General features: G+C 47.8%; 11 protein-coding genes and 1 long non-coding RNA gene across 21 annotated transcripts; 8 read left to right on the top strand and 4 right to left on the bottom strand.

Annotated features, from left to right (window-relative positions):
- The first annotated feature begins 5,644 nt into the window (after positions 1-5,644).
- On the top strand, positions 5,645-13,745 carry LOC148182642 (uncharacterized). The gene is made up of 3 exons (XR_015774463.1): positions 5,645-5,766; positions 13,426-13,522; positions 13,627-13,745. It is a non-coding gene; the product is annotated as an uncharacterized LOC148182642 (long non-coding RNA).
- Positions 13,746-22,676: 8,931 nt separating this feature from the next.
- Positions 22,677-71,459, top strand: ATP2A3 (ATPase sarcoplasmic/endoplasmic reticulum Ca2+ transporting 3). The gene is made up of 21 exons (XM_005525865.3): positions 22,677-22,886; positions 42,052-42,069; positions 42,474-42,556; positions 43,664-43,768; positions 44,469-44,607; positions 47,247-47,327; positions 47,710-47,795; positions 48,329-48,793; positions 53,480-53,568; positions 56,079-56,181; positions 56,392-56,523; positions 57,311-57,436; positions 58,470-58,688; positions 59,149-59,484; positions 59,573-59,793; positions 60,430-60,632; positions 60,738-60,823; positions 61,458-61,591; positions 62,013-62,130; positions 62,745-62,862; positions 66,679-71,459. Exons 1-21 carry the CDS (start codon positions 22,769-22,771, stop codon positions 66,696-66,698), a joined length of 3,000 nt encoding a protein of 999 aa, XP_005525922.1. The 5' UTR covers positions 22,677-22,768; the 3' UTR covers positions 66,699-71,459.
- Positions 71,460-76,663: 5,204 nt separating this feature from the next.
- On the top strand, positions 76,664-88,380 carry P2RX1 (purinergic receptor P2X 1). 3 transcript variants are annotated; one of them, XM_005525974.3, is made up of 13 exons: positions 76,664-76,957; positions 80,232-80,379; positions 80,786-80,857; positions 81,315-81,384; positions 81,901-81,997; positions 82,236-82,316; positions 83,528-83,669; positions 84,782-84,912; positions 85,524-85,614; positions 86,281-86,346; positions 86,947-87,039; positions 87,543-87,590; positions 87,917-88,380. In XM_005525974.3, exons 1-12 carry the CDS (start codon positions 76,821-76,823, stop codon positions 87,585-87,587), a joined length of 1,173 nt encoding a protein of 390 aa, XP_005526031.1. In that variant the 5' UTR covers positions 76,664-76,820; the 3' UTR covers positions 87,588-87,590; positions 87,917-88,380. The 3 variants fall into 3 exon arrangements, with proteins under 3 accessions (XP_005526031.1, XP_014110376.1, XP_087922506.1); XM_014254901.2 differs by having other exon boundaries at positions 87,914-88,380; XM_088066380.1 differs by lacking the exons at positions 87,543-87,590; positions 87,917-88,380 and having other exon boundaries at positions 86,947-87,156.
- A 6,512-nt stretch (positions 88,381-94,892) lies between these two features.
- Positions 94,893-170,050, top strand: CAMKK1 (calcium/calmodulin dependent protein kinase kinase 1). 7 transcript variants are annotated; one of them, XM_088066271.1, is made up of 18 exons: positions 94,931-94,962; positions 117,807-117,920; positions 128,503-129,021; positions 132,878-132,925; positions 134,403-134,456; positions 141,142-141,193; positions 141,734-141,867; positions 142,461-142,497; positions 144,444-144,465; positions 146,344-146,432; positions 153,314-153,513; positions 154,091-154,144; positions 155,007-155,080; positions 159,191-159,278; positions 160,499-160,627; positions 160,939-161,042; positions 164,995-165,042; positions 167,955-170,050. In XM_088066271.1, the coding sequence occupies exons 3-18, from the start codon at positions 128,581-128,583 to the stop codon at positions 168,025-168,027; spliced, it is 1,647 nt and encodes a 548-aa protein (XP_087922397.1). In that variant the 5' UTR covers positions 94,931-94,962; positions 117,807-117,920; positions 128,503-128,580; the 3' UTR covers positions 168,028-170,050. The 7 variants fall into 7 exon arrangements, with proteins under 7 accessions (XP_005525921.1, XP_087922397.1, XP_087922392.1 ...); XM_088066266.1 differs by lacking the exon at positions 164,995-165,042; XM_088066267.1 differs by lacking the exons at positions 94,931-94,962; positions 164,995-165,042 and adding an exon at positions 111,832-111,922.
- Positions 170,051-171,602: 1,552 nt separating this feature from the next.
- On the bottom strand, positions 171,603-173,401 carry LOC102101841 (serine/threonine-protein kinase pim-1-like). Its single transcript, XM_088066189.1, has 5 exons — positions 173,348-173,401; positions 173,205-173,255; positions 172,557-172,917; positions 171,974-172,150; positions 171,603-171,706 (listed from the first exon to the last, which is right to left on the bottom strand). The coding sequence occupies exons 3-5, from the start codon at positions 172,888-172,890 to the stop codon at positions 171,603-171,605; spliced, it is 615 nt and encodes a 204-aa protein (XP_087922315.1). The 5' UTR covers positions 172,891-172,917; positions 173,205-173,255; positions 173,348-173,401.
- Positions 173,402-179,330: 5,929 nt separating this feature from the next.
- Positions 179,331-181,119, bottom strand: MIS12 (MIS12 kinetochore complex component). Its single transcript, XM_014254915.2, has one exon. The coding sequence runs from the start codon at positions 180,924-180,926 to the stop codon at positions 180,294-180,296; it is 633 nt and encodes a 210-aa protein (XP_014110390.1). The 5' UTR covers positions 180,927-181,119; the 3' UTR covers positions 179,331-180,293.
- A 282-nt stretch (positions 181,120-181,401) lies between these two features.
- DERL2 (derlin 2) lies at positions 181,402-185,668 on the top strand. The gene is made up of 7 exons (XM_005525862.3): positions 181,402-181,507; positions 181,864-181,929; positions 182,191-182,264; positions 182,695-182,788; positions 183,237-183,432; positions 183,972-184,062; positions 184,790-185,668. Exons 1-7 carry the CDS (start codon positions 181,415-181,417, stop codon positions 184,893-184,895), a joined length of 720 nt encoding a protein of 239 aa, XP_005525919.1. The 5' UTR covers positions 181,402-181,414; the 3' UTR covers positions 184,896-185,668.
- A 779-nt stretch (positions 185,669-186,447) lies between these two features.
- DHX33 (DEAH-box helicase 33) lies at positions 186,448-195,755 on the top strand. 2 transcript variants are annotated; one of them, XM_014255098.2, is made up of 12 exons: positions 186,448-186,978; positions 187,679-187,839; positions 188,955-189,182; positions 189,848-190,018; positions 190,554-190,739; positions 191,429-191,540; positions 191,923-192,082; positions 192,468-192,556; positions 192,851-192,978; positions 193,522-193,725; positions 194,456-194,542; positions 195,687-195,755. In XM_014255098.2, the coding sequence occupies exons 1-12, from the start codon at positions 186,678-186,680 to the stop codon at positions 195,729-195,731; spliced, it is 1,872 nt and encodes a 623-aa protein (XP_014110573.2). In that variant the 5' UTR covers positions 186,448-186,677; the 3' UTR covers positions 195,732-195,755. The 2 variants fall into 2 exon arrangements, with proteins under 2 accessions (XP_014110573.2, XP_005525918.3); XM_005525861.3 differs by lacking the exon at positions 195,687-195,755 and adding an exon at positions 195,218-195,662.
- A 115-nt stretch (positions 195,756-195,870) lies between these two features.
- C1QBP (complement C1q binding protein) lies at positions 195,871-200,962 on the top strand. The gene is made up of 7 exons (XM_005525973.3): positions 195,871-195,890; positions 196,235-196,803; positions 197,399-197,549; positions 197,932-198,019; positions 198,609-198,704; positions 199,411-199,533; positions 200,544-200,962. Exons 1-7 carry the CDS (start codon positions 195,871-195,873, stop codon positions 200,691-200,693), a joined length of 1,197 nt encoding a protein of 398 aa, XP_005526030.2. The 3' UTR covers positions 200,694-200,962.
- A 283-nt stretch (positions 200,963-201,245) lies between these two features.
- RPAIN (RPA interacting protein) lies at positions 201,246-204,545 on the bottom strand. The gene is made up of 7 exons (XM_005525860.2): positions 204,432-204,545; positions 203,872-204,051; positions 203,292-203,355; positions 202,694-202,808; positions 202,401-202,464; positions 202,170-202,304; positions 201,246-201,458 (listed from the first exon to the last, which is right to left on the bottom strand). The coding sequence occupies exons 1-7, from the start codon at positions 204,507-204,509 to the stop codon at positions 201,429-201,431; spliced, it is 666 nt and encodes a 221-aa protein (XP_005525917.1). The 5' UTR covers positions 204,510-204,545; the 3' UTR covers positions 201,246-201,428.
- A 79-nt stretch (positions 204,546-204,624) lies between these two features.
- NUP88 (nucleoporin 88) lies at positions 204,625-214,298 on the top strand. The gene is made up of 17 exons (XM_014254881.2): positions 204,625-204,858; positions 205,340-205,509; positions 206,116-206,241; positions 206,471-206,557; positions 207,187-207,363; positions 208,271-208,454; positions 208,869-209,019; positions 209,632-209,730; positions 209,837-209,927; positions 210,270-210,371; positions 211,263-211,421; positions 211,790-211,915; positions 212,457-212,522; positions 212,762-212,842; positions 213,164-213,290; positions 213,655-213,773; positions 214,077-214,298. Exons 1-17 carry the CDS (start codon positions 204,625-204,627, stop codon positions 214,138-214,140), a joined length of 2,163 nt encoding a protein of 720 aa, XP_014110356.2. The 3' UTR covers positions 214,141-214,298.
- Positions 214,299-214,484: 186 nt separating this feature from the next.
- RABEP1 (rabaptin, RAB GTPase binding effector protein 1) lies at positions 214,485-260,463 on the bottom strand. The gene is made up of 18 exons (XM_005525858.3): positions 260,317-260,463; positions 242,348-242,476; positions 240,267-240,470; positions 238,899-239,059; positions 233,450-233,563; positions 231,982-232,117; positions 231,029-231,207; positions 229,972-230,097; positions 227,349-227,816; positions 225,631-225,735; positions 224,797-224,913; positions 223,456-223,554; positions 222,890-223,030; positions 222,060-222,249; positions 221,727-221,782; positions 221,227-221,325; positions 220,302-220,418; positions 214,485-218,370 (listed from the first exon to the last, which is right to left on the bottom strand). Exons 1-18 carry the CDS (start codon positions 260,348-260,350, stop codon positions 218,269-218,271), a joined length of 2,577 nt encoding a protein of 858 aa, XP_005525915.2. The 5' UTR covers positions 260,351-260,463; the 3' UTR covers positions 214,485-218,268.
- Positions 260,464-267,969: the final 7,506 nt, after the last annotated feature.

Here is a 267,969-nt window from a genome sequence, read left to right as displayed (position 1 = left end):
CAGGTCTAATGTAATCAGGTCTATTCTGCAGTAAAATCTTTCTTGATTTTTACCTAAGAAAGAACAAATAATAAAAAGCTGGTACCCAGCTCCAGCCCAGACTGCAGTGAGCCTCGTATGTGGGTATGCAGGAATAAACACTTGGGAAAAAAAACAACCCCAAACTCTTTTTTCCTCCAACTGGAAACACCCACAAGCATTCCTGATAGATAGATGGAAACCTTGAGCAGTTTTGTAGTGCTACTTAGGATTTAGAAATTCCCATTCCTTGAATAAAGAAAGAATCAATGTTTGGATTTAGGGAGCATGGGAAGAGGGGGAGAAGCGATAACTGGTCTGTGTCAAGGATGGGGTCTTTCCTCACAAGTGCTGAGCAGTTGGCTGGGGAGCTTTTCCTACTAATCCTTTGTTGACAATGGCAATGAATTTTTCTTCTGCTGGTTTCTTCTTTCCATTCCCCACTTTACTGTCTGATTTTCCATAATCTTACTGCATTTTGGAGTTTTTTCCTTAATATTTGCAGTGCAAATAACAAATATTTAAACTTGCATTGCATGGAAAAAGTCAGTTTTATGAAACCTGAGGAAATGTGAAGTGCCTGCAAATGTTTGTCAGTGATAGCTTCTCTTAGAGGCTTTTTTCCAAAACACTTTGTTGGCATCTCCTCACAGCTGGATCATCACATCCAGTAGGTGTTGGTAAGGCCACACTAAATTCTTTTTAGCTCTCTATAATGATTCATTCCCCTTAGGCTGGCACAGCTGTGGCTGCCCCTGGATCCCTGGAAGTGCCCAGGGCCAGGCTGGGCAGGGCTTGGAGCAACCTGGGGTAGTGGAAGGTGTCCCTGCCATGGCAGGGGTGGAATGGGATGGGCTTTAAGGTCCTTTCCAATTCTATTTCCATGATTTTCTGATTTTCACACACCTTCGTGTTGTGGGCTGGGCCTCCGCTCTCACCTCGCTGCCTTTCAGACACACAAAGGTTTTAACTTCCTCAAGCACATAACGTTTCTAAGAACCAACAAAGCACCTGAGGAATCACAGGAAATGCTTCCCCTTAGGATTTTATACTTTCTAATCAGCAAAAGCATCCTGTGCAGATTTCCCTCTCCAATAAATCATCTGTGATAAGACTTCGATGTGCGTATGTAGGTAGACATTTACTGGGGCTTCAGTTCATCACTGTGCTTATCTTGGATCAAGTTAAATATGGAATTAAGGTGTAATCTTAAGCACATCTAGCTCAGCTTTTAAAGGTAGACTTTAAATTGGGTTTGTTGCCTTGGAGCCTAAACAGACCGTGCTGTTGATGGGAAGTGCGCAAATCGAGTGGCTTTCCCTTGCATCCAGCAGAATCTGCAAAGGCAGAAAACAAAAAGATGAATTCTTGAGTCAGGAGAAGTGTTGAGTCAGGAGACCTTTAGTCTCATCATTTTGCCTGAGAATAAATCATGTCTGCGTTTCTTACTCTTCTCCTTTACATCAACCACCCACAGAAAGCTCATTCATTAAAAATGTCAATGGTTTCCCAAAAACCTCCCCACTCACACTTTGGGGTTTTTATTCCTCTGAGCAGCAATTTGGGCTCTTTTCTCCCCACCAATGTTTTTTTCTTGGAGGGGGAATGAAGCGGGGGTTGTTTGTTTGCTTGTTTTGGTTTTTGGTTTCGTTCCTTCCTGCTGCGACTGTTAATATTTAAAAAGAACATTTCATCCTCTGTGGGGTCAGTATTGGTTACACTACTGGATTTTTAATGACATCATTTTTCCCCCCACTCAGTTACCAGTTTCAAAATCCACCGTGATGTGTTTGATCTTTTGCCACCTTATTTTTCTGCAGGAGATGGCTCAGCCTCCTCAGAGGTGATGGCATCTGGGAGGGCGCTCGGAGCTCCCTGCCCTGGCTCCTGCCTTTTCCTTAGGTCAAGGAAGGCAACCCTGTGGGGGCAGGACCCAGGGAGCTGGAAATAATTGTTTTATTTACCTCTCTGACAGTAAAGCAAGCCTCTCCTCACTTTTGCACCCAGAGCTGCTGCTGGGCAGTAATAGCTTGTCTTTAATTAATCCAGAAGAGAATTGAGGGGGATATCCACAGACGAGGAGCGTGGCCTGATGCCCTGTGCCTGTCCCCTTTGCTTGTGCTTGCACACACTGTAGGGGTTACTCTTCCTCACAGCCAAAACCAGTGTTAGAAGGGCACAAGAAAGATCTCTCCAGATCCTTGGGGCTGGCTCCCCTGCTTTTTTCTCGGTGCCCCTTTGTGGGGTGCTGAAGGCTCAGGGCAGCCGTGCTGCCGGCGCTCTCCGGGCTGAGCGGTCGCTGCTCTTTAGGGGTGTTGCACCCCCAGACACCCTGTGATGGGTGTTGTTGACCTGCTGTTGTTCATGGTTTTGCTTTAGGTGCTGCCTTCGGGGCTCTTGTACAAGCCAGCAGCAGCATTTCACCTCTCCCACTGCGGGTGCCTGGGATGGGAGCAGGGAGGCTGGAGGGTGGTGCCCACCCCAAGCACCGGGCAGGGCACCTGCAGTCCCCAGCCAAAGCTTGGACACCTCTACCAGCCAGAGAGCAGCAGCCCCAGGCAGAGGGTAAGGCAGGAAAAGCAGCATTTGCACAGCAGAGCTGGGGGATGCCCAAAACAAACCATAATAAACCATCCCGTTGGGGTTCCTGCCGCAGAGCCGGGACCCTGCCGGGAGCGATGGAGCACAAGCACAAATCTGAGAAACCTCACCCTGCCTCCTGCCCCGGGGGATGCTGCAGGGGACAGGTTTGTGCTCAGTGCATGTAACCTGTTCTGATTGTTCAAGGATTGCCTTCCACGGCTGAGATCCAGCCCCAGCGCCTTCCCGGGAAACCCTGCCAGCTCATAAACCACTTTTAATCTCTCAAGAAGTTCCTTTGTGCAGCCTTTTGTCAACAGGGCCTGTCCCATTGCTATAGCTACGGCCCCTTTGCTGCCGGACACACCTGTTTGTTTTTCCAGCTCCTTTTTGTTGCGCTCAGATTTCTCTGTCCCCTAAATAAAAATCCCGAGAAAAGCCCTGCCCTGGTCCTGTGCCCTCCTCGCCCTTGCTGATTAAGGAAACACTTTTCTCCCCTGGGATCAGTTTTCTGCAGGCAGTGGGCTCAAAGCAAGCTGCTCAGCCCCTTGGCATGGCTTTGTTTTCTGGTTATTACCCTTAAAATTACAGTGTGGAGCAGGGCTGGGGATGGTGTTGTTTGCAGCCAGGTCCCCAGGTGAAGCAGATTCCTTGGAAAGGGTCAGGAAAGGTGATGTCCCCATGGTCCCACAGCAGAGATTTTGGAGATCATGGGGTTTTCTCATTGCATGCTTCTCTCCTCAGAGCTCTCCCAAATTAGTGCTTTTGGGATATCAACCTCATGTGTCCTCTTGGGCAGCTGGAAGTGCCCCTGGGTTCAGCATGGTGTGCAGGAAGGAGAAAGCCTTTCTGGAGAAAGGTTTTTCCCCTGAAGGACTCTGCTTTCCCTGGCACCAGGAGTCTTCCCAAGGGTTTGCACTGCCTTTACTTGAGAAAGGAAAATATTCCACATTCATGAGTTGTGGTTGTCGTGCTCCCAGAAAAAAAAACCACCCAGAGATGGAAACTATCCAGGGGAAATTTCGTTTGCAAGGTGTTTTTCCTGCACCAGGTTTGGATGGCGATGGGTTTCAAGAGCAATTCCGTGAGCAAAGAGGGTTTATTGTGGGGTGACTTGACCACAGGAATCCTGCTTTTGTCTTCCCACGTTTCACTTCTTCCCCTTCCAGATGTAGCTGAGGTTTGATCCCACCACCAACACCGTAGGATCCACTCTTTCTGCCTCCCTGCTCTGCTCCTCGGCACGGCTGAGTCGCGCTCTCGGCTGCCGCTGACTCAGAGCCTCACCAACATCGGTGGGACACGGGGAAAGCTCTGGAGCCAGGCACAGAAAAGCCACCCCCTGCTCAATCCCCCCTGGCCAGAGCCCCAGAGCTTCCCCTGGCACCCACAGTGATGCTGACAAAGAGCAGAGCAACACCTCGGCATGCACAGCTCCAGCCAGGCACAGACACATGGTGCTGGTGGAAAGGATGGGGCAAGGAGCACTTCCCAGGATTTGGCCCTACTATTGTGCAACAAAATAATTAAATGAGATCTCTTTATTTCATGTTTTTACTCCTTATTGTCCCGCTGCTTTGGTATAGCTTCTAAATATTTAATGCGTTGGAAATTGTATTTCTGATTAATGGGATGTATTTGGTGCGTGGTGCGTGGGTTATAGTTTTAAAAGGAAAAAAAAAAAGGATGACTTAGTGCTCTTTAATGCTTTTAATAAAGCAAGGCTGGGTTTGGCAACACCACTAAGGCCTTGCACCTCACTGGCCCCCGTGCTGGGCAGTCCCCATGCACACTCTGACCCCTGGCACCGGGTTCCAGCTGTCAGGTCTCGCCTGAAATTCAAGATATAACACGAGTCATGTCCCCAGTTCCAGCTCCGTGGACACAGTTTGCAGTGATGCTGCACATCTGGAGCAGAGGCACATCTGCAGGCAGGAAGGGCAGGGGAACAGCTGCAGGATTCCAGAGATGTCCCTGCTCTTCCCCTGCTCATCGTCCCACGGGCGGACAAAACCGAGCTGCTGCTGGGTGGAAAATGAGCTTTTTCAGGAGAAATGGGTCAGGAGCAGCTGGACGTTCCGGGAACCCGGGGGGTGCAGGAGCCGTGTGTGGCGGCAGCTGCCCTGAGCATGGTGCCATTTCTCTTGGAGGAAAACATCCACTTCTGTTATTTAAGATTTCCAGCAGTGGAAAATTCACAGCAGCCACCGGCTGGGGAGCCAGGCGCTAATTGGCGGAACTTGTAGGAAGAGTGTCCCTCCAGCTCTTTTCCATTGGAAAATCCAAAAGCTCTCTCCAACTGTTGATTCCTTGTAAAAACTAAAGCAAAACATGCTGGGTGGGGAAGTAGGGGTTAGGGAAGATCTTGAAAATGTTGGAGCAGCCCTTTTCACTCCGTCAGTACAAATATTTACATTTTTTTATTGTAAAGTTACTCTTGTTTGGAAATAATTTGTTTTATTTTGCACTCTGTTACCAGCTTTGACAAATCACAAAGAAAACAAAGTGACTTTGCAAAAATATGATGTTTTGGCTAAAGAAGAACAACTGGTTTTATTCCCTAATTTTTCCTGGGAACATTGACACTTTGGGGCTTTTCCAGCTTGGAAATCTCAGAGCGAGCTCTCATCCCTGTTTCTCCAGCTATATCATAGAATAATAATTCTTAAAGGGTTAATAAATCTTATAATAATTTTTTAATCCATCCTGTACCGCCTGGTTCTGGGGACTGGAGCCATCTGCAACACTTCCTATTGCCGTGCTCAATCCCACCCGGAGCATCTGCTGGGACTGGGTAAATCAATTAGCAACCATTAACAAACGAGTGCTGCAGGTCACACCTTGAGATCATGCAAATAGCATTTGAAAAGAAAATCTCCTCCTATTGCAAACCCATGCCTGGCTGGCTGAGCACAGGTGTGTTTTCTCCCTGTAACATCTCTCCAGGTGTGTGAATCGCTCCAGGTGTTTTCCCAGCGCTGCAGGGGATGGAGTGGTTCAGGTAATTAATGCTGGGAATACAACCACAGCTAATGAGGCCAGGGGAGAGCTGGGGAATCACATCCCTGCCTATGGTGGGATGTGCAGCGTTTCTTGTGTGAGATCACTCTGTTTCCAGCAGGTCCAGAATCACCTCCCACCCTGCATCTCCTGCTTTCAGCTCTCCAGGTGAGGCAGGCTTGCTGGAGCCCTGGTTCAGGCTTTCTGTTGTGCCCCCTTGACTGCCATGGGACACCCTCTTGTCCTGGTCCCTGGTGTGAGCTGGGTACCAGTGTCTGGACAGAATGGGCACCTCTTCAGCACTGTTTTTTGGGATGCTCCAGGGAAGGGGCTCAGCAAAGCCTGGGGGAGGCTGCTGGGGGTCACTGCTGTGCCTTGGCAGTGCTGGAGGGTCTTGGCTCACACAGGGCTCCATGTGCTGCCTGTTCCCTGTTCTCCTCTGGCACATCCTCTCCCTCAATCACTTCCTTCCTCCCATCCCGTTTTTCCAGCAGCGCTTCTGCTGCTGTCTCCTGTCCCAGCAGCTGTTTCATAGCACCGGCTATTTTGACTACTCAGTTAACTATTTATCCAGATGGAGCAGCTCTGCTGTCATGCTCCTGGCGTGTTTTTTCCATATACAAATCCTGTGTCAGAGCGGAGGCGACAAATCCCAACTATCTCTGTGAGGTGTCAGGGCCGTTTGCTTTGGCCACATTCAGCATCCCCAGCTCCCAGCCCTTCTCCAGCCCCTTTTGGACCAAATCTGGGGGTTTTGTCCTCCCTCTCCCTGCTCTTCCCCTCACACAGGTCCCACTACTGGACCTCACCCCGGCCCAGCTGCAGTCAGAACTGGCTGCCTTTATTTTCCTAACACTTAATTTTAATCAAATGCAAATCCCGAACGCTTTGCAAACCCGGTGAGCTGTGCAGATGTCAATTGCTCTGGCTGGGGATTCTATTTGCTGCCCTGGGAAGGAGTCCCTGACCCTGCTGGGAGCGGTGGGGAGGGCTGGCCCCATGGCCATTCCTGGCTCTGCCCTCCATCGAGGACACACAGGGTCCCCAGCCCCCAGTGAAGGAGCTCAGGGAGGATTTTGGGACCTGTGCATCCCCACCAGGGCCCAAATGCTTCACTGGGGCTTTGAAGCTGGATCTCTGCAGCCCCAGTTAGGGCACAAACCCACTGCAGAGCTCAGCTCCCAAAAATGCTGCTTTTTCTCCCTTTTCTGTTGCTGGATGAGGACTCTTGGCTTTTCCCCAGCAGGGTGGTGTGATCACCTCTGTAGCCCTCACAGCTCCCCATCCCCACTAGGGATGAGAAATAGCTTCATCTGAACAACTCCTTGAGCAAATTCTTCTGAGGATTTTCACCTCCATCCACCCCTCCAGCTGGACTGAGGACTCCCCCAGGTGCCAAACCTGTGGCAGATCCCAGCAGAGCAGAGGGTGGGTGCTCTTACCCCTACAATCCCCTGGAACACACCAGAGGCCCAGTTTGGCTGCTCAGCAGCATTTGCATTGAAAATCCCAACTTTGAAATGCAAAAAGTGATGTAATGGAAGCAATTGCATCAAGGAGTTTACAGAAAAGCCTAAATATTTATTTAGAAACATTGTGTTTTTCCTATGCTCTTGTATTTCCTATTTGTTTCCTTTCCTCCATCCTGGGCTAGGGATGAGCATAGGCTGCCCCAGCTTAGCCACACTGGAAGGGACCTTTTTCACCATCTTACAGCAAAACTAGCTGAAATTCAGCAAAACATTCCAAAACTCTCTCCTCCAACATTTCTTTCTCTTCCAGCTCTTTTCTTTGCAGAGAGCCTGAAGTTTCCAGGCGCTCTTGTCACTCGGTGCGTGAAAGGAAAGTTGGCAGCTCTCCAGCCTATTGTCACAGCCCCCTATGAAACTCAAGGATTCCAGCTACATTTCCTCCCCGCTGACCTTATCGAGGTTCTGCATGTTTTTGGCATTTCTTCATGCACTTGCAGGGTGCAAAACACCAGGCACCTCACCCCGAGGTGCCTCCAGCCCCTTGTCAGGATGCATCGCCTGTGTGAGGGTGTTTTAATGAAGAGAAATTACTCCCAGCGCAATTTATTTAGTAAATTCCCTGTTGTTCTGGTCATGACTTGTCAAAGTTTGCTGAAGGGCTCCAGCTTATTTGTAGCTGATGGGTGGGTTCTGAAGGCTTTGGGGTGCATCACTGAATCCTGGGACTTCAAGTACCCCATCCCATTCACAGGGCTGAGATTTTATGTCCAGAACGTGTCCATGAGTGATGTAAGAGTGCAGTCAGGTGGGAAATGTTTATTTTCAGTCTGTGCTGGTTGCAGGACACGCTGCCACCCTTGGCTGCTGCCAGCCCAGCTCGGTGGGTTGTACCCAGAGCAGGAGGGAGCAGCCCTGCTGTGTTTCTGTGGAACACAAGTGCACCCTTGGCCAGCAGCCACCGAGCAGCAGCACGAGGGTGTTTGGCTTCCTCAAGCTGCCTGGCCATGGAGATAAGCAGTGGAGCAGGAAGTGTCTCGCTCCACGCCAGGATGGAGGAGCTTTGGCTTGGGCTGGGAGCTGAAGGGCAGCCCCTGAGTCCCTCAGCAGTGGTGGGGATATCCCTGGGGTTTGTTTCATGCTTTCCTGAGAGGTGCCCTGCTGGGAACAGTCCCAGTGTGGCTATGGTGGGATTGCAGGAGGTGGGGCAGCACCTGCCAACACCCCCACCCTGCAGCCACGTAACCATCCTGGCCCTGACCCTGCAGGTAACACAAACATTGTGGCACGAGCACCCCAGGGTCAGGTTCACACTCACCCCAGAAAGGCAAGTTGCAGCTGATAAGGGGAAATGAGTTCAAACTGGAAGAGGAGAGATTTAGATTGGGTATTAGGAATAAATTCTTCCCTGTGAGGGTGGTGAGGCACCAGCACAAGCTGCCCAGAGAAGCTGTGGCTGCCCCTGGAAGTGTCCAAGGCCAGGTTGGATGGGACTTGGAGCACCTGGCATGGTGGAAGGCGCCCCTGCACTTGGGAGAGTTGGAATGAGATGATCTTTAAGGTGCATTCCAAGCCAAATCATTCCATGACTGCACAAAGTCTCCCATTTCCCCAGGGAATGCAGCACTGCTCTGACCAGACGCAGAAATGAGGACACCTCCATATGCTCGACATCCACAGCATCACTGTAAGAGCCAATCTGCTGAGGAAAGGCAGATTTTGCACAAGTATTCAGGGATCTGCCAAATGTGGGGCACAGCAAACCTCTCTGCCCCAGTGATTGTGTCAGAGCAGGATGCTGCACCCTCCCCTGAGCCAGTGCTGGGAGCTGCATCCAGCACGGCCACTGAGGTTTGTGGCGGGCTGTGCTTTGCCAACAGCAATTAGCAAACAGCCCTGCCCATGGTGCACAAGAAGGATTCCAATCTGGCTCCAGAAGAGCAAATCGACCCAAAGTTATCTTCACAAACCAAGCCTGGAAATGCAGGAAGAATTCCCGCACCCTCTGCCAACAGCGTCTGCCCTCCTCCATGCCGGGGATAATTGCTCCATCCACCAGCAAGCTGCTCCTGGCAGGGCTTGGTTGGGACACACTGTTCCAGGGACTGCCTGCTTCCCTGGGGCTGGGAGTGCTGGCACAGCCAGCAGGTGTTTGCTGCCTGCTGTCTCCTGGGATTTACCTCTGGAGCAGGGCAGGCAGGGAGTGGGATCAGTCTGGGCTTGCAAAACAACAGCTCTTGCCTAAAGACCCTGATATTTTACAGAATCCTAGAGTCCCAGGCTGGAAGGAACCTTAAGGATCATCTGGTCCAACCTTTCTTGGCAAAAGCACAGTCTAGACGAGATGGCCCAGCATCACATCCAGCCAAATCTTAAGAGTCCAACGTTGGGGAAACCACCACTTCCCTGGGGAAATTATTCCAATGGCTGATTGTTCTCATTGTGAAAAATTTTCCTCTTGTGTCCAACTGGAATCTCCCCAGGAATAACTTGTACCCAGTGCAGGGTGTGATTTTTTCCTAAAGGGTTCTCGCACACAAGCTTTTCCTGGAGGGAGGAAAAAGAAAATAAGCAGAGTAAAAAGAAAATGCTTGGAGTAATAAAATAGGGGTTCACATAGGGTTGAGCATCAGCAAACCAGCATGTCCTCCAACAGCAGATCTTATCCTCTATGTTTTTTTAATGCAGTGAATACAGGAGAGAGCAATGGTTTGGCTCAGCACAGCCAGAATGATTCCAGCTGTGCCTGGGATTGGGTCCGTGGTGAGCTCGAGGAGAGGGACCAGACTCCTCCTAGTCACTAGCAGATCATTCAGGAGTTTTATTTCTTTATTGGTGATTAATGGCAGTGTTTCATTTCTAATGGAAGGAAATAGGGAGGAAATGGTTTCTTGCCTTCATTTGTCAGGGATTTGTTTAAAGGCGCTCGCATTCCCTGGAAATAGGTCAGGGTTGTGTATTTCCAGGGATGAGAAGCTGGTCAGGCTGAGACTGGATCTCAGATGTTTGGATGATGGAGGACTCCAGGCTTTCCTGTGTGAGGCTGTTCCCCTCTCCTTCCCCATCCCTGTCCCCTCGGCCCTGCTCCAGGGACACCCTGTGTCCTGCTGCTGCTGGATGGAATGAGGGGGTTTGAAGTTCCCAGCTGAAGCAGCCTCTGGCTGCACAGAAGATCAGCAGTTAATTGGGTGGAAATGCATTTTCCAGGACTCTGCTGCAGGCACAGTGAGCTGTGTAAGGAGGGTGCATCAGCCCAGGGAGCTGTGTGCCTCCCTGAGGGGTTTTGGAGCAGGCAGTCATGGAATCATTGATTCCTAGATTTATGTAGGTTAGAAAAGCCCTCTGAGATCAGAGTCCAACCATTCCCCCAGCACTGCCAAGGCCACCCATGTCCCCAAGTGCCACATCCACAAGTCTTTTCAAACCCTCCAGGGATGGTGACTCCACCACCTCCCCAGGCAGACCATTCCTGTACTTTATCACCCTTTCTGTAAAAAACTTTTTCCTGATATCCAACCTAAATTTCCCTTGGTGCAGCTTGAGGCTGTGTCCTCTCATTCTGTCAGTTGTTGCCTTTTGAGTGTTTTTTTTTTCCAGTGGAGTAAATGTATTGCCCACAGCTCCCCGAGAAAAGCAGGGCCTAGGAGGCACCACCGGGCCAGCCCCATGGGCAGAAGATGACAAAGCCACTGTCCCAAGTCCTTGCCAGAGCAGAAAAGCTGAGGTGGAGTCGCTGCCACTGGAATGTTTGCCTTGTGCCGTGACTTGTGTGCTGGCCACGTGGTGGGATGCAGTGGGAAGCTGTAGAAGGGTTTAATGGGGCTTCACCCCTCATTGCTGCCCTGGCATTGTGCTCAGTGGTGCACTGGGGAAGAGTTCCAGAGGTAAATAAGAATGTCTGGTGTTTCATAAATGCCAGGTTCTGGTCAGTTTGTGCATTGAGGTTGAGATGTTTCCATGTTTTCCATGAGTTGAGAGCTCAGGGCTGAGCAAACCCAGGGCACTGGCTCACTTGAGGTGACTCTTGCCACCATCCCAAGCCCCTCAGCAGACACACTTTGATGTCCTGGAGACCTACAGGAGCCAAAGGTGTTATTGATAATCTGAGCCATTAAAAAAATTAATTTGTGCGCTGAAAGGACTCAGCCTTTGGCAAAGTTACTCATGTTCCTCTTCAGCTGAAATAACACCATTCCATTCCTGGTGGCCATCCTTCCCCAGCCCTGCTGTGGGCTCTCAGCCTGGCCAGGCAGTCAGAGCCCGAAAATCCTAGCAACAATGACATTGTTTGCTATATTTGCATCACTTCAGCCTGAGCAGAACCGATGACACACCGTGGAGCTGGCAGCGGAGCCGGGATTGATGCCATCTGCAGAGAGCCGCCTCCACACCGGCTTCAAATCAAATTTTCTGAACTGTTTGGTTTGTGCTTCCCTAGGGCCAGCATTCAGGGTGTCATGGTGGGCACCACAGCACCTGGCCAGGAGCCCAGGGTGGCCCCAGACATGGGGATGCTCTTTGCATCTCTCTGAGCATGGAAGCAGAGATGTCACATCTCGTCCCTTTCCTTGGCACACGTTGTGTGCACAGGCTCCTTCCAGACATCCTGCCCTCCCCACAAGCAGTTCCAGCAGCAAATGTTCTTGTGATTTTTTTTTTCTTCTTTGATTTGATTTTTTAAAAAAATCTTTTTATCCTAGGCTGTTTCTGATGTAGGAGACAAGGGCTCAGCTCTGCTCCATCTTCAGAGAGATGCAGCTGGGTAGCTTGTAAACCCTCTTAGTCTTTATGCACCTGGGGATTCTTGAGTTTTAAATGTCAATTTGGCTCTTTGTATTTTACTTAAAGTGCATTTGGGGACTCATGAGCCTGTGTGATCAGGTTGACTGAGGGGAAAGAGCTTCCAGGGAAGCTGGAAAACAGGCACGTGTCATTTCACAGGGTGGGAGGAAGGAAGCCAAGTCCTACAGTTGCATCCCACCAGTACCAGGAGATGCCCTGCGTGGTCCTTCCTCCAGAGCTGTGAATTTAGGCCTTGAACAAAAATTCAGCCAAACCTTGTTTTTAAAGAAATGCCGGATTCTAAATATATGCATCCTGGGGTTTACATTTGGAGAGCACTTGCTGCATGTCTACAGCTTGAAACTTGGAGTGTAAAAATAGCATAAAAGCCAAGATTGGTGTGAGAGACTCCAGGAGAAGAGGCAGGCACAGCACATGCCAGCTCCCATGGAACCACTTGTCCCCCTCACAGGAGACACGGTGCAGCCCTGCAGTGCTGTGGGGGCTGCAGGTGCCACGAGGATCCTGCACTGGGGGCTGTGGGCAAGGGGACAAGAACAGAAAAAAACCATCTGGGAGGGGAGAATGAAGCACTGAGAGATGAGGTTGGGATCAGCTCTGTTTAATCGCTGGGGTTGTGCTCGGTCGCTGCTGCAACACCACTGGCACAAGGTGAGCCTGAGAATTGCTGACTGCTCCCTGCTGCAGGGAAGGGAAGCTGGGCCAGCCAAGGGAGCACTGCCCTGTCTCTAGGAGGGCTGCTTGTACTTAGAGCATGGTGAAGACTTGCAGATACTACAAATAATCCATGTAGACCAAAACCATGCCGGGCCAGATGAGCAGGCAGTCCTATAAAAAGCCAGCCCCAAAGGAGCTCATTTTCCTTTGACAGTGCCTTTTCTCATTCCCCAGTGCAGGAGCAATGCTGGTCATACCCACTGGACTGCTTTTCCTGCCATTCCCCTTCACAGCTTTGTCCAGGAATAAGAGAAGTGGCTTTGGGAGAAGAGTTATCCCAAGGGGCTCATTTTTTTCCCCTTGTGCCATAGGGTTTATTTTCCTCCACATGCGTGTAGCTGCTGAGCCCAGCACAGCCATGGGTTTATGGGCAGCATTTCCCATGGCCACCACTGGAAGCAGAAGCCATCCTGTGGCACAAACACTTTAGCCTAGTGACATTCTAAAATGTGTTTGGCTTCCCCACCCCACCACGTCCCGTGCCCAGCAGCAGCGCCGCTCAGCATCCTCAGTCGGCAGGGATTTGGGGTTGAGCAGGAGCAGCAGCGACCCAGGGCAATGCAGAAGGTGTTGTTGGCAGTGGGTGTTTCTGCCACGTGGGCTGAGCGTGGGAGAAAGCCTCTGGCTCTGTTTGCGTTGGCAGTGGGGGGACACTTTACGAGAGGGGACATTTTCCGCTCTCGCGGAGAGGGCAGGAGCCAGGAGAAGCCTCCGTGTCCATGCCAGGGCTGAGTCACCCTGGTCGTGGGGAAAGGAGTGTGTGTGTGTGGGGGGGGAATTAGACAGTCAATCATGCTTTCAGCAAGCCTGAAATCATCTGTGATATTTTTATTTCCAGATTCCCGGCTTCGATTTTTGTGGGAAGGTTTTTCCCGACGTCCCGACCGCAGTGACGCCACGCCGAGGGCAGCCCTGGCACGATGGTGCTGGGGGTGGTGAGCGAAGCCTGGCTCCATCCCATCCATCCCAGAGCTCCCCTCATCCCTGCCCCACAAGCTGAGGACTGGGGGCAAATTTCAGCAGTGAATTTGCTTTTCAGCCCCTTGATGGCCCAGAGGAAGGTGGGCACAGCTTCTCCTTGGCTGCCAGCTCTTCCCTTTCACCCATGCACACCTCAGGGGCCCCTTGGAGCCACTGCCATGGCCTGGTGTGCAAATGAGAACACTGTTTTGGGAAAATCTGGGAATAGAAGGAGCCTGCTGGGATGGAGCAGCCAAATGAGCCCCTGCACTTAGGTGAGGAGAGCAAAGCGAGCTGCGCCTCTATAAAAGAAATATTTGTATGAAAAAAATAACAGCTCTTGGTCCTTGGTTTCAGAAGGATGAGATGTGGAATTTCCCCCTAGAGAAGCTGTGGCTGCCCCATCCTTGGAAGTGCCCATGGCCAGGTTTGATGGGGTTTGGAGCAATTTTGTCTAGTGGGAGGTGTCCCTGCCCATGGCAGGGGGATTGGAATTAGGTGGTGTTTAAGGTCCCTTCTTACCCAAAACATTCCATGATTCCCTGACCTCAGGTATGTGTTTTAATCCAAAGCCTCAGTCCCTGGAGCAATGTAAAGAGGAGAATTTCAAAAGGTTGGTTTTTCTGGGTTGGTTTCTTTATTTTTTGCCTACTTGGTCCCTGGTTCCTGGCCACAGGCACAGCCTGAACCCGCTTGGCCCAAGCCCAGCGACAACAACTAAAGCAACTTGATTTGGAGGGATGCTCATGAACGATGCTTGGAGCTGGAAAACCATCACCAATTCCTCAAGCTGGAAGGAAAAAATGGTGGGAAAAAAGCTTTACATCTCCCACAAAAGCCTTGGTGTGAAGAGCAGTCAGCGATTCCAGGCTCAGAATCCAAACCAAAACTGAGCAATCACACACAATTTTTTTCCTTGTGGAGCCAAAAGCTGTTCCTGTCAGGCAATATATTTGCTCTCTGATTAATATAGGAGATTTTTTTTCTTTTTTCAGGGAAGAGGAGAAGCTGACAGCAGCATGTGAAGTATCTGGCAAAAGGTATCTTTATGTTTCCTGTAGGTAGCTCTCGATATATTTGCCATCTATAAATAGCCCCATACTTATATACCTCCCTCCACATATTGTTTCCATTTCTTTTGCAGACTACCTGCAAAACACAGACACTCTCTGAAGCTGTAAATACAGCCATTTCACTGACTGACAGCCCATTCTCCAAAGTTTTGATGCAAAACACCTTTGTGTTTTCTGGGGAATGGTGCAGGGATGTGGCCCTTGTATTTTGGGGTATCGATGTGTGTTGGATAATTCATGGCAAATTTTCAGATGGTTGAGAAATTTTCTTGTGTGTGGGTATCAGGTTGGGTTGGTGGTGACTTGGCTTTTCCTTTCAAGATGAAAAATACTGTAAAAATTTTGGTAAAGGGAGCTACAATAAGTAAATAAAACCTTTGGTTTGGTCCCTCCAACCCAAACAACCCTATGATTTTTATCATTTGGGATTCCTCCCTTGTTTATATAGAGCTAAACTTTAAAGGGAAGAATTCCCATTTTTTTTCCTTAAGAAGTGCTGGAACAAGATCCTGGGACTTTTGGGGGGAAAAAAAAAAAAAGCTGCTGCTTTTTATTTTTCCCTGCTTTTTCCAGCTTGATTTCTCAGTCAAACCAGTCCCTTTTACACCCAGCTGCATTTTTTTGGCTACAAACGCATCCGTACAGTCACTGCCGTGTTTTCCCAATTCTCCCATCCTAACACTGCACAGAAATGTGCTGGCTTGCCATTTTTGTCTCTCGAGGGCTTCCCTGCCTCGAAGCTGAGGGCTTGTGGAGGTTTATCTGGTTTCCCTTTGTTCAGCACTAAGGAGAAAGAGGAAGGAAAGGCTCTGTTAAAAATAGCAGGGCCAGGACTCCCAGCCTCACTGAAGGTCACTTCCCTGAGCCTCACTGCTGCAGAGATGTCACAAATGACCCGTTTGGGAACATTTCTGATGGTTCAGGGGCAGCAAAGAGCCTGGAGGAAGGCAGGATGCTCATTGCCCAGCTCGGCTCCAGGCTGTGCATGGAGTTTATTTTCCATCCTAGTGACACATGCAGGGTTCCCTCCTGAATGTCAGGGATCTCTGCAGGGATCTCTGCAGCTGGAACATCCTGACTCCCTTTCTCCCATGCTGGTGTGTGGGGCCTGGCCTCCCAGTGGCTTTAAAATCTTATTTTTAATATTTTAAAAAATGTTTTCAAATTGATTTTTAAATTTTTAAATTTTAAAATCTTGTTATATTATTTTTTTTCTTTTAAAAGTGTTTCAAAGTTTTATTCTTGAATTAAGTATTTTTAAATTTTACTTTATTATTATCAACATATATATTACTATTATATACATATAAAATATATGTTTATATAGCTATATATTATATATTTATATAATGTATATTATTTTATTTTTATATATTCTTATATATAATATAGATTTTATATATTGTATATATTTTATACATATATGTATATATGTGTGTATATATAATATTATATATACAAAAATATATAAATATATAATTTTTTAAAAATTTATTTATTTTTTTATTATATCAGGGCAGCCCCAGGTCTCAGGAGTGTGACCCTGGTGACTTGCAGGGGAGCAGGAGAGTGCAGGGCAGCGGACAAGCTCCATTCCTGTCCTCATTGTGGCTCGGTGTGGGCAGCCAATCTCCCAGGAAACTGCAGGAAGGACACATGCAGTCAGAAACCCCCCATTTCCCCTTTTCCCACTCTTCAAGATTATTCAATTCCTCAATTAAAATGAAATTACATGGTAAAACCCCAGCTCATTATCCCATGCAGTGTGTTGGGTGCTGATGTCCCCTTGGATTCCAAAGCTCCGTGGTGGGATGAGCACCCTCCTGCCCCAGAGCACCACCCTCCATGGGCCAGGGGAGGAGAGATGAGGTTGCTTTGCAGCCCTGGTTGCATCCCCACATCCTGTGGGCAGTTTTGGCTTCAAAGCCACTGTGGTGTTTGTCTCCTGACGATGGACACGAGTCCCTGGTGCTGTGATATCCTGCAATTCCTGCTGGGCAGGGGAGGGGAAAGTGCTGAGGATATGAAAGAGAGAGGCAAACCCTGGTGATGCTGGGCCAGGGCCAAGCAAGTCTCGAGCCCTCACCCTCCCCTTGGTGAACATCACATCTCCATGGAGAGCAGGAATCATTCCTTCTGGAAAACCAGACCTTTTTCCATTTTTGCCTTCTGCTTTTGCTGGAAGGAAACATGGAGTGAAATTTTGCTCAGGAAAAAGGGCTGAATTAACCACCTGAAGCATCAACCCAGCCCCAGATATATGAGGGACCCTTGGGTGCTGCCTGGGAGCCTCTTGCTGTGTTGTTTTCTCTGTTTCCTAAACTCCAGCAACATCCCAGGAATGACACACCACAAAGGCACGTTTTTTTTCCAGGAGGCATTTTGCATCAGGGAAAAACCCATTTGAGTGTCAGAGCGAGTGTTGTGGTGTTCCCCCTCTAATGGATATTAATGTATTTTCCTGCCTTTGAAAGGAATTGGAATACAGTTTAAAAAAATTAATAATGGGCCAATACCGGTCTGGATTCATAACAGAGGCTCCTAAGTGTGCTCCTGGGGGAAAACGTCAGGGAGTTTGCAAACATCACAGGATCCAAGCTTAAATCTAGTTTGGGCAACTATTCCAGACATGCTCCAGATGTGGCATTGCTCTTGGGAAAGCCTCACTTCCAGCTTAATTGTGGACAGGACCATGGAAGAAAACCTAAAAACCTGTGCTGAGGAGCTGCTGTTATACAAGTCTGACACTTCAGTGAATCCTGATTTTCAGAGCCATTTGCAGTGGGATCAGAGCTGGAAAACAGGGTGACTGTTTTTTGTGCAGCCATGGGCTCCCACAGAAAATCCTCGTCCAGAGTTCCACCTCATTTTCCCTAAACGTGACATCCCACCTGCCTCAAAGTCCTGTGCTGGCCAGGTGTTCCCAGATGTTCATCTCTGTCATCCATGGGCTGAGGTGGGCTCTGCAGAGCTGGGCCTGCAAATCCACATCATCCTGGTGGGATGCACAGCAGGGCTGGTGATTCCCTGCCACCTTCAGTGCCTGCATTTGTGCTCCAAGAAGTCAAATCCTGCTGCTAACCACACTCCCACACCACCTTAAGGGATGCACAGCCAAGGGAATATATTTCCAGGAAGGGTGGGAACACCAGAGCTCCAGCCCTGAGCATGGTGCTGGTGAGGATTGCTGTTTGAGCCCCCAGGGAGCAGGATTGACCCACAGCTGCTGCAAATCCTGGCCAGGGGATTAGAAATAAACCCCTAAGCCTGGCTCTGAAAGGTCGGCCGGTGTGTAACATTTAGAAAAGCCTCAAACTGTTATTTCAAGGAGAATTATTTTTTTTTTTTCTCCATAGGAAAAGCAAATATCTAAGTTGCTGTGGAAAAAAAAAAAAATTTAAAAAAAAATGCTGCTCCTGACGCTCCCCTGTGGATGGGAATTTGCTGTCCGTGAACTGGGGTATGCAGTGAGAACAAGCCTGGAGCAGAATGGTAAATGGCAGCAGCACTGTTATTACCCTAATTAATTAATTAATTACTCTAATGAATTCATTAATAGCTCTGTGTGTGGCAGCCCTGGGGCCAGGGGAGGGTGTTGGAGCAGGACATGGGGCAGCTGGGCTGATTTAGGAAGCCCAGAGCTGTTGACAGAAGAGGTTTGCTCCTCCTGGTGCCGCATTAGCTGCTCTGTTGGGGTGGTGAACCCTGACTTTGTTCTCCTGGGGCTCTCCCGGGTGCCACCACTGCGGGTGTGGAGCTGTGGGGAGCTCAGGGGTGGCAGGAGATCCCTGGAGAGGCACAAAACGCACCTCCAAGGGCTGGCTCCTCACCTGCCACCGCTTCTGACGCCCTCTGGGCCACCACGAGCTCGACCTGAGCCAGGTGGGGAGATGTGGATGCCAAACCACGTTGGTGTTGAAGCAAAGGGGATGAAATAATGTGCTGAAAGCCCTGTACTTTGGCAATTTTGAGCCGAAATTGCCGCTGCCAGTGCTTAAACCCTCCGCTCGGGCCTGCTGTCCACTGCTGCCCAGCCCAGGCCTGGGGCCACTTACCAGCACACTGCCTGCTCTCTCAGCCTTTCCAGCAAACATCATTTTTTCCCCATCTCAGAGGAACAAAGTGGAGACAAAAGATTAATCTTCCATGGATTGTAAAATCCTTGGAGTGAGGAGAGTGGCGTCGGCTCAGCGTCGCTGGCAGCCTCTGCTGACTCCGACAGGCTCTGGGGCGGCTCCAGCCATCCCACTCCTCAGCGGGAGCAGTGCAAATCCACGGCTTTTGGGGGAATTACTCCTGATTTCCTCTTGTAGAAGCAAGATTAAAATCAAAACTGCCTGTAGACTTCCATGTCTTGTACAGCGCTCAGCCAGCCCTGGCTGGGTCCTGCTCTTCCTCCCACACCGCAGCCACGGCAAAAAAAAATAAAAAAGAAAAGAAAACAACTCCTCAGTAGCCTGGGAGGTGTTAAATCCATTCCTTTCTTCTTTTTATGGCTCTCTTAAGCGTGTCTACCTCCAGAAGTTTTTGCTGCAGGGGAAGCCAAGATAAATAAAGAGGTTTGCCCTTTGTTTCAGGGCTGACCCACTACAGAAGGGAATCCCCCACACTCGGGGGGCTGCCAGGGATGGAGCCCAGCTCCCTCCACAGCTCAGGATGTCTGTGGACCCTTTGCTTGCACCATTGAGAGTGTTTTCAGTCCTGTTTCCCTCACTGACTAATTTACAGCTTCCAGTCGCTAATGGTTTTCGTGGATTGCTTAATTATAGGTGGGGTGGATGGTGCTGCCTTGTTACCAGGGCTGCCAGATGTTCCCTTTGTAACTCTCATCTCAGTCGCTCCCAACCTTGTCAAACTTTAACCTTTGCAGCTGGGACATGAATTTTGTGCTTTTTTCCAGTACAAGGACTGGCATCACCCGATGGAACTGGGAAAAGCAGGAACAACAGCCTGCACCTGGCCTGGTGGTAGGTGGGATCCTGCTGGACTGGAGGAGCTGCTGGTGTGGGAGAATGTGACAAAAGGGTCAGGAGATGCTGGGGGGAGCAATTGAGGGTCTCCAGGTGGTTCATGCACAGTCACACAGCTTGAGCTTTCTGTGTCTTGTCTGTTCTCCACCTGCACAAAGAGCATTAAACCAGACCTTCACCTTCCCATGAGCAGGTGAGGCAGTTTGTGCTGTAGGGCCTCATCTCAATCATGCCCAGGAGGACACCAAGGACCCTCTTCCCAAAGGCCTTGCTCTAAGGGCAGCATGTTTGCCCTGAAATAGGCTAACAAGGCCTGTCATGAGCTCCCACACAACCTGGGCGATGAGGGGTCCCATCCCACCCCTGCCAGAGCTGCTGCTTTGAGAGTGAGTTTTGGGGATGATCTATTGCACCAGGTCCTCTGTGCCCCTGGTCAAGAGCACATTATGTGTTAATATTTTCACATCACATCAATTCTTCCCAGGCACCTGGTGGAAATCTCTCTACTGAGGACAGGCTGAGGGAACTGGGCCTGTTCAGCCTTGAGAAGAGGTGAGTGAGAGGAGACCTCCTCCATGTCTGTCAGTGTCTGAAGGGTGGATGTCAAGAAGATGGACCAGGCTCTTCCCAGTGGTGCCAAGAAATAGGACAAGAGACAATGGGCAGAAATTGATGCCCAGAAAGTTCTACCTCAACACGAGGAAGAACTTCTTTCATTTACATTGACCAAGCACTGAACTATCTGCCCAGAGAGGGTGTGGAGTCTCCCTCACTGGAGATATTCCAGAACCCTCTGGGCACACTCTGTGCCACGTGCTCTGGGATGACCCTGCTGGAGCAGGAATGTTGGACCAGATGAGTTACTGTGGTTTTTGCCAGCCTAATCCGTCCTATCCTGGGATTCTGTGAACCACTCAGCCCCACGAGCCAGGGAGCTCTGGGGCAGACTCTGGCCAAGGGCAGCACTATTGCCAGGGGGGCTCAGCAGCAGAAACAGCACTTTTCCTCCCAAAATGCTCATGAGAGGCAGATAAATAAAAAGACAGAGCTTGAAACAAGGCCAGCCACAGGGCTGGGAGCTGTGCTTCTTGCAGGACCTGAGACAGGCCGGGCTGAGCTCTGGAGCATTCTCTGCCTCCCACGCCTCAAGTGCAGTGAACTGAAAAAAATTACTTTATCAAACTTGAAAACTGCATTTCTTCAGGACCTCCACTCCAGTGGAAGCTGCAAAACATTTTCTATAAATTAATTCATGTAGAAATAAGTAAGCCAGAGCTCCTCCCTGAGATGTCTGCTCCTCATGCTAGCTGCTGTCTCCGGCTCTGCCTTGAGTATGTTTCTCTGGAAATTGGGTTTGTTACCCTCCTAGCTGGAGAGCAGTGCCAGTCACCATCAACTACAGGCTTCTTCCAGCAACAGTGGGAAAACTGGAAGTACCTGAAAAGTCAGAAGTTCACATGGGGAGAGTCACTGGGAGCAGGTTTGAGCTGGGTCATGGAAAAGCTGCTGGAGTGAGGGAGCTGGGTCAGGTGCACTACATTAAAAAGTCCCACAGATGTGGTGGTGGTGGTTACCCTTAGCTGGATTGAAAAATGGGTTTTGGGGGCAACCCTCCTTTTCCAGATCAGGCTAGCTCGTCATGGTGCTGCTGGTGGTCTCTGCTGCACAGGGGAGCTGCTAAAAGCAGTCATTTTGCTGCTGCAGGATGTCATTTAAGCAGCTCGTTGCAAAAAGTGATGTAAAGCCCTTGTGTGGTGTAACTGGAGCCCTGACCCATCTGGGGCCGGGCAGGAAGGGGACAGGGAACTTGGCTAAACAGGGGAGTGAGATGGGTCAAGGCCAGTTGTGCTGTCTAAATCTTGGCAAAAACTCAAGTGCCTCCAGGATAAGCCATTCCTCAAATATGGATGCTCTGCCTTCTGCGTGGAGATGAGGAGCACTGAGGAGTGTGAAGTGGGATGTCCCAGCATGTCTGGCACATACACAGTGAGGCTGGAGCTCAGGTTTTACCACACAGGAGGTCCTTTGGGTCCTTCCTCTGTCTCCCTGCAGTGACAATTTACATCTCACATTTCCAGGGACAAGGGCAGCCCAGCACAACTGCCTCTCTCTGGATACAGTGCACGGATGGCGAGAGTGTCAGTGGCTTCCACAAGTGTCAGGCAGGGATCTGTAATTCCAGGGCTCCTGATGCAATCATGCAGTGATAATTCTGATCCCACCAAAATCACTGGACACAGAACTGCTCTGCTTCCAGCAGAGTAAGAGCGGGGCTGGGGCATGCTCAGCTTCCAGCTGGGAGTAGGGTGCTGGAAGGGACCCAGAGAGCAGCACTCTTAGGCAGCCCCCTTAGACCCCACAGCTGAGCTGCACCCATGCAGCATTCCCACCTCCTATTGCTCCTGATTTTTTCTATATTATTTTTTGTGATGGAAACTTCAGTTCTGCTCTTAATTGCTTAAGACACTGCTGCTATTTCCTCTGGACTCTTTCCACTGCCCACAAACCTGCCCACTTCTCAGCCTGGAAATCTGCCAAAACATCGACAGGCTGAGAGCTGGGCTGCTCAGCCTGGAGAAGAGAAGGCTCCAGGAAGACCCTAGAGCCCTGTCCAGTGCCTCCAGGGGCTCCAAGAGAGCTGGAGAGGGACTTTGGACAAGGGCCTGGAGCAACAGGACAAGGGGCAATGGCCTCACACGGAAGGAGAAGAGATTTAGATTAGATATGAGGAGGAAATTGTTCCCTGTGAGGGTGGGCAGGCTGTGGCACAGGGTGCCCAGAGCAGCTGTGGCTGCCCCTGGATCCCTGGAAATGCCCAATGCCAGCTTGGACGGGGCATGGAGCAACCTGGGCTGGAGGAAGGTCCCTGCCCACGCCAGGGGGTGGCACTGGGCGGGCTTTAAGGTCCCTCCCAACCCTTGTCCGGGCCGGTGCGAACACCTCGGGGCTGCCGAGGGGGAAGTGCTGGAGGCGGGGAGCGGAGCGGGGCTGTACCGGGGCTGTACCGGGGCGGTACCGGGGCTGTACCGGGGCTGTACCGGGGCGGTACCGGGGCGGTACCGGGGCTGTACCGGGGGCGGGCCCGGCGCCGGGCGGGCGGAGAGGTGCCGAGGCACCGCCGTGCGAGCGGCGCCCCGTGTGCCTCCTGCGCCCCCGGCCAGCACCCCCGGGCCGGGGCATGGAGGCGGCGCACAGCATCCCCGTGCTCGACGTGCTCCGCCGCTTTGGGGTCAGCGAGAGCTGCGGGCTCAGCCCGGAGCAGGTCCGCCGCAACCGGGAGAAGTACGGCCCCAATGGTCAGTGCGGAGCGCCGGGATCGCCGTGGGATGCGGGGCGGCGGTGGGATGGGGCAGCGCTAACGGGACACCCGCATCCCGCCTGGCACCCTCCATCGGGACCTTCGGGACCGGGATCGGGATGCGGACCCGCACCCTCCCCATCGGGATCGGGATGCGGACCGGGATCCTCCCCGCCGGTCCCGAAAGGTCCGGGCTGCTGCCGTGGGTCCCCCCCGGAGCATCCTCCCGGCGCCGGGTGTGCGGAGGATCGCTGGGGATGTGCCGCGGGACACCTGTTGATTAGGGCAGTATTTATCGGCTTTAATTAAAGGCTAATTACCGCGGGTACGGGCCACCAGGAACGTCGGCAATTAGCGGGGTGTTAATTCTGCTGGCGGAGTGACAGAAAGCGGGGAGGGACAGCAATATCTTGTTTCCAGGAAGGAAAGAGGGGAAGCTCTCACTGCCTGTGGGTGACAGAGGGAAGCCCCAAAACAGCCGTGAGAGGTGTCCTAGAGGGGGGATCTCGCTCACCCCTGCCCTGCTGCGGGGAGCTCCGGCCGTGTCCCGACCCTGCCGTGTGTCCCACGGACCCGGGACACCCCCTGCGAGCAGCTGGGCATCTTCACGGCATTGAGAGGGGGAACTTTTAAACGTGTGCTTTGAAAGTGTTCAGTGTGCCCAGGAGGGGCTGGCTGGGGTGTCTGGACCTACCCAGGTGATTTTAGGGTGGGTTTATTCGGGCTGTGAGCGAGGTCGGTCGTTAACTCTGCGTAGGAAACAGGAGGGTTTAGGGTGGTTTGCTCTAGTGCTTTGGAGCAGTGAGTCCCTTCTCAAACTTCTGCAAGGACACAAGTGTGTAAACTCTCTCCTGGCTTGGAGCTTGTTGCATCTGCTTCTTGCTTGATCCTCGAGGATGAGGCCAGGGAGAACCTGAGCAGATGCTGGCAGGATTGCTGTCCGCATTTCTATTTGTTGGGAGGGCTGTGGTAGGTGGGATCAGAGGGCTGTGACTCCTCCAGCCCTGAGAGCAGCTGTCCTGTGCTGAGCTGTGCTCAGGGCCCCCCATGCCAGCAGTGCTCCCTGTTCCAGGCAGCTTCAGCTCCCTTCCCTGAGCCAGCATGGTCAGGGCTGGACTTGGGAGCTCTTGCTATGGAGAACCGGCACAAGCTGCAAGCAATGGAGCATCACATCTGCGCCTGGAGGCTTGATTTTGGAGAAGGGCAGCTGGGGACCTGTCTGGTTAACTGGGAGGAACCCCTCTGCTTTGGGGGCTGAAGGCAAAATACATCCTTAATGCAGAATACACCCTTATCCCACAGGTGGTTGGTCTGATCTCAGGGTATAATTGCAGCCAATTTCTGCTTCATGCCCTGGCCCCACAGGATCTTGTGGCTGAAGGGTGTCACCGATGGGCATCACCATCGTGGGGCTCCTGCTGCCTTTGTCCCTCTGTTTGCCCAGGTGAATCATCATCACTGAGTCAGGCTCCTTGGCTGCTCAGTGGCACCGGGCTCTGCCTTGAAAAAGGGAGCTCAAAGGTGTGACATAGGTGCAGAGCAAAGGGTTAGTGGTGGCAATTAGTTTGCCTTTAAATTTATTTTCTTTTCGCTTCCTCCTCTTGCAAGCAGTGGCTCTGTACTCTCCTCGCTCGGCAGTTTTGTTTCCCATGCACCCCAGCACTGGGTTTCTCACAAGCTGTTGGTTCACAAGAGCTTCTGAACTTTAGGGTATCCTGTGTCTTTCACCTTCCAAGCAGAGCTTTGCAGCTTTGCATTCTTTGCAGAATGTTGAGGGAAGTGCAACCCTCAGTGAAATGTGGTCAAAGGTTTTTAAGAATTCTGAATTTCTGAGCAGTATTTATATTTTTCTCATGGTGCAAATGAGACATAGACAGTTTAGAACAGCTTAAAACCATGCAGATAGGGACCTGTGTGGTTTACTTGTTTTAAAACCTTGATTTTAAGCAAAAAGTGGGTTTTTTTCCCAGCATGGTGAGAACTTGCAGGTTGTGTTGTGGCAGCAGGCACCTTGGCTGTGCTGGGATCCCCTTGGGTGTCCTGTTTGGAAGAGCTGCTTGGGGTCAGGGTGCCACAAGGGAGCAGCTTGGGACAACGAGCTGGGTTTGGAGATGGGCTGTATTAAATTGCATTTCAATTTAGGTTTAAATTAAACTCTGGCAGCAGAAGTGTGGGGCAGTTTGGTGACTCGTTTGAGGTCACAGAGAAGAGGAAGAAAAATCTTTTGTGGCTTGAAGTGCAGAGCAGGCCTTAAGCTCCAGCTACTTTCATTTTCTCACCCTCCTGTCTCACATTCATTCATTTCCTTCTAATCTTGAACTCCAAACTGCTGGTGTGGTCGTGAATCACAATCTAAAATACATCATCTTTCTGAAAAACTGCCTCCTGACATGCTTCATAGAGCTGCTGGCTGCTGCTTTTTTATTGCATTTAAAAAAATACGAGCTGCAACAAGCTCTGATGTTAAGTGAGAAGCAGCCGTCATTGGTGTGACTGATATATAAAATTATTTCTTTTTTTGGGGGCGGTATTCTTTTGGAGCTTAAAATTGTTTTTTCAGACCCAGTGCTCACAAACACATTTGTAGGAGGAAATGGAGAGCAATTGTGATTATTTGGTATCTCCAGTTCGTGGCTGGGGGGCCAAGCAGTGTGCTATAGATTACTGGAGTGGAAGAAGATATTTCTCCATTAGGAAGAGCTTGTGTTCTCATTTCAGCTCTGTCATCAGTGCTGTCAGCGTGGCCTTTCATTTGCCAAGGAAACTGGAGAAGCCACAGAACATTTAGGTCTCACCATGGCAATTCTGAATCTCCCAAGTCAGTTTTAATTAATAAATGCTTTGGATTTATGTGTCTCACATGTGCCTGGCAGGTGCTTCCTTATACCTCATCCTATCCACCAGATCCAAGCTCCACAGGTTGCTTTTAGATCACAGAACTTTAAAAAAAAAAAAACAACAAACAAACAGAAATAACCAAATGCACATCTGTTATTTTATAACAGACTGAGCAGGAGGGTATGGGCATGCAAACATTTTCCTTCCTAAATGTAAAACCAGAGGTACAGTTTCCCTCGAAATGATTTTAGTTTTGCCAAGGAATGACAGATATAAACAGAGGTTGTTTCGTGGACAGACAAGTGATTTTTCTGTTTTAAATATAGCTCTGATTTATCTCTTCTAAATGGATTTCTGAGTGTAAATGAGCATACATTTCAGGCAGGATATTGCTGGCATTAATGCGTATGCATAATTTTATTTGCTCCATCGGTAACCTAAATGGGCTGTGAAAGTCAGCAGAGTCAAACTCGAGGCTTCAGCATAGGGGTGTTTATCTCATCTTGTGTTTCATCTCCTCTGACTCTGAAGCTGAAGCCTTGGTTGGAAACTCAGCTGGGCAGGACCATCCTGCCCATCCGCCCTCCTTGGGGGCTCACCCATCCTCTTCACCCGCCCTGCTCCGGGGGTGACCCCTCCTTGGAACCCGGTGCTCTGCAGATCCCATGCCTTGCTGAAGGTGCAGCTGTGTCTGGTTATTCAAACCAGCTCAAAGCCCACCAGCAAATCTGCTTGTTTTCCCCAGCACACCTCCCTGTGTGTCTGTAAGCCTCATTCAGGATCCCCAAATCCTTGTGTGTATTTTCCCATGTGCGTGCCTGGGCGGGAGGAGGAGACATCCCCAAGCCCAAAATCCAGCCTGGGCTGTGCTGCTGCTCTCCTCAAACCCACCAAGGCTAATTCTCAAGGAGCTGGCATGAGCACACATCTGAGCCCCTGTTTTGCTAAGGAACAGCAGGAATAGATGATTTCTTTCCATGTTTTTGCAGGGTGTGTGTGTGTACATCCGTCGGCACACGCGTGTGTCCGCGCGTCCTCCGCCTGCCGAGCGGGGCTTGACGTTGAATTAGCTGCTGGCGGTTGCTAATGAGCCAAGGTTATGCTCTAGCTCTCTCTTGACAATAATAAAAAAGGGGGAAAAAAAAAAAAAAGAAATAAAATTTCTATTTCACGCTGAAATATTTGAGGTGGCAGTAAGAAGAGGAAAAGCAGCATTTTCTGACTCATCAAACTCTGCGCTCTGTTCCTCTGTGCATCGCCCACCTTTTCCACCCCCGAAACACACGCTTAACAGTCTGATTCATAAACATGCTACGGGTTGTGGGGTTTTTTTTTCTCCTCCTCCAAATCCTTTCCCTGAGGAGAAATGCGGAGGCATTCAAACCTTGCGAGCGACTTCAAATTTGGGGAGAGACTACACAAAGTTTTCGTAATTGACAAGGAAACTTGGGATTTTCATCTCTGTGCCATCCTCTGAGGTTACCTGCATCCTCACCTACCTCTAAAAAACACTGTGAATCAAGAGCAATGTTCAGAAAAACTGACATCTGCTGTCTAAGTGCTGCAGGAACCAGGGAAGGAAGATTTGCAGGGCAGAAATTCTGCTGTGGGAGAAGGGATTGTGCCTGCAGGTCTTGTGTTTACCCCTGGGGTTGGTCTGCCTTGTGGCACAAGTGTTATTTCATGAATATTTTTATTTCATTGCTGGTCTTAATGCTGGGGGTGGTAGAGCTGGTGCTACAAAATACTGATTTAAGAGGAGCTGGAGGCACTGTGGATGCCCAGATGGCAGCTTGGGATGTGCTTCCAGTAAGGGGCTGGAATGGGTCCTCCAAAAACACCATAGCAGCAAAATACCCCCCTTCTCCCAGGGTAACCCTTTTCCTCAGTAATTCAGGTGTCTCTTTTGAAGTTCCTACTCCAGCCAAGACTTTATGGCCATCCTAGAGCCACACTTGTCATCACCACAAAGTCACACCTCTGCTCTTTGCCATTTCAGCATCACTGGTCTTTCTGTGTGTTTTAAGCCTTTTCTTATCTCCAGATCTGATATGAAGTGTTCCATTTCTGTGGTCGTCTCCCCCCTGAGTAAATCCCTGAAAAATCCTATTGATATTTAGGTTGCAAGTAAATTTTCCTTTCTACAGCTTCCCTCAAAGCCATTTTTCTGGAGTAAAAAGCACCACTCCATGCCTGGTGTTGCTGTTGCTTTCTTCCACCCAAGGAGAATTTTAATTTTTGAGAAGCGTCCAAGTTGCTGCCTTTTCGCTCTGAATTTGATCTGCTCCTGGAAAAGAGGTGGTGTGAGAACAGGAGGCTCCTGGCTGCAGGTTGGGTCTGTCCTGGCACAGGTGATGCCTCTGGCATGGACCCCACGGTGCATCCCTGACAAGGGCTGCAAATTCTGGCACAAAGCAGGGCTGAGCAAGGGGAACTTCCAGTGACTGAAAACAGATGGTTGATGTTCCTGGTGGTGACAGCTGCCCTGTGCAGTGCTCAAGACCATCCTGATCCTCCGTGCACAAAACCTCCCTGGAGAGCCGCGCTCCCTGCGCTGTCCTGTGATTCACAGCAGGGATGTGAGCTGGCCATCAAAAGGCATCAGAAACCTCACAGGGCTCCTGCAGCCCCGAGGTGCTTCTATTTTCATAGTCCTGAAAAATGAGGTGGTTTGATGCTTTTTCGTGTGCTTAAACCTCTGGAGGAGCCAGCTTTGATTTCTCTCCCACACGCAGCGTTTGTAGAGTCAGTTGGGATGCTGATACCCTTCCAAAATATTGGTGGGGGTTTTTTTAGGGTTATTTTTTGTAAGCTGTGAGCTTGATGTTGAGTGTTTGTATCCTGTGCCTTTTTCCCAGCTGGTGCTGCCCCAGTCCTGGGGAAGGGGCTCCTCCCTGTGAGGCATTGCTGAGGCTGGACCAGCCTCAAAACCCTTCTCTTGGTCCCTCAAGCTCACCTTGGGAGGCAGTGGATGCTCCAACCCCATTAATGTCTTCAGGACTGTTGAAAGCAGGACTGAGAATTTAAGAGCAACACATTCATGACCTCCCATGGCATCTCAGATGGGGTGGAGGCAATGCAGGCAGCCCCTCCTGCTCAGTTGGAGCCCTTTGGGCAGGAGAAACAGCTGGGATGGATGAAAGGGATGGATGGAGGAGAAGGGGGCTGTGGCCACTCTGGGTGGGTGGGTGGCAGAAGGACAGAGCTGTCTGGGGGTTCAGTCCAACCCAGGGCAGTATTAATACACAGAAAATTCAGCACCAACCCCACAGCCCGTTTATTATTCTGCATCTGATAATTGTTTTCTTGGTGCTATTGTTACTCATGATCTATTTTTGTATTTCAGTGCTGCTAGCACTGGAAGTAGAAAATATAATAACAACCTATATTTTGAAAAAAAAATCCCTGGCTGCCCAGTGGAGCTGCTGTTGGTAACTCACAGAAAAACAGGTAGCAGAGATCTGGAAGCGTAGAAATGTTGAAAAAACTGGAGCCAAAAAGCAGTAGAGAAAATTGTGGTTACTCCAGTATTTCCATGACGTGAGCACGCACCGGAGGCTCCTCCGTGGGCGGTTAACCCCTGGCAGGCAGGGCTGCAGGCAGCTGCCTGCTCCCCTGCATCCCAGCGCTGCCTGGGAGGATAGAGCTGCACAGGAGGCTCCTTATTCCCGATAGGATTGGTGGGAATTGGTGGGAATTGGTGGGAATTGGTGGGAATTGGTGGGAATGGCTCCTCTCCACGCCGTGGCTCGGTGGGTCACTCGCTTTAGTTGAACCAGCCATCTCTGGAAAGAGAGGTCGCATGAGTCCGGAGTGCTGCTCTTTTGAAGAGATGCTGAATTAATCCTTGCCAGCGATTAACCTCATGTCTATAACAAACATTTGCCGGTTTGCTGTGGGAACCTCCCAGTTTTTGAGGTTTGGCTGCTCGTTATCACTCTATAAAAACCTTTTCTCTTTCTGAGCCGCAGAGGTGGCGAGGCTGCGGTCAGGCTGTGGTTTGGTGGTGATCCCACCTGCCTGGTCCAGCACATCCATGGACACTCAGCACTTGTGGTGGCATCAGTTTGGGACCTGTGATGGCTGAAACCTGAAATGTTGTTTGTACCTCTCGTTAAAGTCTAAATCTGTAGCAGTCCTAAACTTAAGGGTCACTGTTCTGATCATCAAACTCCTCCTGAAACTGAAATGATCAGAAATCTGCTGGATGTGCTGCTGCAGGTCCTGGCTTTGTACACCCTGGTCCTACATGAACCCACTTGAGATTATATTTACATTATATATACATTTACATGTGTGTGTGTGTATAGATATATATATACACACACACACACAGAGACACACACACATATATATACTATATATATATATATACACACACATCTATATATATATAACATATACTTATATAGATACTTATGTATATATACACACATACATATATACACTTATATATCCCATTTGAGATTTTATATACATGTTTGTCATTTGAGACTCTATATGTATGTCCCATTTGAGATTATACATGTGCTCCATTTGAGAGTAACATGTCCAATCTGAGATTTTTATATATATATACATATATATCCCATTTCATATATGTATATATTTATATATTTACATTACATATTTATATTCTATATATTTATATACGTTTATATTTATATATAGCTGTATATATAAATGTATAAAAGGAAGTAATTTATATATATAAATATGTATATGGAAATTATCTATATAAAAAGTATATCAGTTATTATTTATAAATTAGTTATTATCTATATATTAGTTGTTTATATATTAATATATTTATATAAAATATATTAATATAAAATTGATATTATCTTATATATAATATAGAATTAGAGACATATTAATATAATGTATACTATTTATATATACAATATGTATTATATTCTATATATAATATATATAACATATTTACATTAAATATTTAATATTTATATTTAATAAATAATAATAACTATAATATAATATAATAAATATAGATTAATAAAATAAAATATATAATAAATAATAATTAATATTTAATAATTTGAACAAATAAACCCCTTTACGGAGGTTATAAAGCGCAGAGAATAAGAATCCGCTCCTCGTGTGTGGAGCAGGAGGGCGCGGGCCGGGGCGGTCCCGGGAGATGTTTTGGGGGAGGAAATCCGCTCCTCGCTCCCGCAGCGTCCCCTGGGCTCTGCCCGGGGGTTTGGCCCCGGCTGTTTCCTGCGATCTGAGCGCTCCGGGGATGGGAGGGTGGGAGGGGAACGGGGATCCTGTACTGGGAACTGGGATCCTGCACTGGGAACTGGGATCCTGTACTGGGAGTGGGGATCCTGCACTGGGAGCGCGGATCCTGTACTGGGAACTGGGATCCTGTACTGGGAACTGGGATCCTGTACTGGGAACTGGGATCCTGCACTGGGAGTGGGGATCCTGTACTGGGAACTGGGATCCTGTACTGGGAACTGGGATCCTGTACTGGGAGCGCGGATCCTGCACTGGGAACTGGGATCCTGTACTGGGAGCGCGGATCCTGCACTGGGAACTGGGATCCTGTACTGGGAGTGGGGATCCTGTACTGGGAACTGGGATCCTGTACTGGGAGCACGGATCCTGTACTGGGAGCGGGGATCCTGTACTGGGAGCAGGGATCCTGTACTGGGAGCGCGGATCCTGCACTGGGAACTGGGATCCTGTACTGGGAACTGGGATCCTGTACTGGGAACTGGGATCCTGTACTGGGAGCGCGGATCCTGCACTGGGAACTGGGATCCTGTACTGGGAGTGGGGATCCTGTACTGGGAACTGGGATCCTGTACTGGGAGCAGGGATCCTGTACTGGGAGCGCGGATCCTGTACTGGGAACTGGGATCCTGTACTGGGAGCGCGGATCCTGTACTGGGAACTGGGATCCTGTACTGGGAACTGGGATCCTGTACTGGGAGCGGGGATCCTGTACTGGGAGCGCGGATCCTGTACTGGGAGCGCGGATCCTGTACTGGGAGCGCGGATCCTGTACTGGGAGCGGGGATTCCGCGCTGGTTTCTCCGCGCCCCCGGGGTCCCTGCTAGCGCTGGGCTCTGTGCCGGGAGCGGCCCCGCAGCCGCTCCGTGTCCTCCTGCGGCGGGGAATGCCCAAAACAGCTGCATTCCTCTGGAGTATTTATTTTTTGTCTTTCTGGAAAAACCCCCTGGAGCGCTGGCAGAGCCGTCCTCAGAGCAAATGCAAAGCTCCGGGGTTTTTGTGTTAGATATGGGCTTTATTTATATATTCTATTCTATTCTATTCTATTCTATTCTATTCTATTCTATTCTATTCTATTCTATTCTATTCTATTCTATTCTATTCTATTCTATTCTATTCTATTCTATTCCATTCCATTCCATTCCATTCCATTCCATTCCATTCCATTCCATTCCACTACATTCCACTACATTCCATTCATTCGTTTATATTTTTATATATATTATTTATTTATATTTATATATTACATTTATTTATGTTATATTATCTTTACATCCATTTATATATTATTTTTATATATATTTATTTTACATATAATATATATTATATATTATATGTTATATATTATTTTATATATACTATAAATATATATTGACATTATTTTATATATTAAATATATAATTTATATACTTATATGTATTTATGTGATATATTTATTTTTATATATTTTATTTATTTAATTATTATAGGGTTTTGGGTTTTTTTTTCTTGTTTGGGTGTTTGTTTTTGGGTGGGGTTTTTTGTTTGTTGGTTCTTTAGTTGTTGGTGTGGTTTTGGTTTTTTGTTCTTGTTTTCATTTGTTAGTTTTGTGGGCTTTTTTTATTTTGGTTTTTCTTTTGTTCTTTTAGATATTTCTTCTTCTGGTTTGGAAACAGTTTCCCTTGCATCTGTCAGTGATAAAAATCTGTTGTTTTTTGGGAAGGCTTCGTGGGTGGGGGAGATTCTCTCCTGCTTCCTTCTCCAGGAGGATTTCGAGAGTCTCAGGGTGAATCCCAGGGATGTTCCCATCAGTCCAGCCTGGCTGCAGTTTGCCAGCCTGGGATAACCTTCCCTTTACCTCCCTGTTTGCACTTTCCTTTTTCCATTTTGCAACCTCCCAAGTCAACAGAAAAGCTAAATTAAGGAGTACGTGGGGAGTGAGTGGAAAAGTAAAAGTGAAAAAGGCTGGCTCAGCAGTGCAGGGTGGGAGAGGGAAATGATGGAGCTGCTCTGGGCCTCACAGAGGGTTCCCCTTCTGTTTATAAAGCATAATTCAAATTATTCTCCCCTTTTTCACACAAATATACATATGTGTGTGTGTATATGTATATATATATATGTATATCTGTATATATATGTATAACTGTGTATATATATGTATATCTGTATATACATATATATACATATATGTACACACATATATATACATATATACACATATATAATATAGATTTTTATATATATAATATATATATACACAACATATAATATACATATATTAATATAATATATATAATAGGTATATATAGTATATATAAAATATCTGTATATATGCATATATACATATCTAATACACATATATATGTATTTCACACAAATACATATATGTATATCTGTACACAGAGGTGTCTGTACAGATATACATATATATATATACACACATGTATATATACAGATACACAGATATAATATATATGTATATCTGTACACAGATATCCCTGTGTACAGATATATCATCCTTATGCACAAATATATGTTGGTATCATGTGTGTATACACATATGTATAATATTCCATCTTTACAGTCATGCACACAGGTATTATATATATTTGGAAGGAGATTATGAAAAAACCCTAGAAGGGACTCACATTTCCAGGGATGTGTGAGTATCTCGTTCCAGGAAAGGAACTCCTTCAACTACACAGAAATGTGTGATCCTCAGACAGTTCATCCATGAAAAGTATTAATTGTCCAACTTGCCCCTTTTTCCCATCCAGAAAAACAGATCTTTTCTATCCTACAGAAATTTTTTTCTTCTGATATAATCCAAACTAAGGGCTGGGTAGACTTCATTTTCCATGAAAACCCATCCAAGAGGATTGCTGAAAATAGACTGTTCTCTGAGAACAGATACCAGGAAAAGCAAAGGGAGGGGCAGGTCATCTGGGGCAAGGAGTTCTGCAAAATAAATTAATGATTGATAATCTCAGTTGGGGTTAAAAGCAGCTCATTAGCACCTGTGTGGTTTGGGGGATGCATCACCCTGCGGATACACGATGTTTTCAATCATCCTGCTTTTATTTATCACAGGAGATGGATTGGGATGGGATGCTGTGTTCAAACTTGGGTATTCCCCACAGGTTTGCCACGACAGAAAACAAACAAATGGAAAAAATACTCCAAGCCAACTCCCTCCAGACCACAGCACACTGAGGATGGAGCTGAATCCGTTCAGGGAATATTTCCACCCCAGAGTTCACAGGCTGGGTTTTCAGGATCCATAAATGCACAGTTCCTGCCCTGGGGCCTGGCGGCAGGCAGCAGGATTGATTAAAATATATAGATTAAAACACAGCTATTAAAAGAAACATCAGCTTTTGGGGGGTCAGGGTGAGCAGGTTCCTCATCTTGGCAGGGAAGAGGAAAAGATGTGGTTTGGATTTAAAAGCAATATCCTGTAGTTCTTCTTGGTTTCTGTTTTCCTTTTTACAGTTGATGCTGCAGGTTTGGGGCTTTGTTTCAGTAACTTTAGTTACATTTGTAATGTAATTTATTATTTCTGTTCCTTACTTATTTGTATTATTTCTTGATTTATTTTCCAAGACATGTAAATGTGATATCCTTAATGGTTGCTTACAGCCTCGTGGAAGTTGCTTGTGTCAGTGAAAAGGGATATTGGAGCTGGTCCTTGGGAAGGCAGTTTTGTTCCCCCACTGAGCACAGCAGCATTTGCTGTGTTCTGATCAGCATCTCTCCTCCAGAATCAAATACATCCCTTTGGAAAAAGTCTCATTTTCTTACCTGGAGTCTTTCCAGCTCAAATATTTTTTGGAAAAATCCTTTGGGAATCCTCTTTTTTTAGAAAAAAAAAAATAATCCCAAACACTGCCCCACCTTGTTCTTTCCCAGTTCTTCCAAAATTCAGCTGAAAGTCTCAGCCCAGTTTTGGTTCCTCCCCTGGGGCGTTTGAATCTTGCTGGGGCTGGGCACTCTCTGAGCTGACCTGGCAGCGGGGCATCACTGAGGCTCCTGGCACTGTCACCTCTGCAGCTCCCTGGCCTTGGTTTCCTAAACTGCTTCCCAGCACTGCCAGGAAAATGTTATTTTCTTCATGTTGGAGTCTCTGCAAGTGGCCAGTTTGTCCAGTGTGCCTGGAGGGGGTACAAATCCCCCGCTGCACTGTCCCCTGGCCTGGCTGGGGCTTTTTCATCGCTGTGCTGGCTCTGGGGGTTGGCTCTGGGTGGCAGCTGAGCATCTCAGGGATGTGGGGAGCCAAGGGCAGGAGGCTGCAGCAGAGCCCAAAACAATGAGAAAACATTACTGGCCAGAAATTCCCAATTTACTTAACACTTAGCTGAAAAATTAGGCTTAGGGCGATAAAAGAGGAAATAAAAGGGTATTTCTAGGGTGGAAGAAGAGAATATATTGAAGTTGCAGCACATCCCTTGGTTGGGGTTGTGGTAATTTCGGGAGAAGGTTCCCAGATGAGGCAGAGTCACTCCCTTGCCTTTCCCTGCCCTTATGGAAAGGGTCTGCTTCAAGCAGAGGTAGGAAGAAGCAAAAAATACCCAACCTAAAACTAAAATAATCCACCGAACCTTTGGCTTTATTTTCTTCAAGCTCCTGTAGTGGTTGTGGGGGTTTTGGTTTGTTTTCTCCTTTTTCCAAAACCGTTACTATTTAAATGCAGATTTTTAGCTTTTCCACCCGGGAGCCGGAGCTGGAAATTCTTTCCACTGCGTTGGTGCAGGAGGGAACAAACCGCTGCTTTTAGTTTGCTCAAATAATCCATCCCTGGCTGGAGCCACGGGTTTCCTCCTTCCCTCCCACTCCCAAAGTGATCCCAGGGTCTGCTGTGGGTGCTGGTGGGGACAGGGGACATCTCTTGTCCTCCTTCTCTAAGGTTTTTCCTTTAAGTTTCTCCAAGACTTTATTCTTGCAAACGCCTCATGGGCACTACAGCGACGAGCCCAAGTGGGCAGCTTCATTTTTCAGAGCAAAACGGGCAAAATCTGCTGTCCTTGTTTTCCTGGCATCAAGGAAAGGAGGTGGGATATTGGCAGGGAACTAATTTGCTTTTCACTGTGGGATGGGAGGAGGATGCTCAGGGCTGGGCAGGGTTTATGGACCCCCTGAACTGCAGTGAAGGGAAGCTTGTGCTGCCCAACATTTTGGGGATGAGCCATTTCCAAGAATAAAGGAAGTTTAAAGTGGGATGGGAGAGGCTTTCCTTATTTATTTCACACTGTTTCTTGGACCATTGGTCTGATGCCACACTTCCTCCTCCATCCCTGTTTCCCCCTCCCTGGACAGTGGGACATGGTGGTGGTGGCTTTTCCTTCAGCCCAGGGATGTCGTGTCTGATTTTCTGGGGAGAAGGAGATAGCATTGGGCTGGCTTTGCTTGGTGCTTTGCTGCTGTTGGGGGACACATCCAGGAGAGCTGCATTTCCTAGTCCCTGACCTGCTGGGATCAGCTCAGCTGGCCAAAAAAGGAACAAATGAGCCTTTCAGCTTTCCCCCTCTGACTGCAGCAGTGGGGCTGTGGGTGCCTGGTGACCCCGTCACTGTCCAGGGGGGATTGGTGGTGCTGGGCTGGGTTCAGAACCTGTGAGTTTGGAAGAGCAGTGTGAGGGTGGGATGAGCAGCTGGTCTGGAGCTCTGTCTGCCTCAGGAAGCCTTGTGACCCAAACCAGGAATTTTTGGGGCTGAATTTTTTTGCCAGCCATTGGCAATGTTCAGGTGCCAGTGAGGTTGGGTCATCTTACCCTAAAGCATTGCCTGGAAAACAGCAAGGGTGTTTCTGGCCCTTAAACCTCTGCTATCCATCTTCATGTGCTACTCACCCAGCCCAGGCTGCTGCCATCCCCAGCTGGCCTGAATTTGCTTATTTTTGGGGTGGTGGATTCCCCAGCTGGGAGAGTTCTGGGCTTTTGCAAAGTGCAGGGCACGGCTGGAGCAGGGATGAACGCTGGGGAATTACAGGAACAGCAAACCAGCAGTGTTTGCCAGGGGAGGGGGAGTTGTATCTCGTTTATTTTATCTTTCTGATGCCTTTTGAAGCAGCCCTGAATGCGTGGCTGTCGCTGGTGTAAGTGAACCTCACCTGGCACACAGGAAAAAGCAGCTGTGAGGCCATAGGCAAATAAGGTGCTGGGGCTGGAGGGCCTCGCCACCCACGGCACACCCAGAGCTCTGGAGGGGAAGGCACAGGAGGAAACCACCCATGGCTTTGGGAGCAGCTCCATTGGGGTGATGGAGGACAGGGGAAGGGCTGAATCCTCTGGGATTGGGTTGTGCTACAAAGCAGAGCTTGGCTGTGGCCACATGGCACAAGGATGGGGGTGGATGTCCCATCCCTGGAAGCGTTCAAACCAGGTTTTGGAGCAACCTGGGAGAGTGGAAGGTGTCCCTGCCCAAAGCAGGGGGTTGGAACAGGATGATCTTTAAGGTCCCTTCCAACCCAAAGCATTCTGTGATGCTCCCAGTGCCTGCCCCCGTGAGGTGATTTTTAATGCAGAGTTATTCCTTGGGCAGCAGAGGCTGGGCACAGCTGGAAATGTGCAGGCCTGTGGGCTCACATGCTCTCACTGCAGCTGTGCCTGCCCAGGGCTGTGATTTCCATGTGTGGGTGGTTGGGGTCAGTGCCCCCCCTGCCAAGGGGGTGCCCTGGGACAGCCCCTGGCGCTGCTGGGTCTCGGCTGGCTGCTTGGCTGGTGGGGTTTAACATATGGGGCTTTTCTGGAGGAAAAAGAGGCTGGGTGAGATTTGGGGGGTGTTTGCCCCCCATCCTGGTGCAGTAGCCTGTGGTAGCTGTGGGGATGTGGGTCCAGTTTCAGCTCACAGAGGGTGAGCAGAAGCTGAAGCAGGTGCAGTGCCTGTAGCTTCACCCTTCCCTGGCACATGGGCAGAGTCCTGCAAGATGGGAGGTGCAGGGCGAGCTCCAGGGGTGCAGCGGTGCCTGGGAAGCTCTGGCAGCAAAAAAAGATTTGTCATACACAGCCAGGCACTGGATCATTGTGGTTTTTTCCTCTGGGAGCATCAGGGAGCGTTAGCACCGTTGGGCTCTGGGTGTTTGTCTAACACACCCAGGCACACAGCTCGCTGGGTTTCACACTCACCTCCAGCACGAGGAGCAGCCCCATGCTCCATCCCTGGGTGGGATTTATGGGCTGAGTGTGTGTTAGAGTGTGGGAATTCCAAACACAGAAAATCCTCAAAATCCTGTGCATGCAGACTTGAACACAGGGTTCAACCTGAGGCCTTGGAAAAGACTTCCAGATTTAAAACCATAAGCAGGAATGTGAGTTTATAATTTAGATAGAAGGACATTAAGCTAGGTAGTGGAAAGTTTTAAGGTTTTAAAGTTAAGATCTAGAAGTAGTTATAAAGGTAATAAGTTTTAAAGTGTAGCACACAGTTTTGTGTGTTATTAAATGACTGGTTAAAAGCGTCCACGCTGCAGCAAAGACATCTAAGACAAAATAATTAATTATTGGTGTGAAAGTAGAAACATCTTTTTGTGGCAATAGTTTATTGGCTAATTAACCTTTAAGAGTTGTAACCTGTGGTCCTGTGACCACTGAGCACGAACATCTGGTGAATATGGTGAAGATGTTCTCACACCTTCATGAGGCTGTAGAAGAATAAATCATGCTTTAAGACATCTCCCAGTGGTCCCATCTCTCTTAAAATGCCGCTATTAAAGCACCCTGGCAAAGCCTGTCCTGGCCATGCAATCCAGAAGTTTTGGGGAGTGTTGTGCAGTGCTGGCTGTCACCAGGGATGAGGCAGAGCAGATCAGATGTCCCTCCAGGATCCTTCCCATGCAGCCCATGGGAAAGGCAGCCAGTTAAAATAACAGTTTATCATGCCTGGTGTCTTGTGGGATGGTGGAAGGATCCCAGAACAGCTCTGCCTGGGTTCCTGCTTTATGTCACAGGATAGGAGCTGCTCTCCCAGCTGGGGTTGTTTTAGGGTTTTCTTACCCTTTTCACTACTATTTTACTGCCTGTCAGCAGTCCAAAGGAATTGGATGCATCCCTTATTTTGCATATCCATTTCCCTTTCCCTGCCTATGGGAAAAGGTATTAAAGGCAGGGGGGGGAAAAAGAAGTGATTACAACATAGAAATATAATTTGAATTAAGTTATTTAGAGCAGAAAGCTGGGCCTGGGTGTGATGCTTATCATTATTCTCCCAGAGGGCATCATGCTCTTTGCACATCATCTTGGGGCAGAAGGGTTTCACATGAGGGAAATCTGATTTTATCCAAGGGAAACTCCTGAAATGGTGAGGGAAAATGGAATTTCAGTGTTCACCCTGCAGGGTGTTTGCTGTTGTGGATTGCACCCTGGACTTGAATGTGCACCAGGGGTTGCTTTGCCACGTGCTGGCCTGTGAGAGCATCACCTTGTGCCTCACTTTCCCCCAAAGCAGAGTGGGATGCAGTACCTCAGTGCAGGATGGAGAAGCACCAGCTGCTCTCGGGATGTGCTCCAGGGATTTTTGCTCCTGTTACAGCAGGAGGACCTCAAACATTTCCTTGAAGCGCCCCCATCGCCGCCCTGTCCCAGTCGGTGTTTGCTTTGGCCGGGAAAGCGGGGCCGGCTCTCCCCGGGGACACAGAGGCTGTCACAGAGCCCTGGGGCAGCCTGTGCTTGTGCTCCTGGGTGGCACCAGTGTTTATTTACCTTTTCATCACCTGATTTCCGTGTCCTGCCATGTTGCAGGCGCCAGCCCGTGGGCTGCCAGCTCTGTTTGAGTTGGCAGGAGCTGGAGATTAACCTCCCGCTAAAATAACCCGACGCCAGCCCCACGTCTGCCCAGGGTGGCCGGGCTCCTTGCATGCCCTTAGAGCATCTTGTGTGGGTACTCTGCAGCCTGGTACAGGCCAATGTCACCACCTGATGTGATGGCACAGCGAGGAGAGATGTCCTGATGTGACAAGCTCAGAGCAAGCTGCAAATGCTCAGCAGTGCCTGGAGCTGTGGATGTGTCCCTGCAAGGCAAAGCCCTTTGGGGCTGTGGGACTGGGGGTGCCTTAACCCAGAGGGGACAGTGCTCTTTTTCTGGTGGGAATGGCCCTGTGACATCCAGCCTTCCATCACCCCTTGGGATATCCCCACTTTCCTGGCTCTGCTCTCCAAAGCTGCGATGCAGAAGAGCAGAGGAGCAGCAGATGTGCCCACAAGCTGCAGGTCCTGTGCTGGGGCTGCAGTTGGGGAAGCCAGATCTTTATGGTGCATGTGGGTGACCCATTTTGGGATTCTCTGAGCCACCATTTACCACTTTCTGCTCTTGATGGTGTCACTGCATTTGTGTTCTGGCTGTTCTCAGGGAGCTCGTGCCCAGAGCTGGATTTCTGTGCTGAAAATTCAAAGAAAGGGGCTGTTCAGGTGCCAGCCAGGAGTTTCCATTTCAGCCTGTTTGCACCCACCATGTTGTCCCAAGGGAATGACAGATTCGGGATTTTGCTGCTTCCCTGCCCGTGGTGGGTTTCCAGGCCAGATGGGACATGGCAGCACTGCTGGTCCCACAGGGCTGACTCACACAAAACTTGTGGTTTGGTGAGTATCAAACCCTCTTATTTCTAGTGAGACTTTGGATGTGACAGGAAGAAGCTCCAGCCCCAAACCTTCCTGTTTTCCAGTGGGTTTTTATCAGTTCACACCCAAAACTGTGGACTTATTGTGACTTTCTGCCCTTTTTCTCTGGGTGTTTGGTGCTGAGCTGGCACATGAAGAGTGGTGGAAGGAGTCACTGATAGCAGGGAGCTGCCTGGGTATCACTGCACTCAAATTTGGGGGTTTGGGAGGTGCCTGCAGCAGCATTGCTGCGTTTGAGGTTTGGTGGCAGTGACGGCATAGTCACTGTGCCACCGCCGTGCTTCAGCTACCTGCCCCAGTGCACGTGTTTCCTGAGCTCACAGAAACCTTTTTTAGTGCTTTAATCAAGATCTCATGCAAAGTCCCTGCTCTGTGAACGGCGTAGCTGCCACTTTCATGCAAACACAGTGTGGGAGAAGCACTGAGAGGACTGTGGTGTTTCAGGTGGCTGCTCAGGGTGGAAAGTCACCCCAGGGCACCCCGGCCGAGCCAACACCTGTGGGACCCCTGGCTGCCTCCCCAGGGCACCTGCCTGCCCTTAACCCTCTTACCTTGCACCCTAAAAGTGGAGTCTGGATGGAAACAGCAGCAGATCTCTTCTGCTTTTAATTTTGGAGGCTCTCTGGGCTGGGGAGAGGAAGCTGGGGGTGGAGAGGAGCTAGTTGTGAGAGGACAAGAGCCACTTCGCTCTGACACACTCTGTAGAGTGAGTTGAAATGTTAAAGGTGGAATCTGGAGTTATACACTAAAGAATTGCAGGATTACAAATACATGGAAAATAGAAAAGCTGAACTCTTAAGGTATCCCATTGTTCAGTGGTCATGGGACCCATCGGTGCATGCGAAGGGAATGTCACCTCCTGGGGATGGGGGGATCTTGGGCAAGCTGTGATGGGTTCTTGGGAGCCCAGGGGTTCCTCTCAGGTTCTGCAGGTGACTGGGCTTGGGTTTGTCTGGGAGCAGTGTGGATGGAGGCTCTGCACCCACTGGGGTGGGTTTGGGAGGACAGCTTGGAGCAGCTGAGCATCAGCTTTGGATTTGTTTCCTAGAGTGTTGCCGGCTGTAAAGTACAACAGATTAATAGGAAATATGGTCTGAAAGTTACAGCCCCCAGTGGGGCTGTATGGGGTTTCTGGCAGGGAATTTTATGGGATGGTTGGACTTCTGTGTCTTGGATTTGGAGAGGGCAGCTCCTGAGGAATATTTTTTTAGGCAGGCTGAGTGTAGGAATAAATGCTGCCGGAGCCACTTGCAGCAGGAAAATGTTTCCAGGGCTGCTTGCTTGGTGCTGGATTGAGAAGTCTGAGGACAAGCTGCCCTGATGTGGGAATTTGAGCAGAAAAATTTGTATTTTGGGGTACTGAATGAACTGCCGGGCATATGGGAAGGGATTTCTAGTCCGGGTCCAAATCACTAATTATCTTTATTTTTATCATTTTTTGCTGCATTGTGCTACTTGTGCTGTTCATGAAAACCCACAGAGCTCCCTGCAGAAGAAGGTAAGTCACGGGCTGGAGGTGGCAGTTCATGCCTTGAGTCTGGATGGAGTGTGCTGGGGACAAGGAAGAAGGAATCTTTGGGGTCTTTTAATCTTGGTTTTAATCCCAGAGAAAGCTGGGTTGACAGTAGAGCTTCCCTGTGATGGTGAGGCTACCTCTGTGAACAGAAACACAGAGAATTTGGTTTCAGTAGTTAAAAACAGACCCAAGTAAAACCAGGGCAGTGCCAGAAAATAAAACATTTCATTTTAGAGAGAATCCCCCACTACAATGCTGTGTTCTCACCGATGCCCATGGCCAAGGGGCACCAGAGCAGCCCTGAAGCAAGCAGGGATGCAGTTCTGTGGGTCTTAGAGGATTTTTTTTGAGCACTGACTGTTCTTGGCTTCATGTTTTCCCACCAGGAAAGTCCCTCTGGGAGTTGGTACTGGAGCAGTTTGAAGACCTACTTGTCCGCATCCTTTTGATGGCAGCTTTTCTGTCCTTTGTAAGTACCCAGAGCTCGGGGTGGCACCTTCTGGGGCACCTACAGCCTCAGGTGACATCCAGAGAGGAAAGGAGGCCAGGTGCCTGTGGGACAAAGGAAATGCAGCAGCAGAGCAGTGGTTTCTAGGGCATAGTGGCAATATCACTGCTTGAAGATGGGACTGGTGGATTTTTCAGTAATTCTGATCCATCCAAAAGTAAAATCAAACAACTCCCTGAGCTGCCTTCTGTTTTCATGGGGCTGTTCCAGGCTGATGGTTTGCAGTGCCCCAGTACTGAGCTGTCAGTTCAGTTTTGCCCACAATCTCTGCCTTGAGAGCAGCTCTGTGTGAGGAGAGGTTTCCCACCAAGGTGCTTGAGATTGATTTATTTGAGTGTAAGAGTGTTTGGCAGTAGGATGGCAAAGCTGAGACTCCTGGCTCTTCCTTTCAGATGTGACTCATGGGTAGATAAAGGGGAAGGCTGGTCCCTTGTGGGGTTTAATACATTCCCAGAACAACATGCAGTAAAGTGAGGGCAGGCAAAGCAGGTGTGAAGCCCTGTTCCAGAGGTCAGGTCTTTGTGCCAGTGCCTCTGTTGACACAGCCCAGGTCCATGAGCAGTTAAATGGAGTGGAAATATTTGTGTGTGTGCTTCATTTGTAGTATTTTATGAGGCCTTTGTGGGATGGAGAGGGGGCTCAGGGTGGTAGAAGCCACAAGGTCAGTCCCTGCTCTGCAGAGCTGCTCTTACTGCACTGATTATTTGTGTTCTGCCTGGGATGCCTGATGCTGCCGTGCTGCCTGCTCTCCCCATTCGTCAGCTCGTGGCCATGGTCTCCCCACAGGTGCACTAAACACAAAGAGGGACTGCAGACACTCATTCAGGCATTGCATGGCTGTTTGCTCCAGCCCCACTTGTTCAATGCATCAGCTTATCCCAGCAGAGGACTGCAGGCTCCTGCAGTGGGATATGGCAATTCCACTCTGTGACCAAGCCATGTGGGTCTGGCCACCTCCAGGTTGTTTCCTTTACACCTGTTGTTTGGCTCTTGTTTCCATCATTCCTCTTAAAACGCTGCTACTCTTGTTTGAACTGCATTGTGCTCCTTCTTTTCTCTTGCCACCAGATCCTGGCCTGGTTTGAAGAAGGGGAGGAGACCACGACGGCGTTTGTGGAGCCCATTGTCATTATCATGATCCTGATTGCCAACGCTGTGGTGGGTGTGTGGCAGGTAAGGCACAGCCCCCGTGCCTGCCCTCGGGGTCTCTGCTCCACCTGCCTGAGATCCTTCATCCAAAGGTCTGCTTGCTTCACCCCCTTGGAAACTCATTTGCCAAAGGTTCAATTTTCACACTGGCCATGCTTCCCCATGCCCCTGCAGCTGTGCTCAGTTGCTGGCTGCCTCTTGGCTTGTTCTTTCAGTCTTCCTTTGATAATTCTTGCAGGTTGGAGCTCATCTTGCAGTTATCCAGGCAAAAACCGCTTGTCTCCTGGGCCGGGGCCAAACGCATTTTCCAAGGGAAGGTTTTGCTCTGTCCACCAGAAAGCCACAGTGCCCCTCACCTCACTGTGTCCCTCCTGGGGCATGAGCAAATGCTTCAGCCAGTGGTGCTCCTCTTTTGTATCTATTCATTCATTATAAGGCCATTTATTAATCTGAGGGGTGGTTGCTGGATGGGGAAGATACAGTTGGTTGGGATATGCCGCTTCCCAAACCAAGAAGGAGATGATCCACCCCAAAGGTCCAGGAAACATCCAGGATCTGGTGTGGTTTAAACCAGCAGGAATCATTTTGCAGAGGCTGAAGAAGACATGGTGCTTGTCCCATCCATGGTGTAAATGGATTCCAAAGCCAAGGCTGGGGTTTGGGTTGGCAGTGGGTGGTGAAGGAGCCTGCTGGCACCAGCAGCTCTGCTGCTCTCTCCTTGCAGGAGAGAAATGCTGAGAGTGCCATCGAGGCCCTGAAGGAGTACGAGCCTGAGATGGGGAAGGTGATCCGCGCCGACCGCAGCGGGGTGCAGCGGATCCGCGCCCGCGACATCGTCCCCGGGGACATCGTGGAGGTGGCAGGTAGGGGACCATCACCCCAGGCCACGGGGTCAGATGGGGAGGTGCCACTGGCCAGGGAGGTCCCCCCAAACCTGAGGCTCTTCAGCCTGCCAAGGCTTTGCCTGAACATCAGGCAGTAGAGAACAGCAGAAAAGAGAATAAAAGTATCCATTTCTGACGCAGGTTTTGTGTCTCGGGAGGGTTTCCCCTTTTTCTGGAAGAGCTAGGAGAATTTTCCGTTTTCCGCCAAGATTCCCTCTTTCTGGAATGCTCTCCCACACGCATCCTTGGGCAGGGCGTGGGTGAAGGGCCAGTGCTGGGTGCTGCTGCAGGGCTTCCCTGGGAGCTGGGGCTGGCTATCCAGGGAGGCTGAGAGGCAGGGGGGATGAACTGCAGGGTGCTTTCACCTTGGGGTGGGTTGTACCCCCCAGCCCTTCTGTTGGAGCTGTGCATTCAGCAGAGCTTGCCTGGGGGTCTGCTGCCTGCCCCAGCAGAGCTGAGGAGGATGCATTCCAATTATTCCATCTCGTTTCTTCCTAAAATGATGCTGTAAATCCCCAGAGCCACAAAACTAAATCCTCTCCTTTCCTCCTCGTGGCCCTGCTGGTGGAAACATGCTGCAATCCCTCCTGTGCCCAGCCAGCTTGCTGTTATTTATGTCTTCTAGTTGGGCTTCAGCTGGGAGATGAATAAGAAAATTATGGAGGGAGGTTCAGGCCAGCCAGATCCTCAGCTGTGTGAGCTGGCGGCACTCCCAAGCCAGCTCTGACAATGCAGTCCAGCTGCTGACCTGGCCTTTAATTAAATTAATGAATTATTTATAAAATTCTGCCATCTTTCCCCAAATCAAATGCCTGCCCATCAGCAGTCCAATATTACTTTTTAATGGAACAATCAACATTGAGACTGGAATGGAAAGAGCTGAGCTCTCTGTAGGGGTTTTGCAAATTATTAGCAAATTATGGGTTTAGGAGGTTATGGGAAGTGGTGAGGGTGCCGTCAGGTGCCTGATAGGAAAGCACACCAGGAGGAAAAGCTTTGAAACTGGGGTGGACATCCAGGTGATGCCCTGGATGTGTGACAGCACAGGCAGGAGGGACTGGCTGCTGTTTGCATGTGCAAATGCAATAAATTTGGCAGCAGGGAGCAGGAAACCTGTTATGCTGAGACAAGGAGGGGGGTGGCTGGAAGCTGGCAGGCTGCTTAAGCCCAGCTGAGTTTTCTTCTGTTGTGACAAGGCCATGGAGGTGAGTCCTGGTGCAGGCAGCTTTTGCCTTTCCCAAAAAGCACAGGCAGAGCATCTCTTTGGGAGCTCCATTGATTGCTGTGGTGCTCAGGCAGTGCCAGTGGCCACAGCCAGGCAGTGTCCTCCTGTTTTCCTCTCTTTCTCTTGTGAGACTTGTGGTGCTGGGGGATCAGCACATGGTCAGTACCTGGCTGATGGCTGGGCCAGGTCTGTTCCATGCCGTGGGATAATAAGGCATTGTGCAAGTGGCACCTCTGTGGCACCAGGGCTCTCTCTGCCCCTGCATGTCGCAAGAATCTTCCTCTGCAGGTTTAGCTCATGTTTGCAAGTCCTCCTGCCTTTCCCGAGGGAAGAGGAGCTCTTTGCTCCCTCTAAGATGCTTCAGCCCCCTTGAACAGATGCAGAGTCCGAGTCTGTGCGTGAAGTGGATGTTCTGGGGAGGTCTGTGCTGTTAACCACCAACTCAGTGTCCCCCAGATAGGTGTGACAGGGAGCAGGGGAGGTCTGGCTGGATGGCAGAGGCTGCTGCTGCATCCTGGAGGGTTGGGATCTGCAGCTGGAATAACTGGCTGGGTGGTGGAGGGGTGCCAGCCCCCTCCCGCCGCGCTGGGGGGGTTTACGAGCCCCGGGAGGAAGCGCTCGTTAAAGTCTGGGATTTGAGAGCATCGTTAGCAGCCAAGCCAGCAGTGTTGTGTAAGGGATGTGAGGAGCTGGGAGCCAGGGATCCCTCGGCCTCAGTGTTTCCACAGCCTCGGAGCGGGGTTGTGCCGATAAGGGAGCAGGAGGAAGAAACCCAGCGAGAAAAGCATTTTAAAAGCGTTTTTTCAAGGAAGCACTGGTGCCTTGGAGGGTGGTGTTGGGTGGCTGGCGGTGGATGGGGCAGTGTTCACCTGTGCCCACTGTGCCATGCCAGGAGAGCCAGGGATGGTTGTTTGTGGTGGACTCTGGAGATTTTCCACTGTTAGCAGCTTCCAGTCAGCCCAGAGGAACCTGAAGCAGGGTTAAGACTGGCATTAGGAAGCTCAGATTGCTTCAACATGGGGATGTTCTGTTTTTTTTGCAGGAAAGAGGCAAGGTGGGGGTGCAGGGGGATTTTGCAGAGAAGAGGAGAGACAGGAACATGGTGGGGAAGGGGATGCAGCACAGCAGGCAGGGCACCACCAGGGCTTGGCTGGGGGCAGACTTGTAAATCACAGACAGACAAAATAAAGCTTTAACAAAGCTTTAAATGCAGAAATGAGGTATCCCAGTGCAGGACCCTTTGCCAGGGGCTGGACCCCTCATTGCTCTGGGCTGGGTGCTGCTGTGCACCTGCACATGGTTGGTCTCAGTTTGGGGTTTGCTGTCCCCATTCCCGAGGTGTTGGGTGCTGCCAGTGCCACCTGACAGAGCTGCTCTGCTCTTGTCCTTGCAGTTGGTGACAAGGTGCCAGCAGACATCCGGATCATCGAAATCCGCTCCACCACCCTGCGGGTCGACCAGTCCATCCTCACAGGTGCGTGGGGGCCCCACGGAGCAGGGGCAGGTTCCTTCTGCTGTCTTCCTGGAGGCAACTTTTGGAACTGATGCTGGGATAAGTGCTTTGCTGGGATGGGAAAGGGTGGGAGAGCAAGATTTAGATGATGCTTGGACCTTCCCAGATCCTCAAAGTCATGACATGGTCTGGTGCTTGGGTATCCTTCGTGCAGAACACAAAGCCTGGGGCTCTCCTGAGTGGCATGTGGGGTTTGACATCCCCATGGTGGGTGTTTGGATGGTTTGGGGGCAAAGTGCTGCTCTAGAGCGCTGTGGGGTGTGTGATGCAGGCTTGGAACAGGGATGAGCTGAGGCTGGAGAGGGAACATGGGCGATCCATCTCTCCCTTCTTGCCTTGGCAGGGGAGTCTGTGTCGGTGATCAAACATGCTGACCCCATCCCTGATCCCCGGGCTGTCAACCAGGACAAGAAGAACATGCTTTTCTCTGTAAGTCCCTTACACCTGTCTCCACCTCTCCTGTGGTTTTCCAAAGTGCAGAGGCTGCTGGATGTGGGAGATCTCTGAGCAGAGGAAGGCAGTGCCTGCATAAGACCTGAATCCATAAAAAGAGCCCCAAATCCATAAAAATAAGAACCTGCTTCATTTGGATTTCATTTGGGCTGTGGCACATAAGGCCTTTAAATACCTTGGGCAATCTCAGAGCACTTTTTTTTTCCCATCAGGTAGGATGCATTATGGATGGGGGAAGAGGTTTGTGGTTGAGCCTGGAGCTACTGCAAATTTGGGTCTCCTCCTCTCTTATGTTCTTCTCAGGCAGAAGTCAAGTCCTCGAGGGGTTACAACTCTCAGGAAGGGCTCTCCTGCTCCTTAGGGTGGATTTATATAAAAACCCAAGATGTCCCATTTTCCCTTTAAGCAAGACCTCATGTTCTCCTTTCACAATGAGCAACCCATTTCCCCGCTCAAACCAAGAGGTTTCATGCCCACATATCCACTCTGCTCCTTTCCTCCCCTCCCAGGGCACCAACATTGCAGCTGGGAAGGCCGTAGGGATCGTTATTGCGACAGGGGTGTACACCGAGATCGGGAAGATCCGAAACCAGATGGTGGAGACCGAGCCTGAGAAGACACCCTTGCAGCAGAAGCTGGATGAGTTCAGCCAGCAGCTCTCCAAAGTGATCTTCCTGGTGTGCATCGCCGTCTGGGTCATCAACATCAGCCACTTCAGCGACCCCGTGCACGGCGGCTCCTGGTTCCGGGGCGCCATTTACTATTTCAAGATTTCGGTGGCGCTGGCGGTGGCCGCCATTCCCGAGGGCCTCCCGGCCGTCATCACCACCTGCCTGGCGCTGGGCACGCGCCGCATGGCCAAGAAAAACGCCATCGTCAGGAGCCTGCCCTCGGTGGAGACCCTGGGCTGCACCTCCGTCATCTGCTCCGACAAGACCGGCACCCTCACCACCAACCAGATGTCTGTGTGCCGGGTGAGAGCCGGCTGGGCTTGGGGTCTGGGGGTGCAGGGGAGGTGCTGAAGGGCATCCCATCCTGTGGTGGTGGGCTCTGTATCCTCACCACAGTCGTGTCCTGTTAGGAATGTGGGGGTGAGCAGGGAGGAGGAAGCCCTGAGGATCCCCAGACAGGGTCAGTAATGATCAGGGCTTCTCTTGGCTTGGGTGTCATTAGAACACTCACTTTTATCAGCAGACCATTGTGGAGGTGCTGTGTTGCAGTCCCTTTCCGGGGTCTCTTTCCAGGGAATTTTCTTCCTGCTGGGATGTGGCACTGAGACAGAGCTCCTGGAGATGCCAATGCAATCAGCCTCCTCTGCTCTCTTGCTCTTTTCCCCCTGTTTTTAACCTGACCAGTGAGAAATCCTGGACCATGCAAAATTATAAAGCCTGGACCCATGAAAAGCATTTCTGATGGAGGGAGCCCTGAGTTGGTTTGGTGAAGAGTTTGAAGGCTCCTCGTCTACCAGAGAGTTTTGCTCCCACATGACTGGCCATGTGGAGAGGTGACCTGTTAGGAAAGCCTGGACCATCTGAGCACTTCTCAGTTTTCCCATTAATCCATGAGTGTCAGGAAAGCTTTTTGTATGGCTTTGGCGTGTCGTTTTTATAGGAGAACCTTGGAAAATGTGTTGCTGTGGGAAAAAAGGGACCTGGCCGGCCTCCCTCCTCTCTGACACGCAGATAGTGTGGTGGGAAGCTGTGACAGTGCTGCAAACTGGCCACAGGCTTTGGCCACTGCTTAGCCCAGCACAAACTGCAGATGAATGGAAATATCTGGTACTTCTGCCATGTGGATGATACAGAACAGGGCTGGAACAAAGCAGGGAGCAAACTGCCCATGTCTGGATGAGGAGGAGGTTCCCAGCAGCCCCATTTTCAGAGCCAGTGATGCAGCGAAGCAGGGACAGGGTGCTTGGGGTATCCTGGGCTCTGCCCACTGCAGGGGGAGAAAGGAGGAGTGACTATTCCTTCCCAAAGCACTTCCTAGCAGAGGGTCTGCTCTTTGAACTTGGAAAAGAAGTGCCACCATCCCCTGCAGTGTGGCACAGTCAGAGGAGTCAGGATGGTGATACTGGGGCAGGGAGTGGGACAGAGTGGGGCAGTGGCATACAAGGGTTTTGGCATCAGTTGTCATTTGCAGAATGAACTCAGTGACTTCACAAAAAAAAAAATAAAATAATTCAGTTAAAAAGTCAAAGTATCCTCCAGCCCATCTGCCCATAGCCTCATTCCAGTATCTGTTTATTCACTTGGCTGGATCCTGGCTCCCAGGGCACAGTACTGGGAGAAGGGCTGGCCCCAGGGCGCCCAGCCAGGGCTGTTAATGTTTAATGGACAGGGATTCCCGTGCTGACGTGGGCAGGACGGGGCTGCCAGGGCCCTGTGAGTGGCAGGTGGGTAAATATTTGTGCTGGGCTGCTGTTGGCGTGTCCGGGACACGCTCCTGTGCCAAACACTCAGCCATGGGGGTGAAGAGCCAGAAATCCCTATCAATAACCTGGGAAATGTATTAATTGAGTGTGATTTCATTAACTTGCCCATTAACTGGGCTGCAGGGCCTGCTGCTGAGCAGGACCTGCTCACTGTCTCACTGCTGGCATCAGGTCTCCTGAGCTGTGAAGTGACTCTTGAAGGGTTTCAGGTCTGGTGTCGAACCCTCAGCTGGGTTTCAAGAGCTGTGCTGTGTCTCTGGGCCTCAGGTGGTCAGCAGGGGTGAATCTGTGTCCCCCAAAGCCACCCAAAATGAGATGCTTTCTGCTGAGGACTTTGTCCACCCAGGATGGCCCAGATTTTGGTACTTTTGTTCTGACCTCAAGTCCACCCAAGGTTACGGTAAGAAAGCCACAAACCCACTTAGTAAATCAGAGTAAATCTGTGGTTTGTGTCACTGCTGGGAGTCTCTGAGATCACCATCTCCCCCAGCCCAGGGCATGGAGGAACCAGCAGCAGCCTCCTCCCAACCATGAAATAATCGTGGAGCAGTGGGAGCCTGGCAGGAGGAGAAGGGACATGGAAGCATCTCACATATTTATCCCTCTCTGCTCTCACATATTTAAATCACTCTCCTAAAACTTGCAGCATCCTTTCATGCACCCTACCTTGATTTTACAGGAAGGTGGCATTTGAAAATCAAAGCCCAAAGCAGAGATGTGGGCTGGGAGTAGGGTGCTGGAAGGGACCCAGAGAGCAGCACTCTTAGGCAGCCCCCTTAGACCCCACAGCTGAGCTGCACCCATGCAGCATTCCCACCTCCTTCTATTGCTCCTGACTTTTTCTATATTATTTTTTGTGATGGAAACTTCAGTTCTGCTCTTAATTGCTTAAGACACTGCTGCTATTTCCTCTGGACTCTTTCCACTGCCCACAAACCTGCCCACTTCTCAGCCTGGAAATCTGCCAAAACATCGACAGGCTGAGAGCTGGGCTGCTCAGCCTGGAGAAGAGAAGGCTCCAGGAAGACCCTAGAGCCCTGTCCAGTGCCTCCAGGGGCTCCAAGAGAGCTGGAGAGGGACTTTGGACAAGGGCCTGGAGCAACAGGACAAGGGGCAATGGCCTCACACGGAAGGAGAAGAGATTCAGATTAGATATGAGGAGGAAATTGTTCCCTGTGAGGGTGGGCAGGCTGTGGCACAGGGTGCCCAGAGCAGCTGTGGCTGCCCCTGGATCCCTGGAAATGCCCAAGGCCAGCTTGGATGGTGGAAGGTGTCCCTGCCATGGGCAGGGGGTGGGATGAGATGAGCTTTAATGTCCCTTCCAACCCAAACCATTCTGTGATGCTCTGATCACATGGAAACCTCTGTGCTGCCCTGGCTGCCCCCATGCTCGGCCAGTCACGCAAGCTGGGAGCAGCAGGAAATTTGATATAACCCCTGGTTGCTGTGGGTTGTGTAGCACCTTTTTTTTTTTTTTTTTTTAAAGGGTTGGAAAAATAAAGAGCTTGGAATGTTTTGGGTGGTTTTTTTTTATTTCCCTTTTCCCTTTTTTAATAAGAAAGACGCTATTGTGAAAGTAATAATTGTTTTGTAGCCATTGAGCATTTGAAAACAAACAGGCCCCTATCAGGCAAACCCATCAGTGGCTGGGGTGGGTGCTTTCAGCTTTTTTAAATTAGTCTGGTTGGTGTTCCAGGAGTCCATTTTCTGAAGAGGCCAGGAGATTCTGGATCTCTGGAAGGCTGATAGCATTGGATGTCTCAAAAAAAGACGACAGGTGCTTAGCCCTCAAAGGTTCCTTTTGTTGTTGTCTCAGACTGGGTGCCTCAGCACAGGTTCTGGGTCTGTCATCTCTGGGGGCGTTTTACCAAAGGAAATAGGATGTGGTTTTGCTCTTATTGAGTTTACACCCACTGCCAGGGGAGCCCAGTGCCTCCAGACTACCTGAGACACCTCCTCTGCAGCACTTTGGCTCGTTATTTCCTTCCAAACCTTTCAGGGATGCTGAGGGGCCTTCATGAGGGGCCTTCATGAGGGGCCTTGGGAAAGGAGCTGAGGGCATTAACCCAATGAACAGGATACCTGCAAATAGCTGGGAAGCCACAGCGAGGTTGTTTTGGGCTCAGAATTACCCACACAGGAGATGTGTGCTTTGAACCTGCTCCTTTGATTTGCCTAAACCTGTAAAATAGGGAGAATTGTTGCCAGAGGAAACGTGGAAGGCAGAGAAGTGGGTGGTAACCAGAGCTGTTTCATCTCTGGAGCTGAGTGATGCCTGCTGATTTCTCCAGCATCTGTTGCTTCCCTCTCCTGGGGAGCAACTCAAATAATCAGAGGAAAAGAAATAGAGAAAAAACAATTCTTTTGAGACAGGTTGGAGTGGGACAGTTTTCCCTGCACCTGCTTTCTGGAGACACTCAACAAGTTCATGGAGCTGAGGAGAGCAGCACTTCCCTGCAGCCAAACTAAATCCTGGCTTCTCCCTGCAGCCAGGGAAATGCATTTGCCAAACCAGTTTTATTTATTTACTTACTTATTTACTTATTTATTGTGTTGCTTTTTGGCTTCAGTGTGGGTCATAAATAACGAGAAGCAGAAACGAGCATCTCTGAACTGTCTCCTTGGCTGGGGTCAGGCCCTGCTCTTGTTCCCAGGGGATGCTGCCCTCAAAGGTGGGCTGTGCTGGATGGGGTCTTGGAGAGCTTGGGGAGAGAGGAATTTTAGTTTTATTTTAGAGTTTGAGGGATTTGTCTCAAGATAGCAGCAAAAGAGAAACTGGAAGCATTTTGAAAGGCAGAAATCACTAAAAATAGAGTGTGGGGGACTTTTATGGCTCACTGGGGTTTTACTGGTGAGCTGAGCTGTGATCCCAGGAAGGCACAAGGCTGGTGGCTGAGAGCTGGCTGGGAAGGGGTGGCAGGGGCAGCTGCTCAGATCCTGCCCTGCAGAGGCTTTCCAGGGCAGGAGTGGAAACCTTGACCCTTCTGCTCCAAGAAAAACACAGGCACCTTCTTAGGAGCTCTGTGCCTCTCCTCTCCTAGGGAAAAGAAAGAACTGGAGGAGGCAAACATGAAAAAGGCAGAGGAGAGCTGGAAGGATTTGGGGACAGCCAGGATTGGCTGAGCAGGGATGGGCCTGAGCCAGCTGGTGGGTTTCCAGGCTGGGCACGAGGGCTGTACCAATAATTTGCTGCCTAATGCTCTGTTTCCACCTCTCCTCCTGGCAGATGTTCATCATGGAGAAGGTGGAGGGCACCCAGTGCAGCCTGCACGAGTTCAACATCACCGGCTCCACCTACGCCCCTGAGGGACAGATGTGAGTGAGGGTCCCCTCCCCTTCACAGGGACACAGGGTGGCCCTGGGCTGGCAGCTCAGCTGGGGGAAGACGGGAGGGTCGGGTTCATGGCCACGGCTGGGGGTGGAAGGAGGGTTTTCCGAGGTGATTTGCAGTCCTGCCCGTGGGGATACCCGCTGGGCACTGTCTTTTGGCCACGCTGGGCTTGCAAGTGTTGGGTGATTGACTGTACTCTGCTCTTCATGGGGAGCAGGGCAGTTGTTTCGCTGTCCCTCACATCCAGCTCCTGCCCCACTTAATTTGGGTGGTGCTCACCCTGGCTCTGCCTTCCCACTACTCAGCAAAGGGGCTTCCACACGCCTGGCTCTCCCTTTGTTAGCAATCCCAATAAAACAAGCCCACCTGTGAACCAGAGAAGATGACAAATGTAGGAGTGGTGATGATTAAGGCTTTTTGCAGGAAGTGATGACTCTCCATATTTCTGGAGCCTGCACAGTTTGGGTTCTGACCAGTGACTTGCCCCTGCCCCGAGCAGAGTGCAGCTTGTCTAGGAGCCAGCAGCAATGGTCAAGGGGACTTGCAAAGAGCTGAAACCCCACAAGGAAAGTGTTCCCTGAGCCCAGTGTGCACAGCAGGGATGGCTCCCGTGGCTGGAGTGCCCAGGGCACGATCCTGCTGATGGCAGGGTGTGCCTCAGGGCTTTGCAGAGCTGCAGCTGAGGGCAGGGAGTGGAAGCTGGGGGCTTTTCTCTGAAGTGTTATCACACACACAGGGTTTTCTGCTGTTGTATTTATTTATTCCTGTTCCTTTGGGAGGAGGTGGTGGCCCCCAGTGTGGCAAAGTCTGGGAAGAAGGCAGGTGAGAAGCTCAGCTGGTGGTGGGAGCACTCTCTGCTCCCCTTTGCTTTGCTCAGTGATCCCAGACACATTTGTCACCATGGTCCCTTCTGCTCATCCGTGGAGCAGCTGTAACTCATCTCAGCCACAGACTTAATTTCATGAATATTTATAGAGCCAATTTGATCCTTGGCTAGGAATCTCCATTAAAAACTGAGCCAAGTCATAAGCTGGTGTCAATCAGTGCATTTCAATTAAAATTGAGGAGGACCAGGGGGCTGAACTTGTGCCTGCCAACCTCTGAAGCTCAGTGTCCCCTGTCCTGTGGGGGCTGCATTCAGGGCCACTGTGTTGGTCTGCAACAATTTGTGTTGCTCTTGAGTTTTGCTTTAGCCCTGTGCCCGTATTGTGCATCTAGAGGGGTGTGTGGGCTTGCTGAGGTGTCACAGAGAGAACTCTCCCTTCCCCAAGGGCTGGTGGGACTGAAATGCTTGTTTGCTTTAACCTGTCCTTGGCAGGGGGATATTTCATGCTGGACCTTGGGTTTGCTCACACAGCACCTTCACTTTGGCTTTCCCAGCACGTGGATCTCACCTGGCTCCATGCAGGGACTGCTGATGATGGGGTTGTAACTCCCATCCCTCCCCAGCAATATCCAAGGGATCACACGCTGCAAAAGCCATGCCCGGTGTGTCCACAGCTTTTTTCCTCCACCCACTGTCCCTTCCTGTGAGCCCAGGGCCAGGCAGCATCTCTGGGCAGGAGCAGTGGATCTCCCTTCCCACTCACAGCCCAGTACGGCTTCATCTCCCTCAGCAAACAGATTTTTCAGATTTTCTTGGCTGCTCCGTGTTTTCCGCTCCTGAGCTGTAACAACGGCTCCAAAATGTTCTTTCCATTGGGAACCAACAGTGGAATAAGCTGATCCTAGTAAATGCCTGACAAATTATTTTTCCAGCCAGCAGATGACCGGCTGGGTTTATACAGCTCTAACCTGCAGTTACCTCTGCTGGAACCAGGATCATTTTTTATTTCCCTCAAAACCACTGCTACCATTCCTACCACCAGGCGAGGAGAAGCATCTGGCTTGCCTGGAGTGTTCAGGGCTGCTCCTTTCCGTAGCAAAGAGCTGCTATTTAGGAAGCAAAGATCACAGTTCACCACATGCTTGGAAGCACTCACAGCAGTGCAGCTATTAAAGCTCTCTGCTGCTCCTAAATGCTCCCTTGGGTTCCCTATGGAGTGTGAAGAGCATCACAGGGAGGAGAAGGGACTTGCTGCTGATTCCACTGCTCCTCTGGATTAAAAGCAAATGGAAACCCCTGAGGGGGTGGATGCTAACGTGAATTTCTTTGCCCCTTTTCTGGTCCATCACCTTCATCATCAGCTTATGAGCAATCCCTGCCTGCTCTTTTGAATTTCTCTGCAACCCCTCTTATTCTGGGCCACTTCCAGAATTTATTTGCCTCCTGTGATATTTTATTTGCAATTTAGTCCTGCCCCGTTTAATAAAGTACAAAATCTGAACCTGAGGATTTATTGCCAGCCCTGGGGCTTTAACTGGGCTTTTGCTTCCACTTTTACAAGAGTGATATATAGGCTGTGTACCCCTCTAGAAGGGATCTTCAGGTGAGCAAACTGTATTTGGAGGTGTGAGCTGGTGTAAGGGTGTTGGGGTTGTTTTCTGCCCGCAGCCTGAAGGACGAGCAGCCGGTGCAGTGCGGGCAGTACGACGGGCTGGTGGAGCTGGCCACCATCTGTGCCCTCTGCAATGACTCCTCGCTGGACTACAATGAGGTGTGGGGGCACCAGGGCCAGGGCTGGGTGGGGGGATGCTCTTGCTGTGCTTCAGGGTAAAGCCAGTAGAGTTTGTCCCTTGGGATCCCCTTCCCTGGCGTCGGCTCATCTCAAGGGGATGCTCTGCTGTGGTGGGTGACAGCATCCTTGGGGGCAGCAGCACGTGGAGGATGCGCTCTAAGGCTTAAGCTCTTTTTTTCTGCCCTCTAGTCCAAAAAAGTCTATGAGAAGGTGGGGGAAGCCACTGAAACAGCCCTGACGTGCCTGGTGGAGAAGATGAACGTCTTCAACACGGACCTCAGCAAACTCTCCAAGGTGGAGAGAGCCAATGCCTGCAATTCAGTGAGTGGGGAAAAGCTCCTGTGAGCTACAGCACTGGGGGATGGGAGGGAGAGGAGGGATTTAGGATGTCTAATCTTTGGGCAATAAACACTTACAATGATCTAAGGGACTGATTTGGCACAAGGATGTGGTTTCCAGGCTCTCATGGTGAGCAGTTTTTGGAACAATGGCTCTGAGGGACTGATGCCAGGGCCTTGAGGACAAACGTACAGGGAGCTTTGGAGCAGGTGATTCCTGAGGCTCCAGCTCAGTCCAGTCCCTGCTCAGGCAGGAGAGACCCTCTGAGTGATAGCTGGAGCTCTGGTTGCAGATGAGGAAGTTTGGAGTTATCTTTAAGCTCTCATGCCCTCCAGCATGAACCAAACCCTATTCCCCAGGGCTTTGCCTGCCCCAGTGACACTTGCTCCTTGGTAACATCTATTTTTGACATGAAAATATCTTGTGCTGGCTATTTCCCTATTCCAGTGTCTCCCTGTCCTCCTGGATGAAAATACACTTTATTTTGGGTCTGTATTTCCTCCACTTTAGATCTCACAGTGTCTCTACTTGCTCAGAGGGCTCTCTGTTCCAGCATTTTTTCCCCAGATAGATCTGTGCAGGTTGTAATAAATCTCCTGACTCCTTTCTGATACAGAAAGCTTGTAAACTTTTAGCCCTGTCCCATCTTTCCTGGCTCCTGTGGCTGCCGTTCTCCTCCCATGCAGGGGGCTCAGCAGGGCTGTCAGCCGAGGTGGAGAGCACCAGCATCCCTGGCATGTCCTGGCTCAGCCCAGTGCTCCTCCTGCAGGTGATCAAGCAGCTGATGAGGAAGGAGTGCACCCTCGAGTTCTCCCGGGACCGCAAGTCCATGTCTGTGTACTGCACTCCCACCGGGCCTGGCAGCAACTCCACGGGCAGCAAGATGTTTGTCAAGGTAGGGGCAAAGCACCTGCAGGGTTCATCTCCCCCTGCACAGCCAGCAGCACCTGGCCCTTGCTGCACAGGGCAGTGATGATGCTCTGCAGTTCCTCTCACACTCTGGCTGCCTGGGGATCCAGGTTCCAGCAGGTAGGCTGGTGGGGTCAGGGAGGAGGTGAGTCTTTGCCATATGGATCAGGGAAAAAAGAGATGATTTAGTGGGAGGAAAAGGTGCTGAGTGTGGTGCTGGTGCTGGGGCAAAGGAGAGCTGCCCTCGTGCAAAATTTGGGCACTTGCCTTCATTAAAGGCTTGGACCCTCCGGATGCCAGTAATGCCCAAAGGATGATGTCCAGTTTTCCACTGTAACCAGAAATAAAACAGTGTTTCATAGGGCATTTTCTTCCCAAGAGAAGAGATGCGGTGGAATTTCTCCCCGCTGACTCTGAGAAGATTTGGATATTGTTGTTCCCATTGGGAAATTATCTGGGTAGGTGAACTCTGTCCTCCAGACCCTCTGAAGCCTCTGGATCTGTGGCCCTGGGCGAGCTTTTTAAGAGGTGCAACAGAAGGATTGCAAGTTTTATATTAAAGAGCAATGTCATGGTCCCTTGTAAGGTCAGAAGGGCTGGGGTGAGATGCTGGGATAGTAAAGGACGTGTTTTCCTGAACTGCAAAGGCATCACAAGCATCTGTTGAGTATGCCACGTTTTTCTCTGCACAGATTTACAGCCCTCATGCCCTGCAGGTCAGAGCAGGGATCTCTGGGGTGGAGTATCTCGGTTGGATGTGTAGGTTTTGCAGGAGTCAGGCTCTCCTGCAGGTCCTGCTCTTGGTGACCTGCTGCGGGTTCGTGCTCCGGGGTGTGATCCCGGTGTGCTCGGTCGGAGGCTGCCATCTAGTGCCGCAGGGCTGGGATGCGTGCTGGAATTTTGGGGAGATTTTGCCCAAACTTGGCTGCTTCCCTCCCTCTGACACTTCCTGCGGTGCTGGCAAGAGACGCCCGTCCTCCAGCTTTACTGCAGCCCCTGAGCCCTCCGCTCCTCCGCAGGGTGCCCCCGAAAGCGTCATCGAGCGCTGCACCCACGTCCGCGTGGGCACTGCCAAGGTCCCGCTGACGGCCCCGGTGAGGGACAAGATCCTGGGCAGGATCCGGGACTGGGGCATGGGCATTGACACCCTGCGCTGCCTGGCCCTGGCCACCCACGACTCGCCTGTCCGCAGGGAGAGCATGCAGCTGCACGACTCCGCTGCCTTCGTCCACTATGAGGTACGGCACCAGAGCTTTGGCCAGGAGCTTTCTTCCTTATTCCCAAAGTTTCCCCATATAGTCCCAGCTGTCCCAGAAGTATTTTCCCTCTGGTTTCTCTGTGGGCAGTGTAATGGCTCATCTCCTCTGCAAACCTCGGGGGCTGATTTGAAGGATAACAAGTCCCGTCTCACTGAGCAGGTTTTCCTGTGGAGTGACTGCTGAGAGGGCCTTGGAGATCGTTGTGAGGCATGGGGAGGAGGGGAGCAAAGAGAAAACGTGAGGGAGAGCAGAGGGAATGGGAGCATCCCATTGGATTGGGGCTGTAGAGTGCACCCATGGGGCAGCTGGTACGGAAACCTCTTGAACATTTCTTCCCGGGGAAAATCCCTGTGAAGCCCAAGATGGTTTCACAGCAGGGGAGGAAGTGAATGCATCCCAAGGGGTTAATGTGGGGCTGGGGTGTGTTCCTTCCACCCAGAACAACCTGACCTTTGTGGGCTGTGTGGGGATGCTGGACCCTCCCCGCAAAGAGGTCACCTCGTCCATCGAGATGTGCCGCAAGGCCGGCATCCGCGTCATCATGATCACTGGTGACAACAAGGGCACGGCAGTGGCCATCTGCCGCCGGATCAGCATCTTCTCCGAGACCGAGGACGTGTCTGGCAAGGCCTACACGGGCCGGGAGTTCGATGAGCTGTCCCCTGAGGCACAGCGCCAGGCGTGCCGGGAAGCCCGCTGCTTCGCCCGCGTGGAGCCGGCGCACAAATCCCGCATCGTCGAGTACCTCCAGTCCTTCAACGAGATCACGGCCATGGTGAGCCCTCGGGGACACCCTGCCACCCCCTGTCCCCTCCTCCCCACCTCGCTCAATCCCTTGCACGCTTAACCACGGCTCGGTGCAGACAGGCGATGGCGTCAATGACGCTCCGGCCCTGAAGAAGGCAGAGATTGGCATCGCCATGGGGTCGGGCACGGCCGTTGCCAAGTCAGCCGCTGAGATGGTGCTCTCTGACGACAACTTCTCCACCATCGTGTCGGCCGTGGAGGAGGGCAGAGCCATCTACAGCAACATGAAGCAGTTCATCCGCTATCTCATCTCCTCCAACGTCGGGGAGGTCGTTTGGTGAGAGCCTCCCACACCGGGTACCGTGCTGCGGGAGCAGCAGTGGGGGGACGCATCCCCTGGGACAGGTCACCTGCAGTCAGCAGCATGTGGTGCCCAAACTGGTAATCCCAGGCACCATGACTCGTTCCCCAGGGGCAGGGAGTTTTGTTTTTTTGGTGCCACCCTGCAGGACATGTTCTGTTAAAGTATTGCCTATTTAAGCCCACGTGAGTGCCTGATCTGGGTGCAGATATTTGTGCACAGGCTGTTGTCACCCAGTCACAGCCATCCCTGCCCATCTCTCCCAAACCTCAGCAACATCAGCACAACCTTGGGATCACTTGGGCATCCTTTTCCCCTACATTTCAGCATGAGTGTTTGTGCTGGGAATGGGAACCTTTGTGGCCGCGGGGACGTCAATAGTTGGGTTACAATTGCAAAACAAATTTTAATATCAATAGAAACAAACTTTAGCTGCAAAATTCAGTGCTAGGCTTCAGGTTCCTTATCAGGGGCTGTGGGTTCATCTGCAGAACTTTGGCTGAGTATTCAGTCTGGGGCTTTGGATACAGATGCTCTCTCCCCCTTGCATGACACAGAACCTTGGCTTCCCAGAGCTTGTCTGATTTTATATCTCTTGTTTTTTCCCTGCAGTATCTTCCTGACAGCCATCCTGGGCCTGCCCGAGGCCCTCATCCCTGTGCAGCTGCTGTGGGTGAACCTGGTGACAGATGGGCTGCCAGCCACCGCTCTGGGCTTCAACCCCCCCGACCTGGACATCATGGACAAGCAGCCCCGCAACCCCAAGGAGCCCCTCATCAGTGGCTGGCTCTTCTTCCGCTACCTGGCTGTTGGAGGTGAGTGCTCCCCGTGGGGTGGGCACTGTTAGGATGTGCCTGGGGTGTCCTGGGCCAGGGACCCCTCTCTGGGTGCTGGGGTAAGGGTGTCTCTCTTGGCCACAGTGTACGTGGGGCTGGCCACAGTGGGTGCAGCGACCTGGTGGTTCCTGTACGACGCCGAGGGACCGCAGGTCTCCTTCCATCAGCTGGTGAGTCAGGAGGGGAGCAGGCTGACAGCTGGAGTGGATGGGTGAGGGCATGCATTCACGTGTTGGGGTCTTTTGTCTACCTTTCCTTGGTTGTAGCATTCCCAAATTCTTAGTGGAGAAGACAGTAATTCAAAACAGAAGCAAATTCTCTCCCTCAGGCTGTTTCCAGCCTTGCTTCTGACAGCCACCAGCATGGTAGTGAAAGTTTCAGATTGAGAAAGATTCAGAAAAGCTGAAAGTAGCTTCTGTGCCTCATCCCATGTTGGAAGGGATCTGTTCTCACATTACATTACTGTAGCTGATGTGAAAACTGCAGGGTAGGGGGAAAGCAGGTGCTGTCACACCCCAATGGCATGTGCAATGCAAGATGGATTTCTGAAGGAGACACGTGTGTGCTCAAAGTCCTTCCTAACTGCACCTGGGAGCCTCAAAGCCGCTGTCCAGCCATACACCTAAAGCCCAGCCCCAGGAGAAGCTGGGTCACTGGAGGCAGTTTATTGGTTACTCTGAACTGTGGGATATTTAACAGCAGCCCAGTTCATCAAGTGCCCCCCAACCAGTTGGCTCTTCCTCCTCTCTCCTGCCTTTCCTGCTGCTCTGCCATGTATTTACCAGCAGTTTCCTGTGCTGACAGAGGAACTTCATGAGGTGCACTGAGGACAACCCCATCTTTGAAGGAATTGACTGTGAGATCTTCGAGTCGCGATACCCAACGACGATGGCTCTGTCTGTGCTGGTGACAATCGAAATGTGCAATGCTCTGAACAGGTGTGGTGGCCACAGGGCTGCTCTCTTTGTGCATGACTGGTTTTGTGCAGGGTCTCTTTGAGCATCTGTGGGTGGGCTGAGGGCTTTGCCTTGGCTCAGCAGAGCTCTTCAGAGCATCCTCACAGGGGACCACTGGGTTTTCCATAAATTCCTCCCAGGCAGTGTGCTGTGGGTGAGAGCAGTGAAGGAAGGACTGGATCTGGATTCGTTAGTGATTTGGTCATTAATGATCAGCCCTAATCCATGCGTTGCTGGTTGTATTGGCCATCCACATCCAGTTTGCAGCAAGGCCTGAAGATGAACAGCCTGGGAAAGAAGGGATATAGCATATGGCCTTGCACGTTTGGAGGGAAATGGAATTCCCAGCACAGGCAGATGCGGGGAGGTTTCTGGAGCTAACGTTGTCCCCTCACTTTCACAGTGTCTCTGAGAACCAGTCGCTGCTGCGGATGCCACCGTGGCTCAACATCTGGCTGCTGGGGGCCATCATCATGTCCATGGCTCTGCACTTCCTCATCCTTTATGTCAAGCCCATGCCTGTGAGTGCCCCCTGTCAGCTCCCTGTGCCTTCTGTGGACAGGGATATCCCTGGAGCAATCTTTGGGTCTGGAAACCTCTGGGATGGTTGTTCCCAGAAGGTTCTCTCAAGAGCAGGGCCCATGATCAAACCAGCACAGAAAATAGGAGTCATTCTGCCCCACGAGCAATGAGTCAGAAGCTCTCCCTATGGGCAATGCAAAGGCTCTAGATCTCTCCAGAAGGTGGTTCAGCCCTTCAGGAGTTGTCTCCTTCCTTTTCAAGGTTAGGGATGCCAAAGGTGCTTAAGATGAAGTGTATTTTTGTACCCAGGTGGTTGCATTGTCCCTTGTCACCTGCTAAGCACCTGAGTACATAAACACGCAGTCCTACCTTGTGCCTCACTTTCCCCATTTGCCGGAGAGGTGAAGAACATCCTTTTTCACTCATCTTGTCCAAGAGCCACCTTGGATCATGACAGACCTTGAAATCCTGCAGTTTGGGCTGTCTGGATCCTCCCTCTTTATACCTGGGATGACCCTCTCTCAACCTTTGCCATACAACAGTGCAGTCCTTAAAACAACAAAACATTCCACCTGCTTCCCTGTTGACATGTCCAATCCTTTCCACCCCACAGCTCATCTTCCAGGTGACCCCCCTGAGCTGGCCACAGTGGGTGGTTGTGATGAAGATCTCCCTGCCTGTGATCCTGCTGGACGAAGGACTCAAGTACCTTTCCCGCAACCACCTGGATGGTGAGCATGGTCTGCACCACTCTGGGTTAGGGTGGCTCCATGGCACTTTGCTTGGGGTTCCTGGTGGCTTTGTGGAGCCCTGGCTCACCTCCTCTGCTCGTGTCATGTCTGCACCTGCATGTTCACCCACCTTTGCTGTGCAAAGGGGCTTTTTCTCCTACTCCCTTCCTTTCTGGTGCCACGCCTGGCAGAGCAGTTGGTAATTACGTCTGCCTGAAATGCTCCCTTTGGAGCATTAGATAAATCTGCCACAGGTTGTTAATTCAACTCCTCTCAAACCTCCAGGAACTGGATCCCTTTGCTTATAAAGCAAAACAAATCAAACACTGATTTGTAACAGGAACCCTTTATTTTTCCTCTCAGATTTCCATCCCTCTCTGTCCATCCTTTATTTTGTGTTGGCAGCCTCTATGCTAAGATCAGTTAGGAGCTGAACACCTTATAAACTGGTTTTAATGGGGTTTCCCTTGGCCAGCACCTCTCAGGATGCAGCCCTTGGCACAACAGGAGGAGAAGCAGCTCCTGTGACACTGAAGCAGCAGTTCCCATGTGCTCCTGGGCTCCATGCTGTAAATCACAGCATGTCTTTGGGCAGCCCTCCAAAGAGATGATATCATCTTTCCTTTCATTTCTTGCAAAAGATGTTGCACTGGGGGATACCTCAGCACTGAGTTAAGCCCACAGGTTTTCCCAGGGCTGCTGAGCAATGCTGTGCCTGCCACAGGGGTGGCCCCTCTCCAGAAAACAGGATTTATTCTTTATTTCTTGGGGTGAGTTTGTCCTGACAGTGATAGCAGGGAGAAGAAGGGCAGGAAGGGCACTGTCCTTTCTCAGGAAAGCTCTGGGGGCAGAGGAACAATCTGGCTGAGGACTGGATGTCCTTCCACACCATCACCTTGCTCAAACCAAATTTTCACCCCTTAAGCAACCTGTGTCATAGCAAACCCCTCTTTTTCCCTTCACCCTGTAATAATGACCCCAGGAACTGACCTGGTATCTTTTGTGGCAGATCAGCATTTAGGCAGCTGTTTGTCCTTGTGCCCAGTGAGGACACAACCCCTGGGGTCCATTTTGCAGGAGGTGGAAGATGGTGGCCACCCCATCCTGTTCCTGTCCCCACCGGGTCCCTGTTCCCTCCCCGGTACAGTGCCCTGCAGTCTCCTGCCTCTGCAGCTGATGTGCAGGTGAGGTTGCTCCTTTGGCTGGACATCACCACCGAGGGAGTTTTGGCCACTTCTCTGCAAAGCTGCCATCAGCTTTAGGCTTCAGCATCCTCTACCTGGCTGGCAGAGGTGGCAGTGCAGTGACAAGTGTGTCACACTCCCTGCCAGGGGCAGACAGAACTCTGCATCTGAGACAGCCCAGAATTTGCAGGGACCATGTCCCATCACGAAAAACCCTCCAGCATACAGCAAAAAGGATCTGTTCACCCTCATTTTTCCCCATGCACCTGCACCTGGGTATGAAGGAACCCCTGAAACTCCCCCAGGAGCACAGGAGCTGCTGCAGCTGCCCGTGTTCCCTGCAGAGGAGGCAGGCATCCCTTCTCCCTGGCACAGCAGAGCTGGGAGCAAGCGCCTGCAGCCGTGGTCTGCCCTTGTAGGGTAATCTGTGCGTGGAGCTACCTTGGCTGGGTGCTGGCAGAGGAATGTGTCCCCATGGGCCAAGTATTCCCTTGAGCTGTGGGATGCTCTGCAGGAGAGCAGTGCTGCACCTTCCAGTGCTGGAATGTCCACACAGGATTTTACAGCTCTGCTACCTTGCTTTTTGTTTTTATTTCCCCCCTCTCCTGTTTTCTCATACGTGTCCGTGTGTCGTGCTTTAGAAACGGAAGAGCAGAGGGAAGCTGCCAGTGTTGCTGCCCTGATATTGCAAAGGGATGGGGGGACAATTTCCCATTTTATTTTCTCCTGGGGTCCGAGGTCTTGGCTGAAGCTCAGGGTGCCTTGCTGTGAAGGGGGAGATGTGGAGTTTTCAGAGCTACAAGGGCTGCAGTGTTTCCCTTGGTGAAGGAAGTGATCTGGGCTGGCAGAGGGAGCCTGCACCTCTCCAGCAGCACCTTTTACAGGAATCTGTTGAGGAAAGTCAAAAGCAGTAAGGAAAAACCTCCCCAAAAGCCTCAGCTGTCCAGGGGAGAGCAGACCTTGGAGAAGCTGAGCTCACATTGTTCAGCTGCTGGTTTGCAAGTGCTGAAGGACTGTGACACCCCTGGTGTGAAGCAGCATCCTGAGAGACCATGACCATCCCATCATCCCTGCAAACAGGTCCTGCATCCCCCCTGCTCCTGTCACCAGTGTGAGGGAAGGACAGACGGACACCGACATTCAGGGACCTGCATGTGTGGGAGCTGGACCCTTGGCTGGTTGCAGGGCTCATGGAAGCACCTGACTCGCTCCATGCCAGGATTGTGTTACTTTAGAGACCTGAGAGCAACTTTTCAAAGGGCACCCACTGTGGATAAACACTGCAGCCATGTCCCCTTCCTGTCCCTGCCTGCCACATGCCATGGCATCCTCCTCCCTGTTTGCACAACCACGGAGGGATGTGTTTAGGGGAAGTGCCATGGTTGGCAAATTACCACTGGTGTGTCACCAGGTGGGGACTGTAGAGCTGCTGGAGAGGGAAAAGATGCTGCTGCAATGGGGAGGAGATTAATTTTGATTATTGCAATGATATTTAATAAGTGCAGTTGCCAGCATCCCTGCTTTACACCAAAGCCTGCAGTGTCATCCAGAGGGATGCTGCCATCACAGCAAACCATTTTATCCCAGGACACAAGGGCTGGGCTCTGCAGCCAGCACTGGAAAAAAAATTTGGCAGAAGTTGCAAAAAAGCCTTTTCCCTCTCTCTTGCCTGTTATTTATTAATTCCCCTGAAAGCTTGTCGGCACCAGGGCTGGCAGCAGGCGCGGAGCCTCGCGGGTAACCCCGGGCAGGACCCGTATTTATCAAGAGCACAGGAACAGCGTTCCCCAGTGAGATGTATTTCGTGATGTGTGCAGTGATGAAAGATAGAGAAATACAGTCAAAAGATTCACGATAAGGGATTTTTCTAACTCTCCTTAGCAAGTGCTGCTTCTGAGTGGGGTTTTTTCAAGGAAAAAAATCTGTTCTGGGCAGGCCAAGCTACGAGGCTGGAGGGCAGCTGCTGCCTCAGGGATCAGGGACACTCCTGTCAACTGCTTGAAAATTTGGGATCAAGTTGCTGTAAGTTCTGGCAGGGATTTGGAGGCTGCTCACATGGAGTTCAAGCTGGATACCATCGCTTTTCTACAGGCCATGTGTTGCTTGTTACCTTCCATGTTCAACCTCATCCATCTGGAGGGAGGGAGAAGGTAGGAGGGCAGCCCTGGGACAGTGGCTGTGATGAGTAGGTTGGTCCTTGCTCATTGTTTTGGAGGTGTTTATGGGTGTGTGTAAGTGGTGTCAGCCCATGGAGCAGTATCTGTGTCTGGCTGCAGCAGGGCTGAGGCTCTGGGGTGGGTGGGAGGATGCAGTGAGCTTCCTTCTCTCTGAGCCACTGCTTTTCCCTGCATAATGCCTCATTAGGAGCAGTAAGGAGGGATCCTGCCTACTCGCCTTCCCACATGGCTCCACCTCATCCCTTTTCCTAACTCTTGCAGAGACCTTCCTCGCCCAGGGAGCGGCATCCTCCTCCTCCTCATGCAGCCTGAGCTGCCACAGCTGCAGTCAGGATCCCAGGTTCCTTCTGGGATCAACCCAGGAGCAACCGCTCTTGGTAACAAAAACACAGAGCTGGTTTGCTTTTGAACCCTCACCAATACTTTTCCTTCTCTTTTTTTGCCCTTTATTTCAGGAGAGGAGGACAAGAAATGAATGACACGAGGGCGACACTCCGAACCAGAGGATCCCTAACTTGTAACTCGGACTGAAGTCTTGCATGACCATCGCTAAAGCCAGCAGGACATGCATGTGTCCGACTATCAGACAAATGCGGGTGAATCGTTGAAAAGAAAAAAATACTGATTTTGTTTTGTTCTGTAGCTTTCTTTTTCCTGTACATATGAGTGCAATTACTGGACAGCTGGCGTAGAGTTTGGGGATGGAGCTGTGTGGATCTGAATCATTGTAATGTGGTTCCTTGGGATTTGTTCTTGCCAAATTTGAGACCCTCTTTCCAATTTTCACCCTGAGTGAGTGAGCACGGGCAAGGCGGCCTTCCTGAGAGATTAAGGCAGGAAGTTGGGATTTGAGGCCAGATCCCTCAGTGGGATGGGATGCACAAGGCAGCTTCAGGGGCTGGGAAGGGCTTGGCAGTGAGTGAGGGCAGGGAGAGAGGAGAGGGGGGCTGTGTGTTGGGATTGTTGAGCCTTGATGATGACCACAGTGTTGCTGCTGCTGCTGTGCTCTGCTCCAGTGGCTGCAGCAGCTGGGCATAGCTTCAGAGTGTGTTCAACACTGGTGTGAATCTCATGGACGTGTGTTTATATGTCGAGGTCAGGTGCATATGGTGGAAGATGAAGTTCTCCCTATTTATCACACTGTTCTGTTTGATCCCTGCATTATGGAAAGCCCAGCACCTTCTCAGGCTCATCCAGCCTGAGCACTATGAAGTCTTGTCTGTTCTCCATCTGGAATCTTGCTAGATCCCATCTGCACTATATAAGGCAGTTCTTCTCCTTCTAGGGGCAGCCATGTAAAGAAAAGCAAGGGGATGCCCACTTTGCATTCCTCATGTCCACCACTCCTTCCTGGTCACACTTTCTTTCCTCAGTGAATTTTAAACTATTTCCCTAGCAGGAGTAGAGCCTAAGTGTTTAGGAGCACATCCATGACTTCATGCGCTCTGCTTTGGAGAACATCACTGACTTGAACAGGGCATCCTTGCCAAGGGATCAAGATGGGAATGAATGTATCCTTGTACATAATGTGGTCTTTCTCTGTGAGTGGTGTTTGTTGTGGCATCCCTTTTTGTAAGGCACCAACTTTATCTTGCCCTCTGGGGATTTTTCCACAGCAGGAGTGAGACAGGCTTCAGTGAGGGTTTGTAGATCAGGAATGGATTTTGGGATCCATTAAATTTATCTTTCTCCATTGAGATGCATCAGCTGAGAAGCTGATAGTGGTCAGTTTCTTCTCCAGCTCTCCAAATCCTCCCTCCTGTTTTCCTCATGGTCCTTAGGATCCATCCTGATGATATTTAGTTAGCCAGAGCCTGTATCTTTCTCTTACATTCCAGCAACAGCACTAGAGCCAGGGTCTGGGATAGCATTTGCTCCTTTGCTGTTGGGTTTTCTCTTCTACTTTTTGCCTCTTAGAAGCTTCCAGTGTTTTTCTGTATCATCTGGGCAAGAGCATTTCTCCTTCCATACAGTAGGTGCCAAATATCATCCCTCCTTTCTTTTCTCCATCACCAGCATTGAAGATGAGCAGAGCCCCCAGACCAATGGGAATGTACAGAATTGTTATACTACTGAGCTGATTTATTGTACAGAAAACCTTGCATGAAATGTTGTTACTGTATTTAATATATAATGTATTCAAGGAATTTTAATATGGAGCTCTTAAAAAAGATCTTTATAGATACTCTGTGGTTAGAAGATTGTTGCTGATTTTTTAAAATCTTATTATACTTTGTCTTGAAGAAGTTTTATTTTTCAAATGTGTTCTGTCTAAATGATTTAATCAGTTGATCCCATGGGATAACCAATTCCTCTTCAAAGATTTTCACCATGGATGAGACCCACCCTGGTGTAGAGGACCAGGACATGACCCAGGTACTGTATAAGCCTTCAAAATAAGGCTTCAGTAAGACTAATGCTGTAGACATGTGATTTGCCCTTCCTCAAAAGGGTGGATTTCACCTTGTTTTAGTACAGGTCACAGAAGTAAAGTATTGTTTAAGGTGGGAAAGACATCCGAGATGATTGAGTCCATCTCCATCGCTCTGTGCAGAAAAACAACCAGTGGGAATTTAGTCCAGTTCCAGCTCAGTGTCATCAGAGGAAGCAGCTTCTCTGTTTCTCTGAGGCTAACAACCAGTTTCGGAGAATTTGGGCTGGATTCAGAGGCTAGACTGCATTCAAAGCATCCCAGCCCTGTTTGGAGGGTCCACCAGGGCTTTCAGCTGCCCAGTGGCATCTCCGTGGGATGTGGTGGCCTTGTTCCCTTGTGCCTACAGGAACCTGCTTGGTCCATCCACCACCTGAGTTACACTGTTTTCCCTGGACTTGATGTCGGATAGAGGATTATTAATTTAACCCAAATATGTGTGGTGTGGAGAAGTTTCTTGTGTAAAAGCCCAGGCAGTGTCAGTCTGTTCAAGCATTGGGTCACAATTGTGAGTTAGCAAACCCTGAGCCATCATGGGCAACAAACCAGAGCTGTGTCCCAGCTTCTTCTTTCCAGCAGCAGCAAATTGCGTTTTATTTCTATTGTGAGGCTTCAGATCTACCTAGAAAATAGTCCAGCTAATCTTCACTAGAGTTGCCTGGAGCAGGTGGCCCCCTTGCTTGGAGGGACCATTTTGACACGTCCCCATTTCCCCTTCTGAATGGGTGACCATGTCTCTCGTCTCTCCCCCCATCCTTTCATTACTTGGAGTAAAGGTTTCACTCCATACTTTCGATTACAGGGGCTTATACTTCAAACATCTTAATGCAGTAGAAAAATATCCATAGATGTAAGTATTTTTTTCCTTTATTCTTCAGTGAAAGGTCAGGATAAATCACAGAGTAGTTATTTATTGCATGTGTGCCAGCAGCAGTGTGCTGGGAGCTTTTACAGGCTGGAACATGTTCTTATGTAAACTTGGAGATCCCAGAGCCAAGATCATCACTTTGGGATAGGCTCTTGTGTCTTACCAAGGCATCTGACAGTGCAATACAAGGGAGATGGACACTGGGTGGCTGTTTTGCCCTAAAGCTTTTTTTAAAAAGCAGCTTAGGGCCAAACCTCTGGGATCCTTGCTTTTCTTGGCAACAGAGGTTAGGAATTATTTCCTTTTTAGTTTTATTTTGATGGTGCTGCCTGGCATATTCTAAGTCTATAAATAAAACTCAGGTCTTTCCAGCAAGACCTTTAGCATTGGTGGGCTGCTGTGACAGATCCTCCACAAGATGCAGGGCATAGGATGTGCTGGATGGCAGCATGGGATTATCCATGAGCACTTTATACTCCTTCCTCAGGGTCCAAGCACCGTGCTGGGGTACAGCCAAGGTGGGAGGGGAAGGTCCTGTGTTCCTGGGGCAAGCACCAGGGGGATCAGCTGTGGAAAGTCCTTTGTACTGTTTTGGGATATTGTGTCATTGTGACCAGTTGTTGGATGAGCTCTTCCCCCTGTGGTGTGTGATCCCACGGGGAGGCACATTGGAAAAGGACAAAGAGCCAAGTGCTGCATGCTGCATTTCGTTTGTGTCATGTGGCCCAGGTCTGGATGAGGTTTGTGCTTGTGTGTTTGGGGTTTTGGCACTGTGAACATTCCGTGTGTGTGTGTTTCTGGTGATGCTCTGCTCAGCCAAGGCTGGATGGCACCACCAGGCACTGGACAGGGCAGTAGGGGGGGACAGGTTCTATGGAGGGGCTGGAGGACTTTGTTCCTTTAAGAGCATCAAACCTGGGATTGAGTCAGAGTTTCTGCTCATGGTGTGGATGGCAGAAAGAGGAGCAATAGGAAAACTCAGCATTAATTTTTGGTCCTTCTTTTGTACATCAGGTTGGTAATACTGCTTCCTAGTTAGGGTTCTGCTCCACCAAAATTCATCAAATAATGATTTGAGCTGTGCAGGGGCCCTGGCTGTGGAAGATGTTCATGGGGTTCAGTGACCTTGGCATTAAATCACTCCTGAAACTCAAACACACCAGTCCCCTCTACCAACCCCTAAGACTTACTGTGATTTTTGGACCTGGCCTGGCCATCACTTTGTGTAAATGATGCCAGAGATTCAGCCCCATCTGGGCTCTTTTTCCTTCCACTTCTGCAGTGGCATTTTCTGTCAGGGAAGACAGCCTGGGACTCAGCTGTTTGGTGCCACCCAAGAGGGCTTTACCCCATGCAGATTTAGTGTGGCACAGATGGGGTTAGGATTCGCAGGGCTGCAGTGAGGAGGAGACACAGGGTAAATTGTGCCCCCTGGACCGGTTCTTGTGGTGCCATTCTGCTTTTGGTGTGAGTGGGGCATTAAATGAGCCAAAATCTGTGTGTGCCTGGAGAGCTGGGCACTTGGGACCAAGAGGAGGGTGACCACTGAACTGCCAGCGGGTGCCCTCAGTGGCTTCAGTCTGGGAATATGCTGATTTTTTTATATGAGATGCCTGAACAGCCAAACTTAGAAATCTCTGAGATTGTGCTTCATAGCAAAAGGTAAATTGTTATATCTTGGGGGGTGGGAGGGTGTTATCTGAGGGGAAGAACTGAAAGAAATGAGGTTTCCTATTTTATTATATGAGAGATATTTTTCCACTAAATTACCGCTTCCTAAACTGTGTCCTTTGTCTGACTGTAAATAGCCAGGTGTGCTGGGAAGACGTGGGAAGGCTCCTTGTGGTCACATCCATACAATCCACTCTGTTCACACAATATCGGGCTGATTTGTTTTATACTTAGAAAATTACAGAAATAAAAGCAATTTTACTGGATTACTCTGGGTTTGGGGTTTTTTTGTCTATTTTGTTGTTGTTGTTTTACCTTTTTGTTTTTTTGCTTTTCTTGTTCCATTTGTGGCTGATTTGGGGGGCATTTGGGAGCCCATGGAGCCATATGGGTGTGCCTGAGGGCATTCTTCAGCCGTAAAAGGAGTTGTGCTCACCAGATCAGGATTTCTTGTGGGTTTTCAGAGGAGCCAAACTAGAAATGGAGCTGAGCTTGTGCCTGGCATGGGATGACAAAGGCAAAATGAGCACAGTGGCATAATACGACTGTTGGGAATTTTTAAATTCACTCTTGGGGCACAAGAATACAAATAACAGTGCTAATTTTGACTGTGTCCAGAATAGTCATCACCTTATCTTCCCCAGCTGGGAGGGGAGGTTTAAATAAGCCCTGCATTAACCTCCACAATAAATAATTGTGAAATAAATAATAATTAAATAGCTTGGCCTCCTCTGGGGGGATGGGATAGGGCTTGGGGCCATGCGTTTCCATCTCTGCATCACCCAGAGCTCTGCCCATGGTGATGTTTGAAGCATAAAATCCTGATCCAGCTGCAGATCCTGTTTTGGAGCAAATCTGTGTTCATGGCAACATCTACCCTTGGTGCTTTTTTGCTGGGATGTGGCCCCATATATTCCTTCCCAGTGTTGTGAGCAGGACAAAGGTGGTGTGCAAGGTAAGCCAAAAGCTTTGTGACCCCTGGGGGTGTTACCAAGAGGGACATGGGATACCCTGGCACATGCTGGTTTTGGGAAAGGATCATTGTTTGGTCTCCTTTTTGCCAGTGCAGACTAATGTCAGAGCAAGAGGAGCACCACTGCCATGGCTGGAGGTGACCCTCAAGCCAGTCCCCCATACCAGAAATGCTGTCTCAAGACACGGTGGTGAAGAACACCCCAAATTCCCCACCTGATGTTGTGCCAGCCCCTGGACCCCTGGGGCTATGCTTGTCCTTTGATGGCATCATTCAGAAAACAGGTGTTACCCTACCAAAAAAATCCCAAGGATCCCTGTATCCCATGGCACAGGTTCAGCCCCCACGTTGGATGTGCATCCACATTTCTGGAGCCCACAATGCCCACAGGGCCACTGACACCCCCAACATCTCAGGTTCATACTTGCTTTGGCATCAGCAAAAAATACTGCTGAAGTATTTCCAGGGAGATGTGTTGTCACAGCAACTGGGGATGGAAATGCCACTTCTGAAGGGTGAGTACCACCAAAAACATCTTGTGCTGGGGCGTTGCAGCACGGGACAAGTAGAGAGCCGAGCCAGCCTTGCTGGGAAGGAGTGAAGAGAGGTCAAGGACAAGTTAAAATTGGAAAGAAAACTGAACATGCTGTTTTGTAGGACCTTGCTTGCTCTCATCTGCCAATTTTTTTTCCACTCTCCCCATTGCCAGTGGTGCAGTGGAAGCATCTTCAGCAACTGGTGAGGGCAAGGGGGCTGTGGCAGCAAAAATTACTGGAAAAAGCCACCGGCTCTCAGGGACTCTTCTTGGCAACCTTGACCACAGCAGGTCCCCTCTGCACCCACCATCATATTTTAAATCTTGCCTCCATGCTACTCCTCCCCATCCACGGATCTGCAGCGTGCCACACATTTTTGTGCTGAAATTCAGAGTTCTGTGCTAGACGCTGCCAAGCATGAGTCTGAGTTGTGTAATGAGCTTCGTCTATTCTTTTTATATTTTCTTTTCCTCCGTCAGTGTCTGAGAGCCTGGAAATACCTGGTAGCTTTTATGCCTTCCACAGCGGTGCTTCCCTGGGTGTGAGTGGGCTTGAGCCCCATGCAGAGGTTTTCAGAAGCCTCTCTGTGCTCCAGCACTTCCTGTCCCAGATCAGAGCAAGAATGCACTTGCATTTCCAAGTGTCTCCCTTAAAAATACCAGATTTTTCATTTTTCTCTCAGCTCCAAGCACAGGCTGAATGTGTTTAATGGGCAGGGGGAAGAAGTTCCTTTCACAGCCATGGATGGACTCCTGTGCTAACCCTGCACAACACTGCCAGGGATTCCCCTGGAGGGTCACCAGCCCTCAATGCCCTTGGCATCTGGCCCAGCTGGAGCTGGAGATGCTGGATGAGGCCAAAGCCTGGCACTGGGGACCAGTCAATGCCAGCTGACCCAGGAGAGTGTTTGGGAAATCTGGCCCTAGGTCTTTGCAATCTCAGACACAAACATGACACAAATGAGGGCTTTAGAGCCTCATTTGCTGTTTTTGCTTCCGTTTTCCCCTCCTGTGGATAGTGGAGCTAGATGGGCTCATTTTCCTTATCTCTATCTGGTTTTAGAGTCATAGAATCACAGAATGGTTTGGGTTGGAAGGGGCCTTAAAGATCATCTCATTCAAACCCCCTCCCATGGTCAGGGATACCTTCCACTACAACAGGTTGCTCAAGGTCTCATCCAACCTGGCCTCGAACACTTCCAGCTCTACTCTCTGTGTCCCTGTGTTGTCCCCACTTGGTCCTTTGTTTCCATGATGCTCAGGTCAGGTCCAGTTCAGCGCTTTCTGTGCCCTGGGCAAACCCATCCTCAGTGCCCAGGACCTGCTGCAGATGAACTCAAGCTGCTACTGTTCCTGCACCTCATCACTCCAGGCAGAGCACCCCGAGCACCTCCTGTCTGCTCTGCTTGGAAGCAGCCAAGAGATACAAAAGTTTTTCAGAGGAGATGGCTGTGAGTGTAATGACAGCACTGTACCAGTTTGTGTCTGTGGGAACCTGAGATAAAACCATCCCCAATGTCCCAACTATGTGTGGGTATCAGTGCACAGGGTCATGGGACACCCCACAGGCTGCACCTTACACAGCAGGCTGGTAAAAACCTCTTCCTCTTAATTCTATTTTTACTTTTCATTTGGGTGTTACAGTAATGCATTTATTATCACAGCAAACAGACATCCCAGCCTCCCCCAGGACAGCCCAGTGTCTGCACCACAGCTGGAAGCATCGCAGCCCCATGAGCTCAGCAGCTCTGGCCAGTGACTGCCCTGTGTGGGCAGGACAACCAACAACTGAACAGCCCAAGCAGGGCACTGTCCCTCGATAACCACCTGGCAGAGGCAGGGAGGTGTGTTGGCAGCCACCTGGCACCACCATGGCACCATTGCAGGGCCACAGAGGTGAGCAACGCCTGTGCAAACTTACTAAATTCCCTGTGATAAAGTAATTTAAGGAGTGGCAATCCCAGGGATGGCGTGGGTGTGGGAGAGGTGTGAGCCCACAAGTGTTTAGCCTGTGTTTTTTCAAACATTTGGATGCTGTGGCCAAGTGGGTGCCCATGCTGGGTGCTGGTATCAGCCCAGGAAAAGATTTGGGTTCTGTTGATGCTCTAGGCTGGAGTCTTCTGCTCTCCACATGACTCCAGACAGGGTCCAGCTCCACTCACCAGCTGCAACATGGCTCCAAGAGATTATAAAATGGCAGATGCATATTATCTCCCAATGGAAAGTATTTTAGCTAAACCCATGTTATAACCATTTTATTGACTCTAAGTACCAGAGAGGAGGTTAGAAGTGACTCTTTTACAAGTCATTTTGCTGTTAAATTTAGCTGTCCTATTTTCATTATCCCCATGGCCTTGGCAAGGGTGAGCAGCCTTCCCTAAAAGGCCTCGTTTCATACAGTAAGTTATTTGCTTCTCTCCTGACAGATATCTAAGCTTATAAGGTTTGTCTGCTCCACTCAATAGCAGTATCAGCCTTCAGTCTGTATGATTAACATCAGCATTTTGTATTTGCTTTTGGCTCCTTGTCTGACAGCTTTCCATGTTGCTGAGGACTGGGCCATTGGGATCGCATCACGTCACTTGCAACGTGGGATCATCTGATTTTGATTCCCAGGCTTCATGGTACGCCCAAAAGATTCAGATAAATTATTCCACTGCTTTTCCCCCTAATTTTTCCTTATTGGCTAGCAAAGATAATTGATTTGTTCCACTTACTTCACAGTTGTCAGCTCTGTAATATATGGAGTCAGAAGGTTAATATGACAGTGAGCATTCAGCAAGTGAACTTGAGAGGTGTTGATGCTAAAAGGAATATTCCTGAAAGGAAAAATTTATCCCAGCAGGTTAAGATTTTCCACGCTTCCAAAACTATTTCCTCCTGCAAAGAGGGCCTTTAACCCAGGCTCAGTGGCTGCAGAGAGCCAGTGTCTCCTTTGAGGCCAAAGGAGGCAGCAGATGAACTGGAGCTCACGGAGCCTGTCCCTGCCTGGAGTGCTGAAGCAGCTGGGCGCTGGGATTTCTGAGGAAAACATCCTCTCTTTCCCCCAGAAACACAGCCCCAGTGCTCCCTCCTGAGCCTCAGAGCTCCCCAGCACAAAGCTCACCCTGTAGGGCTGTGCCCTGGAGCTGCCCTGGAGCTGGGGATGCACTGAGGGCACAGGGCCCCCCATCCACAGCCTCTGTGCTTTTCCCAGCAATGAGCCAACCCCTTCAAAGCTCCCCATTGCGGCTGTTGGCCCCCAAATTTCAGTCTGGCGCTTTCAAATCCTGTCCCTTTCTCAGTGATATTTGTTTAAATAGTGTCTGCATCAGAGCTGAGCATCGCTCACTGTGACCCCGGCTCGCCTGGCCCTGCTCACGGCCGGGCCATTCAGGAAATGCTGGAAATGCTTCCAAATGCACCCAACCCAGCCCAGTGCAAGCGCTGGGAGGGAGCCAAGCCCCAGCTGTCTGGCCTTACCACGGGAGGAGGCCAAGCTGGGTGCCCTTCTGCTCCGTGGGTCAGCTCCGAATCGCTGAGCTGCGCTTTCTGGTGCTCCCCCTTCTCTTTCCCGACCCTTTTTCTGCGGCAGTTTTGGGAGACAGAGTAGACATGGGCTCAGGACACACAGCCTGAGGTGGCTGCTCTGGCAGGAAAGATGATTCCCAGTCCTAACTCCTAAAATCCCTCCCGGGACCCCCACAATCTCTTCCATCCCACTGTTGCCCCCAGGCATGGCTCGTGGTCTCTGCTCATCCCAAGCCCTGCTGCAGCCTCTCTGTCCCCAGGGAAGGTCCCTGCCGAGCCAGGGAGCGTCGCTCACGGGCAGATGGCTTCGTCCTGGTGGCATGTGGGCTTGGCAGCGGGGTGGCCCTGCACCCTCCCACACCCTGTCCCACCCCCAGACCATGTAGGGCACCCGCTGTTCCCAGCCCAGAGCTTATAGGAAGAGAAAGCCTCATCCCTGCGCAGAGGAGGAAACCCGACAGCCCAGATGTGCACAGAGCCACGCCGATAGCATTCTTATTTTCTTTTTTTCCCTCTGCAAACAGAGCAGCTGCCGGAGCAGCGGCGGGCACGGCCCAGCCCACGGCGCAGTGAAGAGCTGGGAGGCTGCGGCACAGCCCTGGCGCAGCCATGGGACAGAAGTGCATGGACAATGTGTCCTCCTTCCTCTTTGAGTATGACACCCCTCGGATGGTGCTGGTGAGGAACAAGAAGGTGGGACTGACCTTCCGGCTGATCCAGCTCATCGTCCTGGCGTACATCATCGGGTAAGGCTCCCCAGCACCTGCTTTCCCTAAAATTAATACTTTGCCGCTGGGTTAAAAAGCAGTGGAGAGAGGCTTCTGTATCCCCTGTATCCCAGTGCGGGGGGGTTATTGCTAATGGCTTCACATCCCTCTGGTTGGAGCTGCTCCCGTGCAGCCCAGTGTCCCACCGTGGCTCTTTTAGATGGTTACTTAGTCCCCATATCCTCCCCAGAAGCTACCGTAAATGCAGGCTGGAGGCTCATCCCTGCCCAGCCCTGCTTTGCACACCGGGGCCCCGTCTTCTCACTGAAGAGAATCCAAATCCTGCTCCAGCTGCTGGACGGTGGCCTGAGAATCTGTTGTTATTTTTATTTTCATTTATATTAAATAAGAGGCATCTGGGGCCAGTGCAATGATTTGTGAGACCCAAGCGGCCGAAGACAGGGCCATAAATCTCCCTGTTCACTGCTCTGATGCTGCGGCCGAGACGCAGCTTGGCTCCAAAATTCCTGGTCTTATTTGCTTCTGAGAGGCAGCTCCAAAAGCGAACGCGGTGCAAGGGCAACTGCTTAAAAAAGGCAGTGAGTGGAGCAGGCGGGATCAGGGTGAGGATGTGTGTCCTCAGGTGCCCTGGGGCTGCTGCTCCTGCTACAGTTTCTTGGTCCCTGTGCTCTCAGTGTGGGATGATGCTATGGGATGTGAGGTTGGTGAGCCTTTGCTGTGGCCCCATGGCTGCTGTGGGCTCAGCCCTAGAGGGACACCAGCATCCTTTCATGAGGAAGGGCCCCAGGGCAGGATGTTTGAAAGGAAAGGGGGTATCTGGCCATGAATTGGAAAACCTGTGAATTTCTGGGGTGCAGAGTGTCTCCTGCAAAGGAAAGGCAGTGACTCCCAGGCCTCAGTGCAAGCAAGTTGCTGTGGGGAGCAGAAGTGCCCATCCCTCCTTTTAACACAGACTCCCTTCATCGGCACTTTGGCTCCCAAGGATAATCCTCATGCAAAACTACAACTGAGGTCTCAAGGATGCTCTGTTGGCAAAGAGTTTTGCACTGGTGTTACTGGGAGCAGCTTTGTTTTTCCTATGGACTGAGCCTGTGAAGTCCCAGGGCTCCAGTCCCAAACGTGGCTGGGGGCAGCTGCTCCTGTGGATCGGGAACTGGCACAGATGGTTGTGCAGAGCAGCTAAGGAAACGTGGCTAAAGCAACTTGGCTAAAGTGAGACAGGCAACCAGGAGGGAGCAGGAAGAGAACCAGCCAGGGGGTGACAGCCAATGGCAGAGGGGAGGAATCTGGCATGAAGTTGCTGTAATTCCCAAGTTTTTCCTGGTTTGTTTGGATCAGGCTCCTCTAGCAAGGGGCTGCCTGTGACTGCAGCTGCCCACAGCCCCACCAGCCCCTGGCATCCCCTTGCTGCTGAGAGCACTGTCCCCTGTTCCCTTCCCACAGCACTACTCCCATTTCCCTGCCCACAACAATGCCCCCAGTTCGCTGCCCTTACCAAGCCACAATGCCTGAGATTCTCTGTCCTTTGAAAGCAAATCTGGCAGCCAATTTGTATTTATTTACCATTCTTCCAGCTTTTGTCCCCCCTTCACAGCAGGCAGGGGATGCTCATGGAAATGTGTGCCAATGCATGACTCTGCTAGAAGGACATGGGTAGTGCCATCAGTGCTCACAAGTGGGGCCAGCCACCCTGTGTGAGATCCCATGTCACCCCTGGGGAGCAGTTCTTTCCTGTGATAACTGTGATAAGGTGGTTATCGCTGCTGGCCAGGCAATGCCATGTGCTTTCTGGGTTTTGCTTCCTGAAATCTTGCATGCAAGGAGTTGTGGGCTGAGCCACAGGATGAGGCTGGCAAGGTAAGAAGGCTTGGTTCCTCTGCCACACCAGGAGACTTTTACAACCTGGGCAGGACTTGCTGCTGCATTTACAGCCTCATGGGATATGGTTTTGATTGTCATGATCTTGGCTTTGCGACAGGGGAGGTGGGGTTGCCCAGCCCTGTGTGCCCATAGTCAGCTCTGCCAGAGGGGGATAAGGTCAGCAGCAGAGTCTGTGCTGGAGGCTGATCTAGGGAAACATTCTGTGTGAAAACAGCCTGGTGCTGCCCAGTTCACAACCTCTTGCAGCCCCGAGGGCACTGGGGAAGATACCCACTGTAACCAGTGTAACCCAGTATGGTCTTCTGCCTTGGAGGAGGATGTTGGCGCTGGGTGTCCCAGCTGGGGTGGCAGCAGTGCTGAATTTCTCCTCCTATCTCCAGGAGCATGATGGAGCAGATGCCATCCCTGAGGTCCTCTTGCCCTCAGTCCCCACATCAGGGATGCTGATGTGGCTGCAAGCTAAAAAGCTTCCTCTTTGAGAAGTCCCCACAAGGTCCAGCACCAAACTGGACCACCAATCCAGACAACACCTGGGGTTCCCCATTTTCCCCTCTGCACATCAGCCAGGTGTCAGAGGCGAGGCTGACACAGCAGGCTGGTGTCATGGGCTGTCCCATGTGTAGCCTGCTGCCTCTGTCACAGCCAGCAGGACCAATGCCTGTGGCAGTGGGGACAAAATCCAGATCACTCCTTTTTTAGTGCCAAGAATGCTCCGCACCGCCAGGAGCACTACCCGAAATGGTTGCTTGCCCATGTTTATAGTCTCCCTGAGTCTGAGTTAATCCAGTGGCAGCTTGTTTATGCTGTAGGTTAAATAGTGTCAGGAGCCTGCCCTAATGACTGTTTGATGGGCTGGGAAAGGAGGCAGAGCCCTGTTCTGGCCACAGCAGTGTCCCTAACCCTGTTCCTGCAGCCCTCTTGCACACAGGACCATGGCTTCACATTCCCTTTGCTGGATGGGGAACAGTGGCTCTGGAGCCATATCCAGACTCAACTCTGTGTTTCTCTTAGAGGAATTGAGTTTTGGAGAGCTCCTCTGCAATGGATCAGGCGATCAGGAGTGTCCAGGCAGGTCATTAAGACCAGCAAGCTGCAAACCTGCCGTAGGCTTTAACCCCAAATGAACGATGGCTACTGTGCTCCGCCTGCTTTCACACATCCTCAGCCACAAAATGTGTCCCAGTCCCCAAAACACACCATTCTGGTATGAAAGTCAGGTCCTGCAGCTACCACATGCCTCAGACAAAGGGTAGGAAAGTTGAGTGACATGTCCCTTGTACAGTGGGAAGAAACTTGGCAAATGATTCCCCAGGTAAGACTTGGTAGAAAAAGCCGCAGTCCACAGGTCTGTGCAGAGAACTGGCCCCAATGGAGGAGTGCCATGCTCACCCTGCCACCTTTCCCTGTCCAGGTGGGTGTTCCTCTACGAGAAGGGCTACCAGTCTCAGGACAGCATCGTCAGCTCGGTCTCAGTGAAGTTGAAAGGGCTGACACTGACCAACGAGAGTGTCCTGGGTCCTCACATCTGGGATGTGGTGGACTATGTTTTCCCACCCCAGGTAAGGAGTCAGGGTGGGTGGGTTAGGGATTTGCTTTTGTCCCAGTGGCTGCTTTTCTCCATGTGCTGGGGTGCAGATGGGTCCTCAGCAGAGGCTTTCCATGGGGCTGACCATGACAGAGTGGACCTGCGGTGGAAAGGAGATTGCTTCTGTCACAAAACTCTGTCCAGGTTCTCCCTGGGGAAGCATTTGGTACTTGGGACCCGCTATGGCTGAGGAGGCACATTTGAGGCTGTTTCCAGAAGGATCAAGGTTCTTCCAGTGCCTCTGGAGCAGTATCTCAGGCAGCAAGCGAGGTCCTCCACTGTCCCTGGGGCTGGTGGCACTGCAGGTCCCCACCCAGGGAGAGGCTCCTCACAGATGAGACCCTGTGCTGGCTCTGAGCTTGTTTGCTGTGTCTCCACAGGGGGACAACTCGTTTGTGGTGATGACCAACTTCATTGTCACTCCTGGACAGAAACAAGGAACCTGCCCAGAGGTAAACGCACCGGCTTCCTTCAGTGGGCTCAGCTTCTGTAGTTTAGGGGGATTGTGGTGGTAGTGGTGTCACTGGGGAAAGACTTGTTTTGACATTGTGAGGTTTAGTAAAAGGCAGAGCCTGGCCCCATATTACTGTTCCTGACTTCTGTGTGCTGTGTGAAGACTTTTATTCTTCTGAAAACCAGACGGCATCTATTTAAGTTTTCTTCCCTTTGAGATGATCAAGCAGAGCAGACTTGAGGATTAAATGAAAGCATGTGCTGGAGTGAATAAATCTCCCCTTTTTTTCCTGCTTTATCTGGACAGCCTTGATTGGGAAGCAGTGTATGGACAAGGCTCTGGCTGCAGCTGAGCAGTGTATCCCTCAAGAAAAATGCAGTGTGGTGAGGCAGGAGGGACAGAGGGATTGAAGCTGCAGGGTGGGATGCTAAGAGGTGGCTGCTTTCTCCAAACAGCTGCCAGATGCCGGGCTGTGCACACGGGACAGTGACTGCAGCAAAGGGAAATACAGCCGTCAGGGACAAGGTATGGCACACAGCCCCAGGGTGTTTGCCCTGGTGTTTCTGGTGAGACCACACTGGGAAAAGCTGCCTGGCTGGGGTGTCACCTGGCTGGGGGACCTGCTTTGGACAGGGTTTAGAGAAAGCCTCTAACATGCTGGTTGAAGTTCCCACCTGGGCTGGTCCAGCTCTGCTGTTTCAAAAGATACCTGAGCTGCAAACAATTCAGCCAACAAAAAGTTAATCCAGAATAAGCCATTTCCCCCAAACTGTTGTCCTCTTATCAGCTCAGCATTTTCTTAGATATGTTTTAACAAGAAAAATCCCTATCTGCTCCCCTGTACAGCACTGTAAGAGAAACCACTGCCCTGAGCTGAGAGGCCACAATTAATTTCCTGTTTTAGAAAGGTGCCAAAACCTTGAGCATTTTGTGTCTTGAATGCCCTTGGCAGAGCTGAAGCCCCAACCAGGTCCCATCCATCCCAGCATGAGGCTGAGATTTCACAGGATCCAGGGGTGTGAGCAGCTGTTTCTCCCACAGGGCTCATGACTGGCAAGTGTGTACACTTCAACAGCACTGTGAGGACCTGCGAGATCTTTGGCTGGTGCCCTGTTGAAGTTGATTACCATGTTCCCAGGTAAGGAATGATGATTTGCCCTCTCTTCTGCCCCAGCTGCACTTGGTGTGGGGCAGACCAAGTTGGGGCCCTATGGGATGTGGCCAGGACAGCCTGCATTGTGAAAGACCAGAAAGGGAAGGGATGAGACCCAGTTTTCTGGGTCTGCTTGTTTGGGTGAATTTCCACCAAATGGGGCTTTCTCTAGAGCCTGAAGAGCCAAGTGATGGACACATTTGTGTACAATTGTGTTTTTCAGCCCTGCCCTGCTGTCAGAAGCAGAGAAGTTCACCTTGTTCATCAAGAACAGTATCACCTTCCCCAAGTTCAAGGTGTCTAGGTAAGGAGAGGTTTTGGGGATGACTCCTGGTCAGTTCTTCCAGCTGTGTCCCTCAGAGGAAACCATGGGTTTAGCTGGATATGTGTAACTGGATGCTTGGTATAGAGGATTCCATACCTCATCAGTGATCCCAGGACTACTCTAACTGCTGCACTGTATATTATATTAATATACTAATATAGTATAGTATATTAGCTCATAGGGACTGAAACATTTCCCTCCCAGATCTGTCCCAGCTCAGCTGGTAGCTGTAGTTACTGGAAAGATTTTTGGAATTAACCTCTCCTGAGTTACCCTTACAAGCTGTACATGAAAATATAGTTTCTCTGATTCTTCATTTTTCTTCTCTGAAGACAAAATTAAAATACCACATGGCCAGGATAAGCTTGGTGCCCCAGAGTCCCCATTAACATCACAGATCCCACTGTTTCAGCAAAGGGTGGGGTTGGCTTCTTCTTGGCAGCACTGGGAGAAATGCTGCTGGCTGAAGGCAAGCTCGTAAGAGGATTTGTGATGGCACTGACCATTTATCTGATTTGGAACAAACTAACAGAAGCTATTTGTGCTGAAGACAGCAGATTCTTCTCTCTAAGCTGATCTTGTCCCCATGCTGCAGCCAAGGATAAATGTCCTGGCAGCCAGCATGCTTGGCAAAGTCCTGGGCTGGCCTCACACTGTACCCCAAGAGGTGGCTGGGAGAGGGGATCCCCCCCAGCTGCAAGGGGAGGTGCCCTGAGCGAGGCCAGGCTGAAGAGGACACAGAGAGAGGAGTTCCTGGTGGTGAGGGTGGCTGGGCTGGCTGCTGTGGCAAGAGCTGTGCCAAACCCAGCTGGGCTGTGGGGAAACTTCCTGCCTTTGGTCACTGCTGACAATTAACAGCTAAACATCAGCAACGGGATCAGGTTGAGCAAGGCAAAGCCTTCACAGACAGAATGTTTTCAGGCAAAAGAGCAGAGTGGGATGGAAGGCAAGAAGTTGCCCTTTCCTTTTAACCCTTACTGTAGGAAATAGCAAACTGCAGCTAAATGTAAAAGTTGTGGGATACATTCACTATCCATGAGGTGTCCCAGATAAGAATTGTTGGTGCTTGGATGGACAAGCTAGCATGTGAATGGGAGAGCAGCATGGACTGGGCAAGGGACTTAGAGAGGTTGTTTCCCACTCAAATTATTATTTTGTTACTGAGAATCTTTCTCTCTTTTAATTCACAGGCGCAACTTGGTTGAGAGCGTTACCAAGCAGTACCTGAAGAAATGCACCTATCACAAAGGCACTGATTCCTTATGTCCTGTGTTTGAACTGGGATACATAGTGAAGGAATCGGGTCAGAATTTTACCTTCCTGGCTGTTAAGGTACTCCAGTTTCAAATTATGTTCCTTGCTGTTGGTGGGAAAGGGACACTGGCAGTGCAGTCATCCCCAGCTGCTGTGAGGATTTTCTGCTTTCTCAAGAATTTTTGAGAAAACAAAAGTGTCAGAATTATCTCATAAAGATTATGAATCTCCTTGGACATGGCCTAATATTTACATTTTTCTTGGAGACTCTTGAGAAGATTTGACCCACTGGCAGTGAATCCCAGGGTTCAGATGGTTTTAATCTGAGCAGTGAATAACTGGATCTGTGTGGCCAAATCCCATCTGACTGAGCTTGAAAATCCCAGCTGGATGGTCAAATATTGGTCATTGCACAGTGCTAACTGCAGCCTTTCCCCAGGCTCCAAAATGCAGCTTTGCCAAACACTCTTCAGGCTGGTGTGTGGGTGTACCTGCTATCTCTGCACTGCAAAACCTTGTGATAACTTTGCCAGATGTTGAATAAAATCAGAGACTTGCATATATGAACATATATTGCATGGATTGGATCAGATGGCCTAGAGAATGGCTGCCCCATTCCGGGCCAGGTTGGACAGAACCTGGAGAAAACTGGTCTAGTGAAAGGTGTCCATGCCTGTGGCAGGGTTTGAACAAGATGGTCCTTATGGTCCCTTCCAACCCAAACCATTTTAAGATTCTATATATTAAAGGTGCAGAAATACAAGCCTCTGGGGCACAGCTATTTACAACCTGGAGTGAGCTCAGAAGGAAGGAGGGACTTCTGCATTTCCTGAGTGATCTCTTGGGCATAATCAGGCAAGGGAAGGCTGTCCCATGAGACCCAGAAGGGATCTGTGGTGAGCACTGTTTCTCAGGACCATGCCTTGGGCACAGGGTTCTGATCAGGAACAAGAGGGCATGAATTTATTTGTGAATCCAGCACTCAGGGCAGAAACAAGAGCCTCTGCAAGGGTTTATATACAGACCACAAAGCCAAGGCTGCCCAGGAAGGCTGAGGCAGCAGTAGGGTCCATGAATCTGGAGAGCCAGGACGCCTCATGGCATCGAGACAGGACATGGATGAGGAGGGAATGCATTTCTCTGTGTGGGTCCAAGGAGGGGCAACCTCGTGACTCCCCTCTTGGCTGCAGGGTGGAGTGGTGGGCATCACCATAGACTGGAACTGTGACCTCGACTGGCCCCTGCGGTACTGCAAACCCATTTACCAGTTCCACGGCCTTTACAATGATGACAGTAATGTTTCACCAGGGTTCAACTTCAGGTAAGGAAATACCTGTTAATTCTCCAAGCATAATTCAGAGGTGACAGCTATCAGGTTCCCACTCAAGGGATGGTAGAATGCCAGATACTGTCCTTCAAAATAGTCACTACCTTTGCATGCCAGACAGCAGTACCAGTGCTCTTTTAAATGGCATGAGAAAAGTGATAATATACCCCTTAGGTTCAAAACTGCCCCATTTCCTTTCCATCTCCTCTTCCTTGCAGACTCTCCTGCTTGGTTGAGGTTTTGGGAAGCCCCTTGAAAGCCTGGAAATGGTGTAGGATCATCTCATGTGTTCTCATAATTTCTTTCCTCTGCTCTGTGTGACACTGTCACTAGTGCTTCACCAAGATCTGCTGCACGCAGAGCTTGGGGACATCAGATCAAACAGCATGAGCAGGAGCTGGAACTCCACCCTGCAGGCAGGAAAACTGAGGCTCAGAGAGGAGAGGTGCCAACAGGCCAGCTCCTTCAGGGGGTTTAAGGAGAAGGTCAGGAGCAGGTCTATGATAGCACATTCCCAGATCTTTGTCCAAGATCCTGATGCTGTAGGGTTGCAGGGGCTCTTAGACACCTGGCAGACCATTAACACTCGCCATCCAATTGCACAGATATGCCAAATACTACAAAGAAGATGGGATGGAAAAGAGGACGCTCTACAAGGTGTTTGGGATCCGGCTCGACATTTTGGTGAATGGCAAGGTAAGGGTGCATCCTCTGGATCTCTGGGACAGCAGTGCCATATCCTTGGGAAGGCAGCAGCCCTGTAACACAGCACCAGGGTCCTGTGGGATCAGGAAAACTAGTGTGAATGCTTCCCTTGGGTGCTGGCCCACTCACAGGAACCCTTGGGAAATACTGGGCAAGGGAAGAGAGGAGGAAAACATGTTTTATGTGTCACACCTTTTAGCTGCAGCTGGATCAGTGGTTTTGTCTAAAAAACTTCATGATGGGACTGGGGGGAATCTATGGAAACTCAAAACCTTTTACGGATATTTCCAAAAGCTGAATATTTGCATTTTTCTATTTTGTCTTTTTCTTCCTCCTGGGAGAGAAGACTTTCCTTATTGTGTTTCCACTGAGAATATTCCAAGTGTATACTTTTGTTTGGTTGCTTGGTTTTGGTTGGGTTTTTTATATTAAAAATACAGGAAGAAAAGTAAGTTCAATTTATTTCAGCCTAAAACCAACCTACAATATTTTTCTGTTTGACCAGCTCTTTCCCAGGTCCTGTTTCTCTGTGTGCTGTGGTTGTGGTTTGAGTTGCTGCAAGGCATTTTTGCCGAGCCCCACCTACAGCTAGAGCACCCTATTTTTTTTCCCTGGGCTGACTGTAACTTATCACCTATTTTCTCTGACTTTATCCAGGCAGGCAAATTTGACATCATCCCGACCATGACCACAATTGGCTCTGGAATTGGTATTTTTGGAGTGGTAAGTTCAGATATTTCCAGCCTCTATATGGGGACTCTCAAATTATTCTTCTTGCCTGTGACATCCGTGGGAAGTGTCCTTGAGCTGCAGTGAAATACTGGTTGCTGCTCAGGGAATTAGAGGATGGGCAAAAGGGGGAAAGGAGATACTCTCTTGCCTCTTTAGGTCAGGGAAATAGATTCCTGCTGGTCCCTGGCTGATGTGAATTCTGCCCTGCTGATGAAGTGAAGGCTGTCTCTCTTGGAAGGTCTTGGTAGTTTCAAGTTAGAGCTGGCACTAAGGGAGGGTCTGCATGTGACTGGCAGTATTTCATGCAGGACAGAAACCCAGCGTTTGATTTGGTTATGGTCATTACAGACTTGGGCACAGCTCAAAGGGTATTGTGCTCTGCACTTACCTAAAGTGGAAACCCTTCATTTGTGTTGATTTAAATCACCCACTATTGAACACAGCACACTTCACTTCTATCCTAAATGATTTAACTAAAAGAAGTTAAATCCTAAACTTCTATCCAAATGTTTGGAGATTTCAGCAACTGCCATGTTATGGTCCAGGTGAGCTTGAAGGGTAACTCCAAACCTAACTGCACTTTGATTTAAGGCCTCTGTCCTCTGTGACCTGCTCCTGCTGCATTTTCTCCATGGACGAGACTATTACAAGCAGAAGAAATTCAAATATGCAGAACAGGAGCCTGTAAGTAACAGCGAGTGCCCTGCAGAGGCTCTTGCGGGGGTGTGTGTGGATGTGTGCATGAGTAATGATGCTGTAACACAAACATCCACGCTCAGGGGCAACCAGGCGCCTTCCTGAGCCCTTGGGACTGTTGGAAACTGGGATCCATGAATTTTCTCTCCAAAATTACTGAGATGTTGTGTGTGACTCACTGTTAATAACTTTATTCTCTCCCTTTAACCCCAGATATTCCAATATCTGGTAACACTTCCATTGCTTTAAGCAAAGCAGGGGCAGATCTGTGCTTTAGCAAACTAGAAAATGTCTTTTTTTCTGCTCTTTGAGAACATCTCCATGACCATGGAATGTTTCATGGCCTTTAAAAGGACACAAAAACAGTTCCCCTCAAATTCATCTGAAAATATACACTGGGGGTTAGGGGTTGTTGCCCAATCACTCTTTCCCTAGCATTAGAAAGGAGCAGGTCTGTAAAAGAATCCTTGTTTTCTCTCATTAACCCCCAGTCGAAGTCGCATAAGAAGGCAAAGGAGCCAGACAACACACAGTGAGAGGTGAGTGGTGTTTCCCTAGCCCTGCTAGCATACATCTGGCAGGGATGAGGGTTATAGGGGCTATAGGTCTTGAGGTTATCCCAAGGCCTGTGGGCAGGCAGGAAGGGTTCAGGGAAGGCAGCAGGGCTCCAGGGAGGCTTGGAGGAGATCTGAGATGTGGGCTGCGGTGCCTAATGTGGGGTCAGCACTTCCCAGCATAAGCAATTGTATGGGGCAGAAGCAGATGTGGGATGTGGGACTGATATTGCATCTTCGATGGCAGCGTCTCTTGAAGAAGGGCACTTCTTCAAGACACCAGAAATCACTGTGCACCTCTCTCTCAGCAGAATCCACACTGACTGACAAACCTACACCCCTCTTCCTCCTCCTCCTCGTCTCTTAAAACTTGGTTGCCATCCCACCACCTCCCTGGGCCAGCCCCAAGACCAGCAGAAGCAGCATCCAGCACCAGCTCCTGGGAAGGTGGTGCCCTGCAGCCAGGGCAGGGGCTCTAGTGGGACATGCCACGATGCTGTGGATGGGTCAGACTAAAGGATCTTGGGGCCCTCTGCCAGCCCTGCTGCAGGCCATGGGTTCTGCTGCCTTTGCAGGCTCTTCAGAAGGGCTGGCACTGCTCCCTGCTTGGTGTGCCACGGCTGTACCAAGTCACTTGTGCCTGAAGACCCTGGGGAGAGCACAGCTGCCTCTTCTGCCCCAGAAGCACCATTGGACAGTTCCAAATTCAGAAGGGGAGGAAAGGAGACCTGGCAGGAGCCATGCCCAGCCCCTCTGCCTGGGAGAAAAATGGTTATTTTGTAAGGATGTATTTTATTAATAAAATATAAACCTTTAGTTTTTCTACTACACCCCTTCGTGGTGTCTATGATTGCCCCAGGGCATGGTGTTTGCAGTGGTTTCTGAAGGGTTTATGCATATAGAGTAATCCCATCAGTGACGATTCCTTCAGAAACTGCCCTCCCATGCCGGGCCCCTGGGCCTCCTGCCACAAGCAGGGGCTGTTATCAGAGTTGTCGCTTGGGTTTCCTCCTCAGGCAGGCTGGCTGGCAGGGAGCACTGGCGCACTGCCGGCCATGGCGATCCACTGTCCTGTGCCAGCTCTGCCTCCACTACCCACGCCAGTCAGTGATGGCTGCTCAGAGAGACTTTCTCAGCAGCAGCCTCACAAACCAGCTCTTTGCACCCAGGAACTAAACTTCCCCTCTGTGCTAGAAGATTTGCACTACTCATCACATGCAGCTGCACATCATGGACTGTGCTCAAGCCCCACATCCCCGTGAGCAGACCCTGCCCTTTGCTGCTGGCCCTGGTCCATTCTCCAGGATACATCAACACTGACTTTCTGCATAGTTCCTCTCTGAATGTCTTTTTTACCTCCCTGGGGAAAACTGCACTTTGGTTGCTTTGAAAGTGGATCCCAACAGCCATGGAAAAGGCAGTGGAGAAGCTATAGGGCTGTAATGCTGCCAGAGGCTGCAGGAGCACTGCTCCGGACTCTCAGTGACACAAGAATGTGTGCCATAAACAGATGCAGGTGGTATCTGGTCATAAACTCAACAAACATTTCAAGCCACACCTTCAAGCCATACGTTCCCAGGGGGAGATCATTTGCTCTCAGCAGGATGCCTCAGCTTTCACAGGCAGGGTGGATTTTTGAAAGGTTATCCATGGTTAATTTTTCACCCTTTCATGTGTCAGAGGTGCCAGGTGCTTGTACCGAGGAGGCAGAGAAGGTAAGGGAAAGCTTCCTGGTCTCTGCAGGACTCGGTGCCTGTTCAATGGGGACTGGAGGATCCCCATTCCCCGGGGGTTCTCCTGCGGCATCCATGGAGACCCAAGCAGGTCCCATGCGGTGCCAGGGTGCAGCTCCCCAGCAAGCTGCCACCAGCAGAGGGGACTGCGAGACCATTTCACAGAAGCTGGGGAAAATCCAGTTCCAGAGACAGTGAAGCGAGAGTGTTCAGGAGACCTTTCACACCGGGTTAATCTGTGGTCAAAACAAAATAACAAACGCAAGGCTGCAGGTAGAGCTGTGGGATGTTTCTGCTTGCTTTCAATCTAATCTAAACTTTCAAGCTGCTTGTAATGCAAAGTCCCTATTCTTTTGTAGGAAGAATTAAAAGGCAGAATAAGAAATCAGGAAAAATGCAACTTGTAAATTATCCCCTCTAGTTGCTGTTCTAAACTTCTGAGCTGGGATCCCTAAAAGTCACAAGGCTGCTTTAAAAATCATGCAAGGTTTTATTTTCATCTCTTTAACTTGTTTTCTTTAAATACACAATCTTTAGGGATTTTTTTTTTTTTTCTTTTCATTCATCATTTCTGAAACCAGCAGAATGAGACATTGCAATTTTAATTCTTTCCCCTAAACAAGCTCCTTCTCAAAGCCAGGGGCCCCAGGCCCTGTGGCTCCCAGGTGGGTGCCAAACAGAGCGATGTCTGGCTGGAGGAGACTGAGCAAGTGTCGGATTTTAACATACATTGGTCCCCTGTGCTGTATGAAAAGGCAGGGAAAGCCCATGGCACTTGTTTCAGGCCTTCTTTTGCCAGAGAGGCTGGAGCTCAGGGATTGGAGACCAAGGAGGAAGGGCTGCTCTGTTCAGCCCCATAAGGAGCCTTCCTTGGCACAGACGCTCTGCTTCAGCACTGCAGCAGCTTCCAGCCCTCTCCCAGTGCCTTCCAGCTTGTCAAAACCCACACAGAGTGACTGAATGCAGGATAGGACACAACAGTTAAAAGCTAGAGCCTCACAAATAAAAATGTTGACAGGTTAAGACACCTGGTGTTGCAAGTCCCAGTGGGGAGATGGGGGTGACCAGCAGGATCATATTCCTGTCCTCTTGGTTTGATCTGATCTTGCTCTGAGGAGCAGGGGAGAATTTACTGTTCTTAGAATATCTTCTTTCTTTTGTGGCCAGAAAACAACTGCATTTCAAGCAGTTATGATGTAGCCAGTGTGTCCTGTTGCTCTCTGACCTCTGATGAGCAAGATGAAGTGTTAAAGAATCCCAAGGGATTTGGTCCTTGTGTCAAGACCCCTTCAATGACAGTGTGCTGTGTTGCTTCCCATTCATGCTTGAGGGTTGGGTTGTTTGTGGATTTTTTTTTAACTCCTTGTTTGATTGCATTTTGGTTTTTACACAGTTATTAACTAATAGAAAAATACTAATAGAAGATTAACTTTCAGCAATTTAAACACTATCCCAGAAAACACACAAGAAAGAATGTATGTTATCCAGCTAATCCCTAATCTTTACAATTAGCAGTAACAAGCCCTTGTGCATGATGGTGTCAGTACTCCAAATGTCTAACAGAGGACTCTCGCCTTGATCATGGGTGTTAGATGACAAAAGCAAACAATGAGTGCGGTGTGAATATTCCCATTTTGTAGAAACAGAAACCAAGATTCAAGCAAATAATTTTTGAACATGGATTTAAATGTAGTGAGAATTTTCTGCTTCTGACCAGCTTTTGTTATCTGTAAAGGCTACTAGGTTGGATCTTGTACAGATATATCTTTTCACTCCCTCAGGCAGGGTTATTTTGAAAAAAATTCAAGTAGCACAGATATTCCAGAAGAGCAATTACAAAAAACTTGTTTGGCAATAATTATGCTAGTTAGTGATTCTGCAGAGATGAGGAATTATATTTCAATCTCTGCAGAACTGGCAACATTTAATCATTATGTTTGTGCTCAATTCCCAGCACAATGAGACCCTGATTTCCACCTGGTGCTTCCAGACACTGTAACAAGGCAAATTAAAATGAGTAACACTCAAGAAGTAGATAATTCCTTTCCTGTGCAACCTCTCCTATCTTTAAGCCCACTCATTCTTTCTCTGGCACAGCAGACTCCGTTATTTTTAACCCAGTCCTCTTCTTAGGACATTCTTGGATTTTTCCCTAAAAAAGCACCCGCCTTTCTGGTTACACTAATTCCCTTTCTCTTTTGTTGTGGGAGCATGTTTTCAGTTAGATAAATCCTCTGGCTGACACACAGTGAAGGACTGGCAGGAACATGCATATCCTCCCAGCTCTGAAGGATGCTTTTATTTCCTTCTGTCCCACAGCTGGGCATTCTCAGGCCAGACTGTGCTGGGTGGCAAAAGGAGCTTCTTGGCCATTTGAGTGCTTGACATCTGCAGCTCAGCCAGCAGCCATTTTCCTGGGGACAGCGCAGTTGTTACAGCCCATTTTCACTGCTGCCAGCCCTGTATTAATTATGCCCTGCTATAATCTTTGGCTGTCTTTGGTGAAGTGCTCTCTCCTTCTGTTATTTGTTTCTAATTGCTTTATAGTCTTATTTTTGAAAGCGTAAAATTCAAAAGTGTCCAAATGAGTTCTGAATATAGCAACAGCCTGGTCACCTGATGGGCTCTTCAGCAGGGGTGAATCAGGAGTGCTCCAGTTAACAGGGCTCTGCCTGCCAGTACCAAGCATGGATCCTGCTCAGCTTTATGGCACCACTAAAAGGTTTCCTAAAAAATGATGGCTTTAAATCTTTTTTTATCTAAACATACCAGTGATATGCCTGGGGAAATGCAAGCTCTCCCCTCATGACAAGGACAGGTTAAATAAACACATTCCCAGTTCTTGCACCCAAAAAATGTGCAAAATCCGTTACCAACAAACCACACTCAATCATTATTTAACAGAAACATCAAAGACTTGTTTTAACATTGTTAACATTTAACATTGTTATAGCCATCGTGGTCTAAGCATCAGAGAGACATTGTCTGTGACTCTCTTTCCACTGGCCACAACTGCTCTGCAGTGTAATCACCTGTGTATGATGAAAAGGGAAGCTAAAGCACATTTGTTTTGGGTTTGTTTTTTTTTTTTCCTGGGAGAAATAGCACGTCCTGACTGAGCTGAGCCAATCAGGTTATTTCATTAAGCCAAGTGCTCACAGTCTTTGCCAGAGTTGATAATTTCAGGCCTTGATACTGGTGCTAAACTATGCTTCAGCCATCACTGGTGATTTAAACTGCTTGGTGCTAAAGGAGGCAGATCTTTAGAGAACAAATATCAGCACTTTCCAAACAGCCAACATCTTGTAAACATCTCAAAGCCAAATGAATCAGTCCAAATGACTTCTGAAACCGTTGCAAAACCTCCTCAGCAGTATTTAAAGCAAGAGGAGCAGGAGGCTGAAAGGTTCACTCATTGCTCAGGAGAAGCTGAGTTGGGCCTGCATTGGCAAGGCCCTGCTTGATTGAATTGAAAGCCTCTGTGAAACAGGTCAGTGTTTTGGCTTACATGTTACGGTCTTTCAGAGCATCTCTCATGCCCTGGAGCCACAGGAGCACAGTCCCTCCACAGGCACAGGCACATTCCTGGGTCATGGGTACATACTCCCAGGCATTAGAAGGAGGTTGGGGCTTTTACTCAAGCCTGGGAGGAGGCTTGTTCTTTTGTTCATGGGCTTGTCTCACTTTTCCTGAGAGTCCACCAAGGCAAACGCACAGCCCAGGAGCTCAGGCTGCCTTGAGATGATGTCTAATCAGTGTCCTTAACTAATACCCAGAGCTGCTGGAAAACAACAGCAGCTTTGGAAGCACACATTCAAAGAGATGAGGCTCTCTGCTGTGGTGTTAACAGTTGTAGAATCATTTTGGTTGGAAAAGACCTCTGAGATCATCAAGTCCAACCACAAACCTAACACTGTCACTAAACCATGTCCCTAAGTGCCACATCTACATGTCTTTGGTTATCCTAAAATGCAGCAGGCTCTGCCATCCTCTCTCTGGTTATCACACTGCTGTTCAGCGGTCGTTTCACTGAATGCATCAACTCTTTAGTAGTCAAGATTTGAACCACAGAACATTTCAATTCCGAGTGGTTTTGACTGAAAATTGGCAAAGAGAATGCACAAATATTTTAGATGGAAGTGAAAGGGGATTAGCACTGAATAAACCTGTTCATCTGTAGAGAGTTGCTCAGCTGCCTGTGACCAGCCAGGGTGACAAAGCACATTTCTGCAGGAAAAGTAAGACTTGGATGCACATAGCAAATAGCATAAGGCTATGGCTGACTATAATAAACATACCCCACAGAATGAGTAAATGAAAAAAATCATGCTCTTTGCTAGGCTTACAAGATGACTTTGCTGTTTTAATGAATAGTGCCTCTTAATTAACTTTTGATATTTCTCTCAACACAGTGACAAGAGGGGAAGCTTTTTTGAGATTAAAAAGTTGGTAGTAAACCACAAGATGCATTATTAATATGTTATTTTGAGTTATAAAACCCATGGTAAGGAATTAATTTGTTTCCAAAGCAAAGGATTATTTGAGACTCACTGGAAGGAGGCTCAGGCATTTCTATCTGCTTGTTGTCACAGCAGGAAGGAGCAGCAGTCTGCAGTGGGTTGAGTCAGGATGTGGATTTAATCCATTTAGCTCTCTGGCTAAATCCAAGATTCCTGGTGGGGACCCTGACTGTGAGTGGAGTCGCAGCAGAGACCACTGAGTCCTGCCATGAGTCACTCATCACAAAATCGACATCTTCACAAATCCCACTGCAAGCACTCCACTGCTGGGTGCAGTGGAACCCCTCGACCCAGGGGTACGGTCCACTACGAGTCAAGAAGGTAAAAAAAGAGTGTGAGGGAAAAATTAAAGCCAAAATATGAGTCAAACCAAAGAGGGCATCTGTTTGTAGGAGTTCCTTGAAGAACAGCAGTGGGATTAGTTGGTGTACATTTCTCCTCATTGCTGCAAGACTTGGAGAAGTGTTTATGGTCAGGGTTGGGTGTTACTACTCTAGAGACAGCCTGGCTGAGGGGATACGCATGTGCCGGGATCCTGAGGCTGTGTCCCTCAGCTGGGGTCGGCGGGCCCCCCACTCCCACCGTGTCAGTGCCACCTTCCCTGATCATATCTATTAGGGAGTAAGTAGGCAGAATTTCTTCGCGGAAATGGTGATTAGGCATTGGAAAGAGTTACCCAGGGATATGAGGGAATCATTTTCCCTGGAGGCGGCTCTCGGTGTTCTGTTCTGTCAGACAGGCTGGACTCGACGATCTCAGAGCTCTTTCCCAACTGAACTGACTCTGTGATTAGCAAGAAGCTCCGTGTTTTCACCCAAAAGCCCGCACCTCAGATGCGCTTCTGGCTGGACACCACACACGACCGAAAAAAGCTTCTTCTCTTTTTTTTTTCCCCTATTTTTTTTCTTGGTCTTTTTGCCCCAAACCCCAGCGCCCCCCCCCCACCTCCCTCACGGCCAGACGCGCGCGCGCCCCGGGAGGCGCGGCCGGCTCCAGCCAATGGGCGGCGCGGGCGGGGCGGGGAGGGGCGGGGCGAACGGCGGCGCCGCGGGGCGGGCGGGACCCGGCGGGAGCCGGCGGGAGCGGCGGCAGCGCCGGGCGCAGGTGAGCGGCGCCCGGGGACGGGGCCACCCCCGCCAGCCGACCCCTCACACTTCGCCCGCGGGGCTGGGGGGCCCTTGGTAACCAGCGACAAGTGGCGCGCAGTGTGTGTGTGTGGGGGGGACAGCCTGCGGGGACAGTGCCCGCCGCGGTGGAGGGGACGCGGGTGGGATCCGGGTGGACAAGGGCGGCCGCCGCATCCCCCGAGCTGCGGGAGCCGGGATGAGCCCGGCAGATGCGGCTCCAGAGGTGATGATTTTACCGAGCTCAAAAATAAATGGGGAAAAAAAAAAAATTCCTTCTGAAAGCTGGGATTTTGAGCAGCTTGACCATCTTGCCAGCCATCCCTCTTTTCTGGAGGCGGCAGAGAAGAAGGTAAGAAGTGCGGTGAGCTCCGTGCAGGTTTGTCACGGCTTCCTAGTCCTCCTTGCTGCCCTTGGGATTAGCCTGAGCTCCTGAAAGTTTGAGTTTTCTCGTGGGTCGGTGGCTTGGCCTGAGCTGTCCTGCCCTGGCCGTGTCTCGGAGCACGCACCTGGCAGCCAGGCTGGCGTGAGAGGGGCTTATCTTCCTCTGTGCTTACCTTGGCTCTGAGGGACAATAACCTGCAGCTCCCAAAGGCCTGTGTGCTGTGGGCAAGGAAAGCTGCTGATCCTGCAAAGATACCACTTTCTTCAGCTGCTCTGATGAAGGTAAAATTGCCATTCTGTTGTAGTTGTAACTTAATGGAAAAGGTTTTGTTTAATAGGAAACTGTTGCTTTTCTGTTTGAAGTAGTCTGCAATTCCACATTAAGCTTCCCACCATGTGTTAACTTCCTCCCTGTGAGGCATCTCTGGCAGCTTCAGTTTGTTCTGGAGTTTGACATGGGATGGCTTTGAAGTGTTGCTTTCAAAACTGGATAAGGCAAGCAGAGAGCTGCTATCTCAGTTGCTTGAAGAGAAAAACCAAAGCCAGTACTCCATGGGGTTGTGCTCCAACATGTCCTGAGCATGGTTTGCTGTGTGAGTCCTGTGCTTGGGCTGGGGTGCCTGGTGTGAATGGAATTAAACTCCAGGCAGAGCAATAAATTTGCTTTCCTGGTCTTGCTCCCCTGGCTTTTGCCTGAAGAAGGTCAGATCTTAGCAACCAGGAGCATAAGCACCAGGCTCTTATCATTCCAGCAAGGAGTTCAGGCATGTCATGGTTTGATATGGTCTGAAGGCTGGGCTTTAAGTCACAGTAGGTGCCAGGCCACCAGGTCCCATCAGATTTCTTTCTGAGAGAAGCTGTGTTCGCTGGCATGAAGTGCCTTCTGGCTGGAGCTGTCTCCAGCTATTTCTCCTTGAGTTTGGGATGATTCTTGTGGATTGGAGCAGGGTATGTGTGAGTGCTCCCAGGACAGCTCCTGGCTCGGGGAATGTGGGCAGAGCTGCCCATCCAGGTGCTTCTGGAATGCAGCTGTAGGGAACCTCACCTGTCCTGGCATTGCCTCAGAGAGCAGTGAGTTTCCCCATCACTCTGCACAGCCAGACGGTGCTGTACTTCTGCCATGGCTTTCAAAGCCTGTGCTGCTGCTCTGTGCTCTCTAATTAATGTGTTCATTAAGCCCTGAATGTCTTTGTCTGATACAATTAATTGTCCTTGTGCTAGCTAGAATTTCAAGGCACAGCTTTTCTTTTGCTGGGAAGAGGTTGTGGGATTTCTCTCCCCCTGTTAGGCTCTTGTGGGGTGACTGCAGTAGGAATGTCCTCAGCCTGCAGCAGAGGGGATGTCTGGAAGGATGGTGTCGCAGTGTTCTTTTTGCTGGAGCAAGAAGCACTACTTAGGCAGTGGTCATGACAAAAAACTTCTGTGGTTTAGACCATGGCTGGGTGTGAAGAGGTGGCACTGTGCTGTGTCATTGTGCTTCAGCCAAGCTCTGCTTACAGAGTACAGCATCTCTTTTTGCTGATATTTGTTCCCTGAAATTACTGAAGGATGTATTAACCTGGTATTTGTGCCACTTTCTGATGAACTGTGGGAAGAACAGTTCTGTCTGAAAGCCAATCTTCTCTTCAATGTCAATGCTGACCTTAGAAGAGCCTTTACAGGGTCATTGCTACCTAGGGACAGGGGAAGGAGAAACTTCTTTTGTAAGAGGCTTCAGGAAAAGGCTGAGATTGCTGGATGGCTTCTGGCAGGTTGGCTTTGGTCTCCGGAGGATGTGTCTGCCTGGCCAAGGGGCAGAGAGGCACCAGGCACACCAAGCTAATGGAGAAGGGATGTGTGTTGGTGAAGAGCTCAGTGTGAGGATTTTGTCAGTGCTGGAGCTGTGGAAGACAGTTTGGTAGGGTCTGAAATCAGTATGTGCAATTAGCATGCCTTGGGAAGATGCCTGGGGAGAGGATAGCCTTTAGTGCCCTAAAGTGCAGGTGCACTGCTGATGTTCAGCTGCTTAAAGCCCTGACAAATGCTGGGTGTAGGGAGAGATCTTCCTTGGTTCCAAGGCTCCTTTGGGACCTATGGGGATGCTGAGTTAAGCAACACAAGTAGGTGAAAGGTGGGAGGGAAATGGTTTATGTGAAATCAGCAGCAGAGCCCAGGTTTGGGCAGCATCAGGCTATAGTAGGAGCTCACCTGAGTGGGGAGGAGAATGGAGCAGGATTTTTGGGTGGGTTTTTATCTCTTACTTGGGGTGAGAGGAGACTTCTCCTGCACAGCCTCTGGCAGGTGCTTTCTGCTACTCAGCCCTGGCACTGCTGCAGCTTGGCAGGTGGAGAGGGAGGCTCAGGAAGCTGAGCCATCCCTTTGCTGAGAAAGAGCAAGGAAGCAAGTTACCCCTTCATCTTTGGGATGAAAGCAAGGCCTGAGCTGTCAGCATAAAAGCCAAGTACAGAGTTGGTATGAGATAAAATGTTATTGGCTTGTGTCTTAAACTGCAGCAAAGCAGACCCCTCTGAGGACAACCAGGTGTTCAGTAAACCTTGTGAAAATTCTTCCTGTCATGTCTTTGTCTTCATGGTTGCTCCTCTAATTTTCAGTATTTCTTTTTCCTTTTTTTTTGGAAGGGTGGTGCAGGATATCACTTGCTTTAAGAAGCAAACATCCAGCATGGAGGAAGGTGACCCAGTCACCAAAAATATGTGGTTCAAAAAGGAATGTGCATTTCTGGCTGTGAGAATGATTGAAGTGTGCAAAGCAGTTGTTGACAAAATACAGTCATCAAGGCAAGTCTGAAGATTGGTTAGGGATATTTGTGATGGATAAAGTATCAGGTACAGCCGGTAAACGAATGACAGCAAAAACTGCCATGTGGTTGAGCATGTCATTTTAATTAAGACAGTGGTCAAGCTTAGCATGGTTGGAGAAAAGTGTCTGAAACCTTCTAAAGAGAACAGATCCTAATAACTGATAAATTGGAGAAGGATACTCATCTGAAAGATGGTATGGTGGGAAGGAGCTACAGTGATTTTTGTCCATGTGTGGGAGGGTGGCTGTTGATTTGTGCTGGTGGGTGAGGTGTGAGTACATGTGTTCTGGCCCTTCAGAAACAGGGATGTTTCTCAGGCTTGTGTATTTGGCCACAGGTGGTGACTTTATGGATTGAGTCCTTAATCACAGACAAAAATTTTATAGACTGTGTCATTGATGCTAAGGTGCAGTCAAGGACTGCAGAACCTGCACTTCTAACTTGCTTAGGAATTTGCAGTCTGGATTTGTTGGTCACTTTTTCTACTTGTTTAAGTTTTTAGAAAGATTTTTGTGTTTTATTGCACTCTTCAGTTTTATTATACATTTTACATATTCATAACTATCTTATCTGTCAAGTACCTGACACTGGAGAAATTTTGTTTGTTGTTTTCAGGTGCTGGTGTCTCCGGATGGGGAAGTTCTGAAAGCCCAAACCCTTTTGAGGACGCAGCTTCTCGGTGCACTGAGGCTGGCAGCTGAAAGGGAGGGCTGTCCCATGGCAGCTGGGAGCTTCATATCCCACAAAGCTGCTGCTTTAGGGAGTGAACCTGGCCGAGTATGAAGCCTTGGATTTTATTTCTTGATGGCACCCAGTGCATGAGCTGAGTCATGCTTTGTGCATAAGGTGTGGTTTGTTGAGGACTTGTTTCTTTTGGGTTGCTGCCCTGGGAAGGCAGTATTTTTGGGTGAGTACTGCTGAGATAGTTGTAGTTCTTTTTGCTAGAATTTGTGTGGGATTAATTTAGGCTGCTTGTGTCTGGGATGATTTCAGTGTTTCTGCAGAGTGGTGGCTGTGAAATGTTGTGATGAATTCTTCAGTATTGTTCAGAGAGTTGATGGTGAAGTTGTTAGCTAGTTAACAGTGACTACTCTAATAATTCTGGTGTGAGTGTAAACAGCAAGGCTGTGATGTGCTGGAGCAGCACTTGAATATGTGTCTTTCTGAGATGCAGACACGCTTCTCCTTTTTCATTTTCCTATGCTGTAGTCTGCACAGCAGCTATGTGTATGCCTTGGACAAGCAGAAAAGCCATGGAAGTCCAGCTTTCCTTTCTGCTGGTACTGGTGCCGAGTGGCAACTGCTTCCCTGAGGGCAGTGGAGCCAAATTCATGGCCTCACTTTTTTTTGCTGCCTTCTGCAATTCCAGTGGTTTCCACTCACTCACAGCAGTGTAAGTGAGGACTATGGCCCATTCTTTTTGGAGCTGGGGTTTTGGTGGGAGTCATTGCTGCAGAGCAGAGATGGGGCAGAGGGGCCTGTATTAAGCACAGAGCTCTGTGCCAGGGTGGAAGAGAGCAGATCCCTGATGCCTTCAACTCCTGTGAAATATCCCACGAATATATTTGGGGTATGCTGATTGTTTTTCTCAGCCAAGTGACACTGATTTTATGACCTTGTGAGGACACAGCATTAAGTGCTGGGGAAACCCAGGCTAAATAACACTTTCTGAGGATGTTTTAGTGTTGTATTTGTGACTAAGGTGAATCAGTGGTACCAAGGGATGTGAGATCATCCTATGCTGGTGAGCTGGACTGTATTGCTGTGTGTGACAGTTCAGTGCTGTGCTGGAGCAGAGCTCCCAGTCAGGTGCTGCTCTTCTCCTCCTGGTGTTCCTCAGCTGTGCCTCTGCTGCCAAGGTTGGTCCCAATTTTGTTTTGCAGTCATGTGAGTGCAGCAGAGCTTCGACCACCCACTCCAGTTTGTCTTGGTTTTGTTTTGCTTTTGTAGAGTGTATTTATTAACTCAAAGACTATTTTGCTGTTATGAGACTTTATCATGGGTGCCTGTCTCTTCTTCCCCTCTCCCACTCCCAGCAGTAGTTCAGATTTCCATTCCATAGAACAGAAATGAGTCCTAAACCCCCAAAAGAGCTGCTGATGTTAGATTTGTACACAAATAACATGGGCACAGCCCTCTGAAGCTCACAGTTGGAGGCTGCCACATCTACAGTAGATAAAGCTGAAGGAATTGGGCAGCAGTAGCAAAAAAACAAGCCAGCACAGCTTCACAAGTAGTGTGTGCATGTGTGTACCTACCTGAGGCTGGCTCTAATTATCACAGCTCCCACGCTGTCCTGCTGTTGTGGCAAGCTCTGTCAAAGTTACTCTCAACCACCTCCTGCCTTTGTGCTTACTCACCATGGTACTGGCAACACACAGGGATTGCCAGAGCTTTTCTCCAGCCCCTGGACCTCCTCATGTGCTGGATGCAGCTGGTGGCCTTTGTCCGCTCTGCTGCTCTAATGTGGTCTCTTGGAGACAATTTGGGATGCTCAAAGGGACCCCTGCCTAGAAGAGGGTCTGTAGCTGTTGCCTCATGCTGGGTATCTGCTACCAGACCCTCCCTCTCCCTCATTCCAGCCCAGCCCATGGAGTCTTGACTGCTTGTGGACAAGAAGCTGAAAGATGTGTGAGCTGCATCCTCATTAGGAGCCTGGCAAGGCTGTGATCTGAGGATGAACCACAGCTCCACTGGGGAAGGAGGCTTCCTGCAGTGTGTGAGAAGCGATTGATGGTAGCATCAGAAAGAAAAAGGAGGAATTTGCCTCTCAATGAGTCAAGTGCTGCCTTGGGGAAGTGTATTCTGTTTCTTCAGAGCTTCCTCCCCTGTCTTTTGTCAGTGCTTACAGGTCAGTGTGGAAAAAGTGGGAGGGAAGGAGAGAGAGCTGGGTTTGGATACTGGTGATGTATAGAAGGTGGTAACCCTATGCCAAAGAAAGGAAACCCTTTCAAGGTACTTGAAAGACAGTAGGACTTGGTGCAGTGTTCCTATGACAAATTATTACAGGACACATGTGGAAGCCAACCATTTAAATGAGTCAAGTCTTAATTTTGACACTTCCTAACACCTGGTTTTGGAAATGCTGTCTGAGTAGTGTTTTTCTGGGATATTATTTGTGCTGGAACCAAGGGTTTGGGTCTGCTTGCTAATGGTGTGCCTGCTTCAAGTGGCAGTATGAGGACAGGAAATTTGTGTGCTGACCTCTCACTGATGGGGTGCTTTGATGCTGAAATCTGGATTGACCTTTCTGTAGCTGTCAGGCAGCTTGACTGACAAAGGTTAATGATATCTGAGGCTAGCAGGCATAGTGTAAAACAGACCTGAGATGAATCTTTTAGCCCTTCTGTGTCAGCACCTCATCCCCAGGCTGAAAGATGGGGCTGGAAAAGTGAAAGATGTTCAAATGCAGTTGTTAGGCCAATCCTTGCTGAGTGCAGGGGGAAAAGAATCGTGTCCCCTCAGAGCTGGGGTATGGGCTTACTTGCATCAGCAGGATGTGATTTGTTATAACAGTGAGAACAAAGTCCTCTGCCTCAGCTTGTCCTGTGGTAGTAGTGGGCATGAATTTCAGTGTTCTCAGCTGTGTTATTAATGTGCACTTCCAGGTTAGAGAGATCAGGCATCTCTTCCAGGGTGCTTCCACACTCTGATCAGGCTTCTGCTTTGTCCTTTTTCGTGCAGTTTGATGTGAGCAGTGCTTGTAATTTGCCTTGAAGAACGGTGAAAAGGCATGCTTTATTCATAGCAATTGCTGGGAGTCCATTCCTTAATGCCAGATAGATTGATTTAAGCCTGAATGCAGAATGGAACTGGTATTTTTTGTTAATTTTCAGAGTTTGCTGTTTCCAAGGAGCTGAAAAGTGTCTGTGTTACACCTGAATGCCACTGAATCTGTCTTCCATGCAGGGTGATTATCACAGATGCAAGAGGACAATATGAGATTGTCCCACCTGTGGGAACTGATTCTTCTGTGGCACATCCTCTCAGCCACCAAAGGAATGAAAGAGCAAAACCAATACAGCTTTCCTTGTGCTCATCCAAACATCTGCCTGCTTGCCTCATTGTTTATTGTATTAAGAGCATAAACTTCACAGCAGGGACCAGCATTTTCACTGTGCAGCATCAGGCCCAGGTGATAACAGTGTCTGAAGTGCCACAGTAATGGAAAATAAGCCTCCAGATCTGAGTCAAAAAATGGCAGATGCTCTGGGGATGCACAGAGCGTTCTGTTATCTAAAGAATGTCTTCTGCTTGACTCCAAAAGCAGCAAAAGGCTGCCTTTGGTTCAGTGACTGCCCAGGATCCCAGGAGAAGCCCCCTCCCCTCATCCCCAGGAAGGTCCCTGGCTCTCCCTGCTCTCCCTCGCTTGCTCCACACAGTGGGTGCACCATTCTCCTGCTGATGCCGTGCCTGCAATGCCAAGGTATTTCTGAGGTTTTGTTGTGAGCTGGAGAAAACCACCTGGATTCATTGAGGATGTTTTGTGGTTACTGCAAAGTGCTGAGAGTCTCTTTCCACGAAGACCTTGTGGAGGAAATGAAACCCAGAGTCTTTAATATTCCATGCACTTAAGGTATGAATAAATTTTTCCTTGCCCCGAAACCTCCTTCTACTGTGAAATCCATTCCAATCTCTTTGTCTAAGACAATCAGTCTTCTTCCTTTCCTGTTGTGCCCCTTGGCTCTACAGCTCTGGGAATCCACATCCTCCTTTCCTTGCTCCTGTGCACAGCTGGGAACACTGCTGGATGTCACTGGGACCAGCTGAAGCTACTCAAGGACTAAGTGTCAACCAGCAAACTCTCCGAAGCAAACCAGTTCCTTTACTTTGAAAGCTGCAATGGGAACACCTCCTAGGCACTGGGGAGGGTGCTGCTGATGCTGATGAAAGCAGATTCCTGACATTAATACCAGATGGAATGCAGCTGCTCCTTCATGTGAGGAGCTGGAAGCCTTTGGGTTCTCCATACCTCTCACAGGCGCTGGGAAGCAGCTGCTCCTCCCATGGTGCCAGGCAGGTCTTACACCCAGCTCTGCAGTGTGTCAAACCAAACAGGCTCTGGTGATTGGGCTGGCCAGATTATTTGTCCAATAATTTGTTCTGGCTACAATTTTGTCTGCTTTGGAAACTTGTTATTTTCTAGCCTTTTGAGACCACCTCCCAGAGAGAATGGGGATTTTAAGTATTTAGACATGTAATAATGATGTAATTAAAATATTTAATTTTATTTTTTCTTGTTTGAGTGTAATTCCTTTGATTTAAAGGGTGGTAGTAGCTAATTGGATTCTGGGCCAGCCTTGCGCATGCAACTGGGCGGGGGGGAGGGACTGCAAATGAGTCTAGCCAGGAAATTGCACTTTTAAATATAGTTCTTGGTAGGGTCAGCAAAACACCCAAGGGACAAATTAAGAGTAAAATTTCTGCTGTAATGTGTTCATTTAGCTGCAGACATAATCTTAAGGAAAGCAAAGAAGCTTGAGAGTGACAGGAGCAAATTTCAGGGTAGATGAATGTTGTGCATTTGTGTGCTGCTGCAGGTCTCTCATAGGCAAGTGCATCCTTCTCCTGTCTCTGGGATGTCTGGAACATTGGCTGATCCCAAGAAGAAACCACTGAAGGGATTTTTGGGTTTGTGGGTGTTAGTGGCTTCACTGGAGGATGGAAATCCATAGTCCACATAATGCTGTGGAGCTGCTGCTGTTACCAGCTTTGGCACAGATCACCTGGACCACACTGTTCATCAGGTGGGAGATGGGGCCATCAGGGATGTGACTGGGGTCTGTGGCGTGAGAAGGATTTGGCCTGGGGAGAGAAAAAAAAAAAAAAAAAAAAAGAATTTAGGGCACTGGGATTGTCCCTTTGGCCCTTTGGAAATCTTCAAAATCTGCAGCCTTGTGTTTTCCCTGTTGGGACCTGTGACCCTTTCACAGATGGACAAGGTCATTGTCCCTGCTGGGGATGTGTGTGAGGAGTAAGCAGACAAAGCCCAGGATGCAGGACATGGAGCACATCTGGAGTAACCCCTGGCTGAGAGCCAGCACTGCTCTCAAGTTTGACTAACAATATTAATTTTCCAGCCCTGCTTATTTCTTGATTTAGGCATAGCTCAGACCACGTGCAGCAGAGCCCCTTTACTCCTTGGTGGCACTTAGGGAACAGTCTGAGTTACTCCTTGGCAATTGGAATTTCCCTTAAAGGCTAAGCTAGAGAAATGTTGTTGGTGACAGGAGATGCAGAAGAGCAGCTTGTTTTATGTTTCCCAGGACCTCAGACCCGCTCTTGGTGCTCCCTCTTTCATTTTGACTGTGTTCCCAGGGGAAGGCCACATGTTCAGGGAGGGAGGCAGAGCTTGTCAGGAATGAAGCCTGATCCCACATCCCTCTCTGGAGGGCTGCAGAGCTGTCCACTCTAGATGGGTAAGATTCCACAAAAGCTGGGGATCGTCCCACCTCACCAGCAGTGTATCAGCTGGAAGGAGAGCTGCCTGACAGGTCTGCAGGTGTGACCAATTGCATTGTGCATCACTCGTTCTGTATATTCTAATTAAATTAGAATGAATTATTTTTTCTTCTTTTTATATTCTATTAAGCTTTTTTTATCTCAACTCATAAATTTTACATTTTTTTTCACCCCCATTCCTGGAGAGGGATCTGTGAGCAAGCAGCTGTGTGGTGTTTACCTGCCTGCCAAGTTAAACTACAACATTTAAGCTCTATTTTTAAAGCCTGCCTTGATTCTAAGCTCTTTGAGCCAAAGCTTGCCTTTCTCAAAGCATTAAACACAGTGGGGCAGTGAGCTCTCTATTAATTGATGCTGTTGCCAGGCTATTGAAAAGTTGTAATAATGTGGCCAAATTTTCAAGTGTGGTCTAGGCTTTCTGCCTGGATGTCAAAAAGGGAAACTAATTACAGAGTGAAGCAAGGAGAACAGGCTGTCTGGAAGGAAATGTCATTAAGGTTCTCCTCAGGTGCCAGGTCAGCCCATGTCAAATCACAGCTGCCTCAAACCTCCAAATTTCTTCCTCCTTCGGTTAAATTACTACCAAGTGATTTCTTGCAAGTGTAACCACCTTTTAGAACAAGAGAATGAAAACTGGCTGTTTTCTTTAAATACAAACAACAGAGGCAGGGCTGCGATTGCAGAAGCAAATAGAAGATGTCATTTTCTTCCCTGGCCCTGTAGCACTGTACAGAGTGCCTGTGCTGGCTTCTTCCTGGGTTATGGTCATGGGGCAGGGGGAAAGTGTGTGGTTTATCCTCTCTGACACCGTGTGGGATTGGTGTTGGGATGCCTGAACTCCCTGGCAGGTGTAGCACAAATAGCACTCGTGATGTGCCAGAGCTCAGTTCTCCACAGTGTTGTGGAGACTGAAAAAAATAGCTTCAGACTGGTTGAGGACAAATTGAGAGATGTTCTGTCAGGACTCCCTGAGTGACTGCTTGAGGGAAAAGTGAGGGGCTCCAGTCATTGCTTCTGCTTATACCAGGACAAGGTGGCTTCTCCTGCTTCTCTCACCTTCAGTCTCTTTCCTGCCAGCATTCTGGTGCCATTCTTTCCCTTTTCCTGACTTTGATGCTTGGTCCTGGAGAACCCTTGTCCTGTGACCACTTCTGATGGTCAGCAGGGACTGCTCTGATTCAGGGCTGGGCTGCTGGAAGAGCACTGCTGGACAAAATTTGGGTTATTTGGAGAAGCAATGGACAGTGAAGGTGGGGTGTGTGAAGACCAAGCCCTGCATGTTCTCTGTGGTGGAGCAGAGAGCCTGGAGACACCGTGGAGGTCCAGGATGCAGGTAGGTTGCCTGACCACAAATTATACAGAAACCTGTACCTTAAGAGAGCTTAGAACCCTTCACTGCACTGCCAGGAAGGCTCATTCACATGATGCCACATGGCCAAGCCATTGCTACACTAGTTCTGTTGGTGTCACTTTTCATCCTCTAGAATGGTCCACCTTGGACTGTGGTCCCGAGTCTTTCTGAAACTGTTTTTCCCTTTAAAAGTTCACGTAAGAGCTCCCACAAGACACAGGATTTGTAGTTCTCTCTTTAATACTTCATCATCCTCTTGAGGTTGAACCCTCTTGCCCAGGAGGAAGTTGCTGTGTTTTGAGGTCAGGGTGAGCTGAAGAATATCAGATCAAGGTACAAATTTATCTTAATGTCTTAGATCACAAACCATTGAAGGAGGTGGTGGGATTTTTGCATGTGGGTAAGGAGTGGGCAAATGCAGTCCTGCTTGAGAGCTGTCTAATAAAGAGTCTAATATGGTAAATAAGATCCTCAGAGGAGATTTAATAACTGGGGAGAATAATTGTAAAGTACTTCAGAATATTAACCAAAGGCTGAATGCATCCAATTAGCTTAATGAAGCTGGGTGGTTGGGTTCTTTTTTAATCAAACAGATGGGCAAAACATTATGCACAAAAAATGAGATCTGAATACAATGAACACATTTAATTAACAAATAAAAGACAGAGAACGGGTTTGTTTTTCAACTTGAGAAGTGAATACCAAATACTCAAAAAAGAGCCTTAAATGTCACGGTGTCTTCAAAGTCTCAGATACTGACAATTCTTATTTGCAACAACGTGGGTGTTTGACCTGGGCTGGCTGCACCTGCCAGCAGGTGAGCGGGTGCTGGAGGCAGCGATGCATCACCAACCCCACAGTGCTGCAGAGCCACGGAGCAGTCCCTGGCTGCTGCTGTGGGCTGTCCCCAAGGGCAGGCTCAGAAGCAGTAAGTTAAGCTCTGCTCAGCCCTCTGCTCCAAAACCTTTTCCCTGCATGTGGATGATCATCTCTGTCCTGCAGAAGGAGAAAGGCAGGACTCCTGGGTTAATCAGGGTGTGAGCTCAGTGTCCTTAGTGCTCGGGAGACCTGTGCAGTGTTTTCCTGATGGTCTGTGCTTGTGTCGTGGTGTGTGGAGTTGCTGCTGGCCCCAGTCAGGGAGGTGGATTCCCACCACTGTTTTCACTGTCCTTGCTGCAGCACAGGCTCCTGTTCCTGCTGGTACCCAGTACAGACACAACTCCTCTGCTGTCTGTCTGACCAGTTTTACTGGGCCACAGAAACCTGGTGCAAATCAATGCCTTCCCTCTCCAGACAGGAGGCTCCTCTCCATACAAACCCTGAGTGCTTATGTAAGTGTGAAATACAGAGCTGCAATATCAGTCTTGCCAAGGCTGGGAGTGTTTGCTCCAGCCTAATAAGCTGAACAAGCCATTTTGATATTAAGCCTATAATAATAACACCTTGTAGCTAAAGAGTGTGTTTTTCCCCATTGGTAGATTACTCAGCCCTTTTCTTTTGAGGCAGTGTTTAACAAAAGCAGAGACTTTCCCAGACTATGTTTAATTAAACACAGCTCAGAGATGTCTTCATTTCAGTGCTGTGATGATGTTGCTCTGCACTCTCCTCTCCAGGGCAGTTGGAACTTGTGCTCTGCCAGTGCATGGGCTGGGCAGGTCACTGTCTCCTGCCCAGCTGTACCTGTCCAGATGTGCCCAGTGGTGTGGAAATCCCAGAGGGGCTCACATTTGGAGAGACCCACAGGCTCCAGCTGCTTTTGAAGCTGAGCTGGGGCTAGGTCTGAGCTGTGTAGTCCATGCAAGTGCAGCTCAGCCAACACGCTTTACACTACAACGAAGATTTGGGTCTGAATTTCTACCTGCTTCATTTTCTGGTTGCCAGTGTAGCTGTGGGAGCATTTTGAGTGCAATGGCCTGGTTATCAACAGTTACATACAAAGTGAAGGCTTTAATTTGAAGGCTCCTCATTTCTGCCTTAGGAGTTACCCGTGAGCAGATGGTGATATGCTCTGGTTTTGCTTATTCTTGCAGATTATTTGCCAGATAAATTTTCTGACTAATCCTTTGGCCCATAGACTGTTTATAAACCTGGAGTCGGGTTTCGGGTAAAAACACTTGTGTTTGCAAATTTTAAAATCTGTTCCTGTGCTGGCTTGCTGATGTCACTGTGAGCAGGAGACTCCTCTGAGTGGCAAATGCCCTCTGCACCATGGGAGAGAGGCAGCTCCTAAAGAAGAACCTCCTTCCCAGTGACAGGATGGGAAGAACAATGTTCATGCCTCATTTGAGGCTTATTTTATTTTAAAACATGATATGTCTGAAGTCCCAACCCCAGCATCAGTGCTATTTGACCTCCCCTGAGGTCAGACTGCTGTTTCAGGTGGCGTGGTAAGGAGGCACTTCTGCAGGCACAGAGTTTGTGTCCTGTGCAGGTGATGCTGCATAACCTGTGCACAGCAGAAGTTGGGGGATTTGCCTGTATTTGGCTGGGCAGGACACTGGTATCATTATGGTGGGGGCATTGTAACCACTGGCACAGCTCTCCCTGAAAAGTGCTGAAAGGCTGTGGTGATTTTTTAAATATTATTATTAGTATTGTTGTTGTTGTTGTTTTTGTTGTTTATTGTTGTTGTTATTGTTTCCCCCTCCTTTCCTACCACCTCTGCCTTTTAAAAAATCAGTCCCTTGGATGTCTCTGGAGAGCTGGCAGTGGTAACTGCCTGACTGATTTATTCTGGTGTTTTAACATTTACTGGATTTACATAACAGCCAAACAATCTGTTTCAGGAGTTTAATATAAACCCAGCCCTAGTGAGTCACATCCATGTTAGCAGCAATGCAAAGAGAGGCAGCTGGGGGAGTGAGGGGGTGACTTTTTCTGGGTTTCTGCATGAGAATATATTTCAGGAATGGCTGCCTGAAATATCTCTGACACCTCATAGCTGAGTGATGCTGCCAGTTCTCCTCTTCCATCAGGGATTTGTTCTTAAACTTTGAAAGAGCAGTGGGTATGTCACATCAGTGCTTCCATTGCTGCTCCCAGCTGAGTCTGGGGGCTTTTCCAGGGCTCCCCAGGCACTGCTGTGTGTCCCTCCCATGTAGAAAATACCTTTACATGTACGTGTGTGCTTGAAGGAGGGAGTGTAGCTATGGGAGCAGCAAGATGAGGCCTGTTAACAGAGATTTGCTGTTTGCTTTTTGAATTCAAAACCACGGAGCATTTGTTTGTGCCAGACTTTGTGGGCCTGGTCCCCAGGACGTGCAGATCAGCACAGCAGCAAGCGGGGTATGGATGTGTGCCAGCATTTCCGTGCCAACATTTCCACCTGGGGTCTGGTGGAGCCCATGTACAGGTTCTGGGGACAGAGTTTGAGCTCAGCTGGGGGAGAGCGAGCTGGCCCTGTGTCCCTGGGCAGTCACAGCAAAATGTTGGAGTTGTTGGGGACTCCCTGCAGGGAGTCCCCCCCAGCCCCTACCCTGGGGACAGCAGGAGCCAGAGCCATCAGGACAGCTGACAGCAGGAGTTTCCCAAAGCACGGTGTGTAACCTGTTGCCTCAGGTCCTTTCCAGGCAGTGTGACTTTGGGATTCCCTGAGCTGTCTCCTACAGTTGTATGAACGCAGCAAATCCCTGGAGCAGGTCTGCCATGGGCAGCCTGTCCCCTCCTGCTCCAGAGGCTCTGTCACCTCTCTTCTGGTTGTAATGTGATGGAGGAAAGTGGGCCTCCAGCTTGAGTTTTCACTTTTGAAAATCCCAAGCAAGATCCAGCTGGGTTTGAACAGCCTGGTTTGTGCTGCTGCCTGTGCTGGAGGTCGGCTGTTCAGCTAAGCAAGCGCTTCTCTTGCTGCAGCTTATTTGAATTCTTGTCTTCAGAATGGAAAATAAATGCTGGCTGATGAGATCTATTACAGCACTAATTTTAGAGCATGCCAAACAGTAGGAAATTGTTTTCAATCTTCACTCTCATTTCTCCTTTATTTCACCTCTCCATTTGTGAAAATTGCCTTTGTCATTCTTCTAAGTGCCCAGTGATGTCCCGCTCACTGATATCTTCAGGCATTCTCCTTCCAGCCCTGTTTTCTGATATTTCTTTGTTCACCCACTTGACATTGCTGTTAAGAAGAGCTCTCTCCAGGGTTCAGGCAGCAGTGTTGGCACGATGCAGGCACTGAGTGTTCAACCAGCTGGTGTGAGATGCCAGCAGAGCCCCCTGCGAGCTGTGGGAGCAGTGGAGGCAGCACCACAGTGGAATTTCTTACCCTTGTGTGCCCAGGGCTTTGTAAGTCTTTCCAGCCCCAGCCCAGCCTGTTTTCTCGATGAGCAAGAGGGAAAATATGAATTTCCCTTTGCTCTGGTGAAGAATTTAAGAAGCAGTCCCAAAGCTTCAGTGTTTGTCCTTGGCACTAGTGAAAACCTGAGCCATTGCAGGTAGCAGGTTAGGAATCAGAATGTTTGATCAGTGTCAGAGGGAACAGTGGTGCACAGTCTGGATTTTTAGGACATGATTCCTCTTCATAATTGGAAGGTCTCGCTGGTTTGAGAAGAGCTTGGATGCCTCGCTGGTGGTCTGCTCTGAAACCTTCAAGGTGACTGCAGACACCAGTCCCTCCCTTAGCCCTGCTCCTGGTTCACAGGGCTTAGCAGAGCCTCACTGAGCTCCAGATTAAAGCTGGTGGCACTGGTCCAGTTGTTTCACCCTGTGGACTTTTCAGAAGCTCTCTGGAATACATTTCATGGTTTTGGCAACCACGTGTCCCTGACAGCAGCTTCTGTGGCCATCAGCACAGAGACCTGGTGCCTGCCCTGGAGGGCTTTGAAAATCTCTCTCCTGCCCCTGGCTCCTTCACCCCTCCTGCTCCTTCACCCTCCTCTCACCCCTTGGCTGGCAGCTGACAGTGTCTTTATCCCTCAAAAAGAGCTCTCTCTTACCCTGGCTTCTTGTGCTGGAGAGGGATAAAAAACTCCCTACTCCTATTAATTTCCATCCCATGCCTTTCCCGGGTGAGCTCCAAGCCCTGCAGCTGCTCAAGGTGCCAGTCCCCAGGAATTCAGCCAGGGAATGTCTTCATAGTCTGTCTTTGTGAACATGGCTGAGATAAACCCTTTACTGAACTAAATGTGGCAACAACTAATCCCTTGGAGACAGTCACCTGGGCCCTGCACGGTGAAAAGAGGCTTTGCTGCTCTGATTAACTACACTGGCAAGAACATTAACTCGTGGTTCTTTTTGGAAATGCAAAGCACCTCTCCAGGAGAGTTGAAGGGATTAGGTACCAGCTGGAATATTAAGGTAGGTTTTTTGCACCTTCCTGACAAATTTGTAGCTTAAAGGTCTGGTCTGCCCTGGTGGGAAGGATGGCTGTGGTGGAGAGGAGACCGAGGCCAGCATGGAACCAGGAGCTTCTCTGGGAGGATGGTGGTGGTGAGCACCATCTTGGTCCTGACTGCCCCTGCTGGGGTGTCTTCAGGGCTCTGGGATTCACTATCATAAATTAAACCCTGTCAAACTGGCCAGCCCTCCACACAGGGCTGAAAAACCTTGCTAAGAGCCAAATGACACTGACCTTTTCCATCCTCTTAAGGCAAATGCTAAAGGCTGTGGAGAGCATTCCAGCTGTTTTCACAATCCTGCTTTCCTTTTCTGGGGGGAGATCTGCACTAATTTCTTGACTATTACTTTTTAAACAGCACTTAGTTTTGAAAGCCTGAACTAGAAATTCTGTCTACATTAAAAGCAAAGCTCCTGTAGTTCAGTGAAGATTTCTTGGGCTGTGTTTTTGAGGTCAGGATTTTATCTTGGTGCTGGTTTCTGTGAGGCTGCATGTGCCCTGGCAGCCTGACCAGTGAGCATCACATGTGACACTTGCTGAAGAGAGCTGTGGACCAGCAGCCCACCTGACTGAATGGACTGAAGCAGCTACATAAACTTTGTCCATAAAATAAGGTAAGACCGAGAAAAGTTTAAATACTTGTATTAAGTATACTTTGTTCAGAGAAAATTTGAATGCTCAAGCTACTTCCAAAATTCTGTTACCTTTCAACCTGTCTTTCTCCTAGGAAAACAGAATTTTCTATTTTAAGTAAATAGCACAGAGTTAGCTCAGAAGGGAAAAGATACAAGTGCTGCTGTTCAAAGTATGCTTTATTGGTTAGATATTTATGGGAGACATTCAGGAAATAAGTAAACACTTGAAAGTATATGTATTATTTATTATTGTAGATGATTAATTACCACTTGAAACCTTTTGGTTGGTGTTATGGTTCTCTGTAGTCTTCACCAGGCAGTGCTTCAGCAGAGTCTGATGTGGCATTTGTCCCAATTAAATGTGTCAGGAGATGCAAGTGCTGCAGTTGATTTATGGACAATGGGAATTTGGGGAAGGTGACAGTGTGGCACTTGGAGCAAGCACCTGGGGAAGTGTATGAGATCTGGACCTGGGAGGAGTTTAGTGATGAGAACTTGCTGGCCCCACTTAGTGGAGAAGCAGCAAGGGGGGGTTAAGGTGTCTGACTGATGAAGTGATGACAGTCAGGAGTTTAAACTTGGCTCCCAAGCATTGGGCTGCCAGCAGGGACTTCTGCAATGCTTCTTCACTGCTTCCACAGCAGGGGTTCCTCCTCCAGGCTGGAATAGGGAAATGCATGAAAAAAACAAGTGGCTCTTATCTGCCCCAGCCATGCAACTGGTTCTGAATCCATGAGCTCTCAGGGCATACTCCAGCAAGCTGCTGGCTCCACGTGCTCCCTGGACCCCTTGTTAGATGTTCCTGTGTGTGAGACCACGCACCAACATCTCTATTCCTGCCCAGGTTCCTGAGCTGTGCCTGGAGAATCTCTTGGATTCATGAGAAGCCTGGTTGTGAGCAAAGCACAGATCCCATCCAGCAGTGCTTCCTGAAGCAATGCACGTCCTTAAGCATTTGCTTAGCTTTAACAAGAATTAAGCATATGAAGCATGTGTTGAGATGGTTACTTAGTTCTAATCTGCACATCTTGAAAAACAGTATGATAAAATCACAGTGGAAAGGGTGACAGGACTCCCTCTGCCTTCAGCAAAGTAGATGTCCTGCTCAGTGGGAGGAATCCCCTCTCCCTTGCTGTCACTGTTGAAACTGGAGACCCTTTCCTCTGGCACTGGCCATCCCTTCAGGAATATGCTCATTTAACCCTTCTACAAAAAGAGTTTGCAGAATGCTGCAATCAGAAAAGTTCCTTCATCAAATGACTTCTCTGCGGGAGAGGAGTGAGTGGGCCTGGAGAGGAATGGAAGAGTCATAAGAGAGATGTATGAAAATGCTTTTTATGGAATGAATAACTTTTGTTCCGGAGGCGGCAGCGTCGTATTTAATTCTAATTTGGGGATTTTTGGGGAGCGCGTGATTGACGCCCAACGAGGGGTGCAGGAGGCTGTTTCTCAGCAGGCTCTCGTTCCCCTGCTCCATTTACCTGCCAGATCTCCTGCAGCCACATCTCACTCTGGATGCCATCAGCCCATTTCCCACAGCACGTGCCTGCAGCCTCTCCCGGGAGCCGGTGGCACACGAGGGGCCCATCCTGTCCCTGCAGCCACGGGGAACCACTCTGGAGTTGTGCTGTGCTCCTTTCTCTTGGCTGTGCCTTTGCTGCACAGGTGAGCAGGAGCCTTCCTGCCCTAGCTCCATCTATGGCTGTGCCTGGCCTCCCCAGCCCAGAGCTGGATGATGCTCCATCCGTTCCAGGCTCGCTCCAGCCAACACGGTGTGCTTTTCCTTACTTTGCACATGCTCATCCCTGGCTCCCCTCTGTCCCTGTCTGCCTTCATCTCTCTGGGAAAGGACTGGCTCTTGCTGTACCTGGGTAGGGGCCCTGCCCTGCAGCAGCGTGGGGGCCCTGCACAGCATCGTGCCCAGACTCTGCTGGATCAGGAAAGGTGTTGCTGGCACTGGGGCTGTTTTCTTCCATAATGGTAGTCCTACCCTTATAAAAAGGGTCATTAAGGGTTTTGTTTTGCTGCAGTATAAACTTCAGCCAGCTCCTTCCTCTTCTCCTGTCCCTTTAATTAAGAGTGTGTATGTTAAATGCTGTGAGCCCGAGCAGAGTCTCATCGCAAAGTAAACAGGAGCGTGGGACTTAGGCAGGTCTTTTGTTACTGCTGTACAGGGCTTATGCTAATAACAGCTGCAGAGATTGAACCCAATCCCTCATGAGCTCTCCAAGAGTCTGATTAATCTGTTTAACAATGGATATGGGTTTTTGTTTTGATCTTTTCCATAGGAGTTAAATTTTTGTCCCTTTCAGAGTAGCTGTGGCTCATGTAAGCACAGCAGCATTGTTTTCCTAATTGGCTTCAGGTTTATCTGAATTAAGTGGCAATTGTTTATATATGGTCCAGCAGAGGCAAATTGCAAATTCAACCCCTGGTGAGAAATCTCTATTCTTTTACTGTTGTTTATGTAAAGGCAGATGCTCACAGGGCTGGCCATTCAGGTGAAAACCCTGGCTGTGTCCTCCTGTGAGTCTGCTGAAAGACTCAGAAAACCTAAAGCTGTGGAAATGCAATATCAAGACAGTGATCATAGTGTGATGCCAGTGGAATAGCACAGAACAACTTAAATTAGCCCTTTGAAGTTATTCCACTTACAAGTGTACTTTTTGTGCTGTGCTGATGGAACACAGAGAAATCAGCTGCCCTGAAGAAAGGTTGTGCAGTGGGCTGTAAAGCAGGCTGAACAGATTCATCATGTCAGGGGATGCCCAGGCTGTTTGCTGGGTGCATCACTGCTGCTGTGCTTGGGGCTGAGGTGAGAGGGGCCTCCCAAGGACACACCAGACCTGCTCACTCATGTGCTCACCAGGATTTTAGGAAGAGGGCAGGGGAACATCAGCCACAGATCTCCTCCTGTTGGATCTTAAGCTAGCATTTCAAAGGCATCAAGGTATCTGTTGGGGTCTGTTAAGAAGGATTCTGTGGGATTAAATCTTCTCCTCTGCATAGTTCCCTGCCCATGATCATATCCCGCAGGTTGTTTGTGAAGATGAACGAATTTGCTTTGTGGGATGCTCGTGTTCCTCCACAATGGAGAGATAATTAAGCCTCATTAGTGGTTTGACTTAATGCTTGTGCAGCTTCATATGAGAGCTTTTGGGATAGTAACAGGAGGACGTGGTAAGTGCTTGGCTGCAGTCCTGGCACTGCCTGCACTGAGCCCTGCTGGCATCCTGCTGCCAGGAGCAGGGCTTGTGTTTGCCTTTGCAGGGATGCTGAGCTGCACAAGTGGCTGGTGCCAGTACAGCTTCACTCAAGTGTTGGCTGAGGCTGGGGGTATCTCCAAAGCTGACTTTCAGAGCCCTGTGTAATGCAGAGTTGCCATGAGGTTTTGCTCTGCTGTTTCAGCACAGTGTTTCCTGCTGGTGTTCTGTCTATCATAGCAGGACAAGATAAGCTGCAGTTACCCTGGTGCTGGAAACAAGAGCTTCTTCCTGGCCTTGGAGTTTTACTGCATTAAGGTATAAAATGGATAAATGATTTAGGTAATGAAATGACTTGGATATGGTCATAGAGTGAATAAGATTTCCAGAGCCAATGTGCTTACTCATCAGATGACTCATGTCTTAGTCACTTTTAGAATAAGTGATTCTCTTTTGGGTGCTTCCAGAATGGGATGGGTGGAGATGAACTGAAAATTTCCACCCCTGCCTTTGATAATTTTTTAAAATAGCATCTAGAACATGATGGAATGTTTCATCAGACAGAAGAGGAAACAGCTCTGTCTTGCGAGTACGGTGTATCTCAGGAGATTTGCCTGAATTCCACAGCAATGTGAGACTTAAATTTTGCTGTTTGCTTTCTGGTCAGGCAGAGTGATCTCAGGCTTTAGATTAGACTTCTCAAGTTTTGTTCTCAGCCTACTCTAGTGAGTCCCTTTTGTGGGTAGATGCAAGTCTGAGCCTATTCTCAAATTCCTGTGCCATCAGCAGTGAGTAAAAGCACCCTCCTGATACAGTCAACACTGCAATGCAAATAAAACCTTATTCTCAGTTTTTATTTATATGTAATTATATTTCTTCTATTACCAAAATATTGATGAAATTGAGCTATGGTTGTTCAGAAGCATGCACATGTGTAAGCAAGTGAATAGCATATCTGAGAGCCTCGGGAAATTCCTTTGTAATCCACTGTAAGCTTTATATAGCAAGTAAACCGATTGGGTTTTTCTTCTTTCTGATCTTTCATCTCTCTGATCTCCCTGCAGCAAACATGATGTAGGCAATTCCTGATCTAATTCCTGATTAATGTAGGTTCCTGGTGGATCAGTTGAGCTCAGTGGCACAGTGTGATCTCTGCATCTTACTGGACCCGTGTGGCTGCAGCCAGAGTGGGAGAGTGTCATGCAGGGAGTGACGTGGGGCTTTGCCAAGCTGGATGTGGCTAAACTCTTATCACTGCTTCAAATGTTGAAAATCGGGCTGCACTGACTGCCAGAAACAGGTCTGGAAGCATGAGCCCAGTTTTGGTTTGTGTCAGGAATGATGAGGTAGTGTTGTTATAGATCTACTCGTACAAAGGTGCAAGAGTTTGGGAATCAGGAATTTGGGGTTCTCTCACTGACCATTGAGGTGGTGTCTGGGTGACCCTGAGCAAGAGTGGCTCTTCCTAACTCAGTGTAAAAGTGGTTTTGTCCCTTGGTGAGTAGGCACTATCTGTAAAACACGGGTGGCAGGTCACATGGCAGGTGACAGGTACTATGGAAATGTATTAGGCAAGATTTTCAAAAACAGCCAGAGAATTGGATTTTATTGTTAAACAGAACAGGTGAAAGGAAAGCTAAAAATAGTTTTCCTATGGGTGTCTTTTGTCAGGTAATAGAGAATAATTCACAGGCTTGTAGGTTTTCAGTTTTCTATAGCTGTCTGTGCTAGATCTCCTGGGTCACAGATGTGCAGGATTTTATCAACAGTTCCTCTCAGATAATTCAAGTCAAGAGGAATCTATCACTTCCTCAAGAAGTTTTCTGGTTTGCTTTGTCTCTGAATTGCAGAAGAAGGGATTTTTGTGTCCTGTTTTAAAATGTTTTAATATTTTACCTATTGTTGCTAGCCTCAAAGGCAAAATAATGGTACTAATATATTATAATACTATGATAATAGTAGTGATAATAATAGTGGTAGTAATAGTAATAATGTTAGTGTTTTGCTGTTGTTACTGAACATCCTTCCAGGTGAGGGTAGCTCAAAAGCTGCCTCCAGGGGAGTCACCTCTCCTCACTGGCCACACAGAGCTTTCTGTGTTGCAGTGTGCACTGGTGAAAGGGAGAAAGATGGATGGAGACCCCTCCTAAGAGGATGAATTCAATAAGAGTTATTTCTGATACTGCCTTGACAAGAGCCTTGCTAGCCTAAGAAACTGCAAATGTGGAAGAAAACGTCCTCTCCTTCTGGGAAAGGAGCCCTGGGATGGCTCCCTCAGTAACTGGGCAGCTCTCTTTTAGACACATGTGAAACCCATTTACCCAGACACTCCTATGAGCGTTTCCACATGTTTTAGGCTGAGATTTTCTGTGTTGTTCACGCTTTGGCACATGGGTGATCATCCCTTCTGGTGTCCTGAGAGCACAGTTAAAGTTCAAGAATGTGTTTAAGTGTTTTGCTGGACTGGAGCCAGCATCTCCATCACAGAGATGAGCAGTGTGTTGGGAAACTCAGTGGCTGCATACAGACTAATTGTTCTGGGATGTAACCTGGAAGGTGCTGAGCACTGTGGCTGGCAGCCAGCAAGGCTTTTAAATACATGCTTTGCTTAGTTTTTTCACGTTGTTACCAGTCTTACTTTTTGATTTCTTTTCCCATAGCAACTGGAGAAGGATATCTGAGTAGCCAGAGCAGTGCAATTCATTTGCCAGCGACACCCCGACCTGTACCACAGGGATGTCTTCCAGGACATGGGATACAGCTGTTGGGATCAGGTATTGCTACCAGTGCCCAAGTCAATTGGCTTCAGAGTTTTCCTTCTTTGCTGTCTTCCTGGGCTGGGAGCAGGCCAGGCTGTGTGAGCAATGCTTAAACTACATTTGTAAACCACATCCCATTTTTCCACATGTATTTGCTTGCTATTAAATTGCACAGATCACATTTCCTTACCACCCTTTCCTCTTAGACCGTGTTTGCCTTTCCCCTGCCTTGAAAATTTTAGCAGCAAACGGCCAAATTCAGGTTTTATTTGGAAGTTGTATCAGCTGCAGTGGAGCCCAGGACAGGGAAGAGAAGAACTCAAAAATCCTGTGGAGATTGATGGCTTTTAACTCTCTGGTTTTCAGGGTTTTGGCTTTGTCTGCTGTAAGCAGGGGAAAGTGCTGCAGCCCAGGTTGGAGGCTGGAAGGAACTTTGATTGTGCAGAGATGGCTGCACAATCTGATGCCATCAGTTCTGGCTGTGTCTCACTGGGCCAGGCAAGGCAGGACTAAACCCTGGCTTCTCAAAAACTGTCTGGACACCTCCTTGCCAGCCGATTTGCTCCACGTTCTGCTCCTATACCTGCTGACTTGGTGGCCAGTAACTTGCCTTTTTCCACTGCTCCTGTGGCTCTGCATCATTTCTAACACTTGAGAAAGAGCCCAGCTGATCGAGTACAATGCACATTACCTGTGCATGAGAACAGGAGCACTGCTTTGGTGTCCCAGGACAGCCTGGACCCCCAGCCTGGGCAGCCTGGGTTCATCCTGTTCACTGGGGTGAAATTAGGGTGCCCTGGGGTGGCATTTTCGTACTCGTGTTTTAACTAAAGCTGCACCTGGGAACTATTGTTGGCCCTTTGGTGTTGTAAAGCCTTTTTCACTCTGATAAATGCTGAGTTGTCATCAGCCTAAATTTCAGGGATAGCATTGCAGTGACTCAAAAGAACAGCTTTCTCCCCAGCAGCCTTTGCCTGGATAATCTCCAGTCACTGACCTCGGGGCTTTGAAAGTGCATTTAGGCTTAAAGAGCTAAAGCTTAGGGCTTCAAAGGAAGTGGGAAGCCTCCTACCCTTTACATTTCCAAGTGTGGGTTGTGTGTGCATGACAAGGGTAATTGTTGTGGTGTACCTGGTTCTGACTCTGTGGGATCTGTTGTTCATCCCCCAGAGCCTGTTCCCTCTGTCCAGAGCCTCGCCGCTGCCTTTGATATTGTGCAGGTTATCTGAGGACATGTTTTCAAGTCCTGGGGTTTCTAAAGACGTGAGGATTATCAGAAGATGGAAGTTATCCATGTGGAAATAGAACAGATACTTAGAGCTCTGAATTTGAAGTCCATTTGTCTTGTCGTACAGAGTTCACTGGTTTTGCCCTGTGCAGTTCTGTGCTTTGCCCTTTGCCTGGGGCTGTGCAGATTGGCAGAGCTGATGAAAACCTTCAGCCCACGGACATTTAGAGATGGGTGCTGGGATAATTCCCCTGGTTAAAACTCTTTGCAGAGATCACCTTGAATAGAAACCTGTGTTTGGACTGCTGGGAAGAAGAAAGCCTGCAGTGTTCTGTGCTTATGCTTTTGTTGTAGATTTGCAGTCCTGGAACAGGTGGAAATTAATGTTTTTAAAATGCTGAAAAGACTTTTCACTGCAGCTGGCTTACAGAACTAAGCAACTTGATATATCCCCTGAAATACCTCCAGATCTCTCAAAGGCAGCTGAAAGCTTTCTCCTTATCTGGGAGGGAGATAAACCTCTAAGACCTGACATATATAAATGCAAACTTGTTCTGCCTGGTGGCTTGTTCAGCTTGTTGTGGATGCTTTTTAAACAATTGTTTAAACAGTGCTGGTTGGTGCTGTGAGATCTGAGCCTGGCAAAGGCACTTGATGCTGAATTCTTTTGCTGTGTTGATGATCTGTATGTGTCCTTTCCCAGATCCCACTATGCTGCTCTTAAACTGAATAACCAGCATTGTTCTGCAGTGGTTTGCTTTCTGTCACTGAATTCTTATGTATTGAGCAGCAACAGGAGTTCTGTGAGTACCTGGAAAGCAGAGTTAGCCATGGCAGTCAGTACAGAAAGTGCCAGTGAATATGCTGATGAAGTGAATAAAGTGGGGAGGAGGGCAGAGATGTCCTGGAAGCATCTGGGTGCCAATGTGCAGCTTGGGCTGAGCCTGTCTGTACAGCTCCAGGTGGCTTCTTCCCTCCTCCTTAATTTATTTAATTACTAGTGTATCTCATGGGCTCTGCTGTGGAAGCAGGGTGCAGTCCCAGCAGATCAGCTGTTGTGTGGACTTGGTTTCTGTTCCTCAGGGTGACAGGTGGGTGTGTGTGTGTGAGAGCTGGCTTGCCTGGCTGGCAGGCTCCCTGCTGCTCCAGAGCCTTCACTGCAGGCTGGGCTTACCAGGCTTAAAAACCAGACCTTATACTAAAACCAGAGGGCAGGTACCTTGTGCTGTGGCAGTTCACACAAATCTGTGCATGAGCTCATTGCTGTGAATTTTGCTTTTAGTTCTGTTTCTCTTCTATTCCCTTTCCTTTCTCTCTGTGCCACAGAGGTGCTTTCCATGGGCTGCTTGCTGGTGCCCTGGTCCTGCTGTCCAGAAAAGGCACTGGTACCTGCACTGGCTTCAGAGACAGGTTTGATTTGAGTGCCCAGCTCTGTTCCCAAGAGATCAGCGGGGATTTGGCCATTGTGGAATATCAGCCCTTGCAGACTGAGAGGCTCTTCAGGTCCTCTTGATTTCTTCATTTTCAGTTTGTTTATCACAACAAACAGTGATACACGGGTCTCTATCATCTTCTTTGGCAATTTCGAGGTTCATTATGGATTGCAACAGAAGATGGCTCACCTGATACCAATGCCTTTCCCTTAGAACAACTTAAATCCTTCTTTTTCTTTAACCTGCCATTTACCTTGCCATGGTACAGATGCTTGGAAAGCCATTATTGCAATGAAGGCCCTAAATATTAAAGCCTCCCTGCTTCTGAGGTAGTTATTTTGCTCATGAATCAATACAGCCTGGCTACCACCTTACTTGTTAGTATTTTACAAATAATCTAAGCCTTTCAATTTTCATATAATCTGACATTCTCAGTTATTTTTTGAAGCATTCCCTCACTGACTGTTTAAATCCACCTCCAGCAAGCTGTGCTCCCTGCCACGGCTGCCTCCTCTCCTGGGAATCACGCTGCCTCTCAGCTCAGTAAGTGACAGCAAACCATGGCACTTCTTCCTCCTCTTCCTCCTCCTCCTCTCCCCTGCTCATGTTCAGCCCCAGGAGCCTGCTCCCTCCCTGGCACAGGTCCTGCACTGACCCTACATGGGATCCTCCTGTGTGAGCTGATGTTGTCTGTGCCCACCTCAAGCTGTAGCAGCGAGTACTCTTACAGGTGCTGGTGGGGAAGCTGCTTTTCCATTGGATTTATGGGGATCAGCTTTCCCTATGTTGCATTTGGGGTATTTCCTGCACTCTTGATGGTGACTGGAAGAGGGGGTTGGGGTAGGCAGGCTCTGAGGTCTAAGCTGAGAGCAGCTTTAGAAATGGGTTTTTGTTCTCCTCTGTCACCTAACTGAGAAGGGGTCCCCGTGTTGTCCAGGCTGTGTGTGCAAATTAACATGCCAAAACCCTTCACATTGCTTGCCTTAGGGTCACTTGGAAGTGAGGCAAAAGACCCAGCAAGGCTGCTGGTCACACAGCAGGACTGGACCTGGGCTCTGCCCACACCAACCTCCTCCACCCTCCCATCCCTCACTGCCACGGGGTCAGGAGCAGGGATCAAGCTGGCACAGTGGCCAGGGTCCTTCCCCCACAGGGCTTTTGTGTCCCTTGTCACAAGGGCAAATGGGATTTGTTGTAATCTGAGCTCAGGTTGTCACCAGAGTCGGTGTGGAGTTGGATGCTGGGATGTGCTGGTTTGTGGTCACTTTGGGCTGTTGCAGAGATGGTGAGTCACAGCACCTGGCATCACTGAAAGCAAAAACTCTGGGATATGTGGGCTGAGTGCCTCTCATTGCCTGTTCCTCGTGCTTTCCCAGCTGTAATTTGCAAAATAAAAGCAGCTCTGATGCTCATACACTGATAAAGAGCTTTAAAAGATTCAAGCTGAAGTGAATATAGTCCAGCATCAGGAGCTGATGCCCACAAGTCTTGCTAAACCTGCACTATGAAACACAATAAAACACAGCAGCCAAACCTGTCTTACCAAAGTCATTTGTATCCAGGGCTTGAGTACAAAGGAGCCCAACTCCTCTTCAGTTCTTTGGTGTTGTCCCCACCAAAGACATGGTTAAAATGTGCCAACAGAGATGCAGTCAGATAATGCTCTGGCAGGGCTCCTGTTTCACCTGCATTATCTGGAGTGTTTAATGTCACTATCACTCTTGCTTAGATAGACTTGGCATTCCTCAGTGTTTTCTTGTTACAGAAATTTCCTTAAGTAGAAACTTTTTTCCTCAGAGTAATTTTTGGTTGATTATTGCTTATATATGCAATTAGTGTAATTGCATCTGATTATGCAAATGTATTTAACCATATAATTAGAACATGGAGGGATGAAATATAATGCAGTTGGGAAATCTTTTGTAAAACTTTCCAGGCTTGGGACTGTGTGCAAGGTGGTTGTCATCTCTTGAATTGTAGGTTGGTGGACTGGAGATATTGGTTCAGCATCCTGACTAGTTTCAAAACATATTTTAAATACGGTATTAATTGCTCTTAAAAGTGTTTACATGGCCTTCATGGTGTGTAGCTTTTGTTTTTCACATTATAACATCAGGGGAATCACTGCTGAGCTCAGCCTGTGTTTCATATGTGCATCTATACTTTACATCCAGGGTGATGAAAGCATCAGTCCTTCATCAGATGGAAACCCCAAATTCTGCCTTCAGCTGGGGCCTCTCAGGGAGAAGAGAGGAGAGCAAGCACAGAGCTGGGCACCTTGGGGTGCTTGTCTGTAGCTCAGGGGCAGAACTGGCCCCAATATCCTTTTGGAAGGCACCGTGCCTTGGAAAGGACTGATGAGGAGGAGGAGGTAGAATGCTGCATTTTCCAGACTGTGGTCTGGAGATGTTTGTTGTCATTTAAGAAGTCTGGCAGGAGCAGGGGTCTGAACTTGCTTTTCAGATTTCTCACACACTGCTTGAATTGCAAAAGCTGCTGTTCTTTCTCATTCCCTGGTTCCTGTTAAAGCTGTGCGAGGAGCTTCCCACAGGTCATCAAAGCACCTTTAGATCTGATTTTCAGCTGTGGCACAGCAGCCAGGCTCACTGCCAAGAGCTGTGGAGAGAAGAGGGACTGGATGATTACAGCAGGATCTAGTGATTTCTCAGCAAGAAGTGCCTGTCTGTGCCCTGAAACAAGAGCCTTGTGAGCCCTAGGACAAAGCAAACATATAGGGTGTGTGCAAAAAGCACCAACACAATGTTCTTATTTTGTTAATGTTGTAATGTTATTTGTGTTAACGTCTACTGCTTCTAGCCAGAAATTAAAATGTGATTACTGCCCCTTCCCAGGGAGGACACGGCCCAAATGAGCAGTCTGGTGTACACCTGCCTTGATTATCTCTGCAAAGACTGCAGGGATTTGCTTCTTTTCAGCTTCACAGAGCTGCAGTTTCTCATTGTCCTTTGCCTCTTGGTTTGGGCTGCCTTTTGGCCAGCAGTGTCTGAAACTGGTTTTCACAGGTGCCAAGAAGCTCATTTGCTTCTCCAAGGCCTGATTCCTGGCAGCAGCAGTGTGAGAGGCGATGGGCAGGAGGCAATCTCACCCTCAAGTGCCCTGCTTGGTGTGCCAAGGGTGGGCAGAGCTGAAATTCAGGCCACCATGCTCTGAATTTAATTACTGCAGGAAAAATGAACCCTCTAGCTGCTGTCCCACCACAGCAGTGAGACCCATGAAGTGCATTGCATCTGAAGTTCCACGTGTTGCAGACTGCTTGTGGGGTTTGTGGCAGCTCAGATGTGGCTCCAGTGCTTGGCTGTGGGAGCCAAATTCCCATCAAACTTCCCCAGACTGAAGGTATTGGAGCGGCTGGGCTTGGGCCAGGTGCCTCCCACACGTATAAAAAGTTGATGGGGTCGGGGAAGGGGGCTGTGGAATTATCTCTCTCATATCAGGGTAGCAGTGCCTGGGGAAGTCCTGCAGAACAGGGAGCACAGGAGACACTCCAGGATGGAAATACTCCTCCTAGTCTGTGTTGCTTGGTGTGAGGAGACAGCTTTGGCTCTGGAAGGGACTTGCTGACCTGATATTTCTAAAATGTCATTGGAGGAGCTGTCCAGGACTTGGCAGCCCAGCCCAGGACATGCTGATTCTCTCCTTAAAGGGAGTTTCTGCTGCTGTTGACAGCAGCTGGAGCAGATTCTTCACAGTGGCCGTGCTGCTGGGGGCGATGTCTGAAGGAAACACACACAAAACAGGGCTGGGTGTGCTGCCAGCTCTGCCCCAGGCAGGAGGGAATCCCTGGAGGGGTCTCACCTGAGCTGATGGATGCTGGTGATGGGGATGACATCCCCTCTGCAGGCATGGATCACTGGGATCTGGGACATGGATCATTGCACTGGCTGGAAAACCTGGCCTGATTGTTGACCTTGCTGGTGTGTAGTGCAGCACTGAGTAAAGCTGCTGTGATCTTTGGGACTTCTCTCTGTGACAGTGCCTGTGGGTCTTGTGTGGTCAAGAGGTTCCCAAAGGAGGTGCAGGGAGGGTCTCAGTGGACATCCCTGATGGCCCATGAGCATTTGAAGCCCCTGGCTGAGCAGCAGCAGCAGAATCACTGCCTGAACCTTTCTGTTTAATATAACTGCAAATTCTCATTGCAGTTATAATTCACTGGGATTCTTTTACTGCAATGGCCTCAGCATGGGGCAGGTGTGTTCTCAGGGACACAAAGGAGAAGCAGCATGTCCTTAACCTGGAACAAAGCCATAAAGACACTTTTGGAAAATGAAGCTGGGGTTGCTGTGGCTCAGGGCCTTTTAGCCTCCCCATCCTTTTCTGATAGGAACATTTCTAGTTAGCCAAGAGGATGGACCAGGCAGTAAACTAGATTTACAGTTTTTTATTTTTCAAACAATGCTTTGGAATACTTTATTGAGCAGCAAAACGAATTGCATCTGCTCATCTCCCACTCCCACATAAAATACAGAGAGGTTTTCTCCAGGATCATATTCCTTTTAAAAGGGTTTTTTGTACCATTCTCTGCTCAGTGCCCATCTGGGAAACATGTGCAGCCATTTGATAAATATATTGTGAAAATCATGGTTGAAGTGGCAGTCTGCCTGCAGCGGAGGAATAGCTACGGGGGAAAATGGTAAATAAGATAGCTGTAAGTAAATTAATTTTGCTCATATAAGCTTGTTTGCAGCTTTGGTTCGTGTCTGCAGCATTATCCTCTGCTCTACAGCAGGTGTTCAGTGTTGGGGGGGATCAGCAGGGACAGCAAAGCTGTGCAGGAGCTGGGAGATGGTGGCGGTAGAATTTCTGTTTTGCTGGGATTTCCCATCCCAGCAAGGTATGGTTGTGCCATACAGCCTGAAAAACTGCAAATCCACCACTGATTTAGCCTTGCAGAAATTAATAGTTGCCTTTTGTGCTGAGTTTATGCAGAATGAGATTGGGCTGCACATAACTGATTTGCTTGTTCAGAAATCTTTGCTTTCAAATACAGTTTTGGAGGATTTATCAGTGAAAAGGAATCCTTCAAAACAGCAGAACTTGAAACAAAGCCCAGCTCTACAGATGAACAATTATTTTCTTTAAAGTCTTGCTGGATTTTTTTTGCCTGCTTTTAGCAGCACTGTATTATTTGTTTCAACAATGTATGGGTCTGTTTGTTTTTATCAGATGGACTGATTTATGGGGTTTATCCTCAGTTTATCTAGTTCAGTTGTCAGTTAGCTAAAGATTTATTTTACAGCCTGAGCTGTGGGTTAGAACTGAGCAAGTTTGCTTCAGCTTTTGAGGGAGAGACACCCTGGGTGCCTGGTCTGGGTGGTGAGCAGCTGCTCAGAGGACTGATATAAGCATCACTGTTTGCTGGGCTGCTCTTCCCACTGCTCCTGGCCTTTTTTTTCCTGCTGGCTGAGCAGCACGAGACTCACAAATGTTCAGTCCAGGTGGGTGGTTTGTGGGCTTTCATGGCCAGCTACACAGCAACACAGGCAGATTCTTTCTTCCCCCTGCTCCCACATATGGGGAAAACCTCGTGGCAGGAGGAGGGAAGAAGGTGTAGGAGCTACAGGCTTCAGCTGCAGATTGATTTTCCTCGTGGTGCTGCCTAGGAGTGAGGTGAGCTGTGACTGTCCAGGGGCTAAAGCTGCATCAAGGAAAAGCCTCGGGTTTTGTTATTCTGTAGGCAGAAGAAACAGCTTCTAGCGCAGTGTGGCCCTGGAGGTTTCCTCCTATCCCTTGGGCAAGCTGGGTTAAATGGTGGAAGCATTTTTGCTGCCTCCTTCCCTTCATTGAGAATGATTTCCGTGCTGTACCAGCCTGCCAGCAGAGCTGCAGCCCAGCCCTGGCGGAGGCTGCTGACAGCAGGGCTGTGGCTGGTGCTTTCCTGGTTGTGCAGGGCTGGAAACTTGATTGTTCTTCCCTGGAGCCAAGGAGATGACCTTCCCCTAGAGCCAAGCGTGCTGGCATCCCATGTGTGTCCCTGGGAAATGTGCTGCTCCTTAGGCTCTGGAGTTTTCTGGGAATGCCTCTGCAGAGGAAGCGGGGTGACCGCAGGCTTGCAGTTGCCCTGGCCTGATGCTCCTTGTTTAGCTCAGAAGCTTTCCAAACTTCACAAAAGCATTTTGCAGACAGCAAATCCTTGGTGGGCTTCCCAGTTTTGAAGGGTCAGCGCTGGCTTGGTGGTTTGCAGCCTGGGTTTGGGGGTTTGGAGAGCAGGGAGGTCTGGCAGAGGGGAGGCTCGTGCTGCTTTGCCCCTGGGTTTGTGGGACCACTGCAGTGTGTGCTGGGCTGAACCCCACACCCCTCCCTCACTGCTGAGAGCCACCCCTAGTGCCTGATCCCTGGCTCCAAAGGGGATTTGTGCTTTGGGATTGATGTGTTTAAATATAGTTTTAATAGAAGCTTTTAAAGCTGATCTCACCATTTCATCACTGTTTTGAGTGAGTGACACTTCTGTCAAATTTCTTTCAAGCAAACCTGCAGAAAAGACAGGAAGGGGAAAGGAGGTGAACAGTGGGATGTGGAGAGGAGTAGCTTAGATTTGGATATTCGCTTTCAGTGACCCCAAGTGCCTGGTGTGTATCCCTAGGATTGGCACATAACCTAGGGTGAAGCCTCCAGTCAAGATCTTCATCTGGTTTTCTCATTGATATAAAAGGCTGCTTGAGCTTGGCTGCCATGGGGGCCTCAGGAACAAATCCCTGTGCAGCAGAGCTCACTGTAATGTGTTTAACTGAGCATTGCTGGGCAGCTTTGAGCCCAGCTCAGCCTGTGCTCCTTGACAAGGGTTGTGTGTGTTCCCAGGCTGGGGCTGGATGGGGCTCTCTGGACTCACTCAAGCCCTATCCCCATGTAAATGAAATGTAAATGCAAATATCACCTGGCTTGCAGGGGTTTTATGCACAGCCTGCTTTCAATACAGAGAACCACAGGTTGCAATATTTCAGGGTTAAGCCTACTCTGGAATTCACTGGAGGCAGGACAGGATGCTGTGCTCCTGTATTCCCCCACTATCCCCAGAAGCTGGGCAGAGGGATGAAATGATGGCTGCATCTTCCGAGGTGATTAAGTGTTGACAGCCATGTGCTGCAGAGGATCATTTCCTGCTCTGCACTGTGCTGGGAAGGCTAAAATCTGTTTTAAATTGAGACTGAAATTAGCATCCAGGAAACAGCAGATTTTATGCAGCAGTTTTAGCTTTGTATTGCACTTTTGTTGTTCTGTAGGTCTTCTCCCGAGGAAAAGCTGATTCCCATCCCACTTTAATCATTAAGCATTGTTGATTTGCAACTCACTATAGCTTTTATACACAGTGGGCAGCAAGAACTTGTGTTTGCACACAGACTGCAACTGTGTAGGGCCAGGGGTGACCCTGGAACTGGATTTGCTTTTAAATCCTGCTTTTGCTGACCATGTTGCAAATGGCAGTGTGGAAGTCACTGGGCTTGGCTGTTCTGTGACACTCTCTAAGGCCCTACAGGGCAGCAGAGAGACTACTGGGGAGCCCTAAATGGCTGTGGAGTTGTTGTTGTACCTGTTGGGTTTGAGTACGTGCCAGAATCTCTTGTATCCTATAAATAAGAACTTGAGAGGTCGAAAGTTTGACCTTTGGCCTTCAGATGTTGGGATGCTTCTTCCAGTACTGTAAGCCCTGGTTGGCTGTAGGTCTGGCCACAGAGGGAGAAGTTCTCCTTAGCTGTGTCACTTGTTACACACCAGATAAAATCTCATTTTTATCTCTTTCCTGTCTAGCTCAATGCCTGGGTCTGCCTTTCATTCTGAGTGCTTGTACCTTGTTTACAGCCTGCCAGTGTTTTGCCTTCACTTTCTTGCATGCTGGAAGAAGCCAGAGACGACTGTTCAGTTATATTTGTGTTGAGTGAACATTATTATTCACATTACCTTGGTTTGTGATTCCTTTCAGGTATTTCATGGAGCCTTTGAGCACTAACATCGCTGCTCTCTGAGTGACCATCTGAGACCAAACTTGCTGGACACAGCCATGGGGGACTCTCCAGCAAATGTCCTGGGTGGAGGCATGGACACACAGACTGAACTGGTGGAGAGGGTGGCAGCCATAGATGTGTCTGTTGTCCCAGACAGGAGTGACCAAAATGGTGAAGACAACCCTGAAGAAAATGACACAGTCTTTTCTGATAACATAAAGGACATCCAAAGAAATGGAGTCAGCAGTGACATGGGAATCAATGAACTTCTGCCTTCCCAACAGTCAGAAGATGCTCACTTGAGGCACGTTCCCAAAAGACCTCTAACTAGACCTGGCCTATCAAGTAGGAAGTTGTCCCTTCAGGAAAGATCATCAGGAGGTTATTTGGCTTCTAGCAACACTCCAGGTTGTGGTCCTTATGCCACGGGGCCATCACCACGTATAATCAGGAGACCAACGATAGAGTCCAATCGGGTCTCCATATCAGACTCTGAGGTAGGCATGTTCTCCCCTACAGCTGAGGTGTTGAGGTAAGGTGAGTCTTTCTCTGGTGGCAACAGGAGCCTTCAGTCTTCTGGAGGAGTAGATCTGAAAGCACTGCTATTTCTAAGGGAGGGAAAACATCCCTGGAACCAGGGATCATGTTAGCTTGGAATTGGAGAGCTCTGCTGGATATAGCCCTGGCCCTGACATTTGGCTCCTTCAGCCCTCTCCCACCTGGGATAGTCTTGTTAAGGGACCATGACCCCTGTGCCATGGTAGCACGCAGGAAGTCTTTCAGGTTATTCAGAGAAAGGGCTGTGGCCAAATGGCTTTGCTCTCGTGTCCCTGCTGTAGGTGCCCTTCGGGAATTCACCAGTCACAGCAGCTTTGCTGATGGTATTTTATGGATTTAAACTTCTGGAGATTATGTATCTGCTATTGTGTTTTGCCATAATTGAAAGCATGATTTAATTTTATAAAGAGCTTAAATGCCTGGCTCCTGTCAGGGTTTTCTTTTCTCTTGAAAGCATTTGTAACAGCAGTGCTAAGGGAAGGCCGTGACCCTGCTCTCCTTCAGAGGGGTGTCTGGGTGGCTGTGGTGGTTCTGCAGCTGCTCTCCTGGTCTAGACCTGCCCTGGAGGAGCTGTGACATGCTGTCAGTGGTCGAGTGTCTTGATGGAAGTGGGTGATGGTTGCAATTCCCAGTGCTGGATGTGGGGAGCAGAGGGGCTCTGCCCACTGTCATGACCTAGATGCCTGCAGCAACACAGGGACCCAAATCCCTGCAGTTTAAACTTCTGCCAGTGTGAGTCCAAGGGACCTGGAGCTTAACATCTGTGTGGCTTGGTGTTTCCCTTTTGAGAAGTGGGTGTTTTCCCCTTGCACATCTGAGAGGATGGTGGTGCACACCAAATCAGCCATTGTCCTCTGGGGAGTTGTGCAGATCACACCAGCTGTGGGATGGGTGCTGCATCCCCAGCTGATAAGAGGATTCATGCAGAAGGTGCAGTGCAGAGACTGCAGCTTTTTTGACAGCAGCCATATGCTTTAATAAGGGAGGCAGGGAGGGAAAGGAGCCAGTTCTTGGAAGCAGGACGTGACTTGAGTGCCAGCTCTCCCATCCTGCAGTGCTGTGACTGTGCCAGGAGTCAGGCTTTTCTGAAATCTTTCAACATAACTGCAGTCAAGTGTGACTGGCACATTCCTATCTGCAAGCAAATTCAAAGTACTCCATCTTCTTCCACAGCATCTGCATCCTGAGCAGCAAGGGTTACTGCCTGGGGGTGGGAAGTGCTTAGTTTGAAATGCAGATGTGGAGCCCTTGTGTCCCTGCTCCTGCAGCAGCTCTTTACACAGTGCTGCCTTTTCCATGGTCACTTTGATATCACTGAGAGAGCCCTGCTGTGGTGCAGCCCAGCTGTGCAGCAGAGCTGTGCTAGTTGGAAACCAGCATTCATATTAATGAGGCTCTGCTAAGAGTGGGAAGGGAGCCTGGACGAGCTGGGAACATTCTGAGGTGGGTGCTTGCCCTCACAGAGGTCCTCTGATGAGCTCTGCTGCTCCTTCCCACCTTATAGGGACACATTTGTATTCCAGTCAGTGCCTCTCACCTGCTTAAAGCTATTTTGGAGTTGGTTCTTTCCCCTTGGTTTGGGTTTCTGGCATCCTCAGTCAGTGCCTTTCAGTGCAGAACATCCATTGCTCCAGCTCATGGCCCCTGCCCGGGGCAGTTCCAGTCTGTGCAAAGCTGGAGATGAAGTTCAGGAGCATTCAGGCTTTATCAGTAGCCATGAGCAGGTGCTGTCTGTCAGGAGCAGGGGTGGATGGCACAGCTGCATGTCACAATTTCCTCTTGTGCTGATAGCCATCTCAGACTGAGTCTGCCTCCCTCTCCATCAGGATGGCAGCTCAGTGCCTGCTGCCATTGATGCTACATCCTGCACTGATCTGGAGAAATGATGGAGAGATGTGCTGTGTGGAGGCAGAGTATGGGCATACGACAGAGCTGGATGCTCTGCTTTCACTGATGAATTATGGAAGAACATTGTGTCCTCTTAGAGACACACTGCTGAGCTTTTTAATGCTGGTTTAATATTTGTTCACAGGGAGGAAAACTTCTGTTCAGGGATCAAGAGGGTCAAGAGCTGAAGCTGAGCCTGAGGGAGGATTTATCAAGTGACAGCAGCAGGCAGTGAATTGGGGCTGTCCTGTCACTGGGACCTGTTCCACAGACCCCTGCCTTCCGAGCAGGGCTTTTGGATTTGTTATTTAGGCAGGTGGTAGCTCCTGGGCTGGCAGGACTGCAGCAGGGCTGGGGCTTGCTGTCTAGCACAAAGACTATTCCCAGAGACACCAATTAGCCAACTGCCCTTGGACAAAGAGTTGGCAGCCACTGCTGACAAGTCTGGGTCTGCAGTTTTAACTCTGCGAGAGAAGTAACGTGTTCTGCTCTCCCAACAGCCTTACTGTGTTCTTAATTAACCTCATCCGTCATTTCTCTATCAAAAAATTGATCTGCAATTTAAAAAGTTCCCTGTTTGTTCCTCTCCTTTCTTAAATTATGCATGGCCTGTGGCCTGGAAGGTTCTTTCAGTGCTGCCTTCCCTGGTGGGAGTGCCTGATGTGATTTCTGCTGCCTTGCTGCCTATCAATGCCTTGCCCTGACGAGGGAATGGCTTTAGCTGTGGCAGAGAAGTGATTAAACTGAAGCTATTAAAGGTACAGAAAGCTGCAGAGCTGGGGCACAGGCCCCAGAGTTGAGGCCCACTTTGCTGATGTGACATTCCCAGCTCCTGCTCAGTGCTGGCAGCAAGGCAAGAGGATTTTCCTGAGGTTGCTAAAAGCTTTGCTGCCCAGGTGATGCCCTGGTGTTTGTATGTACCAGGGAAGGACTCTCTGAAGATGTTTGTACATGGGCATCTTGTCCCTGTGTGACTGACAGAGTTTGTCCCATCTACAACAGCAGGTCTTGGATCTGTGAAAGGGCCTGGACTGCCCTGTGCTTTATGATTTTTGACCAATTTTTGTTTTCTGTGGCAATGATTTCCCCCCTCCCCTTCCTCTCTTGACTAATGCCTTGGACATGTTAACACAGAGGGCATCTTGTTTTTTAAGGTGAGACAATTATTGCACGCTTGAACTGGCTCAGTCTAATTTGGTGACAGCTTTTCATTAAAGGATCTCATTAAGGTTCTTGCTCTGTTTGTATTTATCAGCAGTTGCAAATGCATTGGCATGATGAAATCAGGAGAGTTGTACAATGTTATCTTAAAGAAACACTTGGCCCAGAGATAGGTGTTTTTCTCTGATAAAGGAATAGGACAATTATCCCACTTCCTGCAGGAGAACCAAAATACAGAATAACAACCCTTGAGTCTGCAGCAACACGTGGCAGGAGTCACTTCAGCAGTGAATTATGGTCTTTTCAGCAAGGGGGAAAAAATGTAGAAAGCACCTATAATCTGATTTCTGCTGTGTTCAGCTCAAGTGCTGGAAGCACAGCAGAAGCTGAGGTGATGGTGCTTCCCACCAGGAATTATCTGAGTGGTTCTGAGCACAGTCAGGTATAGAAGGTTAATGTAAACAAGTCAGGGGCTGCTGGCAGGCCCCCTGGGCTGAACCTGGGGCAATGTAGGGGAATTGGGGTGGTTTTACTCCAGCACAATTGGAATCAGAATTTAGCCCATAATTGTTTTGTCTTGGGTTGTCCAAAAAAATAAAAAAATAGCAGTGCTTATAGTGTAACATACACCAGTTTAAGTAAGATGAAGTCTTTAATTATTTAGCACTCTGCTGCTACTTGAACCTGATTCAAACTCAGTCATTTCCTTTACCAATACTCTAATTATGTTCTCCTTTTGATCTGCAGGACTGTGTGCAATTAAACCAGTACAAGCTGCAGAGTGAAATAGGGAAGGTATGTACTGGGGCTCATCTTGGTCACACCAGCCTGTGTCACACATGTGAGTAGGGGTGGAAAGGCTGTGCCAGCCCAGGGGACCCCACTGGCCAAGACTCCTTGCAAGTTGTGTTTGGTTTGGGGGGATTTTTTGATTGTTTTTGGGGTTTTTTTTTCCCTTATTAGTTTGAGCAAGTTTTGTTCAAGGTCACAGTGGAGTTACTTCCTTTGAAATCTAAATTTATTTTTCCTCCCTGAGAAGGTGATTAAGCTGGCTCCTTTTCAAGGTGTTTGCTTGCCAAATGTAACACTAAGGGCCTTTGATACATTAATACAACAGAACAAAGAATAAAAAACCCAAAAAGATGATCAGGGCAGAGGTTTGGTCCCCATCAGGACTAGTTAAAATTTTTACGTCATGTGAAGTGCTTGTTTAATTCTAGTGCATGTGTAAAAGCTGCAGAATGACTCAAAAGAGATTCCTCTAAAGTTATTCAGAGGTCTGGGCTGGTGAGCAGCTCACACACCTGCACATTTGGCCACGTGCCACTGTTGCAGATGGGTCCACAAGCAGTGGTGCTGTCTGGAAGCTGTGTCTGCCTCTGCAGCTGGAGCATTGCAGCCAGAAGAGGCTGCACCCTGAGCTGCAGAGACCTTCACCAGAAGCTTAATTAGCCCAAATGCCTCCAAAATAAGAGGCCTCAGGCTGTGGGATGGCCTGTGGCTGTGCCATCTGTGCCGTGGGCTGTGCATTTGGCTGCTGGCAGGCAGGGAGTAAGAATGGAGGTACCACTGCTGGCACAGCAGATGCCATCCCAAATCACACACAGCTTCAGACCCACTTCAGACTTTGTTAAGATTTAAGGAGAGTGTGAAACCTTCTCTCAGGTGGATTTGTCCCTGCCTCCATCTCTGTGGGTCACAGCAAGCAGATGGGCACTGTGAGGTTGGTAAAGGGTCTGTTGTGCTTCTGGGTCAGCCAGTTGGCTTGTTAATCTCCTCTGAGACCAGAACCTTATTTCAACTCTCAGTGAAGTCAGGAGAAATATTTTGAAGGCTCTGGCTTGGCTTCAGGCTGTCTCTGGAGCTGTGGATACAGCAGCAGCCCAGGTGTGCATCTGCCTGGGCAGCTTGTGGTTGGTGGAACAGGAAAGGTGTTTGTGCAGAATTTCCAAATTTGCACCAAAAAAAGTCTGCTTGAAATTTTTTCTCTCAGTTCCCCACCCCTGTCTGAGTTCAGACAGACATGGTGGCTTTGGCTCAGGGCACGAGGTGATGGGCTAATACTCAACTCCTCCAGACATCAATAATCCTCCAGGACCCCTTGGCTCCAACAGAGCTCCCAAAACACAACCTTGTAGGGTCACATCACCTGCAGACTGCTCAGGGATCAGCATGGTCTGGGGCCTTGGGAGCTGTTTTTTTCCCAGCCTTGAGCAGTGAGAAGATGAGGTGAAGCTGCTGAACTGACTGTGCAATTCCTGTTTATTTTTAGGGTTCCTATGGTGTCGTGAAACTGGCCTACAACGAGAACGATGACAAGTATTATGTAAGTGTGTCTCTGCTCCTCTTTGCTGCTGCTGTTCCTCCCCTGAGAGCTGGGTCCTCTCTACCTGGCTGCTTTCAGCATGAGCATTTCTGATTTGGGTGGCTTGCAAGGAGCTGAAGCTCCCGCTGGGCACGGAGCCGCTGCGCTCGGGAGGGGACGGGGTGGGCGCCTTATGTAAGGCACAGGCAGGCTGCAGAAGCATGCTGCTGATTTGCCTTGGCATTTTCTAGCTATGAAGCAGGTCACCTGAAATTAGAGGCATGTGGGTGGTGGTATTCAGCGCCTGCTGTGCATTGGAAGCCTGGCCTGGAAGGAGCAGGCGTGTTTTGTAAGGAAACGGGGGCGTTTCTCAGAAAAATGCTGTACACTGTGGTGTGGCTGGGCAGTGCCAGGCTCCCTGCATCTTACCCCCTTGGGGGATGCCTGGGGGACACTGAACAAGGCTCACTGTCAGGGCAGGAGGTGTAGGGTGCAAGACAGAAGGCAAATCTTGGGGTTTAAGGAAGCCCGAGTTGGAGAGTTTCCTATTCCAAAAGGCCGCTTATGCGGAAGGCTCCTGCTCTGTGCCTCCCCTTTCAGAGGCAGCTAAATCCCAGCCATCCCAACTGGAATTCCTGCAAAATCTGCCTGCAGATGTGCTCAGGTCCCTGGGCTTGCCAGGGCTTGTTTTCTTCAGTCTGAGAGCAGGAGCTGGAAGGAAGGAAAACTTCCTTGCTATGTGTGGCTCTGCCTGGAGGCTTCTGGGAAGAGCTTCCAGCAGTTTCTGATGGATCCCAGGGCAGGAATCTGCTGAGCAGAGCTGTGTGGTTGCAGTGCTGTTAAACCTCAACCCAACACAGCCCTGCCAGAGCTGCCGCTCCGTGCTGCATTTGGTGAGAGTGTCCTGCTGCTGCTCCTTCATGTGGATGAAAATGGGCCCATCAGGGCACCCAGGCAGTCCTGTGTGCTGCTGCTTGTCCCTGCTGGCTTTGGGACAAAGAGGGGTAAGAATGTGTTGTGGAACAAAAACCATGCTCATTCCCCACTGCTCCCCAGATAGTTTTTCCTCCTTGACTATTACAAGAGACACACCAGGTTGAAAGGGTCAGGCGGGAATTGTGTGCCTGTGGGTATTCCTTAGCCTTTCTGTGCTTCCAGCAGGCATGAAACTGTGGCAGGAATGTCTTGAAATGAAGGATGGAAGAGATGAGACAAAAATCTGGACAAGGTGCCCTGGAGCTGGCCAAGGAAAGGAGCCACAATTTTTTCCATCTCCTGTCGTTTCCAAGCTGATTCACAGCAGCACCAGAGCTTTTTCCAATGGCTCCTTTTCTCTGCTGCCCTCCAAATCCTCCCTGCCATGCCCTGCAGCAGGATGGTTTGTTCTGCAGAGGTGCCAGCCCTGGCTTCCCTGATCCATCTGTCCCACCAGCACCAGTAGCACAGAGTGGAAACACATCACATCCATAAATCACGTTTATTTCCAGCTGAAAACACTCTTCCTTTGAAAATTGTAATCCTTATATTTTGGCACTGCCCTTTTGTTCAGGAAATCCCACTGAGATGCCCAGTGGTGGGCAGGGCATCTGTTAGAGCTCAGCAGGGGAGAGCTGGGTTCAGGATAGCATTGCCCTCTGCAGTCCTGTCCCTGTTTTGGGTGCAGATTAACCCCGTGGATATAGATTTAGCCGGTCAAATCCAAACCAAAAGTGAAAGCCTGTGTGCAGGTTAGCCTCCTGTGTGTGTTAGTTAATCCCCACTTAATCCTGGTTTCTAATCTAAGCAAGATTAGAAGAATCTAAGCTGCAGCCCAGGAGAGACACCGTGCCTGAGGGCTGTTTCAGCCTCACCTGAAGGCAGGCAGGGCACAAAGACCCCCACACTGCAGGGATGTGCTCTTTGCTTCTCCCCATCCTGCTTTTGGGGTTGAGCTGGATCCCAGCTGGGATCCTGGCAATCCTGGTATGGAGAGATGGGCCCAGGGCAGTGCCTGCTGTGTGTGGCTGTGCTGGGTGTCTGTGGGGAGAGGAGGGGGCAGGCTGCTGTGAAAGGCAGTGATCTCTGAACTCTGTGTCCCATGTCCTTGTTCCTCTCTTGGCAGGCTTTTCAAAGCTCCAGAGAAGCTTCAGAATGCTGATTGCACTGGCTAGTGGTTGTTTAGCTCTGCTCCTGCCTGGTGTGCCTGACCCTTGAGCTCTTCTTCTGTCCTGCCCTGCTAATCCTTCCCATCCCAGGCTGTTCCTCAGCAGTGCACCCCGATCCCCAGGGGTACCTAATGACTCTTACCAGCACTTAATAGGAGCAATTGTGATTCTAATAATTGGGAAGGGCCTTTTCTGAGTGTTTGTTTTCCCCCAGATTTAGCTCTGGATGGTGTTTTTTTCTCTCAGTGGTGAAAAGCAGTAAGAAGTAATTGTTGCTGCTTTCTTTATTGTCTTTAAGCTGCAATAACTAGGACCGAAATTGTAAAGAAATGAGAAAAAAAAATAAGTATTTGGGGGTATAATTCAGAGTGTGGCTTCTGATTCTTGCAGAGGTGTGGAACCCTTTGCAAGGCAAAAGCAGAGTTTATAGAGAGCAAGGACTGAATACAGCTCCTGTCAAAGCAAAAGGAAAGATTGCTGCTTCTTTAATGAGTTTTGGATCTGGCCTAGAATTAGGAAAAAATCTCAAGGAAAAAATTCAATCACCGCATTTGGGAAAAAATGTAGATGGGTTGTGTTTACTTTGTGGGTTTTTTACCTTCCATTAAAGATGAGGGAGTGCTTCTAAGAGCTTTGCCCTTGGTTGCTGTGAGCACCCACAGTGCCTGGCAGGGCTGTGAAGTGTCCTGGCTCACATCAGTGGATTCAGGGAATGTGTCAGACCATGGAAACTGGAATTTCTGCACCAGATAAGTGACCCAGTGCTCCCTCCAAGGAGGAGACCCCACTGGAATGCAGAGCTGGAGGACCCTGCTGCTCCTGGGCCACACAAAGCTGTTACAGCAGCTCCTGTGGGGCTCTGCCAAGGAATCCTTTACACTGGAAAGGTTTTGGTGTCTCAGTTTGAAGGAGATGCTTTGACGATGACATGGGGAAAAACCAAAGGCCAAGTTCTGTGACATAGCAGCAAATAAAAAGCAAAGGCAAATGTGTCCAAGCAGAGATCTAGATTGGAATCATTGTGCTGATGGAATTTGATTCTTTGATGCCTCAGGCCATATCTTCCTCCTATTTTCAATCTCTAAATCAGCTTGCAAAGAAAAGTGGTTATGATGGGCATTTGTTATGCTACTGCTGGAATAAAGCAATAGCATTTAGGTTGTCAGTGGATTTTTCTTTTTTTCATCCTCCTTTTTTAATCTTGTTTCCTAAGAAACGAGATTTGTGTGATTGTGCTCTCTGCCTCTGCACCTAACAATCTTTGCACGGAGAGCTGTTTCCTACCAAGTCTCAGTGATGGGGAGAAATTCCTTTACAAGTTTATGAGAGGAGTGGCTGGACAAAGGGCTGCTGCTGAGAAGGTGGCCAGCAGCAAGCCTTGAACTTTCCAGCCCCTGGAGAATCCTCTTTGGTTGCCATCCAGGCGGAAAGGGAAGGCACAGCTCCCGTGTTTCTCATCCTCTTGCTCACATAACAGCTGCTGAACCGCTGCCAGCTGCACTCCCCAGTGGAGGGGAGCAGGGAAGGGATCTCTGGCTGACTCTGATGCCTCGTGCTGTTCAGCTGAGGGCTTATCAGGGGCTGGGTCACCCGGGGTAACAGCAGGATCCTCGGGAAGCAGCTGGAGACAGGCGAGCTCCAGGACAGCATCCCTGCTCTGCTGGCATGGCCTGGATGGGGCACAGCCTGATGATGGAATTCTGCTTGTGGGAAAAAAGGTGACAAACACAGGAGCAGGATTTTAAGGCCATGGCAACTAAGCCTGTCTGATTTAGGATTTTCTGTCAGTTTATAACACTCCTCTTTCCTAGCAGAGCTTTCCTCTCAGCTGCTTTGACTGAGGGATGTTGTTAGGCAGGACAGGTGAGGAAGAGCTGGAAACGCTCTCTGGTCTGTTCAGCATTCCCACATGCACTGGCAGAGGATTTAGGTGGTTAGTAGGGACCTTTGAGCAGCATCCCACTCCCCTGGGAGCTGTAAGTAGGGACTGTGCACGGGCTTCTGCCCTTGCAGTGCAAGTCTCTGCCTTAGCAAATCACTTTCTAAGCACTGTGAGAGCATCACCAAGGACAGGTGATAAGTTCACTTGGCTCAATCATTTTGTCACCCTTCCCTCCCAAAACTAATGGCCATTTTGCTGTTGTCATTTCCCGCAGCTTGTGGTCTCGCTGTTATGAGAGCTGCTGTGTCACAGGCATTCCTCCTCTCCATGAGCCTGGGATCTCCTTTCCCTTAGGCAGCTTCCCTGTGGCTTCCAGCTGTAAGGCTGATAGGGAGAGAGAGCAGTAAACATAGATAATAAACATACATCAGAGAAAAGCACACTGTTCCTGCTGTTTCTCAAAGGGAAATGTCAAGACCCGTGTCCACATGGGGATTGTTGGGAAGAGGATGTGTGGAGGAAATCTCCAGGCTCCCTCTTTTCCTGAGAAGGCTGAAGCAACACTTGCCTGTGCAAAGGGAAAATCCCTCAGCTTGGCTCTGAGCTGGTTCTTTATCAGAAAGGCATTATCTGGGTAATTAGCTCTGCCTGTGAGTACAAATGTCTTTGGCTCTGTCGTGCATGTGAGCCCGGAAGGAGAGGTTTGCTGAAGCATCCCTGAGATGCTCCCACTTCAGCAGCCACAATTCAGGAGGAAGCCTGGTCCTGCCAGCTGACTGTAATTAAAGTGAGGCTTCACAGCCACGTGCTCTCCTCTCTGCTCTTGTGATAATTAAGTGGTTCTGGCCTGTTGCATGATCAGCTTTGCTTTTGGTCCCTGTTTGAGTTTGTCAGTGCAGTGGGACTGGTCCTCTCTTCTGACCCAGCCCTGCCTGTGCAGTAGCAGATACTGGTGCTTCAAAACTGGTATAACCATATCCTGGTGCTTCCTTCCCAGCAGCAGTGGTGGTTTGCAGTCAGCTCACCTATGATGCAGTAACTCCCCTTGCCCTTCAAGCAGTTTGGGTGACAGCAGTATCTCCTGTTCCCTCCATTTCTGTCCCTGAGATCTTCCCTTGTCTTAGCTATTGCTCCTTTCTGTGCCTTCCTGCTCCCTGCAGCTTTTCCTGGGAAGGACTGTCCTGATGTGGGCAGGGCTGGTGGTGATGCTTCAGTTCCTCAGGCTGAGGCACCCAGGCTCCCAAACTTGGGAGCTTTCCGCAGCAAATCGCATCTTCTATTTTGTCCTTCTTTTTGAAGCTCCTTGCCAGAAGGCAGCAAGGACTCAAGATGGGATTGGAGCAAGAGGAGCGTTCTTCTCCTGGGTTGGCAATGGTTGAAAGAGAAATGGATGTACCAATTCCTTTGATTTTTCTCATACATTTTCATTATGGAGAGATAAAAATGGGAAACCTTGGAAGTCCTCCAGGCTTGGTCCTGGCCGTATTTGGAGGTGGTTGTGCACATCTTGGATCCTCTTTCAGCAGACTGTGAGTCATTTGGCTGCCTGTATTGGACACAGAGCTGTGCTAAGTCAAAGATAAGCACTTCTGAGTCTGTCTCTCAACACCATCATTTCTAACAGTTGGTTTGGAGCTGTCAGGCGGGATTGAAACATTGCACAGTGTCTCTTCTCAATTACACGGGTGCAAATCCAGAGGATTTCACTGGATCAGTACCAAAAATAACAATCCTTTCAGCAAGCCATGAACCTGGCTGCAGTGGGAGCACTGATGGGAGTGGAGATGCTTGGGCACGTGGTGCCATCATTGCCAAGAACAACAGCTTGGGAAGGAGCTCACTGGAATGGGCTTGGTGTTCCTGGTATATGTGTTAAAAACAGGAGACCCTGCCTCTGTGGTACTAATGCAAAATTAGTCCTGCAGGACCCCTTGGTTGGTTAGATTTTGTAGGGATCACTCCAGTGTGAATTATATATTGGATGCTTTATTAATAGGAGTAACTGCTTGGACTAGGGGAAGGAGTGAGTGACCATCCCAGCTCCTGGAAGCACAGGTTGTTTTCTTAAGCAAATTGTACCATGAGCTGCATTAAATATTCATCTGCTGGGCCACTTGGGGTGTTTGAGTGGCCCTCCAAAAGGTTATTAATGCACAGAGCAGATGGAGGCACAAAGACTGTTGATTAAATTCAGATTGCCTTTTGCCACCGTTCTAATGCCAGCTGGATGGCAGGAAGAATTACCCTGACTCCTTCCCACACCTCAGCTGCCTGGGTTCAGTTCCCTTCTAATACCCCCTGACAACACAAAACATAAGATGAAGCAGCCTTGAAGTGGCTCTGACATGGAGCATGGTCAAAACATCTTCCAAAACAGTGGGTCAGCCAGAGGAACCCACCTCTTCCCTCAAGCTTCTGCCCCAAATGCAGAAACTGGGCTCCTTTTTCTTTGTCCATTTGAAAACAAAGTTTTTTTCATGGGGGAAAAAAATGAATGGAACAAATGGTTAGCAGTGCTTTCAAAAAACCCTGGGTCAGTGTCTGTCTGTTGTGACCACCACTAACCAGGAGCCTTCTCTAGGCTGAGGAGCAGCCCTGATGCCCAGCATACTCCCAGGTCACAGCAATCAGCTCTTTGGCTCTTGTTCAGTTTTAACACTGCTTTTTCTTCTCCCTCCAGGCTATGAAAGTCCTCTCCAAAAAGAAGCTCTTGAAGCAGTATGGATTTCCACGTGAGTATCTCACATTTAGAGGTCTGCCTGTTGTCCTCAGCCAAATCTCTCTGTAGAAACATTGTCTGCAAGGACTGCAGAACGTGGCCTCCTGTGAAAGCTGCCCATGTAGTTGGGAGCTGGTTAAAGTGCAGTGGGTGGTGAGGGGGCAGGTACAGCCACAGGGAAATTCAACAAATGCAGTAATGAGATTCCTGGCTCTGATTTTTGTGAGTCTCTTTGAAGTGGTGACTCTTCCATGTTCACCTAATTAAGCACTGGAAGTTAGGCAGGCTATTCCCCCTCCTTTCAGTCTCTTCTACCCCTGGGATAGCACCTGGGATGCCCCAGATCCATCTGGGAAGCTGGGAGCAGCTGGTCTGAATGGGACTTGGAGATCTCAGTTCCAGGTGGGAGACTGCAAAGCTTTGGGATGAGAACAAGGTGATGAGATCTTCCAGAATAGCTGGGGGTGTGTGCAGAGGGGCCAGTGGCTGCTCATCCTGTGTGCAGGTGCTGCTGCCAAATGAGGAATTCCTCACTGTGCTGTCACACTTGCAGGTCGGCCTCCTCCCAGAGGGTCAAAAGCATCCTCTGGAGACCAGCCCAAACCCATGGCACCCCTGGACAGAGTCTATCAGGAAATAGCCATCCTGAAGAAGCTGGACCACATCAATATCGTTAAGCTGATAGAGGTGAGCTGCTTCTCCACCTTAAGCTATGCTGAAAAAAGTCTGGTTTGTATTGCAACAAGAGGATTTTTCTTCAGCTGCTCCTACTTCAGCCAGAATTGGTTTAAAATAGATGCTCAGAAATTTAGGCTGGTGATTCCAAGCAAAGTCTTACTGACTGTGGAGGACAAGCTGCACGCTCACCCTGCGCTCTGGGCTGGTGCCCAGGAGAAGGCAGCTCACTGTGCTGGTAGAAATAGCAGTGAGCTTTGATCACTGGAACTTGTGTGCAGACAAGCCTGGGAAGGTGCACAAGTGCAAGGTTTCAGTGCCATTTTCATTATTGACTGAGGTCAGTTTAGGACATGCAGTGCCTTTATTGGTAGGCTGTTTTCCCAAATACAGGCAGAAGCCCAGATTTTTCTGGAGACAGGAAAATCTGTCCTCCAGAACCCCACTCTCTGCAGGACTCTGTAAATATTAGCCTAAATTGTTCTCAGTGTTCTGCAGCTCAGCACAGTATACTGGGAGTGTTACTTGCTTAAAAAAAAAAAAAAATTTCCTGCTGTTTTTCACTTTTTTTCCCTCTTTCCCCTTACTTCTTTGTGATCTCTCAGGTCCTTGATGATCCTGCAGAGGACAACTTGTACATGGGTATGTGAGTCTCATAAGCTAACAGAACCATCTGGGCTTAGGCCTAGTGATGCAAGTGACACGTACCAGGACTCGGGGTCAATACGGGAGGAAACTTGTGCCAACTTCAGCAGACTTATTTTTTTTCTGCCAAGTTAAAACGCCTGTAAATGCAGCTGGGATGGAAAGGCCCCGTGCAGTAGGGTAAGGCAACCTTGTGTCAGTACAGCTGTGCACATCTCTTTGCCATGGGGACACTAAAAAGACCTGAGAGCTGCTCTGCCCTCCCCTCTGTAGAGCTGATTCCAGTCCCAGAGCCAGGAGGGGAGAGAAGGCTGCAGGGTGGTTTCCTTGTCCTCCTGCTGTGAAACTTCTGTAGGCTGTGGATAGTGGCAGTGACTCCAGAGTCACTGCAGTCTTGTCTGGGGGTGCTCCCTGTGACTCCTAACCCAAATTTGGGTGAAACATTGAGGGACAGGCCTGGGAGGCCCTGAGGTGCCCTCTGAGATAGGCCAGAGGAGGGGATGACTGACCCTTTTCCATCTCTGCTTCCCCAAACTGTTTCCTGATGAAGCAGGTTCAAAGACTGCTCCTCATGAAATAATTATGGGACACTTTTGAAGCTACCCTGAAGGAGGACTCTGCCTAGCAAATGAAGCAATTTGCCTTTGAAAGGCCACTTTTCCCTTTGGGCTGAAGCCCCAGTGGCATCTGGCAGCATCTCAAAGTGATGGCACTCGTGGTGGGGAGGGTGATTGAGGCTGTTGTTTGAAGGCCTGAACTCCTGGGGATTGGAGGAAAGGGGAGAGATGAGGTAGAAAGCTGCAGAGGGGAAAAAAACCCAAACCTAAACCAAGCTCTACCTGTGGAGAAATAGCAGCAACAGCAGCAGGACAGGTGGGGATTCTCCTGGTCTTATTGAAGGTTGTGCTGGTCCCTAAGTGAGGAGCAGTGGCCATGTCCCTGCTGTCCATGTTCCACCACCCCTTTCATCTTCCTGGGATCCCGTGAAGTTCAGGCACATCAAGCTCCTGCCTCTGCAAAGCAGATCTAGAGGAGGTGGTGTTTGCTCCTTGCCTGTGACTGCTGGGATCAGGCACTGCTGTGAGCACTGGGATGGGATGGGATGGGATGGGATGGGATGGGATGGGATGGGATGTCAACAGGCACTGAGCAACCTGCAAAAGTAGAGAGTGGTTGAATAGTGAAATGCTTCCACAAGCTGCAGCTTCTTCAGCCTGGAGGGCAACACGAGCCAATTCAGGCTGCCCCGTTGTGTTTGTTCCTTCAGAGGATCCCACACTGCTTTGGGGAGGGGATCTGCTCAGATTTTTTGAGAGGTGCAAGAAATCCCCATATAATTAATGGGGAAAGAGCTCTCCTACTCTAGATAAAAGCAGATCCATCTCCTGTTTACAGAGCAGGATCAGAAAAACACTTTTCCCCAACCTCCTAATCAGACACACAAACTCATGTGCTCCACAATCCTCAACTCACACCAGCAAATCCTCTTCAGTCGCTCCCGCCAGCGAGTGTTTGGCTCTGACAAAGCTGTAGCTGTGCTGCTGATTGACACAGCAGAAATGGAGCAGCATGTTCTTACAGCATCTCCTTCACTATCAGCAATTTAGTAGGGATATCACACCAAACACCCTCCCTTGGAGATACAACGGGGCTCAAATCAACGAGGGCTGACACCCAGAGCGGCGGCACCGCGGTTGATAAATTAGCACCCGCTGTCTCCCTGTACAGAGCTGGCAGGAGAGGGGATATTTGTCTGTGCTGAAGGGATGAATATTTTCATTTTGCATCCTCTGGTGTCCTTATCACGGGTGAGGGAAGAGAAATGAGTGGAGATAAATTGATTTTGCAGGTATGGGAATGGATGTGTTTTTGTAGGTGATGAATAACAAATAAGCCCAGGCTGCTCTTCTCATTCATTCATGGTTTATTTCCTTTTCTTGCAGTGTTTGACCTCATGAGGAAAGGGTAAGTAGCCCTCCTGGGATCCCTTCTGTTGAAAATTTTGGTGTTCATCATCAGGTTCCCATGTGAAATGGAGGTTTGATATGTCCAGTGGGGCAAACCCTGTCTGCAGGGGAGGCAAAACCCAGCTGTAGTTGCCTTTGCACTTCTACAGCCTGGAATGATGTGGTGAATAGAAATGGGCTGGGAGGACATGTCCTGGTGCCAGACTCTGATCTGGAAAACAAATGCTATGAAAATTCCTCATCAGGTTCCTGGAAGAAAAGGTTTGAATAGGAATATTCTGCTGGGTTCCAGCCACATTGTGGCTTCCTCTGACACAAGGGGTGTGTGGTTGCATCAAGATTTACTTGCCACCTGCTGCCTTATTTTGCCCTCAGCACTAACCTCTCATGGGAGGTGTTGTGTTGTCACATTTCTTTTGCATAGTAGAAAAAGGGATAAGGTGGTAAGAGCTTCCTTGCTGTTCTTTGCTACACCTGCACTGATTCTGCAGCTCTGCAGTCCCAGTGAGGTGACGATTTCTGTGCCCAGGATGGAGGAGATTCCCAGAGGGGTTATTTTTCTCTCTGGCCCCATGAACAAGCTGCTGGCAAGAGGCTCTCCAGTCTCCCTGGTGATCAGGCTGATGCCTGTCCTGTAGGAGAGGGAGCTGCTGTAAATAGCTGGGGCTGGGGAACCTGTGGCTCATCCAAGTGCAGCCTGGCTGCCTCTGGCAGGAGGCAATTAGACTCCATTAGTGGCTCTGCCAGCCCTGCTCTCACATTATTTCTCCCTGGTTTCAGCAACAGGAAAATGTGCATAAAAGAGGGAGGGAAGGCAGTGGCAGAAAAATGCAAATGGGAGATGAAGGTCATCAATCAAATGAGCAGCAAGGGAGAAGAGGGAAATGCTGCAGAAAGGGTTTGCTGTGGGAAGAGCCACAGAGCCTGGTTTTGGCAATGGGCTGTTCTCTGCCAGGGTTTGGCTTGCCAGGATGGTGTCCCAGGAGCACTCACTCAAATCCAGCTGCAGTCAGTGGATGTGTGCCCAAATGCAAAGCCAAGCTGCTGAGCACAGGCAGGATTAGCCCTCAGTGCAGTGAAGTCTTTATCTCCAGCCATTCATCCATGGGGGAGCAGGAGACTCTGACTAGCTCTTACAGCCTCTTTGCCCTCAGCTTTCAGCAGGCACAGGCAGAAGAGGGGCTTTTAGAGGAGACTGTGCATCCCTCAGCAGTGGCAGCATTCAAAGAAAAGGAGAGGAGAAGCTGACCAGGTAACCTTGGCTGTTCAGGGCTGAACCCTGAGCAGCTGAATAGGTTTTTGAAGCAGTTTAGCACAATACACTGAAAATACTCCCATCTAACCTCTGAGCCAGTGGTTCATGTCTGGATTCTGCCTCAGTGCAGACCAGCTGCACAATGATATTGCATCAGGACTGAGCCCCAGCAGGCAGGACATGCAGTGCACAGCAACAGGCACTGTCCCCACTGCTGACTGGGATCTCATGGGAATGCTGGTGCTCACAGCCATGAGCAGCTTTAGCAGGAAGCCAAAGGCCAGCTCCAGCTTTGTTCTTCTCCCATTAGGACTGTCAGTGAGTAGTGTTTGACTCATTTTGTGCAGACATCAGCAGTTAATCCTGATGATGATGATGATGAGGGCTCTGTGGCTCATGCTGGCTCAGGGGCTATGCAAAGCCACCCATCACTAGCCAAGCTCAGTAACCAAAGCATCACCACGTCCAGAAAGAATGCACACACCTCCCTGCTGTGCCACAGCACCCAGAGCCTTTTGGGAGCCTGGTCCTCAGTGCTGGGGCGTGGAGAACAAACTCCTCCAGCAAGGGGTGTTACTGCCCTTCTGCAAAGCACTGAGCTGCTGTCCCTCTTCCCAACAGGCCTGTGATGGAGGTGCCGAGTGAGCAGCCCTTCAGCGAGGAGCAGGCTCGGCTCTACTTCCGAGACATCGTCCTGGGCATCGAGTACTGTGAGTACCCCAGAGCTGGCAGAGGGTGTGCCTCAGCTCCCTGCTCATCTTGACACTGGGGGAGCTGTTGGATGAGCCAGGGAGGGCCCCTTGGATTGCCTGGGATGGAGTTGCTGTTGGAGGTGGCCCCTCTCAGCTTGGGTTTACCCAGGAAGTGTCACAGAACCCTTAGAAAGGACATTAGGCAAATAGTTTTTTCTTCCACCTATTTCTTTTTTATTCTTCTTATTTATTCTTATCTTTTTTCTTAAATTTATTTCTTTTTGGAGGCTGTCTTTGAAGCAGTAGCAGAGGCAGAAAAAGGGTGTTTGCAGTGTCATGGATTCAGTCAGCTTCAGCTGGAACAAATCCCTGTCTCTAGCTTAGCAGGGCAAGCACTGGCCGTGGCAGAACTGGTGAGCAGCACAGGAAGGATGTCTGTTCTTGCCCACCCCCCTTGCAGAATCCATCTGGGTGACTCCCTGTCACTCTGTGCCCTCCCAGGAAGGTGGTGGATCAAGTTCCCAGGCTCTGCCCAGACTCCAGAGCAGAGTTCCTCTTTGTAGCCTGTTTGATTATTGTCACCTCCTTTGGTGACATCTTGTCCCTCTGTGGCTGAGGCCAGATTCACTGCTGAGTGCCTGTTCTGCAGAGTACAGGGAGGCCACCATAGGCCTGTGAATCTAGCAGGGATTTTTCTGGCCCCATTGTCATTGACATGTCCCTGCTGGCACAAACCTGTGATGACCAGGATGGTCCTGGAATATCTTAGGTACAGAGATAGGACCAAAGCTCTTATGACTGGAAAATTATCCTGGAAAGGAGTGCTGTGGCAGAGGCTTATAAAATCCTACGTGTCAGGGAAGTGCTGGACAGGAAATGAATCTTTTTTGTCTCTAAAAACACAGTAACTAATGGGTAGTAAACAAAATAATCAGGTAGCCAGTTTAAACCAGAAGGATTTACTCACTTGGCTTCAACCACTGAGAGAGAACAAGTCTCTGAGCATGATGGGCCTTGCTGAGGCAGAGGAACATGGTTTGCAGGGTCTCAGTCCCTCTCCACATTGAAATGCAGCACCACCTCATTTTTTGTCTAAAACCAGCAGGGAATAAAAGCAAGTCTGACAGTCCAGAAGCTTCCAGGTGCTGCAAAATTAGTCAGGTCACCCCAGAAAATTGGTAGAAATTAATATATGAATAGGAATCTCAAGACTGTCTTTGAGTAGAGCTTGAAGGATGAAGTTGCAGCTTTTTATATTCCCATTAGCATTCAGATTGCAGCAGAGCCTGTGTGCCTCAGCTGGGAGATCCAAGCTCTGCTGTGCTGGATGCTGCTGCAGGAACAGTTCCTGCTCAGAGGAAACTTTGAGTTTCATAGATTGGGAAAAAAAAAAAAAAAAGCCCAGCAAAGTGTGGGTAGTCTTAAGCAGAGGGAGTGAAATTCAACAATAAATTATAGAATGCCCAAGCACTCTCAGCAACAGGAACAATAGGATGCTTTATTTTGGACCATTGAGTAACCACTTATTTTATTAGCAAATGAAAGTTAAAAATGGTGTTCTCTCTGAACTGCTGGGTAAATGCATGGCAATTATTATATAATTAAGAGGAAAAGTGCACCATTTGTGCATGTTGAAGGAAGAGTGTTGCCAGGCAATCCAGAGATTGCAAGGTAATTTTAATGTAAGCATCCATAATTGTTGTGTAATTTGGGAGGCTCAATAACCATGCAACTGCTTGAAGCTCACAGCAGCAAATGCAGCATTGTTGGGTGGATTTCATCAGGTTAGAAGTTGTAAACTGGATTCCTGTTGGAGCCTGAAAGGTGTTAATGGTGAGCAGGAAGGGGCTGTAGAAGCCAAGGTGCTGGGAGACGTTTTAAATCACCTTTTAAATCAGTGGTGGTGGCATGTCTGTGTGTCTTTGGGGATTGCTCTCACTGATTTTTTCATGGAGTTTGCCTGGGGTGGAGGCCTTCTGCAGGAGGTCTGGCTGTGGGGGAAGTTTGGAGGGAGGCAGCAGTCCAGGTGATGAGAGTTGGGTGGGAGACAGGGACAGAGCCCTGGAGAGAGCCAGGAGCTCCCTGGTCCAGGCAATGGCACAGTGCTGTCACCTGCTTTTGGCTGGGTTTCTGGGTTTAGTGTGTCTAATAGCACACTTTGATCCAAGCAGAGTCCCAGCCTTGTTCACCAAGCAGTGAAGAAATGGGTTCAAGGTCTGAGAGTCAGGGAGATCTGCCCATGGTCGAGTCTCCCTTCCTCTGGCCCCTACAGTGCTGGGATTTTATTTGGAGTTTAGGCATGGTGATATTAATGTTCTGTTTTAGAGGCCCTGCCTTAGGCCTGGACTCTGTGGTGTGGGCTGTGTCAGGAGTTGTTTCAGCACATACAAACTGTAATTGGGCTCCTGGTGAAATGGGCCCTTCAAAGGAAAGTGATTTTGCTCCCAGTTTCAAGACCTGTCCAGTACTGCTGGCCCTGCACAGCCCCTCAGGAACTGGGGAGGCAGTCTGGGAGTGGTAATTCCAGAGTGTGCTCAAGTGCTTTGGATGGGAAAGTTGACTGGATTATTTGTGTCATTAACTAAAGCATGTGCTTAAGCATCTCTGTGAATTAGGGATATGTGCAATTTCCAGCCTTTCCACTTGTAACTCCCCTCTAGCAGTGCTTGGCTGGGGTTATTTCAACTTCAGTCTCCCTTCTAGTAAGGCAAACTTTGCTGTCGTAGAGGTACTGAGCAGAAATGTGTGTGCTGGGTAGGAAATAGTCATCATGCTTCAGCAAAAGACATGAGGGATATGCCAGGTGGGTATCCCAGTTTGATTTTTGGATTGGGACATGAGAATCTTCATTTAGTAAGAGCTGAGTAAGGAATAAGAATAAGCAGCCAAAAGGGCTGTGTGGGCAGGAGCCTGGCTGTGACACTGGCCAGGAGCAGACAGTGCAGAACACGCACACAAGCGTGACCCAGGGGAAAACCCTGCTGACTTTGACAGTCCAGATGAAGCACAGTGACTGTCCCTGCTGCTCTGGAGCTGCAGGCTCAGTATTCGAGTCACGAGAAGCTAAAACAGTTTCTGTCAGCCTGGCTGAAGAAGAAAAAACCTTATTTCCTGCAATCTCTGGTGAAGTCTGCAGTTCTCCTCCTGTGGCTGTGTCTAAGAGGGGGGCAGTTTTGGTGTCCCCTCTGCAGAGGAAGGCTCGTCTCTCTGAGCTGTGGGGTTGAAGGGAGGGTAATGACATGCAGCTAAAGGCATTGGGGAATTACCCTTCCAGCAGCAGCTCTGCAGGGAGAACTGCAGTGACCCAGGGCCCTGCATGCTGAGCCTGGAGCCTCAGCAAAGGCTCTGGCTTTTCAAAGCTGGATTTTCTGAGATAAGGCTTATATCTCATATCCCATATCAATATATGGGCATAATTTCCATTATCTTAAAAGAAAATTTAAGCAAATGAGCCAACACAGTGTCTTCTGAAGAATATCTAGTGCAGGGTAAGTCCAGGGTGGGTGCACTAAAGCACCAGTGGTGTAGATGGTTTTATCTGCTTTGGCTCTTGGCAGAGGTGAGTTCCTCAGGTTGGTGTGGGTCAGCAGAGCTGGGATATGAGTCTGTGGTGGAGCTGCTGCATGCTCTGTAATTCCCAGAAAGCTGCTTGCTCCCATGTGGGAAATGGGGATCTGCCTCTTCTCTGTCTCCTGCCTCTTGCCTGTCCAAGTTTGGAGCTCCTCAAACAGAGCTTGTTGGGGTGAGAGCTACAGCTGCAAGCTTCTGGGTGTTATAAATGACACCACCAGGAGAAGAGAGGCTGGCTTGTGTTTTATCACGTGCAGACAAGCTCTCCTTAGCTGATAGAAACCAAACAAAAAACCCTTTCATGAGCTGCAAGTGTTGCTGATAGTGATCAATGAGGACTCTGTACAACAGTGAGAGTAATTAGCTGATGGAGAAGATCAGAGAGATGTGCTGGGGCCTCTTTAGATCAGGCAGTTTGATTTTTGTTGTTTGATGCCGTTCTGTGTCTGCTGGGGGTTGGGAGCAGCCCCTGGCACAGCCTGTGCAGGTTGTTCTGTCACAACAACCCTTGTGCCCTGCTGCCCTCCCTCCCCACGCTGCCCTGGACCATGGCAGGGAGCTCTGCACGTCCCCTGTGGCTGGTGATGAGGCTGTGCTCCTGTGGGCTGGAGGACAGGAGCAGAAGGACAGCACAGACAAGGTTACCTGTCTCTGTTCCCTGTTGCTTCCTGCTGGCAGTACCCACAGCACAGCCTGTGCCAGGAGCACGGTGCTCAGCTGAGGATGGAGCACAGAGAGGGAAGCTGAGCTGCTCTGGGTAGCACTGAGGTGCAAAACTTGGGTTTAAGCAACTTAGCCAAGTGGCAGAGGCTTCATGGGTGCAAGAGAGCAGCAGAACAGTGGAGAGCTGACAGCATCACAGCTGGGATCCTCCCCCTGATGCCATGAGCTGAGCATGGGATGGGGCTGCTCCCCCTGGACAGCCCTGTCCTCCAGCCCTTCCTCAGCAGAGCACTGAGGATGAGTCTTGATCTGTTTTGAGCTCTGTCTGGTGGTGCAGCAGTTTCCTTGGGAGGGTGTTAAATCATTTCTTTGCTACAGGGGCAATGTGAGAGTAATACTAAGCAGACTCTGCAGTAGCACCATATGGATTGCTTTAGCCCTTGAATGGGAATGGGATTCTGGTTTTAATCAAGCAGAATTCAGCAGTGGCCTCAGTAAATAGCAGGACGTGTCAGTGCATTGCAAAGTTTTATATGCGTAATTTTTAAATGAGCTTTCAGCAAGTTTGTGTTAATCTGCTGGGTCTCCAAGATTCCCAGAAAGGAATGCAGTGAAAAACACCTTTTCTAAAAGGAGTAAGGAGCAAGATCTCTTTTACCCCTTCTATCTGTGCTTCCTCTGGGTCTTCACTCCCTGTCAGTGGATTTGTTGGCAGACAGTTCCCAGGCATCTGCCCCTGAGTGAAGGGGAAAGTCTGTGGGATCTAGAATGAGGAGTGTTTGTAAAACAGCTGTTTCCTCCCACCAAGGGCAGCTGAGGGACTGAGCAGAAAGGAATGATGTGGTGTGCTCAGCAGGGCTTTGCTAAGAGGCAGGGAGGCAATGGGAGAACTGTGGAGACCCGCATAGGAGGGAACAGCTAGGAGTCAGCTGGCTCAGCAGCAGAGAACTTCCCCAAAATCTGCCCTTTTCTCCAGTCCCATCTACTGGAGCACAGCTAGCTGCTATTACCAACTCAGTTCAAACACATTGTAGTGAGGAAACAAAACAAAAAGCCCTAAAAAGCCAGATTTTCAGGAAGTTATTAGGCAGTTTTTTGGGCAGTTTTTTCATATGGGCTTGAATTTGAGCAGCATTCTCACCTGGAAACTCAAATATTCATTGGCCAAATGAGCCATTGTTTGATGGCATTGATTTTTGCAAAGGATGTGTTTCTAATTTCTTTGTTCTTTGTTTCTGTGCCCAGCAGTCAGCAGTGTCCAGACCTGCTGGGGACCAGCAGAAATGGGCACTGAGGAAACACGTGGCAGCTGGAAAACAGCTCACAGTGTTCCTCAGCTTTCATTAGATGGTGCAGAGGTAGGGAATGTTTTGCAAAATACAGTTATATGATAGAGAAAATGGTTTGTGGTTTATTTTGTTTGTGGTTTTTTACTTGCCTACAAGGAAGAAACAATAAAAAGCCTGGAGTTCTTGCTTGCCTTAATTTTCACAGAACAAGCTCCAGGGATGTATTCATGTGGTCCATACTTGTTTTGGGGTTTTTTTAGAGATTTTGGGAATCTTAGCCCTGTGGTATCAGGCATGACAGCAGACACCTGCCTGAAAGGCAGCTCATCATCTCTTGAAAGAAAACTTCTCTTCCCCCCTCACTCTTATTTCCTCTCCTTATATTACCATAATGAAATGTAAGCTTGCCACCAGCTCTGCTGCTGAGCAGATGTCTCCTCCTAATTACTGTTGTTGCAGGGTTTTGGTGTTTATCCTGTCTAGGCAGGCTGTTACAGCATTAACTGCCTCCCAGTACAGCCTGGCCATGCAGTTGGTGCACATCTGGAAGAAGATGGAAGTACTGGTGCTCTCCAGCAAGTTTTTGTCTGCTGGATCTCCAGATCAGCTCTTTACTGTGCCAAGGACAGCATCCCCCAACAGTGCTTTAAACTGAGGAGAGGGACTTGCAAAAAAAAAAATAAATCTGCAAGTGTGATTTCCCCTCCCCAGGCACGGTCTGCTGGAAAGTTGGCTTGAAGAGAGCAGAAAGTTAAATGAAGTTTGTTCATTCTTGGTCCTAAAGCACAAAGTGGGATGCTCCACAGGGCAGGCTGCCTTTGTGGCAGTGTGTTGGTCAGGTTTGTAAAGCAGGAAAGGGTTAGATCAGCATTTTCCTCCACCCAATGAGTATTTCCTAGGAGATATGAAAAGTGCTCATGGGGAGGTGTAAAAACAAACATGCTCTGTTTGCAAGAAGGAAATGTGAAAACAGTGGTTGGAGCCAGGGGAGGACGGAGGCCAGGGGGTCCTGGTCCTCTGGGGAGGGCAGGATTAGAGAATTTCCTCCTCCTCCTTCAGTAAAGTCTCCTGGGTTTTCTACAGTTCTGCTTTTGGGGTCATTTCATGTTCTGAAAGTTGGTGGTTTTTTTAATTTTTCAAGTTCTCCAAGTTCCTGAGAAATCAGCCACTTTCCTACAGCTCTCTGCTTCGCTCTGTTGGCCTGGAAATGTCTTTCAACTGCAATATTGCACAAGAGGGGTGGTTTTTATTCTGGTTTACAGTGCTGGGAATGCAGTGCCTGAGTCTTGCACCTTTATTTTCACCTCCTGGAAAGGTTTCCCCCGGGTGTCTTGGCTGCCATGGCTGACCATGCTCCCTTTTTTGGGTGTTTTTCAGTGCACTACCAGAAGATCATCCACCGGGACATCAAACCTTCCAACCTGCTCTTAGGAGACGACGGCCACGTCAAAATCGCGGATTTTGGTGTCAGCAATCAGTTTGAAGGGAATGATGCCCAGCTTTCCAGCACAGCAGGGACACCAGCCTTCATGGCACCAGAGGCCATCTCACAGACTGGCAAAAGTTTCAGTGGAAAGGTAGGTCTGTGCTCACAGCTGGAGTCTCTGGGACCCCCAGGCATGGCACAAAGGGCAGTGCCACACCTGCACCCTGATGGTGGCACAAATTTGGGCTGTCATTTAGAAAAACTGGAGCTCTGATTCTCTCCAGTCCAGGCTCAGCTCACATGGGTTGTCCTGTGCAGTGGGCAGACACATGCCAGAGCCCTTTCCCTGCCCAAAGGGAAAGGAGGAAGCCTTTGATTCCCTTCCAAAACAATCAAGAGGCACAGGGGGCTGCTGAGCACCAAGGTCATATCTTAATTCCTTGGAAGGGGTAGGGTCTAATAGGGATTTTTTTTTTGTCTGGAAAACTCTTGAGGTTCAGCCCTGAATGGTGTAATTTCCTGTAAGAAGGGGCTGCTTGCTGGTCACAGCAATGCTTGGCCCAGCACAGCCCTCATTCCTCAGCGGTGCAAGAGCTGCCCTTAGGAACCCAACTTCAAAATGACATAGCAAATGTTAAATCCATACAAATAGTGTTTTCTGAACTGGTGGGAAAATACTCAGATCACCTGTGTTGCCTCTCCTTTACTCTCTCTTCTTGCTTTTTCAGGCACTGGATGTGTGGGCCATGGGAATCACCCTGTACTGCTTTGTTTATGGGAAGGTAAGCTGCCTTTCAGCTGCTGGAGCCCTGCACTGCACTGTCTGCCTGGCTTTTGGCTCTTTCCTTTCCAAATAAAGGCAGATATTAGAGACAAAGACCTAAGCTCAAAAATCCCCCTGCAGATCAGAAGGGGCTGATGCTGTGATCTGTGGAAAGGATCATTTCCAGCATTGGGCCCTGAATGTGGAGCCATTGTTTGTGCCACAAACCCAGAGCAGCAGCAGCAGCAGTTTGTGGGGGGTTTATCCACATTGCCTGCATTTAGAAATGAGCCAGAGCGTGGATAGAGGGGTAGGATTGATCCCAAACTGCTGCGGCGTTTCTGGAACCTGATTACAGAAATCTCTGTCTGCCAAGGCTGAGTTAGGACTGATGGGGGGTCCAGTTTGGCAGAGACAGCTCTTCAGTGCTGCCTTCTGCACACTCCATGTCCTGTCCTGGCTTTTCCCTCATGTCCCAGCCGTGCTGGCCCAGGATGAGCAGTACAGCAGGTGTGTGCAGTCTCTGTGGGCAGGAATGTCACCTGAACCTCTGTCCAAGCACACACCACACAGGCACCAGGCATCCAGCTCTGGGGTCAGAAGTGGCCAGGGAAGGTGACAGAGGCAGTTCACCTGGCAGGCTGGATGAAGGAGGGCATTCCAGTCCAGTTATGTATTCCCGAGATGCCTCTGCTGTTTTTCTGAATTTATTTTCTAATAAGGAATGAATTGACTTATTGTGTGTGGGGAGGTTTAATTTATTTCCATCTCTGTGTAAAACCTAGGGAGTGCAGAGGTTGTACTTGGTGTTAAATGAATGACAAATGCCTGAGTGATGCCAGGATCTTGGACAACTGGAAAACTTCTTGTTTGTTTTACAGTGCCCTTTTATAGATGAATATATTCTGGGTCTTCATAACAGGATCAAGACCAAGCCTGTGGAGTTCCCAGAAGAGTGAGTAAACTTTACTCTGCTACTGTAAAATAAAGTTCAGTTTTCAGCATCATTCTCTGTGTGGCACAGGGGGCACCATGGAGGGATGGACATGAGTGGGTGAGGTGCTCTGTGTTCTCCTGGGTCCTTCATGAGGGTTTTGTGCTGGTGCTGTTGGGGTGTTGTTAAAAGTGCTTCTGCTCTTCCTCTGTCCTTGTTGTGCAGACAGGGACTAAAGGAAATGGCCCTTTGGAAGTGAAGGGATTCCTGGATCTAGGAAGTTCTGCCCCACCTACTTGACTCTGGAGATGCTGGATGCATGGTTTGGTTGGGGTTTTCTTCCTCCCCATGCAGCAGCCACCAGAATGATTTCATTTATTCATTTTTAAAAGCAGTGTGGTGATAAACCTCGGTCTTGGTCTGAGTAAACACATCCCTCTCCTGTGGGCTTCCCTTGGAGCCAGGGGAGCTGTCTGGTGGAAGGATGCTTGTCCTGAGACAACCACAGCTCAGCAAATCCCACTCCCCCAGCCCTGCCCAGGAAAACATGGGCTTGTCTTTTGCAGAGAGGGGCCAGTTATGAAAAAAGCAGGAATTAATTCCCCTGTGTGCTGCTGCTCCCAGCCTGCTTTGGTCAGTGAAGGAAACGCCCGTGGGGCACAGTGGCAGTGCTGGGATGGGCAGGGGAGAGGGCCAGCTGTGGTCACAGCAGTGCAGGGGACAAGCCAAGGCCACTCACGTGGCATTTGAGCAGGGGAAGCTCAGGATTGAGGTGAGGAGTGTTTGTGGTGCTGTCAGAGTCTGGCAGGAGCTGAGTCATGCTGGCTCCATGGTCACCATTCCTGTAGCCTCCAGTGCTGGCCACTCCTCAGCATTCCCTCCAGCTTCAGGCCTTTGGTGACTTTCTGTTGGTGAAGAATTTGTTTCCCCTGGCTCCTGACAGATGAAGTAGCCAGAGCTGGACTCTTTGTTTTCCTTCCCAAATCCACACAGTAGCTAGGCAAAGAATTCTTGGCCTAATTGCTCATTCTAATAAAAATGTATAGGTAAAATTACTTGATTTGGAGCAAGCACAAATGAAAACGCTAATGAGAGGCACATGTGGTATTAGAGAGGAAGGGAGGGATGTTGTCAGGCAGCCTGTGGGATGTGCATGTAAAGAAGGCAAGACTTCTTTGTGAAATGCTCACTGAATTTTCACATTACAGTTAAGGGCTGGGCCTCTACCTTGGCAGTCTCAGACTTCTGATTCCACAGAACGTGATGGATACTCAGAGTGCCCTCCTTTAGACATCTGGGCTGCCTGAGCCCTGGCTCCACAGACATTAATTACCCCTGCACTGAGGAGACACAGCCACTGCAGACAGCTCAGCCACCCCTGCCCAGCTGCAGCCCAGGGGCCTCAGGAGCTCCAAGGACCTGGGGTCTGGCCATGTAGATGGCACCCACAGCCCCCAGTGTGGGGAGGGAGCAGTTCTGGCAGCACCAGGTGACTGGACTTGAGGCTTTAGGAGCACAAAGGCTGGTCATGCTCCACTGCTGGAACAAGATTTTGTCTTGACAGCACTGCAGCCAAAAAAACCCCAAACCTGTTTATGTTCCCCTGGCAGTTTTCTCCTTTGCTCAGGGCTGGCAAAACTCCCACCCCTCCCTCAGCCACCATGTATTTGGGTTAGCAGTCAGCTTATAAGTGACTGTTCCCATCTGCCTCTGCAGTAAGTGATTAACATTTAATGGGCTAACTGGCTTGTGCTGAGATCCATTCCTTCATTCAGGCATTTCCTTCAGCGATAATTGGGCTGCATGATTTATGTGGATTCCTCAGTGACCTGTTCTCCCAGTCTAAAAAAAGCTGCACCCCCTGATTAGGTTGTTGCAGGAGCTGAGGGTTACTAGGTGTTGACAGCCGTCCAAACCACATCTATTTGTTAGAGGCAGCAACAGAGACATGGAATTCACTGGAGTGGATCCACCCTGACCTCCCACAGAATTAGCACCTCTCTAGTGAGGAGTATTTTGGTTTCAATTTATTTCACCATGGCTACAAAAGACACATCCCTGTTTGCAGACAGCCCATGGAAACTCATTGCCTGTTTCCTGACAACCTTTAGGACAGATGGGTCTGACTGTACCAGTGTCACCATCCTGTCCCTTCCCTTGGAGATGCCAGGATAAATATTTATGGCACTGGAGTTCTCATTCATGTCACTGAGTCCTTGGCATGACACGAAGCAAATGGGCTTAGCTCACACCCTGAGGATCCTGGCATGACTAAAAAGCAAGCTGAAGTTTCTCTCCAAACGTGTCAGCAGAGCCAGCAGCTCTGCCTGGTCCCTCCTCATGAAGGCCAGGACAAAGTTCCCTGACCTGTGGGCACCCTGTAAAGTGATCTGTGGTGCTGGCAGCCCTCCTGAATGGATGCTGAGCTCTGTGCTTGGCATTTTCCTGGGAGCTCTTACGGGACTGTGGCTGTGAGAAATCCCATACAGGGATTTTCAAATGAAAAATGCCATCAGGCACAGTGTTCACACCCTGCTGCAGACTGGAGAGAGGGAAACCAGAGACAGGGTGATGTCATCTGTTACCTGGCCATAACCCACCTGACACATGGTGATCCTCTTTATGGAGCTTTAATCCTGTGATACGTAGAAATCAGCCTGGTGCCCAGAAATGTTGAGTGGTTTTATATTCTATTTATTGTATTTTAAGTAAAGCTGTTGACACTTTGGCACGGAGCTGATTTGAGGTATTTTTAAAACAACATCCCACCTGCATCAGTGTGGTGTCTGGAAAGAACCTGTTTGTTCTGACCTGCTAAATGCACTTCACTGCCCATGGCTGTTCCTCTGGAGCTCTTCTCAAGAGCAGCACCATTCTTTCCATTCCAGCTAAAATTGTCACCCCAGTCCCTGAGGACTCATCCTGTTCTTCCCCTTGTCTGGGCTCTATTGCCTGTGTACAGCAGAGCCTTGATGCAACTCTATTTAGACTTCAAACTGAACCCCCTTTTTGCCTCTGAACCAGCAGCATTTCCTTGTGGATGTTTGTAAAGATCTCATAGCCAAAGCCCAAATAAAATATTCATGAATTATTAAGCAGCAGCTCTGTTTTCATCAGACTGAAATATCCCTTGCTGTGCTGTGGTTTTCATTTTGGTTTGTGATAGTTTATTCCCTTCTCTGTCTGAGGAGGGGGGTGCAGAGGAGGTGGGCACAGCACCTGCTGCTCAGGGTTGTTTTCAGTCTCAAATCCAGCCTTCCTGGGGAGTCACATTTTATCCTGCTAAGTTCCATCTCCATGAAGAAACACAGTTCTTCAAGAGTCATTTGTGACACAGACTTTCAGCTGCCTAATTCAGTCAGATGCTGGCATTTTGCTGTGCAGTAGCACTTTGATCATTCAGATCTAGTGCATTTTAAAGGCATCTCCTGCATCATTAAGCACAGGAGTCACTGCAGCCTTTGGGCTGCAGGACCAAGGGCTCCATGTCAATAGAGTGGCTTCTGGGTTCAGGTGCTCTCACATTTAGATCTTGGAAATAGTGTTTAAAATTGAGATGTATTTCTCTTATTTGCGTTATTTGTTCATTCCCTCCTTTTGTTACCTCAAGGCTGAGCTTTGCAGGTAGGGAATACTGAGTTACAGGCTGCCTGCAATCAGGGCTGTGGAAGCAATTTAAATAACACAACCTAGAAGCTTAGCTGGGAACTTGAACGTCAGATGGGGCTGTTTTATCCAGCATACAGTTGCTCATGATGCAGGTTCAGCAAATCAAGCTGTGACACTCTTGATTCACAGAGTTCAACTCCAGTTCTGCTCTCAGGAGCACTTTGTTGTTCCAAATCTCCCCTCAGAAATTCCCCTATGTGGTGCTTTCTTCAGGGATGTCCTCAGACCCATTCACATGATCCCTCATCCTGCATTTTGAGCGTGTGCTGTTGTGTTAGGGGGCAGAACAGGATAACCAAGCCCTGTAGCAGTGACTGTGGTGCCTTCCTTTTTCAAGCCAGGTTGCAGGGAAAATATCTCCTGGGCAGAGCAGATTTTCTACCAGGTAACTGCAGCAAGAACTGTGCTTTGCTGCACTTAAAATTCCCTTGTTAACTGTGTGCTGCTGTTTTCTTCACTCAGAGCACAGATAAGTGACGAGCTCAAGGAGCTGATACTGCGCATGCTCGATAAAAATCCAGAAACAAGGATAACAGTCCCTGAAATAAAGGTAAGTTGGACCTTGATATTAGAGTTTTTAGTCTCAGCTGATTTTATGTACCTTCTAATGAGGCAGAGCTATTCCCAGTGTTTGTGAGCTGTCTCTAGCACCCTCTCTTGGAAAGGGAGAGCACTCATTTTGCAGCCACAGCTCCCATCACTGCTTCTTGCTTGGGGAATATTGACAAAAGCTTTCTTGTTTACTTATTTAAATGAAAATTACTTAAAAGCTGGCTGATCTCAGCGAATCCCTGGGAGAATCAGCGTTGTCAGGGGAGCTGCTTGCTGCAGAGCCTGGGCTGGCAGTGTTGGGTGTGCTTTCCAGGGACTGGATGCGTGTTCCTCCTCTGGTCCTTGTGTGGCCCGTGGCCTCAAGGCAGCACATTTGTTTCTATCACCATTATTTGGGAGGTGTTTAATAACAGAAAGAATGAACAGGCCTGGCAGGGCACAGTGCTTCACAGGTTGTGCTTTCATTCTGGGTTTGCATGGGCTTGCTGTCCTCCTGTCACCCCTCACCAAGGCTTTAGACCTGCTGGAGGATCTCAAAATTTCCATGGAGATCCATCAGCATGCTCTACAGGGCGAGCTCTGCTTTGCTTTTTCCCAAGCCAACTCCAGTATTGCCACTAAGGCTGACAGTAGAAAGGCTGAGCTTCACGAAAAAATCATGACATCCCTTCCCTCCATGCCCAGGAGGCCAGAGCCAGGTTTGGAGCTGTATTTATGGGATTTCACTTGACAGCCCTTGCAGGCACCCTGTAAGAGCCTGTGGGTAGAGGAGCAGAGCTGGCCCTTGTCCCTGGCTGTGCACAGAAGATGGCTGGTGTGCTTGGGGACTTGCCTTGGATGCTGAGGATGGGTCAGGCTGGGCTCTGCTCAGCCCATGCCCTCAGGACAGGGCTTTCTTCCTGTTCACAGCCAAGAACCCATCCCATGAGAGCCAGCAAGGAAAGGGGGCTTTGCTCTGCTGCATGCAAGACAAAAAAATGAAAATGCTCCAGATAACTCAGGTTTTCAGAGTGTTTCAAACTTGATTCAGAGTCTTCCATGGTGCTGGTTGGTGGCAGCAGGTGTGACAGCACTGAGCCAGACTGCAGCCACTTCCAAGGAAGCTGGTTAAAAACCCATCTGCAGCAGTGGGAGATGGAGCAGTGCTGACAAGTGGCCCTGCAATGAGCCCTGTGCCCCACTCCTGTCCCAGCCCAGAGCTGTGTGTCCCCCGTGCAGGTGCACCCGTGGCTGAGCAGGGGCGGCGCGGAGCCGCTGCCGCTGGAGGAGGAGCACTGCTCCGTGGTGGAGGTCACCGAGGAGGAGGTCAAGAACTCCGTGAAGACCATCCCCAGCCTGCCAGCCGTGGTACGTGTGAAATCCACCACATCCTCTGAGCTGGGGGCTCTGCTGAAGCCTCCAGCTGGTGGAGGAGGTTTGGAGAGGGGACACGTGTGTTGCTGGCATGAAATCTTGGCCTTTTGACCCAGGGTGAACTTCTTGTGTCTGAGTACTGCAGCAGCCTGACTCTCTCAAGCAGCTGTTCTGTGGGTTCCGTGCTCTTTGCTGCAGCTCTGTAAAATGTCAGCTGAATTATTAAAGGAGCTGTTGTTACTCCTTTGAACCAGCTTCCAGGAGTCAGTCCTGCTGTTCTCACTGGTCTGTTCTCTTCCCCAAAGATCCTGGTGAAGGCCATGCTGAGGAAGCGCTCCTTTGGGAATCCCTTCGAGGTGCAGACGAGGCGGGAGGAGAGATCCATGTCTGCTCCAGGGAACCTGCTGATGTAGGTACCCACAGCCACACCTGGCCTGTGGGGAGGGAGGGAGAAGCAGTTTGCAAATCTTTCCTGTAGGATTTAAAGACAGAACACCCTTCTGCATCAAACACTGGGGATAAAATCTACCTCAGGTCCTCTCAGATTGAAATACAGTGTACTACTGCAGCCTAAAAACTCTTTTAGAGATGCAGTTCTCTTTGGAAGATGGGTTTGGCCTAAACACATGTAAGGTGCTAAATTTGAGTCTGTTTCTTTCACCTGTTCATTTATAATGCTGTGATCAAAGATCCATTAGAGAGTGATGAAGTAAAATAAGTTTAACTGAAGTCTAGTTTGGATATATATTGGAGGATTTAATTCTTCTCTCCTTTCTATGGACAACAGAAATGGTCCCAAATGAGCAGTTTATGAAGGTATTTTAATTCAAAATGAGATGATGGGATTTTACCTGTGGTCTGGGGCCCAAGTCTGGGCAGAGACATCATGGTCAGACAAAAGAGAACACTTTGAAATTGCTTTTTCACTTGAGAACACATACAGTATTTTTTTCACAGAGTTTTCTGCCAGTTAATGAAATAGTGGATCATATTGCAGGGGGATGCTTTGGAGATTGGGTATAAATTACTACACTGGGATTAAAAAGGGAATAGAAGTCTTTATGACTAGTAGATTCATCAACAGTTTTTAACCATGATGGTGTGTACAGGGATGGAGAGAGAATTCTTCTGTCCTTTACTTGGTTCTTACTCTTTCTCCGTCATTTTTGTCACTGGTTCCTTTCAGAGCCAGGATTCTGGTCCATCAGTCCAGTATATAACAGCTGGACCAGTAGCCTGATCTGGGACAGCTATTTTTTTATAAATAAAGTTCTCACCCCACAGGATCTATGAGGCTGTGGCTGACAACAAAGCTGTGTTGTCCCAAAATGGTTATTTTCCTCCCAGAATCCCAGTACCATTCCTAGCAGACTCCCACGAGGTTGTGCTGGGTCTCACTGCACCACTGACAGCACAGAGGAGTCTCTCTCTGTCTCTCACAGGTGTGTGGGGATTTAAGGGCTCAGCTCAATTAAGCATAATAATGTTCTAGGTCCCCAGCTCTCCACTGGGGACTTTGTCTTGGTGTCCATGGCCAGATTCCAGTTTGGCATTTAAACACCCTGTTCATGAGTGCTGCTGTGGGACACATCTGGAGCATGGCAGTCACAGCTCCTTTGCCATCTTAGCACAAGGGATCTGCCCTGATTTGTTTCTCTTCACTCAATGCCTTCCAAATTAGTTATTGCTAATTGGATACCCACCCCTACCTGTATCTGCACTATCATTCCTGGTCACTGCATTGCATTGCTCTGAAATGGGGAAACATTTACTAAATTTGAAGAAAAATGTATTTTATTCTTCCCACTGTCACAGACAGGTAACTTGGAGCAAGGCAGAAATTCTTTTCAAGACCTGCTTGAGCTGATAATTCAGGGTGGTCACCTTGAGCCCATTTCCAAAGGACCTGTTCCCTTCTACCTTTGAGATTCTTGAAAACTCCAGCAAATGGTGCTGTATATTAAACACTACAGCAGGGCTGCTCTTCTTAAGGCACATGGATTATTATTATTATTTCAAACTTTGGAAAACACTTTACTGACTGAATCTAATGAAAATAACTTCAAATTGAAATAGATGTGTTGGATCTAATGATGCTCATTTCAACTGAACCATGGCTAAATGGGAAATATTCATTATTCAGTGAGTTATCTCTTGATGACAGTGTTATTTCCTCAGGGGCAAACAGAGTAGATACCAAGCTCATCCACTTCTTAATTCATATTGGTTGTTCCCTAGAAAAAACACCCTTACTACACATATGAAGTGCCAGTGTTATGAGCAGAGCTGTGTTAAAATAAGTTTCAAATGAGTCTGGATTTCTGTAAAGTTTTAGGATCTTGCAGGAGCAGATTATATTGCTGTAGTAAGGCTCTGCAGAGTTTCTACATATCCATCACCCTTGTAGCTGGACAGGAGACCCCAAAATTGGGATTGCCAGAAAAGCAGTGCCTGCAGCCATCACTGTGCTCTGGACATGTGGCTGCCCAGGAGGAGCTGAGAGAAAAATGAGCCACACATTCCCAAGCTCTCCTCCACAGAGCTCCTTCTCCCCAGTGGCAATGTCTTTAGAGGGACATAAATCAGATTTTTTAATATTGCATCTCCTTCTAGTTGTAGGTAGGAAATAACTTATTGTGTTTCTACAGAAGAAAAAAGGAAAGCAATTAGAATACTCCAGTTTCACATTCAATTTATTTAATTAGGCTGCATGTGAAATTGCCAGAGCCCCACTCACTGCTGCTCCGAGCATCTTACATCTGTGCCATTTTTGAGGATATACTCTGTAGGAAATCCTCTGGCAGCTGAGCTGAGCTCTGGTACCAGAGCTTCCTGGTATTTGATGCTTAATTGATGACTCTTAAAATGGAGCTGTCCTTCAAGCTCACTCTTTGGGATTTGGAGAGGAGGAAACTAAATCATGTGGCTGAATCTTTTTTTAATTTCTCCCTGCATTACCTACACAGTGTGCTGGGCTCTGTTCCTGGAAATGCTCTGTGCACATGTCTGTGGTGGCAGCAGGGCTTTGCTGTTGTAGCTTTGACACCATTAAGACGCCACTGATATGAAACAGTTCTTAAGTTAATGCTGGGAGGAAAGAAAGTTCTTTTAGCACTCTTTAGACCTGCAAGAAGTGAATCCTCTCCTGGCTGTCATTTATTGCTCTGTTTATCAGCAGTGAGCAGTTTAAAAAGCAGATGTTCAGTGCAGACACACTCAGCAGGAGGAGGGGAACTAAAATCGCCCCATTTAACAGCCCTTGTTTTGCACACCTAGAATGGTGTGAGTGCTGCCAGCTGTCACCTGGGCAGTGGCCAGGTGTCACTGGATCCTGCCTTTCATGCAGGATCTCCCAGGAGAGGCAGTGATTCATGGAGCCCTGCAGATCCTGCAGACTGTGGCCAGGTTCAATGCCCATCATTAATGGTGGCTGCAGAAGCAACTGATCTTTTCTCATTTTCCAGCTCCAGAGTATTTTTTTTTCAGCCCAGTTCAGCATTCACAGCTAAGTTCTGGATTTCTGGTAACAGTGTTTGCTGCTTTTCTTCTGCCTTCTCCACATTTCTCCTAATTGAGTCAGCACTGGCTTCACCACATTTTATTGCTCTCATTTATTGCAGCTACTACCTATCAAATTAATTGCTGTGTTTTGACAGACCCAATTTACTTCCCCGTTATGGCTGCTAATACTATTGATGAAATGTGGTTGTCAGCTTCTCTGTGGGGGATCAGTTGGTATTTTAAAAGCCTACCCTGTTTCCAGCCTTCCCAAAAAGGGACCAAAAGGGCTGTCACTGCCCTTAGGGCCATATTAAACATGTAGGTTAGGCACAAGGAAGCCGAGGGAGAAAATGAGGTTTAAAAAGTGTCTGGCCCAGGTCTCCAAGCAGAAACAGCTTCTCCCAAAGACAGAACTGCATGTTTTGTGGGAAGAGCCATGCCCCACATGCAGGTAGGTGGGATCATGGGGCTGTGGCACAGGATTTCCCTCTGGAATGCCCTGTCAGCAGGTGCCTCCAGCGAGGGGCCCGGTGCTCCTGGGGCTCTGCCCCATTGCACAGGGTGCTGACAGGACACCAAAGGCCAGAGGTGCCAAATGGCACGGCCCAGGGCAGCCCAGCTGGGCAGCAGCAGTGTGCTGGAAGCCATCTGGAGCTTTCAGCAGTGCTAGGGGCTGCAGTGGGTTTGTAGGAGTGCTCCAGTGCCCTTCCTCATCTGTCCTTCAGCTAAATGTGGCTGATGTTCCATCCCCATTCCACTCTGCACTCTAGGCTGGAGAGGCACAGAAACACAAGCTCCTTCACCTGCTGCCATTGTCTCCATGATCACTTTCTTCCTTTGTCTCACTGTTTTGTTCTCAGGGACAGATTCCTCTTAAACACATCTGTATATTTGCATCCATCTTTAAGGTAATTCCATGTCCGTGTTTCCCCTGGGTGCTGTAGAAACCTGTGTCCCCTCCTCAGCCTGTGTGATTTGTGTGGTAGTGAGAGCATTTGGCTCCATCCTTCCTTCCTGTAGGAGCAGTTTTACTGCAGTCATTCTGTGTGTGTGACACTAATGTTTATGTATGCTTTTTATTATTATTTCTAATTGTGATTCTTTGGTATTTCAGCTGCTTTCAGGGAGGGAGGGGTGAAAAAAAACCAGTTGGGTTTTAGCAGGAGCTGGTGCTCAGCCCCACATTTGCAGAGGAAATAGCTACAGAGTTTGGGAAAGGCTGAGCTTTGTAATTTGAGTTTAATATTTAGTGGTTATGGAAAAGAAAGGGCTGGAGCCATCTCTGCTCCAGATGCTCCACTACTCCCTTGTGCTTCTGCCTCAAGTGCAGCCCTGGGAGGGCTCTGGGCAGACCAAAATTGGTTGTTCCAAGTGACCACCCCAGCCAGGACTTCATCAAAACATGGTCACTTGTCCAGCCACTTGCACAGACCCTTCTAGAAAGTGTTGGTCCAGTTAATTCTGTTAAATAACAAAATAACATTAATGCAAACCGTGCTGAGCTGCTTACAGACACCTGAGTGGGAAGACCTAGGAATGGTCAGGCAGGACATCTGGGCTGAGAGACTGGGAAACAACCACACATCTCTAAATACCCCTGGGAGCAGCTCCAGCACTTTGGAGACTCTGCCTGGCCTGGTTCATTGCTCTGACACAAATGGATGAGCCAGAGCCAGGGTGTCACCTGCTCTGAGTGAGGAAGGACTTGCAGAGATTCTCCAAAAATAGCCAGGAGCAGGCAGAGGCAGATGGGGACAGCTGGTGCCACTGCCTGCTGCTGCTGCTGCTGCATTTTCCATAGGGAGGAAGGGACTTCAGCACCCCCATGAGGGCAGATGATTTGAATGGGGACTCAATGGAGGAATTGAGAGCTTGCCAGGGGTGTGTGTTTGTGCTGTGTAGGTTGTCCCACACCATCCCTGTCCCGTGCTCCTGTGTTTGGGAGGGCAGTTTGGGGAGGCTCATTCCTTGCTGGACACGAAACTCGTGTGAATCCCCAGTGGCTGTGATCCCCTCACAGCTGCTGTGGGTGACAGCCATGTGCTCTCCTGGGTAATTGCACAAAGCAGGCTTTGCTCCCCTGTGGCTTAAAAAATGTAGAAGAGATAAAATCTTATTTCTTAGCAAGTGTTATTTACTGGAGATTCCCATCCAGCCTCAGGCCTCACAGCACGAGCACAGGAGCTCTGGTACTGGATCTCTGCTGCTTCACAGGCAGCCCCAGCTTTTTGGCTTGTGTTTGTGGGGGTCCTCTCACCCTGACACTGGTGTTTGGAGAGGCAGAGGCCGCTCAGAGTGGAGGGACAGCACTGAAGACACCCCTGACAAGAGCAGGAATCAGCAGGATGTGCCAGACAGGGAGCTGGGCTGTGCTGAGCTGCCACAGAGCAGAGCCTCTGCTGCTAAATGAGGTGATCAATCATGTGAAGAGGGGGATTGACAGGCACTGAAGACAGGGCTGTTCCTCAGCTTTCCCTGCAGGGAAATGGTCCATAGGTTCAAGGTCAGGTTTATTGCAGGGCTTTGCTGAAGTGGAGAAGGGAATGGGATTTTTGATCATTTCTGTTTTTTTCAAAAAATGGGTTAGCCCTGTGTCCTGCTTTAGGGATCAGTCACCCCAGGACACCCTGTGTGTACTCTGTGTTGTTCCTAGCCAGGAAATACCCCCAGAGCCCCCAGCCCACTCCCCCCAAACACTGTGTGCTCCAGACACGTGCAGCAGCACTGACACTGCCGAGCTGGCTTGTCCATGCAGGTTCTACAGAATGCACAGGGTACCCAGAGCAGCTGTGGCTGCCCCTGGATCCCTGGAAGTGCCCAAGGCCAGGCTGGACAGGGCTTGGAGCACCCTGGGATAGTGGAAGGTGTCCCTGCCATGGCAGGGGGTGGGAGAAGATGATGTTCAAGGTCTTCTTCCAACCCAAACCATTCCACGATTCTGTGATACAGCCAGACTGGTGTGAGCGGGGCTGGGAGACACCACTGCTTGGAGATGATCACCTTTGTGTTGTGGATATGTTTATGATGGAGAAATGGGTGTTTTAGGTGAAGTCATCTGCCTGTGATCGGTTCCTGCTGTGGGTGGCACCTGGAGGTGTTCCCTGTCCCCCATCCAGTGACAGTCACGTGCTGTCTGGGGGTGGCTGGGCTGGGTGGAGGTGTTGCTCCTCAGGGATGCCCTGAAGTGCAGTACAGCTCAAGCCTTCTACATGAGAAAACATCAAAAGTTAAGGGTAGGAGAAAAAGGCTGAAGTTACTGTGGTGTATGTGGAATGCAAGTAAGTGACCTTGGCTGAGATTCTAGGGCTGCTGCTCTCAGGTTGTGGGGACTGCTGTTTTGGGGACCAGGCAAACTCACAGAAATCAAAATCACACCATTTTTGTGTAGGAAAAACTGGGTTCTGGTAGAAACATTTAATTTTACTACCATTTACAGCGGCACTTTGGAGAAGCAGTTGTGAGATCAACCCGTCGCTCTGATCTTTACAAAAAAATCACATTAAAGGAGAGCAAGCCAGAACTCTCCAAATGCAAACTAGATCATTTGGAAAGCATGCTGCTGATCTGCACGACTTTCCCCTAGAACCAGATACCTCCTCGTGGAGAAGGGCATCCAGGGAAGTGGAGAGCTCAGTTTTTGGGAGCAGAGGCCAAGCAGGTGTCGGGGCACAAGCTGCACATCACTGCAGGGCATCGTGCTGAGGTGTTTATGTGGTACCAGCACAACAGGCTGCTTCATTGCTATTCCAGGGCTGGAAAAAAAACACCCCTTGCCTTGCTGTGTGCCTACAATGTTTTTATTTCCTTGCCACCCATGTAGAACACAAGGCAGCAGAGAAGCAGCCAGGGACCCGGAGCTGCCCGACGTGTGCGAAGACGAGGCCGCGTCCTGAGGCCGCCCGGCCGCCGCGGGCTGGGCACGCACGAGCTCCAGCCCTTCGTGGTGTCGCGTGGAACATCGCCCTCATCACCCAGCCCGGGGCCTGCACAGCAACAACAGAACCAGAATAAACCCACCAGAATCGGACCAAGCCAGAAAGCCAGGCAGGAGGATCGGAGCAGAGCGAGCCTCGGGGCAGCGCGGCCGCGTTCCTCGGCCAAGGTGTCCTTGGCTCCTCCGTGCGTGCCTTGCTCTCCACTTGTGCTTCACCTCGGGGCTCTGTCGGGGGTCTCGGCTGAGGAACAGGGCTTTGTTTGTCTCAAGGGTCCTTTTCCCCCCAGAGACTTTTGCCTTGCGTTTTTGCATTCCCTACTTCAAGCATCAGGAATGAAAACTGGCTTGTGAGACGGGTTTTATATTGGAGGGCAACTGCTTAATTTAATGCACACTTGTGTACATCAGGAGTGCTGCTCTTTGTGTGGAGTTGATGGCAAAATGTCCTTGGATATCAGTTAAATGAGGATGAGATCTTGCTGTTGGAGTGAACACTGTCCCTCCCTATGCCTTTCTTTCTCTTCCCTTTTCCTCTTATCCCTCCGTTCTGCATGGTGTCAGTCCTGCCCCCAGCCACGGCCAGAGCAGTTGCATGAGATTCCCTTTATGTGCACAGAGCTCTGGAGCATGGGGATATGCTGCTACACAGAACAGCTCAGTGCTCCAGGGACATCTGCCAGGCCTGCTCTTCCCAAAGAGCTGGGAATGGATCCCATCGGCTGCACCCAGTCCTGCACCCATGGACCATGTTCTCCAGCTGAAAAGAGTGGCAGGTTTAGGCTTTATTTTATTTCATTCCCTTCTCTTCACTCATCTCTTGTGTACCTGATGCTTTTAAACTTTAGTTTCCTGAAAATGAGTCAAACTGGGACAGGTTCCTAGGATGGAAAATGTTGGTGGAGGGGTTTTAGAAAGCTACAGAGCACAAGTTCACAACTTGATATTTTGATTATTTTTTTAAGGCTTTAATTTTTAATTTTAAGACTCTTATTTTTATGCATGTGCTGATGCTGCTATTTTATCCATAGATAGCTTCTAAACTTGGGGTTAGAAGCTTCATCTCAACAGTTTGACAACCAGTGAGAGATTGCACTTAAAAAGGCAAATACAAAAAGGCAAATAGAGCCATTTCTGTGGCTGTTGACTGTACAGACTGTGTGGATAATCAGGAATTTCACTCTTCCTTTCAGAGAGTAGAAACCAGTGACATCCGTCTGTCAAAATACATGTCATTATTTTCCCTTGAGCCTGGGAGCTCAAGGGAAAATAAGCTTTTCCCTTGTGCAGCAGGGAGACTGGAAAGCAGAGTGGAGGGTTTGTATGGAAATAGAACCTGGATGAGGTGCCAAACTTCTCTGCTTTAGCAGTGCACATTTGTAGTGGAGTTTGCTGAGCAAAGCAATGCAAGGCATTCCTTTCTGGCTCAGATCCTCCTGTACAAGTCCATGCTCAGCTCGAGTCCCTCCCAGGCTGGATTAACCTGGATTATGACATGACCCTGTTGCTCTGAATGCAGCCTTCCATGGGATGAGGGAAGGAAAGCAGCTCATCAGTCACTGCCTTGCTCCTTCCCTTCCTGAAGAAAAGCCATGTGTGCTCAGAGCTGCTGCTGGCAGAGCCCAGACCTTCCGTCAGTATCCACAAGCCATCAATCAAAGTACTCCCAAAAAATGGTGTAAATTCAAGAAAACATGAATTGCAACTCTTGAGGGTACAATGCAGATCCTCTGTGCTGTAATTTTGCTCTTTTTGATTTCTAGGCCTGTTCTGTTGGAATTTCAGACTCTTGTTGCACTTGAAGTTGAACCTCTGCCCCTGTATGTGCTCTGCTATGATTCCAGCATGATGTAAGTGCACTCAGTACTGTGACAGCACATGGCTGTTGCACTGTAAATATGTACCATGAAGAGAGAGGCTATTTTTTGCATGCTTTTGTACTGTAGAACTGATGAGAAAATTACAATAAATTCCACAGAGATGACTCTGGGTGTGAGTGTAGTTCCTAAGGCAGCCGTGGCTGCTGGTTATTGGGTGTTCTCTGCTGCTCAAACCCTCTCTGTGTGTGTAGCTGCAAGGAGGGGCTTGAAGGGATTCCTTTCTTTGGCCTTTCCATGCTGGGCATTTCCTGGATGAAGAAGCTCAGGGCTCTGTCATGCTCAAGTGACACATCCCCAGCTATTCCAGCCTCTCGCTGTAATGGGGCTGGTGAAATTGTATTGCCTTCATTCCATTTGGTTCCAAATAAAAGTGCAATTTCCTTAGCAGAGTGGCTGGGGGTGGCCTGGCTTTGAACTCACTCAGCACACTTGTGGAAAGCCCAGCAAATCCTGGGCTCATCTGGTGCCATGGGGCAGGACTGGCTGAGCCTGCCCTCCTCCAGACATCTTCCTCCAGGAGAAAACGCCAGAGGCACCAAGCTCCTCTCATTTTTATATTGCACAAAAAAAGTTTTAACAAAGGTGAATGCATCTGCCTCAGCCCTGACAATGATGTTGCAAAGCTGAGAGAGTTGGGGGTGTTCAGCCTGGAGAAGTGAGTATTCTTTATAATGGTGCCATTGACATCCCACAGTGAAAGCTGCCCCGTGCCTGTGGGGGTGTGCTCGGTCCCAAACCTCACCCTGGTGCTCATCTTGATCTCACTCCGCCTTGAGAAACACACATGGTCCCCGGTTAAACCTCATCCCAGTCCCAAACCCAAGCTCAAGGCCAGGCCAAAGGCAAATGCCACATTTAGCCTTAAATCCAATCCCCCCTCTAATCTAAAAGGCACCCCTAACTCCAAGGCCAGCCCCAACTCCAGGCCCTTCCCAAATGCTCAGCCCTAATCCCAAGGCCACCTTTAGCCCTAAGCCCAAAGCCAGCCCCAACTGCAGCTGTAAGCCCAAGCCCAAGGGCAATCTCAAAACCTAAGGAAGATGGAGAATGGCCGGGGGCTGTGAGGACGGCGACAACACTGGCACCCCCAAATCAGAGAAGGACAAAGAGCCCTCGAGATCCCCTGAGAGAATAATATTATAATATTATAATTTTAATATAATTATAATATATATATTAATATAATTATAATATTATAATATTATAGAGAATAAAATTGGCAGAAACTCCATGTATCAACGCATCAAATGCTTTGACTGAGATTTGCCGCTTTGGGTGAAAATGCAAAGGACACAGACCCAGCCACCCGCCAGGGGGACAGGACAGACAGACCCCAAGTGGCCCTGTCAATTTAAAAGGGCAGCTGTCGATTGTTTCACTGTTGCTGCATTTCTTGCCTTCCTAAAGCCCCTCCTACCTGTACTACAGCCTGTGATTGAAGACACAAAACTACGACCTGGAGGAAAGGCAACAAAAGCTTGACAAAGGCTGAAGGGAACGCTCTGATTATCCCTTTTCCCAAGAGGTTCCCTTAGCTGAACTTGCTAACAAGGACCAGACATGACAGCCCACAGTGGCTTTCGGGTTGTTTTATTTCTCGGCCCACAGTCCTGTGTGGGACATGGGAACTGGGTGCTGCAGAGGCTGCGGCAAGGTGTCAGAAATGCCTGCCCAACACCCAAGGGTGACAGAAGATCTGCTCCAGCACTGACCGATCCATGGGGTGCTTGGACAAACACCACTGGATCAGATGTTGGCACTCTGCGGAGAGAAGGCAGAAAGCGGCGGTCACTTGCAGAAGGCTCCAGCCCAGCGTGTGCTCGGAGCTGCCCTTGGCGGGAGAGCGGCACGGCAGGACAAGCAAGGGCCCCCTCCTTCAGCCAAGCGTGCCACACCGAGCCCGGCACGGGCCACCTGCTGCAGCCGGCCCTTGAGGGCACACGGACGTCCCGCGCAGCTGCGGGAGGGCCGGGCTGGGCTGCGCGGTGCCACCTGCCAAAGCCTGCCTTCTTCAGGCCCCATACCAACCTGGAGAGACCTCCTGCGGGAAGATGGGCTGCCTCAACACGATCTCACGCTCGTTTTCGAATGGCAGGAACCCGCACACCATTTCGAAGAGCAGCACGCCCAGGGACCAGATGGTCGCCCCATCGCCGTGGTAGCAGCGAAGGCCGATCCACTCGGGTGGGCAGTACGTGCGTGTTCCTAGGGGAGACGGGCGGCGCTGATCAGGCGCAGGCTGCTGCCTTCCAGAGCCTGGCGCCAGCCTCCTGCCAGAGGCAGGGGCTGCAGCCGTGGCCACAACTTCCCCCCAAGGCCTGCCTGCTTCCCTCCCCCTGACAACGGGCCAAAGCCAAGAAACCATTCTGCAAGGCTGACAAGGCCAGCGGAGCAGCCCAAGGCCTTGCGGGCCTGCCAAGCCCAGGAGCCGGGGCCCGGCTTTTACAGCCCCTTGCTGTCGCCAGGGCCAGCAGCCGGCTCCTGGGGCACAGCACCTGCCCCGTGCCCCAGGGCAGCCGGCAGCCGGCTGAATGCCGCACCCCGCGGCCCAGGAGGGAATGGGGCCGTGCAGTGCCTGGCACTGGGAGCGGGGCCCGCGCTCTGGGCTCACCGGCAAACTCTGTGTAGGCCCGCTCATGGAGGAAGGTGCCGCAACCGAAGTCGATGAGCTTCAGCTCACCAGTCTCCGGGTTCACGAGGAGGTTCTCTGGCTTGATGTGCAGGACGCCGCAGGCGGTGCAGTGCCACACGGCCTCCAGCACCTGCCAGAAAAGCCAGCGAGCCGCCTCCTCGCTCAGGAACTCTTGCTCCACCAGGACGCGCAAGAGATCCCGAGACTGCTCCGGACGCTCCAGAACCAGAACGAAGCTGTCGGGAAGCTCGAACCAGTCCAGGAGCTGGATGATTCTCTGGCAGCCGAAGCCCACCTTCTTCATGAGCACCATCTCCAGTGGAACACAGGTGCCGTTGGGCTGTGAGGAGACAATGCCTCCATCACAGAGCCCGATGCTGCCCTGCGGCTGCAATTCCCCTGCCCGGGATGCCCCAGTGCCGCCTTGGGCAGCCTCCCCGCTGCTTGGGACTCCTCCCACCCGGGGGGTGACTGGGAGGTGCCCCTGCCTGGACCCACCGCCGCTGTTTGGCATCCCCGGGCCCGCGATGCTCGGCCTCGCTCGCTGAGCCCACGCCCGCTGCCCCCGGCCGTGCCCCGCCCTCGGCCCCGGCCTTATCCCTGCTTGCCACGGCCCCGCTCACTCACCAGCTCGTCCCACTGCAGGACCGTGTCCCGGGCCACGCGCTTGATGGCCACCTGCAAGCCGTGGAGAGAGTGGGGCTGAGTTCAAGCCTTGCCCCGCGCCGCCCCCGGCCCTCCCGCCGCGCCCGGCCGTCCCGGCCACTTACCGGGCTCCCGTCGGAGAGTCGGGTTCCCGAGAAAACGGTGCCGAAGCCACCGCTCCCCAGCTAGCTGCGGGCCCAGCTGGTACAGCTCCCACAGCTCTTTCTTGTGCCCTGCGGCCAAGACCGAGCCGTCAGCCTCGCGCCCAGGAACCAACCCCCCGAGTGCCCGCCAGTGCAGCGGCCCCAGCCAGCACCGGCCACCTTGCTCTCACCTGCTTCCTCCTGCGCGCCGGGCAGCGGCCACAGCCTTTCCGCCGTCGGGCTGGCGAGCGGCACAGCTGGGCCAGGACAGGGCGCACAGGCGGCTGCAGGAGCCTGAGTGGAGCGGGGCAGGGCGGCACCGTCTCTGTCCCCGCCGTCCTGGGCTGGACTCTGCCCGTGTGGACGGCCGGGGCTACAGCCCGAGGCTTCACGCAAGGGGGTCCCAGGAGCAGCTGCAAAGCAGAGAGGGCTTGTTTGAAGCCGTGGCATCAGGGGCTTCTGAAAACAGCCAGCGACAAGGCTGCTCTCAGAAGCCCTGGCCTGACCTGGCCTGGCCTGGGAATGGCCCTCAAGAGCCCCATGGGAGCCTCAGACAGCTCCTTAGATCTCACCTGCTTGTTCGGAAGCCTTACTGGTTGTTGGTGGCTGTATGGGAGCAGCTTCCTGGAGATGGAGGAAACTCCCTGGTCTCTGGGGAATTGCCTCCTCAACCAGGCCCGGGCTGTTGCCAGCTGGCACGTCCAGCACCGTGACCTGGGAGCTGTGGTCCAGCAGCTGCTGGCTCCAGGACACTTGCTGCTCCTCCAGCTGCTCCTGGTATGGCTCCCCTGGATCGGGCTGGGCTCCCACTTGGACCTGTGGGCTTTCCCTGGCCATGTCAGTGGTCAGGGATGCGCCCGTGTTGTCAAGGTCCAAGGGTCCATGGGAGCTGGGAGACCTGTCCCTGGGCTCTGCAACTTCTGCAGGCTGACAGGTCAAGCGGAGCCTCTCTGAGAGATGGAGGCTGTCAGAGGTAGCAGAGGCTCCTGGCACGATGGACATCCTCTGACAGCCTGAACCTCTTGCATGGATGGCGGGTCTTCTCATCCTTGCAAGGGTTGAGGCTCTCCCACCGATGGCCAAACTTGGTGGGAGCAGCCTCCTGATGGGATGGCGGCTTCTGGAGAAGCTGGGCGAGCCACAGCAGGGCAGGTGGCTTCGCTTCATCAGCTTCTCCAGTTGTGTACATAGTGCCTGCCACATCCCAAAGTAGAGCGGCACAGGTGTCCCATTGTGTGCCCAGATCTGGGTCATAACTTCCTGCAGCTCTTTGGCCACTGCCATGCAGGGACCGCAGCTGCAGGAGCTCTCCAGAGGGCACGCGGGAGCACCTGGCCGCCTGCGAGTAGTTGCCCGAGGCCTGGAGAACCCGGGAGCCGCAGGGGCTGCCCGGTTCCTCCATGGGCCTCTGGGCCTAAACCTACGTCGCTTCTTTGCCTGCTGCCTCCACGGCTGCCAGTGGCCAACGGCCCACCAGACAGCCACAATGGCCAGCAGCAGGACAAGTGCAGCCATTAGGACGCCACCGTCACCCATGGCTACGGCACGTCCACTTGCAACTGCACTGGCAGCTGGGGGCGCCGGCCCGGTTTATATAGGGTTGGCGCGGTGATGTCACAGTGCTGTGGTCAGGACAACGGTGTGATATCTCGGCCATGGATCACGCCAGTGCACAGCAGTTCTACGGTAACTAGGAAGGGGCTCTGTGTGGTCACTCGAGCACCCTCTGGAGCAGAGAGGATGGAAGATACTTGTCAAAATGGGACACAGGGATGAGGAGGGGAACGGTGATAGTCTCGCCTCCTTGCTGGCAGAGCATGGGACATGGATTGTCCAATAGGGCATTGCAAAGTCCTTGAACAGGACAAGCCCTGCTGAGCAACATGGAAACCATCGGTGTTCTATCCACTACATTCCCATGCTGAATCGGAAGTTGAATTCAAATCCAGTTCTGTGCCTATTACTGGGAATAAAATGGATGCTATCCCATTGAAAACCAGTACCTTTAATACTTTAGGGTTCTTTGACTTCAGGGAATTGAGGCACAAATAAAGGAAATGGTATGACAGAGTTTGTGTCTGCCTAAAATTAACACTTTAATGAGAAATAAAATAGGGACGATGCCCATAAACCGTGCGCAGTATAGGGACAAACTCCAAAGACCAGGACTACGGGCAGACACAAAAATATATAGGGTAGGTCTGAGGGCAGAGTCAGAGGGCATGGGTCCTACCACTGGAGTTAGAAATGTGCAAAATTCTGCAACAAATAACAACCAATCTGGGGAGAGAACCGGGAACATTCGAGAAACATAACCTTCTAAGGGGTGAGTTGATTAACATATTAACTGCCATAAGCCCTTTCTCTTTGCCATAACTTAAACAAATGCTTCCAAAGGCTTGAACTTAATGCCTTTTTTTCTGGATGAAATTTGGCTGGCTTGGATCCCCAGCAAGACACAGTCCCGTATCACATAAGTCAGTTCTTCACTCCCTGTCCCCGTTCATTTCACACTGGCACTTCTGCTCCAGAAGGATTCTCTGAGGGACACAATTAAAGCACCTCTTAAAATCCTGAAATAGAACCTGCATTTCCTTCCTATCACCCATGAGCCAGGTGAATTAATATTGTGAAAGGCGATAAGGAAGCTACCACCGTTTTAGGACTGAGAAGGCCTATGCTGAAGTAAACCCACAGGTGTGGGCAGTCCCAAGGAAATGTAGAAAATGAGATATGGAACCTTCCAAATCACTTTGAAGCCACCAGGACAAGTGCTATCTAAAAAGCAATACATGGTCAGTGAGAAGTCCCAGGTCAATAAATGCCCCTGGAGCTCATTTAGGATCTTGCTGGGGACTTGGTTTGGGAATGGATTCAGACAGGTAAGTGGCTTGAAAGCTGCTCCCCCTAATTTTCTTGTAAGTGAGATATGTATCAAAATGGATTTCTAGAGCAGTAAATTATAATTAAGTGCTTATTATAATATTCATTAAGAGCGACTGTCTGCTGTACTGTTACACCAAATACTAATTATTAGAAATTAAGGTGACAGGAGGGAATAATATTCTGAATTGTGTAAGTGGGAGTAATAAGAGCCTAGGAGGGATAAGCAGACAAAGCAACAGGAGAATTTCCTTTCTACAGGGAAATCAGCGGTAATGGAATCCCCAGTGACACAGCACTGGGAGGCGTGGCTGCCCAGGAAGGGGTTGTGGGCAGGGGACAAAATTAATGACAGCTAAAATGACACCAAGCAGAGGGGTCGTATCTGTGGGACCATTGGGCTCCAAGTGTTCAGTTTTGGGGTATCATCACCTGGCAGGATCCATCCAGTGGATTGACCTCCAAAGGCTCCATCTTGCCTCCATGTTATTTTTCTAGTTTGTTTGCTAGGTTTATTTGTTTTTTTTTTAATTCCTCTTCAAACTGAAGTTAAATTCCTACAATGATTTTGTTGCAACTAGTCTAGTAATAGGTCTCTGGCCATGGCAGGGAATAGACAATCTTTGAGGTCCCTTCCAGCTCAAACCCATCTGCAGCAGGGGTGAGATGGATGCAGGGCAGGATGAACAGCCAGGGAAGCAGCCAAAGCCATGCAGCCATGTGTGAGGAACAGTTTTTCCAGTCCCCAGCAAAGGAAAATCATAAACTTCACCCTCTATTGTTGTCTGTGCTGCTCCACACTAAGCACAGCTGTCTCAAGGCCTCCCTCCAGCAGAACCTTTTTAATCACAGTCCCTCTCTCCTGTGGTTAAATTAGGGGGAAAAAACATCATCTCCTATGTGAAAGTGATTCCTTTGTTGCCAGACATTTCCAGGTTTTCCATTTTCTCCTCCTTGAGTAGGAAGAAGTCATTTACCATGTTTTTTTCTAAAGCAATTTCCAGGGACGTCCAGCAAACATGGCCAGGAGCCATCAGCAGCCAAGCCCTGACTGGGTTTCTTTGCTTGAGTAAATCAATGTTTTGCCACTAATGGGAGATGAATGCCCATTTTCCGTGCCCCATTTATTTTATTGCCAGGGCTGGGGTGCAGAGGAGGCAGCACTGGGGCAGCTCTCTGGAAATCCCAGAGAGAACTTGAAATATTCACTCCCATCCCATTTTATGGTGTGTGATGTGCAAACACATTAGGGAAGAGCTGCTGCACTCACCAGCTGGAATAACTCACAGTGCCTGGCTCTCTCTCTGTCCATCTCTATTATTTTTATTTGGCGTTTCCACAGGGTTGTTTTAAGGATGTGGGATGCTCTTGCTCAGTTTGTGCCAGCAAAAATCCCTGTGGAAGAGATTTTTTTTGCCACAGCAGGGGTTTTTTTTATTATTAGACTGAAAAAGTATCTTTTTCCCTGTCCTGTTGGGACTTTTGTGGGATGTGGACAGGGATGGGAACCCTGAGCCACCATGGGATGGCAAAGGCAGGAGCTGACCCACCACCAGCTTGAGGTGAAGCAATTAAAGCTTGTAGCTGCCACCAGCATTTCCTGCCTGTAATTAATGCTTTTAATGAGAAGGCATATGGTAACCCCCTCCTCCCCCCTGGCATTTTGCCGGGTGTGGGTTTATTAACAGCTGCTAATTATACCATTATTCACTGTCTAAGTCAGGGAGGACTGCACTGTGTGCTCTGACTGCCTGTGAATGCTGCCAAAATTTTTTTCACTTAAATTTTCTGTTTTTTCTTTACACAGGGAACTGAACCCCCTGGGGGTTTGCAGGGCAAACCAGCATCCCTGGGATACAGAGCCAGCTCCTTTCCCACTTTACCTGACCCCTCTGCTGCAAATCCAGCTGCACATCCTCCTCCTCACAGCCAGAACATGCTTTTGTTCCCAGAGGGAGTTTTTCTGGAAGCCTGATAGTCCCAGGAACTGTAGAGGGGCTTGAAGCCATTCTCTATCTGATGGAGTATCCAAGTGCCAGGACATCCTCAGCCCCATGGATCCTCAGGGCTCCTGCGTGCCCCAGAGCAGGAGGGCATTATCCTGGTAGGAAAAGCAGTGGCTTTGTTCCCCTCAGACCTCAGCTCTGCTGCTGGGGTGCTCATTGCACCAAGTGCTTGACATTAAGGCTCTTTCTCTATTTCCAACATCTTGGAAATGTTTTACCAACAGCTGGTTACAGTTTTAAGACTGGGTATTACGAAGTACCTCACTCCCAGCCTGGGCCTCTGAGTATTCCAGTTCCATGCAAGTATTGGGAGAAAATGAGCATTAAAATTATCCATGTGGAAGTTCTCCCCCTCTTTTCCAAGCCAGTCCCAGTTCCCGCTCCTGCCATGGATGCTCTGGATCTGCCTCTGAGAGCGATGGGAAGCTGGAACAGGATGGATGGAGAGGCCACTGGGGATGGAGTCAGGGTATGTCAAGCTGCTCATGAGGGTCTGAATCTCCAGAGGACCCACAAACACATGGACATGATTTGGAGTTGGGAATATTGGATCCAGCCACTGTGGATGTGGCACTTGAGGATATGGTGAGTGCTGGCCATGGCAGTGCTGGAGGAACTGCTGGACTTGATGTTCAGAGGACTTTTCCAGCCCAAAGAATTCCATGATTCTGTGAGCTGCCACAGCTCCCTGCCCGAGGGCACTGCTCCTGCACTGCTCTCTGGAGCATCAGGATATAATTATTGTAAAAGATTTAATTATGGTGACTGCAGCTGGGTAGGGTCCAGCTTTCTGCCAATCTGTGTGTGGTCACTCCGGGCACGGAACACTCAGGAAAAGCATCTCCTATTTACTGAGGATAAAACAACTGATTCACCTGAGGAAACACGATAATTCTTGGTGTCCAGGAAAGTTGCACTGAGTTGGAAAAACAGACCAACCTCCTGTGGAGCCGAGCCCTGGGCCGGGCTGCTGGTGCCCTCTGCTGCCAAGTGACACTTTTCACATCTTACTCTTCTCAATTTGATGAAGAAACAATTCCAAACTGTGTTTTATGTTTTCAGTACACTTTTTTATTGCAGTCACCTCTAAATGATTCACAAGGTTAATGACTTTTAAGCCTCTATGCTAGTAAAGTAGAAATTAATATTGATATTTAATGATAGAATTAACCAGGAGATTAAAAAAACTGCCATGGAAAGATGCACAGACTCTCAAGGATTTTGAATTAAGTACAGAGAGAATAAGTTTAATGAAGACACGAGCTTATCAGTATTCATAACATTTTCACAAGAAAATCTGATTAAACATTAATAAAAGGAACTTTGTTATTTAGTAGAAAACAGACACTGTACAACAACAACAAAAAAAACCCAAAAAGAATATATAAAGCAATTTAAGGTGAAGTAGGACAAAGTGATGGAATTACTCATTTCCTCCAGTGGCTTCTGCTCTGTGGAGCAGCAGCTCTGTGCTGAAACAATCAAAGGTGGAGTGGTGAGGAACCCTGAGATTCCAGAAACTGGGCTAAAACTTGGTTTGATGTCAACATATCTCATCAGAACCTTGTCAACAGCATCAGTGTCATCCTTCTCCCTGCACTTCCTCCTTGCTGGCTTTCCAAACACAGTGAAAGGCACCGCAGACATGGGCAGGCAGCTCCTGGCAAAGTCCCCATGTCCTCACTGAGCCTGCACCGGCCTCGGGCTGGAAACCACCTACACATTCCTACAAGTCTTAGCGAGGCTTTGTTTTTATAATCCTTAAAATGGGCAAGTGCTACACTGTGTTCAAAGGTAACATGCAGTGTTTTCAAAAGTCCCTTATGCAACCCAAAATTTAGGAAGAACTTAGGAAGTTAACAAGCTGAGTTACATTTTACAGGCTTTTCTCCCCTTCCTGCCTTAGGGAGGTGCAAACTGGCACAGCTAACAGCTTTTAGACCAAATCCTGGCAGGATGAGTGGAGTAAGGGAAAGATAAGCCCCTGTAATTTTAAGCAAGCTCTCTGTATGACATCTGTTGCCTTTTCAGAATTTCCATTACATTAACTGATCACGCTGCTTCATTTTTTTGCTCTTCTCCTCAACATCTTTCAGCACATCCTGCAGTTTCTTAGAGCTCTGCATCAGGAGGGCAAAGCTTTCCTTGAAGTTGCTGGCCCCGTGCTCCCTGCAGATATTCTCAAGCCCATCAAAGCACTGCAAAATCTTCTCCAGCTCGGCCGTGACAGCTTTCTGTTCCTCCAGCTCTGCTCGCAGCGCCTGCTCCGCGGCCGCCTCTGCCCTGCACTGCTGCTGCAGCTGCTGCAGCTCGTCCTGCAGCGCCTGGAATTCCTCCTTGCTGTAGGGATACTGCTCCTGCACCCTGTCCTCGGGCAGCAGCACGTTCTTAGGGATCTTCATCACCAGCTGCAGCACCACTTCTTCCATTTTAGCGAAGAGTTTATCGAAGTGCTCCTTCATGAAGACCAGGAATTTCTCGGTGCATTTCCGGATCTGGGAAGGGCTGACTTTGCAGCCGGGGATGCTGTCCAGCTTCTTAAGCATCACGCCCTCCACCACCAGCATCACTTCGAAGAGGTAGTCCTGGAAGGCGATGTAGAAGCGCAGCATGCACGTCTGGGGCGTGAACCCGAAGAACTGCGTCTCGTAGGCCATGGGTTCCACCGACATGGCGGCGGGGGGCCGGGGCGGCCGGGCCGCGAGGGGAAGGCGGGTCTCACAGGGCTCCCCGGCGCTACCCGAGGCAGCGGGGCCGCTGCTCCCGCTTGCGGGCCGAGTGCGGGGTCCGGGGCCGCTGCCCAAGGACGGTTCCGAGACCGGCGGTGCCGCCACCGCTTTCCCGCCTCGCTCGAGCGCCGCCTCAGGGCAGCCTCGCCCGCAGCCAATCAGAGCCCGCCGGGGCACGCTCGCCGTCCAATCACCGAGCGCTCCGTCCCTCGGGGGGCGGGCCAAACGCGGTGAAAGGCAATGACAGAGCCGGGTGGTGGGCGGGTACTTAAAAGCAACCAATGGGGGCGCGGAGCGGCGGCCGCGGGCTGGGCAGCCGGCCAATGAGAGAGCAGATCGGAAGGGGGCTGCTGCTCAGCCAATGGGAGCGCGGAGCGTCGGGCGGGCGCGGAGGCGGGCGGGACGGGGCGGGGCGGGGCCGTGCCGCCAAGATGGCGTACCAGACGTTCCGGCAGGAGTACCTGCAGGTGCCGCCCGTGACCCGGGCCTACACCACCGCCTGCGTCCTCACCACCGCCGCCGTGGTCAGTGCGCGGCTGCGGGAGGGAGGTCGTGACGGGAATTGGGAGCGGGGTGGGCGCAGGGAAGCCGTGGAAGGGGAGCCCTGAGGCACCGCCCCCGCTCTGAGGCGCGTCTGGAGCCCCTCAGCGAGGGGATTCCCGAAACAGGCCCCGGGGAGATGCAAAGCACAAATAAATAACAACAGCGCCAGAGGGTTGTTGTATTGAGGCTCCCGCTTGCCAGAAAACTCACAGTGCTGCTTGACGACTTGCTGGGCTCTTTTAAGCGGGTTGCTGTGTTGGGTGTGTATTTTTTCTTCTTTTTTTTTTTTTTTTAGTTTCTTGTATTGACCCTTTCAAAATGTTCTCTTCTTTTTCAGCAATTAGAACTTATCACGCCCTTCCAGCTGTATTTCAACCCTGAGTTAATATTTAAGCACTTTCAAGTAAGTGTGTTCTGAAGCACGGGAGGTTTTAAACTGTGCTGGAGAGTTTTTTAAGTGCTTGTCTTTTCAAAATAGTGTACTTCTTGTATTAGAAATACGCTTTTTAAAAGCTACTGTAGCCAGAGTGCAGACCAATGTACCATTAAATAGGTCTTAGTTTCATTTTCTGTAAATGAGATATTGATTTCATTGTTGCTTATCTATTTAGACAATAAAAATAAGCTGTCATGTTTAAAGTGCTTGTATTTGTCTTATTTCCAGATATGGAGGTTAATCACAAACTACTTGTTCTTTGGACCAGTTGGCTTTAATTTTTTATTTAACATGATCTTTTTGTATCCTTCACCAAGTTGTGTTGGTTCCCTTGGCAAGCAGAGCTCCAGAGTGCAGGAATGTTGCTGTACCTACACACAGGAAAGGTTGAGCTCCTGGGAATTCAGCAGTGCCAACTTCTCTGGTGTCATGAAGGGGCTTTAAGGGGGTCTCCTTCCTAAGCAGTCAAAAATTTTGCCAATTACTTTTTCAGTGTTAAGAATTTGTACAAGCCTGATCCTTCAGGTTGGTGCTGACCTCGTGCAGGAGGAAATTCCAGATAACTTTTTTGCCTCCTGGGTCACCCTCTCTGCTGAAGTATCCAGAAAGAGCCAAGTCAATGAAGTAAATTGATAAAAACCACTTTGAAGCTGATGTAGGATTGAATCATTTTCTGCTTGGATCTGTCTCTAAACTCATTTGCAATGGAGTTTTCCTGACCTGTGGCCTCAGATACCGGTACTGCCGCATGCTTGAGGAAGGCTCTTTCCGGGGTCGGACGGCAGATTTTGTATTTATGTTCCTTTTTGGAGGACTTTTAATGACTGTATCCTTTTTGTTTTAATTGCAAGCTCCTTTAGTAAAGCTACAGATGTATGAATGAGAACTGAGATCGTGTTGTTACTGTTACCTTAATATAGTTTTGTTGCACAAAGAGTACCAATATTTGTTAGGATGGTTTTGAATACTTCGGGATTGTTGCTGGTTTTTCAGGTTTTTTCCTGCTTGATAATGGTAATGAAATTATCAGGTTATGACTTTTCAGGTGTGGTCTTATGCTCAGGTTGCCTGTGAAGAATTAACTTATCCTTTAATGAGATTATTCATGCTGCAGGTACCCTGAATCCTGCTGCAGATGTTGGATTTGATGGACAGTAGTTTGAAAAACTTGCACCTGGGAAAGTGGAGTTAGCAGCAGTGTGGAAAACATGGGATTACAAATTAAGATGTGAATTTCCTGACCTCACAAGTGTTTCCTTAACAACCCATGCCAGCTTTTTGGGCTGTTTGTTAACTTGGTGTTCCTGGGCCAGGCGTTCACCATCATGCTGGTGTACGTCTGGAGCCGCAGGAACCCCTATGTCCGCATGAACTTCTTCGGTCTCCTCATCTTCCAAGCCCCATTTCTACCCTGGGTATTGATGGGCTTTTCACTGCTTTTAGGGAACTCCATCATTGTGGATCTCCTGGGTGAGCAATGGTGACAATCACGAGGATCTGTTCCTCCTCATGTTCTGCATGAAACAGAAAATGGGGACAAATCCAAGGGCTAAATGCCCTAATGCTTGGTGTTCTGGTATATTTCTACCAGGCTTTTCTGATTTCTAACCATTATAGCATGTTTTGTGCTGTGATAAGGATGGAAAGAGCTTCTGATGTTTTGGCTTTTTATTGCTTGGAATCAGCCCTGATGCATCATCTGACCATAGCATCAATCTACTGAAATAAAATAGTTTATATTACTATTTTATCAACTCTTAATAGAGCCAAAACATCAGTATTTTTAATAATGACAGGACATTTTTTCCAGTATTAATGCCTTGCAGTGTAAGTTAACCTTTTTATCTGCTACTAGCTTTCTTCCTTAGGTTTTTTTATTTCTGTATCATCATATTTTCTGTGAGAGAACCAATGCGTGTTGTTTTTCTGAAAACTCCAGTATAAAGCATTTGAGAGTTGTAAAGGAGAAGGATTGAAAAATCACCTTTTGGCTTTTGTTTCAATACCAGGCATTGCTGTTGGGCATATATATTTTTTCTTAGAGGATGTCTTTCCCAATCAGCCTGGTGGTGGGAGGCTCCTGAGAACACCGTCTGTCCTGTGAGTATTGGTGTCTGCTTTGGCAGAGACATGGAAAAAGTGCTTGTTTGGGAAACTGTTTGCAGCTCAGTCACATCAGCTTCTGGTGAATTGGGCAGAGACAGAATTGGGGGGTGTCTGTTCTTGCTTTTTATTGAACTTGTGTTGCCAAAAAAGGAGCTGGCATTTGTTTAAGTGGGAACCAACTTAACTGGGAGAAGAGCTAAAGGATTTTACCTTTGGTTACTCTGATAACACTTGTCAGGCTTTGCTGACAGCTTTTTTTTTAGTGGCACCAAAGCTGTGTCCCCTGCTGAGTGTGAACAGTGCCTGAGGTATTACCTCATATATATATATATATATATATCTTCTGTAAGTTATCCTCAGGCCACAGTTTTGGGGAAAAAATTCTTCAGTGTTTATAGTATTGAGTAGTGGTGCTCCCACTCAGTTCCCTCTTGTGTGGATGCTCTCTGAACACCTCTGATGGTTGTTTTTCACAGAATCATAGACTCTCCTGAAGATGTCTGACACAGAGTTATTTATATCACATATAGCAGAAGATGAACCTCATCAGTCTTGATTTGGGATCCCCTTCCTAGCGGCTCCAAATTGGAGAGCATAAATCCCACTGCCTGGGCAAGCCATTCCTGAGGGAGGACACCATTCCATGGGCAGCATTTGAGCTGTCTTGATCTTTCTGTGAGAGCTGTGTTTTAAAGGATAAACCATCCTTTGTGTTTTCCAGGAAAGCAATATTTGACACACCAGAGGATGACCCCAACTACAACCCCTTGCCCGAGGAGCGGCCGGGGGGGTTTGCGTGGGGAGAGGGGCAGCGCCTCGGGGGATAATCCTGTGCCAAAACCCCTGGGAGAGACTGGCCTGGGCCCAGTCCCACGTGGAGATTCTCCTTCCCCAGCGCAGAGAGGACTCTCTGACAGCTCTATGGTTTGGAATAGAAGCACTTTATGAAATGGCAGTCTCACCCAAGGCACTCCAGCGCCTTTCCCCAGTCAGGGAATTCATTGTGCCGGACATAATCTAAATCCAGTGGAGCCAAAAATGTAAAACTGGAAACTGTTTCCTGTTGACTTCAGTTAACAAGGCCACGCAAGTACTTGTTTAAAGTGATTTCTAAAGCATTTTTTTCAAGTTATTTGATACATGAAACTCTATGGGAAACTTTACAGGGGACAAACCCAGCTTTTTGGGTTTAACTAATTTTTTTTATTCTTGGATAAAACAACTACAAGATGATTGAAAGGCTAAGTCACTATTTCAATGGCAGAAGGATTTTTAATCTGAGGTGCTGCTGCCTCCAGTCATCTTTGAATTGCAGGGAGCACAACATGCAGCATAATGCAGCTTCTCACTCTGCCAGGTGGGTTTTTGGAATGTTCTGCAGGCTGAGGCTACATTTTGATGTTTTTTTCCTCTGAGGACTGTGTGTTCACTTGTCCAGTTTTCACACTGGTGGTTAAATAGGTGTGCCTGCAAAATCCACCCCCATGTGCCCTCTGCTGTTACTGAATGACCTGCAGCACTAGAGAAGGAAACCTGTCTGAATTCAGGACTCAGATGATGATGAGTTGAATAAAATGTCTTGTGTATCCCTTTTGGTTAATCTTCTGTGTAATCATGTAGTCTTGAAGCAGCAGGTGAAAAAGCAGGAGCTGGAAAAAGCAAGTCCTTGAAGAGACAGAGAAAACTGAAGCTTTTCACACAAGTGTCTCAGAACTGCAGGACACAGCATTGTCTGCTCAGGATGTGAAATCCACAGTCTGTGGATGAAGTTTGTTGTGTCCAACACAGGCTAATGAGACTGAGTGGGATTTAGCTTAAAGCTAAATTGATTATAAATATATCTGAGGAGCCACAGGAGCTTGGAGCTCAGTTCAGCTCTTCATGGTCAGTTCTTAAATTGCCATAGAAAGTACTGGGTAGGGGTTTATTGATTATATCATAGTAGATAAAATATATCATAGCAGATGAAATGAGTTAAAGCTGCATCTTCATTCTACGTTTTAGAGGATGGGCTCATGCATGACAGTGTCAGATTATGTTTTCAGAAACTCACCACAGGTTTTAATATTTGTAATTTATGATCCAGGAGAGAAATATGTGGATATCTCAGGGGAAATGCTTTGTCCACAAGCAGTATGTTAGATTCTGATAAAATCTGTGAGGTGATTTGTATCTGCATTTTTATCTGTTAAAGGTTATGAAAACTTAGGGGAGCTTTGTGGGGTTTTACAGGTTTTTCAGCTTGTTTTTTGGGACAGTTTTGATTGTTTCTAGAGTAGACTTCCAGTGCTGCTAGAGAACAAGAGTGAAAGTGTTTTGGACAATGTTGCTTCAGCATAGGTTATGAGGCAGGAATTAGATCAAAACCTTATTTTTATTTTTTGGTTTTTTTTAGTTCAGTGTTTGAGAGCCCCTCCTTAGCTTGTTACTGGCACAAGTCCTGAACGGGAACATGTCCCGACCGTGCCGGCAGCCGGCTCTCTGCCCTCCTTGCTTGCATTTGGCTGCGGTTTGGGGTCCGGGATTTTTCCGAGGGTCCCCGGCCCCGAGGGGCTCTCGGAGCAGGTAGCGGTGCAAATGGCGGCGACATCGAGACTACAACTCCCAGGATGCTCCTCGCAGCGTCGCGCTGTGACGTCATTGCTGCGCCAGGGAGCCTGTGGAGCGCGGCCGGAGCCCCGGGACAGCCCCGGCGGGACGGGACAGGACGGGACGGGACCGGAGGGCGAGGGGCGATGGCTCAGGACAGCGAGGGGCCTCCGGCCAAGCGGTTCAAGGCAGCGCCCGCCGGCACGCAGCCCCAGAGCGCCGCGCCTCCCGCACACGTGCAGCGCCGCTCCCTGCCCATCTCCGGAGCCCGCGGCCCGCTGCTGGCCCGGCTCCGCCGCCTCGACACCGCCGTGCTCATCGGTGAGTGCCGGGCCGGGCGGTGTCCCGTGGAGTGGCCTGGGCTGGGAAAAGCTGCTCAGAAACTGTTTGGGTGTAAATCTGAAGTGTGATGGACAAGGGGTATGATGACTTGTGCTTTGGCAGCCGGGGACTTCGTTTTTATGGAGAAGGCGAAAGTATTTCCCTCTCCTTTCGCTGTCTGCCTGGAGTTCAGTCAAAGCCAGATGGCAAAATTATCTTCTTCTGAAGACTCTACTCACTTACTTACATTTTCAGGGGTTTTCCACTGATTTTATTATGCTTTCTGTGAGTACAAACTAAAAAGCTTTTTGTCAGACTTTCAGGAGCTAAAGATATACAGCTTCCCACCTGGTAGTCTAAAGACTCAGCATTTGTTGTAACTAAATGAAAAACGCTTTGTATGTCACTCCTATCAGTGTCACACCACAGACACTTCACCTCCAGAGAGGCTGGAGTACATTTCTAAACCAGAATGTGACTGGAGAGCATCTGGGTGGAGAGAGCTCTGCAGAGGAGCAACCCAGCAGCAAGAGCAGAGCATTGGGGTGGTGTCTCTGCCCTGCCACCCCTTTGTGGTGGGGCTTTCCCCATCTTCAGCTTCCCCATTCTCAAACAGGGCTAAAAGTTAACATAAAAAACCGAGTTTGACAATGCTATAATAGTGCGGGGTTGGAAACCCTATTCCCTTGATATTCCTTAGGAGAAACGGGCTCAGGGAAGACCACTCAGCTCCCTCAGTACCTGTATGAAGTGGGGATTGGCCACCCTGGCATCATCGCTGTGACCCAGCCCCGCAGGGTGGCAGCTGTCACCCTGGCTGCCAGAGTCGCTGAGGAGAAGAGGACGGAGCTGGGGAGGCTGGTAGGTTGGTCTACAGCTTAACTCTGCACTGGGGATGGGGCTCTGGAAGGCTTCAATGGGTAGGATAATCATTCTTTAATTTAATTATTAATTTCATAATTAGTTTTGGGTGCCACAATATAACAAGGATGTAAAAGCTGTATGAGAGCGCTCAAAGGAGCGATATGAAGATGGTGAAGGGTCAGGAGGGGCTGAGATCATTTGGTCTGTTCAGCTGGAGAAGTGGAGAATTTGGTCAAATTGGTCAGCAAGGTCTGCAGCTTCCTCCTGAGGAGCAGCTCCAATTTCTGCTCTCTGTGACCAGGGACAGGACCTGAGGGAACAGCTGGAGCTGTATCAGGGGTGATCTTGGCTGGATATCAGGGAAAGGTTCTTCCCCCAGAGGGTGCTGGCACTGCCCAGGCTCCCCAGTGAATGGGCACGGCCCCAAGGCTGCCAAAGCTCCAGGAGTGTTCGGACAGCGCTGCCAGGGATGCCCAGACTGGGATTGCTGGGGTGTCTGTGCAGGGCCAGGAGCTGGACTTGGATGATCCCTTCCAGCTCAGGATATTCTATGATTCTATAATTAAATGAATGGAGAAAAATGGCTCTTTACCTGCCCCATGACAGGGTGGGCATGGTGTGTCTCTGTGGTATTGTACTTCTTGATTATTATCTGTGTTGTTCTGTTTGAAAAAATAATGATTCATGAATAAAACAAAAACTATTGTGCTCCCTGTATCAGAAATCACTGTCAAGGAGAGCAGAATCCTGAATGTGTGCAGGTCTGGGGGAGAAAAGCAGAGGAGAAAGACTTCCACTGCATAAAATCCTTGGAGAATGTGGAATCTTTTCTAGCAGTGAGAGGGAGGGAAGGAGGGATGGCATTGGAGGGCATTTGTGATGAACTTTTAGTTAGGAAGAAGCCGACTAGAGACGTTGGGAGTATCATTTGCTAGATTTGGAAGAAGAACTGCTCACAGACAGCAGATAAACTGCTCTGCTTTCCAGAGCTTCCACAGGCTTCTGGTTGGCTCTGTCCAGTACAGTGACCAGGAGCTTTGTAGCCCTTCCTTGAGGCAGGATGAGAAATGCCAGTCTTTGTGCCTGTAATCGCTGTGTGATCCCTTCCCCAGGTTGGTTACACCGTGCGCTTCGATGATTGTTCGTGCGCTGAGACCAGGATCCGGTTCCTGACGGACGGAATGCTGCTCCGAGAGGCCATTGGGGACCCTCTGCTGCACAAGTACAGCGTGGTCATCCTGGATGAGGCCCATGAGAGGACCATCCACACTGATGTGCTCTTTGGAGTGGTCAAAGCTGCACAAAAGAAGCGAAAGGAACGAGGCCTGCGGCCACTGAAAGTGTGTTCATCTGGGATGGCAGCGAAGGGCAGGGTGGGGCTGGGCTCTGAGTGCTCTGAGCATCTCCTGGGGCCTTCCAAAGTGTTTGGAATTTCAGCCTTGACCATTTTTCTGTTCCTAAAAACTCACTTTAAATCTGAATAGTTAAGGGTGTTTGACTTACAATGTGTGGGCCTGATATGACACCTCTGAACAAGATATCTGGTCACCACCATGATAGCTTTTTTCCACAAAAGCCCCTTGGGTGTGAGCTCTAGACTAGACAGAATGCTGGGGAGGTTTTGGCACTGCTCAGGTGTTGGCACTCCAGGTGCAGGAGCTCTGGCTGATGGCACAGCTCTGGGACATGCTCATTCCCAGGTAGGGTACTGCACATGGGATGGGTGGACGTGTCAGGAATTTGTGTGAAAGCACATTGGCTTTGCTGGAGGGGCCTTGCATGGTCTTGTTCCACACACCAGCTCCTTCTGTCACAGCATTTTCTGCTTGTGTTAAAAAGCTGATGGCTTTAACAAGGGGAAGTCACTGTCTTCTGTCCCAAAGCCTGTGAGCTGTTCTGAGCATGGTTCTCAGGATCCAGAAGCTGACTTTTGGCTGGTCCTGACTCGGTGGTGTCCAGCTGGATGCAAGCTGCAGTGCTGACCCATCCTGTGCTCCCCCTGAAGGTGATTGTCATGTCAGCCACGATGGATGTGGACCAGTTCTCCCAGTATTTCAGTGGAGCTCCTGTCATCTATCTGGAAGGCCGGCAGCATCCCATTGAGATCTTTTACACCAAGGAGCAGCAGAGTGACTACCTGCAGGCAGCACTGGTGTCCATCTTCCAGATCCACCAGGTATGAGGCTCTCTCCAAGTTTGTGTCCCTCTGGGGCCAGGGGTTGGCGTTTTGTGCTGGGATGTTTGACTGCCAAACACTTGGATTGTTGTGTTGCTTCTTTAAACTGCATTTAGTGCTTTGAAGTTGCTGCTGCTGTTGGGATTTGGGACCTTTATGTCCAGGCTGGAGCTGAAGGGATACTGCTGAGCAAAGCTCTGTAATGTCAGCTCATGCCTAAAACCTGAATGTTCCTCTCACCTGAGTTCTCTGTACCTGCTGACTGCTTGCTGGCTCCCTCTGCCTGGCCTGGACAGTTATTTGAGGACACAGCAATTCCTCCATCCTTTTAACACTCAGTCCCTCAAAATGTGATTTACTCTTTACCTCTGTTGAATCCTTTGGGAATTCTGGCTGTTGCATACCTTGCACACGTGTGTCTTTTCTTTCTTCTTAGCCTGCTTCAGTGACTTGCTGCCAGAGCCACATCTCATTACTGCCTCAGTTCTCCTTTTCTATCCAAACCTTCCTAACTTGCTTTTTCCTCTGGCTCCAGGAAGCCCCTGCATGCCAGGACATCCTGGTGTTCCTGACTGGTCAGGAAGAAATTGAAGCAATGACCAAAACCTGTCGAGATGTTGCCCAGCATCTCCCCGAGGGCTGCCCACGGATGACAGTGCTGCCCCTTTATGCTTCTCTGCCCCATTGCCAACAACTCCGTGCCTTTAAACCTACCCCTGAGGTGAGGATGGGTGAACAACACCTGTTACCTGTTTGCTTCCATGAGTCTTGGGAAGAAACACTTGCACTTTCAGGGGCTAAATCAGTCTGTACTGGCAGTAAGCAATAGTCTCCATTTGCTTTAGGCTGAGTGGTTCCGGTGTGATAAAAGACACTGCAACTGTGATGGTTTGAACTCATGCATCCAGTAAGTCAGATGGGAGCACAAAAAGAAGGAGGGATTAGAGGGAGTGAAAAGGGCACAGGAATTTAAATTTCCCCCATTTCATTGGAATTTTTTGTCCATATCACAAAAAAGCTGCAGCAGCTAATGGGGGAAATACTGAGAAAGCTGAAAACCTGAGAATGTTTGTCAGGGCCATAATAAAAGGAATTTGTGCTTCCTCAGGCTCTTTTGTACTTACTCAGCAGATAAATAAGAACACAAATGTTGTGTCAGAAATGAAACCAAAACTGTTGAAAGATACATTGAGAACAGCTGTTGTGGTGTATTTTGCTGCAAATGCAGGCTCATGTTTTAGAAGCTGATTAGAAACTGGAGATTACCTTAATTTCTGAGAGCTGGCACAGCAAGTGCAGTTTGTGCTCACAATGTGGGGCAGGGCTTGGCCCACACTGGCCCAAAGCAGCAGAATTTCTGTGTTGCAGCTGCTCTGAGGTAGCCTTGGTTTGATTTGTCCTTCCTCCCAGGGCTGCCGCAAAGTGATCCTCTCCACCAACATCGCAGAAACCTCCATCACCATTGCGGGGATAAAATTCGTTGTGGACACAGGCATGGTCAAAGCCAAGAAGTACAGCCCTGGTGAGGAATTCTGAGGAACAGGGCCAAGATTGAGTTTGGGTTTGTAGAAGTTACTGGAGGCCATAAGCCCCACTGAAAGAGGATTTCAGACACCCTCTGTGCTGTTAAATTAATGTCTCAGGTTGGGGTGTGGGGTTTAGTGGTGTTTTTGTGGGGTTTTTTGTGTATCAGCCATGAAGGGGGGTAAAAATCTGTCAAATGTGAATCTTCTCTTCATGGACACAGCATGGGATAGTTCATTGTGTTTCACAGTGCTGAACCAAGTGAGCACTGAGCTGTATTTGAATGTTAAACCCTGGGAATTCTCACTGTTAATCCTCTGTGTTTTCCAAAGCTGTGCCTTGCACAGGCACTGGCTGAGGTGATGCTTTTCCATTCCCAGAAACTGGGCTGGAAGTGCTGGCAGTGCAGCAGGTGTCCAAGGCCCAGGCTTGGCAGCGCACAGGGAGAGCAGGGAGACAGGAGAGCGGCATCTGCTACCGGCTCTACACAGAGGAGGACTTTGAGAAGTTTGATGAAATGACAACACCTGAGATACAGAGGTGAGGACAGAGCCATCACACTCCTCGCCACACCTCTTTTACAGCTGGAGCTGTGGGAAGAACTGAGCAGCAAAACTGGATCTAGGGGCTGATGGGATGACTTGAGAAAAATGGAAGCGTGGGGACTAAACAGAAAAACTGGGAAAGGTTTGCTCAGGGTGGACAGTTGCACTGAGTCTCCAAACACATGAGGCAATAGCTCTCCTGACTGTCCTCCAGATCTTGGACTTGCCTCTTCCTGGTTGAGGAAGTAAGGCTTGAGCAGCAGCATCAGACTAGTCTCTGTCAAGCTGCAGCACAGGCCTGAGACTCTGTCTCAGCTTCTGTAAAAAAAGAATAAAATAAAATAAAATAACTATCTCAGTTGTTTTTTCTGCCTGTGCAGGTGTAACCTGGCCAGTGTGGTGCTTCAGCTCCTAGCCCTGAGAATTCCCAATGTGCTCACCTTTGACTTCATGTCCAAACCATCTCCTGGTAAGTGGCTACAAAGGCAGCCATGGGGAAAAAGAGCAGGGAGCAGTCTTGAGTCATAACAACACAATGTGAAGGTGTGCCCTGACTGCCAAAGGAAGCCAGAGTAAATGGGGGAGAAGTGCTCATTCTTCTGGATAGAAGAGGATAAACCACATTTTGGGACCCTGATTTCTCTAAATGGAAAGTGCTTGTCCCTCTGGCCAGGGGAGGGAGGCAGTGATGGAGCCAGATGATCCTTTACATCCCTCAGTGGGAGGCAAAAGGCCTCACAGCCCAATGTCCTTGTTTTGGCAGATGCTATTCAAGCAGCAATTGATCAGCTGGACCTGCTGGGGGCTGTGACCCAAAAGGAAGGTCAGCTTGTCCTGACCCCCCTGGGAAGGAAAATGGCAGCCTTTCCACTGGATCCAAAATTCTCCAAGGTAAAAACTGCAGAAAAATAAGCATTTTCAATCTCATATATTCACCTCTGTACCATTGCTGTTTCTCTTTCAAACTCCTTAAACAAGGTGTGAAATTTGGGGTGTTTGCAGCTGTACTGGTATATTTGCTGTACATTAATGTACAGAATTTACAGCCCTTTTGCTGGATTGCTTGTCATTTGTTGTTAAATTCAGGAAAGTTTTTTAAAAGATAATTTCTTTCCTCTGGAACCTCTGAAGGTGAGCAAGGCAAATTTGCTTACAATGTTCAGGATTGTTTAGCAGGTCCATGAAATGTCTGTTGCTGTAGTTGGTCTCAGTCTCTGTGTTTGTACTGATTAGGCACTGGTAAGTCTCAGGGAGGAGCCTGGCAGTTGCTGTTAAAGGTGCTTGGTGAGCCCACTGGAGGATTTACAGCTGTTCCTAGGCCCAGATGTTTATGAGATTGTCCCAAGCAATGTTTGGTCTGCCAGGGAACAGAAAGATCTGCCTGGTTGAAGTGGGTTTGGTTGACCAAAGATGAGTTTTGTTGTGTCTGTGCAGGCCATCCTCCTGTCCCCCAAGTTCCACTGTGCAGAGGAGATCTTGACCATCGTGTCACTGTTATCAGTGGACAGTGTCCTCCACAACCCCCCTGCCCAGCGGGATGAGGTGCAGGCGGTCAGGAGGAAATTCATCTCCAGTGAGGGCGATCATCTGACCCTGCTCAACGTGTACAGGGCCTACAAGAATGTCAGCGGGCACAAGGTGAGATGATCTGAGGCTGCCAGTGCTGTCTGAGCTCATGGGGTGAGGAGTTTTTAGCACAGAGCAGAGTGACACCTGCATCCTCCATGGCTGGTGCCACAGGCATCCTCCAAAGCAGAGAGAAAAGAGGGCTCATCCTTTACATCTGGGGAATCGGAGGAAAGTTCCTACAAAGGTTCCTCCAGAAAATTCTGGCAAAGCTTTGTGGGACCTGTTCTGTAATCACAGCCAGGGCTCTTCCGTCCCTGGTTCCAGCTGGAAACAGAAGGCAGGGTGTTAAGACTTGATGATAAATATCTGGACATGCTCTGTGACAGGATTCATTGGAAAAGCACTGAGCATATTTAAAAGGAGATTTGGATTTATCCTACTCTATCAACCCCTCTCATTGATTTGTGCATCTGTGGACTCATGCACCCCATTCCTTGCAGCACCTGTCATTCTTACCTGATTTGTTTTCACCACCTGTGGGATAGCAAGTGCTGTTCTGCAGCTCTTGATGACCTTGCAGAGCAGCTCTGAGTGGGGAAAGAACCACCACATGCTGTTTCTGAGCACTGTGGGAGGGGACTCTAGACAGAGGGGAGTAGAAATACGGGCAGGAAAAGGGTCAGCACCTTTTCTCTGAGGCAGATTGTAGGGGGGATTCTGCTTTTCATGGTATCCAAAGGCTGTCATGCTCCTGGGGTGAAGAAATAGCCTCTTCTAACTCCTGGTGTCTCTGCTGCAGGGATGGTGCAGAGAGAACTTTATTAATGGCAGGAACATGAAGCTGATGGCAGAAGTCAGAGCTCAGCTCAGAGACATTTGTGTAAAGGTAACTTCCTTCCATGTTCTATTTCTCTGTTTCACCTGTTGGTATTTTCCTGTTTATCCCCAAACTGATGTTACTGTGCACCAAGTCCCTGGAGTGAGAAATCGTGGGGCTGTTTTCAGTCTCCTGTAAATAGCTGACTAAAATTCCTGACTGTGCAGCTGCATCCCAAAATCTTAAAGCCACAGGACTTAGTGGGTCGAGGAGAAATGGGAACCTCTGAGAAGACTTCTCAGGGAGAAAACAGGTTTTCCTAAGGGTTTTTCCTGTTCTAATGCAGGTGGGACTGTGCTGTGTGTGCCACAGAGTGCTGTCAGCCTTGGCAGCCCATGCTGGCTGGCTTCTTCATGGAGTCAGGCATTCAGTGTGGCAGCAGCTTCCCCTCAGTGCTGTTCCTGTTGGACACAGCGTGGGAGCTGCCACTGAACCCCTGGCAGTCTGTGGTGACATGGGAGCCCCCTCTGGGCTATCATTTGTGAGTGCTGGTTGACTTTAAGCTCACTTCCAGCAGGAGAGTGATGATCCATTTTGTTGGCTCTGGGTGAGCCTAGCATCCGCTCAAACTGAATTCCCAGTCATCCCCCAGCGTTCTGGCACAGGAAAATCCCCCAGGATTTCTGAAGAGAGCCCAGTGAAACAGGCCTTCAGGTCATTCTTGCTCACTCCCATCTCTCCCAGCTGTCGATGCCGCTCGAGTCCTCCCGCGGGGACACCGCGAGCGTCCGGCGCTGCCTGGCCCACAGCCTGTTCATGAACGCGGCCGAGCTGCGGCCCGACGGCTCCTACGGCACCGTGGACTCGCAGCAGGTGGTGGCCATCCACCCCTCCTCGGTGCTGTTCCAGTGCAGGCCGGCCTGTGTGGTGTACAACGGGCTGCTGCGCACCAACAAGTGCTACATGCGCGACCTGTGCGTGGTGGACGCGGAGTGGCTGCACGAGGCCGCGCCCGATTACTTCCGCAGGAAGCTCCGGACGGCCAAGAACTGACCCCTGGATGTGGGACCAGCTGGCTCAGCTTTGCCTTGAAAGATTTATTTTTTTAAAAGTTTTAATGTATAAATCTGTTTTTTATAGGCAGGATCATTTAAGTGTGCTTAAGGAAGGGGATGGGTATTTATTTAGATTGGATTTATATGTTTTTTTCCAGAATAAAGAAGTGATGGTGAAAACCCGAATCCTGCGTATTTTTTAGTGAGGCACAGAACAAATGATCGTGAGACAGTCCAGGACCACTCCTGGTGTTTATTATTCTCATGGGAGTGTGTTCATTGCCAGCAGTCTGAGCTTAAAGCTGTGAAGGTAACACCCTGAATCCCTGCTTCTTGTCCAGAATGGTCTCTGCCATTTACATGTGCGGTGCTTAGACGCCTGCAGGGAATTGGGAGTTAAAATTCTGGTCCTTTGATGGGTTGGTATCAATTTGATGGGGTGGTACAGATGCTTTGCAGTGAATAGCAAATGGACCTTTTGTGCTTCTCCCCAACAGTGGGCACTAGTGCCAACTTTTGGACAAAGGGGAGGCTTGGTGCCAGGAAATACTGCCTTTGTCAGTCTTTCCTATAAAATACACATTGTTCAAGGGGCAGAAAACCCCCCAAACATTCATTTTGTCTTTTTCTGAGGCGACTGCCACGCTCTGGCCTGGACGCTGGCAGTCCTAATTGGGACTAATTCCTCTTTGTGCCTTCACCCGAGGAGCGACCTGTACGGCTGCTCCTTCCATCCTGCCCATTCCATTGTCAGGGGTCCCAGGAGCCAGGCAGGCACTCCTTGGCACACTCCGTCCTGCCAGGACCGGGGCTCGAACTCGGGGTCTCAGCGGGGCCGGGGCTCGAACCCGCGGTCTCAGCGGGGCCGGGGCTCGAACCCGCGGTCTCAGCGGGGCCGGGGCTCGAACCCGCGGTCTCAGCGGGGCCGGGGCTCGAACCGGCGGCGCCGTGTCCCGCGCGGGGCCCGCCGGGGCCGGAAGCGGAGCGCGGTTCCGGGGCGGGCAGTCCTGCTCGCCGCTCGCTCTCGCACGCTGCTCCTCGCCCGCTCCCTGCGCGCCGCGGCCGCCGCCGCGCTGCGCCCTCCGCGCCCCGCTCCGCGCCGGCCGCTCAGCTCCGCGTCCCCCCGCGCTCTGCCGCCGCCGCCCGCCGCCGCGCCCGCCCTGGCGCGCTCGCTGTGGCAGCTGGGCGGCGGCGCGGGGCGGACGGCGCTGCTGCGGCCGCGGTGGGGCTCGGCCGGCCGCGTGTCCTGCGGCTGCGGCGGTCTGCACACCGAGGGTGAGCGGGGCCGGAGCGGGGCGGACACGTGCGCTGCACACCTCGCTCCGTCCCGGGAAGCACGTGGGGCAGGGTGGCGGCTTTCCATGTTCCCCCCTCTTTTCCTAAGGCAACTCCACCTTTTCCTAATCCCCGTTTTCCCTAAACCACCTGTTTCCCTGAATTCCGTCATTGCCTAAATCCTCTTTTCTTCTACACCCCCTTCTCTACCTCCTCTCCCTACTCCCCCTTCCCTAATCAACTTTTTCACAACTCTCTTTTCCCCAACCCCCCTTTCCCTAACCCTTCTTTTCCTCAAACCACCATTTTTTCCCAAACCCTTTTCCTACCCGTCCTTCCCTTAAGCCCACCTCCCTTTTCCTTAACCCTCCCTTTTCTTACCCCCCTTTTACTCCCCTCTTTCCTTACTCCCCTTTTCCCTAATCCCCACCTTTTCCTAGCTCCCCCTTTCCCTAATTATCCTTTCCCTAAACCCCTGTTTTCCAACATCCCTTTCCCTCCCCTCTCCTTCCCCTGAGCTCACCCCCCCCTTTCCTTAATTCCCCCCCTCTCCATAACCCTCCCTTTCCCTAACCCCATTTTCTCTCCCCACCAGGAGACAAGGCCTTTGCACAGTTCCTGACCGATGAGATCAAGGAGGAGAAGAAGATCCAGAAGCACAAGTCCCTGCCCAAGATCTCTGGGGGCTGGGAGCTGGAGGTCCATGGCACGGAGGCCAAGCTGGTGCGGAAAATCGCGGGGGAAAAGTAAGTGGGGTCTGGGAAGGGTCCCCAGCAGCTGAGGGTGGGCGGGTCACAGTGTCCAGGCTTCTCCATGTGCTCCTGCCCCAAACTGCAGGGTGCAAAAGGCTCTGTATGTTATTACTTTGGGCCAAAGGAGCTTTTTTCACACCAGTTTGTTACTGTGTTTTGTGTTACAAAGTTTCTTCCTGTTTTTAAAAATAACAGTTCAGTAAAACTTTAAAAAGTGAGAGCACTTGGAGGGGGCAGCTTCCCTCAGGTCTGTCTTTTAACTGCACTGCCTGGTTTTGTTCACACTGTGTGAATTCGGAGTGAGGGCTTAAAAGACCCATTCTGATGGGCATTTTTTTGGGTGTGTTCAAAAGAATTGTTCCTGTTTCTTTTGCAGGATAACGGTTACATTCAACATCAATAACAGCATTCCACCCTCGGCTGAAGAAGACACACAGGAGCAGCAGAAACCTGAGGAGCAGGAGGTAACTGAGCCTTGATGTGCATTTAATGTTTGGGACACAGATGAAAAGTTGGAATCTTGCCTTTGGGAAGTTGGAAGCCTTGCCCTCAAGTGTTGAGGCTTTTTCTCCCCCTTATCTGATATTTGGGAGCATTAAGTCACAAAATGCAGATTTTCCAGGGCTGCCTGTCCCCTGGCTGGGACCTTCCTCTCTGCTGCAGAAAGGCAGAGCAGGTGGGAGGGCTCTAAGAGGAGAAATTAGAGGAATTCTGAGACTTTCTAGCACCTTCCAGTACCAAAAGGGTCTACAGGAGAGCGGGAGACTTTGTACAAGGGAATGGAGCAACAGGTTAAGGGGGGTTGGCTTTTAACTGACAGGGTGTGGGGCTAAATTAGTTATTGGGAGAGATTGTTCCCTGTGAGGGTGGGGAGGCCCTGGCACAGGAAAGCTGCCCTGTCCCTGAAAGTGTCCAAGATGAGGTTGGATGGGGCTTGGAGCAGCCTGTGATAGTGGAAGGTGTCAGGGAATACCCAGTGCTGGCTGGGCTGTGCTGTGATTGCTTTGGCTCCTCCTCAGATTCCAGTGCTGATGCAACTCTTCTCTTATTTAGCCTGAACTTACATCAATTCCAAACTTTGTTGTGGAAGTAATAAAAGATGATACAAAACAGACCCTTGTGCTTGACTGTCATTTCCCTGAAGATGAGGTGAGTATCACTGTGCCCCTGTTGGATTTAACTGCTCTTTGTAATCTCTTGCTTTTCTGAATTGGCACAATATCCACTCTGCCCTTATTTCTTTATTTTTCTTAATCACAAAAAAACCCAACCAAAAAAAAAACCAAACCAAAAAAACCCAACAAAAAATCTTTATGTTTGTTTTCTTGCTTTATGTTTGCAAGAACAGTGGGGAGGAAATCTTTATGGCATTCCTCATATCCTGCCCTGGATATTTCTGATCAGCTGCTTATTGGGCTGTTTATTGAATTACAGTAGAGAAGTAGGGATTAAAAAAAAGGAGGGGGGAAAATAAAATTGAGAGCTTTTGCTCACACTGGTGTTTGTGGTTTATTTTGCAAATATTAGGAGATGTTTAACAGCCACTCTTGGCTGACAAAGGTGAGACAGACACAGGAAGACATATTTAGAACCACACAGAAGAGGTTTTCATATATTTTTAAAATTCAGACTGCTAATTTACATCAGGACCCTTTTGACAGCACAGGCTTAGTGGATTTCCTGTGTTCTGTGCATGTCTGTGCTCATCCTCACAGGCACACCTTGAGAGAGGAGAGGCACAGCTTGTCTGGCCTTGGGGCTCTTCCTGAGGTATTCCCAGCCTGGGGAAGAGCTGGCTGAGCGTTCCCACTAATTGGAGCTAATTGCACGTCTTGCATTTGTTTTCCTGCCTCAGATTGGACATGAAGGAGAGGAAGAAAGTGATATTTTCACAATTCGGGAGGTCAGCTTCCAGCCCACTGGAGAAGCCGACTGGAAGGACACCAACTACACCCTCAACACGGATTCCCTTGACTGGGTAGGTGCTGCTAAAGGCCACAGAGGGCACTCAGCTGTCCCTCTGCTCCTGGGTGGGGAATTAAACCTGTCTGGATGTCTGAGACAGGGACTGCCCCTGCTCTGCCCCTGAGCTGGTGGTTCTGCTGCAGACAGAGGGTGTTTCCTGGGCCCAGGGTCGTGCACTACTGGTGGCATTACCAGGAATCAGGACAGACAGCTGGAACTTCTTCCTTTCCAGGTTTTATAGGCGGATTTCCCAGCCAGGAATCACACTCTGGAAATGCTTTGACACTTGTTTAACATCTTTTGATCTGTGTGTTTAACAATGTGGCTCATCAGACACCGTGCATAGATAAAGGCATCTGTGTATGATATCTGATAAAGTACATTGTGTCCTGGTTTCCCAGGTCTGTTACAGTTGTAACACTCAAAATATGCACAAGAATCTGTGTGTTCTTATGTTCTCAATGCCAGGATTTCAAAAGGTACAATTTTTAGTTTGAGGCTGTCATATATTTAAAACTGAAAGTAGAAGTCCTAGAGTGCGTCTATCCCCTTGAGATGCACTCATGGTAAACTTTCTTAGTGTGCTGATTATTCTTTCTTCCCTCATCTTAAGACATTAAATTAATTTAAAATGTGTATGAAAAGGAAAAAGCAATGTTCATGACAGTAACATTTAAGCCTTTCCAACAAACTTCTACATCAGATACCTTTCCAAAGTGCTAGTTCACCCCTGGGTAGAGAGGACAGGCAGAGTTTGCCTTGTGTCATCCTTGACAGACTTCTCCTGATGACTCCCACACTCTGAGGATCATCTCCAGGGTGTGCAGCTCCTTTGTGCTGTTTGGTTTAGGTTTTTATTACGTGTTCCATGGCCTTTTCCATTCAGATGTTCCACCCAAGGTCAGGCCTGCCCTTCTGTGGGAGCTGGGCCTTATTTTCCTGGGAGGAAGTGCCAGGTGACACCTTAATACACCCCCTACCCAAGTGTGTTCCACTAAGGAAATTTTCTGTTCCATGCTCCAGGCTCTCTACGATCACTTGATGGATTTCCTGGCTGACAGAGGAGTGGACAACACCTTTGCTGACGAGTTAATAGAGCTCAGCACTGCCCTGGAGCACCAGGAGTACATTAAATTCCTTGAAGACCTTAAAAGCTTTGTCAAATGTCAGTAGGTCAGGCTAGGAAACTTACCCTCAAGTGTGGGTATTCCACAGTGCTGCTTCATCCAGCAATACCCAAATATATCTTCACAGTGGATACAGAGTAAGTTTTGGAAGGTGGAGAATGGGAGAAGGAGGATTCCCACTTGGATTTGGGGACGTGTAGTGATGGTGCAGCCCCAGAAAAGTTCTCTGATGCTACAGGCCAGAATTGCCTCACCCTGCACGGGGGTTTTTGTACAATTAAGAGTGAATGTGAAGAATAAAAACTGTTCAACATATCACTGAAAAGGGTGGTTTCTCTTCTTCCTGCTGTACTAGAGCTGCCATGAAAGTGATGGCAGAGTTTGTCTTTGCCAGAGCTGCTCACTGAGTAGTTGTGGCAGTGATGGTTGCTGATGGTAGAGCATTTCTGCTTAAACTGGTGCCTCAAATTATTGTTTGAAAGCTTTAAGTTTATTTAAGTTAGTTTATTTATTTAAGGTTCACTTAAAGAGAAAGCTGAAGTCCAACATAAGCTGTGAGATCACTGATACAGTGTTAAAGACAACACCAAGGCCAAAATAAATGAAATATATTTATTTCAAAATGTCCTGTGTGATTAAAAGTGCAGATCAAGGCAATACCACTGCCTTTTGAAGTGTCTTTCTGACACAGCAGTTAGAAGTATGTACACAAGAGTCATAGCAGCTCTGGGTGAAGTTTAGTATTGAAATCTTCCAGAAGTAAAGCAGCAGTTGAGTCACCTTAGAGGAGAATCATCCAGGAGTCACAGACCTTCACAGAAAAGGTTGAACAGAGAAGCTGTGTTAATGTATCAAGTTCAAAACTATTTGAACAGGAAAAACAATTGATTGGGGAAAAAAATTCACAAAAGAGTTGTTGAGCACTGGCAGAGACTGCTCAGGGTAGTGGAGTCACCATCCCTGGAGAGATTTAAAAGACATGTACACGTGTGACATTGGTTACTTATGGCCTTGGCAGTGCTGGGGCAATGGCTGGACTTAATCTTACGGGTCTTTTCCAGCTTAAGTCCATGGCTCTATCTGAAATGCTCTGCCCCTGACACTCCTCACACTGGTTTTACATAGCAAAGCAAGCAGCAGCTCTAGCTTGATCCAGAGGGCTGCTGCACGTTCTCCGAGACACCTGGATGAAGTTTTTGAGGCTTAAACAGGTTATTTTTAAAACTTTTCTTCACAAACCACTTGCCTGAACAGATGGTGCTCACAAGACTTAGAAGGTCTTGGCTAAAGTTAGGGCACTAAATTTGGCAGGTCCTTGAAAGATTCCCTAAGCCAGCAGTTAAAGGTGTGCACTTTGGAACTTCTGCAGTTGCTGGTGGTCAAAGGTAAAGCCATTTTCAAGAAATTTTGTGAAAAAACAGCCACACAAACCCCAGGGATCAACAGACTTGTGGTTTCTGCCCATGTAACAGATATGGATCCAAGCAGGGATCCTTTCCAGGAACTTGACATTTAAGCTCACCGGGCAGCTCATGAGCAGACTGGCTTCCTCCTCCATGCCACTGGTGACTGTGAACTCAGGGCTGTGCAGGCACCTCTGACTGTGCTCTGTCAAGGTGCTTTCCAGCAGTGACCGAAGCTTCCCTTCTGTCATGTCCTGGGAACAATTGATTTAAAGTCAGCTAAAGTTCCTGTCAAAGCTGCCTCTGCAGCAGCAGAGATGCCACACACAGCATGTCACAGTGCAGCTTACCTGTGTGCTGATGTACAACCCACACTGGCAACAAACCAAGTGAGCCTTCACATTCAGGTTATTCCTGGGAAGAGCAAACAATGAGCATCCTGACACCCAGAACAAGGGAAGATTTTAGAAAAAAACAAAAAAAAACCCAAACCCTCCCACCACTCCCCCCTCATTAGATTTAGATCATTGCTGAGGCTTTTTTATTTTGTTGAAATGAACAGCATCTTCTCTCTGCAGATTTCTAAGCCCAGACTGCTGTAGGAAAGTGGAGAATCTGATTCCAATGCCAAGGGCTTTCTTACTTCCTACATACTGGGCAGATGACCCTGTCAGTGGCATCCAGGCTGTCGAGCATGGCATTGAGACATTCCTCATCGAAGCGCAGGCTCCGCTCGTACTCCTCGATAACCGACTGCTCTGCAACAGCACAGCAAAACACCCTCAGGGCTTGCCTGGGCAGCACAGCAAAGCTGCTGGGCAGGTGCAGGCTGGGCTGGATACGAGTTTCTAAGAACTTTTATTCCTTTGAGTCAGGTTTCTATGCTTGGTGAAGTCATTCCTGCCAACCCAGTTTTTTCTATGGCTCAGCTGCTCTCTCATGAGCCTTTCTACTTTCTGATCAGCACTTTAGAAACATTCTGACTTGATTTATAAAGTCCTGTTCCTGTTTCAGTCCTGTTTCTCTAGCCTCTCTCATAGAGCTTAGAACACCACTTAAACTCTTTAAACTGTGATGTCTCAATACCTTAAAGCCTCAACACCGAGATTTCTAAGGAGGCTCTTCCCCTCTATCATGTGGTTTGTAAGAACCAAGGAGTGCAGCCTCAGCTGTACTGCAGTACTAGGAAGTCAGGAATTTTACCCATCAAATAGGAGTCAGAAGATGTGTAAAGATCTTACCTTGCAAGATCAGTTCTTGTTGGATCTCTTCCAGCACTGCCAGCTCATCAGGGTCCTCCAGCATCTGAAAGGTGAATCAGTCAGTGATCCTCCCATTCCAGCCACTTTCTCACTTCCAGCACCTGACTGAGCAACATAAATTCACTCTTATTCTCCTGTCTAGTAAATCCCGATATTTGCAAACCCATGTACTGTGGGAAGCAACCTGTACTGTAAACACAAGTGCAGAGCCAGCCAGAACTGATCCAAGCACAGCCTGTCCAAGAACTTGCTTTTTAAGACATTCAGGTTTCATTCCCATACTCAGAGAAGGGAAGTGACAGGCCAGCTACAAAAAGCACAGATGAGGAAACCAACCCTCTGCTGTGATCCATAAGCTGTTTGTGAAGGAAATAAGGAATTTCCCCACTCATGCCTAAAGGTACTTTCACAGCTCAACACCCTGCCTGAGCTATAGAACCAGTAAACTTTGAAGCCCCTGAGTTTTATCAGCTTCTCACTGGAAGTGAGACCCGCAGGGAGATGTCTTTGGCACTCCTGTATCACACGGGTGGTGATGATGGTGGGGACCAGCACTGACCTGCTCCATGGGCTGATCTCCGCGGAGGCCGGGCAGCCTGTCCCGCAGCTCCTGCCACTCCTGCTCCATCACCTCCTGCACCAGCAGCGCGCCCGGGGCCGCCCCACAGGCCCCGTCCCCGGCCTGGCGGTACCGGTCCAGCAGCTTGGCCCGGCTGCTCCTCAGCCGCTCCATGCAGCGCTGCGGAGAGGGGAGAGCGCCCGGGGCCGTCAGCGCCGGCTCGGGCGAGACCCGGGGGGTGAGACACGGCGGAGAAGGTACCAGAGAACCGGGACACCGGGAATCCCTGAGGGGAGACACGGGGGGAGGCCCCGGGGGGAGACAGCGGGGCCGGCCATGGCTAGGAGGAGCTAGAGGGGTGTTGGAGGACAGTTCCCAGCGGGGGCAACGCTGGGCGCTCACGGAGGGAGTTCGGGACGGGGTCGGGAGAGTTTCGAATGGGGCGCGGTTCACCCGCCCCAGCGAGCAGCTCCGGGAGGGCCAGACTGGAGTCCAAAGGAAGAGGGAGTCCAAAGGAAGAGGGAGCCCATGTCCCCCCTCCCAGCCGGCTCCCCGCTCACCCTGCGGTACGTCTCCCTCCAGGGCGGCCCGCCCGGGCTCTTGTACCGCGCTCGGTGCCGCTGCACCGGCGCCTCCATCGCACCGAGCCCGCAGCGCGCCGGGGCCGCGGGGCACGCCGGGAAATGTAGTCCGCGGGCGGCGGCGCCGATTGGCCGCGCGGGCGGTGACGTCAGGGCGGCGGCGCGCGGGGCGATGGCGGCCGAGTGCGGCCCGGCGGAGCAGTGGCGCGCGGCGCTGCCGCAGCACGCGCTCTTCGGCCGCCTCCGCGAGCGCGCGCCCGCCGCCCCCCGCCCGCCGCAGCTCCGCGACCTCCTGTGCGGGCTGGGCACCGACCTGCTGCTCTGGGACGGGCCCGCCGCCGCCCTGCTCGCCATCGGCCTGCGCCGCCTCGGCGGAACCGACCCCGCCGCGCTCGGCCGCTACCAGGTGCGGCCCGCGCCGAGGGGCGTGTGGGAGCGGGGGAGGAACTGAGGGGAGCAGGGGCTGGGGCGGGCGGTGTGAGGGAGCCCGTCGGGGGACAAGGAGGAGGGGGCCAGGGGTGGGGGCGTTTGGGGTGTGAGGGGATAAGGGGTCGTGTAGGGAGGGGCTGGGCGGACCGTGCGGGAAGAGGGGTGTGATGCGGGCTGAGGGGATGAGCGGGACGTGAGGGGATGTGGAGGGATGCGAGGTGTGAGCGGAGGAGGGCCATGGTGAGCACAGACCCCATGGCTGAGGGGATCTGTTCCTTGACTGCCCCTGGGCTGTTCACCATCGCTCAGCCCGTCCTGGGCTGTCTTTCCCCAAGGACTGCTTTGTGCCCTGGAGCCGGGTTGTTCCTCGTTCCAATCACTATCCAAAATAAAGATGAGCTGTACTTCCCTGAGTGCTTTGAATGGCTTGTGCTTCCCTGTAACATTTCCGTTTTCAGACCCTTCTGTGCATAAACCCGCCCCTTTTCGACGTGCACCAGACGCTGCTGAGCCCTGCCCAGCATCATGTGGCGCTCATTGGTACCAAGGGGCTCATGGTGCTGGAGCTGCCCAAACGCTGGGGCAAGAATTCCGAGTTTGAAGGTGGGAAATCCACAGTGAACTGTAGGTGGGTGAGATCTCAGGTGGTTAATGATATCCTTGTCCTGTCACTCTTCCTCCACAGCCTCCCTTTCTTGGGGTTAGGCAGATCCAGAAGACACTGGTGGAAGGGACACGTTGTACTGGGGTTGTGGGGTAGTCGCATGAAATTATTTTGGCTCAAATACTTGCTGCTTGTCAAGTGACCTTCTAAACGTGTTGCAATTGCTGAGGAGCAAGATGCTCCTCTAGTATTCTCTGGCCTCTCACAGAATCATGGAATGGTTTGGGTTGGAAGAGACCTTAAAGGCCAGCAAGTTCCAACTCCTGCCATGGACAGGGACTTCTTCTTCCACTAGACCAAGTTGCTCTGAGCCCTGCTTAACCTGGTCTTGGACACTTCCAGAGATGGGGCAGCTCCTCTGGGATCTTTCAGCTGTGGAAGCTAAAAGCAGATGTTTGGGGGAAAATAACAGAGGGCTTCAAGATAAAGCTGCCTCTCCAACTTTAAGAGTAGTACTAATAAAAACTTTGAAACTTTTTATTGTGTCTCTAGCTCTTCTTACCCCCACTTCCCTTTAGAAGTAGCTTGTGTGTTTCTGGTCACAGTGCAAGTTTCTGATTTGTATTCCAGCACCATTCCTATTGCAGAACGGTTCTTCACCAGCTCCACATCCCTGACTTTGAAGCACGCAGCCTGGTACCCCTGTGACACCTTGGAGCCCCACATTGTGCTCTTGACATCAGATAACACCATAAGGTAAACCCCATTTGTGGCTGATTTATCAGAATTGCTTTTTGGTTTTTTTTTGTTATGTCCAGTGTTAATTTGTCACTTGGTATTTGCATCCTGCCATTTTCACCAGAGTTAGCAATAAAAAAATAGGATGGGAGGAATTTCCGACTGAGAGTGGCTGATGTTCCTGCCTCAGCAGGGAATGTGCAGCACTGCCAGCAGAATGAACATGGCTGCTCTTTCTTTCCCCCAGGTTTTACAGTCTGAAGGTGCCTCAGACACCCATCAAAGTGATTGTGCTTTCGGACACCGAGGAGGAGACTCTTACAATCAAAACAGGGTTGGCTTCTTGTATTTTGAAATGCTTTTGCAGAATAAGCTCAGTATTCTTAGTTGTGTTTTTAATGAATAAGTGATAAATATGCCTGAAAAACTGATAAAAATTCTACAGTAGTATATATTCTATTCTCTTCTTCATAGCAGAGTACCTACACTTTTCCCTCTCTTTCACTTTCTTTCTCCTCTTTTTCTCTTTTTCCCTTTTTCTTTCCCTTTTTCCTCTTGCATTTCCTCTTTCTCTCCTTTCTCCCATCATTCTAAAACAAAGTGGTGATAAACTCTAGTCAAGAGTTTGTCAGAGTAGCAGTTTGAAAAACACACATTGACTTTTAGATGGGGTTAAGAAGGGGGTTAGATTATCATTTTATTTCCCTCTTGACCTGGTTGGAAACAGAAATCTTGCACCACAGGGTGCTGTGCCTCACAGGTAGTACCAGAGCACCTCTTGTATCCTCTGAAGCCGTGGGGGCACTGCAGAACCCATGTGCCATGAGAAGGGTGCCACACACATTTGTTGCTGGCTCTGCTGGGTGGGGGTTTGGCAGGAATTTGGCAGCACATCCCTCAGGACCAGGTTAAATGTTGTGCTCTCAGTCTTTGCTGACCCCAGCTCGTTCTGCCCTGTCCCAGGAGAGCCTACACAGCGTCCCTGGGGGAGACGGCCGTGGCCTTTGACTTCGGGCCACAGGTGCCGGTGCCGAAGCACGTCCTGGGCCAGCGTGGCAGCGAGGAGGTGCTGGGCTACCCCCTGTACATCCTGTACGAGAATGGAGAGACCTTCCTCACCTACATCAGCCTGCTCCAGAGGTAGGGTCTTACCCTCAGGCCTCACAGCGTGCTTGGATGTTTATGCAGTGCTTGGCTGGGACTCTGTGAGGGATGCTGGGCTGAGTTTGTTGCGGCCTGTTCTGTCTCTGTGGCAGTGCTGATAGACTGGAATCCAAAAACAGGGTGTTGTCCTTTCTCATCCAGACATTATGGGTGCAGCTTCCACTGCTCAGAATGCACTGTGCATTATTTACCATCTCCAATCTGATAGGAAGACAAAGGGCTGTAAAAAGATGAGTGGGTCTAAGGCTGTTCAGTATATTTTGTGGCCTTCAGTTCACATCCTTAGCTTTGGATGAGGCTCACTGAGCCAGGGGCATCCTAGGAAGAGAAATATTTGAAGAGCAATGGAAAGTGAGGATGATTAATCAAAAATATAGACATGATACAAGAAGGAATTATTTTAGAAAACAGAAGATGGTGCAGCACTTACAAAGTAAATCTTCTGTAGCTGAATATTAAAGAGTGTGGTACTTGGGTTAGAAACAGCACTGTGTGCCTCTGCACTGAGCAGATCTGTCTGCAGGCAGTGAGATGGCCTTAGTCCATCTGAAGTTCTGCCCAAAGAAGTGCCACAACACAAAATGCTGCTTGTGAAGTGCAAGAAGCCATGAGTAATCATTAACCTGAGCTTTCCATGAGTACTTTGTGTTCTCATATGAAAATGTTTCCTGGTGAATTTTTGCAGTGATTTGGTTGCTTTCAAGGCATAAAATATAATAAAATGAGCTCCAATTTCCCCTCTGAGATCTCCACCAAGGAGCTGCGGGTCAGACTTGTAATCTGGAGAAACCTAATGGGACTTAGAATTCCAAGCCATTGTTTGACAGCCATGGGAAGTCCCCTTGCAGAGCTGGTGCTGAGAACAAATCCATCTTCCTCGCAGCACTGGCAGCCTCGGGAAGCTGCTGGGCCCCCTGCCCATGCACCCGGCTGCCGAGGACAACTACGGCTACGACGCCTGCGCCGTGCTGTGCCTGCCCTGTGTTCCAAACATCCTGGTCATTGCCACCGAGTCGGGAATGCTCTACCACTGTGTGGTGCTGGATGGAGAAGAGGATGATGAGCAGGTACCTTGTCTTGGTTTGGTTTCTTTCTGTAGGCATTTCTGTTTCTTTAATCCAAGTTCCTGGCTGCAAGGTGGCAGGATGCCTGAAAGTGTGTGCCAAGTGCAAAAACTGCATTCTTTTGGAATGAGGTAGTGAGTCTTTCTCCTGTTTCAGCCAGTCCCTGTGGCTCCCTGACACTTTTATTTTAAATCTCAGTCCTGTGTACCCTGACAGTAGATCACTTTTTGATCAAATTTATCTATGATCTAATTTAAGAAGGATTTTCTAAGAAACCCTGGGTTTGAGTTAATTTTTTTAAGTAAACTTGAACCTACATTCCTTGACAATTAAAACTTGTAACTCTTTCTTGATGCTTCTTATGTTGGCATTCCTATTTAAATGATGTCTCACATAAGAATTCAATGCTCTTTATAGTCAGAAAAGTCCTGGGACCCAAGATCCGATCTTATTCCTTCCCTGTATGTGTTTGAATGTGTTGAGCTGGAGCTTGCACTGAAACTGGCAACAGGAGATGAAGAGGATCCTGTGGAGTCTGACTTCTCTTGCCCAATCAAGCTGCACAGAGGTAGGGTTGCTGTTCAGTTGTAGCTTTTTGTTCCATGCATTTAGGACCCAGTTATCTGCACGTTCTCATCGGTGTCAGACAAACAGGGGGATTAGAGTAAGGATTTGCCTGATGCCCTCAATAAAGCTGTGGAAGGGGCAAGCCTGGGAGGGCTTTCAGTGTTGGCTCAAGGGCAGATTACACATGGTCAGTACTAAATCCTGTCATCTGAGGGTTATAAAGTAGAAGTTTCTGCATCTATGCTGACCTGTGAGTATGAGGGAATGCTGTGGGGAGTGGGACCCTGAGGCAAGGATCTGCTTATCCCATGGAATTGGAGGCAGGACAACGTTTTTGGGAACAAGCAGCTTGTCAGAGTGCTGGTCTGCTAGTTCTAATAATCTGCCATTGAAAACCTGTCTGATTGATGCAGATGTGGTGTGATAGGAAGGGTTCAAAACAACTCATCAGTATTTTAGACTGTAACACACGTAGCTCTGTTTCTGGTACTTACACTAAGATGTTAAAGCTGACTGGACACTAAGTTGATACACAGGATCAGCAGTGCAGGTGTGAAGGGTGAGTTTTTCTCAGTTAAGTACTATCTCTTACATTTTTCTACTTCAATTTCAGATCCCAAATGTCCCTCTAGATACCACTGCACACATGAAGCTGGTGTCCACAGCGTGGGCTTGACATGGATCAATAAACTGCACAAATTCCTTGGTTCAGGTGAGTGAGGGAAGTGAGGAATGGATGAATGTCTGCCAGTAACAGGCTTACTGAATCCCTCACCCTGCAAAGTGGATCTGATGCATCCTGACATGTCTCCTTGTAGATGAGGAAGACAAAGACAGTTTACAAGAGCTGGGAGCAGAACAGAAGTGCTTTGTTGAACATATTCTTTGTACAAAACCACTGCCGTGCAGGTAAAAAACAAAGCCTTTCTCAGTTGCTTTCAAACTGGGGACTTGCTATGGAAAATATTTATGATTTGTCATCTTGTGCTGCATTCTTGCCATTAAAGTAATCAAGTAAGTTCAAAAGATTTCAAACAATACAACTAAGCAATCTGTATATCAGGTTTCTTACTGCTCAGTTAGGGTAGTAGCTTAAATTCTTGTGTTACTGTCTGAAAATCACCTGGCAGACCAGCAGAAATTTTCACTTCCCTTTACCTGATCTTGGAGCATTTCCAAAAGAGTGAACATGTACAACTTCAGGAACAAAGAGCTTTCCTGACTGGGTAATTTTTGTGTTCTTCCCTTCAGGCAGCCTGCTCCAATTAGAGGATTTTGGATCGTTTCTGATATCCTGGGGCCCACAATGATTTGCATCACCAACACCTACGAGTGCATTACAAGGCCTCTCTTGTACGTGGTTCTCAGTTGAAGGAAAGGACCAAAAAAGGATATTCCTATTTTTCAATTACTCTTTGATTGTTTCACCCCAGACTTCTGCACCTCTTAGGACACACAGTGAAGTTTTGCTTTCTGAGCACTCCCTGGCTGAGTACTAATGTGTTACTGTAGTAGTTACCTACTGCTGATAAGGAGTTTGTAGGGGATGTAATTAATTAATTATAATTAATACTCAGTGAGTATTAGGACAAAAAAATGTTCTTGATGTTATTGTTGAGGTTTTACAGTGGTGTGGATATTGTTTATGTGTTGCTGAGGTTATATGTGCATGAAGGGGGGAAAAAAGAAGTAGGATTTTAGTTTGTGCTTCCAGTTACTTTCTTTGGAGGCGGTGGCAAAGATACAGCATGGTGTAAATGTGCATTTGCACAATGAAATGAGCACCTTGAGGGGATGACACTATTTTTAGCTTATTTCTGCAGGGCACTGTTTAAGGTAGGAGAGGTACCATCAGCAGATCCAGTGTTAACAGCAGGTTATCCTATAGATCTTTTATTTATTTCACTGTTACGACACAGGTAGGCAATGACTGAGCAGGGTGCTTTGTGAAGAAGGTTATGCTGCTGTTCCAGTGCCTGCCTGCCTTGTTCTGGAACTTTCTTCTCCTTAAGCCAAAGGATATTTATAATTCTTGCTAGTTTGAGCCATGACCAAACAGGTGTGGGGATGTGAGCTTTACCTGCCCTGCTAGAGCTGGATTTATCACATATATTTTAGAACCCCCTGCAGTAACACAGGAATTGCACAGTGGAGGAGTTCCTCACTTCCAGTAGCAGTTAAGCTCTGAGCTGGTTTCAGTTTGAGTGCTCTGACTGTGTTCTCCCTTGTGCTGTTGTGTGGTAGAAGCACTGTCCATCCTGCCTCCCCTCCCCTGCTGTGCACCAGGGAGGACAAGGACCTGGCCGTGTCCCCCCTGCGCATCGTGGCCGAGTCGGAGCATTCCTTTGAGAAGCACATCCAGGGCATCCTGCAGCGCAGCTCTGCCAACCCCCTGCACCTCAAGTAAGCAAAATGTGTTTTCCTGGGGCACCTGAAGTGGGAACACTTGGGAGCAGTGGGTGTTGGCCAGCTCTGGACTGAACAGCACATTGCCTTGGGTGTGGCAGTGCTGGGGCACAGCTCCTGGTCCCTGTGGGGATGGCATCCAGTGCAGTGATGGTGCAGGCTGGGGAGATCACCTGGCTCCAGTCTCCTGCTCCAAGTAGGGGTGCCTTCAGCTGATGAGGTTCTCATTGCTTGGCCCATTGGGTTTGGAGTATTTTAAGCTGCCTTGGGATTTCCTCATCTAAGAAAAAAATCTAGCAAATGGATTTCATTGTAATCCCTCACTTTCATCATGTTAGTAAGATTGCAAAAATCTCAATCTTAAGATCTGCAGATAAAGATGCTGCTCCTCCCCCTGAAGAATGCCTTCAGCTCCTCAGCAGAGCCACCCAGGTGTTCAGAGAGGAATATATACTGAAACAGGACCTGGCAAAAGAGGAAATTCAGCAAAGGTAATGCAAAACTCTTCATAAAAATGCACTGGCCAATGTCTCTGTGACACAGCAGCACTAAGTCCTGAGCACCCACCCTCCTCTGTGGGTCTAATCCTGGTGAATGAGTTTTACATTTTACTAAATGTAAAACTCATGATGAATACCAGAACTTAAAACTGAGTTATCAGAAAAAGCAGGGGTGAATTTAATAGTTGATGTCTGTAGTGGCTCATAGGGGAAGAAAAAAATGGTACACACACACATGAAATACTTTCCCCATGGTGTTGTCTGCCTGTCTGGGCCTGTGGGTGGCAGGAAATCTGACCTCAGCACTAATCCTGACAAAGGAAAATTGCCTTAGGTCTCTGCTACTTCAAATCATAGTCAGTTATTTACACTATACAGTTAGGACAAAATGGGAGTTTTTTCTCAACCACTGCCGCTTTTTCAGTGTCTTTAGTTCTTCCCACTCCCAGCATTTTCTGTGTGGTGTAAATCCTGATTGACCTGGTTGCAGATGGTTTGATTTTTAATATTTTTTTGTATGTGTTTACTTCAGAGTGAAGCTGCTGTGGGGACAGAAAAAGAAACAACTGGAAGACCTGAATTACTGTCGTGAGGAGAGGTGAGTAGAGCCTGTCTCCTTTATCAATTCAAACCTCAGGAATGAGGGACCTGTGCTGGTGGTTTGGACAAGGCCCTGTGTCAAACAGCTGACAAGTGAAGGCATTCCCAGCCACAATGAAGCCTGTAGGTTTGCTCCCTCCTCCAGATGGCTTCTTCAGCTTCCTTGTCCTGTTTCCACACCCTGGCTTGTCCTGTGTGTCAGCCTGAAGTAAGGATCCCTTTCTCCCTTGCCTTAAGGAAAAGTTTGCGGGAAATGGCCGAGCGGTTGGCTGACAAGTACGAGGAAGCCAAAGAGAAGCAAGAAGACATCATGAACAGGTGAGTGCACACAGGGCTCTGTTTCACCTCACACCACCTGATGTTGAACAGAGTTTTCAGGTGTGGTAGAACAGAGTGGGCAGGAGCTGCTGTACTGGGTTGATACAAGACTGGGCTGCTGAAATTCCCTGTGCTGGGGCTTGGTGTGATTTGTCTGTAGGCCTGAGCCAGCCCCATGCTCAGAAATGTCACCTGAGACCAGTTGGAAGGGGAAGGTGAAGTCCCTGGGACTCGGGAAGCATGGCCAAAGCCAGGCTGAAGGTGTTTGAGCAGAGCTGGGTACCAGGGAAGTTAACTCAGAGACGTTTCTTGCTTTCCAAGGATGAAGAAAGTCCTTCGGAGTTTCCACTCTCAGCTTCCTGTTCTGTCTGACACTGAAAAAGATATGAAGAAGGAACTGCAGACAATCCATGACCAGCTGCAGCACCTGAGCAATGCTATCAGACAGGTGAGAGGAGGAATGACCGGGCTGGGAGGTTACTGACAGCTCCTCAGTGCTGACAGACGAGTCCCGCCATAAAGTGATGCTGTACTTGTGTTAATTAGCAGCAGTGTACTGAAGGGGCTTTGGGCCCTTGCTGGAAATACAGACAGAACCTTTGCACACACTATAGGCCCTCAGAGATCTCCCCCTTCCTCCACCTGACAGGGACATTTCTTCTCTTTGTGGGAAATGCAAAAGCAGACCGATTTGAACCCAAAAAGAACCAATTAATTGCAGTACATCACAGCAGTCTGTAATTAACAAGCTTCCACTGTGACAGGCAGGACCAGCACTGACTGGGGCCTTCTCTTTTCTCCTCAACCCCCAGGTGAAAATGAAAAAGGAATACCAACAGAAACAGATGGAGAAGGGGCGAAGCCCCCGCAAACCCAGCATCAGCCTCAGTGCCTACCAGAGCAAGTGCATCCAGGCTGTCCTGAGAGAGGAGTAAGTGCAAGCTGGGCTCCTCCTGAAGAACCTGACTTCAGGTGTCCCAGGTGTCACTTAGGCCGTGCTGCAGGAGGGGCTGGGGGAGAGGGGCTGAAGCACAGGACGTGCAGCTCCTGAGCAGCACTTGAAGCAGATGAATGGAAGGGCTTTTTGCCCCAGGATCCCAGGGCTGTAATCCAGCCTGGGATGACAGGCACTGCTCCCAGTCCCTGCTTCTACCACCTGAAGTGTTTCCCTTCCTGCTTAGCTCTGTGCAGATGGGACCTGCAGCATTTTGACTTGGATTATTTTTTCCTGAAGGGGAGAACACATCCGGGAGATGGTGAAACAGATCAATGACATCAGGAGCCATGTGAACTTCTGATGTGTCCCTGGAGAGGGCCCTGCACCAAGGCTGGATGAGCTTTACCTGTCCCTGGTATTCCCCCTTGTATATTTACCATTTGTATGTTGAACAGTACACCTTTTACTTATTATTTTGTAAAGAATTGTGAAATAAAATACTTTTGATATGACTCCTCACCTGCTGTGGTTTTTGTTTTTCTCATGGGAAGGGGATGTGCTGCAGGTGTTTTACATTTGGGGTGTTAGAGGGTAATGCAGCTACCTCAGGAGTGGGGGATTATCCTGGGATAACCTCCCACCCTTGCTCCATCCCAGGGGGAATCTGGTGGGAAGCAGAGGAGAAAGACCAGAGCCATGCACACACACACTTCAGCAGCTTTTTTTAATTTGGAACACTTTCTCCATAAAGGACACACCTTCAGTACAGTTAACAAATGGTTACACTGGAATCCTGGAGACAGCAGAATTCTACACCCACGATTGCACAGGACACCAATGGCTTGGCTCACTGGAATGCAGTATTGACTTCCAAACACTGTTTGCCTTTTGCAAAAGATGGCTCTGGAGTCCTTCTTGCCATGACAAGGCCAATTCAGTCTCTGCTGTAGCCAGACTCTAGTGGACAAGAAGGAATTGTTGTCCCTCCCCCCTGCCCTTGGAAAAGGCGCCATGGTGAAGCTCAGGGGGGACAGGAGTTACTGCACTGCTAAAACGTGGCACAGCAGGGCGGGCGGGGCAGTGCTGGGGAGGGACCGGGTACCAGACATGCTGCAAGAACACTTTGTACAGGTTAAGACTATACAGGTACAGGAATGCAGACAGAACTCCATCTGGGCCCTGCTACAGCCTCCACCAACAGCTCAGCCCCTGTCACAGCTGAGCAGGTGACACTGCCTGAGACAGGAGAACCCACCCCGGCCCCAGCCATGCTCAACAACACCCAGAACTGGAAGGAAGAGCATTTGTTTTCTCATGTTCATGAGCAGCAACACCAGAATCCATCATCCAGTGAGTATCTACACCAAGAGCTTTTCCTACATTTACAGTCTCTTAAATTTGCTCTGCAAATTTGGCACACACTGTCTTGTTTTGCTTTTAAAGGCCCCTTTAAGTCTGAGTTCAGCAGAAGCTCAGCTGCTGCTGCTGAAGCTTTGCTGTCCTTCCCCAGGAGGGACAGCAGTTTGCAGGGAGCACATCTCCCACCACTTCTGTGAACAGCCAGGGTTCCAATTTCAAACGGAATTGTTTAAAAATTTGACATTACAGCAGTTGGTGAAAAAAGGTGACTCATATTCCAACACTAAAACGGTCACAGCTGGTACTGACAGGAGCACAGGTGTTTGGGTGCCTGATGGAACAGGGCGGTGAGAAGGAAAAACAACCATGCAAGAACTGCCTGCCCATCTCCACAGCAAAGTTCCTCCAGGGACTTATGCAGTGCCTGGTTCACAAACGAGCAAGAGCACACAGTGCACACCCCCCAGGCCTGCAGAAACAGCTTCACTGGCCCCAGGGCCACCAAAGAGCCCAAAGCACTTGCCCCACTTGCCCCCTTCCTGCCAGGCCACAGCCATGACCTCACCCTGACACCAGCACACCTGGGGAAAGCTGTGCCCATGAGCCATGAAAACACACCAAGGAAAAGCCACCCAGAGCTGGAGCTCCTGCAGCGCTCTGAGCCAGCACAGCCAGGGGTGTTCAGAGCAGACAGGGCTGCTGAGAACAGGCCAGACACAGGCACCAGGAAGGGATGCTGGAAGGCCAAGAACAGCCCCTTCCCCTGCTCTCTCACACTGGGACCATCCAGAAACACAACCAAAAAATATTTTACAGTGAAAGACTTCAAGGTGCAGTTCCTCAAGTGCTCAGCTTGCTGAAGAGGGTACAGGATGTGGTGTAGTTTTGCCATAGAAGAGGCTTCCTTACACCTCCTGCACAGGTGAAGTAGGCACCAGTTACAGGAACTAACCCATAACCAGTTACACATTAGTTTTTGGCAAGGGAAGGTGGGAACAGAGTAAAAAGCTTTCCTTTTTGTTCTGCAGCTCCTACTAAAGGCCTGTAGTTTTGTCTCCAAAGTCTACCCAGCCACTGGAAAATGGAATGAAAACATCTGGTCCTGGATTTATGCATCAGGACCTGGCTGCTGTCACCCACAGTTCAGCAAATAATGAGAAAGGGTAAAAAATCCCTAATCTGGTAATAGCCAAATAAGACTCAAGCCACACTTCAACGTCACCTTTATGTGAAAGTAAGTGTCAGCTCTAGACATGACAGCTCTGCCACCTGTTAGTCATTACTAAGGTGGGAAAAATTAATTTTGGGTGTCAGGATTGTGAAGGGAATTAATTGCTAGGGTGAATAAAATGCTTTAATTCTTGTAATGAGTGGCAGGGAATTGAGCTTTTATGATGCTTTTTTGGCTGTTTTTAAGGCATTCCTCTTCAAAACCACTGGTTCTGACTTTATGCAGTAGCAGGATATACACTGCTAAAAATAGGATCTAAGCACTTAAAATACGTAGTCATGTGCATTGCAGTTTGGAGCATTTTCTGTCACTTTTGAAGGTGATGAAGAAAATCATCAGATCTCAGGCCAAGTATGTGAAGGAAAAACAACAAGGAATGGAGGGAAAACTCCAGTTTAGGACAAGTTTAGAAGTTAAGGACAGTGGAATCTGCTCCTTCAGCCTCCTTTTAACTGAGTTGTAAAGTTCAAGGATTGGGTTTGTGCCACCAGGATCATCAACACCTGCAACAGTTCAGGAATCTGTCCAGCTGTGTGCACAGAACTCCAGCAGCACAGGAGGAGGAGGAATGCTCATGTTACCTCTGGACATTTATAGAACAAGAAACCCAAACCTGGCAACTGAGTGATCACAAGAATTTCCTGCCTCTGCTGCCACATTACTCAGTGTAATTTAACTGTGTGGGAGCAGACCCAGGGCACAGCACAGGAGCCACCTCTGAGCTCCAGGACACCAAAGAGCTGCACTGCTCCCTCCAAGCTGCAGCACCACAATCCTGCAGCTCCTGCACATCTGTGCCCTGACCAGGAGGGGCTGGGAGTGATTCCCTGTGTGCTGACACGAGGCTGACCCAGCAGAGGGGTCAGGAACAGCTTCATTCAGCACCTGCCCTCACCTTCCCCAGAGCTCCTGCCTTCACACCTGGTGCTACCCCCAGAGCAGAGCACACCTGCACCACCTCAGGCCAATGTTCAGATGTGCACACAACTTTTACCAGCTTTTTTCTGCTTGGGTTTTTTGGTGTTTTTTTTGGTTTTTTTTCCACAGAGAAGGGATTTCAGGCACTGCTCAGCTTTAGGAGATGAGATACAACTGGTTGTAGCTCCATATTCTAAATTACATTTGTGAAAAGAGATTACAAAACAGTGCATTTCTTGTGCTTTTCTTTCAGTATCTGAATTCAACAGAAAAATGGCAAGGAATTAAATTCTCAGTACAATGTTCTTTTTTTTTTGGACTAGCATTTACCTGTTCAGGAGATACACAGCTCACTCATATCCACATTTCAGCAGCATTCAGATTCTTCACAGAGCCAATGGTTTTAAAAAAAAAAGTACTGAGTTATGAAATAAGATCAATATCCAGTGTCCTGCTAATAAAGTCATATTTTAATATAAAATATTCATACAGCATACTCTACACCTCATTCTCTCTGCTAGCTGAATACTGTTACTGACTATTCAAACAGAAAAACTTCAACCACTCTGCTCTTCAACGTTTTGGAGGGACAATACAGTTTCCAGCAGCTACTTTGATCACAGTAGTGGGGGAAAGGACAGAGGGAAAGACAGGGGTATATGTTCCAAAACTCTATATTAGGTTACGAAGTCGGCTGAAAGAGGGAAGTTTTTCAGAATGTAAGGACTGATCCCACTCAGTGGAACACGAAACACTGCACTCATTAGTGTTTCCACTAGAAAGTTCTCCTTCCTACACTACAAGTCACTCTTGTGATCTCTTCCTGCCCAGTACGAAACCTTTTTCCCCTCTAGAAACAAAACTTAAGTCATCGCTGCCCTCTGTTGTCTTCTGCTCTCTCGGTTAGAGTTAAATAATAATTAATGTTGCTATAAAGATGAGTTAAAAACCCCAGACGCAGCCTCGGAGCCCATCAGGGTGTCATGTTTCAGGGAGCTGATTAATGTCCGTCAGTTTTGTGTCGTTCAGGATTGCACGGATTCTCTCCAGGGAATCTGCCTGCCGGATCCTCTCCAGCTGCACCTGCAGGGAACCAACACAGGCACCGCAGTCAGCAAAGGGGGAAGAGCTCAGCCCCAGGCCCAAGGGGACCCAACATCATCAGGGCCTGAAGAAATGCAAGGTGTGAAGGAGCACAAGCTTAATTTGGACCCAAGAACTGGCGGAAGTTCAACGAGGCAGTTGTGGTTTTACAATAAAGCCCAAATTTCTGGGGGGCTTCAGCCATCACCAGCACTCTGTGTTTTGTCTCATGTCCAGTCACCAACACTGTACTGGAAATCTGGAGATGTGCAAAGCAAACCTTCCCAGAAAGAGCGTAAAGGAGCAGCCCAACACGTGCTTTGGAACCTCTGGAGATCACAGCCAAAATGCTCTTGGAGCAAACATCCCATTTCCAAGTTCACTCCTTCCTTTGCTGATACCCAGTTTAAGCTACTTCTTATCTGCTGAAAAAGGGCCCAGCAGAACTGTGGTGAAATCATTGCAAAGAGAGCACAAGTGATTTCTCTCTCACACTCAAGCTTCCACACTCTTTGCAATAGGATCTGGGCTTTCAGTTATAAATCCCCAACTAGCATTTAACTGTTTTTTAACCCTTCCTCTGAATTGCTGATAACTAATTTGGCTACTGGACTCTTCACACAAGGAGTAGCTGCCCAGGCTCTCACTGGCAAGGCCAGGGAAGGGAATAAGCCTGCCAAGAAACCACAATCCTCCTCTGATGGTCATCTCACACTGTACAGTGCACATGGCAAAAACCATTGCTTAAACTGGAGCACAAACCGATGTGTAGTAACTGCTTAGGGCAGAGAGAAAACACAAAACACAGAGCTACAGTTCTTACTGAGCTCATACTGAAGGTTTACTAAACTACCTGCAAGATGTGGAAGAGTCCACCACACATCTTCAAAGTGGTGGCTGTTTGCTCTAAGAACTGCATAAACCAGTGCCTGCAGGATTTTAAAAAACAAAAAGCGAGGATGAGGAAAAACAAGAAGCAACTTCTCTAGGCAGGACAACTCAGTAATCTCCTTTGTCCTACCAACTCCTCCAGACACAGAGAGAACAGATCTCTACTGTCCATCCAGCTACACTGTGTCTAGTAAACAAATTCCCACATTCTGGTGTTAATTTTCCAAGTAAACCTTAATGCCTGACTCAGAAAATGTGTAGCTTGAATTCTGCTGGATGTCACTGAGGGCCTGGGCTCCAAGGAGATGGGGCAGAAATTCAGCACCTCCTCTGTGAGCAAAGCTGGAACATAAAGGGGGTGCAAACTCTGGAAATACAGACCCTGAAGGTGAGCCCAGCCCACCCTGATTCCCCCAGGACACTGAGAGTCTCTCTGAACACACAAACTGCAGCTGCCACACAGCAGAGAACAGCCTGACAAACCAGGATCAGCCTCAGGGACCCCTGACAAAACCCCTCCCCTCAGCCACCTCTTGGCAGCTCACATCAACCACAGGCTCCACTTGGTGGAGGAAATACAAGGATAACAACAGAGACAATAGCAAGGACAAGACTTTCAGAATATATAAACAGAAAGCAGTAACTGGAACTCAAAGAACCATTTCACATATTCAGATCAAGCAGTACCAGTTCCTTACTTTGTCCTCAAATATTTGCATCTGAATGATTTGCTATGAAAATATCACATTGGAAGCATCAGGAGATGGACAAGGAAAAACACAGGTCTGGAAGAGCTATCATCTTTGGCTCTGTACAGTAACTGAAAATTGGCTGGAACCAAATAATCAGAATAGAATCACAATAGCTACAATAATGTTATCATAGTAGGAATAGCTGATCAGTTTATTACACTAATAAATTCTAAAATAGATCATAAATGCCAATATAAGAAAATTTACAACTGCTATTTCTTATTTTACACACCTCTGGAGAAATAATGAAACTAAAGTAGCCCTTACACATTGATTGGACTCTCTTACCTGAAGTGTCTGAGAAAGCTTTACAAAGTCTCTCTGCACTTGCTCACTGACATCTAATTCAGTCTGCAACCGCTGAGCTTTGTTCTTCTCTTCAAACACCAGCTGCTCAAGGTTGGCCTGAGGAGGAAAAGGTTTTTTTATGCTTGAACTGAATAAAAATCAGCAGCTTGTATAAACTGATTAAAGCATGATACCAGAGGAAAGCAGCACAGTACTCACAGGGCCTTGGTAACAAACTAAACCAGTCTTTCCACACCTCAGTTTTCCAAAGTGCAAAATCAGGGGCTGATACCCATGAACAGGTGCCAATAGATTGGTTAAAGCATGAAAAAACCCAAAGTCCTTTAACAGCACCATGAGCAGGGATCTCAAAATACAAAGGCAGAGTTCTGAGTTTTAGTGAAGTAAGTTCATGGTAAGGGCAGTAATTTGCTGCTGGCAGTGTAACTGTCTCGCTGTGCTGAGCTTTAGTCAGAGAAATTCTGGGGGAAGGGACATAAAAAACCAAAACCACAACAAGACAGGGCAGAGAGTGAGTGCTCAGAACACAGTTAATTCACCTGAGTGCTGAAGTAGATCCCTTTCCTACAGCAACCACAAAAAAACATTTCTTCAAAAGCATCAAAGCATTCAACCCAGGGCTTGGTTATCAGAACCCTCCACAGCAGGAGTTACTGAGCCTTCACCTGGGAGGGCAACCCAGGGATGTTCAGGCCAGCAGCAATTCAGACCCATCACCTTACAAATCCCAGTGAAAACAGGGGTGAGGGTTTAAACCACATCCAGAGGACATTAATGCCCTGACAACCTTCTTACCAACATAAAAAATCTTCTTTTATTAATTCTTAGGTAGTGCCACATTCTCTGACACAGCTGCTCATCACAAAAGATGCAGATAAACTTCACATCCAGACATCATAGCTACCTTTGCTGCAGTCTCCTTCTTCAGCTGTTCTTCTAGAGTGTTCTTTGCCTCCTGCAGACTCTCCAGCTGCTGCAGGTTTTCCTGTGAAGAACTTTCCAACTGTAAAATAATAATATTAAAAAAATTTAACTCAACTTCCTAATATTTCCATCTCCCACAGTCCCTCTATAAGGAAGTCTAAGTATCTTCTTGGGACTCAGAAAAAAATCACTTCTAGGGACAGAGAAAACATCACTTTCTCACCATGTATTTACTTTTGGAGCTGGAGAGAAATGTCCAAACCTGACATTTAGGTCAGTCTTAGATAGTCTAGTATTAATTAGGAATTAGTTAATCCAATATTTAGGCTACATATTAATAAAACAGATCTTTTTAAGGAACAGAACTATGAATGTGTTCTACTCCTACACTGGCATCAATACAGGAAAGAGAAAAAATAACCTTTATTAAAAAAACCACACAACCAAACCCAAAAAGCCCACAGTGAAAGGGCTTCTTACCTGCTCCTTTTCCACTTTTATTCTTTCTAGTTCAGCTTTTAAACTGGAAATGGAAGCTGAAAAACAAGAGTATTAAAACTTAAATGCAAGAAACACAGGAAATTGTTCATACCCTGTTTACTTCTGTTAATATTTAAAGGAGAATTAAGCTTGTGTTACATCTAAAGTACCTCAAAAGCAAACAAATAATTCTACTTTTGTTTTCAGCTGCACAGCTTTGGTGTCTCTGCTTTCAAAAGTGGATAGTTTTTAGAATTCAGGTACAAAATCAAGCCTTTGTGTATCTTAATCATTTCTTATATTCATATTTTGAGACTGTTTAACCCTTCTCACCTATTTCCTCTTTGCAATTCTCTATTTCCAGCTGTAGAGTTTCTTCTATATTTTCTTTCAAATATTGTTCAGCTTGGATCTGCTCTTTCAAGAACAGGATCTCAGCCTTCAGCTTCTCCTCGAGGTGATCTGCTGCTGTCCTCACACTGATGATGTCTTCCCGGTACTTGAGGATCAGCTCACGGAGTTCCTGGATCAAGGATTAGCAGAGATGAGCATTTTCCTGTCCCACACCCCAGCACTGGGGTATCTGCCCAGGGACAAAGCTGTCCCAACATCCCAGACCCTGTTTCCAGCACAGAATTACAGTCACAGTCTGCTTGGCCAGAGGAAATGAAAACATGGCAAGATTCACATCCCCACGGGTTTACGATGCTCCCCCTGCCCTTCAGCCTCACCAAATCTTTTAGGCTTAAAGGAAGGGAGTGGACATGAAAGGGATGATAAGGCTTATCATTATTCAAGGCTTTGGATTATCACTGATCTTAACTGGACAGAAGTGAGAGACTTCACTTGAATTACTGGATCAATACAGTGGGGCCCTGCTGACTGAACTCTTATGTGTCCAGTTGGAAACTGCAGCTTGAACTGGCTGAACTGGGCCAAACCCACACTCCCCTAACCACAGAGCAGCTGTCAGGCCCCTGGTGGCTGAAGCAGCCATGGCACAGGGGGATCACACTGCTGGCTTTGTCCATCACAGACTTACAGGGTTAAAATCCCAATTACTGTTCTTTGTGCTATTTGAGTCAGCTTTTTGATAAATAATAATATGCCAGTGAGATCAAGTCACAAGTACTGTTGGTGTTAATGATTTAAAAATGTTTTACCTCTGCTGCTTCTGGTAGAATGAAATCTTCAGCCTGCTGTAAGGACACATGCAAGCTGTGTTTTCCTTGAAGACTTTCATTATCTTTTTGCAGTCTCACCAACTCTTCTGAAACCTGCTCCCTTGACTGTGTCAGGACAGCCTACAATGCAAAGAAAAGCATAAATTCACACTTAGGGTCACGCTCAGATCTCTTCTGTCCCATTTATTGCCACTGCTTTCAGAAGTCTGGTGAATTGATATCCTTTGTAAAGAAGGGAAGCAAAATGATGCTGTGGATCAACACAACCAGTTCCTTCTTGCCTGCCTATGCACCAGAAATAAAGGCAAGGTCAACTTTTAAGTGTCCAGGCAGAGAAGAGGAAGCAAGTGATAAGTACAGCTTTGTTCAGTCTGTCACTTTCCTCTTGTGTTTATCCATTAGCCGGTTGTGCTCATGGAGGGGAAGGAGAGAGGGGAATCACAGGTGCTTTCAGGAGCTGGCAGGGATGTTTATTAACACTATCTCAGCAACCAGGGCCAGAAAAACAGGGCTGGTCATGGATCTCTGGAATTAACCTGCCTTACCATTTGCTCCTGGACACTTCTCTTGGCTTGCAGAAACGCCTGCTGCAGCTCACTGAGGAAATTCTCTGACTTCTGACACTTGGCCATGAGCAAGGAGATCTTAAAGAAAGAAAACACAGACAGACATGTAAGAAATAAAGCATAGAACAGATTCTGAAAAAGAAATAAGTGCTCTTGCCTGTTATCATTACTAACAGATACTTTGAAACTTCAAACTAAAGCACTGAGGTTTATGTTAATTCTTCACTCAGTGAAGCAGGAAAGCAGCTCCAGGCAGTAAGGACAGATGCTGCATTTCTGCACCAACAATATTTTTATATTCTATTTACTGAACTCTGAATCAACAGTTAATTCTAGTGAAATTTACATGTAATCCACTTCAGAGACACTGAAGGGAAACCAAAGAGCTTTTATCTAAATTTTCAGCATTTTTTGAATTTTTGTACCTTTCTCTGAAAGCACTCACCTTCAAATACTTTGCAAATCATCCCACAACACCACATGTAAGATTAATCATTACTTAATTAACAGCACCCTGGTACAGTCAGAAGAACATATAAACATATTCCTGTTGTCTAAGCTGGACTTTGTCAAGTGACTGTTCCTTTAGTAAGAAAATATACTGGCTGGGATGGAAGAGAAAAAGTTCCAGCCCGAGTGAAGTAAATTCAGTGTCTTGTACACACCATGTACCTACTATTGTAAGCTTTAATAGGCCAAAGGTGATGAGTTTTTTCCTTCTTTTTATTTTTAACTATGACTACCACCCTTTATATTTGGCTTCATTGTTCCAGAAGAATTAGATAGGCATCTCAGACTGAAAAATCTTTCCAGTGGGCTATTATTTTAAAGGAGTTCAGTGCCTATTTTGGCCCTGCTAATGCCTGCTCAGCTCCTCATTACTGCATTCTTCACCACAAGTCCATTAACTGGGTGTCAGGTGTTGATAGGAGCAGGTGGTGGAACAGGACCACTCTTCAAGCAACAAGGCTGTGCCCAGAACACAGGGCTCCATTTGCATGTTCGGGTCATTTCAGACACAGCTCACTCCAAAACTCAAACACTACCCAAACTCCTACTGCCACTCTGTAATGGATTTCACATTTAGAGATGATATTTTAAGGCCAAAATTGGGTAACACAATATTAGGGACACAATAGATTTATCTAGAAACCGTGGCAGACTCAGGTGGAGCGTAACTAACCCTAGAAATTCTCACTTGTGTTGCCTTCACAGCCAGTAGCCCATCCACAGGTAACAAAACACAAGTTCTTGTTACACACATCCTTTCAAAGAAATCAATTTCATCATTCCTGGATCTCAGTTACCAAATCCTTGTACCTGATTAGAGGAGTCTTCAGCACTTTGTTTCATGTAATCCTCCAATTCCTGTTTATCTTTCATTGTCTTTTCCAGCTGATCGTTAGCCTGCCTCAGCATCACCTGCAGCTTTTTCACCTGTGTTGTCACAACAAAATTAATTCATTTTTCATTGTCTTGGGGAGCATTTATTTCCTGAACCCCTTCACTCCTAAAACCACAACCCAAAAATCCCTCCAAAATCCTGTGCAACCCAGAAGTTCCTTTGCTGTTGAAACAGCCTCCAGCACAGATTATCCCTCTAAGGAAACACGGGACATCAAACTGCACCATGGCCATGTAATGACTTCAATCACTTATTTCAAAGCAGAATGTGACTCATGCCTTCCACACCCATCTGAAAATTATTCTTGGGTAGATGGCAGGAAACAAATGTCCTCCAAGACTTGAAAGTCATTTTATGCTGCTAGGATGAAGTCCTTTTCTGTTAACAGATCTTACAGTATCAAAGATAATAGAATTTAATGCATGACAAGCATTTTAAAATATAAATTATTAAAGATAGTGACTTCAGCATGGCCATACTTTTTATAGAACAGTGCCTTTACTTCATGGTCTTACAGCATCAAATAAAGGGGTTCTCCAAGGTGAATCCCTAAGAAATATGTACATGTTGGTGCTCGTGACCACACATGAATAACAAATCAAGTTGTGTCAATAACATGACAAGTTATCCAGTATATTGATAACACTCAATTAAAATCAATGAATAAAACAGCAGATGATTTTTTGCTGCAACCCTTAGTAGTCCAAAAAGCTGCAAAAGCCTGGTTAAAGCAATGAGAGAAATCCCACCTGGTCTCTGGTCTCAGCCTCCTGGATCTGGATACCTTGCAACTGCTTCTCATAATTGGAGCACATGTCACAGCGCCTGCCCAGCTTGTTCCCTGCATTCTGCACCTGCAGAACACAGAGTCAGCACCTGCCATGAGCCCAGGGAAGTCTCCAGGGAAAGCAGGAATGCTGCACACACTCAGGTGTGTTGTATGGCCACAAAACATTGCAGACAAAAGACAGTGGCAGAATCATGTAATGGCAGGATTGAGTTGCTCTAAAAGTGAAGGGTAACTCAAATCAGCTGTGGGATATCATCTTTTCCTGCCATGGGTCCCACTATTAGCACAAAAGACACAAAGAGTTCATCAAGTCACCACTGTGTTCTTTTGACAAACAGCAGAGAAGAAAATAACAGTGCTGGGGTGGGCAACAGAGAAACCAAGAGTAAACCTGCTGTCATTCTGGAACTGCAATGGTTTTGGCCAAGGGGACAAATGGAAGTTTTATCGAAGTTCCAGCTGCAGGTTGAGCTGAATCTGTATTTGTATTTGCTGCTCATGTCCAACCCACAGCAAGAGGCATTTGCACCCCAGTGTGCGCTCCCGCCTTCAGAACATGTGAGAAGCTGCATTTCTGTTCTGGATTCTGAGACAGAGATGAAGTAAAGTGTCATCAAAATGTCAGCAGAGCAAGGAAACACTCAAGAGTAAGGATTTAACTCAGCTCTGGGCTCAGGATGCTGTAATTTCTCCACATATGGCAAATCAGTAGGAAAACAACAGCAACAACAAAGAAGCAACTTCACAACAGGTTTGGAGAGACCTCCTAAGCAATGATTTGCACTAAGCTGAATTTCAACAAATTGAGGGGAAAAAAAAATAAAAAAAAATCAATAGTTCTTCATTTCATCTGTCTTTCATCTGGCCTTTTCTCCTTCACTAGATTCTTATGGTCTTTTTTTTACTCCCATCTTGTCTCCCTTTTCACCCAGGATGGATTATTATCTCCCCCCACTTTTTCTTCCCCCTACAGTGCTGCTCCTCAGCCTCTCTTCCTCTGAAAGAGAAACCACAGGAAACCCCAAATACTCCCCTTTTCAGCAAGAAACCAAATGCAAGCTTTGAACTGGCATCGTACAAAGCTGCTGAAAAACTGACAGGCAGAACACCCAGAAGCAACAATTTCCTTGGTCATCCACAGTGCAACTGGCCCAGGGCTTAGTCTAGTCTGCTGCTTGCTGCTCTCAGAAATGGGTTTCTGATGATGCAAGTCCCCAGCAGCTTCCTGGAGCCTCTCTGTGGTACTTTGTGCGTTGGGCATAGTTTGGCTGCTCATTCCCAAAGTGCCCCCATGCACAGCCCTGGCACACAGAGCAGCATCCCCAGCTCTGCTGCTCCTCTCTGCCCTCTCCTACTCATCCCCAGCTCCACTATAATGCCCTTTCCTCAACTTCCCATTTGCTCCTGTTCTTTTAAGTTCTCCCACTTCTTTTAAGCCTCTCAGACAATACTGAATTCAAGAGCCACCTCTGCCAGACCCTCCCCAAAATCCAAATCATCTTGTGCTTAGTAAAGCTGCCTGTCCCATGAGCAGGGCCAGCTCATACACCTGACACTGTATGTGTTTTACCTACAGAAGCATTCCAAGAGGGGAAAGTGAGCAGCTGCCCAGGATGTGACCTCTTCCTTTCACAGCTGGCTCTGGGCAGAGCAAAGGAGGCAGAGCTTTGGACTCACCTCCTTCTGCAGCAGGTTCCACTCTGTCTCGCTGACCAGGCGGTACCCGCTGGGGGACACATAAGCACTTTCCACGCCCTGGGTGACACTGGAGAGCAGGGAAGCAGTCTCTTCTTGCTCTGGTGTCATTGCTTTGATTGCTTTTTCCTGATCTTTGGTCAACATGAACCCGCTCGGCATTTGCAGGGATCCAAGGGAAGCCGTATCAAAGTTCTCAGACACTGAATCTGCTCCAACAAGTGGTCCAAAATCTGACTCATCCAGGTTCCCAGCAGATTTTGCTTTGTTGTTGTATCCTAAAGCTTTGGACTGTAAGGATCCAGATGTGCCCAGACTGTCTGTTGACTGTGCTCTCCGTAGTCCATCTTTAAACATATCCGTGTCTGGTTTATTGAAGGATTCGCCAGAGGAAAGAAGCAAGTCTGCATCCAGGGAATGGACTGATCCATGGGTGCTATTCACATGCACCTGGAATTGAAAATCAAGGAATAAAAAAATTACAATTACTGACTCCATTTTAGTGGTACAGGAGGAATGCTGGACACTGATTATCAGACATGGCAAAGGCAAGTTTAAACTTCTTTGGCAAAAACATCTGCTCTCTAAGGTCACAGAGGAAGGGACAGAGAACCGGAATTAAGCAGCTAGAATTCAAAAACAAATAAAACAAGTAAAAGAAGTGTTCTGTTAACAGAGTGCTTCTGTAAGACTACTTTCCTGCCAGATAAGCAAAGACACAGATACTTCCATCTTATAATATTTGAGGCAAGATGTGCTTCACCTGAAGAGATGTACTTGCAACATCCCCTCTCCAACCACAATCTATACAACAGAAGGCAGATACTCCACTTCCAAAAGGAAATTCAGAAGTCTTTCATTAAAAAACCCCACTTTGTATTAACATAAAAATAAACAGAGAAAAATATACTTAAAATCTACTCCATACCAACAAGTATATGTTGCTCTTCTATTTTTCTCTTCTGCTTTGAGTGTCTGACAAAATACCAAAATATTTTCTTCACAAGATTATTTGTCCATAAAATAAAAAGAAAAGGGAAAAGGCTGGGCTTAGACACAAACGTATCCTGGGGAATGTCAACACCAAAAGCCACACAAATTGTCCTGTGATATGTATCAGGAACATGGAGCCTCTCGATCTATTTTTGTTTTTTGTAGCACTGAAAAGAGAGCAGTAATGCTTTATTTAAAAAGCACATGACTGCTTTCAAAATACCTTCCAAAATATTATGCACTTCTGCTTTGCCATTAGACACATAAGGAAGTAACACTGGAATCAGCCTCTTGGGAAAAATTATCATTTCTGAAATAGGTCCAGAGACCAGCAGGCTGCTGGCACTTCATGTAAGTGCTTGTAACCTATAATTGGTATATATATCTTCTGTAGTACTGTTTTATGACGGTTGTAAATGCCTTGTTTTAATAACTTTTAGGTGTAATATTTATATTTGCATGTATATATAAAAGTTCATAATAAAAAGTCAACAGAATACAGACTTACATAAAACTGCATTTTCAGGCTACAGCTGTTCTGTGATAACCAAAACAATATTAACAAATCATCTGTTTGTATTGCAAACTGCCCAAGAGAGAAGATCTTAGAAGTTACAACAAATTATAATAAGTTGTAAGAATTGATGAATAATATGAGTGATTACAACGTATAAAACATATTCTGAACAGCTAAAAAGGTTATAAATAACAAAACCAAACACACAGAGAAATCCAAACCACTCTGAAAATCATGCTCCTTCTCAAAATATAAATTTTCCATTATGTATAAATCTTAGAATCAAATAAATGTTGTGAATGATGGGCTAAAGAATATGCTACGAACTGAGATTAAAAAAACATCAGAAGATAGATTTTTGTTCTGCACCAATGTGCCTCATTTGCATAACTGGATATGGAAGATACAATTTGTATTTGAAACAGAAAGTGACTGTAGGCTAAAGGGCAGAACTAGATCTCAGCTACATTTAGATCTCATGATTCTGAGTATCTTTCTGCATTCTGAACTGTTACACAATTACTTCAGAATACATATATTAAAGTATATACTTTTCTTTCTCTTTCAAAAATTATAAAAGCCCAGGCAAAACACTGGCTCACTTTGAAAATTCTCAAGTCTCTTGAAGGTTAAATAAGTTCCTGTAGCACAAAAACTTGGTGGGTTTTTATTAATTTTTCCTTCATTTGACTCACGAAACCAAAATGGACCCTATAAAATGGTAGGTACAGAATTCAACAATTTGGTTAGCAAAGTAGCTACAACACTCTTGCTGAATGTTCAAATATAATTGGCTTAATCCTGAACATTTAGGTGTGTTAGAATATGCTTAGAAATCCCAAGAGAATCTACCAGCAGTTAACCTCCAGAATGCAAAATGTAAATTACCATTTTTAATGGCACCTCTCAGGATGGTGCAGTATTGTCTTCCAATCTTAATTAGGATTTATAGATTCAACTGCAACTCCGAGGATTTTTTTATTGCCTAATAAGATTAGAAGCTACAGAGAATAGAGGGCTGTAACTTTGCATTTGTATTTGCAATGAACACCCTGAGGAATTCCCAAGTGCAAGTGAAAGATTCTATTGTTTTACCTCTTCATTAGAGAGCTGGGTAAGGGTTTCTTCAGGGGCCAGAGAACATGAAGCCTTTGTTTCATCATCTGAATCTTTTTGTTTCTCTTCCTTTCTCTTGCTAAGCCTTTGCTGCTCATCTTCCTCCTAAAAATCAGTGGTCAATAGAGCATACACAGAAAATAGGATTCAATTTTGCCACAGTAGTCATGACATTAACTTTCATGATAAACTAAGCTACAAAGAAGACACTGAAAAGGATTATTTTGGTTAAAACCCAGTGGTTGTCACACAAATATTCTTTTAGTTAATAAATACAGTGGTCATTTCACAAGGCACCCAAACTGACTTAACTGAGAATTTACTCTACAAGTTTAATGGCTGACTCACATTCTAGAATGATTTTATTCAAAAAGCATTATTACCTAGTTTAAAATTCTAATTATAAAGATTAGCAAGGAACAAAACTAGCTGGTACACTGGCTTATTGTGTAGAATATAAATATATAACACATCTACACCCCTAAAGGACCCATTAACAGCCATTACACAAGCATGAACATCAAAAAAAAAGTGAAACAGGAAGTGCCTTGATCACTAAATGATGGAATATAAGGGAAAAAAGAAAAAAAATATATCACTAAGTCGTAAGTATGTACAATCAATTGCATAAGACAATTTAAAATTAAAGTCTTAATTTATGCCTAGGATATGTACTGAAAGACTGAAAAATCCTAGAAAAAAGTGAAACTTGCTGACATCCTTAACCCAGACATTTTGCACCATAGATGATTATTTCTTCCTCCAAGATTAATTTCTGGATACTCTTACCTTTTCATCTAACTATTGGCAACATTAGAGTTCCTACATACACCAATATTAAAATACTTGTCCAAATGGGTCTGTTTTAACTGCCAGCTGTCATTCAAAGGGGAGATTTCAGTTAAAACTGGCAGTTCTCATTTTTTGAGCTATTACCACACTTGCCTCCAACATGTGATTTCCACACCTGTTACACTACAGTAAACCTACAGTGTTACAAAAAAATAAAAGCAAAAAGATGAAAGCAGCAGGTAACCTGATCCTTTTTTTTCAGCTCTTCCACCTGCCGGAGCTGCTCTGAGGTGAGCACAATTTCCATCCTCTGCATGTCCCTCATCAGCAGTCGCTGGGACTCCAGGAACTGGTCATTGGCTTTCTGCCATGTGTGCTTCAGCTGGTTGTGCTGCTGCCTCTCTTGCTCTAGGAGATGGCAAACTATGCAAACAGAGAAAAAATTCTTCTGAACCACAAGCGTTTAAATATATTTTCCAAAGAGAAGTATTTTCAGGAATAAAAGTAATTGTTGGTCAAATCAAGAACAGTCAGGCTTTGTTCAACAACTATTTAGGTTAATAATGTCTTATTTCAAATACCATTTTCTTAATTTCCAAACTTGGCTGGTGATTAGGGATGTATTACTGACAGTTCAAGACTTCCCAGTGAGAAGATTAATGCCTCAACTTCATTCATGAATTCTAACAGTTTTGGGCTTTTTTTAGTGCTGGGTTCAAAAGATGATGTCTTCTACATCCCTATTTACTTCAGCAGCAGGTTCTGGTTTTCACTCCTCTGCAGTGACCTTGGGCTGTAGTGCTCAACAGGGATTTTCCACACTCCCTCCAGCACTCAGCACTGCCACACCTCAGGGAGCCAGGCCTATACATTATGGAAATAATGCTCAGAATTATGCATAAATACAATACACACCTAAAATCACTTCAGCAAGACTGAAGCTTGCAATGCTTTAAAAACTTAGCAGATATGCAACAAGCCTTGAGAGAATGAATGGTTCTGTTGTTTTTCTGTCATAAGGGAACTCCACATTCAATTCTTCTGCAAATATTTTATGGCCTTTCCCATTTAAAAATGCTGCATCTTCCTCCCAATTTCTTCTAATCAAGTTCAAGTAAGAAATGATAAAAGAATTCACAGCTCCATGGGTTTTGCATGCTCAAGAAGAGAGTCAAAGGACTATTGCTAGGTAGGTACCTTCATGCAGCTCCTTCCTCAACTTCTCTGCATCTTCTTGCAGGACTGATTTTTGTGTGTTGAGAACAGCCACGTACATCTCCAAGTCTGTCCTACACGACTTCTCAGCTTCTAAATAATGGTTCAGTTCTTTAACCTGAATAAAAAGAGGGAAATGGCCAGCTCAGTGGGGGAACACTATCAGACATTTCCTTCTTGTTAGAAGCTATGGTGCTGCCTGTTCAGGTAATGTACATGTGCTGAAGGACTGGTTTATTTGCAGAAATCACAAATATTCAACTACCAGTGTGCAAGTAGTGCTTGTATTTACTTGTGAATGAGTTACTCATTAAAATTCTGTGAAGTTGAACCTATCAGTGCATCACAGTTATAGCAGCTGGATAACAGCAGCAGTGAGCACAGACATGGTAAAAAGGGAAATAACTCAGGAAAGCAGACAGTGATCACTTCACTGTGAAGTAATCAGTGCTGATAGCCAGGATATAATAGCTGATAAGTGCTGATAAGCCAAGAACTCCTTAGCTCAAAATAGAGTAATCATAGTAGTCAGGAAATAAATATTATGAGGCAAGCTTGAAGTAAGCCTAAGAAGAGAGAAAACTTGGAGACAGACAAGAAACTTTCCAACTCATGAAAGACTGTTGCAAAAAGGAAGGAAAATCTATCAACAAAAAGCAATTATATCAAGAAATACTGAAGAAATATATTTGGATTTTTTTTTTTTTTTAAATAGCAAAGCTAACAAAGAACTGAAATGAGTGTCCTGCAGAATCTCCAGTGAGAACCTTTTAAGACAGGGTTACATAAACATCTGTCAGACGTGATGCTTGGAAAAATGGATTCCGTCTTGGAACAAGGAACAAACTGAAAGATTTCTTTATGGCACTATTCAGTTTTATGGTTTGCTGAGTCAGAAATCACCAGAGGTTTTATCTCAGAGAAAGCCAAAGCCTTCAGGCAATTCATAACTGGCTGCACAGGGCTGCTGTTCATGTTCCTCAGCACAGCACTTGCTGATGCCAAGCCAGGGCTCAGGACAGCCTTGGGCTGTGACTGCCACTGATGCTGGGGACAGCTTTCCTGCCCTAGGACACCAACCTTCCATCTGCTACCCTTTAAGCCTTTCAAATGGCAAAGTCTGACTTCATGGTTCAAAGTGTGACAATAACCCAGAGGCCAGGTGGTTGGGAGAGGTGCAGAGCAGATATTCTTCTGGAGTTTTTTCTATTACTCGTAGATCTGGAGCTGTGCAATTTATTCCAAACCCAGATCCCACACGCTGCAACTCTCAAAACAGAAAGATGCAAAAATGTATTTAGGCCAAACATGACATTTGAGCTACAGGAGACGAGAAGGGCTTGAAGAGTTTCCCAATACACCTTTTTCTCTCTTATAAAATTTGACTTGTCTGCATCAAACTAGCACACTGCAAGATATAAATCAGGATCCAGTTAGAGCTCCCCCTCACCTCTGATGCTGCTTTTATTTTTTCTTCAGCTTCTGCCAGCTTCTCTTTTAGGGCTGCAATCTCTTTCTCCATGGGCATCACAACCGAGCGCAGCTTCTCGGCATCTTCCTGAGCCTGAAGTTAAGACAATAAATTGTAATGCATCATCAGAACTTCCCCAACAGTTCCCATTACTGGGGACATTTGGAGAAAATCCCTACATCAACAAAAAAAGCTGACTAAACTTCCACTTTCAGTGCTCATCTTACTGCTGTTTATTTAGTTCAGCAGCCATCTCTGTGACAATGGGCTGATATTACTCCATTTACAGAAGACAACTAAATTTTAAGTCTAGGTATGGGTTGAGCCACAAATATCTGTTTTAAAAGAGAATGTTAGCAAATCTATCATTCTTGATGCCTGGAAGAAAATGTATGGCTCAAGCATTTTAAAAAATGTACACTTTTTTCTTATTAAAGGCCTAACTGTCCCACAACCTGCTGCCATGTAGCACATATGAGAAAACCCAAAAGAAGTGCATGATGAGGTACTGACCATGCACTTACTTACTCAAAAAGTTAAAAGCAAATGGAGCTGCACAGTAATGCCTAGTGTAGCTCAGTTCTCTTTTAGAAGATCATTTTTCAACTTTACATTACTACTGATGCAGCATAAGGTTTTGGTGTTATTGTACTGAATATTTCAAACTATATATAGACAATTTATCCCATGATTTCTTTCAAAAAGTAGTTCTGAGAAGATCAAAGAGCAGCAGAATTAAAAGACTGTTTCAAGGAAAGGGAAAAAAAAGGGAAAGACAGGTAAAAATAGCAAGAATTAAAATGAGAAATAGCACTCGGGGTTCAAAATCAGAACTGCACGTTAACATGTGGCCCTGACATCCTCATTGCTTAAATGCTCTCCCTTTCCTTCAGGGATGCACTAGAGACTTTCCAAGTGGAAGCAGCAGCTCCACAGACTCCCCAAGAGCCAGCAGAACACTCAAATACTTGCTGCAGTAGAATTCTTCAAGGCACAGAGAATTCCAGCATTCTAATTTGGGCTGGCTCTGTGCATGAGGCTCAGAGTTGTTCTCTGTCTTCTGCTGGAAGAACTCAGCAGGGGAGGGAGGGCAGGGAACTCTGCCCCAAAGCTGGAGTTTCAAAAAATGACACTTTTCATAACCTCATCAGCAAAGACAGACAGTAAATGGTAACACTCATGTCTGGTTTTAAAACTAGACTAGAATGCAGGTTTTAGAAGTTACTTGTTTGACTTTCAATTTCTGGTGAGCTTATTGACAATTGTATTCTGAGCAAGACTGTCAGGAAGAAAAATAGAAGGTATTTTTAACCACTGAAGTTTTCTAACTTAAAATCAATAGATAAAGTGTTATTCCAAAAGCTGTCAATGATATAAACACTACAATTTTAAAGCTTTACAGAGAATTCTGAACACAGCACAAAATTAAATTTCTTTACATTTCATTTATTTCCGCTACATTTTGTCACTGCTGGAGTACCAATAAAGACCATGAGGAAAGCAAGGACTGTCACCTGGCAGTGAATTCAACACCAGGGACATGTGACTGTCACACACACCCAGACCCTGGCACTTGCAGCCAGCAACTTAACAGTCACATTTTTCAAACAGATGGGAGCAGGAGTTCCACTCTAGACATCATTGATTCATATTTCATTTATCACATCAGTTCTATTCCTTTATTGCTACCTATAGCTGATTTATATGGACTAAATATAGCCCCACATTCTTTTCTAATTATTCAGGGTAACTGCAGCAATATTTCGCTGCCAGCCTGGCTTCCCATGGCTCACCACAGAATACAGAGCAACAAATGTGCCTGTGTCGGAACCAAGCAGTTCACAGAAACAGTCAGAAAGTTCTCTGAAAGCAAAACCAGACTGTGAAAAGCAACCAACTGGAAAGACAAAACTGTATCACATTCCACACACAGAAAAATTACTCCAGGTTTTACTGCTTGGTAAATAGAGCTGAAGTTTGACACTGTGGTTGCAACATATTGTAATGATCCCTATTAAAGGTCAGTGTGATCTTGAGCTAAAAGCTCAGAACAACCTCTCTAACAAAAGGAGTGCCAGGCCCTGAGTCTGCTCTTGGACGTAAAGGAGAATTACTGAGACTCCAAAATTGAGGTTAAAGCTCCACTCAACCCTTTAATAAAATGAGAATATTTGTTGTGTTGAAAAATGCTACTTAAAGATACTGCTGCATGTGGCAAATTTCCTGTGCTAAGAGGTGTTATCCACTCGTCCAGAGATGTGACCCTTAAAATGTTTATTTCCTTCTAACTTTTTTTTAAACTTAACTTGGCTGTCAACAGCCACAAGTTTTACATATGATCAGCTCATCTTTACTCATTCCTTAACCAAAAACCAAGCACCCAAACCACTTCTGCCCCAGCCAAACCTGCTTCCCCCAGCACAGGGGCTGCAGAACACACTGAGGGACCTGCAGACCACAGCAGGAAAATAACTCCATGGAGAGATAATGCTAAAAATGAGTCCAAGCCATTTTCAGAGGAACAAACTCCTGACTGGAGAAATCCCAAGTAACATTATACCTGAGCTTGTTCTTTAAAAATGAGACAAGCGGAAAACACATAGACACAACTTGAACATTTCTCTTTAAAGCAGGACTAAACCATTTAAAAGTCCTCTAAATTTATCCCACTGATCTTCACCATTACCAACAAAAATAGCTTACTGTATATCAGATTTTATGGCCAACTCTGTCACAGAAATCTGATTACTCTCCCCTTCCAATTTCCCCTCTCCTGACTAATAAGCAGAAATCCTAACAGGAGCCTTGTGCTTTCCTGCTCTCTCTGTACACAAAATACCTGCTCTGCAGACTTCTGCTACTCAGAGTTTGACACAACTGTGCTAAGCACAGTATGTATATTCATCACAGCTCCAGATCCTTTCCTGAACAGAAAATGAGATCTGACTTAAAAAGGCAAGTCAAATTCTGCCAGTGGCCAAAGTTTGGGCACAAGTCATCCCCATGCAGTTGTTGTCCAGTGACTCTGGACAGTCATTCCCCAGCAGAGAATGTGCAGGGAAGTACATGCTGCTGTGAAAACAAAAAACCTCAAACCTATCTGGTACTACAACCCAACAGGAAAACCGTTTTTTATAAATCACTGGCAAGTTTTCTGAAAGATTAATCACTAGGTGAACGTGTTAATCATTAGGTCAAGTATCCACCTTTTGGAGTTGTGAAGGGAGATTAAGAAGACAAAGTTACAATGTTTGCTTAGAAAATGATTTCTTAGAAATCACTGCTTTATGATATAAAATCACAGAACACACAAATTATCTACAGAAATTAGCAATCTGCAACCTGAAATATATTTATACGGAAAAGCAAAACAGCTGCTTCCAGACGAGCTTGTGTTCCACCAGACATGCTCTTTCTGATGAAAGAACACAAAGATGGAATATAAGCATTACTGTCTGCAAATGCCATTTTGCATGAGGAATTGATCACAAGTCTTCAAATAACACATCTCAAGTGACCAAGAAAGTTCCTCTTTTCACACGGACTGCTGACACATGAATATTCATTATTTTGCTGCTCAAGCAAACTTTTCATGGGCTTGGGACTTGCTTGTTTGTTTTTAGGTAAAATTGAATGTCCTTTTCCCAATTTTGATCTAATTCTTAGTTTCCTTGCAGAAAAACCTCACAGGTTTAATAATAACAAAGAAGATTAAAACCTCATGCAAAGCAGTTTAAGCAATTATTTGAAGCTGCACTCTGAAAACCAGATTTCCCCCTCCCCCTCCTATTACATAAGGTACATGTTCCCCTGCTTTACAGACCTAGAAAGCTTTCCAAACTCCTATTACCAGAGATTAATAAACTGATCACCTCTTCCTTTAGGATCACCAGGGATATTTAATTCCATTTTAAAGGGTTATAGTTGAAAATGCCATTTATCTGCTATGCTAAACTTCTCCACTAAAGCCACTGAGTTTAGGTGAGCTCTGCTGCCATGTCAGCAACTTGGAATTTCAATTTACACGATCAGTAAATTGAGATTAAAAATCTGAATCAGTTGAGAGATATTGTTCTCTGGAAGTGCTTATTGGCAGTTAGTTGGGAGTGCAATGCCAGGACTTTTAGACTATAAACTCTGTATCTTCTGGGTTGTTTCTACAAGACTCACCACACTGATCCAGTTTTGAACCTACATTCAGCTTCAGCCAAAGTCTTTTTGTCCTTAATAAGACTAAAATCTTTTCTTAAAACCAGTGAATGTCTCACAATTGCAGTGGGACTAGCACAGGCTTTACCCTGATTCTTACCTTGGAAATCAGGGCTCCATGAAGAGCAGTCCCACTGCAATAATGCAACTACAACTAGCAATAGTCGGGTATCTCGTCCTAAGCCTCAGAAAAATAATTCATTTTGCAACACTAACACTGATTATTTGCTACAACACAGTAAAAACAGCTAAAATGTTTCTCATGTAGAACATTTGTGATATTCCACACTGCACTTCTTCTGCTGACAGCAAGCAGGAACAGAGACATGCAGTGATGTGGCAGATTATGAGATGTTAGCCTACTTCCTTATTTTCAGTCACTACTTTAAAATTATTAGAACACCTTGAAGACTAAGGTAAGCCTGCTGAGATGAAAAATTCATGAAAATGCAAGTTATTATAACAAGATAAACAAAGATTTTTATAAAGCGCTGATCTATTACGACAGTTTCAATTTCCTTCCTGTCTGAAAGGAACCGCATTAAATCTTCAACCTCAACAAAAAAAACCAAAGCAAATCCAAACTCAAGACAAGGTGCCTCAATCTACTTCTATGAACTTTTCTTAGTCACGGATCTTTGAACAACTACAACAATATCTGTCCACACTCCAGAACAATTATTTTTCATGATCTAGAAGAGTCTGTTTTTTCACAGCAAGGTTCTCTACTTCCTGGGGAGGCAGCAGTACTGTGATGCACAACCATGGCTTACTTTAGAGAAAGAGGAAAGACATCTTAGATATTCTGAGGTTTTTAATGGGAACTTTAAGTTTTTAAGACCTGGAGAAAGAAGTACAGAAGTGTAAAGGAAACTTTATAAAACTGCAGTCAATCCAGAAAAATCTCAAGGTGGTTTTTACTTGAGCTCATTTGACATCATGACAAGTGACTTTACAAGGCTGCGTGTTTTTATAAGCTGAAGGCAAAACTACTGTCTTCTCAAGTGCAGTTCTCTCACTGAATGCATATAATTAGGAACAAAGCCTTTAAGACTTCAAATGGATTAGGTCATGATGACTTCCATGAACAAAGGCTGGCAGCTGGCAGGACCAGGCTGTGTGAACTGCTGAGGAACTACAGCAGGCATAGGAATGAACCCATGTGTGACCCCACAGGCCTGTCCTCAATCAGAAACTGAGGAACTTCATTCCAATGTACCTTTTTCATTTCATTTTCTAGGTTTTCCTCCTCCTGGCCTTCAGACAGTCGCCTCCTTAACTCTGCAATTTCCCGCTCCATGTTTTCTCGGTACTGGCTCCACTGAGCTCGCTCTTGCTCCATCCTGTGGTGATACTGGAGCTCATAGTCACGAACAGTCTCTAGAAAACAGCATTTTCAAAACTTATTTTCAATGTAAGTCAAAGAACAGAGCTTTAGGAACTCCATCTACAACTACTCAATGATTTACTATAATTAATGAAAACTAGGACAACAGTGAACTCTCCCTTCCCTGCCCCAAAACCCAAATACATAAGTAAAAAATCCAAAGGAACTGAATTTCAATTAGTACCATCAACAGAACAGAGAAACAATCCTCAAAAACTGTGCAACTCCTAATTTCAAGGTAATGCACATGACTAATACCCTATTTAGCAGTACATTTTGTACCTCCAAGTATATCATCCAAACAAATGACCAAAACCTTAAAAAGGTACTCCAAAAGGCAAAGAAATTCAAACTTCTCACATAGCTTCCATTTCCCCAGGATTCACACTAACCCTCTCAGGTAAGAAGCTGTCTGTTTACACAGCAGCAGCAGCTGGCACAGCTGAGCCTTAATCTAGGTTCATGTATCTGTGTAGATCATGAATAAACAGACATTTGTGTACTCAGTATACATTAAGGTTTGTCTGCTCTGGGTGAAAAGCACAATGAGGTGATGGAAAAACTGCCCACAGCCAGCAGGCTCTAGGCTCAGGATAGTGTGATCCTGTTTGTGAACCTTTAAGAAAACAGACATTTGTGGCAATAGTCTGTTCCCAGTTCATATCCTTTTGTTCATTCACTTTGTCTCAGAAATGTCAACAGCTGTAGAACGTGCAAATATAGCAAGGAATAGATCAGAACTATCAAGAAAAAAACATCCAGAGAGAGCAGCATGTACAGTCACTACCCTGGGGGAAGGCCCATGTGAATACTGGAGGGACATCTGACTATGTGAGAGCAGAACTGTGTTCACACAGAAGGAAAAAAGAGAATCATGCTGGCAGATTAAAGCTGTTTTCAGATTCGTCAAATTATAGGCATCATACTTATCTTCATGAAAGGATAAAGTGCCACATTCATAGTCTCTCAAAAATGTTTTGAATATACATGAGGTTCCCATGGCCATGAATTCTAAATTCTGTCCTCAAGTTGACAATAAAAAACCCATCAAGCTCCTTTTCACAGCTTTGGGAACTACACTTTATCCAGCCCTTCTGCAGCTTTCCCAAGCCATAACAATTATCCATATTCGAGGAAGAGCAGGCACAAATCCCTAAAGACATCAGGGTGGCTGATCTCAGCAGCTTGCCTGGTTGTTACCTTTCATGATGGCCTGGAGAGAAGCCACTTCTTCTTGCCACTGCCTCTTGACCTCGTCGATGGCCTCCTGCTTGGTGGTCTCTGACACTGTGGCTATGGCCTTGATGTTCTCCATTTCCGCGTGGGCTTCCATCAGCTGGGTCCGCAGCTGGCCCAGGTCATCCTGGGCCGCCTGCAGCACTGCATTCTGTCTTTTCAGGTCCTCTGAAAGGAGGATTATATACATTTAGCTTGATTAATGAGTTCAATCTGAAGTGTAGCCCCAGTTGCTATGGCAAAGAACAGAAGGGACTGAAGGAAGCACTGGTATTAAAACGTCTACCTGAAACGAATGAACAAATGTTGGCAGGTATCTTCAGGGAATGCTATTTCTTGACTTTGCTTGCCCTTGCCTTTTATTAAAGGAGCATCTTATGGATGCAGACACAAAGCAGACACTAGATATAACTAGGATCAATATAGCTGACAAAAGTGAACTGTGCTTTTCAACAGTTTTTATTATTTAACTCATTCTGGTAATGAATCTGGAAAAGGCACAAACAGTTTTTCTCCCATTTCTGGGACCAACTTGGTTCTCAATTTGGATGGAACACTTCGTATTTCTTGAATAGAAACACTCTGTGACCCCTTTGGAGAGCCCACATAAGAAAAATATGCAGCCTAATTTGCTCCTTACCAAATACTTTGGTAAAACTGAGTTTCTACTAAGAAAAAGGATACATTCAATGGAACACCCACTTCTTCTCTAATTATTGCAACTATAAACAGAAATTAAACTAATTTCATATTATCCTCTTGAGTGCTTGGCTAATCTGAAACAAACAGCTCTGGAAGACATATATAATTAATTCCAAAAGTACTAACACAAAATATGTGTTTTATGCCCACATAGCCTGCTTCAATGGCAATCACATTTAGCAGAAACATCTGGCCAGTACACAACCAGCACCAAGCTATCTCCATGTATTTCCCTCAGGGCCAAAAAGCTGAATTAATCCTAGTGCTCTCACTCCTGATAGAAAATATAGAACCCAGAGCTAATCAAGTACTTTAAAGGACATTAATCCTTGTGTAAAAAAACCAAGACTCTGAAGCATTAATATTCCGAGTTTTCAAGTGACAGTATTGAAGATGGGTCCCAACAGCCCCAATGTACATTTAGGAAATGGTCTTGGAGACAGGGAGGGAGAAAAAATTTTGATGGGGGAGAAAGAAAAGTAATTGCTTGCATATTCTCCTCTGTTGTCCTTTCACTTCAGTATCTGTGAAAGTTGGGGTGTTTTTCTCTTCCCCTATCACAACTTATTTTATATTTTTTAACTGTACCAAAATGGGAGAATAATTGCTGATCCCATCAGTAGTGTCATGTATCTTAAATTTCCTTTTATCCAGCCTTAGAAACACAAGTAAATAGGCTTGCTGTATGATCTGATCTTCATTATGCCTGTTGTATTTCTGCTCTCATAAGCTTATACAGCAGCTGCAGTCTTAATGCATTATGTTTTGGCTCTGCTTTCATATGTTAAAGACAGAAAAATCATCAGAATTAGATAAATCAATCTGTCTCTCAGAACAGCTATCTCTACTCTCCGATACTTCATCGGATATTTGAGCTCATACAATTTAAATTTTCCTTTAAATTGTGTTATTGAAATAGATGCCCTTGGCTGGCATTAAAACTTTTATAACGTTTGCCTGCTTACAGCCTACCTCCGATGGAAATTTAAGACAAATAAATGCTATATAAAAAAAAGTACAGAGTACACAGAGTACAGCACAGCATCCAGGATATATCTTTCCATTTACCAGATCAGCTCCTGCCCAGAGAGCACACCTGAATTCAGGAAGTTAGTATTAAAACTCACTGGTGGTGTTTTTGCATGGACATCAAGTTGCTCTGGCTCCTATCTATGAGGCTAATCTTTAAATTTAATTCTAAAATTCATTCTAGGATGCTCAATAGTTACCTATTGAATCTCTTGCATACTTACTATAACTGTTTAAAAGACTAAATAATACGGGGATTATTTGAAGATGAAGTTCAATAAACTTTAGAATAATTCAGAGAATTGAGGACTTACCTTCCTTAGCCAGGTATAACTCCTTAAATTTTGCTCTCTTTTGATTAAATTCTTGCTCAAGTTGCTGCTTTGTGCGCAGAAATTCTGCATTGACCTTTTCCAATTCTGCTACCCGTTGTAGAAGAGCATCTAAAAATAAAGCAGAAGATAAGGTACGTCACTAACAGTTATCCAGACATCCCATTCTGCAAGGCTGAGGTTTGGGGCTTACTCTTTTTAAAATATCTTTACTCATTAGCTCTGCTGTTGCCTCATGATAATGAGGAAAACTAGCCAGTCCTTTAAGGAACAAAGGAATGTAGGTTTTCTTAAGACTGCAACACCAAATTCTAATGAAACATCTCTGGGGAACTAGAGGCAAAGTGGCAGGGAGTTCTGCAGAAAACAATTTTCAAAACAAAACCACAATTTGGTATATATGACTAAGGAAGAAATAGAAATAATTCTGGTGATGGTTTTCTTCCCTGGGAAGTGTGTGAGGGCTGAGCAATAAAGCACCAAGTGCTCAAAGGCTGAGGTCAAATAAAACAAAGTGACAGCAGCTCAGCCAACAGCTATGAAAGGGCAAAGTGCAGGAAGGAAACCCTGTAAGCTAAAAATTAGGTACCATTATCAATCCAGTCTTCAGTTCTGCATGTTCAGCAAAAGATGAACCAGATTACACCTGGAGAAGTTTGCCAGAGGATGACCACAATCTACAGAGAATTACCTAATTGTAAGATCAAACTGTCCTCATTTCCAGCAGGTACAAATCCTCAAAGATGCACATACATCACTCTGTTTTCCAGAATTTACCACATCAGCCCTTCATCTGGTGGTACAACCAAAGAAGGAAGAGTAGAAAGTCTACAAAGATTGTTATAACGTGCTTATTATTGAAAAAAACTCCACGATACCACTGTATGATGCTTTAAAGACCCCATACAACCACCAACCTATCTGTATGTACAATATCCACTTCTTTGCACCTCAAGTTCTGCTTTAGCTGGCAGTTTCAACTTGCACACCTCAGAATTCAAATACAAAACAGAAAGAAAACACTGGTGAGCCAGAACAAAATACATCTCCCTGCTGCAATGCACTGGGGAAAAAAATGTTTCTCTACAAGAGCCTCTGTGTGTTCTGCAGAAGCATTTTGTGGGCATGTTCCAACTCTGCTGTGCAAAGTGAATCACTTCAGTTATAGCCTCTATATAGCACAGACTAGATATACAAAATATTGATCCATCAGAGGCGTTTGTGCATCCCATCCAACACTTCCCACACAATCAAGCAGTGCAAATACAATCCAAAGGCTACACAACTTCAGCATCAAACATTTAGACTCACAAACAGCTGGAATCAGCTCTACAGCTCACAGGTAAAATTCTGGATGGGCAATGCCATTGAGATGGGGCCAGTTATTTTTGGTACCAGATGACGTACAGTAAGAGCAGACACACTAAATAATTAAACAAAAGGATCTTCTAAGAGCACAGGTATGTTTTACTCATTGCTGGTTATAAGAGTTTATATATTACAAAATACAGCACCTAATCTCTTCAGTTCTGTACTGAATAAAAGATAAATGCAAATATAAGACTGATGAAATTTTAACGTGGCTTTTTAAAAAAATCCTAATTTTTTTTTTATCACCTGAAATACAAACACATAGGTTTTTCTGGCCAGCAACTCCTATGTGGATAGTTCAAAGCCAACTGCGCAGGAGTGTTCTCCAGAAAATGAAAGGAATCTGCAGCAAAGACACACTGAGAGCAAACCTTCAAGTGAGTTCAGAGAGTGTCTGGATCAAAACCAGGGATGAAACAGCACATGTGGAACCAGGTCTGGGTAAGAAAAATGCTTCCCAAGGTTAAAGGGTTTCCTTTGATCTCCTGCTGAAGTTTTGCAAAGGGAAAGGGTTTGCTTGTGTTTCCACTGCCCCAGTCCTGTGCAGGGCGATGCAGAGCCGGCAGCCACCGCGCCACCTCCTGCTCCACACCCCATGAACAGCTGTGCTGGCCCTGAGGAGCTGGGTTTGAGCTCAGTTCAGGTCCTGAAGGGAAACTCCTGCAGGCACTAGAGCCTAAGGGAGCTGTGTGCTAGGGGGAGGTGGCTGTACTGTCCAGGTCCAGTCAGGCAGCTCTGCATCCACAGGTACCGCCCTGGAGCCTCAAGCACACATTCCAAATGAACAAGGGGGAATCTGGATATCATTCACCTTGCACACATTCTTTTGAAGACCACACAAAAACTGTTCAATTCCACAGTTAGTAATCCTGAAAGTTAAACCAACTGTCGACTGAACTCTCCTGCCCCCAAGATGACTTGAGCATTCCTTGTTTACTTAATTCCCTTTCCATCTTCCTTCAGCAGAGAGACAGCAGCAACTGTGCTGCTGCTCGCATCAGAAAATGCAAAGCAACTAAGCTGTATTTCTTCTGAAGGTGTGAGTCGCTTCTGCTAAGGATGGAAGGGCAAGAGGACACCCCAAGAGCAGAATGTTCAAGTGCTCTAAGCTGGAGAAACAAAAGACTTATCCTTTTCAAATCCTCCTGCCCAAACAGAAAGAGGGAGGGCAGAGTCACCAAGAAGGAAATGAAATTTAAATATTTACATTTTTACAGTACTCCCCCCTCTCTGCAGCCTGGCAGTTAGGTCTAAAAAGTAATAGATAAATAACTAAATAATCAAAGGCCTCCACAACTCAGCTCTGGCAGCTGTCAGGGCCAGCTGCAGGCATTCTAAAAAAGAAAAAGTTTAAGATCTCAACTGCAGGTCATCCATCACTGCAACTGTGCATTAACATTGTTCTTTCGATTCTATATTAAGTTTAAAGTGGTTTTACCACCTGTGCTACATATGCAGCTCAGAACAGATCTCAGCACATCCCCACTGCAGTAAGACAAGGCACAAACTCAAGGACAATAGGCTATATAGGTCAACATCAACCCCCTCAAATACACCTGCATAAGAAGTAAAAGCAAAAGAAAGTTTCTTTTTCTGAGACACTCTAACAGCTACCACCTTTCTGCTAAGTGACTAAGTTTACAAATTAATTATTTTCTTCCTCAGAGGTACAATTTGTACAAAAGCCATACAGACACTTCCCAAAATGCAAGTGTGATCCCAAGCCCAGACTGCCAGGCACAGGTACCCTCGGGCCACATGGCACAGATTAAAGTCCACCTGGAAATGCACTGGAGTCAATGGCAGGAAATGGACTCATTCATAGATTTCCAATTAGGCCTTTGTCATTTATCACTTAATTTTCACTCTGAATTTAGGTCCGACTCACCCCAAGCCCAGAGTTGAAAAAGAAAACTTAGTTGCCATCACAGGCTATAATTTAAAGGCAGCCCCAAAAGCAAGCTGTTCATTTTGCAGAGTGGTTCCCATGCTCCAGTGGCAGCACGGCTGTTGAAGGAGGATGAAGGGAGAGCGAACACAGCCGGGAGATGGGCAGTGCCCGACTGAAATGGGATCCGCTGTCACACAGCGGCGACACAGCACGGAACACTCTGTATCCCCTCACAGCACTAGTGAGATCTCCAATCCCTATTTAGGGCCTTAAGTCACCCAGAAACAAACAAAATCCCAAAAGACCTATTTTTTAACTTTGGAAATAGCACTGAGAAAACTTTAAATTAAAATTGGTATGCCAAACTAAAAAAAAATACAAACAAGAAATCCTTTTGACCAACAATTTAAAACAGCTTTTTTTTCACAGATTATTAGGCCAAATAGAGTGCAGATGACAGAGTTACAGATGGCAATTAAATCACTAGCTTAATTTCTAGCTAGCAACACAGATTTTGCAGACACACTCCAGGTGAGACAAAGGGATCCCCATCTCCTGTGGAGCACTGACATTACAGCAAAGCACAGTGAATGTCATCATGTGCCCTAACCAGGGAGAACTCAAAATAAGGGCAGCAAAATCCATTTCAGAGCAGACTCATCGATTTACAGGAGAACCATGAAACTGCTGCAATACGTGAAGAGAAACTTCAGAGAAAAAAAGATACAGCTTTCTCTTAACCCACTGTACAGCAAAATTCCAATTCCAGGAAAACACAGGAACAAACACACATTTCTTATTGACTAGTTATTTATATGCTGTTCCACAGAGCAGCTCCAAAAAGGATTAAATTTTATGTATGACAGTTTCCAGTTACACAAACATGTAGCGATCATTCCAGAACTAAGACAGACAAAGCTGATTATCAATAAGACTATTTTTGAGTACCAGTTCTATTTATAAAATTAATGCTATAGAGCTTTCTGCTTGATATTTAAAGAGTCAAACATGACATCAAGAGTTCGGTCCAACATAGCTGAAATACAAAAACAGAGCAGAAAAGAACCTACATGTACAGTGAACTTTTTGGAGACAAAAAAATATATAGCTTCTGTCATTTTCTACCTTTCTTTTGCTGTCATGATTGCTTGAGAAGTATGGAAAAGTACTTATTTCTATGAGTTCCTACTATGACTTTCTACTATTTGCTATGAGCACTAGCTTCAGAATATCATGACATCATATTGGAGCCACAATTATGCTACTCCATAAACTTTTAATCTAAGTCTGCCACCAGACCATTCATGTAGACTGCAAAAAGCTTTTTTTTACTTTACTCAAACAGGATTTGATGAAAAAAGAACAACCAACCCCTCCACTCTTACAATACACTCCAGCTGCTTGCATGAGGCACTCAGAAGCATAGGAACAGATTAAGGTTCTTTGAAGAAATATGTTAAACAGAAGCAATTCCTGACTTATAAAATGAGGCTGCTTTATTTTCAAGAAACAACATTTGTCCTTACACACAGATATCCAGCAGCAGCAGATCAAACTAGAGGAAAAAAAAAACCAAACCAAAACACAGGAACAAAATAATTACCTGCTTTTCTCAAACTTGCAAGTATCAAGCATTTTATTTACTGGGCCAAATGGCTCAAGCTCACTGGTCACACATTTTCTTTGTTTTATGTGAGGACAGAGAATGACCCCTGACTTCTCACTTGCCACCTTCTTTTTCAGAGTGGCACTAAACGCCTCCGCCTGTCACAGCTCCCTTTTTAGAGTGTTTTGCTGTGTGTGGTGAGAAGAATCAACCCCAGAAAGGGGAAAACCAGGGGGTTCTGCCCCAGAGCTGTGCCCTGGCCCGGGAGCTGCTGGCTCTGCTCCGAAAAGGAGCTTGGGCAGTTCCCCATTTCGGGCAGTGCAGCTTTCAGACACTGCTGCATTCATCCAGCCATTTCTGGCTGATTGTGCAGCTGAAGGTTATTTGACATCCACAATTTGTTCTCCATTGACTAAACATTCGCAGGGAAACAATCCAGTACCAATTTAAGGCCAAATCCATAAAAACTTGGTGTTGTTGACAAATGCAGATATCACCATGCAGATCTGAGCCTTGCTGCATCATATCTGTTACAGAAGCTTCATATTTATTGCAAATATCAGCAAGTGCAGGATCAAAAATATTCAGCCAAGCATTGCATGTTACCAGCATCTAACCACATAATAAATACTCTATTAACATCAAGTGGAAGTTTGCAAGATATTATTAAAGTTTGAAGGTAATGTTATTTTTAATTGAAGCTGAATGACAAACATCTTTCCACTACAGCCTATAATCTCAGTAGTGCCTATTCCTACTCTTTATTTTTCTTTTTTTATGCTAAACAATGTGTAACATCCTACATTAAGGAGTTTAGAGAAAAAATGAAAAGCCATCACTAAATTAAAGTAATTAAAATCTGAAGAAATTTAGATGTTTGAATAAATGGGAAGACTCTCTTCTATAATATAATCAAGAACCACAGAATGGTTTGGGCTGGAAGCAACCTTAAAGATCATCTCATTACAACCCCTCGGCTTGTGGAGGGACACCTTCCATTAGATGAGGTTGCTCCAAGCCCTGTCCAACCTGGACTTGGACACTTCCAAGAATGAGGCAGCCATAAGAAGAGAACAAGCAAAAGGGAAAGAGAAAACAAAGGTTCTTTAAATGGCTTAATTAAACCTGCAAAGATAAATAGCCATATGCAGTAACAACTAAACTTTCCCTAACAGCAAAGCAAACATCTTCATGCACAACTACAAGGAAAAGAAGGCAAACACATAGTTTCTCCTTCCCCATTTTTTTTTCCACTTCCACTTCCCACTTTTTCTCCCTTTTCACAGCACTCACAATGTGTTAACTACTTCCTTGCTTTGTTATTGCCTCCTTCATCTTCTTTCCTGGACACAAAAGGAGACAGTTGCTTCCGGAGGTGCAGATCTCCATCTTGTGACACTCCATTTCACCCGGTAAAGGAGAATCACTCCTGACTTCCAGTTTGGTAAGCCCACTTCATGTGACAAGTAATGCTCTTCTACACACTTAGTCACTCTGACCCCAGGTTAACTTAAGTCTCGTTTTAAATTTATGCTTAGTTACCCATTATTTACACTGGACTGCAATGGAACACTGCTCACTCACGTCAAGTATCACAGGAATGCACTTAAACATAAATGTCCATGTCGACAAAAGGGGGCTTGAATTTTTTTCCAACAGTTTATTTTCATTTGCCAAAAGCACCATTTCTTCCCAAGGACAGTTCCCTACCTCCATTATTATAGCCTCGATTTTGTACATCCCTGTTCAACATAGCAGCTGGCTCTCTCCTTTTAACTAGGCTGCCATCAGAACTCTCAGTTCTGTGCACACAGTCTTCTCCACAGAAGTCCCAACTTAATGCACAAGAAGTTTTACTATCATTAGTTTTCACTCTATTTCATCTCTGCCACCGATTGTGAGAACAATTCATCAAGAAATTTCAGGAAAACACTATTGGTTAGCATTTTTTTCCCCCGAGGAAATCAACCACATGCTGTGCTTTATCAATTCTTTGAATAATTTAAATAGGGCAGCAGTGGATGAATCACAGAGTTGGAAAAGTCAAACAGACAACACCATTAATGGAATCCTATGGAAAGGATTTTGCCTGTATCCTGCTGCTATCACCAGCGAATCTCCCCAGAAACACAGTGTTGCTAAGCTTGAATGCATATCAGAATATTTCAAAAGTCAACAGCAAGCTACAGTCTGGTGAACTTTGAATTCATCTACAGTGACACAAAATGGAGAGAACAGTTACCAATCTCATCACAATCACCAGCATTTTCCCTGCTCCCTAAGTGCTTGCCTCTTGTTCATCTTGCTTTAACAATTTTTCTTTTTTATATCTGCTCTTTTCAGGAGGATCAATTTGGAAAAAAAAGAAAAAGAACAAACAAATAACCAAACCAAAATCACTCAGTGTCTCCTTGGATTTATGAAAGGGGTTATTTACTCTGCAGGCTGTGGGTATTTACTCAGCCCAGTCACTGCTTGACCAAACAAGAGCAGGGTGATGGCAGCGCAGAACTGGGGAGGGTGAAGTCCCCAAGAACTGGGCACATTTCCCCAAGAGGATTCACAGCTGGATTCCACCTCTGCCAGCTCTAGGCCAGCCTAGGTAGATCTCTACACCCTGCAGGCACAGCCTGACGTGATCCCCTCGGCAAAGCTTTCTGAGCATTTCACACACCTGAGCTCAAACAATGCAGCTGTCAAATTCATCCCTGCCCCTTTCATTTCACCAGCCAGGCCCATCTCATTACCTGCAAGATAAACACCAACAGAAGGTGTTTGAAGTAGACACAGAGGCTCCTCCAGCCTAGAACCAGACCTCCAGCACAGCCACCTCTTCCCTTCCACAGCATTTGAAAACAAGTCCCCAAAAATGTCAAGTCACATAAATCTTCCTGACCAGAGCAAGACTGAAAATATGAATGAGCCTTCGTATTTACACAGGAATATTTCTGCCAAGTTTTTCCACACTAGCACGTCTCATCATTTGTATGATATAACCAGAAAACACAGAACTGGATTACACGTGGCAATTCCACTTGACAGTGAGGTTTTCAGTGTGTCTTCCAGTAAAAGAAAATATAAGTTGAGGATATTGTCTGTTTTAGTAAACCACCAGGAATCTGCTGCTCTGATCAAATGAAAATATTTCAGATCAAGAGTCATTTAGGGAGAGATTCTGATATGCATTTCATTTTACAGGAGACCCCCTACACAATTTGCACTCTGAGCACCACTAATATAACTGTTCTCTTTAAATGTAAACATTTGCTAAACCCAGACAACAGACTGATTTTCTTTCAAGATAATTTAATTGCTGACTCATTTGCAGTGGGAGGGGAAAAAAAATCCCTGTGACTCCTTATTATATGTTTATCACTTCGCCTACAGATTTATTAAAGGCTGTCCTCTTCAGGCAGAAAAATGAGAATAAAGTGTGACTCAACTCTCAGGAAAAAAGAACCAACAAAACAGCACAAAACAACCCTACTGCATTGTTCTCTTTGATGAAGTAAGTTAATATATAAAAGAAAACCATTACATTAATTCCAAAATTCCCCCAGACACCACTAGTCTGAGATCTCATGCTGTCTTGCTGTTTGTCATGGGGCCAAGAATTGAGGTGTAGTTGTGAGAGCATTCAGGCTACAGACCACCCCAGGTACTCTGCTTCCCAATTTCTGAGCAGAAAGAACAAATTAATGATAACCTAACACACTTAAAAATTCAAAGGAAGGTAACAAAAGTGAAATACAGCTTGACCAAGAAAATGATGTGGAAGAAACCAGAAAGAAGCCAATGTTTGTGAAATTTATATAGGCAATGGCTTCTGCAATTTACCATTGGTACAGGCGTGAGGACACTGCCATTTAAAGCAAATTGGCATCCTGGTGGACATTTTCAAAAGCTGAAATAATCACAAGAGCATGGAAACTCACTTCCACATGCACAGCTACCAGACAGCACAGTCATTTCACAGGTACTAGAAAAACTTTAGAAATAGCAGCAACTCACAACTCAAGAGTTACGGATATGAACAAGCAGCACGAAAGGGAGTTAATACCTGATTTCTTTCCCACTGTAGTTCCCTACCCCTTGCTACAAATTGGTATACAGAAAATAAACTGGGAAAGAGAACAGGTAGAAACTGACTTTCAAGAAATAGTAATTTTAAAATTTTAGTTGTCAGAATAGCCTGTTGTAGGCATGAAAAACAGGGTGCTGTAGAGTAGCCACTTAAAAGGATATAAATCTTAATAAATGTCCTGGAAAAAGACTGTTGCCTGATATATTTAGGGAGACATTATGATGATAAATATAGTATGACAAACAATAAAAGATAATTAACATCAAGGAACAGGATACAGATCCTATTATTTGGAGTAAGGTTTCTAAAGCAATTTAATAGGTTCCCAGAGAACAACAGACTAGTACTCCCCCAAGCCTCTAGAATCTATTTCTTGACAGGAAATACTGCTGTGATTCTATATATTCATATTTTTTGCTACCACTTGCCAACTACATGAATTCCTGAACATTTAAAAAGGAAGAAGATCCTCCTCCAGCATTAAAATTTCAAAACATTTTCCAGGGGTCTAAGCAAACAGAATGGGAAGGCTAGACTAAGCCTGCAGTTACAATCATTTTAAATCGATTTCTATACTGGTGGTCATCTGAGAGGGTAACTCAGCACTCCCACCTCACTGTGAGCACACATGCCTTTTACCCCCACCACACTATGAGAGCTTTTAACAGCAGTGACAGCATCAGAAGTGATACAGGAAAAATTTGGAGGGTGGGAGGGGAGTGAGTCTCAAACCAGGTCCAAAGCAGACCACACCTAGCACTTGGCTGAGCACAGAGCAGACCTGACACACATGTGGCAATGAAGATCAGAGTAAACTGTGAAAAAAAGTCAGAACTATACCCTTGGACTCTCATATTACTACTGTGTGGTTTACACTCTTCCTTTATGCGAGCTCTAATGCTTATCAGGTCTTTCACTAAATTAATTAAACTAATTAATTCAGCAGTGAATAGTTCTCAACTGGTGACTGAGCTGAACTGGCTCAGTGATAGGTCCAATGTGCAGGGCTGGCATAAAGAAAATGAGGGAAACACGACTGTGGGAGCAGGAAGAAGAGAGTAGGAACCCTTCTCTCAGCAGTAGCAACCTTCTAGACTGGCTTAGCTGCAATGTGAAACCACAGCCTATGGGTACAGCCTGATTATCAGTTTAACTGAAGTGCTTGCTGCCTGCCAAAAGAAATAGTCTGGCCTTCATTCTGTCCGCCACTCTCCCTTGTGGCTACTGAGATTGGTGTAGCCATGCAGCAGAACTTAGATTTTTAAGACTTGATGACTGACATTTGTAAGTGATAAACGACCTTTTTCAAATCCTGATTTCCATTCAGACTCTCCAGGGGAAGCTGACAAACTTAATTGGTATTAGAAAGCAAATTCCAAAGCTCAGGTTTCCCACCAGTGTTTGTACACACTCAGGTTTTGAACAAATGGACCTGAAAGAGTTGTACTGCACTGCAGTTGCCAGTATAGAAGTTCTTAGACTGGTACAAAACCTAGAGCTGTAGATAAAAATATATCAGAAAACATTCCTATCCCACAATAAGGTTAAGTTCACATTTACTTGAAAGCAAATACGCAGTTAGATTAGACATTGTAACAGGCCATTACAACCACTCCCCATGGATCATCAGCTAAATGTAAACCTCAATGCCTCCAACAAATTTAACTCTGAAACATCAGGAGTTAATGCAGCACTTTAACATCTTTATCTCCAGTTTCATCTAGAACTCCAACAGAAGCTGTGAAGACCAGACAGACAGCTCTAATATCTTCACAGCTAGAAGCGTCACTCAAGCGCAGAATCCAGAGTTTGCCTAATTGCTTTCCCATTAATTTCACATGGGAGAAGATATAAACAGACATTGCAAGCTGGCAATTAAGAAAACCTTACTTGAAACCAATCTTTAAAAGAAAACTTTAAAGATGCCATATATGACATAAAGATGCCATTCTGTCAGATGATTTTAATTAACAGAGCCAAATTTATTCTTTGTATTTCACCAAAATAAACCAAGTAACACCATAAAATAAATATGATAAAATGTATCAGAGGGATTTTGGCACAGGTTACTGTTAACGTAAGATGAATGTTCCAATTCTTGTCTCTGAAATCAAGGGGAGACTAATATGAATTTCAATAAACCTTAGGAAAGACAATTTTCTTAAAGGATACTGGACATGAAAATTTATTGTAGATAGTTAAAATACTTATTGCTTGAGCAGTAACTTCTAGCACTCCTCTGTGTTTCTTCCTGTGTAGATTAAGGCAACGCCACTGAACACACAGCTGTAAGTACTGTATGATACTCTGTGGTTTTATCTACGTTACTGTTTGCAAGTTACTGCTTCATTCTTTTTTAAAGCACCCAACCATGGTGCTGCCTCCTCATTTTGCATAGCACTGATGCAGCACAGATTAAAATAAATAATTTCTTTTGGGGAGTATTTGAATGGTGACCAGCCATGCAAATACAAAGTTACCCTACCAGGGCATGAGTGTGGGGGATAAACAGTTACACACAGAATCACTGGGTAAAAACAGTGAAAGAGCTGTTTCTCCTTTTGTTGTGCATATTCCTCTCCTTTGTTGCCATTTAAACAGCCTTGCAAATCTTGTTGCAATTATCTGTAAGCTAAAAACATGTATTGGTAGAAGATGCAATACACAGTCTATTCAGGTCACCAGCTTAAAGCCATGGGAACACCATTATAATGGTTAAATAAATGGTTAAATAAATGGTTAAATAAATGGTTAAATAAACACTGCTGGTTTGGTTTGATCCCCAGGTAACCCTTCCCTCTCACCTCCAGGCTATTCACTCTGGAATACACACAGTTAATGCGACCATTGCCTTCCAGTTATTGATTCCAATTCACTTTGCTATGTATAACTTCTGTTACTGAATTTATGCTCCAGAATTTTACCAAAAAACACTTTCAAAAACCACAAAATATAAAAAGATAAATATTAATAAAATCCCACCCAAATTTAAATTTTTTCTCAGTGTGACTCACCACAGTAAGGGTTATTAAGTGTTTCTGGCTTATTAAGTAACTAAAAATCAGACTGCCTTTTTTTTTTGTTTTCTCCAGGATTCTGGTTATTTTTCAGTCCTTAACACACAAGGCAGGGTCCTTAACTGCACACAGAACCAAATGAGCAGATCACAGCTCTGCTGTTTCCTGTCCTGCCCTCAACTGATACCACAGAACTGCTCTGATAGCCAAAAGATGGAACACTTCTATTTTCTACTTCCATTTCCAAGAGGCATAAGTTAACTTCCAGCAATGATTTTTTTGCAATCTGTGAGGCACTTAGCTACTTCAGTTTATAAAGATACCAAGGTATTAAAGAATTAGATGTCAGCCAACCTCATGATTAGGTAACTGAAGATCACTGCCTCAAAATTCTATAATCTATTCTGAAAAAACACTCAGAACCTGAACATGTATAAGGCAGGGCTGGAAAGCAGATGAGTAGTTCTCTATACCAAAAGTAAAGCACAATGAGATCTCCCTTCCAGAGTAACAGAACATGGAAGCTCTTAAATAAAGAAAAATACATTTTAAAGCAAATAAGCTAAGACTCAGCACAGCTAGGGAGCCATATTGCTCAGAAAAGACATTTTTCACTGAGGAAGTGTGTACAGTTGTGCGAGTTTCTCTAGAAGAGATGGAATAGAGAGATGGGTGTGATTCCACAGAGCAGAGCAAGGCCTGCAGCAGCCAAAACAAGGGCAAGGTCCAGGGGACACCCACCAACAAGAGGTTGCAAAAGGCAAGGAGAGCAGTATTAAAGAAGCTGAGGTGGTGGCTGGGAGGGAAGGCTGAGAAAACCAGAGGACTTGCTGAAGAGCAGCAGTTGCCCAAGACACGGTCAAATGACTGGGTGTTTGACCAGGGAGGGAGGAAAAACCTCAGACCAAAGAGCAAGCAAGGCCACATTTCTGCTCTTTCACTGTGTGGAGCAGGAACTGCCAGAGGAGATGGAAACAGACATAAAAGGTGATTCAAAAACTTTATTCTTCCCCTTCAGTGTACTGGGAAGAGTAGGATAGAGACAGGAAGGAGGGAAGCACCATCACAAGTCAGCTGAATGCCAGGGGAGTTGTGGCTGACAGAAGGAGACATGAATGGGAAAAAAATATAAATACATACAATTCCTCATTATATCAGCTGTCATGCTGCAGTTCTGCATTCTTAGAGTACTTCAGGCACTGCTTATAGAGCAACAGGACAACTCAGAAGTTTTCTTGAGCACCAGGTACTTTCCAGGTAAAAAAAAACCCTCTTCCTTCTGAAAGGCACAGAAATATTAACCAAGGGTACACTGCTCACTTGTTCTTCCTATGCCAATTTACACAAAAATATCAAATGATTTAAATTTTTCCAGAGATAATTCATCATCATGCTTAACTGACTATACTGTGACTAAAATGACACAGTGCTTACCCTATTTATAGACTAACTTGTGGAGGGTAGTACCATTAACTCAGCCACTACTAAATCAGACACTAAAACCAACTATGCAAGTAAAGGCTGAACTACTGAGAAGTAGCAGACTCCTGGTATGAAAGCTGTTCCTCTGAAATACTCACATACAATGGCTTTCACAGCAGCCTGGTTACTAAATGTTGCTTATCAGTGTTACCGGTTCTTACTGAAAGACTTCAGTCAGAGTAAAGCCATAATCTCAACCTCAGGCTTTTTCATTTGTTTTAAAACTACATATTTGGTATTTTTTAAGAAGAAAAGAGTGTAGTTAAAATGCCTAAATTTAGGATAGAAAACTTCTCATCTGAGAAGCACTTTTTAATAAAATGCTGGAGTGAAAGTCTGCCAGTCAACCATCACCCATAATGAAGCCTATGGGATTTGGTCCACTCCCTCATTGACAAGAATTGTTTGGTTTAGCTTCTTGAAAGTTTTAAAACAAAATTCCTTCTTCAAGCACTTTCAAGGGAGCTCATACAAACTAGTTTCACAGTGGGAATCCAGTCCACCCACCAAGGACTATGGGAAAGCAGTTACACATCCTGAGGCACCAGGCCAGGAAGGGAAGAAAACACATTACTAAGCCCATCTTCTCTGTAACAATGGGGAAGTGGCCAAGAAGAAATAAAAATGGACGAAGAATTTACATCTTCCAGTGTCCAAAACGCAAGACAGAGTCAGCCCACAGGTTAAAGCATATTCATTGTGCCTTCTCGCAGATCAACAGGTAATGATAAAGAATATGGTCAGGGTATTTTGCAGAATTAGGAGATTTGCAATTTGACTTTGACAGGAAAACAGACACCCTGAATGTGAATATTCCCATTTCAGGGCAAACTGATCTGCTGAACTGATCAAAACTTCCTTAGAAACTCTAAGAGATGGAAACATGTACATCCAAGGTGTCTGTTTTGTTTTTGAGACCAAATTCCAGATTTGTCCACTGAAATGTCAGAAAAGCACACGGCCTAAAAAAATAAGTGTGAATGTTTGTGTTTTAATTAGAATGTATTTTTTATTATATTAGTAATAATATACTAAAAACACAGTAATAATATTAGTAATTATTGAATAATAATAAATCAAGGACCAAGCAAAATGAAAGTGAGGGAAGAAATTTTTTGCCTCTTGGAAAGTTCCAACAATTTTGAAGTTACTTCCCAAGAGATAAGAGTTTGACATTTGACAGTTGCATCAACAAAGCAGAATGGAACATCAGCACTCATGGCCAGTCCCCTATGAACCACACCTAGCTTGGAGATGAACAATAGCATCTTTAGATACTTCAATTTTGTTTAAAAGTGACATGCTTACAAGGAAAAAAACTAGAAATGTAAAAGCACCTGGGGTTTTGTTAGTTCATTTTCTGTGTGACATTCCTGACCTCTCCACCAGCGTCATCTGGCCCCTGGGATGTGTGACAGACCCAGCTCTTGTTGGGATCCTGGATTATTGACACAGGGACACAATGAGGACCACGGCACTGCTGCTGGCACCAAAATCAATACGGCAACATCCTCCAATCTTCCATCTACAGCTGAGCAGTTCTCTCCACTGAGATGGCACAGCCTCCCACCACTGACAGACACTTTTTACTGGTCTAAGTTACTCCAATACTGGATCAATTCTTTCTGCCAGGAAATTCTTACTAAAATATCTGATAGACTGTGCCATTAACAGTTTCTCCCTGAACAATATCAATGGATATGCTAATTATCAGTCTGACTGTACTAATGGTTTAAGTTTAGAACAGTAAGAAGAGTTTAATAATCGGCCTAGCATTCTAATTAACTTTAGCATTGAAGAAATAGTGTTTTATGTCACTGCAGTTCCTTCATCAAAGTGTTTTCCAGAAACGAGAAGGAGAATTACACTAAATCCTGAGCATTCTGATAGGGAAAAGCTATGCCAACACATTTTGTTTGGCAACCTTACATTCTGAGATGGCAAGCACCCAGACCCAAACTAAACCCAGGGAGCCTGAGAGGTCTGAATTTTGAATATTATAGTCAAAGTAAAAATATTTTAAAAAATAAGACATTACAGGTGTGGTAATGCAATCTGGACAACACAACTAAATTAAAATCTCCCCCAAAAAAAGACCCTTGACCAGGATCAGCAGGCAGCACATACCTACTTGCAGCACAGGTCAAGATCATGAGTTCACAGTTCCCAGCACAGAGCACAAAGCTCCAGCAGCAGCCAAGGGCTGCCCTCGGCCTCCCTGCGATTCTTATCATACAGCAACTCTGTTACCCCGCACACTGGATTAGAGGGTTATTAATGTCTCCACTAATCCAAAGTACAAACCAGGGTTGGACACAACGCCCATTCTTTTCCTATTTCTCTGCACTATTCCTTCCCCTGTTCTTGGGCCCATTTTCATTTCAGTGCAGGCTTTGGAACAGAAGACAATTTCTACATTAATTCCTTTCATGTTGTTCCATATGTTATTCCTACCACAGCAGAAAAAGTAGTTCTTTTATACTTACTTTCCACAAAAACAAATCATAGCTGATGTGACTTGCATGAGTAAAGAATGCTTAAGTTATTTATAATCAAAGCAAGTAATTATAAAAAGCCATTATTTTTCCTCAGGGGAACATACTAATCCAGTTCTATTTTGTCACATGTAATCTTAAATCGGAGGTTACGCTACTCCTTTAAGCAATAAATCCAGCACAGACAACTAAAAATATTAAATAATTAATTTCTTGAATTTTCTCCACATTAAAATAGAACAGTTTCAAGGCACACTTTTGGTAAGTTACTTACAAGCAAAACCAACACAGATAAGAACAGTATAGTAATCAAAGTGGGTAAAAAACCAAAACTGGTCCTATGGCTGCAAAAGGAGGATGGGGAGAGGAGCCATTTTAGAAGCTCCAATTCTTTAGTGTAGGACACAGCAACCACTTTCAGAATCCATCCAACTTTCCAGCCAGTCCCCTTCTCTACAGCATCCTCATCTCCCCACATCTAGGGACCAGGAAGAAGACAGCAATCCATACCTCCTGTAAGACAGACTTCACCAACCTATCAAACCACTAAATTTTCTTGCACTTTTTTGCCTTCCTTTTAAATAACAATAACACAAATACATCCAACATGGGTCTTCTAATACACTACAAATTTACAACTACTTTTCCTGGTCAAGAGACAGCCAACATTTGTACATTGCACAGTTCCCCGCACACCTGCAGTGTGACAGTCTGCAAGAGCCAAGAGGAAAATTTGTTGGAAGTTGTTCTGCAGCCCTCAGAACAATAAACAATGGTTATTCACCACAAAGTACAGGAGAATAACCCCTACCTACACTGACCTTACAAGCATGACAGCAGGGAAACTTACCTTCCCCTCAGTGCTTTAGAAGGACAAACCAGCAATGACTGCCCATAACGTAGGGAAAACCCCACAATCTAAGCACCTTCATCATTACTCTCAAAAGGCAGGCTGAAATCCCTGAGGAAAAGCACTTTCTCGTGCAACTCCATAAAGAAGAAAAAGGAAAAAAGAAAAAACAACAAAAAAAAAGGCCACGAAATTCCCTAGACATGCATAATTAAGAATACAACATTGCCCTTTCCTAACAGAGTGCTTTCCCAAGGAAACTCAAATGCTCCCTAAAAGAAGAGAGCCCTGGCCTAGTCCAATGGCTGGGTAGTACCAATCCTGCAGGATTCTGCACATCTCTCCAGTTCTCCTGTATCTATATTATAACTAGCCTCAAATTAAATTCCTGGTTTTCTCAACCCTTCCCATGCATCCCACACAGTAAACACTGACCCTTCAACCTCACCTTCCAAGCTAAGCATTACCTACAGCTTTTTTATATGCACACACTTCTGCAACCTCTTCCAAAGTAAAAAACGTCCACAATTCCTCTCAAACCAGTCAGAAATAACCTTTCCACAGCAGGAACCTTCAGGGAAAGCTTAGCTTCCTTCTGCACAGGTACATACCACCTTGAGAGAAGATCTGTTATTTTCTTTGTCTTTTCCAGCAAAGGAAGGCACCGTTCACACTGCACATCCCGACCTGAACCTTCCGAGGTGCCTTTTCGCACACAGCCAAACATCCCCCGCCGTGCCCAAATCAATGACGGCGTCCCACCAGGAGGATCGGTGTCTACCTGCATCCACCGCCACCCTTTCCCTCCTCCCCTGCCAGGGCGGGCAGGCCTCGTCCCATCGAGGCTGGGCTCCCCTTCCCCAGCAGCAGCGCGTCCTCCCAGCGTTATCCCCGCTCCGTGCGCGCCGGGAGCCGCCCTTGCTCCACATTCACAGCCTAAAAAACCACTGGCGCTGCCTCCCGCCCCCTCCCAAGGCCTTCCAAGCCGAGCTCCCCGGGCCGCTCCCCGCTCCTTCCCGGCGGGTCCCCGCTCCGTGCGGGCCCCCCAGACCCTGCCCGGCCGATCGCGCCCAGGCCGCCGCCCTCGCCCCGCGGCCGGCGCGGCTCTCAGGCGAGCCCGGGGCTGCGCAGGCCGCGCCGCCGCCCCCGCGGTACCTTCGGTCTGGGCGCTGGGGCCCGGCTGGGCCATGGCTCGGCGGGCGGCGCCGCCGCGGCCTCCTCGGGCGGGGACCGCTACGCCACGGGCAGAGAGACGGGGGCGGCCGGGCCGGGCCGCCGCCTCCTCCGCCTCATCCTGACAGCGGCCGCCGGCGGCGGGAGGGGAGGACGGGCAGGAGGGGGAGAAGCAGCAGGAGGAGGAGCCCCGCGCAGGCGCCCACGGTGAGGCACGGGATCGGCTGCGGCCGCCGAGCGGGGAGGGACCGGGGACCGGGAATGGGACCGGGGACCTGGACCGAGACCGGGGACAGGGACTGAGGGTAGACATAGGGAACGGGAACCGGAACCAGGGACAGGGACAAAGACCGGGAACCAGAGACAGGGCACAGGTAAAGCAATAGGGACCGGAATGGGGAACAGAGACCAAATATTGGGACCAGGGACCAGGGATGGATGCAGGGACAGAGACTGAGGACCGAGGAGAAGAATTTGGAACAAGGACTGGGGACAGGGTGAGGGTGGCGGTGGCTTCTCCCGGCTCCCTGCCCGGGCTGGCCCCTCAGCCCCGGGCAAGGGAGAAATCCCCCGGCCTACAGCCCGGAGGCATAATTAATGTTTGTTATTGAAGAAGTCGCTTTGAGCAACACCAACAAGTTCTGCCCTTTGATCACAGAATCACCGAGGTTGGAAAACACCTGGTCATCGAGTCCAACCTGAGGCTGATCCCCACCATGTCACCCCGACCGTGGCACTGTGTGCCACATCCAGTCTTTCTCTAATGTGATGACTCACTCTAAAGTGGATGGGAGCACCCAAGACTCATAAATCCTTGTGGACAAAAGGACCCTCAAAAGTCAGAGGGTCCACAAACAACTGATTACAAATTACACACTTGGCATGGAAATCGGTGTATTAGTCCCTGCCCTGTTTGTAGTTGTCACACTTGTTTTCACACCAATAATGCAGCTGTGACCCATGTGGGCAGTGGAAGGAGCCTGTCCTGCCAAGGGGTCCCTTTGCCAGCACCATGGTTGGGCTGTGTTGATGGAGGTTTAGTCCTTTCATGGGTTTTAGTCCTTCCACGCAACTAGGTGAATTGCTGACTTAGTGGCAGATGATCAAAGGATGAAGTATCTATCACTCGAGGTACATTTACAAATTTCTTAGCTCCTTCCTAGGCTTTTTTTATAAGTAGCTGGATGTTACAAGCATTCAGTGCATGAATCTCCCTGTAAATCTAGTCCTGAGTGTAAGAACTGAGCTCTTGAAACTCCACACTGCTGTGTGTTCATATGAGTACCTCAAAGCACCTATATTAGCAGATAATTTCATCTTGTTCATGTTGAGGCAAAACTCTGACACATTTTGGTCGGTCAAGGATCAAACTCAGTACAGCATCACTCCTGCTGCAAAAAACAAGTAAGATAATAATAAGCTTGATATCTGCTGTACCTACAAGTGCTTATTAAGGGATGAATTATCATTTCACTTTCATCACTTCCATAGATGAGATGATAGGATATTGACTGTTGAAATTGCAACATTTGCAATCTCTATCTGAACTCCTGAGCTTACATTCTGGATGGGTTTTATATGTAGTTTCAAAAATATAAGAACTCTTGAGGGGCTCATACTTTTATTTTCCTTTCTTTGTTCTTCAATTTAGAGCTGTACTAGCTTTATAGGTGTGGTTCTTACTTAATCTTTCTTTTCTGGATATTAATTGGACTTGACAGAGGTGAAGGTTTATGTAGTATCTAACAGAATGTCTTCTAACCTGGAACAATTGAGTAACTTCCTCTGTGCCTCCCAAAATGTCCCATTTAATTCTACTCACTTGTAGTTCTTATAGCCTTGATCTCAAAGGATTTCCCAGCATGACTCAGCTAAATCTTAAAAGAGGTAAAAGAGGTTTAGCAGCAGTTTTCAGTCAGAGGAAAAGGTCTTGCAGCACAGAAACAGCAGAGACCAGAAGTCCTGAATTCCAGTCCCTGTGGTGTGAATGATGGACAAATGCAGTGTTAAGGAATCAGTGGCACAGGTGAGCAGAGGCTATTTCTGGAATAAGCTTCTGCAGAAATAATGCTCCTAAATCCCATGAATTTTTATCAAATTTATTTGGCCTAAAAGCCTAACATAGGCATTTTCAGCATCAGCAGCACAAGCAGCAGACACGTGTGAATGGAAGATGCATCTTCCTGGAGAGTGTGTGCTGTGTCGGGACAGGTGGAGGAGGAGCTGTCACCTTGCACTCTGCCTGAAATGTAATCCTGAAGGCTCATTATAAAAAAGAAGTTTGCAGGTTTTGTTTGAACAAAAAACATCCAGGAGCAAGCAGTGAGTGTGAACACTGGAGACCTAGAGGAAACTCAGAGGGACTGGGGTTGTTTGGTTGCGAAGAGCACAGTGAAGTAATTCACATAACATATCTAGGAGAGAAGTATTTTCATTTTCTTTGAGGAAAATGAATAAGTGGAGAAAGAGCTTATAAATCTGTTTCCCTAATAGGACTTACGGTTGATTGACTTTTGTGCTTATGGGTGCTCAAGTCCAAATGAAACTTTCTCTGCTTATTTTTTTTTTTATCATGTAGAAAGATTTTTCTCTTTCTGTGTCTTTGGGTTTTTTTTCTTTTTTTCCCCCCTTTACTTGGGGCACTTTAACCTCAACTGAGGCATCTATTTTCACAAGGCTTTGAAGAATGTAGTTATCACTGTCCTTATCTGTGACACTAGTCCCAGATCCTGAGGCTGGTTGAGTTACCCTGGCTATGTCCCAGCTCCATGTCAGGACAAGATCCAGTTACATACATTGTACTTGCCACAAAGTGTACAGCTTTGGGGAAGTCCCTGCATCTCTAGCAAGTCCCTTGTTGTGGATGATTAAAGGGGCAGGGCTGTGATCAGACTGAGGAAGAGTATGATCCCAAAAGCTTTGTATTCACAGGAGGCTTGGCTAATAAATACAGAACTAATTCCTTCTGTTTTGAGTGATACAAGGTACTATTTTTTTAAATGACAGCTAAGCCAATTCTACAAAACCCAGAGTCTTTAAAAAGATAAACTAAATTTCTGGGCTTGCAAGGCCAAGTCTGCATCTGGTGTGAATCCAGTGGAAACAGGCTGATGTGTGAGAACTGAGAAGCCTGTAGCACAGAATCAAAATGGAGATCCAAAAGGCTGTCTGAAGTGCTGTTCCCCATGTCTGCTGCTTTGCTAGCCACAAAGAAGTTGGATTCCATTGTGCCCTGTATGGTGGGGGTTTGCAGTGAATTACAGGCCCTGCTCCCACTGTAGTTCATCTTTTAAACCACCCACTGCTTAATTCAATTAATCCAAGAAAGCTCAGTAACGAGGTGGATTTGGGAAGTGGCTTTGTGGGTTCTAAACTCCAGGGCACCCACAGGGAAAAAGAATTGCAGAACTGGGGCCCTCTGCCTCAGCAGGTAGGAGATTTCATCTCCCCCCACCTACTCTACCTGGAGGTGTTACACAGTGGAGAGTTGGGTAATAGTCTCCATTGGCCAAACCATACAATGACATCATCTTTGGAGGAATTCAACAAGAATGTTTCAGATGATAAGAGTAAACATGTTACCAGAAAAAAAAAAAAAGAAAAAAAGTGTGTTTTAAACTCCAGGTGAAGCCCAGGGAAGCAGAAGTCACACACATCTTTAAGGAGGGCAGGACAGTGAGCCTTGGCTTCATTCCAAAGGCAAGTAGCAGCCTTGTCCAGCTCACAAAAGAGGAAAAGCAGCATTTATTACTTGCACTTTATATATTTCTAGGTTTGCCAGATTTTCTCTACTGTTTTTCTCACTATTTTTTAAAAATTGTTTAAAATTAAGTGTTCAGTTTCCTAATTTTTAAATGTTTATTTTCCTTCTATTGAGATCAATGGGTCATTAGCATTAAGTTATTGGTTCTGCAGCTAGGAGTGTTTCTGGGCTTTAGTCCTTTCTTTTTAAAGCAAAGCTTTTGGAGAAAATTTACATTCATCTAAGTATTACCATAAAGAGTCTGGTTAAAAATCCCAAATCAGTCATGCTCTTTGCTTCAGAAGTTCTTATGGAATGCAAGGAATTTAGTCTGGGACAATTACATTATTTGCGATGGTAACTTCTTAGCGAACCCTGGAATAGTTTATGTGGTTAAAAACCTTTTCAAGAGCAATTGAAAAATTATGTTATCCCATCTATTGTTTAAAGGATTCCATGTGGTGCAGTTCTTTGAATATATGGGAAGAAAATGGAGCCAAAAAAGAAAATTTGGCAGGCAAAAAATCAAAGTGCTTGCATTGGCTCTAAAACCAGATATGTACACATTAATGATCTCATTTGAAAGATGTCTATATTAAGATCTGAAAGCTCTTGGTGTTCCCAAGGGACAAGCTCACTGAATGTTGTGATATACCATGAAACGAAACAATTTTTCTTACTGCAAAATAACCAAGAAATCAAAAAATCAATCTGTGTGAGTAACAAAGGAACACAGTCTTTTGGGTAACCTTGCTCAGCAGTACATCAGAATTGCCATTGCAGGGAAGCACAGCTCTGCTTTTTGCTTATACACTCCTTCCTGGGAAGATCTAAAAAATATGCCATATGTCATTCAGACTCACTAAACCTGCATTACAAAGTTACCTGTGCACACTGCAACTACTGCATCTCTACTTGAATCACTGCTGAAGGCAGACTTGGACAAAGGCTCCCTCCTGGCAGCTCTGCTATTGCAGCAGGATGTCAAAACAGAGGAGAGAGGCACCAGCAAGGCCCATGTCAGTCACCACACATTTATCAGACTTTGCTGAGCAAACCCAAGGTGGTCCTGCACGTGGGGACAACAAGGCCAGTGGGACCCCAGAGAGAACTCTCTCGTTTTTCACTCTGCTCATGAGATTATACTTTTCTTTTAAAAATCTAAAATAAAAACAGGGATTGTGCTTCTTGAGGCTGTTTTTACATGTATTGCCTGTAGTAGCATTTCTCTAAGCAGGAGCCCATGTAAGCAGTAGCACCTCCTGCACTCAACTTCTGAATCTTGAGCCGGGTGGTTCGTTAACCTCGATGAGATGAGTCATGTCAGATCTGCAAGACTGGCCCATTTATCCTATTTTCTGCCTCTGAGGCACAAGCAGCTCAGTTATCCCATAAATTCTAATGGTTTGCAATGCCCACTCGCCAAGAGAAGGAGGGAATGTTGCAAGTACTGTAAAATTCATTGTCCCATGTGTGTCGTATTAAATAGTTTAGCCAAAAGATTTCCATGTTAAGGCTTTAACAGCAGTGCTCATTTTGGAGTATTTTATTCATCCAAGCACTCTCAACCCTCAGTTTGTCCCTTTCAGAACTGTCTTTGGAGACATTAAAAGGAGGATACCCAAGAAGATGGAGCAGTCTTTGTGTAAACAGAGGACCAGGCAGCTGAAGGGCTGTTATAGGCTTCCAGGGGATCACCAAATCTGTGCAAGTCCTTCAGATGAACAAGCCCACCCTGTGAACTGTTTAATCCAGGTAGGATTGCTGGAAAGTGTAATTCAAGGCCTTCCTCCAGGTAAGATTCTTCATTGATTCCTGAGCCTTTTCTGGGGCTGTGCTGATGTCTGTATAGCCAGACGTGGTCCAATCCAAATACTTACCAATAAAAGTTTAAATCCCACATCTTAGGTCAGTGGGTACATCCAGCTAGTCCAGATGTTTCTCATCAATGCCACCCCATCCTTATGAAGCCTTTTATTCCCTTTCCCCTGATTTCTCCAAAATGCTACAGTCATCTCTCTATTTGCTTCTTTATTTTGCTAGAGTGCCTTTTCCAGACCTGTGTTCCTTAGATGTAGACACACAAAATGTTTTGTACTTCTATGGCACTTTCCATCGAGGAAAGAGACTTTTAGAAGAGCTGGAAGAGAAGGAATTATCTCAAATTTACAAGGCTGAGCAAACTCAAACAGCCTGATTTGCCTGGGGATGCACAAAAATCAGGAAAAGAAAGGAAAAAAACCCTGAACATTTATCTCCTATCTCCCTATAGCTTTTTTTCCCCCATAAAGTATATTTCCTTTGCTTATTCATGACACCTTTAAAAATACTAAAAATCTTCTGTCCTTCTTATGAAAAATAAGCAAACATCTGGTGAAAAATCAATATTTCTTAGTAGGCAAAAAGATCAAACAAACTCATATTCTATAGAATCTGTCTGATTCTCTCAAAAAGGTTTGCTGCTGACATAGCTTCCCTGCTTCATGCAGGCAGCATTAAGAAGCTCCTTTCTCCTCTGAGACCACAGGAGGTTTCACATCATGTTGTTAACCTCCCTCAGATCATCCCCTCCATGCACAATCCCAGTCACATTTACATGCAGACATAATGTCACTCAGCCCACTTTATGCCACTTACATCTCCCTTGTTGCTATGGGGAACACTGATAAGGAACCAATTAGCAAATAAAATATTTGAGGCCGAATGTGAAAGCCACTGCTCAGTGAATTTGTGTGTCATAGGCAGTGACATTTCATTTGGCATTTGTCCTTACCTAGCTGGGCTTCTTCCACTGCAGCCTCAGCTACATTCTGGGTAGTAAAAACACACTCTTCTTGGGATTTAGGGGCTTAGACATGCAACTGTATCTGACCCCGGGGAATTTTTACAGCTCTGGGGAGAAGTGGGAGTGCTTGAGGAGCGCTTTTGCAGCATAAGAGTGCCAAGAGCACCATCCAGTGCCTGAGCTGAGTAAACACACAATAACTCGGTGGCGTTGGGACAGAGGCAGCTCTGCACATCCCATGGTCCAGCTGCTCCTGGTGGGATGCACGAGGAGTTCACAGAAAAAGGCTACAGTCAGTTATAGAAGGAACTTATAAGGGAAAGCTAGCAGAGTTTTCAGCCTTTCAGGAGGACAGGAGACAACCTAGAAGGTCACATCTTTTAAAGAGCTGTCTTCTGAGTTGGAGTTACTGACTGCAGGAGCAAGAGATGGGGCCAGTTAAGAAAAGTAGGTGAATTAAATCCATGATGGAATGGAGCTTCTGCAGAGAGAGAAAACTGGACCAGATACTTACCCTGTTATCCTTCCCCTTTGCAGAGTTCAGTCAGCAGAAAGAGACTAAGAGGGTGCGCTGGTAGCTGAGAAAATAAGGGAGAAGTGACCTCAGGTGCCACTGCACAGTCTCAACAACCTGTATTGTTTAACAAATGTAGGTAGTCCTGGATTTAAAGAATTAAAAATAATTTGGATAAATGTTTTGCACAGTTGTGTGCAGTAAGTAGTAAATTTTAGTACATACAGTCACAGAGAGAAAAGGAACTAATAGGAGAACAAGGAGTCCACGGGGCTGAAAATGGGCACAGGCAAAAATTAATGTTATCTGTAAAGAAGTGATACCCAAATAGATGTCCAGGAAAAAGGATGCAACTTTTCCATGGAATAGTAGCTGTGCAACAATCTGTGGAAACTCTAGGTAAGCAAGGACATACGAATTTGGTATATTATGAACTGGATATTTATTAATCAGAGATGAAGAGTGCTCCAGTTTAGCACAATGTTTGTGGTAACATATCACTAATATATCCTCCCTAAAACAAAACTTAAGGAATAATTTAGAAATGCTGTAATCCAAGACAGCTCCTCTGTTGTGTTCAGTGTTCCCAGGAAC

The sequence above is a fragment of the Pseudopodoces humilis genome, chromosome 23 (assembly GCF_049639895.1).
Source record: "Pseudopodoces humilis isolate 2021_Gansu_Grassland_sample_001 chromosome 23, ASM4963989v1, whole genome shotgun sequence".
NCBI lineage: Eukaryota > Metazoa > Chordata > Aves > Passeriformes > Paridae > Pseudopodoces > Pseudopodoces humilis.
The sequence above is the reverse complement of the archived record's forward strand: the minus strand, read 5'-3'. Positions and strand labels throughout refer to the sequence as shown.

Bases quoted from the DNA above. Each gene is read 5' to 3' on its own strand.
- ATP2A3 (XM_005525865.3), top strand. From the start codon at position 22,769: ATGGAGGCGGCGCACAGCATCCCCGTGCTCGACGTGCTCCGCCGCTTT. The intron at 44,608-47,246 runs GTAGGGGACCAT...TTGTCCTTGCAG, and splicing joins GGACATCGTGGAGGTGGCAG to TTGGTGACAAGGTGCCAGCA. The intron at 47,328-47,709 runs GTGCGTGGGGGC...TTGCCTTGGCAG, and splicing joins CGACCAGTCCATCCTCACAG to GGGAGTCTGTGTCGGTGATC.
- P2RX1 (XM_088066380.1), top strand. From the start codon at position 76,821: ATGGGACAGAAGTGCATGGACAATGTGTCCTCCTTCCTCTTTGAGTAT. The intron at 76,958-80,231 runs GTAAGGCTCCCC...TTCCCTGTCCAG, and splicing joins GTCCTGGCGTACATCATCGG to GTGGGTGTTCCTCTACGAGA. The intron at 86,347-86,946 runs GTAAGTTCAGAT...CTTTGATTTAAG, and splicing joins GAATTGGTATTTTTGGAGTG to GCCTCTGTCCTCTGTGACCT.
- CAMKK1 (XM_088066271.1), top strand. From the start codon at position 128,581: ATGGGGGACTCTCCAGCAAATGTCCTGGGTGGAGGCATGGACACACAG. The intron at 146,433-153,313 runs GTGAGTACCCCA...GGTGTTTTTCAG, and splicing joins CGTCCTGGGCATCGAGTACT to TGCACTACCAGAAGATCATC. The intron at 165,043-167,954 runs GTAATTCCATGT...CCACCCATGTAG, and splicing joins TATTTGCATCCATCTTTAAG to AACACAAGGCAGCAGAGAAG.
- LOC102101841 (XM_088066189.1), bottom strand. From the start codon at position 172,890: ATGGTGCTCATGAAGAAGGTGGGCTTCGGCTGCCAGAGAATCATCCAG. The intron at 172,151-172,556 runs GTGAGCCCAGAG...CGTCTCCCCTAG, and splicing joins GGCCTACACAGAGTTTGCCG to GAACACGCACGTACTGCCCA. The intron at 171,707-171,973 runs GTTGGTATGGGG...TTCTCTCCGCAG, and splicing joins CCCGCAGGAGGTCTCTCCAG to AGTGCCAACATCTGATCCAG.
- MIS12 (XM_014254915.2), bottom strand. From the start codon at position 180,926: ATGTCGGTGGAACCCATGGCCTACGAGACGCAGTTCTTCGGGTTCACG.
- DERL2 (XM_005525862.3), top strand. From the start codon at position 181,415: ATGGCGTACCAGACGTTCCGGCAGGAGTACCTGCAGGTGCCGCCCGTG. The intron at 182,265-182,694 runs GTATCCTTCACC...CTGTGGCCTCAG, and splicing joins TTATTTAACATGATCTTTTT to ATACCGGTACTGCCGCATGC. The intron at 182,789-183,236 runs GTATCCTTTTTG...AACCCATGCCAG, and splicing joins TTGGAGGACTTTTAATGACT to CTTTTTGGGCTGTTTGTTAA.
- DHX33 (XM_005525861.3), top strand. From the start codon at position 186,678: ATGCTCCTCGCAGCGTCGCGCTGTGACGTCATTGCTGCGCCAGGGAGC. The intron at 187,840-188,954 runs GTAGGTTGGTCT...TCCCTTCCCCAG, and splicing joins GGACGGAGCTGGGGAGGCTG to GTTGGTTACACCGTGCGCTT. The intron at 192,557-192,850 runs GTAAGTGGCTAC...TTGTTTTGGCAG, and splicing joins CATGTCCAAACCATCTCCTG to ATGCTATTCAAGCAGCAATT.
- C1QBP (XM_005525973.3), top strand. From the start codon at position 195,871: ATGGTCTCTGCCATTTACAT. The intron at 196,804-197,398 runs GTGAGCGGGGCC...TCTCCCCACCAG, and splicing joins CGGCGGTCTGCACACCGAGG to GAGACAAGGCCTTTGCACAG. The intron at 198,705-199,410 runs GTGAGTATCACT...TTCCTGCCTCAG, and splicing joins GTCATTTCCCTGAAGATGAG to ATTGGACATGAAGGAGAGGA.
- RPAIN (XM_005525860.2), bottom strand. From the start codon at position 204,509: ATGGAGGCGCCGGTGCAGCGGCACCGAGCGCGGTACAAGAGCCCGGGC. The intron at 203,356-203,871 runs GTCAGTGCTGGT...TTCACCTTTCAG, and splicing joins GAGATCAGCCCATGGAGCAG to ATGCTGGAGGACCCTGATGA. The intron at 202,809-203,291 runs GTAAGATCTTTA...GTGCTGTTGCAG, and splicing joins ACAAGAACTGATCTTGCAAG to AGCAGTCGGTTATCGAGGAG.
- NUP88 (XM_014254881.2), top strand. From the start codon at position 204,625: ATGGCGGCCGAGTGCGGCCCGGCGGAGCAGTGGCGCGCGGCGCTGCCG. The intron at 209,731-209,836 runs GTGAGTGAGGGA...GTCTCCTTGTAG, and splicing joins GCACAAATTCCTTGGTTCAG to ATGAGGAAGACAAAGACAGT. The intron at 210,372-211,262 runs GTACGTGGTTCT...GTTGTGTGGTAG, and splicing joins TGCATTACAAGGCCTCTCTT to AAGCACTGTCCATCCTGCCT.
- RABEP1 (XM_005525858.3), bottom strand. From the start codon at position 260,350: ATGGCCCAGCCGGGCCCCAGCGCCCAGACCGAAG. The intron at 233,564-238,898 runs GTACATTGGAAT...TCTTAACTTCAG, and splicing joins TAGAAAATGAAATGAAAAAG to GCTCAGGAAGATGCCGAGAA. The intron at 221,783-222,059 runs GTGAGAAGGGTT...CTTGTTTTTCAG, and splicing joins GAATTGCAAAGAGGAAATAG to CTTCCATTTCCAGTTTAAAA.